The sequence below is a fragment of the Poecilia formosa genome, unplaced genomic scaffold, assembly GCF_000485575.1.
Source record: "Poecilia formosa unplaced genomic scaffold, Poecilia_formosa-5.1.2 Scaffold35, whole genome shotgun sequence".
Lineage (NCBI taxonomy): Eukaryota > Metazoa > Chordata > Actinopteri > Cyprinodontiformes > Poeciliidae > Poecilia > Poecilia formosa.
The window spans coordinates 2,146,887-2,424,813 of record NW_006799974.1 but is presented as its reverse complement, the minus strand read 5'-3'; the positions used below and the strand labels follow the sequence as shown (position 1 = coordinate 2,424,813).

The following is a 277,927-nucleotide window of genomic DNA, read 5'->3' as shown; positions in this document are numbered from 1 at the left end:
CAGGAACTAAGTCTCATATTTGCTGTGTTTGACGAGAACAGAAGTTGGTACTTTAAGGAAAACATGAAGAGGTCAACTCAAAGCTCCTACAACACCACAGACCCTGACTTCTATGACTCCAATGTCATCTACAGTGAGTTCCACATGTTTGCATTTGTTTTTTATTTGATCTGTTTCCACCATTGTTAGTGAAAACAAAGTCGTGTACTTTGAATGTGCCTCCCCCTCCAGGTGTAAACGGCACCATGTTTAGCGGGCGTCAGTTTGTCATGTGTCAGAGGGACGTCCCCTTCTGGCACGTGGCCAACGTGGGAACCCAGAGCGAATTCCTCTCCGTCTATTTCACCGGAAACCTGTTTCAGTACCAAGGCCTCTACCAGTCTGTTCTCACCCTCTTCCCCATGACGGCTGTAACTGTTCCCATGGTGACAGAAGTGATCGGTGAGGGAAAAGCTCACGTTTACACCCAGTTCCTAACATGAACATGTTCGCTCATTGGTTTACGGTTCAAAGCTGAATGTCTGGATTGATTTTATCATCTTAATAAGTGGGTGGACAGAGATTCTAGTTTAATTGGTGATAATTGGTGATCTGAAGTGCTGGGAGTTGCCGTTCGGTGATTCCGGATGCATTTCTTACTGAAAATAGCTTGGACCTATGATTTCACAAAGAGTGGCCTGCGTCCTGCTTCAATTTTCACTTTCATTCTTTAAACAGAAAGCTTCATCTCCATAAAGTCCAGATTTGTGAGGTGCACAAATAATTTCTGTCCAATTGACAGATCCTCACACCTGAGCTGTGGATCTCTGCAGCTCCTCCAGAGTCCTTAATAAACCTCTTCATTTTGCTATCAATGAAAACCATCTATTCTTTCCTTTCACTTCACAGTCATGAGCTCATGGTTGTTTTACGTAAAATCCTAGTAAAGTACATCAAATTATTGGTTGGAATGTGAAAAAATGTAAAAAATGTAAAAAGAAAGTTTAAGGTCTGAACACTGCTGCATAGCACTACATCCTGACTTTGTCTTCCAGGTGAGTGGGAGATAAGTGCCTTTGACAGCAAGCTTAGAAGTCGGGGAATGACCATCCGCTACACTGTCCGCGTCTGCAGAGACTTTTCTCTGGTCGACCGCAATGACTATGAAGATATCTCTGAATTTATTGACAACGCATTTTGGCAAACGAGGGGCATTAAACCTCAGAATGGCACAATGTTGGTTCGGGTGTGCAAAAAACCTGTCGCCAACAACACTACTGGTCAAAATGCAACTTTGGGCGAAGATGAACATGGCCTGTGTCAGCTGAAGAGAGTGCAGGTGGCGTCAGTGAAAAGGGAACAAGTTCCCTCAGATGCGAGGATCCCAGAAGATGTCCTGGAAGAATTAGAGAGAGATGGTGGCTGGACAACTCCTGAAAATCTGACTAATGCAGAAGAAAACAGAGGTGGGAGACAGAAACGAGAGGCAGGCGGGAACTGGACAGAGAACAATGACATCACACCAAATGGTGACGCATCAGAAAGTCAACAGGTCCGCTCTGAAAACTTAATTTCTCCAGTGGAGGAGATGGGTGAAAACTACATCTATTCTGAATCTGAGGGTCTTTTAGACGATCTATTGGATCTTGAATACAACTTCACTGATGGCAACACAACAGAGGTCAATCTGTCCTTTGAGTATGATGACTACAACAATGAGGTACACGTTTAGTTTTTGTCTTATTCAGGACATTCCAAACTTTCTGCTTTACTACTATAAATAAATGTTTAACTGTTTCAACAGGTGAACAGTTCATCAGAAGTATTTGGCACGGGTTTAATTGGTCCGCGCTCTGGAGAAACCAAACCCCGTAATTACTACATCGCCGCAGATGAAATCACATGGGATTATGGCATCAAAACACCACATCAAGTCATTAAACCCAGGTGGGAATAAAAATCTGACCAAACTTGGGCTATTTTTGGAAAGTAGTGTATGAGTGTCTGGAATTGTTAATCTAGTAGAGACATAACTTTGCGGACTTGTAAATGAAGTTTCTGTGAAAGGTGGTTCTACAAGAGAGGAGACACAGTGATTCTTCTAACTCGCTGAAACATCAGCTCTTAATAATTGATTTTCCTCAAATCAGAGAGATGCGTCGGGGGATGAGGAAGTTCCTTCCTAGTTATACGAAGGTGGTGTATCGCGCTTATGTGAATAAAGACTTCAAGCAGCTCATCAACAGAACAGAGCTTGAGGAACACTTGGGAATCCTGGGACCTGTCATCAGAACTGAAGTTAACGATCTCCTCACAGTGAGTTTCTTCCTCTGTAAGGAAAGAAGCACAAGAAAAGTTTTTCCTCTTCCTTCCTGCTTTCTTCTGATCTGTCATAGAAAATAGATAAACTTTGTTAATGACCGGAATATAAATACATCTGATTATGAAGTCAAATCTAATGTTTCTCATCTATGCCGTGTCCTAACTCAGGTGACCTTTAAGAACAACGCCAAGAGACCCTACTCCCTTCATCTTCATGGAGTGTATGACCGCAGCCAGCATCTTAGCCCTGCAGAGAGCAGTGCATCCTCTGATATTCCTGGAGAACCTGTTCCTCCAGGACAGACCCGGACGTACAACTGGAAAATTAGCAAGTATCAAGGTCCCTCTGATCCTGAGTTTAACTGCAAGACTGGAGCTTACTACTCCACTGTGGACAAGGTCTGCTGCTCTGTTACTTACACATTCAAAAACTGATTCATGTAGCAAACATCCTCGCTCAATTTCTTTGTCTCATACAGGAGAGGGACCTTCACTCTGGTCTGGTTGGTCCACTTGTGATCTGTAAGTCTGGAACATTGCAGACTAACAGATGGCAGAATAACCTCAAAATGCATCCAGACATCCAGGATTTCTCCCTGCTCTTCCATACCTTTGATGAAACTAAAAGCTGGTACCATGAGGAGAACCTGCTGAAGCACTGCTCTCCCCCCTGTCAGGCCAACACACAGGATCCATGGTACCACACCAGCAATAAGTTTGCAGGTGACTCATTGTGTTTCTTGTAAAGCTTGCTTTTTCTGCTCTGCAATGCGTCCACTAACGAAGGCAATGAATATTTTTCCTTAGCCATAAATGGCTATGTGGCCGAGACTCTTCCTGGTTTGGTTGTGGCCCAGCATCAGCCGGTGAGGTGGCACCTTCTTAATGTTGGAGGCGACAAAGAGTACCATGCAGTTCACTTCCATGGTTTGCCTTTCACTGTCCATGGTAAACAAGAACATCGTATGGGTGTCTTCAACCTGTTTCCAGGTAAAAACACACACTCAAACACACATTTGTATCCATACTTTCCCTAGAAGGGGGCCAAACTTTATTGATGTCTTTTTATGATCAATAGTGATAGTCTGGAGTTCTGTTGCATGTGTGGGTTCTCTCTAGGGACTCCAACATCCTCCCATCCTGACAGTAAGGTTAACTGGTCTCTCTAAATTGTCCTTTGGTTATTTGGACTTTTTGCCTCTGATGGACAGGCGTCCTGTCCAGACTGTACCCAACCACATGCCCAATGACTTCTGGATATAGGCACCAACCAACCTTGTGGTGCACCTGTACTGCACTTACTGCGGTTGTTTTGATGTTGCAGACTCTTGCTGCCGTCCAAACCACCCAAACTGTTGTAAACAATTTTGGCAAGCACTGAATGCCAACTTATGAATAAACAGTGGCATAAAATCAACCAAAGTCTAAAGAAAAAAAAACATTAAAACATCTGATCTGTAAAAACTAATAATCAAGATTAATTAATTATTTAGAAATAAATACATTTCTATGTAACATGAACTTTCTCTGTCTCACTCATTGCTCTGTTCTCATTCCTGAAGGTGTTTTTGGGACGGTGGAGATGAAACCCCCGATGGTTGGGACATGGTTAGTGGAGTGCACCATCGGCGAATACCAGCTGGCTGGGATGAGAGCCAAACTCTTGGTCTATGATCCAAGTAGGTGCACACGTGTCCTACTGACAGAAGTACTAATTGAATTGGACGTTTTTGAATCAAACTGTGTTACTGGGTTTAGACTCAGATGGGCATTAAGATTTCTGGGATGTGCGTATCTATAAGAAAAACTCCCCAAACTCAATGAGACACAAACTTCAGCATTTTTTGATTGTTCTGGTGATTTGTCATCAGTTTTTGTGAATCCTTGATATTTTTATGTTGACATCTATTGTTCTGTTTGTACCATAGTTGCCAGAATTGCTCGAACTAGAATAAAGAAATCCCTGTTGCTTGAGGTCCTGTCTTTTTCATTAGGTTTAGATAAAATAAAAATGTTCTGGGAAACTTCTATCAGTTGTAAACCATTCCTGATAAATGCCTGATAAGTGAGGCATTTATCAGGAATAAATGCCTGATTTCCTATTTATCACAGTGTGTAATATTTTAATTGATAAGCCATATGTTCCGGACAGTTAGTTCAGGAAATGGTAATAAATGTTTTACGCTTATTACTAACTTAAAAAATCATTTTTATTTATTAGAAATAAAAAGAATGGAACAATAAGTTAAATACATGAATCAGAGTGTTTCAGTACAATGTTTGAATCATGGCCTTCATCAATGCCCACTCTAATTTCAGAGCTGGGTTATCCCAGAATCCCCTCATTGCTCAGGGTAATATCAGAAGTTTCATCAGTTATAGAAAAGGTCAAAACGCTGAAACGCATTTCACAACTGAAATTTAAATACTGCATGCTGTTGTTTGCTTTAAACGTGTTTACTGCATATTTTAGGAACACATTATACTGAACTTTTCTTTCGATGTTGTGACATGCAGGATGTGTTTTACCTCTGGGAATGAAATCAGGGCGGATCGAAGACTCCCAGATTACAGCATCAGATCACAGCGGTAAGGCCAGCTAGGTTTTTCTTTTATTTGCAACAGGCTTTCTAATGTGGAAGTACCAAAAGAATTAGCACAATATTCAGTCAATTTAAAGAAAATACCTCCACTTCATGAAATACAAACATCAGGAAGTACGATGGGGTTATGGTCTTTACGTTGGTTTATGTTTCTGTTTCCAGGTAACTGGGAGCCAAGGCTGGCAAGACTCGATATGACTGGTTTTTACAACGCCTGGATGGGAAAGGGCAACAAGTCATGGTTACAGGTAAGACGTTCTGAGCATTTACACCTGACACACGAAGCTAAAGTTTAGGTATTGTTGTGAAACATTCAGTGTAAAATCATTTGTGGTTTCAGGTTGATCTTCTGAGGCCCACCCTACTGCATGGCATCCAGACACAGGGGGTGAGGTCGAAGCTGAGGGACCACTACACCGCCACCTTCAAAGTGTCCTACAGCCTCGACCAAGAGACTTGGACCACTTACAGGGGAAACAGCTCCATTAACACCAGGGTACGTCTATAGTTCCTTAGACATCAGAGCAAAGGCTAAACAGCTATGTAATAATCTTCATAGTCCCTTTAGTCTGAACTGTTCTCTGTCTGACTGTGCTGCAGTTCAAGGTTGTTATAGTAAACTAAAACGAACAAAATAACAAAAGCTGAAACTAGAAAATTCCTGAAGAAATTTAACCGGGGCATGCCAAAGTGTGCCTGTCGGTTGGAACCCAGCGTTTTGATGCTAAAAATTAGCATTAATTAATTCTCCACCTAAAAATTAACCAAAGTGTGAAAAAACTAAAACTACTAACATAACTAATAGAAACTAAACTGAAACTAATATTTACACTACTTATTATTAATAAAAAACTAACAAACCCACCGTAAAAACTAATGAAAGCTAACTGAATTAGACAATCAGAACGTCACAACGAAATAAAATTAGACTACAATGAAAAATCCCAAACTACTCTGATTGTGCTGCAGAAGTTTCGTGGCAACCTGGACAGCTCCAAGACAAAGGAAAACAGATTCTCTCCACCATTAGTGGCTCGCTACATCAGGATTCATCCACACGACTTCAAGCAGAAACCCGCTCTCCGACTGGAGCTGCTGGGATGCGATCTGAACAGTGAGTTGATTCAACTTTTTTTTAGCACTTGCAGAAAGTGAGAAATGACTCAGACTGTATGTTTTATGTGTGTGTGTGTGTGTGTGTGTGTGTGTGTGTGCGTGAGCAGGCTGCTCTCTGCCTTTGGGACTTGAAAGGGGGAGCATTAATGACAGCAGCTTTAGCGCCTCATCGTTTCAGTCGTCTTTCCTGCGAAGCTGGTACCCCTTCCTCGCACGCCTGCACCAGAGCGGTGGAGCCAACGCCTGGAGGCCAAAGGTGTGTTCACCTTTTTGCAAGTATAAGTATATATACTGATTAGCATGCCGACTGCACACTGCATAAAGAAATTAATTAATGAAAACACTCAATAACCTTTCGTCTGCATTATCAGTGATATTTGGTCTCCATCAGGTGGCAAAGAAGCAGTGAAGCTCGCAAAGCTTCACTGATTCTCTCTTCACACTCCGTTATCATGTTTGGCTTCAGCTTCTCTTTCCTTTCCTCTTCAGCTTATCGTTTTAACACTTTCCAGAAGTGAACTGCAGGCGTGTGACTTGTCCTCGTGGCAGGTCGTTGAGCTGCTGTAGCACCGGAGAACAACAGAGGTCAATCTCTGGGTGCCGACCTTTGGTTATAAGATAATTCTAGGATAAGATGAACAAACAGCAAAATGTTGCATAAAACCAAAAGAATTTCAACAATGAAGGAACTGAAGTTGAAACTTTTGCCCACAACCGGTTTCCACATCGTGCCAGTAAAGAGTAGCAGAATAAATGATGCATGGGTGAAACATTGTTTTTCTATGTTTCGGTTTCTCAACAACCATGTTCTAAAGTTAAGAAGACATTAGTTTGTTGATGTTTTTTTTTTAAGATATATAAGTGAGCAAAATCTTTTACATATTTCAAGACAAACAATTATACAATACTAGTTAAGTGAAGATATGTATATTAATCTTTCTGAAGTTTGTGCAGGAATATGGAGAAGTGTTTCTTCTTTTTTTGCCTTTTTTGTCAACATGTTTCCAACAATCAAAACAAATTTTATATCAAGCCAAGACAACCCAAGTAAATACAAAATTCATTTTATCATATCTTAACCAATCAGGACCTATATGAAAAAGTAGTCACCCCAATAATTGTGTGTGCCATCCGGGGCACCAGCTGCCATAAAGTGTTTGTAATAACTAACGGGTTTTGTCCCACTCTTCTGGGACAATCATTTGTCCCAGAAGAGTGTTTTCCAGATTAAACAACTTGTTTTTTTAAGTTCATACCACTGCTTCTTAATAAAATGTATCTCCAGACTTGGATTAGGCCATCTTAAAACCTTCCTTTTGTTTTGTTGACCCATTAGTCACTGGACTTTTTATTATGATTTGGATCATTATCCCACTACATAATTCAGGAGAACTTAAATTTAAAGCCACAAACCAATGTCAGGAAAGTATTTTACCAAGAATGCTCAGGAACAAAACTTATGGTTTCATTGATTGTGGAAAGTCATTGCATTTTTTTTTATAATTTCTTGTGAAAAAGCCAACTTTTGTTGATCATATACTGAGCTACACAGTGAATATCCTCTTGAAATCTGAAGATGCTTCAAAATCTTGTTTGCCTCAGAACAACAACCCCCACGAGTGGCTGCAGGTGGATTTGGGGAAGGTCAAACGGATCACAGGCATCATCACGCAAGGCGCACGGTCGTTGCTGACCCAGATGATGGTAACAGAGTTTTCGGTCACATTCAGTCAGGACCGACATTCCTGGAGCAGCGTTTCGGAGGAGAGCTCCCAGAGAGAAAAGGTATGCAAAAAAAATCACAAACGGTTTCCATTTAGACTCAGGCCTGCGTCACAGCTGCCAGGCAGACTCTGCAGGTTTCTAATATTTATTCAGTTATTCAGTGAATCAGAGCTGAGACTGCCAGGTAGATGAGTCAACCGAGTTTTTTTGGCAGCGCTAGTCTGGGTCTTGGAAAACTTTGAACTACATCTATGGATGGCTGGCAAAAGTAAAACTACAGACTGTTTCCACATGTTTTGGTCTTTGGGATTAAATTTACTTTTACAGTGTCATGTAAAAGTATTAATACCACAGCAACTTTTACAGGTTTACAAGCAGAAACATTTTGCATTTCATTGGGATTTTAGACAAACACAAAGTAGTGGAGTGGAAGGAAAATTATACATGGATTTAAATTTGAAACGTGTGAAGAGAGGTCATGCAGGGCAAACAGCCAGCATGTGAAAGAAGATGCTAAAATTGAATACTTTGCTCTGCGTGCAAATTACTATTTGTGGTGGAAAACTAAAATGTCACATCTCATCTTCCACCTGGACAACAAGCCTAAGAAATACAATGCTTTTTTTCTTTTTTTTTTTTTCTTTTTTTACATCACAAGGTCTTCATGTGTTAGAGTCCAGACCCAGATCAAATAGAAAATATGTGCTGGGACTTGAAAATTGTGTGTTCAAATACAATTTCCATCCAATCTGTTTAAGTTTGAGCTATTTCCCAAAGAAGAAAAGAAAGAAAGAAGACAAAAGTGTTACAAACATTGTTACAAACAATGTGCAGCTTCATCATTTTCCTTCAGTTTCACAATGTTTCTCTGCTTTATGCTTTTCTGTTCTGTTTGTAATGAGACAAAATGTGAGAAACTTCAAGAGCTGAGAGTATTTTTCTGAGGAACTGCATGCACTGACATGATAAATGCCATCTTTCTGTGCTGTTTCCTGACTTCTTGCTCTTCCTTTTCCTCATCAGATCTTCACAGGCAACAACGATCCGGACGAGGAAGTTTTCACAGTTTTCGAGCCTCCTTTGTTCGCCCGCTACCTCCGTATCCACCCACGGGGCTGGGTCAACGACATCGCCCTCCGCCTGGAGGTGTTGGGCTGTGACACCCAGCGGGGGGTCGGACTGCCCCGGCAGTAAACACTGGCGCCAGCAACAGCAGCTTTTAGGTTTTAACTGGACCTTTTTTTTTTCTGTGAATTTTACTGGATAATGAGATGATGTAGCGCACTTAAGTTACAATTTGAAGCTGTTTCCTCTGTAGGCAGAACATTGTTTACATTTTCACTTGTTTTCTTTCTGACACTGTGATATTTGATGAAGGGCACACTTATGCTAAGCTCATAGGGAAGTAGGTGTTTTTGGAAAGCTTGATTTTGATTATGCTAAAAAAAAATAAAACATTTTGAATGTAAGCAGGTGTAAATATTTCAGACTTGGGTTGCTTTTTACTGTTTGACTATTTTTATATCATTGGAAAAGTTGTATTTTCTCTGCTTTAATTGAGATATTAAACTGAGTTTCATGACACCTTCAACATGTGTCAAGCGTTTATTGCCAGAAACGTACGCAGATAGGCACTAGGAGGTGCTAGAGTACCTGCTATGTTTCTTCTGTACAAAAAAGAATCCTTCTGAAATCTTTTTTGTTTTTTAATAGTGCACCATCTGACGCCAAACAATAACATATGGCTATTGATTTTAAATAGATTTATAGATATTACATTATAGCTGTTCCTGTAAAAGAACAAAATCACACTTGTGGCACAAGTTGCCTTATTTCCCACTTAATCACCTGCACCCTAGAATATCTGTGCACACCACTGCTTGTTTTTGTTTTTCTTTTCTTCTTACCAGAAGCCTTCTCATGTTTTTCCCCCTTTTTTTCCCAAGCCCCTTCATTCTTCATTCAGTCCTGATATGTTGTTTTTTCTTATCCACCTCCAAGAGGCCCTCCTGGCAGAAACAATGAGACGGTGGAGCTCCAACATTGTTCTGTCATAAGTTAAACTATGCAGCTCTGTTGCCCAGAGGAAGTACGAGTTTGTTCACAGACAAAATAATTGGGCTGTGGGACTGGAAGGCAACTGGTCGGATCGACACGGTGTTTGTACCATAAGACCTGACCAAAATGTGTCACCTCATTATCGGTCAGGAAGTTTCCAGGCAGGCGGGAGGTGTTGTGTTTAGTTTGGAGGTTAAGAGCAGACAGGCATGTGGCAGGAGCACATTGTACCTGGTTGTCACGCTTTATCTCTCTGAAAACACAGACTGCTCTCAAAAACACAAACAGCATCTGTATTCATCTGTAGCTGTGGGACAAGAAGGAAAGCAGATGAATCGGAGCAAAGCAGAGGGTGTCGCCCAGATGTGATCACTTATCAGGTGCCGGTGATAAGTGATCACTTATCAGGTGCCGCGCTGCTGCTCCCAACATGTGAAAGCAGCAGCAACAACAAACACAGACCAGTCTCACATTTTAACACTGGGACTTACATCATTTTCATTACACAGCATTGGAAATGCATTGGCATGCGTTAGCTTCCCCACATTTACCACAGCTGTGTGGTGTGCATTTGTACTATAATTAACTGATTAAACTAGAGTCACTCTAGTGTTGCTAAAATTACCAGCAAATGTACAAAAAGGCATGTGTCCCTTTATATCCAGATCTAAAATATCCTTTCATCAGTTTTTTCAAATTAAAATAGGAAATCTCTATTAATAACACAATACATTTCAAGCTTTTATTTCTGTTACTGCTACTGATGTAGCTTATTGCCAACAAAAACAGCAAAATTGAAGTCTTGATTAAGGTCAGTAAAATGAATTTAACATGATTTTTAATCATTCACATAAGAGGAACAGAGACCATTGATAGAAAGTTGAATGGAAGGAAAAAGTTTGGTTTAAAAACAAGGTGCAATAAACAACGTTGAAAGAATGTTAAGAAAACTCTTTTCAAGAGTTTAGGGTAGATTTACAAGGCATAGACCGGGCCATGAAGCGTACAGTAAGCTCAACAATATGCCAACATGGCTTTAATTTAGTAATTCCCACATTCTGTAGGTATTTGGGTTTTGTTTGAGTTTGATCCTTTTTTCTTCTGGGTTGAATATGCTCATAGTGTATCCATATTGTGTTCATTTTTATGTGTACATTATTGTCTAGAGCAGAGGTCTGCAACATCCAGCAAGAGGTTCTTAATAACTTTGGCTAAAAATCATATAATAACAAACGCACGTTTTAGCAGTTTCTCAGTTTGGTCAAGGAGTAATTTGATTCAGTTCCCACTACAAAGCGACACTAAAATTATCAGCAACATAATTTAACTTTAGTTTTCTTTCTATTAGGTTGGAAAATTTGTTTTGTTGACACAATATTCTAAAAAAAGAAAAAATATCAACTTCCTGTATATGAAAATGCTAAAGTTTTGTTTTTCTTTATTTTAGTATCTAAAAATAGAAATATTATGGTGTTTCTTTAAAAATGACAGCACATTCCCCACTCTATGAGTTTTATTTGGCTGGACTGAGGACAGAAATGGCTCTTTGGACTGTAAAGGTACGCACAATTTAGATCAACATTATACTTCCTAGATAACTTTTATGCAGAGAGACTCATACTGCTACAGCCCAGAAAAGGAATTAGAATTACAACGAACGTAGAATCCAGAAATACAGGAATAGTCACAACTTACTTTTTAGACTACTACTTGTTAGAAACTGTGGCGAACTCACTTTTAACCCAGAAAAGGAATTAGATTAGTCACTCTTTAGTTTATTTTTTCAGAAACTGTAGAGTACTCACTATCTAGATGCAGAGACACTTTTGGATTGAGACTACTTTTCCTTTTAATTCCTGTAAAGCACTTTGTATTGCCTTGTTGCTGAAAATGTGCTATATAAATAAAATTACCTTTACCTTTTTACCTTTAATTTATTTGTGTTTTGTTTGTTTCTTACTATTACTCTTGTCTTCTGTACCTTCTGCATTTGAATTTAGATTCCTTTGATTAGAGGAATCAAAGGAATCTGAAAGGATATTCATCAATATCCTTTCATCTTCCTGCTTTTCCCTCAGCCTGCCTGCTTTGCCTCCTGTCACAGCTGCAGCCTCTTACTAATCAACCAATCACCTGTTTCTTCTTCAGCAATTACACTCCTCAGTAATCACTGATTTCTTGAGAAAGAAAAATTTTGTCTATGGAAATGTTAAGTTTCAGTATGTTTGTGGCTTACCAGAGAACACAATAAACCACAAATGTTTCTTAAGGAATTCAGCTTCCGCTTTCTTCTTCTTGTAATTGGTATTAGCAGAAACAGACAACTAACGCTGAGGTGTTACGCTCAATGCACTTGGTTGGCAGTAAACAGTTGGAATGACATGGCTTTACCAGAAAATCTTATTCAAATATTTACAATTGTGAAGGTGCTGGTCTGAAGGATTTAGGCTCTGTCGTTATCTGTTAATTTCTTTTTTGGTGCAACTCTTAACTTTCCAAGCGTGTTCAGTTATTGAACTTCAGGGACTCTGGGTTGTGAATTTGGACCTGATTTCCACACTGAGCCATGTAACCAGAAGTTGAGAAAATTCTTCTTCTCTACGTGCTGTTTGGCATGAAATGAAAGCATGAAAAAATAATGTTGGGAAGCTGTTCAAAATCCCCTTCATCACTTCCTGCATCAGCAATTTGGTAGATGTCAAAATTTCATTTAATCTGCCTGCTGCTGCTTTTTAACGTTAAATGCTGACGTATTATTTTCAGGAAACAAAACTCCGTAACTGAAAGAGTATTTTTAGAATTTGGAACAAATTAACTTTCATCATAAAAGATGAGTCATTCTTGTATTTTTTATGTTTTCTCATTAGAAAGACTCGAGGTGGTGCATGACTGATTCTCCAAGTTTCCGTAGTGGTGACACCAGTTAGACAAAAAAAAAAAACTCCTAGAAATGGAAACCTTGCAGTTTTACATTAAATTCAACAGAAAAAAAAAGAAACGACTTGTGACAAATGTGGAAATTACATAAAATCCTGATGAAATCTAACAGACGTGCATCATAAGCTTATGGTAAGTTCCGGTCGTTGTTAGAGAATGCAGAAAATAGTGGCATGTTGAGGTCACCGAGTCCAGATGCTACATTGCAACCAGATGTTGGAGAGGCATGCCGAGATAAACACGTGGGGCTGAACAATGCTACAGGGATTTTAACTAAACTCATGTGGTCTGGTCAAAAGAATGAGAATTAAAAAAAAACACCTCATGGCCACTGTTAAGTGGCCATGAGGTGTTACATTACAGATGTTGGAGGATCTGTAATGCTGTGGGTCTGTTTCTCTTCAAAAAACAACTGAAACATTGTTAGAAAGCATTGCACTGCAAAATCTAAAGTACCTGAACACTTTAAAATCTGAGTTTTAAAAAAAACTGTGTAATTGCTGCTTCTTTCAGTGGAATAATGACCCACATTTGGCTAAATGGGTGACCAAAAGAGAGAGAATTCCTGGATAATGGAAAATACAGTAAAGCAACGACAGCAGGAGAGTTAATAAGCATGATGCTGGGGATGTGCTTTTTAAGACAATATATAAATTCTTTTTAACGTAGATTTTTTTTTCCAGCCACAGAATGAATTTAAGGTTGTTGTTTTTTTTCTCATTTTCTTCAGTGTGATATAAAATATGAATTAGTACATCATTATTATTGGCCAGAAAACTAGCAAGACTTTGTTAATTTTCTAAATATACGTAATTTATTTGTTAAATTATAAATAAGCAGTAGCACAAATGTAATCAGCAGGTTTTGTTTGTTTTCACCTTGGACAACTTGAAGTGCAAAATCTTTAAAAAAAAAAAAAAACATGAGAGTACTGACCCCTACTGGACATTCAGAGGTATTACAGATATCTGACCTTTTTTTATATTATTTTTTGTTAGGAAAAATTCAAGCCTGCAGCTTAAAAACAACACTCATACAGAATATTTATTTCTAAAATAAAGAGTATATGTACTTGTTTTGTGTTCATAAGCAGAAATATACCTTTTTTTGAAGAAAGAAATAAAGTAGAATATGAAAAGTAGAATATGAAAAGTAAAGTAACAGTAAGACTGTTACTTTTGTGACAATTGCTCATTACTTTCTCTTACTTAAAAGGGACACGTTTTCCTGCTAATTTATCAACTGACTTGTTAAAATGCCAAATAAACCTAAGAACAAATCAGTGGTATTTGAAACAGGAGACAATGCTTCACATTGAGCTTTGAAGGTCCCACATCTAACGTTTCAAACTCCACTAGTCACATTTTTAATCATGTTTAGCATTTTAAGTTGTAATCTTCAGCAACAGTTGACACATATAATTAATTATGTAAGGCAACAGAAGTTTCTTCAAAGTAGAGGAGGAAAGTGTAGCGTAACAGAGGAACAATTGTTGAACTTTAAAGACAGGCTTTTTATATGTTTGCTGTAAACTTCGTTTTCTGGGCTCCTTGTTCCTTACTTGTAAGTTGTGTACAATAGCCGCCTGTGTGTACATAAAGAGCTCTGCTTCCAGGAGCCAATGCACTGAGGCGTGCTCTCCACCAGTCAATAGGATTGGACACCTGGGTGTGAAACGCTGAGGGGAACCAGAAGTTGAAGAAGGAATTAACGCCTGAATGAACTCAGCCATGTTATTGTGGTGGTAATGAGCAGATTATACTTCTGGACGCACATTCACCATGCATCTGAAGCAGAGCAGAAGTTTGAATTAGTCTTTGGAAAATGTTTAAGCAATTAGAGCACTTCACTTTTCTGTATTTTATGTCCCAGACTTATTTCCAAAGGGATTGCGTTGAATTCTACAAAAGAAAAATCTGATAATTTAGTCATTTTATTAAAGACAAAAAACAAAAATCCCATATGTTATACATATTTTATGGTTTCACAGCCTTTGACAATGGATTAAAACACTAAAACTTGAACTACGTCCACTGATTCAAACTTGACTTGAGCCCACTTGTGGTTCAGTCAGGTGGCTGGACTTGATATGGAAAAACTTGCCTCTAGTTTTCTGTCATCCTCACAGAGAACTAACGTTCCTGTGTGGAAAGAGGAGAATTTTCCAGAAGGACAACCATTTCTGCACCAACTCACCAATTAAACCTGAATCGCAGAGTAATCAGACGGAAACTCCCATCCCGGTAATGAGTAAATGACCTGGAGGTTTTCAAAGAGAAACTGAACGGCCTGGTTTGATGAAAGGAAACTGAACAGTTTGGTCTGGATGCCAAGCTTCATGGCATGTCTGAAGGAAACCAGACAAGATCCAACATTGTTTTGAGATAGAACCCAAAACTTTAACCTGAACCTGATTGACATTTGTGGCAAAGACGAAGCTGTAACAGCTACCAAAGCAGCTTAAACAAAGTATTTTGTAAAGACTGTGAAAATGTATGTTTTTCTTTCTTTTTGTTGGGTAAATTTTTCAAACTTTCAAACTGTTCCACTTTCTCATTATGGGGAATTTTGTGCAGAATTTGCAAAAGGGAGCTACATTCAAGGGGGGATATTCAAAATCAAGCATTTTTAAAAATCTTTTTATCATGTCACAAGGTTATCACGTCATAAAAACATACCCAGAAAGTTGCTTTGACTGATTCATGTGTGTTTCAGAAATCCTTGAATCTCCTATGATAGCCATTTGGATGTGCAAAACGCTTGGGGAGACTGAGTGAGGTCTTTTCCACAAAGCTCCTCCTGGAGCTGAAGTCTCCAGGCTCCTCCAGACTAGCAGCCGCAGCAATTAGCAAACACCTGGTGGAACTGTGAACCTGTTGATCTTATTACAAAAACTACTCAGTCCAATGCTCCTAAGAACTTTGCTAAAGGCTTAATGGAGAAACATTATTGTGATGACATGCAGAAAGTGGAGTGTCGGAAAGAGCAGGAACTTCTTAAAGACACAGTGGCCCAATTTTAAAGGGCAAGTTTCTTTTAAATCATGTTCAATATATACAGCATTTTTATAATAACTGCAGTCATATAATGTAATGTAATATATGATATAATGTAATATATTTACTTAATTGTGCTGTAAAATGGTACCATGTGCCTCGAAAATACACAATACCTCCCACTGAGGTACTCTCACTCCCGTGAGAGTAAATACTTTCCAGATGCTCTGTAGGTATGTATAATAAACCTTTTAATCTGAGTGACACATGAAACCAGAGAAATGACAACAGAAGATCCAATTTTACACTTTATTGAAAGTTTAATAGAAAAAAAAACGTGACTCTTTTGATGACGATTCAAAATTATAACAAAACACAAAGACAGTTTTTCCTAGCAGCATGACTTTAATTCCCAATCTAATGTGCTCACTGACCATGTTAGATCATGTTGTACATTGGATTAAACAAAAGGATGAAACAGTAGAGCTGGTGTGGGACAGAAGTTTGCAGCTTTGCAAAGTGCGGAGAGGCATGAGGCTTAGTTTCAGCAACCTGCTGGAGTTGACGGAGAACGAAAGCTTAACAGACTTCTGCACTGAAAGTCTCTGCATATTTCAACATGTAAGGCTGCGGGAAGGCCTGGGCTGAACATGAACATAGGACCATAAGCAACAACAACCAGCGACACCAAACGGTAGCTGTGAAAACACATCTGCAGCTGGAATAATGGCAACACACATATAAAAACTTTGTAGTTTCTGGTACATATGAAAGACACAGAAAGGTTCACACGGTATTCAGAAATTCAGATCTTTACTGGCAAAAACCCCACAACAGAGTATTCTTGCTGGAAGTCCGGCAGTCTATGAGGTGCAGACATGTTGTGTGTCATGGCTCAGATTTCAAACAATCGGTCCTTCAGCTATCGGTTTCAGGTGTTTGTGTGGTTTGGTAGTGAGGTAAAGCACACCAGTTAAAAAGTAAAGCAGACTGAGGTCAGAGGAGTGCAGGGGAATGGCCCGCTGCATGGCAGAATAACAAGACCGGGGTGTTACAAAAAAGTCTGGACTCACTTCAAGCCAGTGAGGCCGATAATGAGATGAAACTTAAGAGGCCAGCTTCTTCCTTCTGGCCGCTTTTAAATAAGAACAACAGATTAATTGCTTAAACACACAGCTCGAACTCTTTCAAGTTCGCCCGGCCTGTTTAGCATGAATTCCAGAGCGATGCAACAACTGGGGATTGTGCCCTAGGGAGGCTTTACCTCGTCTCACGTCAAACGGAGCATGAATTATACCTCCCGCACGCCACACCGAGGCTTCAACCTGCAGACTGTGTGGTTGAAAGGTCTGCAGGTGAAGAGAGCAACTTGAGAGAAATGCAAAGAAAGGAAGTCTGGGTAGTTATTGATTAGAAAAACACATGTTCAGAATTATTATGAAAACAAGAATTAGTGTTTGGAGCTCATTAAAGTGAAACACAAGAGGCCCCACTGTGCGCATCTACTGCAGCTCGCAGCTTTGAATGCTGAATAAACATTTACAGTGCTTTGCAAAAGTATTCAGGCTCCTCGAACCTTTCCGCACTTATTTTTGTTTCAACCACAAACCTCAGTGTATTTCAGTGGAACTTTATGCAACAGACCAACAGAGAACAACGACTGGGAAATGTTGCAGAAATATGAGAATTGTGGTTTAAAGTCTTTTTTACTCTGATACTACATGAGGTTCGGTCCAACCAAAAGTTGCCTAATAAGCAAACAGAGTCCACCAGGATCTTGAAATAGTATGGCACAACTCTGAAGCCTACCAAAACACGGCCATACATCAAACCTGACACAACAGAAAAGGATACACTACGCCACAGGTGTAGCACGGTGGTGGCAGCATCATGTTGTGGGGATGCTACCGGCAAGACCAGGGAAGCTGGTTGGAGACGTGGATCAACTGAATGGAGACATCTATGGTTTAGATCAAAACATAAACATTTGTTTGAACGTTTCAAACAACAAACAACAACACCCTTGTCAGTGTGAAACATGGTGGTGGCAGCAACATGCTGTGGGATGCACATCTTTGGTTGGCAACACAAACAACCCCATGGAGGAACACCTGTTAGAGGCTGGAAAAGATTTGAGATTCACTTCTGAACAGTGACTATGAATTTGACCAATAAATGATTAAGCCACCATCTTTTGTTAGAATGGTCTAGTCAAAGCTTGAGTTAAATTCTATTGGGAATTATTGCTAAGACCTGAGAAATTACTTCTGCAAACATTCTCCAGGTAATCTGACTGAGCTTGAGTTATTTTGCTGAGAAAATCGACAGTCGTCTCTGGCAGTGATGTCACAATAAACACCTGCAGCTCTAGTCTCCACACCACTTTGTGTTGGTCTGTCACATAAAACAATATGAAGCACGGATGTTTGTGGTTGTAATGTGATAAAGTGCAAGAGCAAGAACACATTTTTAAGGCACCGTATCATCAGGGGTATTCAGAATTCAGCGGTCAGAGTAACAGGACCAGTGATGCTGCATAGACAAAAAAAAACTTTGGCAGACTAAAACTCACACACACCTTCAGCCATCTAAATGCTTCCTATCACTCTACATCCACTCCGTTCCTTCACCATTATATATTAGCTCTAATCTCCACAAATAAGCCAGCACAGCAAATCTCCTGCCAGCACTTTCAATGCAAACAGCAGCAAATGATAACTCATAAACCATTAGAAATGACATCGAATCAGTCCATTTCCTCTTTTAAATCGACTGTAGTTGATTAAAAAAAAAAGGAGCACCTGGTTGGTTCTAGGAACTAGGTGAAAGTAAAGTCTGGTTACTTTTAATTTGTAAAAAGTCACGCTGAGGGAGGACATGCAGGGATTCTTCAAAGCTAAAAGCAAATCCTTTTTCTGGTGTGCAGCTTGACCACCTGCTAATGACACGGTTAATGTAAGGCAGATTTCCACTCAAGGGTTTTCACAGGTTAACGCATCACCACTTGGTCTTAGTTGTTTGCAAAACAAGAAACGACTTGCATAAAAAGTCAGAGGTGAAAGCTGCTGACTAACAAAGTGACAACAGAGTCATTATAAAACAGGGCAAACAATAACCACTCAGACCATATATAAACAGAATCTGTACAAGCTGTTAATTGGCAGCTGGTTTCACCTTGATGATCCTCCTTTATGGCTGCCAGACGATTTGGCCCTTTGGACAACTTTTACACACCCAAACGTTTCCCACAATGTGTGACTTTAGCGGGCCCTCCTTTACTTACAGGGATCACTAAGTGCAATGTTTAATTCCAACAATAATTGAATATATTTACTTCAGTGCAGGAGCTAAGTATCAACACACTTCTGTATTTATTTAAATAAAAATATTTCATACAATCGTAACAAAAAAACAAAATCTGCAAGGGGCATTTGTTTACTAATGCGGTTTTCATGCAGCTTTTATAAGCAGCTTCTTCTGCAATTTTGTTTAACCACAAAACTTAAAAAAAAAACTCACAACAAACAGAAGGATATTTCCTTAAAGGATATAATAAACATACTTTTCTAAAACATTAGTGCATAGCTTAAAATATCAGTTTAAATGAACTCCAAAGCTTAAAAAACTTAGACAAACCGGTGTTTCTGAACTCCTGTCTTTACAGTCGAGTGTTTCTGTTGACTCATTTAAGGATATTTCACATTTATCCAAAGGTTTCTTTAGCAAAAGGACATAAAAAAAACAACCTACAGACAAATAGCAGGGACATTTAAACTGTGAACATAAAAGTAAAAACCGACAGCTAATAAATGGGAAAGTCAAGAGGAAGAACAAAATCGTTGGAAGTAAATGTTGGCATGATCAGTGAACGGCATTTGGCAGAACTGTGGCTCACACAAAACAGAAATACAACAGAGAAATACTAGAAATGGAGAATGTAAGCATGATGTTCAACTGGACTGCTGAGGAACATTTGATTACTGAGGTATAAGAGTTCAGGAACCGTCAGTCGTCTGGCAAAGCCAGCAGGAAACCTCTCAAGAGACGAGGTTTGAGTAACTTTCAGGCTGCACACTGTCACAGCACAACAGCAGACCTGATAATAACAAAATCTAAACAAACAGGGAAAGTTAGCTGAGCACCACAGCATTCCCTTTTCCCCACTTCACCTTTTGCTGTTCCTGTTTCTATCCGATCACATTGCTTGAGCGGTGCAGCTTCGCTTCACGTTTTAATTTACAGCACAGCAGAAGCAGGTGGTCCCAGTGAGAGAAATAACTGCAAAACTGCCCCGTTAGGGTCACCAGGGGTGTGATGTGTTGCATTACTGCCCCAACAATACTCTATGCCCTCCAGTGAGTCTAATGAAAAGCAGCAAATTAATGCAATTATCTAAGAAACGGCCCAAGCTTGGCTCGTTTGGCAACATCATTACAAGACGTCTGCAATCAAAATAATCAGCTGGCGCACTCTAACCAGCCTCAACCTTAAAACTAATGAGTAACACTGCGGTGGTCACGACTGCAGTGGATCAGAACTTTTGTGTTCTGTCGTGGATGACGGTTTTTCCTTTCGATCAGGAATCATATTTAGATGTGCAGAATTTGGGCGAAAACAAACAAAAAAACCCCGTTTTGTTACGTTCAGGACATTTCTGCAGAGTTATGGAGTCACTTCTGAAAGGAAGGGACATCATGTTTTGTTCTTCAGATTTGATTGTCACAAACCACAGACTATTTCTTATTCAAAATTAATCGTGACAGGATTGTGTGAGCTGATATTTGCTCTGACATCACATCGCCTGCTATTCTTCCTTTGACTGCCTAAAGGGCATATTTTACATTTTAGAAGCATAAAACATAAAAAAGAAAAAAACAAATCAGTGAAATATAATTATTCAGAAATAAAACCACATGGTTTGCTAATATAAAGTACTCTGGTGATAGTTGGCATTGCAGTAGCAGGACTGGTCAGAACCAGAAGAAAAATTTAAATGTAGAGGGCCCTCACAAGAGGGCTTTAGATCCCTTCATAGGGTGACGGTTTGATGAGTATCAGGATACCGTTCTATTGTCTTGAGTGGATATTGTTTGTTTCAATGCCAGTTTGGTGTTACAGAAGTAACATTATCAGTCTTTGGTAACTTTTGGCTCCCATTTGTTTTTTCTCTTGTTTTTCTTTTTTCTTTTCTCCACATCATTTCTCTATTTAGGTCATAAAAATGAATTTACCCCACAAATCAAAACACAGCTGAAAAGGAGAAGGTGTAAAATTATTATATATGATGTTTAAAAGTCAGAGTTGAGGAGATTAGTGTTATTTACTGATCTATAAATGTTACATTATTGTAGCTCGGCTGTCTATCAGTAATTAACCTTGTGTGTGCACGAACAGTAACACGCATTTAAAAAAGAAAATGTTTCAACTTTAACATTATTCTAACGTATTGTAAATAAAAAAAGATTACTGAAGGAATACTAGAATCTCTCTTAACACCTCCATAATTGAATTCCTTTACACTAAAACAGCAAAATAAAGTAACAGTTGATTATTTTTCAAAGCTATCAGAAACATAGTGAAAGCAGATTTATCTAGCACCTTATTAAACGTAGAAAAGACAGGACAACGGAAGGTTTGATGATTACATATCAATAATATGCTCAACCTATTATACATTTGACTGTAAAACTAAACTTGTACCCATGCAATGAGAAGGAACGAATCAAAATTGAAAAGAGAGAACCGAAAACAAACATGTAACATACTACCAGCTGCCAGATCTACACATCTGTCTCCTGAAAGAGGAGATCGAAGACGCTCTGCTGACGATTCTGACCCCACCTGCTCCTACAGCGTAAAGGTCAGGACCTAAAAGTTGTCTGCAGCTAATTCGAGGTGATTGTGTTTAGTGGCTCATCTGTGAGAGGAATAGCCCGTTTACTGGTGGTTTGGAAAGAAAGCAGACGCTGCAGAATAAACTATAAACCCATGAAAGTAAGACTGTTTAGACAACACAAACTAAATAAAATGGATGAGCTCTTAACATATATGTACGAGGTTCAATACAAAGAAACTGCAGAGATTGCATAGAAAATGCATCTCTTGTCCAGCTTTTCATGTTAAGAATGAATTTATTTAAAAGACTAAAAAATTAAATGATTGTAAGATAAATGAATCTACTGCTGATCTCTCTTCTCCCCCTCCTCCTTTGGAGGTTTGTGTGTTTTCACACAGTTCTGATGAGAAACTCTTCTCGTTGAGGATTTGTTGCGTTCATCCAGCGCTGAATCCCCATCTTCTGGCCCTCCATGCTGGTTCTAGCTGGCGTGCGCTTCTGAACTTTTCTTTGCACAAAAAAAAAAGAGAAAAAACGCAAACAACTGGTAGAGATTTGGAAGGATTAGAGATTAAAGGTAAACCAGGAATGAAGTCCAAAGGTGAGACTTCTGTGAGCGATACAGGCGATTCAAGGGATGAAAAAAAGTGCTGGTGGGCTGAATCCCTGTGAAAACAAACAGAAAACCAAAAATAAGAAACAAATACTGTAAAAAAAAAAAAAAAAAAAAAAAAAGCTTCTTATTAACACTTGCGGATTTAAAAATGGGGTTACCTTTGTAAGATGTGACTCAGATGTGTGTCTCTACGTCTGTATAACCAGGCAGGATGTCTCCGTTGGAGCAGCTCTTGGGTTCCCCAGCAGGTGGGGTGGTGGGTAACATGTGGGCAGTCGTCGACGTCTCCTCAGGCGACGCCTGGTTTTGCTGGATCCTGCGGTGGATCAGGGGCACAAAAAACAGCACCACGCCCCCAATCATAGGAGGTACCCCAGCCAGGGAGAAAGCTACTGTGTAGTCGCCAAAGTAGTCATGAAGAAGACCTGTGAATAGATCCACAAGAGAATATTAAACACTGTTTACTTAAAGAAGTAAGGAAACATTTCAAAAGTTTTGGGATGGGAAGACTTCAAGGCTTATTTTGTGCTGTCTGTTGCTAATTTTTTCCACATATGTTCTTGAAAATCTATAAATACCCCCTTTATTTATAAAGGGGGTATTTACACCAATAATGGTGTAGCTTATTGCTTATTGGTGTAGCAATAAGCTACACCATTATTGCGTAGCTTATAATGGTGTAGCTTATAATGGTGAATTCAGTTGTTCTGTAAATAACTCTAATGAAAAAGCAACACCCTGAAGATTAAAATTAAGTTATAGAACCAAGTTTTGACTGTTTCAAGGAGCATTGTTCAATCTATCATCTATAAATGGAAAGGATACGTCGCAGCTGCAGAAACGCTGCTCAGATGTGAGAATCTGTCAACGGAATAACTTTTACTTGTGCTATTATGGCGGAGAAGCAAATAGAAAGCCATTGTTGAAGCAAAGTCAAAAGAAATCCTCTTTAAATCTCTTCAGCCAGAGAGAGATTCAAAGAGGAGGGGAAAAAGCAAATGAGGTGGATTAGCAGTTAGAGACAGTTAGCATTGTCTCTGTCCTTTGTCAGATCCTTGTCAGTTGTCGTCGTATGTCAGTCTGTTAACCCTCCAGTAGAACTGTATAGTCCTGGTCAGTTTAGCTCTCGTGGTCAGTCCTTTGTTTCTGTTGGTACTGGTTTAAGCTTTGCTTAATGTTATGAGTAACAAAAGTGTCTTCAGTCAGAAGCTTCTTCTGATTTGTTGAAAGACTGACTGCTACCAGAATCAACATCCACAATTACTCTCTTAAGATACTTGGATGATATGAGATGTGACTTTTTTTTTTTCTTTTGGGATAATTAAAATATTTTTAAATTGAGCTGAAATATGGTTTACTGCAAGTTATTTATTGAACTCAGCAAATATGTGGAAGAAGGTGATTCGGTAAGATGGGATTAAAACGAAACATGATTTACGTTTCATCGCAGCTTGAGGACAAATGGTTTAAATCAAAGCGTAACTATAGGTTGGAATGGCCCAATCAAAGCCCAAAAATGAATCCAGTTGACATTCACAGATGCTCTCAGTCTAATCTGACTCAGTTTCAGATTCGTTGCTAAGAGGAGTGAAAGGATGTCAAAAACTCTTGGTTCATGCAAGGCAAGGCACATTATTCTCCCATCAAGTCAACGTGTGAAATTGTGCATCGTCTTGTTGAACACACAGCATCCACTTTTCCTTCCTATTGTCTGATATCTTGAATATGGATTTGTCAGACAGCTTTCTAAGAAGTATCGGTCTGTTCCAAACGCATCCGAGCTCAGAGAGGTAGACCGTAAAAATGAGGCCCTGTCGTTTGTCAGCAAAGTTTAAGTAGAACTTCAGCAGCTTTTTTCAGTGGCTTGCTCTTCTGCACAAAAAGATTCAACAACAAACATCAATGGTACAGTCGGGTCCATTAGTGAATAGAGAATGGGTAACCTGGACAACAGAGCGGAACAACATTTAAACGTTTCGGTGCAATTGTCCTCATTCAGACTAGACCCTCGTCAAGCCGGACCTTTTATTTCAGCAGAACAGGGGGACACTGTGTGTATTTAAGCAACAGAGAATTATTTAAGATGGTTCCAAGTAATTAAAGTCACTAATGAATACATTTCAGTCCTATTAAAACATTTGCATTTAAATTGCTGCCACAGCTTTTTAGGATTTACATCAATGTTTTGCTGTAAAGTTACAAAGAAATTTTACATAAGAAGGTTTATCATCTGAAGTCGGACTCAGTTATGTGCTTAAGCAGAAGCACAAATGACTCAGACTCAGTTATGTGTCCAGCAGGTCTCTAGGTCTGTATTTGACCTAGAGACCAAATCTGTATTTGGTCTCTAGGTCCAAATCTGTATCTGGATTTAGAGACCTGCAAGACAGAGTAAAACCACACCTGAGTCTTCAAATTAGTTTTTACTGGTTATAATTTCAGGAACCACAGGAGGAGCATCTTATCTTATGGTGGTAAAGAGCTGACCTCTGACCTTGTTTGTGCTTTTAACCTCAACACAAATCCTTTAAGAAGGCTGCAGTTGGCCTGAGTCCTAAACGTCTATAAATGCAATCCATTGTACAAGCAGCAGGGCATTTGTCCCACTTTACCTTTACTTCCAACATATTGTCTTCCCTTGTGTGGAAGTTTTTCCTGTAAACGGCAGTCAGCTTAGGTTTTGCAGCAATGCGTTCCTTATAGAATACATATTACCACTCAGAAGTGAAATAAAAAAATAAACAACTCGCACCTGCAATTGGTGGACCTGCCGTCATTGGGAGGGACATAAGGCCCAGAAGGTAACCTATGGCTTGAGAGGCCTGCATGGGGCCCACCAGCTCGAAGGCGATGGGAGCCATCATGGTGAGGAAGCAACCATCACAAAGCCCCAGGAACACACACACCACCACCAGCCCCTCGAACACCGCGCACTGAGGAATCATCATGGACATGAGGCCCAGGGCCATGAAGGACGCCACCTGGAAGAGAAAATTAATAGTAACTCTCTTGGTTAAGCTCTTTGTTCTTGGATAAAGCAGTCCAAATCTGAGGAAATCTCTGAACCACATCATGAGGTCTGAAGGCTCTGTGGTATTTTTATCAGCGCTTTAAGCGTTAGTTAGCTCAGATTCCTCCAGTCACTTACTACCGCCTAATTTAAGTTAGCTCCAGGTCTGTGACAATAATACTGTGAAGAGAGAAGGAGAGGCTGCGTGTTATTCACAATGAGCTAAAAGTGTCACTTTAAACCAGAGGTTCTCAAAATGTGGGGTGCGGGAAGACGTCTGGATGAAAAAAAAAAAAACATGAACACTGTATGCGTTCAGTTTTTACCTTAGAATGGCCAACTCTCTGTTATTCCTCTCTCAATTTGATACAGTAGAGGCTTCCGCACTTCCCATATCCGTGTCCTCTGTCACTTTTATCAGCAGTTAAAACTGTTTAATCCATTATTAACATGTCGTAACCTGTTTTTCCAAGCCGCCTTTAAATGCAACATGAGCGCTACCCTCGTGCTGGGTTTACTACGCAGTGAAGGAGACCTGCTGCTGCTGTGCAGAGCTACGCAGGTGTGTTAGAATCATGGCAGCAAACCAGCAAAACACAAAGAACTTTTCACAGTTTTTCCCCCAAACTTACAGACTGTTGATTAAAGCTGTTGGATGAAGGTAATGTTAGCTAAAAGATGACTAGCTAATATCAATACAGCACCTTAAGCTTGTTAACAAGTAGCTTGTAGGCTACTGGTGTTGTTGTCTATGTTCAGCTACGATTCATTTTGCCCCCAAAAAAGTTGATTCCCCCCCTTGTTCGTCTGGAGCCGGGGCTGAGTATAACAGGGAGTGTCTAAGAATCCAACCCGCTTCGCTCACACACATCGTTCAACCAGACAGCTATTTGTAAGCCATAGGGGGGCCAGAAATAGTTTGGAAACCACTGGGAGGGCCCAGGAGAAAAAGTTTGGGAACCACTGCTTTAAACCCTTAATAGTCACAAGCAAGACCCGCTAAGAAGGTTTCAGCAGTGGATAAAAACATATCGAGGCTGTCCAACTTTAAAATTTCACCCTGTTCATTATACTTTACACACTCTTTCTAACCAAATTAAAATATAATTTATATACTGACAAAATGGCGACAGACAATAATGAGGCTTTAAAGGTATATTTTTATGATTAAATGTCACTTTTCTTTATTAGAGGTGATAGGAAAATGTGACTCAACTTTAACACATTTTACGAACAATACCTTACTTATTATTATTTTGTCTATATAATTATTTATTAATAATTTATTTACTAATTTTCACATTTTTGTAAATTGTCTTTAATTCGTAGTCTCAACATTGTAAATTCAGGCTTAAGTAAATAAATACAGCAACATTAATCATCACATTTGTGTAGCCATCAACAAAGACATGTGATTACTCCGTTCATCAGCAGTGGTAAAGTTAATTTAAATTGGTTGATTTGTTGGCACAAAGGCAGTTTTTATTAATTCTTTGCTATTCCAGAAATGTAATATACACCTGCTTCATTCAGTCCAGAAACAGCTTGACTGTGTTTGGGGTCAGTGTCATGTTGTCATAATTTGAGGAGTAGAGAAAGAATTTGGAGGTCATCTTTTTGAGCAACAAAACAGTCCCACAGGTCCCACCACCATGCGTGACAGTTAGTAAGGTCTTATTGAGTTTTAAAGTGACTCTTCCAAACACACCACATGCCATTTTGGCCAAATAACAGTTTGTCTCCTCTGACCAAAATGTTTCTCCAGCAGACCTTTGACTTGTTCACGTGGGCAGTCTCAAATTTCACTCGTGGTTGAAGGAGTCTATTTTAGTGCGGGCATTTTTTTTCTTGTTCAGCACCCTCTAAATCAGAGTTCATGTTAAAGCCTTTTCACTGTAGACAGTGACACTGGAAACAGTTCCTGGGCTATTCTAGGGACATCTAGGCCAATTTCTGCCACCTGAGAATGACAGAAGGTTGTAACTACTGTACACTCACAAGAAACTGACGCAAAACACATAATAAACTGGTTTTGGTGTAACGGAAAACATAAAAAGTATACGGATTCCAGTTACAGGCCAGGTCTCCGCAGAAGAGAATCAAATACGAGATGCTTTTTATGTTTTATTCCTTGCCGTCAAATATTTACAGACAGCAGAGAATTCACTTGGAATAAATATTTCTCAGCCCAGTTCTTGTTGTATATGTAAATATTATGAACTGACGTCTGCAAATCATGCTGTCAGATTGAGCCAGTCCATAAACCTTGTGCTCCTGTGTATACGCCAGGGGGAAATAAACCCTTCTTGCTTCCGCCTGTTGTGCTTTGCCCCCTCCTGTTTTCTCAGAAGTGAACAATCAGTGCCAATAAGCAGCTACGTAATTCTCTGGCAGCAGTAAAGCTGCTTCCCCTCTTAGTAGAGAAAGGATTTTGTAAAATGAATGCATGAACCATAAATTATAAATAAATTATCCTTATAATTAAAGACTGAATTTCCACACTAGTAGAAGGTGATAACGTTACACAGCAAAAAAAATAATTATTATTTTGAAGAATAATTGAAAAAAAAAAATCACCTTTAGAGTGCTTACCATTAATACAATTTGAACTTTTTCACCTTTTGCTCATGAGTGGAAGAAAAATGATGCATGGTTTTCAATTAAAATGTAAAAATAAAGGCATTTGTATTTAGTGAAAGGGAACACAGCAGACAGGTTGGGGACAAAATGGTGGCGAGGTTTAAAGCAGGGTGAGGTTTTTTTTCCAGGTTTGACAGTCTGATCAAGCTTTGTTCGATTCATCAACTGAAAATGGAAAGAGTAAAGCAAACTACCACGAAATGCAACCACCTAAAACTGACAGGGAGAGCATTGATTAGAGACTTTGGAGGCGCTCCAGATCTCTATACCTCAGGTGTCGACACGAAAGTTTAAAGTTAGGTTTACAGTCGATGCATTGAAGTGGGGTGCAGCCTGTTATAATGACGTAAAATGTGGGAAAGCTCAATTAAATTAATATTTTTGCAATACAGATAATGTTACAGCATTCATAGAAACACAAAGGACTAACATCATCCCACATGTTCCACAACTTCCTCACCTGCATGTAGATCTTCCGTAGACCAGGAATGAGGTCTCCGATCTTTCCAAAGGCAAGTCGTCCCACCCCAGACGACGCTCCGATGCAAACCAGCAGCACCCATTCCTGTTCATTCTCTTTGAACTTTTCCTTCACAAAGTTGATCTGAAATTAAACATAGAAGTTAATATGCTGCACAAGCTCCTGTGCAACTTTTCACCTAAAACAAAAGAAAAAACCTGTGGGAAGAAGGAATTATTCATCCCCAGCCCCAAATCGAGGCCTTACAATAACAAAATGTTCTCATCAATACACCTTTAGAACGGCTGAAGAGGAAGACCCGGTGCATATACATCACATTCCCTCACTCCCCTTTAGCCATGACCCCCAAAACCAGGCCCAAAACATGAAACCGCCCTCTGAAGTCTTTCCTGAGACTCCTGGTTCTTGTGAAATATTTGCTCTGCTTTGAAGAGCTCTGCATCCCTCAGTGGCCATAGGATAAGCATGTTTAGGGACACAGAGAGGCCATACAGGAGAGGCTTCCTGAGGTGGTCGAGCCAATACAAAGGCCGGGGCTGTGTTTACATCTGGGTCCGGGCCTGAAACAACAGGCCGGTCAGAGGGAGGCCGGAGTTGGAACATCTGACATCTGGATAGAGGGAGATCGACTTCGAACCTCTGTGTTGAAACTTTACAGTTCATTCACATCCCTCACTATCTCATATTAAATTAGCTACAGTTCAAGGTCACATTTTGCAATCATGAAATCTAAACCGCTATCACTGTGAAAAGCTGAACAGCACATTTTGATTTGGCAGTGATTCGACATTTTTACTATCGCTGTAATAACACAGTCAGTTGGAGTAAATATTTATGTATTTGTAATAATACTGAAAAACGTATAACCTCTTTCCTCACTCTGTAAAACAAGCTGAAAGTGAACAAAGCCCGTGAAGGAGGTGAATAATTTAGTGATTTCGATGTGGAATAAGATAAATCAAGCCAGAGTCACCATTCAGCACCACAAAGATGGAGTCTGTATTTATCTTCCAAATTTAACTTAATAAAATAATTTTCCTATCAAACAAAACACAGATCATAAAAAAACAAAGAAAAAACATCCATAGAGGTATTTTTTCTCATTACAAGTACAAATGTATGTCTTACTTATTGGGATGTTAGTGGATGGAAAAAAAATCTAGATGTTTTTTTGTTTTTTTTTTAAATACTAATAAAATTGGATGCCACTAATTAAAATCTGGTGGAACTAATGGGAAGTTACATAAATCAAGTTTTCTGTGAAGGGCTCAGAGATTTGTTAATGCATTGAGTTTCTTATGTAGCAGCATCATCTGAACATGGAAGCTGTATGGTGAAAAAGAAACTATCAAGAAATGACAATCAACCTAAACTGACAGGCTTAGAGCAAGGCATCGTTAGTGAGAGAAGCAGCCATGTTGACTCAGAAGGAGCTGCAAGATCCACAGGCTAGGTGAGAGAATCCGTTAGTGATGCACTCCACATGGCTAGTTTATATCAGGAACTTTTACAGTGAAAAGACGATCTGAGGCAGGACTTGAAAAATGACGGTTACAGATGTTTTCCATCCATCCTAACTGAGTTCTGGGTGTTTTGTAAGGATGAATGAGCGCAATATTTAGTTTCTAGATGTGCTAAGCAGGCAGAAACACGTACAAAAAGGCTTGCAGCTGTAAAAGCAGCAAAAAGGTGCCTCTTCAAAATGCTGACTCAGGAGGCTGAACACGCGTGAACACCATGTCGTAAAAATCATGCATCCCTTCTCTTTTTTCCAGTTGGCAAATTTTTCATATTTTGTGTCAGTCTATCACATAAAATCCACATAAAATATATTTAAGTTAACCTGAAGAAAACAAGACACAGTAGTTTACTAAACCATGTTTACAACATTAAAACAAAGCTTATATTTTACTGTTAACACTTGAAGGTACCAGAACACAAAACTGAGGAGAGATTTTCTTACCAGATGGATATATGGCACAAAGTATCCCAGCACAGCTGTTGCTACTCCGAACGCCCACACCCGGTACGTCACAATGTGAAACACACGAAGGTTGAAGTACTTCCTAACCCCAGCAACGACCTTGCTCCACTTGCTCATCCCCTGAGCCGATGCCTGGGTCTCAGCTTCAGCAGGGCCGGGGCCCATCCCCGGTGGGCCCATGCCTCCCCCGGTGGGAAGTAAAGGTTTGAATGTTAATGCCAGCAGGGCCTGCACCAGCATGAAGAGGCTGAGAATCTGGAAGGTTCTGCTAAGACCCAGAGGGTCAATCAATCTGTCCAGAAGAACTGGCAGTCCCATGGAAAAGAGGCTGGCTCCGGCAGTCACCACACCGTTGACCAGGCCCAGTCGCTGCCGGAAGTAGTGACCGAGGATCACTAATGACGGCTGGAAGGCAAAGGATGAGCCACAACCGAACAATATCCCATATGTGAAGTAGCGAAGGATTAGGGAGCTGCAAATGCAAAGAAGAAAAGCTTAATTGCAAGAAAAACTGCTAAAAATGTTATGTACTACTAAAAAAATGGTGTTTTCCAGTGGGAAGTATCCATAAACATTGCAACAGTAACAAGTTTATGGGCAAAAGTCTATAAGACTGTTGCACCAAATGAGTGTTTTCATTGACTTATAAAGAGCAAAGTTTGTTCCTCTGGCTGGCTAAGGAGACTTTCCCCACAGGACGTTTTCTGTAACTTACCAATAATTAAAGCTCAGCACATATCTTTTTATGTTCTCTCAAAAATGTATTTCTCTTAAAAAGTCTTCATCGGTTGCAATGTATAAATACAGGGTGAAATAAAGAAGCATTATTAATGTTAACATGTTTTAGCATTTTATTGATTTTTGGCTAAATTAAAGTGCAATCAGTCTTACAGTATGTCTAAGTGCAGAAAAGTGTAAAAATGCATTCACTGTGCAACTGTAACTATAGGCATCTTACTTTGCAAATGATGTTGTGAGGAGCCCTATAAAAGCCACTGCCGCCCCACAGACAGCGGTCTTCCTGCAGCCAAAGTGGTCCGTGAACATGCTGACCACAGGAGAGCAGAAGAAGATCATGCCCATGGCCAGGGCCCCGACCCAGGCTGCAGGACGAGAGCAGAGAGGAGACAGAACCATCATTAGGAACATGTGGAAACCGCATGTGTTGTGGCAATCACTGAAAGTAAATATGACCCTGTGTGACCACAGAACAAACACCAGAGTCCTTGTACCATGAAATTTTTGTTTTTATTTCATAATTAAAGCCCTGCGGGCTACTCTTATGTATAACTATGGATCAAAGGGCACAGTTTGCTTTCAATCCATCACGCACTGCTTGGACTTGGAAGAAATTCATACAAAATGGCTTTTGGAACAGCTAAACAGCTTTGGTGTGTGCAACGTCTATCAGAGACTGGTGGAAAAAAGGAACCTGAAAATCCTGCTTTATAATAATCCTTCCTGAATGTGGCAGTTATCTGATTACCACATGAGACACTTTGGTGAAAAAAACACTCTTGCATCAGTTTCTTCACATGTTTTCAGAACATTCATGTTTGCCCTACTTTTTTGTTCTTCTATAAGATTTTTGAACAAGTAAAACCTGTGATCTCAGTGGAAGATGTAGTGAAAGGAAGACATATGCCTCATTATGTGCTTTAGCTTCCTCAGAGGAAGTTCAAACAACATGAATGTGACACCAATCTGAGATTTCTAGAAAGTTAAAAGTTTGTTTTTCAGCAATTGAAGTGATTTTCTAATAGTTTAACAGTCTAATAATAACTTTCTAAAAGGTTTTTATACTTGTTTTCATCTTATTCTGCTTAAAGACCCTGCACAGTGATTGTTTAAGACCTAAAATGTCATGTCAGCCAAAATTACAACACAGAAGTGGATACATAACCAGTAAGGTATTGAAAAAGATCAACATGCTTCAGTAATTGAAATTTAAAAATGTAATTTAAAATGATAAAAAAAAATTTATTTTTAACCCTTTTTTTTTGTCCTCCCGAGGACAACATTGTAAAGATGGGTCATTTTGACCCGAGGACAACAGGAGGGTTAATATTTTTTAGAGTTTCACATAAATGTTTTTTTTTTTTTTAGTGTCTCAACAGATCAAAATGTGGATCAAAGTGTTTTTGTTAAGTATTAATAGAGTGTCCAAGCATAACAAGCCAAATGGCTCTGAGAGAGACACAGCGTGCCCCTAAAGCAAACAAAAACACATGCCTGACTCAAGTCTCCAAGGGAGCAAAGGTAGCTTGCATGTCTACCACGCTGTCCTGGTTGTGATCTAACTGATGCAACAGTTCACTGGAAAAAGGTGATGACCTCGTCTGACTTCTTAGACAGTGAAGTGAAACGTGAGCTTGGGATGGTGATCGCTGTGAAGCTTGACGTAAAGATCCTGCATGTTTCTGCTCGACTTCTGAACCACTTCTGAAATGATCTTCCAAGTTTTAAAGGAGGAAAATTTTCATCCCACCATGCAGCTTCACTAATTCGACGTCAAATATGAGTTTACCTTCTTCTACCCTTCTCTGTCAACTATTTTTTTGTCACCTTTAGCTTAATATTTTCTTCATAATTTCCTCGATGACAAACAGGGTCAAATACTCTGCGAGCTCAATCAGAGCTCTCTTGGATCACAGACATGAATGCCAACAGTGTTGAAAGTTTCTGCTACAGACATTATTTTGACAGCGTTTCTCAAATTTTCTCAAGCAGCTACTCAGTTTACAAGCATCAACGCTTTCTGGCAGGAAAGACCACAGGCATCTCTCCCCCTCAAACACTCAACGTGTTTACTTCAATGTGGGCAAACACTGTTTATTTGCAGAAGCCCCCATCTCTGAGACAAATCTTTAACATGTTTTACATCCATTGTTTTATTTTGCTACCCAAGACTGCCATGCACTTACAGTTTAGGTCAGAAGTTTAAATTGTATTAAAAATGTGAAATAAACCGTTGCTTTTGGGCTTTAGATATTTAGTTTGAACGGTTCCTTTTCCATAGTGAAATTATTGCATGTCAGACAACTGTAATGAGTTTTAAAAAGAAGACTCCATTCAGAAATTTGAATACTGTGAATCTTCTCTAGTCCACACATAGAGTCACATTTAAGGATTAAATTAATTAAATTAAAGTAATATTTTGCTGTATTAATTGTAATGGAAAAAAAGAGATAAAAATATATTCACAACGTTTTTTGCAATCCTTTTGGGGCAGCCATAAACCTACAAACACAAATACTGCTTTAAAAAAAACATCTATTTTTAAGGCAAGTTTATTCAGGAGACAAGTTACATAAAGAAATGTGTTTTTCAATAACAAACTGCACACACAATCTGAATTTAATTATATTTTTGATTTCACTTACACGTACCAATGATCTCGGGAAACTCAGAGGGGAAAGTATTAAAAGTAACAGTGATGACAACACAGTAGACCCCCTGTATCCGCAGGGATTAGAGACCACAGCAGCCTGCAACTAACTAAAATCTTCCAATACTTGAGACCACCACTAAAAATGTTTATAGATGCCTATATAGATCAGACACCAAATATACTTTAATATGCATTAATATGCAGAGTGGAAACTGTCTTAGTTTTATCACAGAAGGTAACATCTTCTCTTCCACTCTTGGGGTCACAGCGAATCAGTGCTAACGAAAATAAATATTGGCTGCTTTGCAAACACCAACCAATAGCATGTCAAGTAGCTTTGAATCTAGGTGTTTGAACTTCCCAAGCTGCATTTTGAAATATCAGTGAAATCAGCGAGAAAGGAAATATTCCACAAAGAATCTGGAGTTTTGGTCAACAGAAAAATCTGCCAATAGGTGAATACTGAACCATGAACAGGCAGACTCTACTATCACTGTTGGAGGGTTTCACACAACATTACTCAAAATTTTTATCATATTAAGAAATTTTTCATGATGAACAATGTGCAACATGTAAATTTATTGTATGTTTGTCTCAACTATAGATAAACACCATAGTCATATTTGGGTAAATGTCCCTACATAGAAACCTTATGCTTTTTGCAACAGTGAATACATTTGTCAGTGGTTGCTCTAAAAGTTGAGGACGGATATTTGACTTCATATTGGCAGATTAGATGGGTTCTTCAAAACTGGTTGATTTGGTGGAACTGACCATCTTTTAAACAACATCCACCCAGTGTAAGTAGAGATAAGATTGGGCTTCAGGAAACCCATTCATCACATTTAATTTAACCATTGACATATGTTTGGAATCATCTTCCTGTTGGAACAACAAAATATGTCCACGTTTCAAAGATCTTGACCTAAATGAAAGGAAACTTGGTTCAAATGTTCAGGAGCCAGCCAAGAACCACAAACGCTCAAGTCTGGCACGAACTGAGAACTGCAGGTTAGCCAATGTTGCCTTCAACAATAAAGCAAGTTTTAAATCAGCATGGACTGACAAGGTGGTAATCAAGAAAGAAATCCCTTCTCTAAGATCAGCACCTTCAATTACAATGTAACTTTGTAGGTCCTCACATGGACGAGTCAAATACCTTATGGAGAAACTTTGATTTCACTAGAGCAGGAGAGAAAAAGATTAAGCTTTTTGGGCACAATTACAAGAATAATCTTCGTATTGGAAGAATAAGACCACTGCACCAAGTTGTAAGCATCATTATGATGTTAAGGATCATAATAATCATAAGGATCATAACTGCCAGTGGCACAAGTAGATTAAGTGGCGGTTCTCGAACCACCACTTAGGTGAGTTTGTTATAAGATTCTGGGGCGAGGTAAATTGCAGTCCTGCAAAAACCATGTAAACTAGTCTTTCTACTGTCAGCCGCAAGGAGGGGACACCTCCTAAACAACTTCCCATCAACTGCATATGCTTGCACAAAGTGGGAAAAAACATGACAAAACCTTCAAATCCATAAACCTTTTATCAACATAATGGCAGGATTGTCGAAATGTGATCAGAACTGGATGTTCTAGAAGGACAACAATCCAAAAAACACAGCAGTAATGGCAGTGGATGAAGCAGGCTAGCATTAACCTTTTTGCGTGGCCCCGACCTGAACTCAAAGAACAGAACGAACTGTACCCAGCAGAGTCCATTTTCAGAATAGAGTATGTTATGTGCTTCACTGGCTGGAGACAGAGATCATAAAAAAAAGATGGACTGAAGAGGCTAAAGAAAAAAAGACCAAACTCAGATTTTTCTTCCCCAAAATACTAAGACCATAGTGGGTTTGCGTTTTTTCAAGGTTTTTGTTAGAATGGCCCTTGGTGGTTGGAGGAAGTAGGAGACTTGAGGCAGAGAAACAGTGCAATCCCACTGGGTGTTTATTCACCAGCATTTAACAGAAACAACCCTTCTTACAATGACCTAGGGTCTCAGCAGCAACACAACCATTGTGGCCAACATGCAGCCTTTTATAGTCCCTGGCTGTTCCAATTAACAAACCCACCAAGAAACAGGGTAAAACAAAATACATACACACAAACAAACTTTGACAAAATAACCAAATCTTCAGAATAATATACATTACCAAATGCTATTCATTTAAGCATCTCTAAAAACAAATCTCTATCGATAAAAATATAAATCCAACATTAAATTTATAAAGTGCATAGCTCTATTTCTCCCCCTCTTCCATCTGCTTTGGTCTCTTCTGGAACCTTTAAAAGGTGCTCAGGCCCCTGGGGAATCTTTTAGCCTGAACACCCTGCAGAGGAAGAGACAGAGGTAAGCCACACCCACACAAGGCCTTCAAACATTTCAGTGCATTTCAAACAATCACAATACTTATATTGTCCCTTTGTTTGTTGTATTTTAACAGGACACCATCAGTTCCAGCTGAGATGCCACTGCATAAAAACACACAATCAATAAAATACTTCAATCTGTTTGTATCCGTTTCTTTTATCACTCAACACACATTTCAAGTGTTGTACAGCCAAGTAATGAAGACCTTCATTACAGTTTTATTGGATCTAGTGGTCTTCAATTGATAGTGAATTGACAGGAAAATGGGTGATGAGAGAATGGGGAAGACATGCGGCAAGGGTCACTAGGCCGGGAATTGAGCCTGCGACGGCTGTGTCGAGGATTAGGGCCTTCTTATGTAGGTTGTGCTTAACTCATGCGCCACCACAGCAGCCCCTGTAGGGGCTTTGTTACGAAAGCAGCATTCACTTGAAAGTTTAAAACCACAAACCCATGTTTCAGTGCTATGTGCTGGTGAAAAACAAAATGAAACTCGCCCGTCACCCCGCAACGCCCACCCCCGCCCCCCAAAATACAAGAAACCCTTTCTGACTAAAGCAAAAGTCTGGGAAAAAATGAAGTGCAGCGTTCTCATTAGAGAGGATTAGGTCAACACACTCCGAGACAAAAAGAAAAAGAACACTGTGAACTGGACTTGCAATAAAATAGAGGTGTGTGTTTCTGTGTGGGCTCTCAAGCTTTTCGTTCTACTTGGGTACATTCTGACAGCAACTCTTTGCAGCCTTCCTCTTCACAAGCATTTTCTAGCACAGAAACTCTAAAATAGTTAAAGAGGCTTCCTGGTGAGTACTCTAAAAAAATGTAAAAGCTTGTGCACATTTAAACATCACTGTGAATGTTTTCTAGTTCTGTTTTCAGGCAGAGCAGAACAGTCTCGACTTTATTTGTGTGTATGCGAGTTCTTTGATCTACGCAATGCAAGCAGCTACACAGCTGTGCCTTCATAAACATTGTGCATGCCAAGCCAATCAACACTTTTTTCCAAGCAGTCTGTAAGAGCATGCACCCTGAGTCATTAATGCCACTGACCCCTTTTTAAAACCGCCTGGTGATGAAACTTGCGTTTACATAATTCACAAAGCTTTCACAAATTAATCAACTTCACAAAGACAAATGCACTTGTTGACATGCAACTTCAGTTTAAGTCAAGCAACTGGAACCGATAAATGAGCTTAAACTGCATGTTTTTAGCATTAATGTTAAAGAATAAACACTGAAGGGAACTGCAAATAAACGAAAACTGTAGAGCGTGAAAAAATAATATCCACTCCGCACACACCAATTAAAATTTGATTTCATGCACAAGGTGTTGCCAAACAATTGGAAACAGCTCATTGTACAAATGCTCTCTGACGACATTGTTTGTAGCTCGCACAGACATAGGAGGAAATATTCAGTCAATGAAACAATGCAGCAGACTGCGGCTGGCATTGTGTGGACCTCTCACTGTAAGAGGGAAACAATAGCCATGCATATTTTCGCACTATTAATGGAAACATGGATTTACACGAATATAGTGTTGATATGGAAAACATTTTCCTCAAGGCCAAATAAAATGTCCTTAGCAGGTGCTGGAGATGGAACATGCAGCAGTATGTGACGTTCAAGTTATTTTGGTCTGAAACAGCAGATACAAAACAGTTACCGGGTGGAAATCTAATAAAATGCTGTTTTATTTAACCGTTTGCTAATGTTAAATTGGAAGATTTAGTGATTTATGTGGTACACTGTTAGTTACCGTGGTATATCTAAACCTTTAACGTCGGAAAATTAAGGTTAGGTAGAGATTTCCAGCTACCAATTGAATTTATGTTATGAGATATAAATGAAAAAACAAGTTGTGGGTTCTTTGATAGAGAAAATTAAGAAATTACCAGATAATGCATCAAATGAGCAGTACGCCTGAGTGAGCCACTAAGGAGTACAGTGGCTCACAGATCTGTACACATACCAGTTAATATGCTTAGGTTGAGATGCAAAAGAATGAAAGCATAATAAATCCTTTTAAATCCTTTTCCAGATTTAATGAGACACTTACTCTGCATTATTTCAATTAAAAAAAACAAAATTTGTTTGAAGGTAAAACCATTAAAAATGGGAAGATGCAATAACCCAGTAGCCAGCTACTGGGTTTAATGGATTTATGTCTGGGCTGTATGAGGTGCAGAAAAATCCATCTTCTCCTGGATTCCAGATTTGGCGTCAAAATAACTACTTAAATTTGTTTTCAATTTCATCTAGAAAAGTAACCACACATCATGATGCTGCTGCCACCAAGTTTTACAACAGTCACAATATCCTTTTGGTGTTTTAATTTAGGTTAGTTTCATCAGAAACTCATTAATCAACAAGGTTTTGGGAAATTTTACCCATGTTTGGATGTTTTCTTTGATAACAAAAGGCTTCTGTCTCATTACTCTACAGCAGATTGCTGACAAACCCTAGTGTTGGTGTCAGTGTCTTGTTAGCCTCATTGATCAGTGGTCAGCTTGCCTTTTCGATAATTTTGGAGATGGTGACTGTCCTTACAGTGTTATAAAACTTTGAGTATCCTTCTCCTGAAGGACAAATTTGTTCAGGTTTAAAAACTTCTTGCAGAGAAGCAGCAAACTCTGAAAAGCTAAGAGTCCAAGGTTCTTTAATAAATTACAGTCAATCCCAACATCAGATCTCTTATCACACACTACCTGGATGTGTGTAAGAAATTAAAAGTGCTGGACAAACATTTCCAAAACCATCTGCAACAGATAAGAGGGGAGTATCCTCAAAGAGCCTCAGAAATCAGTGGATGCTTCAGGGTTTCCCCCCAGTGTATTATAAGCCTGGTGGGTTGCCAGGCTTTCCTTGTGCCCCAACCAGGCTAAGCAATACTTATTTTTGCATTTTTTAAGTCTTTATAGTTGGTGTTCAGGTATTAGTCTTCCAATCTTTCAATAACACATAATTATCAAGTGATACTTTCAAATTTTGTGTCAATTTTAAACATATTTTAATTAAAAAAACCAACAAGCTGCTAGATGAATGACTGTCCTAGCACCAAATCACCACGCTTAGGACGTTTTCTGGGGTAAACCTCGTGCTTCATGACTTATTTGTTGCCGCTTTCTGAATGTTCCTAAAATCCTCCTGATGATTAAAGATTTTTAGTTACTCCAAACTGCGAGTCGATGAAAGCTACCTGTTTGGATATCAATATTAATGCAAAAGAATATGAGATATACATATGTTTACAAGTTGCAAAATATGCTTCAGGATCTTTCTCTAAATAGATAAATCAATCTATTTAGTGGTGTTTTTGATACACAGAAAATTATGGTCAAGAGGACATCTGCTGGATGCATTTTCTTCTCCTCTCTTTCTCCAACCTTACTAAATAAGGTTCCAAATAAAAGACAAATCAAACACCCGCTCATAAAAGCAGCAAATCTCTACCATCTGTATATATGTGCTCATATAACAGTGTGAAAGCTCATGAGACCATGATCCAACCTGAACCCATTCCCCTTCCCTCTGGAATGCCAGAAAGCCAGCCGTGCCTTTGGTTCTGCCAACTTGGGATTTCAAGCTGCCAGCAGAGATCCTGGAGAAATCTCAGACTGCAGAGAGACAATTCAGCACCAACGTGGACAATACACCAGAGGCTGTTCGGGTCATAATGAACTTGTTTGGACCCTGGAGAGTGCTTTCATTGTGCCTGAGACATGCTCTCATTCTGCTTTGTTTGAGTGCCCTCAAGAAAAGCAGATCACCCACTGATCACAAAATTTAATGCTTGACAATTTCCTCTAATGTTTCTGGTGAATGTAAAACCATTGAAAAGTGGTCCCTCTCTTCCTCAGTGCAAGAAAATCCAACAATTTTCTAATTGACCCTTAAAATTAGGAGGACAGAAAAGGTTATTAGTACAGTTTGTTGGTGCAAAATTTATCTGAACTTCCACTTATTTATTCCAGGTGACATTAAGTTACAAATTGGCAAAAAGCCGAGGTTTGATAAATGTTTTTACTGAATCATAATATTTACACAAAAACATATGACACTAAATAACTGATTATCAGATTACAAACACTAATCATTTTTTTTAAAAATGACTTCAAAACCAAAAAGAGACTATGTATCAGAGCCAAATGTTCAACCAAAACTTTCATGAAAATATAAAAAAATTAGATTTTTTTATGTTTAATTCATGTCAACTATATAGTTGAACTCAAAAATATGATTTAAAATGAATTAGTTGCTCTGTTCCTATATATATATTAACTCTTTGAGTTAAGATGATAGACATTCTCATTATTTGCAGGTCTTTCTGAAGGGATCCTGTCATGGATTAAGGACCTTGCTCTTGAATCTTGATTATGCTTTAGTACTACTTGGTTTAATAATATATTAACTTCATTTATTTTACTTATGTTCTGTATTCAGCTTCCAACTAGTTAGCGTAACCATAAATGCTGAATAAACCAAATGTTTGCATCTTTTAAACAGAGTAAACCACGTTTGCTTTCTATCCGCCTGTTGCCTGTAAGTGTGAAGCAACAGGTAGGGGAGGGGCAGAGTGGCTTTACTCTATTCTCCATAGAGCTGAGACAAAAGAAACGCCACAGCAGCACTTTTTCTACCGTATAATTAAAACACCTTTATACCCCAAGAATAGAATAACAGATAAATAACTGTAACCTTTAACACTAAAATAAACCCGTCATCATCCTCCCATATTTTGCATGGACTTCAGAAGTTTCATCCTACCCCTCTGTCAGCCAGGGCCAAGTCAAATAACACAGAGCAAGGCCACACAATGACAACAATGGTGTAATTATACAGAACTATTTGGAAGACATACTTGGGCAATGCTACAACAGTTTTAAGAGCACATCTCAAGTTAGTCTGACTAGTTTCTACTTGCTTGGTTTCAACCGTGCCTGGAGTCGTTAAGGGGCATTTTAAGCAGATAAGCTGTTAGTCGCAACTTTACCAACAAAAACGTCTAATGCAGTTTTTCAAAAACTTCCCAGCCTCCTTGCTTTCAAATGAAGTAACAGATTCGTATGAAAAGAGTGAGGAATATGCTTCCTGTTCAATGCAGCGCTCCTTCTGCTCTGTTTCAGATCAGTGGCACAAAGATCAAAATTACTTTAGGCGTTGATAAAAAATTAATCCGCCGCTCCTGTCGAGCCTTTCTTCTGCCCCCGTCTCACACATTCCCCTTATTCGCAAACTGTGCAGCCGGTGCAGCGAGCTGTTTTGAACTTCTCTCCCTCGTTGGGCACACCCGTGTTCATCAGGGGCTCGCTCCCCCACCAATCATTAAAGCACCACGATTTTCTTAAACGTCTTTTTTTTTTAAAAAAAAACATTAGTCTTTCATGGTGAATGTGAAAAGATTGGGAATTAAACTGTGACTTGCTGCAATCACTGGGCAGTAACAACGCCATCTGTGTTTCGCAACCCACGCACCTCACCACCATTTTGCTGTTAAAAGAAGAATGTATGTATGCATACCCTGTTGTGGTATTTCAAGATTTCCTTTTGTATCCCTGAAGGCCTGGTAAAATAAATATTTGAGGTGAAGCATAAAAGTGAAACAGATCTTTAACAACCTGTGAAGAAAAATTTATTATTTTGGCTTCGTAGGCTTTTTTAAAGTGATTCTCAATAGTCTCTCCACTTGAAGGCCAGCCAAGAGAATGACTCTTAAATTTCTGCAATACAGACACTGGATCTAAAGCAGTCACTCCAGTCCAAACAATTTCCTCAATGCAGAGTAAAAAACACAGCATCCAACCAATTCACATTTATATTTAGAAAAATAATAACACAAGAGAAGGTCTTCATTTATTTTTTTCCACACTTTGCCATTTATGATAATTAATTACAGGCAGACGTTCAGTCTCCTCCCACACATTGTCTTTTACCGTAGCTGGTGATTGTGAAACACTTCAGAAAAATACCCTGCAGTGTTATTGTATGGTGAGAACGGGAAAGAACGAAAGGAGGAACCCAATGCCAAAAATAACACCCAAAAGAAATAACTCACTAAGCAGCAGCTAACACACGTGCATTTTCACCTTTATAGGTCTTTATATAACTGCAGGCTGAGTGATTATAATGAATCCAGTGCTAATATTTTACCATAATATGTATATATTCTTGCAAAATAGAACTGCTGTGACTTTCCAAGGTCTAAATTTTTTTAAAATTGTCCTGCTTCTGTTTTTTTATAGTTATTCATAAATCTGACTTTATTTAATTATGTGTGCTATAATTTGAAGCCTCAAAATGAAAAAATATGTATTAAAAATGTTCCCTGTTCACAAATTACAGCTAATTTCCAGCAGACTTTACTGCAGTGCTGCTACTGAACAAATAACACACAGATGTGGTCATTTAAGGGCATGCCACACATTAGTGTTACTGTTGCTGCTTACAGGGTCATGTGATTACACCAAGTGTTTAACACTGCCGGAATAATCTCACACAAGAAATCTAAAATATTGTTGGGACTTTGAATAATGTGATGATATGCATAGGTTGAGATTTTAAGTTTGAGTTTAAGTTAGAAACTCAAAACTGCAAAATCTTTTCATCATAACATCACAACATCTTAAAGTCTGTTTAAATAGAGAAAGGTTCAGAGTGACTGGAGTTTTCTCTGGCTGTATGACATAAAGAAACTCAGAATCCAGTTGCTGAGCACTGCCAGACAGCTCCCTGAAAGAAGACGTCAGATCTCCCCCACTTGCAAAACGGACATATTTGACTGTTTTACCAGAAGTTTATTCTATGCAATATCAAAATAGCAAAAAAGTTAGACTGTATATAACTTTGCAATAACTGTAAATACAATCTCTCTGCAATGTCAGCAGTAGGAGTAATTATGTTATTTTACTTAAAAGCAATTAGAGTGTGTTGTTTATTTTTATTTAAACATTTTCTGTCTGTAAATATTTTGGTCTAAGCTATCCCATAAGAACTTCATGCTATCATATGCTTAAATGCACATAAAAGAGAAAATATATGTTCTTTGGGAGAGGTAATAATTTTGAATTTAGCAGAAAATGAAAGGGTTTGAGCATCAAAGCTTACACTGAAAAATGAAACTAAAAAAGTGATTTGATGGTTGTTTATGTACTGAAAATGGTTGGAAATTCCCGGTTTTTATTTATTTTTGTTACATTTAACGAACTGAGAAAATAGATTCTACTGTATTCGAAGTAAAATTGATGAACATCTAAGTTTTCTAGGGTTGCCGGGGCATCTCTAAGCCACATGTGCATCACCTGGGTCCACTTGTTGCTGTTTTTCGTACTCACCCACTTTGAACTGGGAGGTTTGGTCCTCCGGGTCCGTGTGCTCCTTCACCAGCATCGTATGGAGGATCCCGAAAGAGTTCTGAATCCCGAAGATGGACCCGTTGCACCAGGTTGCAGCAAAAACCACGAGCCAGCCCCAGCCTCCTTCTGGCGGGACAAATCCGGGTCCCTGGCCGTGCATCTCCAGCTGCACCCCAGCTTCAGCATCAGGTGAGGCGGAGAGAGTAGGCTTGGACTCTCCGTCTATCAGCTGCACGGCATTATCCTCCTTCGCGATTTTACACTCGCTACCCGCCGGCTGTCCATCCTTGCTGCCGTCCGCCTCCGGGGGAGCATCTCTCGGCTCCATCTGAGGCTCTGCGCCCGGCTGCTCCGTCCGGGACTTCTCTGTGGACGGCTTCGCTTGAATCTCTATCCCGTTGATCCCCATGCTGTCTGGACTGGAGGGGAGGTTACTGCTGGATTTTGGCGTTCATGCCGGGGATATAGGTCACTGACATAACAGCAGCGATTTGAATAACAGATTTGATTGGCTATCTGTCAAACGTGCAAGACGGATGGTGGTTCACTGGCACACGAGCCTCCTACACGCCGCTGGAAGCCGAAGTCTGAGCGTCAACTTCTGAGAATAAACCCCAGCCTACAAGCGCTACATTTTCCATTCTGGACTCCGTGTTTCCAGGAATTCACCGACCTAATCTCCCTTTCTAATATAATGTGTGTTCCCAGGAAGTGCCTGTAGAGAGTTAACCCATATATTTATTTACTTGTACTACTGGTTCCGCTCGGTGCGTCCGCTCCGCTTCGACACCGCGCTGTATTGTCACGCAGTCCGCACACGGTCCTTAACATCTCGCAGGCGGTGCGACAAGCTATGTCTCGCACCCCGTGTTTCCCTTGACACACATTCACGCTGTTTCGGATATAGCTAGGCCTGTGTGAGTCCCAGCTGTGGGCTGTGTCGGCTCTCAACTGTCAACACTGCTTCTGCCGTCATTGAGCTGCGGCTCGCCACCGCCTCCTCTCCCTTCCCCGCCGCGGGCAGACAGTTGGAGCCAATGGGACAACTTCGTGGCCGTGACGGAAAGAGACGAATATTGGCGAATCAACTGGACGGACAACTAGCATGCTGTAGCTAGCACACTATAGCTAGCATGTACAATTGTAGCTTCTAAGCAGCTGTAGCACTTTAGGCTGTTAAATATACCTGGTAATTCTTAAAACTATTAACTTTAGACTTTATTATTGCATATCTGAAACTAGTCTTATACATAACGTATAAATGATATTTATGTCTAAAAAGTAGACAGGAATCATAAAGGTGTCAGTTTCAACATGATAAACACTACAATCTCTTTTGGAAGGTTATGGCAACATACTGGTGTTTCTGTAAATTATATTATAGTTTGAAAATATTTATTGTAGTGATTCAATTCAGAAGTAAAATCATCTGGCATTTTTTTCAGTTGATTTAGATGCCAGGCAAATAAAACCCAAATTCAATTTAGGACTATTGCATGGGGAAAAAAAACCAATTCAGACATGTTATGCTATGGTCGTTACTACTGGGTAAGCTAATCTAATTCATCTAATTGCTACAGTAGCTGGCTGGTTAATGTTTCCAAACATATTAATGAAAAGTTAACTGGAAGGAAGAAGTGCGGCAGAAAATACGTAAAAATTTGCACAAACAATAGCAGAAAACGTAACCTTAACAGGGAACTACAATCCTTTCTTTGAAAAATGTTGGGATATTAATGTGGGCTAAACCAAACATCTTCATTATAATCTTTGCACGACATTATTTCACCTGCTAAATTCTGTGTGTTTTGAGTTCCTTTCAAAATGAGCAGTTTTATGCAATTAAGTTGCTGCTGGCTGTGTTTACACTCTCATTTCATGTGAAAATGGCTACAACAAAATTTACAACCATATCTCTGACCCTCAGTCAAATCCAGAAGCAGAAGTGAAGCCTCCTGAACAACCATCAAAGATACAGAAAGGGATTTCTGAATGGTAAGTCTACAACAAAACACTTGTCTTTTCCAGCAGCCATTGTACAGCACATAGAGGAGTAGAACCAGCTGACCAAACTTGCTCGTTCTCTACTAAGACGAGCAGTAGTGGGTTTAGCTCTGCGCGGATTGCTATGAGAAGGACTGGGCTCGACTAGAATTGCTGTAAGGGGCAGTGCCCGCGGATTAACGTCAGTGTAAAGAGGTTTTTGAAAAGGCTAATTTTCCAGACACCAAAATAGATTAACTTTTTTTCAAGAAAACAACTGGATGGGCTTTTGGATATATTTTGCATAATAGGTCCCTCCTTAGATGAAATCAAGGGTTTTTAAAGTGTGGGAAAGCTAGCTCCCCCTTCAGAAACAAATGGACAAACTTCCCAGTTTCAAATAATTATGGTCATACTTCCATCCTTCCTCAGTCTCCTACTCAACCTAGCTTTTGATTCTACAAATTTAACAATTTCATCTTTGGCATAGTCTTGGTAAAGTTGGCTAAATGTCTGCAGTTACTGTATTTATGTTTTTTTCCCTTATGTGCCCCTTCCTCCCTCGCCCCTGAAGAACTTTGCCTCTCCTGAGGAGAGTTAAGTCCCCACACTTTGAAAACCCATGGTTTATATCTTTATCTATAATGAATGCATGAAATAGTTTCACTTTTCTAATTTAATATTTAGGAAACCAGCACTTTTCAATGGAATTCTAATTCAATGAGGTGCACCTCTATTGCTTTATGCTTTTTATGATTTCCCCCAAGAAAATCAGTTATAATGCAAAGGTACAAGGCATTTTCCAGAGGTATTAAATTATAAACACAAAATCAGTCAAACGTATTTAAGACATAGATGTACACCGATATACATCAGTTTTACTTTTTGTGTTTTTATTTAGTTGTAAGACATCTGTTCAAAGGAACTGTTTAAGAAGATAAAATAAACTCTGCCCTGAATAGGACTTTGTCTCTAAAACAACTAAGTGATTTGAAGTATCAACATTTTTTTATTATTTTTCTTGTTGTTTTTCCTCGGTATTTCAGTGTTTTTAATAACATTTTAACATTTTTCATTTAGATTATTTTTACTTGTATTCTGTTCATCTGGAGCAGAGTGTTTGATCAATACATGAGAAGTCTACATGGGTTTTAGGAAAATTTGGCAACAGTTAAAGACACATGGAAGTGCTTTTTGAAAAGCACTGGGGCAGACTGGAATGAAACTGGGATCCTTGAAAGTCTTTGTTGAAAACTGTCACGTGTCACTTTCTCAGTAGGGGTTGCGAAGGACCAGACATCCCATAATGCAGGTTAAAAAAAAACACACAACTGATAGAGATGATGTTCCCTTTCTCACTGCCATCTTTTTTTTCCACAAAAAAATGTATGAATACTTTCTGCACTGTAGTCAAATTGTTTCACTAATTTAGAAATAAAGCAATGATAGAAATGTGCTTTCGCCATTTAGGTCAATGCTTTCAAACAAAAGCAGCACTGTCTCTCCTAAACCATCCATATGACTGAAGGACTTGGAGAAGAGAGTGTGCACAGAGATTAATTAAGTAAATTTCACACATAAACAGGAATTTCAATTCAGTAAGCACCAAAAACAGCCCTCTCTCTGTCATAATTGGTTAATTTAACAGTGGAAATAAAAGCAGAGAACGCTCATCAAATGATAAGTAACGTAGAATGCTGCTTTCTCATAACACAACACAGCTGCACAATCCTGGCATTGAATATGCAAACCACTAAAACTCCCCTGGAGCAACTGAAGCCTTTATTCAAGCATGTTTAATTTGTCCATCTTGACAAAAAGGGTGTGCAAATGTGGAAACTGACTGCTAGGACTGTTTTACTGTTTACTCATTAAGTCCTTCAGTGAGATCTTGTTTTAAAAGGCATTTGGAAAAAACTTTATTTCTTTCCGTTATCAGAATTTACCAATTGTAGCCCTCATCTCCTGTCTTAATGTCAGCGATCTGCTGCTGGAAACAATCTTAATTGTGGCCTCCAGTTTGGAGGCCCAAATAAGTTTCCAGTTTGGACCTGCCATTTAAGCTTACACCACAAATCTCCTTGATGGTAGGTAACTGCTTTGGGAGGGCCATTCATGACTGTTTGCCTTTCAAAGCCAGTTTTTATTTGCTTAGGTTTATTACCCCTTTGGTACACTTTACTGTGTTGATATTTCAACTGTCTATCCAAACTTTTACCTTCAAATTAAGGGAAACTGTAAAAAAGTAATGTAAAAAACTAAACTAAGGTTCATATCGTAAACCAGAATTTGTAGAAACTTAAATATCTCTACCTACAATCTTGCCAGTTTTACATCGTCACAAACCATGAGGGAGCCAAAAGGAAAAGAAGCTCCAAAGTTGACGTATCCAGACAGGACTGAAACTAGCTACCCAAATGAATACGCCAAATGGCAGCTGGAGAAAAGTTTTGTTGTCAGAGATTAAGCATAAGAACCACATTCCAACATCCAAGCTTGGTAGTAGTAGCATGATGATATGGGTCTGTTTTAGTGTGACTGTCAAAGCGGATGGAATAATGAGGAGGAGGACTGACTTTGAATTTTTCATCTTCATCACAGCTCAGCAGCTGAATGTTGGAAACAGGAAAAACTATCCCAAACATCCCTTAAATGTGGCTTGAAAGCATTAGAGTCTACAGAAAGCATTGATTTTTCAACAATTTGCAAATACAATAAATTTTTATTGTGACTGCAGAAAATATACAATAAATTATAAGAGTTTATTATTGAACTTGTAAATTCCATATGTTGTCACCATTCACAATGAAAAAATAAATAAAAAGTTAAAAATGTAAAATAATTAAACACCCCAAATCAATCTGGCCTTTATGCTGATGGTGATGAGGGTATGTAAAATCCATACTACTGACCAAAACTGTTTCCTTCCTGAGGGCACTCCGTTGGATCTGTGCACCATTTCTAACACAACACTAACAGTTTTATTGCTTGAACTCGTTTTACTTGCACTCTACTCTATATTGGCAAAAATCTTCCCACCCAGAGGAAAGTGTCTCAATCACAGTTTGACCTTTGTTTTGTTTTGCTTTGTTTTGCTTTCAAGCCGCAACACATTAAAAGAGCTTAAAAATATAATAGGGGAAATGTGAGTTACAGCATACTCAGTGGATATCTAATTACACAAGCAGCCACAGGCTGGTGAAAGTACTTTATGGTTATTGTAATATTGAGTTGAACCTTTGTGATTAAGTAAAGTTATACTCAATGGCATGCACATATGTTTTCTTCACTTAGTTGAAGAAAACATATGTTTTCTTATTGTAATAGTTGCCTCAAACGGCAACTATTACAATAGCAAGCATCTACCACTAAGGGGCGCTACAACCATGTGTAAAATGTCTAAGATCACAAAGCTAAAGCATGGGAAAACAGTCAACTTTTATCACCTTAAATAGGTCAGAGCTGACTATTAGAACCACTGTTACAGTTTCAGGTCTTTTTGGGTATGTTGTACAAGTTTTACAGATCTAGAAAGAGACATTTTGTCTTGTTCTTCAAACCAAGTAGCTCAAACTAAGTCAGATCAAAGACAGATCTGTGAATATCAATCTTGCCATTTATTGCCATCTGGATGTGGGTCTAGACTTTTATTGGGCTATTCACACATTAATATCCTTTGGTCTAAGCAATCCCATTGTAGCTCTGCCAGAATATTTAGAGTCTTTGTCCTGCTGGAATGAACTTCCTCCCCTTTGTAAAATTATTTGGGTTTCTTCCAGTACTGCCCTGTGTCTAGCTTCATTCCACTTCCCATAAACTCAAATACCAGTTTTTCAGATACATCCACCACCATGTTTCGCAGTTGTGCTGGGGTATTCAGGGTGTTGGTCGCTGTTTTTCAGAATATCTTATTTCATAAAAGTCAATCAAGTTGTGTAGCACATTTCAGCAACAAGGCAGTTCAAAGTGCTTTATATCATAAAAACAAAAAAATACAAAGTCATAAAAGACATCTCACACAGTAAACCAATAAACATTACATTTTGTCCAGCGTCATCACTACACATCAAAATGTTGGTCAATGTTTCATTTATTATGGTTCAAAAGCAGCTCTAAAGAGGTGGGGTTTTAGCCTAGCTTTAAAGGAAATCATTGTTTCAGCTGTTTTGCAGTTTTCTGGAAGTTTGTTCCAGAATTGGGGGATTTGCTGCGTCCCATATAAGATTTGAGCCAAAAAATAATAATAATCAGGACTCAAGTCTGAGTTTTGACAATGACTTTCTTCTTCCATGAAGTCTAAACTTGTGGCTGTTAATATTTGTCATCAGATTCTCTTTCCAGGGCTGCAGTTCCTCCAGATGCACAATACATTTTTCAGTTTTTTTATTGGAAAAACATTTTTATAACAATGTACCACTTTCCCTTGACTTTTCAAATATGCATTTGCTTTAGACTGGACTTCAACTAATAATCAAATCTCATATTGTCCACTTTTCACCTACAGTTAGGCTTCAGTAACAGATTAGAGGGAGTGACTTGTATGCTGTTATGGCTGATAGTGATACCACAGAAATCTTACTCCTCCATGTCCTTAAAGGCTGCCTGTGAAACAAAGAGAGCAATAAAATGTATTAAAAACTGAAATAGCCTTTATAATTTAGAGAAATAAACCCTAAAATATTAAGTGAAGAATATACTTTCTATCACACTGATTGTAAGGAAACGCGGTGTGATAAGTAATGTGAGCCCACTTTACGATACGAGCTGCTCCATCGTCAAACATGTGTTTCCTATTATTCTCCTGAGGACTGGGTAGACAGTGTGGGCCTCTGTGGCTCCAGCGGGTTAAAATTAGCTGTGCACTCGTCTTCTCTGTGTCTAGATATACATCCACCTCAGGATTCCTTTTGAATGAAGTGGTGAGAGGTCAAAGGTGATGGGGATCCAGCCCATAGTAGCGCTTCCTGTTTAAAACAAAATAGTTGAAATCCTCAGAGAGGTGTGTGGGTAGGTGGGGGAACGAAGCCCACACATTTCTGCATTTCAACAAGTCAGCTGGGGCTTGACTCACTGACTGAATGAAAAAACAAAACCATGTGATACGATTATTAGAAATAAGATGCTAAGGGGAACTGCTGCCTTATATGGTTCTTGGCTTCCTGCAAAGAAATAGGAGTATCCAATACAGATTTTACGAAATAAAGTAGATTATGTTATGTTTAAGTGATTATGTAGATTATGTATGTTTAAGTATCACTGCCAGTAGTTAAGTATCACTGCCACAGGACATGTTGTCCTGCCACATGTCTAACATCTTGCTCCAACTTGTTGTTGTGGGGTGGAGGAATTTGCATTGGGAGGGAGGTCATTATCTTAAATGCTATGACTCAGTGCATGACTTCCTTTAATCAGTCTTTGGTACCTTGTTGGAAAAGTTTAATACACTAGCATACCCATGGCAACAGAAAACTATGCTATTTAACAGTTTATGCCTTGTTTTGTGAAGTCATAAATAAGACAAAACACTGATGTCTATCACAGGTGAAATCTGCACGCAGGTATGTGCCTGCACACTGAGCTCTGCTTGGTTTCCCCTGAAAGGTGAGTTGGGTAATTCATCCTGGAATGAGCATGAGTGTTAAACAGCAACTTTACTGACCAACTCTATGACACTGTAATAGTTGTCTGGAATACTGTATGTCATGCTGTGTTTCAAAATGTGTTTCCTATCATGTTTCTCACTGTTTATTTGTTATCGCGTGCTTGAACTTGAGAGATGGTTTGTCATCTGTTGGGGTTACCGACACAAGATTACAAATGATTTGTAGTCATTTGTGACTACAAATCATGAGACTTTTGCACCCACGTGGAGGAACTTTGACCAAATGTTCTTTGGGAACTTTGACTAGGACACTTTCAAACCTTGATGTTTGTTTTCTGAGCCATTCAGATGTGAATTGGCTGCTGTACTTCAGGTTGTTGCCCAAGAGAACAGAACATTTCTTCCAGATTTTGTGGTAAAAAAGAGAATTTATGATCACAGTTTCTACTTTGCAATCTGTCCTGGTCAAATTTGATTTCTGGTTTGTTTGGGAATGTTTTTGTTGTTGTTTTACTGAAATTCTTATTTTATATCCTAAATAACTTTCCAGATATTTCCCAATGTCTTTGTGGTTGTCAAGATACTATTGGGCAAATGTGAAACAGTCATCATTGTGTGGCAGACAATGTATAATTTCAGTCAAATGCCGTGTCCTTGCACTCATTTATTTAAAACGTCTAGAATCTGTTCAACGTGATATAATCAATAATTAATATAGTTTCACTATGAAATGGCATTGCTCAATGTCAATTGTAAACACTACAAACGGGGTTAAGAGTTCAACTAATACAAAGAGTGTTTATTTGATGTTGCGAGACAGATATACAATAGATTTACAACTTTTTTTCTGTTGCCATGGTGACAGGTTATTTGGTCGCCTGGTTGCATATTTTGTGGGTCCTTTATGTCCTATATTTTTTGTTTGCTTTAGTGCAGTTGTGTGCTAGCGACATATTCTTTGTCGTTTGTAATAGTTGTAAGATTTTAGGATGAGTTTGAACAGAGGTTGAGATTCGGGCTGGGATTTTTAGTTGGAGAGGGGTTTTTATGATGTCTTTGGGACTAAACGGTCAGTCATCTGGCAACCCTGCTTAGATAGTGGTTTTTTTTTTCTTTTATAAACGACTTATCTCAAAAGGGTCAAATATTTGTCCATAACATTTTAGCTGTTTCTTCAGATGTTACCAGTTTGTCCAGAAAATAATTAAGCACATGGGAATAAAAAAAAAGTTTAAGGAATTTCATAAGGCTTGCTTATCAGGATAATGTCATATGACAGAGTTCTGTCTTACGACTATTGAGAGAGACTGTCTCAGTTAACAGTGAATGCAGTGATTTAACCCTGTGATACATCACTGCAACCTGAGCCGTGATGATCCAAGCAAGCTGTTGAATCTTATCAGTCTCTGACGGTTAGAAAAAAAGAACAGGGGGACACATAGGGGATGTGAAGGAGATGATTGTCTCAAGTAGTCAAAACATTAAAGCATGGAGCAAAGCTGAAAAAGCAGTGGTGATGAGGGAAAACTATGGTAGGAGCAGGAGAAAAGTACAAAATTTTCCACTGTGGTTTGTTATACCACCACTGAAGGAGAGTGACGCTTTGAACTAAATGCTAATGTGAGCAAGCTCAGCGTTTAAAGACATAAACATGCTAACAAATGCTAATTGGTACAAAGCAAACCACATTTGGGGTTGAATGAAGAATGTTACCAATTTATACCAACCCCTGGGGAACACAGTGTATTTAACACTGATTGATTTCATGTGTCTACTGTTACATGAAGCAGTAAAATGTAAGATCTGTTAGCACTTAGTGCCATTGCTAAATGCTAAATATATATCAAATACTAAAATCCAATAATACTGCTTGTTGTTTTATCAGATAGTGTTTACTTCAATACCTGTAATTTACAAGAATATATAAACCAAAATATATATTGTATTTTTTCTTATCACTGAAGTACATTTTGCGTAAAGAAGCCTGGGAGATGGTGGTAAATGGACTTGTGTCCAGAACTGTTTTTGTTTGCTTACTTTTGTGCCTTCTTGTTCAACAAATGATAATCTTAACATATTAGAAAAGGTCTAACATGTGTGTCTAACATATTTCAGAATTTAAAAAAAACCTTTTTTTTGTTTTGTTGGTTCCCCACCACGCCCAAACCGGCTTTTCCAGGCAAAATAAATGTCATTTTAAATAGAAAATGCTATTCATATTCATTCTGGTTAAATTATACATTTTATGATTTTGTGCTCAAACTGAAGAAGTTTCACCCCTTCACCCTTTATCTTTTATGCATCTGGTCTGCATGTTCAAAGCATGAATTGACTGAGAACCAGGCGTGTTTCATCTAGCCTGAGGTAGTGTAATAAACTCCATCAAAAATAATTCTGTGTTGCATTGCACAACAAGAAGTACAGAGAACATGCAGTTACTGAGGTTTCACTCTTTTGGCGTCACCTTTTCTGAGCACTAATCCCAGCTAGATGCCAAACCCCTTACGCTTCGTTTCCAGAACCTAGTTTTACAAAGAACTTTTATTTAGAGCTTAACATTGTGGCACCCATGACTCTCCGAGGCTAATAGTAAACAAGTGTGTGGTCCTTCCTTCCTAGTAAAAGCAATAAAAAACATCATAGAGTGTTTCTTGAGTCTGAAAACTTTTGTTCTATTTAAACTGTTGCATTAGTTTATAAGAATGCATTCACACACAACAATAAATACGTTCTGTGTTTATTTAAGGGCTGTGCTGGTGTACCTTTTACAACCACAAGCTTAAGTGTATTTTATCAGGATGCTTTTGATGAACTAACAGTAATGCATAATGGCAAAGTGAAAAGAAAATGATGCGTGCTTTTCAAATATTTTTACCAATGAAAATCTAAAAAGTGTGGCATGCAGTTGTATTCAGCACCTCTTTGTGTGATAATATCCATATTTTTGATATGAGTATTGGTAATAATTAACTCTTTATTTAGCCTGGATTGTCCCTGTAAGATGCAGAATCCTTTCTTTCTGGTACTCCATTTCAATCCATCCATCTACTGTCTATACCTGTATATCTTTGCAGGTCAAGTCGGAGCATTTGGCTGTACATTGGTGGACAGGGGGCTGGGTTACATCCAGGACAGGAAACCAGTCCATCACAGTGCAACACTGAGACACAACGACAAACAACCACTCAAACATGTTTAATCCTATGTCAAATTTTGAGACCAATTAATCTTAGACAAGCGTTTTTCAGACTGTGGGGCAAAGTCAGAAGGGGCGTGGGCACATGACTTGGAATCTGATTGGTCAGCCAGTCAGTTTGTTTGATTCGCTTTTTAAAACTGTGAGCCTCAGACTGCTTATTAATGTATTCTGAAGGATATATAATAATTTTTTCTCTTCTTTTTTTAATACCATGTTCAAGTCAACACTTCATGTCAGTAGGTGTCAGAAATGCTCATGTTGTTGTTTTACAACTACCACTAATATTAATAAGTACAAGAACAAGAAACAGCCTGAAACTATTGCACAAAAAAGGCCTTCCAATTTTGATCATGAAGGAGAAAAAACTGTAAGTAAACTTGTTTGCACTATTTGGTCTATAATAATTCAAAATTGTTGGCTTCAGGTGGATAAAAGTTAGCATAATAGCACTAAGATACATAGAGTTTTCGGAGTTAAGCTACTCTAAGCTAAGCAGGCTAATCGAGTGATTTTGTTGTGCTCCAAGCCAGTGTAACAGGAGAATACTAAGCTTTATTTGGGTAAATAAATAGTTTTATTTTTCTTTTTAACTTTGGCCCACTGTTCATTATTATTTAATATTGTGTATTTAGATAAAATAAAAATTTTCCTGTGCCTCCCTTGTACAGTCTGTGCCCCTTTGTAGGGTTTCTATACAAGTGAGTAATAAACTGCCTTCAGAAATAGTTTTTCAGATAAACTCCTAAACCTATCCATATTCATTACTTACACAAGAGACATGAGTAATAAACTGCTTTCAGAAATCGTTTTCCAGATAAACTCCTAAACCTATTCATATTCATTACTTACACAAGAGACGTGAGTAATAAACTGCTTTCAGAAATCGTTTTCCAGATAAACTCCTAAACCTATTCATCCAGTCATTATAAACTCCAGACATACCAGACATGTCTCAGTGCTTTCAGCTAAGGTTGGTTAAGGTTGTGTAAATCTCCTAAAACCGAAGGGAATACTCTGCCCTGGTACTTTTCTTTTCCTTGGTTCCCCAATGCCACTTGGGAAGAAGAATTAAAAAAAAAAAACAGCTTAGCAAGTTTTACTCCATAAAAGGATTAGAAAAGAGAAGGCTTCCATCATTTCATTCCTTTGTCACAATGGGGTCGCATGAGAAGAGGGAGTCTGTAACAAACAGGCATTCCTCACCCCCGACTCTCAGAGGCACTCATAAACACACACTGTAACGACCTTATGTCCCGCTCTGCTACACGAGATCACCTGCAGAGTATGCAGGAACTTCATCTGTAAAGTATGTGATCAAAAGCAGACATATTCACCTCCGGTATAAAACAAACACACTCAACTAGCGCAAGCATGCCTCCTGCTGCTGCCGAGCCAATTAACATGCAGAACAACACTCATCTTTGTGGTAACTGGCCCCCCACCTCACACCCCTTTCCAGACAGCTTAAAAAACTCAGTTCAAAAGAAGAAAGAAAGGAACACTGATGGCTAGTTGGAGGACTGCTTGAGAAAGAGAAGGCACTGTGAAAAAAAAAAACAGTATGACGATGAAAAGAAGGGAGGGAGAGGCAGCCACTCAGGGGAGAAACAGAGGGGGTGTTGAAGAGGAGGAGGAGGAGGAGGAGGAGGAGGAGAGAGTTTGAGAAATAGTTTAAAACAGTGAGAACTGCAGACATTTGTGAGCACATGGAAAGAGCCAGAGCAGCGGGAACAAAGAACTTTAAGAAAACAAACTAAACAGCATCGAAAGGTAGAGTACGTTCACAACTTTTCATTCATTTTATTAGAAATACCTTCTCCTAACCAGCTGCAAAACAGTTGCATGTTTTGTTTTGTTTTGTTTTTCTAAAGGTTCAGCTATCAGTAATTGTCTATAAGGACACATGAAGAACTTTCATGCCTGCTAAAATTCATTTTGATTTATCCAAGTCATAAAATACTGTCACTGGTTTGCTGTTGAAGTTTCGGGCTCCCACAGACCTTATCTGGCTTTCTGCCAGGAGTAAATGGAAGTGCTGATCTGTGTCACCCCAATAGCTTCCAGCAGTCAGATTTATTTATCTTACGGTGTTTACAGGATGGAGACCAGAACATTGCAGATGTCTGGGTGTATTTAAAGGCATCTCTTAGCAGAAAGTAGACTTGAAGAACCCCCCCTTAAAAAAACAAGTTCTTTTTTTTTGTTTGGGTTTTTTTTTCTCTCTTTTCAAATTTTGGGATCAAACTGTGGTCAAGGAAGAACAAAAAAGATTGGTGTTAAAGTCTTTACTCTTTCTTATATCAAAGTAGGGGAAAAAATGTACAAAATTTTACTTTTTGTAATTAAAACTTTTTCCTTTTTGGCTGTGTTCAAAGTTGTGGCTCATAATAGTTATATTCGTTTTCATGTTTTAAATGTGTAGAAAAAAAATTACAATACCAATTGACGCAACCAAAATTTGATGAAAAATATGCTTTGGATTGCTGAATTCTGGCATTAGTGCATAAAACCACAACCACCCCCACAAAAAAGATCAAGATGTATCTAATCAGATGAAATATAAAAGCAAGAGGCCTAGCAAACCAGCACTCAGTGAGGAATTTAAAAGTTCTCTCATAACCTCCTAAGTCTTCCAGTAATTCACCACGGTGTTAGAAACAAAGGAAGCAACTTCAGGTTGCTTCCTTTGTGCCCAAGGTTCCACCTGCTTCACAATCCTGAGACAAAATAGTGTTTCCAGTGGAAAGAAGAGAAATCTGTCCTTCCTACTTGTTTTTATTTACATGGAGCTCAAAACACATTTACTGCATAGGTAGAGTGCTCAATAATCCTCAGGTCTTTTTTGTCACAAATTGTTCACCATATTCCCATTAAAGTGGCCTATTACACCACTAAAACTGTCTGAAGAGAAAAAAAGAAACTATGAAAGATTTCCATATGTTGCAGACATTATGTCATTGACCACTTAATGGTATATCCTTCCTGTCAGATCGGTTGGGGGGGATGGAGAGCGTATGGCCTGTATGCGAAAGCCTTATGGACGTGGCCGTCACGTGTTCGAGTCCCACCCTGTTGGCCTTTGCTGCATGCCTTCTCCCTCTTTTACTATCCACTTTCCTGTCAATCTGCTGTCAAATTGAGGCCACTAGAGACAAAAAATATCCTTTAAAAATAATAAAAGTGTGTTTTAAAATGTGTTATTTACTATAAAGACAAACTGAAAGGTCAATTATGATTTATTAAGTTCTTATTTTTCAGAATTTTAGGTTTTCACCCTATTACCATTTTTGCTGCTATTTATGTAAAATAAATGTAGCTCCACAGATCTTATTTTTACTGTGGCGCAGTTTTCAGGATTTGCTTTTGTGTGACTTGACATTCTTAAAATTACTATTCTTTATACCTTGTTTAAACAAAGTAGTTGAATTATCGATTAAAGCTGGTATCAATATGACATGGATAACTTTATGTGCTTGGTCACAATAATGTGAGTGATCTATTTTTGCTTTCTTTTTCCAGAGAGATGGGATCACTTTGTGGGAACCTGGCTGTACTTCTCCTCTTCCTCTCACCTCTAATGCACTCCCACCTCTTCGCTCGTGCTTCTACATCTTCCCCATCCATCACTCGTAAGAAGGCCATAAACGTGGAACACTTCACCATAGTTAACCCCAACACTGATTATGATGACTTCAGCATTGTTCATGAAGTGGTACCTTCTGCTAAAAGTCCCCGTTTGAACAGTGAAGTCGTGAATACACCCTGTGAATACAATTCCTGCCTGGAAAATCAGGAGCCCTGTGAAATGATCAAAGCTAGAGAAGGGTGTCTCTGCCCTGGGGTGAGTGATGAGGACAGCCCTCCTCATGCTCCACGTATCGAAACACTGCGGCCGATCACCACAGGGGAAAACGCAGGGAAGATAGAGGTGCAGTGGTGCGCTCCTGACTCGGTTGTTTCCTCCTACAAGGTGACTGTAGAGGGAAGTGGCAACGATTTGGAGTTTGGGGATGGTGCCCGACGAGCCACGGTGGGATCTTTGGAGGTGGGGACAAAGGTTTGCGTGGAAGCAATAAACAAAGCAGGACACAGCAGTTACTCAGACTTCTCCTGCAAGCGGTACGAACGCCCTGAATCGCTGGAGCTCCAACTGCTGGCTGGGGTCATAGGAGGAGGAATCGTCTTAATTCTGCTTCTTATTATAGTAGCTGTGGTCCTCTGTAGGAGGAAGATGTGTCAGAAGGCGCAGCGGGAATCCGGCGGGGGACTGGGAAACCCCTCTTACAAATCAGAAAGAGCATCATGAGCCAGACAAAAGAAATGTGAACAGTTCAATCCAGTCAAGTTAATTAATAACAAAAGATTAATAGTTTTTTATGGTGTGTCTTATAACAAATATATGGTTTAAACTCCTGTTTCAAGGAATCTACATGCAATCATGCAAAAATCAGTGAAATATGACTAACATTTGCTATTTTGTTGTTAGTTTTACAGGTTTGTTTGCAGGCGAATTAACCTTAGTAGATTAATTTTATAGTATTTTGTTGGGTTTTTTTATTGTTAAGCTTACATATTAATTGTTTTTCTAGAGTGGTGACTGAAATTGTTTTAATAAAATTATTTTTTATAAAAGTCTGAGTATGACTGATTTGATTTCAGTGAAAATGGCATTACAGAGTTCATTTCTTCTACATAATCATTTAACATAACTCAAAAGTCTGAGCTCAGTATATACTGCAGTATTTTTGCTTCACACCCTAATGCACCCTGATATGCCCACCATTATAGTCCTTTAAAAATGGGTTTTGACTGGATAAAAAAAATTGCATATGAAATGCAGGACATTTTAAATTAAAAAAGGGTTTCTGTAATTCATTTTAACCCATTAAAGATGAGGTATGTAACTTTTCTTTTAGTGGTTTTTATATATTTGTTAAAACTGCCATTATGTCCTGGCATGAGGCAAAGCTCTGGATTTTTAGATTAAGTTCAGGGTCCCTTTAGAAACTCCTCTCTCTTTTCACACTTTTAAGGGTTTTTTTTAAACTCTACTTTTATTGTCAGGGAATACCATCAGACTTGTTATGGCTTTTGATTCTCTTCACAATGTATAAGCAGTTGTTTTCCTATATTATCTATTTTTTTTACAAGCTTTTCCAATTAAACTGGACCAGAAAGAACTATAAGAATTGTGGTACCTCAACAACACAGACATAAAATAAAGCTTCATTTTATTTTGAAAGTCTTCTCAAAGGTATCCCAGAGCATAGAAAGTACCACCCACTTTCTGTATGGGAGCCAATAATGTGTCAGTAAACAAAATGAGGAAGAAGTCGACATCACAGCTCATTTTCACAGTTTCGCCCTTTGACCAGGATGGGAAACACAAGTAAGTCAATTTCATGTAATGCAACAGGTATAATATGCAATTTAACACTGACCTATAACAACGCGTAGACTTTAATGCAGTTTCAGATTGTTAGAATATTTCCTCATAATATCAAAATCTTTAATTGTTCGTAAAATGCTAATCTCATTGGAGGGATTCAGCATTTTAAATAAGGTACAACATAACGCCAACTGGATCCAGTGGGAGGAAGTAAAGCCGGTTGCCAGAGGATCACGAAACAAATCAATTAAAATATTGTTGAAATTTGCGACGCCAACCTGTTGCATTATTTTTTATGAGGTCATCTTGACTTTACTACCAAATGTTAAGAAGCGCCATGAATCCTTCAGATATTTTTTCTGGAGTCAGGGAAGTGATCTTCAACATTACCTCCCACTGATGAGCGGTTGATACCTGACGCCATCATTGCTATATTCAATACTATAAGGTAGCCTAATGTACAGCCGAGAGCAACTAAATGGGCTGTAGCTCGTATCAGATTACATGATTTGTAATAACAGTAGGTGCTTCCGCAGAAAGTACAGTTTTGTGGCCGATTGATTTATCACTTGAACTTGTTTTTTTGTTTTTGTTTTTGTTTGTTTTAAGTGGTTTTCTCAAAGTTTTGACATGTTTTGTGGTTTTCTCCATCTTTTCTCTTCTAGTAAAATACGAGGAACTGAAAGCTCTTATAGAAAGCAACAAGGATCTGGTTCTGATTGATGTCCGCTCCGATGGTGAGGTGGCTGGAGGACGTATCCCTGGTGCCATTCACATTCCCGGTGAGACCTAATTTACTATTTATTCTCCATAGAGTGAGTTGTAGAAAAAAATAATGAGGTACGCTTAAAAGCATAAGTATTACAGGATGTGCTGTTTTACATGCAACGCGTGTTGTGGTGAGTGAGGATAGCTATTCTGGTTTTTCAGGTTCTGTATATTTTGCATGCTCATCTCCATTCTGCAGAACCTGACTAATAGGCAGTTGTCTAATCTTCCTTTTATCTCAACAGTTCACACACTAGACGCTGCTCTTAGCATGAACCCAGATGAATTTAAAGACAAGTACGGCGTATCGAAGCCACCGCTGAATGCTCCTCACATTGTGTTTTACTGCCAGTCAGGCGGGCGATCAATGATGGCAACAAGAAAGGCGGTCCAAAAAGGATATACCAAGTAAATTAACTTTTTTTGTTGTGTTTTTGTTTATGAGAATGTCTGTAGCTTCTGTTTGTGGTCAGAGGAAAGGGGTTTGTCCTGTAACCGGGGGGGTTGGCAGCTCAAACTCCCACTTCCGCCATTTCAGTCGTCATGTCTCTTCACCAGGTGGCGAAGATATGGCCACCTGGTGGTGCGCCACTTGAACAGAGGGCCAGGTGGCGCAGATTGAATGGCAGCCTTGTTTCTGTCAGTCTGCCACAGGGCAGCAGTGGCTACAATGTAGCTCACCACCATCAGTGGGTGAATGGCTGATTGTTGTGTAAATCACGTTAGAGTCCTCAGACTTAATGAGCAGATGTAGACCGCTTGCCATATTCCTTATTTCACACTGTTTTAAAACACTTTTTGACTTTCAGCATACTGACTGTGATCAAATTAATTTTGCATTGTTTTTTTTTTTTATGTAATTATGGCAACTCCTGATTCTGTGCTTTCTTTGTCCTATTCAGTGCACGTAATTATGCCGGAGCCTACAGCGAATGGTCAAGAAAACAAAGGAATTGATTTCTTTTTAAGGAGAAGCCTCATATTGTGCATTATATTTATATACACCACACAAGTTTTACAAATGTTTTTATGTCGTTGACACAGAAACTGTAAAATCTGAAGTCATAACGCACAATAAATTAACATGGAATAAAATGTTTTTTATTCTTAAAACTGTCTTTGTGAACTGGAGTGGTTTAATTAAAAAACTGCTTCAGTTTTGCATGCTGTATATATAAAGTCATAAATACATATAAATAAATGTGCAAATTAAAAAGCTTGTTTTTTGTTGTTTTTTTCCCCCTTTATATTAATGTCTGGAACTATGCAGCGGGTCATGTTAGTCTCTGTCAGTGGTTAAAGACAAGGAGATTCAGGAAATACAACTGCTTGATATTTTGGGGATTGGGTCCCCTGTGATGTGAAGAGATAAAGTAAGTTGATGCTCTACAGCCCATGGCCATGTAAAAAAATATACATGTATAATTACTAAAGATTTCAATAATTTATGTATGTTTTAATTTGTCTAAGATAAAGATAGATTAATTTGATGCATGTACCTTCATATTTATTACTTTCACAAATGCACATCAATTGTGATACTTTTTGGATTATTGAACTCTGGCACTTATGGCTTTCCATACATGCTGCCTCCTAAATTGTTTGTATTTTAGATTTCTACTTGTGTGATATGTTTTTATGCATAAGATCAGAGAACATAAAGACGAGAAGTCCAGTTGTACAGTTGTAGCCTACAGTAGACCACTTACGCTACAAGGCATAATCCTCATTTGTTCGATTTACACAATTTATCAGATTGAGCATAGCAAGAACAGCAGCCTTATGCGTCACTAATGCATACTCACATACCCACTATTTTGTGGTTATTTATAAAGGGGTGTTAGCTGGACAAAAAACCTATGAGATATGCATGATGTGCTTTTAAACTGATATTGAAAATAAATTGATTTCAGAAATGTATTTTAAAACATGAAATATTGTATAGGTTTCTTACAGAAATTATATAAAAACTGATCATTCTTTTTTGAAAACTGTAATAACACGCAACGTCAAAAATGTTATGTTATGGCCGACGCAGTCTTGAGAAAAAATATTGACTTAACATTGTATAGCAAACAGTTATTATAGATACCCTCCACAAAACAGGTACGCCACAAAAAGTACCTGCTAACGCAGCTGGTGTGCGGCAGAGTGTATCTAAGATGATTAATGTAAAATTGAGTGGAAGGAAAAGTGAGGTGGCAAAATGGGAAACAGCAGTTCTGAGAGTAATGTGAAGCAAAAAATATTAAAAAGTTGGGAGGATTAAGAAGTTGTGTCTGTAACCAATCAGTGCTTTAAGAAGATCCACACATACATTTTCATTACAGTGAGATTCTAATTTATTAATATGCACCTACAGCTCTTAGCTCTGGGTTTGCTTAACTATTGATATGGTTCACTCAGAATTTGGTCTGTTTATAGTTCTTTCTAACTCTGCATTTTTGGTTTGTTTTACTCTACTTTTATTGACAGGAACGGCGTTAGATGTTGTATGACGTTTGATTCATTTTCAACTTAATACCATTTACAGTCATTTTCTTATTTGTCTGCTTTATAACGTAATTCTTTTAAACAAAACTTTTATAAGAATATAGTTTGTTTTTTTAAGCATAATTTTGACAAGAACTCTATAAAACTAAGGTAAGCTAGAGGATAGTTATTGGCTTCCTTCCACAACCTTTTGCAAAGTCCCACCCACTTTCTGTCTATGAGCCAATAACGTCTCAGTAAGCAAAATGAGAAAGAAGGTATCACCTTATAGGAAGTCATTACAGCTCATCTTCACACCTTCGCTAGGATGGCAAACGCAAGTAAGTCAATTTCATTTACTGTAACAGGTAGAATGTGTATGCATCTTAGCATTTAACTTAAAAAACTAGCAGTCTTTAACTTAGTTTTGGGAAAAAATATATACAATAATACTAAAAATGTGTTATGAATATACCTCTGACAACTAAGAGAAGTTGTCAGTTGTCAAAACTTTTAGTACTTGTCCTTATTGATGTAAATGTTAGATAACGGAAATGCCCATATAATACTTCTCTCACCCTTTTTGGAGTGACTCAGCATTTTAGATAAGGTTCACTCTAAAGCCTCCTGGATCCATTGGCAGTACAGTTATTTGCCAGGGCATCACAAAACAAACCACTTAAAATATTTGTAACGCCCTAACATGTAGCATTATCTATGATGGCATCTTGACCTTACTACCAAATCCCAGAAACAAGTTGTGCGATAAGCAGAATGCCCCGTGAATGCTGGCTTTATTATTATTATTATTTTATTTTCTTACAGATTTCTAGATAGATACATAGGCTTTTTGTCATTTTCACATTAATCATTCAGAGCTTTCAGCAGTTCGGGTAACATGAGCTCGGCAGTTTTATGTTAATGTACATTTAAATAATCCTTACTATGTCTGTAAACATGGAGTCAGGGAAGTGATCTTGAACATTACCTCCCACCAATGAGCGGCTGATACCTGACGCCTTCATTGTGAGGTCAACTATAAGGTAGCCTGTATGTACAGCTGAAAGCAACTAAATGGGCTGTAGTTCGTATCAGATTACATGTTCTGTAACCCAACGCACAAACTGATGGTGCTTCCTCAAGAAAAAACAGTTTTGTGTTTTACTGATTTATCACTTGATCTTGTGCTTTTAAAAAAAAATGGTAGATGCAGATTTCTCAAAGCCTTGAAATATTTTTTCCACGTGTTTTTTCCCAGTCAAATACGAGGAACTGAAAGCTCTTATAGAAAGCAACAAGGATCTGGTTCTGATTGACGTCCGCTCCGATGGTGAGGTGAATGGAGGACGTATTCCTGGTGCCATTCACATTCCCAGTAAGACCCGATTTATTACAATTTACTCTCCATGGATTGTAGAAATAGGAAAATGATGTACACCTGAAAGCAGAAGTATTACGGGGTGTGCTGTTTTACATACGTATTTTCAGGTTCTCTATATTTTTGCATCCATTGCTTCATGGTGCAGCATCTGACTAATATGTCGTTGTCTCTTTTCATTTCAACAGTTCACACACTAGACGCTGCTCTTTGTATGAACCCAGATGACTTTAAAGCCAAGTACGGTGTAGCAAAGCCAGCGCTGAATGCTCCTCACATGGTGTTTTACTGCCAGTCAGGCAGGCGAGGGGAGATGGCAGCAGGAAATGCGCGGCAAAGAGGATATACTAAGTAAATGGGTTATTTTTGTTGTGATTTCTGTTTATCAGAATGTTTCTAGACTCTATTTAATTAAAGGCATTTTGATTTTGTTATCATTAGAGTAAACACCTGCTAATTAAAAATAAGGAACTTGGTTGTATCAAACAATATTAGAGTGTGTTGCCACTCAAATCCAATTAAATAATGAAAGCTTTTCATAGTAAATGTAACAATCCCATCATACGTGTGATAAAAAACAGCATTTTGATCACTTTGTTTGCATAAAAATCATATAATAATAGATCAGAATCAACGTTGCTGTTAGTTTCTTTGTAGAAGGAAGTAGAAATTCAGAAAATAGTTTTATATTAGGGGAAACAATGGTTCACGATGGAAGGGTTTGTACCGTTGCCAGTGGGTTACCAGTTCGAAATCCTTCTNGTATGAACCCAGATGACTTTAAAGCCAAGTACGGTGTAGCAAAGCCAGCGCTGAATGCTCCTCACATGGTGTTTTACTGCCAGTCAGGCAGGCGAGGGGAGATGGCAGCAGGAAATGCACGGCAAAGAGGATATACTAAGTAAATGGGTTATTTTTGTTGTGATTTCTGTTTATCAGAATGTTTCTAGACTCTATTTAATTAAAGGCATTTTGATTTTGTTATCATTAGAGTAAACACCTGCTAATTAAAAATAAGGAACTTGGTTGTATCAAACAATATTAGAGTGTGTTGCCACTCAAATCCAATTAAATAATGAAAGCTTTTCATAGTAAATGTAACAATCCCATCGCATAAAAATCAAATAATAATAGATCAGAATCAACGTTGCTGTTAGTTTCTTTGTAGAAGGAAGTAGAAATTCAGAAAATAGTTTTATATTAGGGGTGACAATGGTTCACGATGGAAGCGTTTGTACCGTTGCCAGTGGGTTACCAGTTCGAAATCCTTCTTCTCCGAGCTTCGTTTTTACTATATTCAAGGCTCTATGTTTGGTCCTCTTGTGTTTACCCTCTGCACTTTTTCCCTCTTGGTAACATCATCTGCCATCATGGCCTTAATTACCACTGCTATGCTGACATTTCCAAATGTGTCAGTTCTACAAGGTGCTCCACCCTCACCCACTGTCTCACTAAAATAAAAACCTGGGTGGAGCAAAACTTTCTTAAGCCATGCTATGACTATGACTATAAACTATGGCAAATGTGACGTCATCATTATCTCTGTTCAGACACTATCACCTTCTCTCCGTCACCATAATCTTGACGTTTATTTTAACTCCACCCTCTCCTTTGACAACCATACCAACTAAATAACTAGGACTTCATTTTTCCACTAAAAAAAACATAGCAAGACTCCGTCCATCCATCTCTTTTTTTACATCCCATTTCATCTTCTTTAACTCAAACTCCTGTCCCTCCTCTGCACCCAGGACTACGGTACAGAGTCCTGTAGCAACGTACAGCAACGTAAAAAAAAAAATTCCCCATGTCCCCTGGGGGGCTCCGTAGTAAGCTTCTCCCTCTGACTTCGCTTTCCTTGATAATTGAAGACAGGTGGTCCTACGCGCCTGCGCAGTTCTTGAGAGCTGAGCTGATTGTTTAAAATTTAACTTCTGAATTAAGAATGTTAAGAGAAATACGGCAGGTAATTACTTGAATAAGTTGATTATAACTTAAACTGTGTATGCGCTAATTGGATTTTTTTTTCCTAAAAGTTTTTTAAACACGTATAAATGGTTTATTATCGACGCTAATGTTAATGTTAGCATGATGTTAGCTTGTCAATCTGTTCAGGTGCTGAGGCTAATCCAACTGATGGGAAAACAAAGGAAACGATCTAGTTTAAAGAATACTGGAGCACTTTTAGTGCTTTTATGGACCGAAAAGGGCTCGTCCCATCAGAGGTTAAACTGCACTGGTAAGATAGCTGTATTTTCTGATAATTTGCTGAATTTTGATATATCGTGCTAATTAATTATCCATCAAAACTTTAGACTACCGGCAATGAAAATTACATTTTGAGAGTATTACATTAAGTTTCTCTAAGTTAAGAACAGCAAGGGTATAATCCTGGCATTTTATAATTGATTATATAAAGTATGTGGTAAAAATGGTCTGAATATTGAATTATTTTATAACATTTTGGTACTTTGGATTAGTTATCTATAATAATTTATAAATTAATTTAATAATGATACAGACATGAAAAAAGTGATTAGAAAAACAGTCTGAAAGTGTTTTGGACTGTGTGTCATCTTTAAAACTGTATATGTTTTAGGTACCCCCTATTTCTTAAAATAAATGTATCAGCAAGGCACAAATGAATTATTACAAACTAATTTAAGTGTTAATTTAGATTTTAAAGTAAAGCTGATTAAAGTTTGTGAATAAAATTGTCTTTATGTCATGGCTGAAAGCCAACCTCATCATGCTGTTTCTGTAATAATCCAGTAAAGCATAACGAGGATCACTTTATCACATTAATTAATCACATTTACTCAAAAATCAAGAAAATCTTTTAGAATGAGATTGGAGTCTGGAACAGTTTGGATATTTTAAATAACAGACAATGTGAAGAAACTTGTTTGGTCTTTTTAGATTTTATTTCCTCCATTTTCAACATTAACTGTGCTGCACATGCTCCTTCACTCGTCAGACAAAAACCTCATTCTAATTGTCATTTTATTCTCTAGTTGCAGCTGCTGGTTCCTGGTGTTTTGGAATTGAAATGCAAACCCTTCAAGCTGGTATGTAAACATAACAACAAACACACTGAGTCACAGATTATATTTGCTTCATCTGTTCTGCACTGATGTGAACAGACCTGAAAAAAGTCCTGCTTCCCGATGTGTGGCCTTGTCCTGAGCCTGATCCCGAGGAGCTGTGCGCCTTCACAGATCTGTACGGATCACTGAAGTTCCTGCTGAATTTTCAGGTAATTCAATTTATTAAATGTGATAAGTACTAATTTACTTAAAAATATTAACTTCTGAAGTTGCTATCTGGACATGTGTTTATTTTTCTTGTTTATTTAGTGCGTTAAAGATGTGATGTCGTTCTTCCAGATGAAAAATCCAGGACATTACTCGTCCAAATGGCAGGCTCATGTTAAAGCGTTTCTTCAGACGTTCGGTTTGACCAATGCTGGGGTATGAAACTCCTCCCTCTCTTTTAAATTATATCATGGGAAAGGACAAAAAATATAAATAGATTTTTTTTTTGTATATATTTATCCAGATAAGAATCCAACTAAAATTTAAAATCCATGGACAGAAATCACAACATGACTTTAGGTAAGACATCAACATCACAGACTGTAGTAGTTCTCTGTTTCAGAGCCTGAGAGAAAGAAATGTAAGGCACAAGATGAAATATTTTTCAGAAACACAAATTAATGTAATCCAATCAATCCATATTGTGAAATAAAATGCAATTATGCTCCACGTGTATCACAGTTATAATAAAAAGCACAAAAAAATCAATTTTTGATTGTAGTTTTTTTCATTAATTTATATTGTATTGTATGATCATAAAGCCATTAAAATATATAAAGTTTAACTCCTGTTTTTGCTGTTTCCCAACAGCGCTTTCCTCATCAGTAAAGTTGCTCTTTCAGTCCAACCACCTCTGATCTTGGACGTCACTTGTTCTGCACAGTCAGTAATACTAGTTTATTGCTGTTTTATGATACTTTTTTGTATTTCTGTTAAAATGTTTGAAAGTCCTGCTGCTCATGCAGGCACAGTGAGGTCACAGCTGCGTACAAACAGGGATTTTCTCTCCTTTTCAGACCATGGTGCAATCAGAGAGGATTGTGGTGTCAGAAAGGACATCCTGTCGTCGGAGAACGGTTTCCTCTCGGCATCCCACCCAAAGCCATGGACCAGGGTCTGTTCGGAGAGCTCAGTGTCCAGATTGTTTCGCTGCTGAGCCCCTGTGTGCTGCAGTACCCCCATTTGCCTACGGAGCTATCTCGCATGCAAATATCCTTTTTGTCTGTTTTAGTCACATTCTGTTCTGATTTCTCTGTAAAGATGAGTATCTGAACAGGTGCATGAAGAAAAACTTGCTTTGTATTCAGTCATGTGACAAGGGCTTCAACTGTTCTGCTGCAGGATCATGAGTCAGGGAAATCGTTGCCTTCCAGCTTCCCTATTAATCAGCTGTGCTTATAGTTACATCATCTTATCCAAATATGACAGTGAAACATAAAGATGAGTTATTTTAGACGTGTTCTACCAAATATGGACACAAGGGATCACAAGATTGTGTTAGACCTCTGCTTGTCCCTGTTTGCTAATAGCTGTCCAGTCACAGCTTTAATGGGTTTTCAGTGCCATGAAGTCAGTTGGACAGGAAGTAGTCACATCTGTAGCTCTACTTTTCCACATGGCTTACACAAAACAACAAGCGACTTAAATTAGATGTGGATTTGTCACCACTTTTGTATTTCCTAATGATGTATAGCGCAGATACTACTTAATGGGGAATTTAGTCTATTTAATGACAACCAGTAATAGGAACTGTTGTGTCTCTCCGGCGATCCCTTCAGGGAGTTTGTCTTATTTCAGAGAGTTGTTGCTGGTGGTGGTGGGCTCCTGTAGCAGTCTGTATTACAGCAAATTTGTTGAAGCATCTGACTAAACACAGTAGGTTTTTCTATGACAGTCTCATCAAAATGATGCTCAGGGTTGTTCATTCATTTTTTATTTTTTATTTTATGTAATCTATAATCACCAATATTATGTTGAATACTGTGACAAATTGTCTGGACAGCATGACAGCAACTCAAAGAAATTTGACTAGATGCATTGGCTACACTTTTAATAAAGACTAAAACTGGTTGACCTTAAATAGCAACAAAAATACATCTGGCTTCAGAGCAACAGCTGTGAACCTCAGAGCAAAGTTAATGTCAATAACCCCTGAAGTCCGTCACTGAAGTATGAGAATGTATTGCATCTCACCTTAGAGATAAAACTTGTGCCAAAATCACTTGACTTGCAGATTTATTCACAAGTACTTAAGTCTTCTTCATCTGCAGCTTCGCCACAGTCGCTCGGTGCAGATCCTTCTTTAGTGGCAGGAAGTGAGCAAAAAATAACACACAGCTGATGGGAGATGAAGTAACGTAATGACCAGCTGGAGGTTTGTAGAAAATCACATTGTAAACTGTAGGTTTAGTTGTGAGTTGTTACCTTTTCCCTGAGTTTTTATTCATTATTTTGGGGGTTGATTTGTGATAGAAAATAAGATGCTTTATTTCCTGCTCTATAAATTAGCTTAAGGACATTCTAAATTGAAATTTTCTTAAAGTTAAGTGAACTGTGTGGCAGCAGGTGGTAATTTTTCCTTCTTTCTAAAATACAGTTGTAAAAAATCATATTTACCTTTTTAATTTGAGGGTTTTGTAGGTCAGGTCATGATTAAAAATGGTCTGGGGCGCCACATGGTTCAGTGGAAAGCAGTCGTTCCCAGTTCGATTCTCGGTCAAAACCCATTTACTGCATGTCTGCCTCTACTCTCCCTGCCTTCTTCCTATCAGCTACTAGTAAATAAAAGCCAGTAGAGCCACAAAATATATAAAAAAACAGAATTGTGGTCTTTACCACACACTAACTTCACAACTCGTCACACAACAGATTCCACACATTCATTATTTAGTAAACCAAAACTAATCCAAGGCCTTATTTTTCAGTGTTTTCTCGGTTCCCTTAAGGTTTGCAGCCACAGCAGGATTTTCATCACATGGAGGTTTGGACTCGATTCTTTCACCAGTTGTTCTGTTGTAGATTTTCATTATTTTGTTAAGTATAAAGATTCCAACAACTTTTAAAGTCAGCTGAGGCCTGAAGAGTTAAATGATCTACTTAAGACATATTTGGAATTGACTATATGTTCCAAATTGACAGGCAACAGTTATTACCTTTATAAAGTAATTGCTAATATATTTTCACTCTAACATGTGAAAAGATCTGGCTACAAATTCAGCATTTGTAGATGTGGAAAGGGAGTACTTAGTTTTTCACAAACTGCTCTTTAGGTTTCCTCTTTGTTTAATACTCAACAATAAAAGTGTCGTAATCTGAAATGGGTATATTTCAGAACCTGTTTTCGACCAGATCGTATTTATTCTGTCCTATTTTGTGAAACCCTAGAATTTAATGCAACTTTCTTTCCTTTTGTAAATTAAATGAAGTGCATATAAAACTGAAGCTGGATAGAACATGAAATAAGAAAGCCAAGATCTTCTACTTTAGGCGGGTTTGTGGTTTTGCTTCGCCTGCACATCTGCCGTATTCACTTTCAACTGAGATGGCAAAAGACGACGTGATCAGGTTTTAAATCTGTGAGAACGTGTGTTGATGCCTCTTAACCCCTCAAATGTCTCTTTTCTTGTAGACGCAGCCAACCTATCACTCAGTTTGCTTTTAATGTCTTTAATAATGTCATCAGAGTAAAAGCGACCATGAGAAGAGCAACATCTGCTTCAGGAAACCACGGATATGCAATTATATTTAGAATTATTGCAATAACAATATGACTTGTGATAATTATTAAGTGTTTGCCTTAAGAAATAAAAATAAATAAAAATTTATTGTTTCATCTCAACCACAAGGTTTTATTAAAAAGTTGCCTCAGGTCGTCGTTTTGCTGTTTTGGTATTGAAACTAATTGGTTGTATCTGAAAGTCTTCTCCGCCTTACTGTCTGTTTACCCTGTAAAAAGCTTAAAACTGTATAAACACACATGTCAGCAAAACTATGACGGGCATAGACATCATGCTTTCATTGTACTTAAATAATTATCTAACGATTCTTGCAGCACTTCTGGTTTTTTTATATTCATTCTGCCTGCAGCAGATTGTAGCTATCAGTCTGTGCTTCGTTGTGCAGGCCTAAGTTTAGACATGCAGCGGTATGTTGTGTGGTAGACTGGGTGTTTTTTTTTTGTTTCCGAAGGGGATTTAGACGTCTGATTTGAATGAATCATCCTTGACTCGCCGTGTTTTCAGGTTCTGGTTTTCAGCCCCAGTAACGTCCCTGTTTCAGCTCCGTCTGGTTTCTTCCAAGCCCTCCCTGTTGCTTTGGACTACCAGCATCTGGGACTGGGCAGAATGCACTGCTGCTCCTCCAAAGGTAAACAACAACCACCGCTGGGAGAACAGCATGTTCTCACTGCCCAGATGCATTGTGGGTCTTTACCTGGAAGGGCTAGTTTTCCAATAAAAAATCTGGAAATTAAGGTTTGGGATGTTGAACATTCAATCCCATCTAGTAAAGACTTTCAATAACAATTAAAGCACAGATTTGTTTTTCTCTTGACTTCAGGGAATTGCACATAAAAAACACATGTTTAGCTGTGAGAGAATAAGAAAAAGCTGTAATTGATCCCAGAAGCAGATAATTGAAATCAAATGAGAGCAAACAAACATTGAAAGCAGCAACAAAGAGAATAAACAATGTTTTCAAATCTATTCCACAGACTTGAAATGTGGGAAATACTCTTAGATACATGTAAATGCTGTTTATTTTCATTAAATGTTGTTTTTTGGAGCGAAAAGGTGTGCAAACATCTTTATAACTGGGATAATTTTCTTGTAGTCTCATTAAAACTGCAGTTGGAAGCTGGGATTAATTTCCCTAAACTATTTTAGAGCAACTTCAACATCAATAAAAATACCAGGTTGCTGATGTTCAGCAATGTTTACAGAGTTTGGGAGTCAGTTTAGCGTGACACAATAAAAAATGTTGAAAGCTTTATAAGGCACAGCCACCATCGTGCCTGTGTTGGTTTCATATGCTGCATCCGGTACTAAAATATATAGTCATATAAAACAATAATTGAGGAAACTATGACTCATGCAAGTCATCGGCCATCTGGCTCATTCATTTTGAGGTGTAAACCTCCTCTCGTTCTTATGGTCACATTTATCTAATTTGGGATAAACAAAATTGGACATGTGTCAGAGGAAACGTTCATGATTATCTAATAAGCAACAGTGGATTTGTGTGGGTTTTTCCTACAGTCAGCATCGACTGTATGTATAAACCAGGCTACATTGTTTTGTTTTATTTTGCCAATATGTTTTAATTTTGGCAAATTCTCTCATTCCTCCTTTGCCATAGATTACGTTCATTGAAATGTAATTTTATTCAGTAATTTGATTCAAAAAAGGAAAATCATGTAGATTTACAGACTCAGTAACATATTTTCTATCTTTATTTTTTGTGATAATGACATACAGGTGATGGAAACCCAGAATTCAGCAGAAACGAATGAGGAAGACTGCTGTCTAGACTTTTAGGAACATACTCCTTCAAAAGGAGGGTAAACCAAAGGAGGTTATTTCTAATTACCTTTTCTAGCTAAAAAAAAAAAAACTGGAGATTGACTGTGCTGATACAAACGCATTCCTAGCAAATTAAGTGAAAAGACAAGATGTATTAGGAAAAAATTGCAGCCACAACTAAGACAAAGTGCATTCTAGAGTTTGTGGGAGTTTCAGAGACGGGTTGTGGCTAAAGTTGCTGCTTAAAGAGCCGCCACACACAACATTTTTCATGACTGGCTGAATCACTCAGATTCCTCCTGCACGTCTAAAATCTTTGATTTACATGAAGGTACATTATTTCATTTGAACACCAGGGTCTGAATGTGGAGAAAGAGTGAAGTTATATTTGCTGAATCCATTTTAGTGTTTTTAAAATCTGATTCATCTTGCTGTTTTGTCCTAATGAGACCACTTGATGGCGCTGCTGCACTATTTATGCAGTGGCATCAACTGACTGATGACATTTTTCAGATCAGTGAAGTAAAATAACACAAATGAACAGGTGTAAATAAACTCAGTGACTTTACATTTTAGCAAACATTACTGTGTATTTTCATTAAGTTCAGGCATATTTTCCTTCGAGCAGAAAAGACCATTTTAATAACATGACACTGTAGACAGCAGAGGGGGTCAGAAATGACACAACAGCATATATCTGTACATCATTAAAATGAGGTTTGTGAGGTTGTCGCTGTTTCACTGGTTGTCATTTCCTATCAGTCTCAAACTGCAGCTTATTTACCAAGACGGGCCGATAATCAACTCCTTTCACACATTGTGACAGATCTGTCTCCATCAGCTAACCAGGCTCACATGTAACTGTAACTAATTTCCAAAGTTTTTATTGTGCAGTTAACTAGTGAATTATTCTCTCTTAATGACAAAAATAAGCTGATTACTCCTAAGTTCACATTTTTATTATTCTTTTTTTTTCTAAATGATGTAGAACCGAAAGATGCAACTCTTCGCTCTATAAACTACATACTGAGGCCGTAGAACCAGAGTGGTACTATTAGTTATTTTTTGTAAATATAAATTTCTATATATTGTGTTTTAAATGTCCCAGCATCCCCTGATGATCCTGTGCACAGTGATGGTGTTGTGTTCACTGTGGAGCGGGAAAACTGGGACGATCCAGAGCGAGAACCCAGTCACCTCCCAGTTCAGCAGAGTCTCCTAGTCCTGCTCTTCTTACAGCACAGTGACCCCTTCACCTCTGAGCTCACAGATAAAATGGGTGAAGATTTATTACCATCATCATCATCATCGCAGCAGATGTGAACATGAAACCCTGAGCTGAAAACATTCACCATTTTTTTCTTCCTACAGATTGTGAGTTGTTATTAGAGCTCCATCTAGAGGACATTCTGAGCAACAACAGGCAGGCAGTTACGTCAGCTCTGCAGGCTGAACTTTTCAACACAATGAAGGCTTTAAAAGAAAGAAAAAAGGCAAGAAAGACATTTTTCTGCATTAATTTAACAACTTTATGTAAGACCACCATGCTTACAAGGGGAAAATAATTTGACTAAGTCTTTTCTGGTATCAACCCCATAAGCTTCAGCGTATTTTATGTCACAGATTACCACAAAATAGTCCATAAATGGGAAATAGAAGTAAAAATATGCGTAGTTTGCATTTATTTATTTGCAAGTAAAAGTCAAATAAAGCAGTGTGGCATACATAACTATCTTTTGTCAAAGGTCCAGATGCAAAGCTTCTGGGGTTTGTCTCTAGCTGCTTTGCATCTCTAGAGACAGAATTTTCTTGCTTTTTCAACTTTAAAAAGAGGCGGCACATCTCTGAGTTTCAATCTTCAAGTTGTGCTATATGTAAGGTTTTTAATAAAGGAAACCTCTGCTCCACTTTTTAAAAAATCTCTTAACAGTTTTATTTTCCAGAATTGTCTTATATTTACCCCTCCATCTGTCTGTCTATCAACTCTGAGTTTGAAAGAAAAATATCCCCACAGCATGATGCAGCCACCATCTTCTTTCACTGTGGTTATTATGTGCTCTGTGTGTCATATGTAGACTAAAAACTTGAGTTTTAGTTTAATCATCTTTCTTACTTTTTAAAAATGTTCTACTGCTTTGTCTTGATTAGTCACTTAAAAGCCCAATAAAGTACGTTGAAGTTTTTGCTTTTAGCGCAACGAAATGTAACGTGTATTTTTGTGTTTTCTATTTTAAAAAATCAAAATATTCACAAATCATATAAAATAAATACGTGTGTTTGTGTTGTAAGAAACGAGAGAAACTGCAGTCAGCTGCTGAGGTGATCGTCAGCGCCACCATCAGCATAGTGAGCAGCAGCAGCAACATGGACTTCAGAAATGCCTGCTTGAAACACATGAAGGTGCTTTCATTTTCTTACTTAAACACAACATTATTTTAAAATAAAACGCTCATATCTATGTGTCCGTCAGGTTCGTGACACTCATGAGCTATCAGCCTCCCTCAGAGAGTCCCTGTGGAGGGTGTCGTCATGGAAACGGCTCCCCAAAGTCGGGTGCTATTCTGCTCAGGTGAGAATGTCGTTTGATTTCTGCCACAATCGGGTTCAAATCTGCTTTTGGCTTCATTTACCATCACAATATTATTCCAACAGGTCGAAGGTCAAGCTGCGAGTAATGAGGCCGTCAGAGCTGAAATCTGAAAGATTTTTTTTTTTAAATTCTGGCCAGGAATTATTTTATTTTTTTTTTTTTGGGTTACAGAGACATGTTTGTACTGCGAGTATTTAGTGTTTCTAATACTCCATCAGAAATATATAATTTACACTACAGTATATGTGAATGTGACTTTTTTTTTACTGCTTTACAATAGATTGAAATTTAGGCTAGAGATCTAATTAATTGCAATAAAGATTGGTTTAGACTTTTCTGTGATGGCGGTTGCTTTAATAAATGTATACGAAACATTATGTGCAGTTGAGTTTATTTTAGGTTGAAATAAAATAGAAAAAAATATCAGCATAAACTGTTGACCTGAAAGTAATTCAGCAGAGAAAGTATCCATGATGGTACTGATCTTAATATGTCTATAGTTCCTGTTTTTTTTGTTTTTGTTTTTTTTTGTTTGTTTGTTTGTTTGTTTTGTTGTTTTTTTGTTGTTGTTTTTTTTTTTTGGAGACAATAATTGTTGAAAATAATTGTACTATAATATTGCACCATTACAGAAACTAAAACTAACCCATATAAATTAAGGAATAATTGAAAAATACAAACCCATTAAAAAAACAATAGTCTGTTTTGTTGACTTTACTTTTACATTTTTAAAGTGTTATTTCTTAATGGAACAACAACATAGAAAACTTTGTCACAAATTGAAGGGATTTAAATCCACTGATGAAATAATGAGAACCTGAGGACATCAGGATCCAGACAGAGCTGCCCTCAGTGTGATTTAGTTTTTCTTTATTGATTATTGAACAAATTGTCTTAAAAGAGTCTCTAAATGTGAAAAACATTTGCAATGAATTATCATGTCAGTTTTTTTCATGCTTGATTTTCTTTCATTGAATATTCCCTGCCGATATCTAAAAAGTTAGATGTTTCAATAGATTATTTATTTGTTTTGACCCTTGATAGAGGACCTAATGATTTAGAGCCCGGGTTGTAATTGAAACACCTCCTCAACAGTGATGCTCTTACATAATTATTGGCTCCATTACCTGAGTCTTCAAGGTCAGACCCGGCCCACTGAGTGAACCTGAGCCAATTATTTGCCACCAAGCTGCATAAAAGCGGCGATGTGGAAGAGGAGAATTAAGCAGAGATTCCTGATTCATCTCTAAAGCTTCACTCACGCAAACCAACATGACAAACCCAGGTGAGTGTTTTCTTCTGATGGCACAGTAATTATCTCTTTTTAATAATTAAACTGGGACATCCTACAGCATTCATTTAAAATATTTTTAATATTTTTTTTACAAATTGATTAGAATGCAAAATCAATTATATTTTTGTTTCAGTTTAGTATACTAGTTTCATGACTTGCAATGTTAATATGTCAAATGTTACACAAAGACAGATAAATGTGTAGATAATGGTTTATGACTAAATCTTTATGCATATGTCCCTGTGACGCAGCAGAGTAGATAGGGTGAAGCTGACAGCTTCACAGTTACTTTTAAAACATTATTTATCTTCTATTCAGAGCTTTGCACAAACTGTAACATATCTGCTCACCTGTGCTTTTTGCATTTTGTTACATGCACGTTTTCTAATTGGCAATTTAGAGAGAAAAAAAATCATACTTGGAGTTTATGTGGCAGGATTTTTTTAAAACCATGAATTTCCAGGATTTTATTATCTTTGCCAAAATTTTTAACATTTGTCTCCAGTTGGAGCAAATCTGAGCTCAGAATATTTGGAAACACTACCTAATAATTAAGTACAATTATGGAACCTAAAAAATAGATTCACGCAGATTTCTCTGGGTGTTTCTTAAAAAACGTCTTTTCTTTTTTCTAGTCTCATACGAGGAACTGAAGGCTCTCCTGGCCAAAAGCAAAGATCTGATTCTGATTGACGTCCGTGAGACAGACGAGGTGAACAAAGGACGCATCCCCAGGTCCACTCACATTGCCCGTAAGAGCTCATTTATTATAATTTTACTAAATATCTGCATCTTTTTCACTACATGGTCTTTCTAGTGCCTCAGGCCTGTGTGAGTGAACTGCTGTCGTGTCTTTCTCCTCTGTTTTGATCAGTTGGCACCGTCGAAACTGCCTTCAAAATGAGCCCAGAGGATTTCCAGGCCACATACGGGATTCCCAAACCTGCACTGGATGCGCCTGAGCTGGTCTTTTACTGCCGGTCAGGGAAGCGGTCAGCAGAGGCCATCAGCAAAGCCAGAGAACTTGGATATGTGACGTACGTTAATACGTTTTGTTGACAGTATTAAAGTTCCCCAAGTCGTTACTGCAGACGTCTCCTCTTACCGTCAATGTTTCTCTTCTTACTTTCAGAGCACGTAATTACACCGGCTCTTACCTGGACTGGTCTAGGAGGGAGGGATAAAGATTCACGTTGGAGAAGAGCCTCACACCGCACACTATATTTATATAATTATATAAGCTGTAAAAACCTTCTAGACATTGATCATGTTGGTTCTTATAGAACACGTCTCTGAATGTTATTTGTGTGAATAAGTAACTTGCAAATAAAATAAAATTATTTTTGTTCTTAAAAGTGTTACTGTGTTTTTATGGACATCTCAGATCCAACATTTCATAAGATATGAAAAGACAGACAGCTTTGACAAGTGCAACATATTTACCTCATCCAGTTCACTAACAGACAAAAACAGAGATGGCTCTACTGCAGTAATTCGTCCTAAACAATTTCTAATTTGTCTGTTAATAAACAGTATTGTCATTAACAACACTTTATTCATAAGGAAACATCAAGCATTTAAAAAGTTTTATCATTTCATACAGTTTAAAGTCCAGGAGGAAGCTATGTCAAGAGCTAACTGCTAGCAACTGCAGCAGATAAACATAAGATATTAATGCAATGAATCAGTGATGATCATTTTTTTAGCCCTGCTTCCCAAAGTTGGGCACATGAGCATGTTGTGTCAAAAAACCAGATGGATAATCTGGAAAGTTTACCAAGAAGCTAAAATACATTTCTTTCAAAAGAATAATAATCTGTGCCAAAACTGGTAACATACACTGATACAACATGAAGACTAATTGGTCTTTCTGCTGCCATTGAGGCATAAATCAGATTCAAACAAGTTTTCTCCAAAACTTTCCTGTAGTATTTGTGGTTTGTGATGGAACAAGCAACATTCACATGGATGGCAGGACTGTAGGTTTCCCATAAGCGCATGTCTTAGAGCTGAGGTGTGTGGAGAATATATTATGAAGAATAAGGAAATGACCTTTGTTGAACTGATGTATAATCATAGATTTAATCACATGTCAAACTTGAGTGGAGTCCTGCTCTGTTACAGCGCTCCTCTTGTCATGCCAGGCTTTGATAGCCCTGGAGATTGATCCACATTTCATTACCATAGAAGACACAAGAATGCAATCATGATCATGTAGAAGAAGAGAGCAGATCACAAGGTGAACCAGCCGGGCGTGATGAGTGGAGCAGGGAGCAGAGCAGGAGAGGGTGGTTGTTATGTAACGGTATGAACGCACAAGAGACTTCAGATCTCACTGGAATTGCCACGAGGCAACTTTGTGCACATTTCGATGTGTAACTGGATCTGCACAATATAGTCATTAACAAACTTTTCGAATATTTTAGCTTTCACTGCATTCAGAATCAGAATTCATTTTATTTTCACTGTGGATGAAGAAAGCACAACGAAATGTAAAAAAATATCAACTCTCGAAGGCAAGTAAAATAATTGAATAAGAATAATAAAGTATATCAATAAACAAAAATGTAGTAGAAACACAGAACAATTCAATAAGTACTTAAAATTAAATAACATAACATCTTTTCCCATTGATGTTGTTTGGCACTAAAATAAAATTGATTTGACTTTGACTTATAAAGCGATGCTTGATAGGTGAAGAGGAGATTTAGTCACAAATGGGACAACAAAATTATACTGGTTGAGGGTGTGTTTTTTTTTTATTCAGCTCTGCTCTTTGTTAAATTATGAATCTAATTTAAAAAAAAAAATTGGGATCAAATGGTTCTACAGAAATCACAAAGCTTGCTCATTGTCTTTATTACAGACTCAAAATATTACATTACATCATTTGTAATCATAACTGAGAAGGGAATGAAGTAAAATATACAAACTACAATATTAATGAAAGAATTAATATAAAGTCTAATAGTTTATGGAAATTGTAACATTAGCATTCCAAACCTTTCCAGGTTAGATAGATAATCATATCAATAAGATTAAAGCAAAGGAAATAGAGCTGGTTCAGTTACTCTGTTCAAAGGTTAACAGCCACTTCTGTCATATAACTACAGAGACATTCCTCATATCTGTTCAATCAGGAGGCTTAACGTAATAAATGTGATTGGAAATTGATTGCGTTCATATTTGTTGGCTCAAAATATTTAGCAAAATTCAAATTTGTTCAGCCAAAATCATTCTATTTTGACAACTATGTCATAATTTGTGCTTAATATGCTTTAAATGGGTTAAAAGTGCATTCAAATAAAGTTTTGTACTTTATTCAATTGGATTTTTGTTTTCAAATAAATTATATCTAAAAATATCTGCTGAGTTTACTACTTGAATGATAAGTACCATAAAATATCAGGTAAAAAGATGTAAAAACCAGGTTTCAGCATCTTTTGTATTTGACGTCATACATTCCCTCCATTTTTGCATTTTAAACAAAAAGTTCAGCACAGACTCTACAAAACACATGTATTATTCAAAGCAAAACCTCAGATAATAGATCCCAACAGATTTAAAAAAGAATCTTGTTGTCGTTTAGGAAGCCAGTGGTTTATAGCGTCAGCCCTGATAAAATCTCACTTTAACATGAAAACTATTTATAAATGTAATGTTAGATTTGCACAATAATTGCACAAATGCCAACTCATCATTGCTGTTTTTTTCTTACATAATTTAATGATTCGCTCAGCCTATTAAATAACATCTTATCTTTTTTGCAGATAAGTTACAAAACTTCACCTGCCCTGAGAACCCATATTAAGTAACTTTGATAGGACAAAAAAGTCTGTGTCATTTAATGTGCTAAAAACGAAATGTGTATTTTGTTCAGCTTCCATGTAAAAAGTCACATTATTTCACATTGCATGAGCAGACACCAGAGCAGAGATTTAGGTTAGATGTCATATTTTCAATGTGCTTGTTACATAATATCAACAGATAGGGTTATTTCACCTTTGTTCATTAATATGGGGCTTTCTTTCTTCCTGTGTTTTGTAACACTTTAATATGCACTCATATAATTACTCTCCCATAAAGCCAATTGACAAAAGTTGCTTGAGATGCTTGCATAAGTTTGCACATAAAACTGATGACTAAGGCAAATCTTCAAGAGTGAAGAATATGGGGTTGTGCTGTGGTGGCGCAGGGGTTGAGCACAGCCCACATATGGAGGCCCTAGTCCTCAACACAGCCGTCACGGGTTCGATTCCTGGCCTTGGCAACCTTTGCTGCGTGTCTTCCCCCTTCTCTCATTGCCCACTTTCCTGTCGATTAACTATCAAATAAAGGCCACTAGAGCCAAAAAATTATTTTAAAAAAAGAGTGAAGAATATAAACTTTAGCAACTACTGAAAATATCAGAGATTGTTTTTTATTACGTCTTTTTTGTGATAAGATAAACTTAGCTGACCACACCACAATCCTTTGACCTGTAGATGATGCACAGAGTAAATGCTAATCATCATGTGCAAGCTGGCAGCCTGTTTAAATGTGGGTTTATGTAGACTAATATGTCATAAATTTACTTGCAAACTAGATTTATTAGATTAATTTTTGGCCTTTTTATCTGCCACACCATTTGTTGAATAGATTTGACGAGGTGTTTGAAGCTTCCCTCAGTTTTGTTTTTTTTTTATCCATATTAACATGAAAGCTTCACAGAGTTCCTGCAGATCGATCAGCTGGACAGCCGTGATTTGAGGTTCTCTGTTTGATTGATGTCTCATTTCATGGAACCAGTTTGAGATTATTAGAGCCAAAAGTGGATCGACATTGTCAGTAACCCTGCTAATGTAGGCTTTGCCATTTTAAAATTCACTAACATTTTGTGACAGCAGAGCGGTTGATGATCCAGAACATGTTTAAAGATACTTAAATCTCTTTTCTTCCCCATTCTTATCCCTGTTTGAACTTCAGCGAGTTGTCTTCATCCCATAGATGCTTAAAATCGCTGAATTGCTGCCGCAGAGTGGTTGGCTGTTTTGTGTTTCCAAGCAACAAACACATGATTGGTAAATATGTTATGCAGCTGTTACCACCCTCCTCATTTAAAGATCAGATAGAAGAAAAACGTTTTCAAACAGGTTTGCACATTTCTCTGATTCTCTGACATCTTAATGTTACATGATTGACTTACCTTGAATGAGTTAAAATATCACAGGCGTACTGTTGCAGAAGCTTTTAGGTGTGGTGCTTAATCAATAACCCCCAAAGTGATTTTATTGTATCTGACCCTGGAGATAAAACATGTCAAACTGATAGAAAAAGACTGAACCTGCAGTTTTATGGTCAAGCTATGGTCTTCATCTGCTGGTGGTCTATGAACAGTTGGCGCCTTTTCATCTGGATCAATTTATGTACAGATAGCACACTGCAGATAGGCAACACAATTTGCAGTTGAGATTGGCTGGGAAAAACAAAGAATAATTATTCTTAAGTGTAATTATTACTTACTTTTTCCCTTGCAAATCGGAATTAGACTCTTTAAAATAAAAAGAAATGTTCCAGTGCGGGGTTGTGTAACTTAATATATTTGCATATGTCTATTTTTAATAGAAGCAGCTTCTGTGAAACCTATTTGCTGCTATTGTGAGTCCTGCTTGGGACGCAACAGCCTTCATTTTGCGTTTCTAGATTATTTACCTCAGTAATAAATTTGTTCATCAACACCTTGACTTTCATCAGTGGTGGATGAACTCATGCAACCAAAGTTTTCAAAACTTAGCAACTTCCTTCAAAGTTTTAGAAGATCTTTGGATATTCCTTCAGCTGAATTACTAAATGTAACAACCATATAGGCCAGTTTTTCTGCCGGAGTGGTTTTGCTTAGACATGTTGTCTCTCAGAGGGGTTTTTTTGTTGTTGTTGTTGTTTTGTTTTGTTTTTGTGCCTTGAGTTGAATTAAACGGTCAATTTGAGTTTATTGTCTCTGTGGCATGACATGTATTGCAGCTCTAGTAACATTCCTGTGCCGGATCCACCCTGTTTCTCCCAGTCAGCAGCTGGGACTGGTAAACACAACCTCTGCTGGAAAAACATGTACCGACAGCCAAGATGCTTTGGAGGTCTTTACCTACAAGGGCTGGTTTCCCCATAAAAATCTGAAAATGTGGCTTAAATAGTTTGGGTGTCCACAGTGTTTATATCCATCTTGTGAAGATAATTAAAAACAAAACGTTATTCTCTTGACTGGAGAGAAATTCACATAGAAGCCACATGTTTATCTGTGAGAGAAGCTCTATCTACTTATAGGTGCAGAAAAAGAACATGCTTAGCTCATTGCAGAAGGAAATAATTAAAATCAAGAGTAAAACCAAACTATTTGGTGAAAGATGAGAAAAACAAACTCATTAAAGTGACAGTAGTGAAAAGAACAGACTGTACCATAAGTTTTTAGCTGTACTTAAAATCTACCTGAATCCAGAGGATTGTTTTCACAAACATTTCAGAGGGGAAAAATGTGTGCACGTTTCCGGTTAAAATTATTCACTCCACTGGCAGATTTAGTTTTGAAATAATTTTATTCAACCAAGAAACTCGTTTCTGTTAGGAAATGAGTGTGTCGTCTTTCAAAGGATAACAAAGCTATGTAAAGGGAGTGTCAACCAATAAACCTTTAACAGCTTATAGGTTCATTTTTTTTACAATTTGTTAAATAGAGCACTTTTTTCAAGTCAGTTGTGTTAAGGTTTTTCAGGTCATTTTAGGGTTGTTAATTCATTTCGTTGCAGTGTATTCTGTAGTTTTCAACATGCAGTCATTTAAAAGGACAATAAAGAAAAACATCTTAATACGCAAAAAAATAACTTTTACAAGTTCTGGCTGCAGTGGAATCTAATCAGCCTACTGATTGTATTTATGACAGCTGATTAGAGATAAAAGCTGAAGGGATACTTAAACCTTATGTTAATAATTCCCAGATAATCAGACCTGCACATGAAGAGCGATGCGGCTCAAAGCAGATAATGAGTTGTAGTGACGACAAAACATTTTTAATCTGATCAGCCAAAACTGATAACTGATTAAGTGACGTCTCAGTAAATTTCTTGTTTAGTTCACCCCATGTTTTTATTGTTTCGGCTTCATGTTGGGATTTTGTGCACAACTGTGTTGTGGTGTAAACTTTTGAAAGAAAAAAAAAAGATGTTTAAAAATAGGAGGGTTTAGCTTTGAATGCCTGCTTAATTTTAACAGCCTATAATTTTTCGAATAAATATTAGCTTTTTATTATAATTTTAATTTATTATGAATACTTTATTTTAATACAAGATAGCAATAAATAGATAAATAGCCAAGAAAAAGGGAAATACAACTTAGCTTTGCCATTACAAACCTGTGATTCAATCAGTTTCAGAGGCTTTGTTAGAGCACCACCTAGAGGATTTTCTTTGCAACAACAAGCGCTCAACAGGAGCTCTGCGAAGTAAATTTGAAAAACACTGAAAGTAACAATAAACTAAACAAAACAACAAAACGAAACCGATAGATACAAATACAGAAACAATTTTACAGCTTTTCTACTTTTAAATGATCAACTCTAAGTTTGTAAATGTATTTCGCGTTATTCACTATTTTTTATACATGTTTGACAAATATGTGAGGTTTTGTATTCATTTAACAATTTAAAACATAAATTATGTCTGTTGTGTGGTGGAGGGTTATGTAATCAAAGCAAACAATAATCATTCAATGGAATAAAACTGAGTTACAGATTATCACAGTTGTCAATAATTATTACATTTTGGTGTTTATTACTGTGTCTTTAAATACTCATTGATCCTTTTGTTACATTTTGACATAATCTTTGGTGTGTTTTATTAGAATGTTATGTGATAGACAAACAAAATAGCACAAATACATAAATTAGAAGAAAGAGATTATTTTCAAATAAACCTTTTAAAAAATCTGAAATGTGTGGTGTGCATTTGTATTCAGGTTCCTTTATTTTTATATTCTTTGTTTTCTTTTCAACTTCGCAATTATCTCCTGTCTGTTGGCCTACCCCATAAAATACCAGTAAAATACACTGATCTCTGTGATTGTAAGATATTTTTTAAAGAACAATGAATGTTTTTCCTTTCCTTTGTATCAGTTTTTTCTGACTGTTACAATATTGTTTCAGCAGCTAACAGAACAAACTTTGAATTAATAATTTCATTAGAGCAGAAATCATTTAGGACTGAATTTGATCTATGAATAGATGATTGGATTTGACTGGCATGAACTGGATCAATATTAATGTGGTCAGCTTAGAGTCTGTTTATACTTTTGTATTATTAAAACTTTTAATGAAGCTGTCCTTGAATTAAATTAAACCGGGTTTAATTAATAGAACAGAAGAACTTTATTATCTGTCCCAACAACTTACAGAAATTCTTCTTTGACAAGGGCTCCATCTACAGACATTTTCACAAATTACTCAAACCCCTTTGTATTTGTATTTATTAATTAATAAATAAAGAAAAAGCGCGAGTAAGGTTAAAACAAACAAACTTTATTATTTTATTTTAGATTTTTTACTTTGTAAAATTTGAAGGACTTGCTTAAATCTTTCCAATGGTTTATCCTTAACAACATAAGCAAAAAAAACTTTGTTTTAACACATTGCGTTATTTCTTTTATCCTTATTTAGAGTCTAAAGAGGTCTTATTGTGAGGAAAGGTGGAAAAATGTAATAAATTAAACCAACTGTAACAGTTGAATTTTATTTTAGTGGCATAACTGTTTTCGCCTGTTTGCTGTGACGTAACTTCCGGCCGCCAACACCGACTGGCTTTTTTTCGCGGTAAAATGAAATTGGCTTGCTTGTTATGTTGATCAGATCGATTCTTAGCGTATAGTTGAGGTTATCAGGTGTTTTCATATTAATCGCGGCGCTGGTTTTGGTATGAAGCGGGCGGAAAGCTAACATTTAGCCGTTAACGGACCGTCGCAACATTTGGACCAACTGAAGCCAGAACTCGAGCTTTATTTGATTAAATACAGAAACAATGGCGCTTGTACCCACGGACAACTTAAAGGCAGAGCTGCAAACCTTCGGGATTACCTGCGAAGATGACTCTGTCCTCGACAAGAGTGAGTGTTTTACCTTCTGTAGTCCTTTATTAAGTCACATTTGTTGTTCTCTGTGCGCCTGCTTATGTCTCTTATGCTGACTTGTAAATATCTACAGGAATGAATCAATCTGTACTTACTGGACTTTTTCCACATTTGTCAGCGTTACATCCATACACCTCCCTGTTTTCTTTATATTTTAGATGCAGGCTTAACGTTGATCCTGATACTAGCTTCCCTGTTCCTCCTGATAAAATCATTCCTCAGCATCATTCTGCCATTGTCATGTTTCTCTATAGGAATGGTGTGCTGAGGGTGATGTGCTGTGTTGGTTTCCAGCTGCTTGTGTCAACAGTCATCAACAGTGTCTTTCTTTTTGCCACTCTTCCACGAAGGCCAGACTTAATCTGGATTTAATCTGAGATTAAATTACTCACTATTTAATAATTATATATCCTGAAATACATTTGCTGACACGTATGTGTTAGTTTGCCACATAAAATGAAAACAAACAAAAAAAATGTTCTGGAGTTTGTGTTTGTAATTTAAAGGGTTATAAATACTTTTTTAAGGGCTTTGGACCGTTTCATTGTTTCTGTCCTGCAGTGGTTGAACTGTGCATCTGCAACAGGCTAGACACAGATCAGATGATGTTAGAGTGGCTTGCCTACAGTACCACAAAGGATGGACTAGAGCTCACCCTGGACAACCTGGAGCACTTTGAGCATGAGGTAACAAAACATTTATGTTTAGTGGACTAAACTTATGTTGAGTTTTTCCATTAACAGGATTTAATTATCTTAAATCCTTGAGTTCAATTCAATTGGTGATGCTGTGGGTCTCTGATTAAAGACTGTTGCTTATGACGATAGCTTGTTTAGCTTCATGTGTGAACTGGGTTGTGTTTGGATTTGTTGACGTTATCTTGTGGTAACACCCGGTGTTTCTGCAACTTTTAATTTATTTTTCTTCTCAGCTTCGGAACAAGAAGAGTAAATCCAAATCGAGCTCCTGGAAAGACGAGAGTTATAACCGAACCAGAGACATTCATTCGTTGGAGGAACTGTATCCTCTAAGGCGATCTCGCAATAAGAAAAAATGCGATTCATAATGTTTTTGTGAAGACCAGCTGGATGCGACTGCAGACCTTGACAAATCCTTTTCCCCAGAATAAAAGCTGAAGAAGAGGAGGAGAATCTCTTAGACTCTTACTCCACTCCCGGGAAGGTACGCTGCCACCGCTTTGCTGTGGAGTCCTGCTCGTCTGAGTTCAGGTTTAAAATAAAACATTTAGATGAAGTTCTGTTGGTTTATGTCGTACAGAGCTCTCAGAAACGAGTGCTCTCCACTCCAGAGCATCCTCAGTCCAAACGGACCTCCGCTCTGCTGACCAGTCCGGGTCTGCTGCTGTCTCCAGCTAACTTTTCCCCCAGGTATTAATCTGAAACACCTCCAGTCTTTATTTAGATTTGTTATTTTATCATTTGTACTTTTTCAAAGACTTGCAAAGTGCATCTTTACTCTCCGTTTTTTTTTTTATTATTATTATTATTTATTTACTTATGAAACACCGTGAGGTGATGTCACTAAGAAATCTTTTAAATATGAAAAGTATTGTTTAACAACAAGCATCTGTATTTTCTTCCACAGTGTGACGCCTTCACAGAAGTACAGCCAGCGAAGCGGTAAGGGGGAGGTGGTGGTTTCGTTTGGAGCCGTGCAGGGCGCGCGCTGGACGGGCCGGAAGGACCCGGGCGCAGGCGTCCAGGTGAATCTTCTGGAGCAGCCCGACGAATCCCTCCGCAGCGGCTACAAATACATGTTCCAAAGGCTGCGGGACGTTCGAAATGGTACACAGCAGTTCCGCAAATTTATCCCAACAGTCCTGCTCTTCACTGTTTCTAATTATAAATTGATTTTAATGTGTTATAATCTGTGTCGTTCAGTCACACAACCATCAACGTTTTTCCCTTTATGCCTGGTTTTCTTGTTTTTCTCCTCCAGTGTTGTCAGAGAAGATTGAAGAGATGGGAGAAAAGCTGAGGTCTCGCTTCAGCATCGAGGAGTTTTCAGCCGTCTCTCTGCCTGCCCAGGTTCATTGCTCTTAAATCGGCCAACAAAACTACATTTATAGATCATTTTCATACAGTAAGGTGCAAAACAACGTGCCACAGAAGTTCAAAACTTAAAGACAGATGAAATTTAAAACGTAAATAATTGTACAAAAGCTGCTCAAATTCAAATAAAAACAACTACAGACATAAGAGATGGTGTGCATGGTGCAATAAATCCAAATATCTGTGTAAAAGATTTAGGCCACCTCTGATTTCTTTGTCTTCTTACAGAGCTGCCAGACTCTCTCATTATGAGACGTATTGATCAATAGTTTACTTTTTTAAATGTATGAATAAAATTGTTACGTAGTTTCTTGAACTGAATTCCAGAAGTGAAGCAACTTTGTGACAAGAAACGGTCCGTTTGATTTACCTTAAAAATGACCACTGAGTGAATCTCCTCTATCGCTCTTTCATGCATCTTGATAATCTTTTCACTCTGTAGGAGGGAGGCAGATATCAGGTCAGTCTGAGCCTCTCGTTTCTTTCAGAGTTAAATTGTTCTGCAAACTTCAGACAAACATAAAGTCCTCATTTATTGACCGTTTACATCACCAGAAACTGGTGTTTTCTGCAGATTGCCGGACGCATCAGTTCAGATGCAGGATTATCCTCAAATCCCATCAAGTCCCAGATTGTATGCACATGTGAAATAATAGTAATAAAAATTAATTAGGGATTTTTTTTTTGTCTTCATTTATTACCTCCTTAGATTAGTAAGCTTGATTGCATAACCTAAATATTGTCAGAAAATAGTACAGTTGCTTTATTGGACAACTTTTACCTTCTGAATTAGTTGTAAAATTATTCTGAATGTCTAGTGAAGACATTTACTTGTTTTATCTTTTATCTTTTTAGTACATATTGTTCTACTGTTGTCAGGCTATTTTTGTCCACATTTTAAAGTCCTTCACTGGAGCTTTATGAGTTGCAGCCTAACATGATCTGCTTCAAAGCCCTTTATTTGTAAAAACGATGATTATGATGATGATGACCGTCTGCTTCGTTGTTTCTGCTCGTCTCCTCCAGGACAGCATCACCGTGTTGGGTCAGATTTGCTGCGACAGCAACGGCAAACTGAACGCCCAGTCGGTTCTGCTGGAGGCGGGACCAGAGCACGGCGGCCAGCTGGTGCCCGTCGACCTGTCTGAGCTCAAACAGTATTCTCTGTTTCCTGGTCAGGTGAGCCGAACGCGAAGCGTCCGTTAAAGCTGAAGTGCAGCTGCGGTGTGCGGTGGTTTCTCCTTTGCCTCTGCGCTGAGGTCAGTGTGCAGCAGGTTATATGGCCACCCAGAGAAACAGAGCATGCCAAGGAGGTGGGCTGGAGGCAAACCCACCGTCTGACCGAGAACTCTGACAGTCAAACAGCAATTCTTCTTATTATTATTATTCTTATTCTTATTTATGAACATCTACCTGCAAATGTCCTGGCATCCATCAGGCTGGAAAAATCTGAGATTTTATTTAAGTTTTTTCAAGTCTAGAGAAGTTTAGAAAAACAAAATGGAGTAAAAGTATCTACTAATATTCCTGGACTTTATTCCCATACATTTTTCTGTTTGTCCATCCATCCATATGTAAATGTTTTTCTCCATCCATCTATGTGTCTTGTGCACCAGTTTGTCCAAAATCAGTTCATCCATCCAACATCCATGTGTTTTTCTTAATCCATCCATCTGTAAATCTGTTTGTTGATCGTCACTCTCTTTCTCCATCTCTCGCTCTCCATCTCTCCCCCTCTCTCTCTCTCTCAGGTGGTGCTGATGGAGGGAATGAACACAACAGGAAGAAAGCTTGTGGCCTCCAAGCTTTATGAGGTCAGGCGCTCATTTTGCTCTTTCCTCTGTTTATTGTTGTGAGCCGTTGGCGCGTCCTGCATCAACTCTGTGTTTGTTTAGGGTGATCCTCTTCCTTTTCACTCCACCGGCGCAAAAATGGAGACCAACGAAGGTAATTAGTTTTCCGTAGAAACTCATAAATTCCTGTTTATTCATCATCTGTGAGAAAAAAGCGGTTTTCCTCTCTACTCCTCATCTCGCTCAGCGGCGGAGCCGTTGAACATTCTTGTGGCCTGTGGACCATACACGCCCTCTGACAGCCTGACCTTTGACCCTCTGATAGACCTGATCAATGTCATTGTCAGGGATCGTCCTGACGTCTGCCTGCTGGTAAGCCTGTCAGATGCTGACTCATCAGTGTGAAGGAAGAGCTTCTCAGTATGTTTTATGCAGTCTGGGTGTTTGGTGAGCAGCGTGTCCTTTTATTCTTCTTCTCTTCTCTAGTTTGGTCCTTTTGTGGATTCCAAACATGAACAGATCGAGGTACGATTCGTTTTCACTCCGTGTTTAAAGCCAGCAAGACGTTTTTACAGCAGCATAGTCTGATGTCCAGCTGTTTGTCTCACAGAAAGCCAAGGTGACTGAGACGTTTGAGACAATTTTCCATCGCTGCATCGACAGCATTGTGGATGGAACCAGAAGGTGCGCTACGACTCCACTGTTTATGTCCCTGGTCGACGTTTGAAACAAAAACACGTTCTGAGTGTTTTTGTTTCAGTGCTGAGCCCAAATCTGGAATGTTCTTGTTTTTTCTTCTGTGAAGTGTCGGCTGTCACTTGGTGTTTGTCCCGGCCCAGAGAGACGTCCACCACGAATTCATCTACCCACAGCCTCCCTTCACCCTGCCGAACCTCAGCAAGGACCAGGCCCAGGCCCAGGTCACTCTCACACACGCACACACACACAGACACGCACACAGAATAGATGGTCTGATCCTGGTAGACTCAGCACATGCAGCAAGTGTAAATCAATCCCTCCAGAAAGCTGTGATGCTGCAAATTCCCTCATCATTTGCTAAATTTTCACAGGTCATCGCAACTTTTCCCCAAATCTGACAAATCACCTTAACGTTTTCTACATTTCCTTCGTTTTCTGACCAATCACCGCCATCCCCTTCTAATTTTAACTTCCTGTTTTTCTTGATAGCCAAACCCGCAAGATGAAAGAATGTGTGACTCCAAGCGCAAACATTTGGCTTTTGGTTTCTTTGCTAAAACCGTTTTTAGTTCTTTTGAGTTGATTTGTGTAGGATTTGCTTGTTAACTTGAATGACAATTTTATAAGTTTTCTTTTGCACGCTGATAACTCCTCAAGACTCGATTTTATTTGTATTATGGGGCAAATTTCAAGAAGATACTTGACTTTTCTGTAAGACTATGTTATGGTAAAAAAAAAAGTGAAAAAACTCACCACTTTACCACAACCGTTTGACAAAGTCAGTCATTTTAGGCTGCAGTGATCAGAAAAACACAACATCCTGGAGGGATTGGTGATTATAAATATTCCACCTGAGACGAACTATGTAGTTTTTTTCTAACCGGGTCATCTAAAAGGAATCAGTTTATACAGGCAGGTGAACTGAGACTCTCCTCTCAGCTCTCGTTCTGATGGTTCTCCGATGTTTAACGTGTTTGTGCAGCGGGTCACCCTGGTTCCTGACCCCTGCACCCTGCTGATCGACGGAGTGACTTTTGGCCTGACGTCTTCTGACATCCTGTTCCACATGGGAGCAGAGGAGATCAGCTGGTGAGGAAACGTTCACAGATGACGGAAGCCTTTCTTTCCGCTCCCTGTCACCTCAGTTTAATAACTGTAGCTGTGCGGTGTTGCAGCGGCACCAGCTCGGACCGATTCTCCCGCATCCTAAAGCACATGCTGACTCAGAGGAGGTACGTGTCATCCAAGTCTTCCTTTTTTGATTTTCCTTTTATCACGTCGAGAAGCACTAATGTCCGTCTCTTCCTGAAGTTTCTACCCCCTGTACCCACCGGCCGAGGAGGTGAACATGGATTACGAGAAGTTCCAGATTCACGGTCAGATGTTGGTCACACCGGATATTCTCGTCGTTCCCTCTGAGCTGCGTTACTTCGTGAAGGTAGAAACATTTCGGAATCGTGTCAGAAACTGGATCAAATGTCCGCTTGACCATGTTTTTAATATTTTAACTCCCCCCTCCCTTCCACCTTGCATCGTCAGGATGTGGCGGGTTGCGTGTGCGTGAATCCTGGACGGCTCACCAAAGGCCAGGTGGGAGGAACGTACGGCAGGCTGCTCATCCAGCGCAGCGCCGCACCCGAAGATGGCAAGCGAGAGAGCCCATGTTTAACCGCTCAGGTTGTGAAAATATGATATAATAAAGATTCAAGTTGTTACGAACATGTAAAACGAGCTGAGTCCATCTACAAGTTTTCTGTTTTTAAAAGCATTTGTTTCCTGGTGAAATCCTAATGGTCTACTTTTATATTCCAAAAATATCTAAAGGGCTGTTTTCAGAAACGCAGCAGAAATAAATTATTAAATTCATTTTTTTTTTTTTTTTTTTTTTTTTTTTTTTTTTTTTTTTTTTTTTTTTTACAGTTTTTGTTCTGTCCTGAATGTTTCTTTAAAGCTTTATCTCAACAATCACCTCTGCCCTGTGTGCTAATTTGACAAAACTTTTCTTTGGATCATTTGGAACTTTTCTTTGGATCGGCGTTTTACCTGGTTTTGGGGGACAAATGAACATTGCCAAACTGTGTGGCGCGATGCTGGGAGTACGACTCAATTACTAAAATATTGTTTTACAACAACCCCAATCCTAATTAAGTTCTACTTTAATGAAAAGCAGATTTCAAATAAATCAGCATTTCACAAACATTGCCATGAAATTTTTTTTATCTATCCATCAAAATTGTTAGTTTTATTTTTGTTGTTGAGATATGTGCACAATGAATTCATGCTGAGTGGTTTCAGCATACAGACATTAAATGTATAAAGAATAAAATAGAGCATACAAAGAAGAAAATAATGTGAAAGATGGAAGTGCATCTCAAAGTAGTATATTTAAGTTTAAAAGTATTTAACTTGTTCAGTTCAAGAAGGAAAAAAAAACGATGGAAAGTTGGGTGGAAGGAAAAAGTGGCAGGAAAAAGGTGGACATGCAAAAGGAATCACCAGAGATTCACAGACTGGGGCTGAATGCAGAGCTTCAAGAGCCACCAAACAGGCCAGACTGCCGTCGCGTTTGGAAAACAAGGAGAGGCTGAGACTTCGCCACCTAAACAGTGAAAGCTGCTGATGAATCAACCTGGGCTTCCTTAACACAGTGACGCCATCAGTGTTGTCCGACCTGGTGAGGTCATCGGAGGTCTGGTGCTTTCCTCTCTTTCTATACTGCATAGTTGCTATTTGGAGGAATTTCATGGTGTCCAACATGTCCAATTTAGTCATAAAAGTGATCAGACTCGTCCGAGTCACTTTTTTGGTCCGTCTTCGCTCCGTCCTCCGTCACTTGGAAGATGCCCAAGTTGAGACATGTGGCTGAAAAATATATTCAGTAAAAATCTCAATGATGAACGTCTTCAATTACCTGCCAAATACATTTATTTCCTGATGTTCCTGAACGTACCTTTGGGCTTCTCCTTGGTTTTCACAGCATTTTGTCTGAAAAAGTGGAACAAAGTGATTAAATTATGTCCCACGATGTGTTTTATGACAGATTTACTCACTTTTTGTTTATTGGCTTTTCAGGCGCCAGAAGATTCTCAATATCCTCTTCATCACTTGGTTCCTTTGACTTATTGTTTGAGGACCCAGTGTCGCTCTCCTCTTCCTCATCTTCAGCTGCTTCCTCTGGGATGTTCTTCATTTGTTTGGACCTGAAGCAAAATGGCTGCATGTTTAGTTTGTGCCGAATGAAAAGAAGGTTTCATGGTTTCATACCTGTTTTCCTGTGGACAGATGATGCTGTCCTCAGAGTCTCCTGCTTCTTCACTCCTGAGTTGGTCTTCCTCTTCATTTGACTCCTCTTCCTCTTCTATCCACTCACTACCTTCTCTCTCCTCATCTTCATCCTGTGAGGAGTCAGAATCCTCCCCGTCATCTCTGCTTTCATTCTCCAGTTTTTCTGACTGATCTTCGTCTTCTTCCTCATCCTTATCCTCCTTTTGATTCCTATTTGGAGGAATCTCATCGTTGCTCTCCTCATCGTCTTCCTCAGCATCACCACCCTCTTCACTTTTCACCTCCTTCTCTTTCTCTTCATCTACAGATCCTTGGTTTTTCTTTCCTTCTTCTTCATCCTTTTCTTCTGCGATGCTTTGCTCGGAGCTGTGAACTTCCTCATCTCTATTTTCACTTTTTGCTACATCATCTCCTTTACAGCCTCCTGATTTATTGTCTTGAGCTGGACTCCTTGTTTTTTCACTTAAGCTGTCAGTCTGCTCCTCTTCCTCACTCCTGCTAAGCTCCTCTGCCTCCTTCTCGGGTGGTGGTGACCCAGTGTTGACCCCCCTGCCTTGCTCTAGCCTCCCTCTGCTTGCTGTGCCTCCTTCCTCAGAGGAGCAGCTTGTTTCTGAGTCCAGGGCGACGGCGCAGGAGGCAGCGACGACCTCACTGGAAGTCCTGGATGACCTGATAAGAGACGGTTGAAACACGGAGATTTGAGACCTAACCCTATGAGAGAACAATAACAGTTTATTTTTCTAAACAGCTAACTTTAGTTTTCCAGTAAGAAATCCTTAAACTACAAGATAATGATGAACACAGTTACAATAGCTGTCTTCCAGCCTCAGTCAGAAAAAAAATAAAACCAACTTATTAGGTTTTGATCTTTTTAGCTTATTTTAAAGATCTGAGTGTAATTATGTAGTTTCAGGTTTCACCTCTGTGCTTCATAACAACTTGGAAAAAAAAAAACAGTGGGTGGAGTGAAAACTGTAGATAAAGCAGGAAAGTTGAAGTCATCAGTTTGTCATTATTTCAGATATTTAAAGCAAAAACCTATAATTATCAATATCGGCTGATATGAAACGTTTATATATCGTGATACGTTTCTTCAGACATATCGTTCAGAAATGAAGGATTGTTTAAAATATTTGCACATGGCTGTGTATTGTTTTGGCCATAGATTATGGAGGCACGTATTGTTGGTGAGGCTGATGTATCCGAGTGAACATAATCATTATTTGTTACCTCTGAGAACCGGGTCTTTCTGACTCTGAGGATGAAGCCTCTGTTCTTCCTTTCTTCTCTCTTTTCTTCTTCTCTCTGCTGGTCAAACTGGAATCTCTGCCGCTCTCACTGCTTTCCACATGTCCGCTAGAGAGACGGACTGCAGGATGCAAAGAAATGATCAATCAGACAAACGTGTGCACTTTAGTTACATACAGGGTTTGTTTCCTCCTGTTTTTCACCTGGTTTAATGTCGAGCTCAGAGGACAAACACCTTCCGCCTCCACCACCTCTCACCCTCTTTGAATTTGCTGCGCTCGTCTCATTTTCTCGCTCTACAACGTGAGAAGCACTCGACGCTGGCGGTTCCTCAGTGTGGAGCTGACCTGCAGATCCCACAGCGATCCCATCAGAGCAGGGGTGACTGTAGCGTTCAGGAGCGCGGCCTACAGCTTCGGACCTGACCCACGGCCGATAATGATCAAATGGGGAGGTGAGGTGTTGGAGCAGAAGTGGATGAAGATATGGGAAGTTGGGTGGAGGGAAGGGTGAGGGACTCTGGGGTTGAAAAGGCGTTTGGAGGAAACCTGGAGGCACGCCTGCTTGGGTTAGCCAGGAGGGCTCCTGATGGGGATAACAGGAGGAACGATGTCGGCTATAAGCAGAGCTTCCTTCGGTGAAAAACGCTTGAGGAGCATCAACTTTTGGAGCCTTTATGAAAGGATCTGTGAATAAAGAGGAACCTGGTGGAAGAAGCTCCAAGTATCCAGCTTCTTTAACAAGAAAAACTGTTTGCAACCTCATATCTTCAAGTAGCAAAAGAAGAAAACAAACCTTGTGAAATCAGAGGCTCATCAGCTGTTGCTGTTGAGACTTGATCTTTACTGTGTTGCAGATAAGACTTCAAACAATCTTCCATTCTCTGTTGAGGAAATAAATGACTAATATTATGAACAATAAACAGAAAATTATTTTTTTAGAAACACTTTTTTTAAAAGGAGGGCTTATGGAGAAAATATAGTGATATCAAGAGGTTTATTTATTTGTTATTGCATTGTAAATGAAGAAAGCAATGCGTACTTGTGAAGTGGAAGAACAATTTTGCCTCAAATTTGAAAAAATGTGGAGCACATTTGGTTTAAGGTCTTAATTCATACTTTGCAAAACAATTGTCTACTGCAGGTTTTTTTAGGGGCTTTGTCTACTATCACCAATGTAAATGTATAGCACACTTTAGTTTTGATCTGTAACATAGAATTTCAAAAATATTTTCATCTTTTCTTAGTTGTGACAAAATGGGAAAAGGTTTAACAGTAATAAATATTTTTTAAGGTAATGAAGTTGAGCCAGTGAGTTTGGTAAAGCTGTGGTTGTACCTTCTTGTGAGAGGCCTCAGTTTTCTCCTGAAGCTGCTGCTGCCAGCGGTGGAGGTTTTCCTCCAGGTACCGCTCATACTCCATCTGAAAATGTTAAAGTGTACATTTAAATAACTGCTAAACTCTAAGGCAAACTTTCAATCCTGAGTTACTTTAAAACATCTCCCAGTTACTGAATTTAATTTCATTTAATGCCTTTACTGTCACTGTTATCTGTCGCCACCAACAGAACTGCTCTGTCTCGCTCTGATTGCTGCTAAATAAAAAAAAACTGTTTGAGAATCTGACAGTGCAGGTCATTGTGTTTGTGCGTTGGCTGTGTGCATCCTGTAACCCGTATAGTTTTCATGGCGGCGTTGTGGGCCAGCATCTCCTTCAGTGTGTCCTGGGCTCTCTCAAACTGCAGGAGAAGCTGCCTGTTGTGCTGCTGGGCTCTGCGCTCTCTCTCCTTCAGCTCCTGCAGACGCTGCTGAAGTTGCATCCCTCTGCTGCAGGAAATAAGAGAGGGAAACTTTAAAAACTGTGGTGGCATGCAGCGTGGATCATTCTGTATCTGCACCCCAGGCCATGTCATGTTTGCACTGGATTAAAGTAGTAGGGAAAATTCATCTTCTGCATGCTGCCTTTGTGAACAAGCCAAATCTTTTCTGGAGGAAAGTTTTATAGTCAGAGGAGGCAAAGATTTTTTTGACCAGAAGAATCTTTGGAGGAATTTAAAACTGTCAGTGGGATCACTCACATCAATGATGTATGTAAACTTCTAACCAGCACTGTACATTCATCCAGACTACTGTAACATTAACAGGTTGTTGTAAAACAATAAGTACCGTACTGTCAAGTGGATCATTTTTTCTGAAGCTTTAAGACAAAGCTACAGACAGTATAAACCCCAGATGTGTGAAGCCTGCCAGGTGTCTTTTTGAGTACCTTACCTTTTCTTTCTAAAAAGCTCTCTTTGTTTGGTAAAAGTATTTTGATCCATGCTGGTAAGATGCTCAAATGAAAGCGAATTCTCCCATGGTGCAGCCATGACTGGCTGAGCTCCTTAGATGAACAGATTATCTGGGATTAAGAGCGATGCTTTAAGGGGGAGGGACCATAACCATGCTGCCAATCCACATACACAGTACACATAACCTTTCTGAAGCGCTCTTTTAAATGCACAGTGATTTTGTTTTAAAAATCAGTCTTAATGGGTCTTTTTATGGTTTGTTTTATGTATTTTTAATACTATTACTACTAATAATTATTCAGCGATAATAATAATAATAATATTTTTTATTATTTGTTGTCATTCTTGTTAATAATTACTGTTGTTTAAATTAAGAATGATATTACTGCTGATCATATTAACATTACTACTACTATTATTATTATTATTATTATTATAGGAGGAGGAGTACAGGGAATGATTAATAAAGCTAATTGTGAGAAATGTACACTCAAAGAGAAATGATGGGGATGTAAAGGATGAGTTTAAATATCTGGATATTATTTGGGTTTTAAGATAATGTAAAATAGGTGCAGAAAAAAAGACAAATATTCTGTATGTGACATGAAAGTTTGAAAAAGGCGGAGGCAATTTTAACACGCGGAACTGTACTATGTTGTCCCCCTCCGGTTGTATTATCATGTAGCACTACATCTCGAACGTAATTTGAGAGAAATTCAACAGAGCAGTTCCTTATCTAAAGAGTAATCTTTGATTTATTTTTCAACAAAGATTAACGTGATTTCGTATTTTAGGCCAGAATAATGTTTCCCGAAGGTTTGTGACTCAACACAATTAATTGAGAGTCGCGTAGCAAAGCGAACAGAGTATTATTTGACTAGCCGCTTGCTAACCATCCACTGTGCGTCTGTAAAATCGTTCCTTCAATACGCTGACCACGTCGCGGTTTTAGTTTTACTTTAAACATGACAGGGTTGGGCAGCCGGTTGTTCTGCAAGGTCGGGAAGCTTTGCGAACAGCTCCCTGTGTTCCTCAACACCTTCCTGGTGTTCTCCATCACCGGGGAGGTGAGCTACCTGGTGCTGGTGGCGGCTCCGCTGGAGGCGGAGCAACAGAAGACGGCGTGGTCCTCCTGGTGGAAGGCGCTGCACTTGCTGGGCCAGTACTTCATGCTGGGAAACATCTGCTGGAACGCTTTTCTCTTCCTGAAAGTCAGCCCCAGCATCAAGGGGGTGTTCCTGGGAGGAAATGGACTGGGCCAGGGCTGGAGGTAAGAAAGCGCTTAGGAACCCATCAGTCAATAAATACACACGCCTTTTTACTAGTTTTTCTCCTCAATTTCAACTCTATATAACGCAAGATTAAGTTAATTTCATTCTGGATTGTCCTAAATTAAGCAAGAACAAAATTAATGAAGATAATGTTCTTTTACATTTTGATAATGTGTCAATATCCAAAAGGTCACATCAATATCAGTTTGTTGGGTAAAAGATGTTTTGTTTACACAGAGATCTCATCTTAGCTTGTCATCCTTGAGAAGATAACTTTGGCAGACTGGATGGCAGTCTTTTTATTGTTTTCAACAGACTGTAGTTAGTAATGCAGTTCTTTCTGTAAAACCTGTTAAGTGTCTGGTTGGCATGCTAAAATTTCCTAAACGTATAGAGTTAAAAAAAATGTCAGTGCAGTGCCTTGTAAAAGTATTAAAATAATTTCCACATTAGTTTGTTGTATTTTGGTGAGATTTTATGTGACAAATCAATACAAAGTCCTTATGAAGGATACTAGTCCAGAACAAAATCTTTACAGAAAATATTGCAGTTACAGCTGCAGTTCTTTGGAGTATGACTCTGTAAGCTTTCCACATGTGGAGACTGAATTTTTTGTGTTATTATGCTCCTGTCCTGCAGGAATCCCGACTAAAATGGTTGTTTTGAGTTTTTACAAGTAAGCAAAATATTGAGCTTTTTCCATTATAGCTTTCATGTGCAATAATAACATAATTCTGGTTTTATAAAAAAAAAAAAAAAAATTCAGCACAATGTCGAAATTACGTTTATCTTAGTACTTCTAAACTAAAGTTAGTAAATGCTTAACTACTGTCTTAGAATTAATTTGTCAATAGAAAAGTATCAGCTAAAAGTTCATGTTAGGCTAAAAGTTCAGTTTGTATTTCTGTGATACTCACTGTAGCAAAGTAAAACTATCTAAAACATCTTCAGCATTAAATAATATTTTGTTGTCTTTTGTTACGCAGGTACTGTTACACGTGCGAGACACACACGCCTCCTCGCTGCTCCCACTGCTATGACTGCAAGGTGTGCGTTCTGCGGCGGGATCACCACTGCGTCTTCTTCGGCCAGTGTGTGGGCTTCCGCAACTACCGCTACTTCCTGTGCTGCTTGTTGTTCATGTGGTTGGGTCTCCTCTATGCCATGGTGATGAATGCCGAGGTCTTCATCGTCATTCTGAAGGAGGGCGTGACTCTGCACAGCATCCTGCTGCTGCTCATACCCTGGATCATGCTTGTTTCAGGTCTGCGACACTGGCTGCCTTGTACCTTTCGTTTGTGTTCTTTGTAGCTTTCAATATTAGCTCCAAGTTGGATTCGCTTCAAAATGTTACACTTATAGTTCTGTTTTAATTAATTTAAAGCTGAGGGAAACAATTTGTAAGAACAGACATTTCGGTTCAGACATTCTTATAATTACCTTTCTTGAAATTATACAAGCTAATATCTTCCTTTGTTTTTCAGGCCAGGTTTCAGCGCGGGCCTTCACCTTTGCCTTCATCGCCGACACCTGCGTTGTGGGTTTCCTGCTCGTCTCTGCCTTCTTCTTCTTCCACCTGTTCTTGCTGTTTCGAGGGCAGACCACCAGGGAGTGGTACTCTTCTCGCCGCCCCTACAACCTGGGTCCCGTTAACAACCTGCGGCAGATGCTGGGCCTTCGCTGGTACATCTGCTGGCTCTCGCCGCTTATCCCATCACCGCTCGTTGGAGACGGGATAAACTTCCAGGTCACGGGATCGCTGGAACCCTGCCAGTAACATCCGGAAGTCTGGACAGAGTCTGAGTCTTTAGTGGTGATGGTTTATGCTGACAGGAGCAGCAGCCGCAACATTATCTCGGTTTAAGAGGAGGTAGCTTTGGATGGGATGCTGCTTAGATACTTGGTGGTGGTCTTATCGTTTGAAATTATTCATCAGCCTTTTAATTGCGCTGAGAAGGGAAATCAGGGGTCGACCTGAAGATGGCATCTGCATCGGTTAAGGCTAACCTCAGATACTTATTCAATTCTGTACAACACTGAGCACTGAACGTATATTTAAAACAGCACTGAAGTAAGAATGTACTGTATCAATGATTAAAAGTAAATGTAGAATATTAAATCTTTCTTAGAAGGCACTTGCAACTCACAAATGTGGTGATGTAGTTAAACTTTGAGTGGACTTTTTCTTAAAGACCTAAGCTGCCTAAATCAGTCTCACTCAGATTTGTTTTGCACTTTTCCTGATTAAACTCCAGGATATTCTTCATCCACTTCTGAGCTGCTGATGAGTATGTCACAGGCCTTTAGTGGGGGCCGTTTCAAGCTGAACAAAACAAGATGCACAATCAGATTCAGGTGAAGTTTCAGCTTGGCCAGCCTTAAAAAAAAGTATCATGAACTCAAAATTTTCATCCTTTTTGTGATGTGTAACCTGCACTAAACAGATTACTCTTCAGTCTGGAGAAGGCTCTAAGGTATGTCTAATGACATCAAGGTGTCTAATGTAAAACAGAGGGAAACTACACGTTAGAAGGTAATTCGAAGGAAACTATTTTCTGTGATCTATATTAAAACTTTGGTGGCGTTTACTTAGGCTGTGAGAGAGAAACCAATTCAGTCACCTCATAAGAAGGCTTAGCAACTGTGCATTTGGGTTTTCAGCCTCTGTTTGTCAGGGAACCTGCTGGATTTAGATATTTTGTCTGCCTTTTGGAAATCTTAGTTAAAATAAGGTTTTGCATTCTCTAGGAAATACACACAGAGACAGATGTGTACAGTCATTAATGCTAACTGTGCTAATCACTAATATATGATACTAAGGATGGTTTTAAATGCCAACTTTGTAATCATTTCATCTTAGTTTTAAGGTCCTCCACATTAATAATTGTTTTACTGCTCTTTTGTACCCTCTGTCATATTTAAGCATATTCCTTGGTGGCAAAAACATTCAACCAGGATATCAGGAAATATTTTAAATATAAATTATGATTGAAACCCACTTCGCACTTGCCTACATTCTTTGTCTATGCTCGCAACCACAAAGAAAATGGAGCCTTTTTGTGGGTTATTTAATATTTCTCACTTTGCCCTGACTTGGTTTCTGTTCAGTTACTTGTGTAAATTAATATGTACACAATCTAATTCATGTCATGTATATTTTGCCAAAACCATAGCAATTAAAACGATGGAGTTTTGTGTAGCTGACCCTTAAAATAATAGTGAAAACCCAGCTTTACAAGAACTCCTCACACATTCAGACATCAGCTCTGATGTTAAAATAAAAGAAAATCATTGACCAGACACTGTAAAAAGGGTATAAGAAACATTTTTCTTATAGCTCTTAAAGGTCAGAATTGGCTAAAATTACCAGTGGATCAAAGTTTGGTCAGAAATACTAATGGTGCATCTCTAACCTTCACACTTATTAAAAAAACTCTCTGACATAGTGTAATTTTTTTGTTTACGGATTGATGTAATGTAAAGTCATCTAACAAATCCAGTATTTAAAATGATTTTATTACAGTGGTGTGTCAACAGTTTGTTTCATAGTTTCTAATTTGTTAGTGTTTCTGACCACTAGGGACTTGAGCAACATTGTGTCATTGTACCATTCCTTACTGCAACATGAAACTGATCTTTATAACATCCTTCCTTTGCAAGGCGACAGTTCGTATCTTAATATTTGTATCAGTCAGTCTCTTTATGGTTTATTTTTTAAGGTATTGTTGAGCCTGATAATTTCAGTATGTTATCTCCTGTTGTGTCCTGTTTCAGTCCAGTATGTAGAATTGCCTTTGGACCGTGCTAACATGTCTTACTGCACTTGATGCCAGCTTTACTTTCATTACCTCGCCTGTATTTTGTAATTCAAACTCTCCTTGCCTTAAAGTGAATCAACAAATTACAAGCCTTTGGTTTGACAGGTTCTTAAGTGTTGGTGAATCTAGCAAAAACTGTTCAGTTTTATTTGTCTTAATTTTAATTGTTTTGAAAAAGAAAGACTGCTGTTTATTCTGTTGGGTTTTGTTGTTTAAACGTCCATCATCGAACTCTTTGACTTGAGATGCTTTGCTGTTTTTATTATTTTGTATCTGCAAATGTGTTGTGTTGTAATGTTTACTTTAAAAAATGTTCAGAAAAGTGTTTTCTCCTACTTCTGCTTCAGAATTTCTCAAATGTTTGATTAAAACTATGAAAATCAATGATATACCTGTTACTCCTACTCCTACTAAATATTTATGAATGTAATTAAACCTGAACACTAACCCTGCAGGTTCCTTCAGGGAATGTTCCTTACAGGTACAACAGTCTTACCTTCTTTAAGGAGTGTTTTACACAAGAACATAGTTATCTGTCAAATAATACTTACGGAACATCCTTTAAGGTTACTAATTTTATACCCTTCAGAGAACTTTTCAAGAATGGTCTTGATCTGAGAAGGCTAGTTTAAACAATTTTCTGGAAACTATCAGGGAATTTTCTCTAAAACTTGCCTAAATGTCTTCAACTTTTACATTGTAGCTTTCAGGGAATCTTTAAAGAATGTTCTCTAAAAGTCTGTTTCAACATAAACACTGACTTTCTCAGGTAATGTCCCTTAAAACTTTTACAACAACCTACAAAGGACATTTAGGGAATGTCCCAAAGGGTACTGGTTTTCTAACCTTTAGAGAACCTTAAGGAAATTGAGGGAATAAAACAAAAAATTAAAGACAAAATAAAAATAAAAAAATCCAGCACAAAGTAGCTAAAAACAAAAAAATTATATTCTTGCAGTGTCCCTGTTCACTTTACTGTAGTAAAAATTATATCTAAATTGAGCTTATTGAGTATCGGTGTGCAGAACGGAAGAAGTCCGACTTTCAACGGCCGCCATTGGAGAAGTTCTTGACAGCTGCCACACCTGTTGCTTCTAGGTTCTTGTTGGTAAGATTTTTTTTTTCCCCAATTCTTGTTATTTATTTAACTGTTAACAGTTTATTAGTGGGACATTGTGAACTAGAGTCGTGTACAGACGTGAATTCACAGCCAATTTAAAATTTGCGTATCTGAAGCTAACAGAACCGTTTCTCGGCTTCAGGTCACCGTCTCAACTGTCGCTAACGTTTCCGACTCCATTACTGACCTGGGAATAATGGCTGTGAACTGTATAAAACATCTGTTTCCCTTTCTTTAGCTTTGTCACGGAGTTTAGATGAAGGATGTTGAAATATTTATCGCCAAACTGGACGAAAAACTTTGCATTTTAGCTTATTGTTTAACAATTTTAACATCCGTTAGTTAGATTACCCGTAGTTAACGTTTTTAAAAATTAGCCTAAATACAACAGCTTATCTACGATTTTGTAATAAATGCGGGTTTAGTTTATTTTGAATTAAACCTTGTGATATAAAGGTTACAATTGTTTGGTTTTTTTGATTTGGAAAAAAAAAAGGTTTTTTGAAATACCCAATAAAGTTAATTACCATTATAATCACAGTTTCCCTTCTCATTTAAGTTTTTTAACAAACATCCACAGGTGGTTTCCTAAACTCTTTTGATCTAATCAGTTAATAAAGATATTTTTCTTGTCTGTTTATATGAATAGTTGAAACCAGAGCCACATCCACCAAACTTATCTTGTTTTAGGTCTGCTAGAAATACCTAAATTATGCCTATTTGCCATAATAATGAGATTAAGAGAGAAGTTTATTTACTAAACCTCTGCTCCCTCAATTGGTTCCTCTTGATGTGAAGAAGCAGCAGCTCTGAGTCCATCCCAGATGACCGAGGCTTTATATCTTAAGGAATCTCAGATAATCCTTTGGAGGAAAGTCTTTTTTTTTCCATTTGTAACTATCATGTTCAAACATGACCGGGGGCATCCATGCACTGTTCCCACAAAGTTATGAGAAAGAATATTTTTGCTAAGCTGGACGCTTTAAAATTTCCTTTCACAGAAACAAAGGAGCCAGGCCCAATTCCTGAAAAACAGCCCCACACCCTAATAGTCTCTGTGACTAAGTTTTCATTTCTCACATTACTCTCAGTTAAAAGCCATTCTCCTGGCCAATTCCACACCCAAACCAGATTCCCAGAGGAGGAATCTGGTTTGGTCTCCACAGACCATCTCTGCCGTTCTAGAGTCCACTGGTTCAACACCTTTGTGTAGCAATTGAATTACACTTTGTGATGTAAAGCTAGGAGGCATTCCACGAAGCTCTTTTTGTATGGTCCTTGAGCTAATCTGAAGTGTGGAAGACTCCAGCTAATTCGTCATTAGAAAGTTGGGGAGTAAAAAATGTGTTGATGGTACATCCTTATAAATAAAGGCCTGCTCATATGACGATACAAGTCTTAGATTTACTGGATGCAGATGCCTTCAAAGTGAGACTCAACCTTTATTCATTATAAGGTTGTAGTATTTTACTGACTATTTTTTCTAGAATAAAATACTTTCCCATTGTTGATTTAACTTCAGTGTTGGCTTTTTTTTTTTTTTTTTGCTTCCTGTAAAAGAATTTCTCACAGCATTAAAACTGGTGCTGTGAGAATTTCTTTCTCATCACTTTATTGATGTGTTTTTGCAGCACAGGGGAGTACTTGGCCAGCCCGATGGATATTACAGAGGAAAATATGTGTGTAACGCTCAACAAGCAAAAGCCTCTATGCACTCACACACACACACACACACATACACAGGTTCAATTAAATGATCAATCAACCTATAACATTTTGTTTTGTAAAGATCCCGAATGGATATGCTGGAGAAAATAGCTGAGCTGGATTACAGCCAGAGTCAGCTGAGGGAACTGAACACTGAGATGAGGCACTGGCTGGAAGTTGCAGACGACGACATGGCAGTGCTGCGCTCAGAGAATGCCAGCCTCAGGAAACAAGTGAAAGAGTGGGTGCATCATGCCGTCTGTCTTCTTTGACTTCCACTGCTCCGTCTTGTTTAACCACCACAAATGCTGACCCAATGACTTCCTTAGTCGCTGCGGTGAAGAATCTTATTTTCCTCCTTTGCTCCTGTGTGTCTGCAGCCTGGAGAGGATCTTCAGTGAACTTCAACAGGTTGAAGTTGAACCTTGTGGGCCTCTTTTGCCCGATGCCCTTGATGAAAATAAAATCTGTGAAAAGAAGTTTCAGGATTTGGTGCGTTAACATCAGAATTATTTCCATACCTGCAATAAATGTAAATGTAGATTAAATGTATAGATACTGTAGGTTGCTTTTCTCAGCCGCTTCTAGTCATCATCACTTTTATCTGATAGATGATGTTGTTTTGCAGGAGAAGGAAACATTAAAGGTGCAGGACGAAAATAAGGAGCTAACCGCCAAGGTAGCTATATTATTTTGCTGTTCAGATTAATCAGCAGTGTTTGATAATGCATTTCTGTAAGTAAAAAAATTGGGCATTTTGTCTTTAAAAAATTACTTAAAATGCATAGGTTGGCTTTCAAGTTCTCCAATTCAAGGTTCTGCAAACTGAAGTTTTTCATTTTAAGAAGTTTCCATCCTTTTCAGATAAAGAACCTTAAACAAGAGCAAGAGCAAGACAAGATCGCTTTAAACAAGCTCAGGACTGAATTTGAAAACCTTGAGGTAACTCAACAAATAGTTTGTCTCTCTAAATATGTTGAAATCGGTGTTTTGGTTTTGATTTCTTCCAAAATCTTCTCAAACTGTTTTTTTTTTTTCTCCAATTGATTTTTGTTGGAAATGTGTAATGTGTGTGTTATAGGTAATGAAATACCTTCAATCTAAGCCACAGTGATTTGGAAATGTATTACTCGCTCCCTTTAATGCAAGTTACATTTTATCTTGTGGAAACTACAAACTTCAATCTGTCTTTATTGGATTGCATCACAACAAAGACATGCATTTACTTTTGCATATATTTAATAAGATTCACACATTTTATTAAATGGACAAATGGACTTCAACTCTTTGTCGTGTGGTGTCAGATTTTGGTGGAGGAAGTTCAAATACAGCTGCAGCGAAGGGATGAGCTGATTCATCAGGTAGGAGCACAGAAACCAGAGTCAGGATATTCATTGAAATAGAAATCATGCATAATAATGTTTGCAGTTCTCTATTATTCATCTCTTAATGTGGATTTTTAACTATGTGTTTGTTGGACAGAAAAGCTTGCAGTTAAAGCACCTGGAGGAAACCGTGGAGGAATATTCAGAAGTCATAAAGGCAATTATGTTGACAACCACTACTGTTTTAAACGAAAGTAGTTTTGCTTCACACAGGGTGTTCACAATCTGAGAAAAGCTGAGCATAACACAGTCCGGTTGTTGGATGCTTCTGTGCTGCAGGACCTCAGGCTGACGAAGCAGGAGCTGATCCACCAGCTGGAGGAGAGACGAGACGAGGCTTCATTGTAACCCCGCCATTCAGATCCTTAGCATTCACAGGATTCTTACAGGACAGGTTCCTCTCTCTGAGACGTGCTGCTGTTTGTTGTCAGTGCTGCTGTGACTGAGGTGATGGGAGAAGGGGAGGGACGGCCCAGTCCTCACCTGTCCATAGCTGAGGAAATCCAGCAGCTCTTATCTGCTGGAATGAATTTCTGCACGAAAGACGCCATGGATCCGATCTCTGCGGCATCTGATCTGGACAGCAATGTAAGACACTCAAAGTTTTGTTTGCAAAACGACTCTTGATGCAACCAATATTTGATGAATAATAATGATTTATTACATTCTCCAGACTGAAAATACTTCATGTAATTTACAGAGTGCGGTGCATCAACTGTGATTTCGTTTTCTGTATTACCGGCAGTAGCCACAAAAGTGCGCCACATTCAAGCTGTGTTTTTCAGAAAGTCCTGTGTGAATGAAGTAGAAGACATGAGCCTTGTGTTGTGTTGTATCTGCAGATAAAGACTGGTGGGAAGGAGCAGCTGGAACCTTCCTCTCTTGCAACTGACCTCCAGCCCAAACGGTACGTTAGTTTGCAAATATAACCAATACTTTTGTTCTGAATCCAACCTTTCTCAGGTGTTTAGTTCTTGTATGTAATTGTTTTGTGTCTTTATCTCTCTCCTGATAGTGGGAGCAACTGTGCTGTTATCTTGAGGGCCACCATCCGGAAGCTGATCATGCTGTGTATTGTCAGCGTGTGTGTTTTGCTCTTTATATTTTGTGGATGCTGGGTTCGAAACGCTGGCAACTTTTTCAGCAACAGTTTGATAATGTTGCCGCCCTACGTCAGCGTCCAATATGAGGCATTACCTCCCGTTTAACCTGTTCCAAGTTTGAGCTTGGGTTGTTTGTAGTTTTATTAAACTGCAGGAATTTAACTTGAAGAACCTCTGTACATGTATGCTATGCTATATTTACACAAAAGTAAAGTTGCAAAATGGCCGCTTCAAGTTTCAGTGTCTTGTTAAGCTGGTTATGCCACAGCCTACGACAATGAACAGTGATTGGGGAGACTGGTGACTCTCTACAATGCTCAGATCACTGGTAAAGAAGCAGGTTGTTTGCTGAGTGATATATCCAAGAATATCAATGGAAAGTTGTGCAGAAAGAAAAAGTGAGATGGGAAACAAGCAGCAGGGATGAGTTCAGGTTTGAGAGGATTACAAAGCAGAAGGCTGGAGCAGATTGATTAGTGTTGATTAATGGTTCAAATTCAAAAGTACCTGTACCTGATTTTAGTGACTGCTGACCTAAACCCCACAAAGAAAGAGAAACCCGACCCAACAAAGCAGCCATGACACCTCAGCAGAGCCACAGGCTGGTTGCCTCCATGCCACGCCACACTGATGCAGTAATTCATTCAAAAGGAGCCCCGGTTGTACTGTACATGAAAATATTTTTTTTCTTAATTCATCTTAGGTGATGGCTTAAATTTTCTGAGGAACTGAATTGGGAGATTTAGTTTAGCTGTAAACCATAATTATGAATGAATACTTGAACTATAACACTGTATTTAATGAATCTTCATATGAGTTTCACTTTCTGAATTGATTATTAGTTGATCAATGATATTTTCATGAGTTAGTGTATATTGAATGAAGAGCTCTCATGGACCAAACGATTATTTACAAAGTAAGAGTAAAAAAAATTAACTCTGGAAATTAGTCCTAGTCTTCATTCATGATAATAATCCCACTTCAGCCATGCTGATTGGTGCATTAAGAGCTTTTCCCCTCATGGCTGACCCGCCCAGCTGAGCTGAAGGAGCTCTGCTCTGAGGGAAATCACCCCCTCCCGGTGGGGAGGATCACAAACTGGATCCCATTTGGAGCAGAGTGGATGCTGAGACGATCCGAGTCGGGGGATGTTTATAAATAGACGCTTGCTGGTGATTCATCAGCTGCTCGTGTTCGCCGCATCCTAACTTGGCCGCCGCTGGATGCTGATGACGGGCCGTTTCGCCTCCTGTCACTCTGATGGAGCTCCGACACGGAAACGCTGAGGAACGACAAATCGGAACCGGAGAGCAACAGGCCAGTTAGATCCGGTTCGGAAGAGGAGGGGACCCGCTGCGGCGGCGGCGGCATGTTCTGATCGGAGAGCCGGAAGAGCAGCTGCTGCTGGCGGGATGAAGGCTCCGCGGAGACCGAGGCAAACGCTGCTCCTTCCGCGGCTGTGTGTCGGCGCGGCTGGTCTGCTCGCAGCCGTCTGGGTCTTCCACCTCTCTGAAATTACAGGTGCTCTAGGAATGTGGTGTCTTCTCGTTCAAACGCACCAATTGCATTCGGATGAGAATAGAAGTTTTGTAAAATTAAATTTGATTTAAACTTCATCCCAGGAAAATGTGGTTATCTAGGTTTTCAGGGCCAAACTGGGGAGACTGGCAGGCACTTCTCTAAACGAGAACTCATTCTGCAAACAGAAGACAACCACAATGGCAGTATTTCCAGATCTGGTGAGACTTCCCTGTCTCTTCTGCTGTCCCATTTCATGTTGGACTTTACATTTGCAACCATAATTAGGCAAAGAATTTACTGTTATTGACGTGCATTTGTTTTGTTAATTGAGAGTGAAGGTGTGGCGTCTCATCTTTATTAATGTGTTTCATTCATGTCTGCTTGATGTGCCTCCCTGTTCATTCTTCATTTCCTCCAACTCTGCACATCTAGATGTTTGAACACGGTCAGGCCTTTGAGGGACCCAGTTGCTAGGAAACTGAATGCTGAATTTGTGGTCGGATGTTGCGTGCTTCTCTATTGTAGTTCAAAGTGCCTACACCGTCGTAATGATCTGCTGATTGTAGCAAGCCTGTCTGTCACTGGAGCTGATTGGCTCTTTGGTTTATTCAGAGGCAGACGCACAAAAATGATCAAATTTATTTGAGAGTCATTTTTAGTTTCTTCATTTTGCTGTGTTTTGACAAGTGGAAAAAAACTATTTAGAGTTTCGATATCTTTCTAAATTCTCAAAGGAAGTTAGAATTAAAGTACATTTACCATAGCCGGCCTTAGCTAAAAGTAAACTTTGCACCATGTAGGTAGCTCTGCAGACAGAGGCGCCCCAAGAGAACTATAATCAAAAATGGGGGTTATGTTTACCCACTCTTGATAATTACTGATGCTTGTGTGCTGTGTGGACCAGAGGATAGATCAGGAGCATGAAACTACCAGGCTTCGCTCTGTCTTCTGTTTTCATCCAGTCTGTCGCAGCAGATGGCTGCTCAGATTTCGTCCCGTTTAATGAGTGGTTTCCTTTCCTTAAGTTACCTTTCTTTTAGGTTTATTGAAATGAACAGGCTGCAGTGTTTTGCTATTGATGATGAAGTTTACTTTGTGAAGACAGTGTCCAAAATAAATCTTAACCTCAATATCAATCTTGACTCACTACTAAATTAAGAGAAAAAAAAAACAAACATTTGGCATAAAGCTTCTTGGATGATTGCTTTTGCTTAGAAAAGAGTAATATTTTCTTGCAGGATTCAGATCTCACATATGTTCTCTCAGCGTGGGTTCTCTCTCTGAGAGAGTCAGTGGACGCTTTCAATGAACCAAATGAAATCGTAAACATTAGAATTTGTTTCTCTGGTCTTTTTCAAGAACCACATGAGGCAGATTTTTTCCTGGAGAAAACAGAGCCTGTGGGATGCTGCTGTGTTATTTTAGAAAAAAAAAAAAAAAAACGTAACGTGGTCAGAAAAACTGCAACAACAGGAAATGGAAAACTCTGGCTCAGAATAAAACTACAAACAGTTTATATTGTTTTTGTCTAGATAGTTATTATGGCCGGTTTCCACTCATGTCATCTCCTATGATCGACTAATCTGCAATGTTTGTGTGATTCGCCTCTTCTTCGGATGTTCTTAGTTTAGTTATATTCATATCCATATTCTCCATCTTCTTCCAGCTATACATGAATTCCCAGAGGACATCTTTACCCTGGCTCAGAGGAGACAGGGAGCCGTGCTCCTGCATGTTCTTTGTGTGAGTATCAACTCAGACGCAGACTGAAAATACAAACCTGTTTTCTTTCTCTAAAAGAATAAATTGCTTTTGATCATCTCTCTTCTCCTTTTTTTAATAGGCGATCTACATGTTTCATGCTCTGGCCATTGTGTGTGACGTTTACTTTGTGCCATCATTGGAAAAAGTATCAGAGGTAGAAAGATAAACTTTAGAACTATGTCTTGAAATTCCAACAGTATGCTCTATTCTGAGAAGTAGTTTTGTCAAAAAATCAATCAAAGAACTCAAAATTCCCTCAGTAAGTAATATTTTTATGAACACTTATAAATCAAAATGTCAAACTGTTCCGTTATTCCCAACAGAACCTCCAGCTCAGTCAGGATGTTGCCGGGGCAACCTTCATGGCAGCTGGGAGCTCCGCCCCTGAACTCTTCACCTCTCTGATTGGTCAGTGAGATGCTGATCTCATCAGTGACGTTTTGATTAGACTCTGACATTTTTCCAGTTTAGTTATCATTTAGTCCAGTTTGGACTGCAAAATGTTAAATCAGTGGAGGCGTCTGAACAAAATGTCCCAAGGCTTTCATCATTATGAAAGCCTTGGGACAGGCTTTTTGTTTGTTTGTTTTTTACTTGTAAAATACATGTAATTATTTTTAATGCTAATAACTCTGCTCCATTTTACGTGTAAAAGTCAAACAAATGAAGCAGATTCACAGTGTTATGAAACTATCGCGTCAGTTTCTTTGTGAAAACTCTCATTTGTGAAGTTGAAAAACATATTTGTGAAACATATATTTGTGAATGAGTTTTTTTTCTAAAGTGTTGAAAAAGTTAGACTTTTATAATTACAAGTATTTCAGCAAATCTAACTAACATTGTGTTAGGATCACAGAGTCAGTGGAAATAAAAAAAAAAAAATTTTATCTGAAGGGAAAATAGAATATATATATTTACTTTTTAATATGTATTATAGAGAATTGATGGTGTTCATACTATGAATTAATGCCACGATTGTGCTTACTCTCACTCTGCTTTCAGGTGTGTTCATCACAAAGGGAGATGTTGGTGTGGGGACTATTGTGGGATCAGCGGTTTTTAACATCCTGGTCATTATTGGGCTCTGCGGCATCTTTTCTGGACAGGTTTGTGTGGCTTTTATATTTATTACCACAAATCCATAGTTGAACAGACTGCAGCCTGTTTTAGAAGCAGCTCTTGGCACAGCATTATACAGAGTCTCACAAACGTTTTTATATCTGAACATTTCTACATTTTGTTGCATTGCGACCATAAACTTTTAATACATTTTATTTTGGTTTTTTTTGGGTGATAAACCAACACAGTCTACAACTGTGGAGTAGAAACATTTTTTTAACAAGCTAAATGCATTTTTGCTCTTATTTTCCTAAATAAAAACAACTGCAATATTTAAAGATTTGTTAGAGAACACTAGTGACTATCTTAATGTCTTTTTCCTACTTTGTATGTAAATATCTGGTTTTAATTGTAAATCCCACAGGCCACACAACATTTAATGTGTCCCTTCTGTCTTCCCGTAGCCCATTTCTCTGAGCTGGTGGCCTCTGTTTCGTGATGCTGTTTTTTACATCCTGTCCATAGTGGTGCTTATTCTGGTGAGAAACCACATTAACTGTTAAACTTCTTTTCCTTCTCACCACCAAATAAAATACAGAACTACATGTTTGACTGACAGTTAATATGGAGCTCCAGTGGTGCCATAATATAATAAGAACCTAACCAAACAAACTGTGATTAATTGTGTTTGTGTTAAGATTATGAGCAAGATCTACAACTCAGAAAGATCCGAAACCAACAAATAGGAAACAGTTTTTTGTCTGTTAACAGAGACACTTGAAAGGTCTGTTTTTGAGCTTTAACTATTTTTTATTATTATTTACAGGTGATCTATGATGAAAAAGTCCTGTGGTAAGTCTAATTAAACTTTTTAAGTGAGGAATCGGTTGATTCTTAAAGCCGATCCACAGATACGTTTGAATGTTTCAGGTGGGAGACCATCATCCTGATCTCCATGTACGGCATCTACATAATCATCATGAAGTGAGTTTCTTCTCCTCACATTCCAGATCCGAGCCGGTTCCCGCTTTATTCCCAGCAGAGGAAGCAGCGTCCGTGTGTTTCATGTTGTGCAGGTTCAACAGACGCCTGTGCTGCCTGGTGGAGAGACACTGCAGCGTGGACGGTCAGCCGTGTCTCAGCAGTCTGAGGCGGACGACCGCCGTCGGAAACGTCGGAGACGGCGAAAATGACATGGTGCCGCTGAAGCCAGGTGCAGCAGCACGTGTTTGTACGCGTGTGTGACGCTCTCAGCGACATCAAAAGCTTCCCTCAGTGTGTGAGCAGTGCTCAGAAGACCCAGTAGCACAGATTAGGCTGCCAGGCAAAGATTTCTGTTTCCCCGTGGATTTGACAGAGACTAAAATAAAACTGAACCTCTTTTATTTTTCCGTCCTTTTTTTTAGTTTAGTTTAGTGATGTCTTAACTTTATTCTATTTCATTCCCTTTTGAGCCTTTCATGTTTGCATTTGCAGACTCCATTGTGTTTTTCTTGGATTCCATGAGGCAGTCCATCATAGGATAGTGCAAAAATGTTTACAAGAAATTTCTGAAAAGTGTGGCATGCATTTGATTTTAATCCACTTTCGTCTAAATCTCCTGAAAAAAATTCTGGTGCAATTCGTTTGAACTTTCCAAACTGACGATGTTCAACCAACTAGTAAAAAAAAATTACCTTTGTGTAATTTAAAGGTTTAATCAGTTTTTTCATAAAGTTGAAGCAGGTATAAGACATAACCCAATGTTTTTAAAGATGGTTAGCCTGTGGAAATCAGAGGAAATCTACATTAGGCTGCAACTGGATGAATTTACATTTGTGTTATTCAAAATGTTCACCAATGTACTCTTAAGATTATCTCAAATACTTTGAAGCAACTTGAAATGTATATACTTTTGCAAAGTATTCTTTCATGGGACTGGATACAAATAGATTTTCATTTTCATTCAATTTTCAGATTTTATCTCAAAAATTCCCATTGAAACACTTTAGAGTTTAAGATTTTAAGAGATAAAATGTAAAACTTCCAGATGGATGGAGGAAAAACAAAACATTTGTGTCTCTTTGTCTCTTTTCCTGTCTGTAGACTCGTGTGTGGTGGCCGGTCAAGACTCGGGTGTGGTGCCGGCGGATGAGCTGCCGAACCTTCGCTCCCATCAGCTCAGCCTCTCAGAGGCAAGATGCCTTTTCATCACGCCACTAGTCCCCCGTACATCCGCCCACACATGGCATCACAAGAGGCTCTACAGCAAAAACACAATGACTTACAAAATATTTGTGGTCTAGTTTCTAATACAAATATCACACTTTAAATAAGACAAAACTAACTAACAAGTAACTTTTCGGCAAGCTATATAAGCTTGTTTTAAGTCAATAATTCCTTAATGTTGATTTTAAAATAAATACTAATTTCACTGGAAGATTATTTCACCAATGACATTTTTCCCATAAGTCAGTGGAGCTAAAACGTTTTTTTTTTTTTTTAAATCAGTTTTAAGGAAATATTTACTTGAGCTAAGATGTTTGCATGAGAAAGCAAACTTTGTATTTTTGCAGTTCACAACCTTCACAAATCGTCAAACTGGATGTGTCACTTAGTTAATTAGACTAATCCATTTAGAGATATTGATATTTTATGGATTTCTGGGTGTAAATGATCTTCCATGCCAGATTTTAGAGGAAATTGTTTATGTAAGTATTTTACGTGCTCTGCTGGAAAAACTTCACCTGCTTGTTCTGTTCTGCTTCCCTTCAGATAAAATAATTGCAATGAACCTTTCTCATGTTTCTCATCTTGCGTTGCTTTCCCACAGAGGCAGAGGCTGATTCGGGCTCGGGTGAGCCCAGAGGAGGGCGCATGTCCGGGGGAGGAAGGGTCGGGTCCGGGTGGGAACTGGGGGAGAGAAAACGGGGCGGCAGCGGAGGAAGAGAGGGAGAGGGGTAAGGAGTCAGGGGGAGAGGCCGGTGGGGGCGCTCAGCTGAAAGAGGACGAGGAGGAAGAAGAGGAGGAGGAGGAAGGGGAGGAAGAAAACTCTCCTTTCAAACCCTTCATCCTGCCACGTGAGTGAGAAATGGCTGCAGCGCAGCGATTTATTTTATTTGTACACTTACCGGTACATATGAGCCGATTCAGCAGAGGTATTGTGTCACTCTATACACTGCCACCTACTGGACACCCGGTGTAAATTCACTAAAAATTCTCCAAACTTGGCCAACAAAAACTCAAGATTCTCAGGGGTGAAAACGGGGAAACCAACAACGCATAAAATTAATATTTCCTCTGACCGGTCCATTAATAAACATCACACATCTCTGTTTATGTTTTGCTGTTGATCTTGACTATTATTATGCCTATTTTGTGTTTGAAAAAAAATTAAAAAGTTGATCTTGTTTTTAGATTCTACACGTTTTCCATGTTTTATTGTCTCAGTTTCGAGGCCTAACTCTAGAGACTTTTAGAGAACAAGATAGGGAACAAAAATATATTTACACATTTAATTCGACAGAATTAAAATTTCAGACTTTCAGTAGTGTGTAGGAACCCAGATTGTCTGTTTATTGTATGTTTAGAAGAAGGAGGAGCATCTACATTCAGTCAAATCAATATGCAAGTGACAGCGCCTACGCTTGATTTGCACAAAGGAAGAAATGGGATATATGAGATGCAGTGAGGGTGGAGAAAAGGATTTGGGGGACAGGATGTTGTCAGCCTTTTAACTCCTAATCTCCATTAAAAAAATGCAACTTGAACCCTGAATGCTTCCTGTGATACCACACCTACTTCCTGCTTTGCCCTCTGTTAATATTTCACAGCTTATTACGGGTTTTAAAGGCCGAGGAAGCTAATTACAAGGAGATGACACAGAGGTTCGCAGACACATTCAGGCCGTGCCGTGTAAATAATTTAGAAGTGGAGATGAATGATGCCGATGGGGGGACATTGAGTGGCTGTTTTCGGTCTCTCTGCAGATGGCTGGTGTGTTCGACTGAAGTGGCTGCTCTCCTGGCCTCTCAGCTTCCTGCTGCACTGCACCATCCCCGACTGCAACCAGCCGCGATGGCAGCGCTGGTACCTCCTCACCTTCCTGTCCTCCACTCTCTGGATCGCTCTCTTTTCCTACCTCATGGTCTGGATGGTATGAAACGCACACCGACATGCACACACGTGCAAGTCATGAAGTCATAAAGTCATAAGCAAACGCCTTCTCCCCCGGTGAAGGTGACCATAATCAGCTACACGCTCGGGATCCCCGATGTCATCATGGGCATCACGTTCCTGGCAGCTGGCACCAGCGTTCCCGACTGCATGGCCAGCCTCATTGTCGCCAGGCAAGGTGTGTGATGTCGTCCGCAGCAACAAACGTTTCAGGAACTTCATTGTCACTTTGTAGCAGAAAGACATTATTTCTGCGACAACCTTAGGCAAAAAAGCTTCCAGATTATTTTCCGAACAGAAAATTTCAATTGTACACAGCTAACTAAATGCCAGAAGGCATGAGATGATGATATGATTATCTTCCTGCAGATGTAAGATTGTTAAGCTTTTGCGTCGCTGACGGGTTTTTTTTTTAAAACCTTTCCTTGCGTGGTTTTGCACTCTGCAGGGATGGGCGACATGGCCGTGTCCAACTCCATTGGGAGTAATATCTTCGACGTGCTGCTGGGCCTGGGCTTCCCCTGGGCGCTGAGGACTCTCATAGTCAGCTATGGATCAGTGGTAACTCCAGCTGTCTGTGTGTAGGTGCGACAGCATGCACCTTTCACATCGTCTGTGTGTGCAGCTAAAGCTGGGCCTACACCTGGCAAGGAGACAAGAAACCAAAACTTTGACTGTGGTTGTTTTTAGCTGCTGCTTACAGCCCACGTGTAAAGCTCCAGTCTGTTCAGGGCTCCACTTCAAACTACGTTGTTTTGTAGGGGAAAGAAAGTCACACTTAATAAATCACAGAGGTTTTGAAATATCGAGATGTTTTTACAGATGCGCTTAGCTTCATTTGCACAGACACAAACAAGACAAGAATTGATCTCCATTTTAGTATTTTACTATTTTACCTCAATCTGCATGATGGATATGTAAACGTTTAGCACCATCTTCATTTATTGGCACTCTAAAAGATGTTAGAAGTCTTTAATAAATTCCTCTTTTTTTCAGTAGCATAAGCTCACACTGTAAATTTTATTTTATTTTTTTCTCTATTCCATTAGGAAAAAAAATCCCACATTAAGAAATTTGTCATTTTAACCACAACTATTGTCATTTGCAATAACCTTTAGCTAATAATCAATAATCCAACATGATGTTTCAACATGATGTGACACAGATGCGCCTCGTCTTTTAGCTACTCATCGTAATGAGAAATATAGAACTGCTGCTTATGTCCAAGTTAAGCAGATTTTTTTTTTATCTTCATAAATTAGGAAACAGGTGTAAGAAAAAAGTTACTAAACTACATTTAATTTAATTTAATTTAAGTAGTTTTTGTTGCTTCGAACAAATAAAATCTTAAATGCTAATTTGAGAAGCTTCTTGGTAAAATAGATTTTTTTTTACATTTTGTAAAACTAACCAACAAGGATAGTTCAAAAATGTAAATAACTGTGTATTTTTCTATATTTAAGGTTACGATCAACAGTAAAGGCCTGGTGTACTCTGTCATCCTGCTGCTGGCCTCAGTCACACTCACTGTGAGTAAATCTGTCTGATCTCAGATCATTTCCTGTGTTTCCTCTCCTGTCACTCTGACTTTATCTGTTTTTATCTCCGAGCCTAAAACCACCTGATTGGATTTTCAGGAGGTTAAGCATCATTTGTCTCATTTTAGTCTGTCTCTGTCCGTCCTCAGGTCCTGTGTGTCCATCTGAACCGCTGGAAGTTGGACCGCCGGCTGGGCCTCTGCCTCCTGATGCTTTACTCCATCTTCCTCCTCTGCTCCGTCGGCTTCGAGCAGCTGTAGAGCCGCAGCGAACGCGCCCCGTAAACACAGACAGGTTCCCTGATTTGTTTTCCTCCTTCACCGACGCCGTCCCGTCTTCTCAAACGCTCGTTTTGATTTCACATCCTCGTGGCTCTATGCGTTACCGCGACACCGGATGTCTGTAAGTGATGTTTACCTTTGATAAATGAATATTTTAAATAGTTTTGTACTAAAGCACTTCAGAACCCCAGAAGAAAAGCGTTTCTAAAGTGTCAAATTTATATACCTGAACCCCAAAGTGAGTTTGGAACTTCAGAGAGAAGATTATAGTAGGTTTAGGTTTATATGGTTGCTTCCCATTTTGTGCACTTTTATCACATACGCTTAGTGTCACAGTTTTTATCTCACTACTGTGTTTGTTATTGTAAACAACATAGCATGTCTGATCGGCGCGCTCCCGATGTTTGCACTAAGTCACTGTTATCCTGCCTAAAAGCTTATCAAGTCAGAGTGTTTGGGTCACATTCCTAACGTTTAAGTGCAATAAAATGTTACGTACGGTTCCTCCTGAAAATGAATCACCTTTCTTTTGCTCTTGCACCTAAATTTAAACATCTGAGCAGAATCTGATCTGTGGATGGTGGAGTAAAACCGGCTCTTTGCTGATATCCAAAAAGAAGACACTCATGTAGATTGAAACAACTGACCATCTAATTATTTAAGAAGAAAATCATGACATTAATTTGTCAGAAATGTTAAGTATTACTTATTTACTTGAGTATTTTGTGACACAGTTGAGGTTCATGTGTGTGACTTCTTGTGTTTCATGTAGAAGAAAATAAACCTCCTTTTTGTAGCCATTTGCTGGCGCACTTTCAGTGAAAAACTCATTTAAATTTATCCTCTGCCAAACACAAGATGATATTTGAAAATAAAACTGTGTCATAATGAGCTGCTCCAGAGATGTTTCTTTGCCACAAAGTCATTTGATCCTGATAAATGAAGCCAAACCTGCTGGGGTTTTTGTTTTTTTTCAAACGTCGTTCGGAGATGAAGAGCAGGATTCAGCACCAGAGACAGCACCGCCGCAGTCGTCCGGTCCAAAGAGCTGTCCGGGTTCTGAACCTCAAACGCTTCATGTTCAGGACAGAAAACATGCTCTTAACCAACTTCACAGTTTCTAGTTTGATATTTTTGTACATTCTTATTATATCTTATTATAACATATTGAAGTTTAATTACAAACATTTTATAGGTTTCAAATATTTTTGTGGAAATAAATGTACCCAATTCATCAACCTTTGTTTTTTAAGACTGGGCATCAAATGTTGACCAGATCTTGACTGATTGTGAGCCGTTCTTCCTTTATCAGTTCTGAGACTGTCACAGTTTTATAAATTTTCTCCAGATACTCTAAGGTTCTGATGGTTCAATCACATTTTGTTTTTAACACTGATAAATAAAAATGATTGTTTCTGGATCATTGAACAGAATTTCCTAAACGTAGCAAAGATATTAAGGTGATTTGTGTTTAGTTGGTTATTTATTTGCTATACCAATGATTCTTGTTAGTAAATCTTAAACAATAGAAAGATGTGTTTATTTCCATTTAAATGGTGCCACATTTATAAGGAAATAGATTTGCAGGTTGATTACGTTGGGTGAGACCATTAAAAAAACTTCCCAATACTTTTACTAATGCCAGCAGCTTCTTATGTTAATGTTGTTTTACATCTATGTTAGAATTAAAGATGAAAGTTTGACATAACTAGACATGTTGGTAATTTAACCGTTTATTAATACAGGAGCCTCTGTAATAATTAGGAGAACTCTGACATCTTGGCGGACAGAGATCTGTTCTTAAAAACAGAGTTATGGGATTGCCTCAATATTTTAAATTACAAAACCACAGTTTTTAGTCCTTCCTGAGTTAAAAAAAGAGAAAGTGTCATCTGGTGTCAGAGTGAAAACATGCTTTTTCCTCTTAAATTGACCATAAATCAGAAACAATGCACCAATGAGACAGAGTTCACGATTCAAAATGATCTTTATTTCAGTTGGGCTAAATCAGCTTCAATACCAAAAAAATGCAAAAATAAAAATAGTACAACAAAGTACGTCATCTTACAAATACTTATGAAGAAAGTCTGACATAAACAATTTGAAACATGTCACAGTCATAACAAAAATATAAAAGTCAATACAGTACATAGAATGGATTAGGAGCTATATATCGAAGTGTTTGCAATATCATGGACTTTACAAATTCAACTAGTAAAAACTCCCAATACCAATGGAATATCAGATAATATAAAATGTAAAAACAAACACTAAAAAGAAACGGCTGTGATGAAAGTTTATGTGCATGTTGCATGCAAATCAACCTCAGTGTGACGAAGGATAAAAACAGCTAGTCTGGAAATGAGTGCGTCTCGTTGGCACGACAGCGACGTGTGAAATGATGGCGCGTCAAAAAGAAAAAAACATGGAAAAACACGTTTATTTATGCTCCTCTGCGTTTCATGTAGTGAGCTAAAAAAAAAACTTATCAGTGGAGCCGGAAAGTTTGAGGTGTTGTAAAAAGTGTTGGCTTCCACCTGCAGGGAGCCGATGAACTCTGAAGTGATTTATGTAGTTTAATTACACTCTTATGATCAAACGTTGAAGTGTTTGCGTCGTATTTCATGAAGAAAAATGAAAACTGTCGCGACGGCGGTGCTTTGGGTTGGCTGTGAGCAGAGAGAAGCGCCACCGTGATGTCACATATGATAGATACGCAAAGGGAAACCTCATCAAAACACAGTAAAAGCTTTGGTGAATGGGACAACAGCACACACCGACTAAAGCCACTAGAAAAGCCCACTAATAACCAGAAACAACAATTAGATTTCTTAACCAGATATATGGTGACGTGGTCCCCACATCACTATCAGTGAGTAAAAATAGATCTTTTAGCTGAAGAAAAACTGTCTCCACACTCCACGCTGTTGTCTTTGAGTGTGGAGGGGTGCAAATAGTTAGCCGTGATGCTAATCCTTGTTCTCCTGGGAGTTCCCATGGAGACAGCAGCTATTATTGGTACTGCTTGCATTCGGTTTGTCTGTGTGTGTAACAGTCCAGTAGAAAGTGTGTCTATGATGTAAATACACATGATATGTTACATGTTTGACAGTAAGTCTCGAGGCCGCTCTAGGCAGGATTGTAGTGATAGTTTGATCCCCGTGTTGACTGATCTGAGGTCTGTTTATGTTTTGAGTCCCCCGGCTAGCACTGTAGGTAAGAGCGACTGGTGAAGCTGACCTGTGATCTGGCTCAGCTACATCTGGACAGATGTCAGCCTGGCGGGCTGAGAGGAGGTCTGACATTTTGAGCCGGGGCCGAGGGGGTCCTGGTGCTGAGAGGCGGGCTTCGTGTTCTGACGTCACTCGGGGGCTGAGCTCTGGTTCTGCTGGTACATGGAGGCCTTGTCTTTTAGCAGAGCCAGGCACAGGTGGCAGCTCCAACTCCCTGACGACACGGAAACAGGAAAGGATGAAGGAAGTTTACACAATTCGTTTCCTGACTTCTTTGTGTTTGAATCGATGTGTTTACAAAGAAACGTCAGTCATCTTAGGGCTAACAATTATTTTCTTCTTATTTAAACAGATAAACTTATTTTATACAAGATTAGAAATACAGTAAAATATAGATGAATAATTCAGTAACTTTTTTTTAAATAAGAAAATACACATTTATCGACTAAAATGCAATGCAATACCATTCACTTAGTGAACACTTGATACACTTTTATCAAAAGATTCATCTGCAGCTAATAAAATGCTTCCAACATCAACATGTGAAAAGCTTGAAAAGCTTCTGCTTGACTCAACATCAACACAGTGCAAGTGTCCAGTGTAGCCTATTTTTTGGATTAACTGTTAATAATTGGATCGCAAAAGATGCTCAACAGGAAATTACTTGTGGCTAAAGCTTCCACTTAAGAAGTTCTGGATACATTTTTTTTATAAATGCAACATGTAGAGATTGTTGTGTAGTTTTAGCTCAATTACTGCTCTCATGGTGTTGTTCTTTTAGCAAATTACCTTTTTTTGAGTGTGTAGTCCAGTTAGCAATTTACCAATTACTAAATTAGTTGATGATTTCCCAGTAGTTAGTTATCGTAGCTATTTTTATCAAATTTAGTATCGGTTTACAAAGGTTTGAAATATATAAAAAGATCATGTTTTGTTTGTTTTTTTTTAAACTCTAATTACTTTACAGTTTTAGACTTCAAAGACAAAACTGCTTTTCTTTTGGTAGGTCACAACCAAAAGGGCAAAAAAATTACATATTTTCCAAAAATCTAATTATTCATCTGTAAATTGAGTAAAGGAGACCGAGGTGTTTAATTTCCAAAAAGATATATTAAGTCCATGTGTTATTAAGTTAGAAAACTCTCCAGCACTCCTTGATGTTTAAAAATAAACTGAGGTTCAGACGATCAGCCCTCCCTGTGAACCTAAACAGATCAGACCAACTAGCCGGCGGCGGCCATGCAGGTGAGTCTGACAGCGGCTGCACAGTGAACGTCGGCTCACCCTCTGGCGGTTCGGTCATGGGTGGGGTTAGACAGTACATGTGGTAGCCTCGATCACAGTCGTCACAGAAGAGCAGCTGGTCCTGCAGAAAGAAAACATGACGTTCACTCACCGATCAAATCTGAACACGAGTTAGAAAAGACTCGTAAAAAAAGGTGGAAGAAAAAGCTTAAAATATGAACATTAAAACCATTTAATCCACAATCCAGGGCTGGTTTTAGGTTTTAGTTGTGCTTTGACATGCAAACAGACTGAAACCTTTTTATCGTCTCTGATAAGACAGAATGATCATCCAAACTGACCTTTTCCTTCTCTTACCATCAGGCTGCTGACGTTTACCAGATCAGCACAAATGAAGGACGGGCCTAATTGTAAAGATAAACACTTCCTCTTTCCTAAATCTGCTTTTCAAAACAACAAACAATTTCGCATCCATCCTGCTGGGAAGAATCTCCTGAGAGTTCGTTAATCCATGGAAAAAAGCCTCTTTATCATTTAAGTTGTTTCTTGTGTAAATGAAGCCTGTAAATGTTTATGAGCCACACTATAACATCTAGCTCCTGAGGGTCAAATTAGAAGATGTGGTTGATTTTAAACAGCATAAAAACAAGTAAATGTCACACACTTGCTCTAGACGCCTGTAACTGTCATTTATGAGAAAGATTTCTCAGAAAGATTAGATACAAAGTTTCAGGGTTGAAAGAGACTCACGTCGTTCTCTGAGGTGCCGCACACGTTGCAGCATTTGCACTCGATGCACTGCCAGCGGTACGTCTTCACGGCCGCCATCATCACTGGAGTGAACTGCAGACACGTCGGGTGTCCTTCAACATGGACGGAGAGACGCTTAAATTAACTTAGATAAGCAACTCTGTGAAAAACAGGGCCAGAATCCGACTGTTACCGTAACTATAGTGAGAAAGGAAAGAGGCGGAGACTCATACCTGACCGTCCGCAGTCTGAGCAGGACACTAGCTCCTCTGATTGGCCCGTTTTTTGATTCAAGGTGGAGTCTCCCAGGCAGAAATCACAGTAATCGTTGGGCAGCGCCAGACCATTGGGACCCTTTTTGGTGGCTGGGCAAAAGAGAAAAAGTAAAGAAACGTATTCCTCGTGCATTAGAACTGAGATTAGACCCATAAGAACTGGCGCCACACATAAAGGTCACCAACATCAACGCTTAAGAAACAAACTACCTCAAGAATGGATATGATATTCCAACAAAGAAAACCAGAAGAAGAAAAAACACACACCTTCTTCTCCCATTTTGATTCACAAATACATAACCAGTTCAGCACCATCTTTAAATCGTCATGACACTGAATCACAAAACTGACATATGAATCTGCAAACATGGCGTCACGTGCACAAAAAAAACAAACCCAACAGCTATGAAATGGAATATTGTGTAGGAAAACAAAATGATTGAAAAAGTGCCAGATTTCCCAGCTATGCAAACATGTTTCAGTCAGAAACTTTCAGTCTCATCCACAATTTCAAATCATAAAAATTTTAAATCAAAGAAGGGGGAGGGAAAAAGCACACATCAACAACAACAACAACAACAACAAAAAGGAATGAGAGACTTCCCTTGCACCAACACACATGCTACAAGGCATGCAACCAAACCTCCCTCCTCTCTGTCTATCTGCCTCTGCACTGGAGGAGTGACTCACTCTTCTGCTCCTCAGGCTGGCGAGGAGTGGGTGGTGCCTCGATCTCCTCGTGGTCCTCGCCCTCCTCCTCTGCCAGGTGAGAGTGTGTATAGTGGTAGCTCAGGCCTGGGCGATTCTTGTAGCGCTTTCCACAGACTAATACACACACACACCGTCATACAAGAGTGTTATCGTGATACGGGCACCCTTACCAAAAATAAAAAATAAAAAACAGGGAACAACGTGGAGCCGAGCTGGAAGTTTGGCATTCATCACTCCCAAGAAAGCTTATGCTTCTTTTTCTGTCATTTCCACAAGGGGTCATTTCAGGCGGACACGCAGGTAGCAGGTAGGACAGCGAGCTGAAGCCAGAACCAAGTTACACAGCACACACACACACGCGCACACACAGAGCATCAGCTCAGAAAACACTGCTGCTTCCCTGTGGCGGGGTTTTTTTTTTTTTTTTTTTTTTTTTTTTTCAGATCGCGTCATGCACAGCAAAACGGCACGCCTCATTGTTTCAGGGGCGAAAAGCGAAAAGCCTCTCCTGCTGACATGCACGGCTCAGACAGACGACCTGCTACTCACTGTCACAGGCGTACGGTTTGTCTCGCTCCTCCAGCGCCGCCGCCGCAGCCTCCGTCTTCTTCTTCCCATTCTTGTCGCTGCGGCCCTGAAGAAAAGTTCATTCGTTTCAAAAGTGAAATGAATTCACTCTGATTTAGTGATCTAATTGGAGATCACTAAAAACTAAATCACTAAACTGACTTGATTTTTAGCCAGCTCAAAGTAAACAAAGCAAACAGAAGATAGAGAGCATCTTCTTCTAAACCTGAGATTAGAAAAATAAAACTACAGAGTTTTTATTTCGTTACTTTGGGTTCACCATAATTTTGTCTTTACACTCACAAAAACATATTCACCCCTTAAACATTTTCACATTTTGTGCATTATACCCACAAACTTAGATCTATTTTATTTGGATGCATCATCTCAATGTTCTGGCTGCTTGACTAACACTTTTTCTTTTCACTCAACTTTCCATCAGTTTGAACTGAGCAGAAATTTTCTTTAGCAAAGACTTTTTGTGGCTTGCCTACCTTGTGGCGGGTCTCAGTAGACATAGAGATTTAACTTTATGTCTACTTTATTTCAACGTCTTTTGAAGATATTTTTCTGAAAATAAATATTTTAATCTCTTTTATGATAGTAAAAGCTGACACCAAGTTTCAATACCAATCCAACAGAAATCTATTTATTTATTTTTTCATCCCATACTTTTCTCTTAAATTGCACATCGTCGTTTTGAACGCTCACCTTGGATTTGCTCTTGCCTCGCCTTTTGGGAGTCTCATCTTCAAAGTCTTCGTCATCCAGATCATCCAAGTAATCATCGTGGTCGAGAACTCTCTGCTGTAAGAATCGGAATTAGCTCAAGGTTTCCTTCTTGCTCACGTGTCTGAACACATGTTCAGGTGTATTTTCTACCAAAATGGTTATCAGAGTTAGCCGTCTGGTTCTGACAGGTCTGGTCAGAAGTTTACATCTCAGTGGATTTAAAATGTTTCATTTATAATTTGAATCATTCTTTCTCCACGATGGAATGATCATACAACAACCAACTTTGATGAATGTTAATCACAGATATTTGGCTGCACTGGTTTGATCATGTTCTGGATCTTTTATGGATTTTTGTGAATCAATTGCTACAAGCAATAGAAGTTTGTAGCAATAGCAAACTTTTGCCCCTGAAAAAAAAAAAGAAAGCATGAAAATATATTGGAATTTATGCTCATGATGAGTGTATGTAAACTTCTGACCGGATCTTTATCTCTCATGCTTTCCACATCAAAAAGTGATCATCTATTAAATTTAAAATCTTCATCATCTAATCACATCAGTGTTTGAAAGCTTTCAGCCTAACCTTACGAATGCGTCCAGAAGACGTGTGAGTGACCGCCGACGTGGCCGGCGGCTCCACAGTGGCCGGGTCGTCCTCAGGGGCGCGGACGTCAGACGCGCCGCTCCTCCTCTCCAGGGGTTCGCCTTTCAGCAGAGCTTCCAAGCTGCTGCCGTCCACCGTTCCCAAAGCCTCACGCTTCAGACCCAGCTCTAGATCTGCTGCATGATCCAGAAAAACAGGCATGAACCACACATGGAGTTGTTCATGAAAAGCTTCTGCGTTTTACTGTGCTTAAGGTTTTCCCAGAATTATTCAAATCTGACAACCCCTAAATGTGTCTATAGAGGGGGAAAAAGATATTTCACGAAAGCTTGTACCTGCTTTGAGAGGAGGGAAAGCTAAGCGCGGATCCTCAGGAGGATGGGAACGCCGTTTCTTCCTCCAACGTCGAGCGGGGTACGAGTACAGCTGTCCTGGAGCTATGCCTAATCATTCATTGGAAACAAAGGACACCAGGGGAATTGTTGGAATGTTCTCCTCATGCATTACTTTCAACAAACAAACATCAAATATGAGTCACAAAATAGTAAATGACTCTTCTTTCATCTTGAGTGGTAATTATTCACCTGCGCTCCTGTGCCTCTTCTCCATCCAGATGTAGCAGTTTGACTGTGCGACTCCAGTCTGAGAATCCAGGAAAGGCATGAGGATGCTGCGTTCTGCACAGAGACGGGCGTTGTAGCTGTGACACTGCTCCATGGCATCCCGGTAATACTGTTCTCCTAGGCTGAATTCAAAATGGAGGAGACGGACGGGTTAACAAACAAAAACCAGGAGAAACTTTTAAACTGCTGCTGACCATCATGTACTGCAGTCCAAATTCGTATTAAGGTTTGAAATGTTGTTTGCTTTTTTCTTATCTTATTACTCCAATTCAGGACATGTCAGGGGATATATATCATCCAGCCTGAAAGATAAGAATTTTTACATTTTATAACCAGGTTCAAATTAAATCCTTAAACTACAGATGGACTAGTCAATGGGTCAATTTTCACAATATCATAAAATGACTAAGAAAATCAGTCAGTTAAGTAACAAATTTGTAACAAATTATAAACTAAAAATACTGCCAATCTTGCACAATTTTCAAAGTCAAAATTAATTACCAGTTTATACCAATTCACAGCACATACCATGTCCAAGTACTTTATATGACAAATAGACCCTATTCAAATTGAGTTATAAAGAAAAACAAAATCGAATCAATCCCATTTCTAATAGCACAGCCCAGGTTTATTGACTAATTCAATTCAATTAAGTCCTGCTACTAATTTTATCATAACACACCGGTTAAATGAAAAGCGTATTTGATAGAGAAGATCTTCTCACTCACTGGAGTTCATGTGATCTCGCCTGATTAGTGTAATTTTACCACATTAGTGGGAATACAACAGTTCTCTTTGAAGTAGCAGCAGCCTGAGGACAAGGGTCGCTTTCTTCATAAAGCCAGTCTTCACTCACTCCCAGTTTTCCCCCTAAAAACAGGCTGCTGCATCCGTGTTTTACTGTACTTCCAGTCTTTGGCTATTTATTTAAAGTCATACTTATTTATAGGAGACGCAATGCGTCTCGTGGTTTCAAAGTAAAAGCCAGCATTTACAGTAGAGACCGACTGCTGCCAGAACAAAAGGTTGATTGTTAGCAACAAAGCGCCCGCCAATCGGACAGTTTATTGAAGAATTAAGTCGTCTCTTCATCCCAAATAAGCGGTCTAAGTCCTTGCGGAATCACTATTTGTAAAATCACTGTAAACAGACCCGCAACTGATGGAGTTGGACCCAAACGTTTGCCTTCACAATTAGCTCAGCTCCTTTCTAACTGCCCAAAGCTAGAAAAGCTAACCATAGCACAAAGATAACGTAATTCTCTTGGGACAATTTTTGTATTGAACAACAGGAACGACCGTGGGGAAATACGGCAAGCTCAGCTGTAAAACGATAACCAACCAAATGAAAACGACTCTCAGTGTGGGTTGTCTTTACACTCTTACAACAAATAAAGGTAAACTTACACTTTCACAACACTGTCGACGGCCGCCGCCATATTTGCTTATTGCGGTTGTGTGAAGTGCCACTGCGCCTGCGCACAGACGTTAGCGACCGTTATTACCTCCCACAATGAAAATACATGCGACGCACTTTCGTCGAATGCGTGTGTGTGCGTGCGTGCGTGTGTGTGTGTACGCGCGCCTGTGTATGTGTGCGCGCCTGCGCGCGTATGTGTGTACAATTGGTTTATATATTCATATGAAAAATTATATAACCCAACTTGTATCAAGTTTTATATCAGTACATGAAAGAGAATCAATAAGTATGGAATCCAATTTCAACCACAGTCTAGTGTGTAAATTCTGACTTTTAGTGTGAGATACTTTCTCATGCCTTTAGAATTATTATTTCCTGAACATTACCACTAAAACTCAAATGACATAAAATGTGGACAACGAACACTAGAGGGCAGCATCACGATTACCTGTAGTGCCAGAGTCCAGAAGAAGAAGAAGAAGAAGAAGAGACAGAAGAAGAAGAAGAAGAAGAAGAAGAAGAAGAAGAATAGCCGGAAGCAAAAATAGGTAGACTGGCGAGCTGAGATATGTTTGTCATTTTATAGAAATAAGTTTTTCTTTGCATTTTAATTATCACAATAAGGTAAGACGATTCAATTGATGTTACTCCCCAGTCTATTAAAATATAAATACTCTTGGAGATAGGGTTTGAGGAGCCGAAGCTAGCATGTGAACACTAACTCAGCTGTAACAGCAAACTGTTAAAATCCGTTAAGGTTTTCTTTTACTGGTTACGGGGAAAATAACCCGGATTGAAATGATTAAAGGAACCTAAACGGACGATTTGTTCACACACACTCACACTCTCTCTCTCTCTCTCTCTTGCTCTCTCTGTGTCTGCCTCTCTCACGTGTACATATGCATTCTGCTTGAATTACATTCCTACTGTTTCCTTTTTACGTTATCATGATTCAATACCAATATTATGCTATTGGAATTAACTGGTGCAGTGCACTTCCCAGATTGGGAGTGGGTATGTTTTAATTGCGGTTAAGGTGTCATGAATTAATGCAGTGATAGATTTTTACCCAAAAAGACGGGAAGGAATGTTTAAAGGTGACTTATTTTCACTTTAGTTTACAGTATTGTTTTTCTTTTCCTTTGATACATTTTGTATGTATTGTCTGTATCTTGATTGGGCAGAACAATAAGAGTATATTATAGAGGAGTGATAAGATTTATTTATTTTTTCTTTAAACTAAGTGCTATGATCACACAATATTATTGGTGACAAAAAGAAATAAAATAAAACTTTAGTTTAATGATTGTCTATTTCTCTTTACAGAAAGTGATTAATCACATTTCTCCTCCTCCTCTCACAGCTGACCAGCAGCACAGCAGAGATGGAGGCTTTTGGAGCAGATGATAATCCTGATGTGGAGGGGGCAGTGGCAGCAGAAGCGGGTCCTGCTGGACACAGGGAGACTTCTGCCAAGCCCGTTTCGGTTTTGCTGGAAGAAGCATTCCAGTTCAAAACCAAAGGAAATGCTTTCTACAAGCAGAAAAACATTCGCTCTGCCATTGGTCATTACCACCGCGCCCTGCTGGTGCTCCGAGGCCTCGACTCCACTGTGATGGCACCAGTGAAAGGGTTTGGACCTGAGAAACCTCCTCTCTCACTGGAACAGGAGGCTTTACTTAGAAACATACAAGTTGACTGCTACAACAACCTAGCTGGTATATAAACATCAGGACTAAATAAAGCCAGTAGCTGCTCCAGGTTCAGCGTTTCAGCTGGAGAGGTGGATGTATATTTGAAGCCCTTTTGTGTCTTTTAGCCTGTTTGCTGCAGAAACAGAAGGTGGATTCCACTCGGGTCCTGGAGTACAGCCTGCGGGTGCTGCAGTGGCAGCCAGGAAACGTCAAGGCGCTGTACCGGGCGGGGGTGGCCACTCTGGAGATGGGAGACGCACAGACAGCCAAACAATACCTCACCCAGGTCTGCAAAGAGCAACCAAATGGTAGGAATGGAGCCATGGTGGGACATTCAACCACAGCAGCTTTAGAACTATATCTGATGAATGATCAGTTATCGATAAAAATCAGCACTTTAGAGTGGGTTAGGATGACACAAGAGACACTAAACAGGGTTTTCTCTATTACATGACTGCATTAAAATTAATAAAGCATGCAGACGTAATGCTTACTAATACACAAAAAAAAGCTCCGGCTTAAATAAAGAAAATCTAAGATCCATTCACTAAAACAAAAAGCTAATTTCATTGAGAGACTGGGTAGATGTGAAGAGAATAAAAATACTTCAATGAGGACAAGAGAGAATGGCCACAGAAATAAAATAATTAACCTGATTCTTTAGCTTTTAACTCTATGTAGTGGAAGTTTAGTCATGACTTCACCTCATTAACCAATGCCAAATAAAAGTACTGGTTTAAAATGCTTGCTCTATCTTATATTTACCATCTTAAACCTTACAAGTAAACAGTTCTATCAACTTAGAATTTTTAGCCATAAAGGGCACATTTTCATACTCGAACCAAACTGGAGGAATTAAAATTCGATCAGATTAATGCTTGCTAGTTTTTTGTCTTATTTCTTCTGATGAAAGTAAACTAAAAGCTGACCTTATCCAAGAAAGGGATTTTTTTTAGTTGCAGTCGAAAGCCAGTAAGGTGTTATATCCAGTGCTCTTCAAAAGTATTCGTAGCCCTCAAACTTTTTCACAAGTTTTTTAGAGATGCATAGTGGCGTTAAGATTGGAATCAGCCAATATCTGTTTGATAAGTAAAACGTGGCTGCTATAAACAACCAATCTTTATTTCCATCTTGTTGCTGTTTGTGTCTCTGGAGTCTGGTCATGTGATAGTGATGCAGCAAAGGATTGTGGGTTATTTAACTAAAGATGAGAAGCAATGTCAGTGTTGTAGTCAATGTATGTTTTTCCTTCGCCTTCATATTTATGTGCTAGTTTGTGTTGGTTTTGAACATTAAATTCCTATAAAATGCCTGAAATTCATGTTGTGTTACAGATAGCAATGTAAAGAAATTCAAGCAAATACTTTTCCTCGACTATAAATTAAAAAATACAAGTAATTTACACACTTAATTTAAATAAAAAAAATTACAGTAATAAAAAAAAATCATGGTTTGAATTCAATCATTGTTTTGACTGATTTGATTTCACCGGATGTTTGGTCTAATTTTGTCTTGTGGGATAACATAGAGCATGCTGAAACTGCTTTTATTTTCTCCCACAGATGCTAATGTGAGGAAGCACCTGCAGAGGGCAGAGGAGAAGCTAAACCGGGAGCTGCAGAAAGAGAGAGCCATGTATCAGGGCATGTTCTCCTCCAGCTCAAAGGACGGCACAGCGGAGAGGGTTAACCCCCCAAACAGAGCCGGTGACGGAGTTTAGACGGACTCAGTGTGCCAAACGAAACCTCAACCTCAGACAGGACCACCTGAGAGGAAAATACACACTTGTTGAAAAGTAATGCTGACAGGTTTTTGAGTTTGAAGGAGAAATAGGAATGTTAAGGTTTCGGCAGATTACAGACCGCTGGGAAGCAACGAGCAGGACAGTAAACATGTCACGGCTGAAAATAGAAAGAAGAGGACAGAAGAGTTAGTTTCCTAGCAACATGAAAATGAAGAAAGTCAAGTAATCTGTGCTCATGAACGTCAAAGTGACTCTTTATGCACTACCAAAATGCCTCTATGATTGTCCCTTCAGTAATAGGAATGTTGGTTTTTGAGTTTTCCAGAATTTTTTTTAATTTAAAAATCTAGTTTGTTGTCTCTTTAAATAAAATGCACATATTTTAGACACACATCATTTATCAGCTTATTTTATTTCTCATATGCCACAAATTATTCTCATACAACTCTTCATTATTTTAATAATTCAATATTCATTTCAAAGTCCTGAGCAAAATATCAAGTTAAAGAGTATTTGCTTGGGTTTGGTCATCATCTGGCCAATGTGATTGTACTTCAGAGGCTGTATTGCCAATTATTAAAGAATATCACATCCTCACAACAGCTATTATCACTGAACGAGTCACAGAGCAGCATGCAGAGCGGGGAGTATGTGTGCACACATTCATTCTCATGGTTACAGGGGAGTTGGGGCATTATGCAACTAAGCTTTTTATAGCTAGTAGAGTTAATATTCAGAATGATAAAACTGAACCACAAAAGCTTCCCAGAGTTGATTTTTTTTCATCTGATTTTGTTGAAACATCAAAACGCTCCAGTAAAAACACATATTTAAAATATTGGGTATTTCCTCCATTGCATTGTTTTTAAAAAAAAAAAAAAAAAAAAGTTATTTGGTCAGTATTCACAAACATGAATTGGTTATTCAGACAAATCTGGGCGAAGATGCATTAATATTTTTATTGCAGTAGCACAGTTCTATTCTAAAAGATAAGAAAAAAATTATTTAATGTGATTTACTTTTTTAAGTAATTAGGTTAACTTATGGTACTTTTTGTAAATCATCTCTGAATTTAAACAATATTACTTTTAGACAGAAGTTTACAGTTTGAAACTTAAAGGTTTGTTAAAATCAGTGCCAGTACATTTGTTGGTTTCCCTAAAAATCAATTAAATTTAAGCATATATCATTTTGTACTAATTTTTATTTTATGCTGATCAAATGTTCTAAGAGCCTCTTAATGCAAATGCATCACCTATTTTTCTAAATCATAAACACAAAATGTTTTGTGAATTTTTTTATTTATTTTACCGGCTCAACAACTTAATCTTGCAATATTTTTGTGAAAATTATTAGAATGAAAACATAAGAATAGTTTTATGGGTTTGTTTTATTAAAGGAAAGCCATTAAGTTTCCAAATATCTTTGGTAGTTTCACTGACTTTTACTTTCTGAACTGTTCTCAGCAAAAAGGAAAAGATTTGGGAAACTTTTGTTTTATTTAGTCAAATCAACTAAATGCAGGTTTGGGTGAAGCCAGGTATGCTTTGGAATTAAAGTCACTGAAAAATTACTAAATAGAAAGCAAAAATTGTGACTGTTATATAATCTTTGTGTTGTTACTAATGTTCCCCATTAAAATACATACATTTGTCCAAACATTTGTTCAATTTTAAAACGAAGTCGATCTGTATCAACTGCCTAAAATAGCCGGACAAATATGCATCTTTCTTCTCCAATAAATATATTAAATTTAAATGTTTGGTGTGAAATTGTGCTGCTGCAATAAAAGTTTTACTCAGCGTTACCAGGAGTCCCAACAAATAAGTTTACTGATCCAAAACACAAGCTGTTTCCGTTTACCATATAATTGTGCAATTTGACATTTTAAAAATAAATTTGCTTAATGGAAACACGTCAATTTCGAACAAACTCATTTGTTGATAAGTTTTGCCGCTACGATATGGTGTTTTTTTTGTTTTTTTTTTTGGGTTGTATCTAAAATGGTTTATCTCACAAAACTGAACTAGATAGCTTATTTGCGTCACACAAGTCACATGATCAAAAACCGGATGTTGCCACCGGTGCAAACCACGAAGAAGAAGAAGAAGAGGAAGTGGTTGGATGATCAAGGTGCGGGAGGTTTTTTAATGACTTATGTGAACGAACTTATCCATGTGTGATTTTAATTGCCTTTCTTATTTAGTGGAGTAAATAAGAAAGAGATTGTGTTTTTTTGACATTCTCGAACATTTATAATGGAAACGCAGCTACAAAGTAACCCATTAGCATTTTGTCGCTTTTTCCTTTAGTTTGTGAGGATATCAAAAGTGGCAATATTGGTTCAAATTTACCAGATTATTAGTAGAAGGAATGAAGATATTGTAATGGCAAGTTGGAAAGACTGTGCCAGAGAGGATCTTTCATGTAGATCCTAAAGGCAGCATCAGAGATCTGAATAATCAACAAACAAAACTAGATGGCACTTCCTTTACATCAGATATAATACTAAGCACAAACGGTGTTTTGAATGTAACATGAGGTTCGTTGGCTGTACAAGTGTCACTTCTTGGATGGCTTTCGTTTGAGACTAAGAGACCTCATGGAGCCGAACACCTTCCTCCCCAGATCCCTCAGTGACCGAGAGCGCTGCAGCGGCAGCCGTGGAGGAGGGGAAGGGGAAAACGACGGCGAGGACAGAGACGAGAGCGACTGGCAGCTGCCCTCCAGGCTCTGGGAGCGAGACAGGTTGAAGAGGCTGGCAGTGGAGGACAGCCGTTTGTGCTCCTCCGTAGCTCTCAGCAGTCTGACGCCTTCGTCTCTGCTTGTGCCGCCCTGCGCCACGTCGAAGGAGGAGACCCAGTGGCCCCTCTTCGCCAGCTCCTCCCTGTGGCTCCGAGGCACCAGCAGACCCTGCGACTCACTCCTGAACAGAGCCCTCCTGGAGAGCCGGAGGCTGGAGCTGCGCCTCTCCCCGTCATCCTTCCCTCTCGACCTGGAGAAGACGGGGGAGTGATCAACCTTTGGCTTCCTGTCGGAAGATCCCTTGGGTCGTCGGTGCTCCCTCCTCCAGCTTCCGATGTTCCCCCTGCTCCAGCCATATCCATACTCGGCTCTGTCCATCTCCTCCTTCTCGGTCTCAGACTCTTTCCTCCACAATCGTCCCTCAAAGCCCCTCCATAGTTTGCTGGAGGACTTCCTAGGTGTGTGGGGCGCCTCCTCAGCCCAAACGGAGCTGTAGTCCTCTCTCCTGGCGTAGCTGCTCACAGTAGCGGCCCTAACCAGCTTATGGGAGGCGTGTTTCCCCCTGTAGAGCCCGTCTCTCTCCACCTTCTTCCACCTCCCCCCACCCTCTCCTCCTCCCCCACTATGTCGGAGCGAGCCACCTCTTGGTTGGAGTCCTCCTTGCTCCCAAGACGAGGTTCGGTTGTTGTGTGGCAGGGAGCACTGGAAAGGGGAATCCCGTCGGAAAACCGAGAGCGGGGTGGCCCCCATTGGTGATGGCTTGAGGGGGCGAGGAGGAGAGCGAGCCCTTGGGGTGGGGTGTGAAGCTGGGGAGGAGGCTGTGGAGGAGGGAAGATCAGACGGAGAAGGGATGTGCTGGTAGTGGCATTGTGAGGAGTACTGAGGCGGGGGAGGGATGTGGATGGACTGGTATGGGTGAATGGGACTGTTGGAGTGTGAGAGAGGAGGGGTGAGGCTGGACTGAGACTGGGGGGAGTGGGTGACACTGAGGGAGAGCTGGATCGGCCGCTGTGGGGTGGCTTCCATCAGCCTGCCGTAGTCGAGCGATGGATCCCTCTGTGGAGTCAGGTGAGTTTTACTGTGGCTCCTCACCGCACCCGCAGGATCCGTTTGGAAGCAGTCGATATCCAGCTCCACGCCTTGCTCCATCAGTCCCACCACCACGGCCCGAGACAGACCCGAGAGGCGCGAGATCTCACCCACCATGGGGGAGTCTTCGCTCAGCTTGGGACTGGAGCAGGACTCTTGGATCAAGCTGCTGCGCTGAGATCCAGGAGCCGATCCCGTGTTTGACACAAAAACTGGCTGTCCCACCTCAGGCGGCGCGCCGGTGCTCCAATCCAACGAGCGACAGAAGGAAGACGACCCAAACCCGGGAGTGGCTCCCGAGCTCGGCGGGACCTCCAGGGAACTGCGGTGGCTCAGACTGCTCGGACAAGTTGAGATCCGAGAACGAGACCTGATTCCTGGGGTGGGAGTGGCAGATGACAGAGTCTTGCAAGACGCAGCCGAAGTCATGTTTACATCACTGTTTATGGCTCCACTGCTGCTGTTGTTGGCTGCGTCGGCAGGTCCACGGTTAGAGTTCAACCCTGGAGCTAGGTTCAAGTTGAGGTTGAGATGCAGATTGATGCTTAAATCTTCTCCGGTCGCTGAAGGGAGATTACCCAGGTTGATTGAATTCCTGGTGGCCTTTTTCCCCATAGCGCTGAGGCTGACTCTGGCCGAGTTTCCCAGCAGGGACTTGCAAGGAATGGCGCTTCCACCCGGCTGGGTGGAGGGTGTATTGCGGCTCTCAAAGGCAGATAGAGATTGGGTGGAGCCGTGACTTTTACCAGGAGTACAAGGACCTCTCTGCGGGACTGGAGCAGGAGCAGCAGGTGACGTGAGATCGGAGGTGGAGGAGTTCACCCGCTGGTGGTACTGGCAAGCCAGCCGAGCGATGTACTGCTCTAGATGGGTGACAGAGACCGGAGTGGGAGGATGCTGAGGCAGGAGAGGGGCAGTGTTAGGGTTCTCTTCTGCCGTCTCATCGTCCTGGACTCCTTCAGAAGTTGTGGAGGATGATTGTTCTTGGTTCAGGGAGGTAAAGAGGGGGCTCTGGAGAGCAACGGCGTGCAGCGGGCTTGGATATGAGTAGACCTCTTTGGTTCGACGAGACACCAGGTCTGTGCAGTAGCAGGGGTCCAACTGGGGCTTCAGCTGCACAGAGGAGGGGGATGAAGAGGGATTTAGAAGAGGGATGATGAAGGAAACCAGGGAGTCACCGACCACCGTGCAAAGGTCAGACAGAAAGCTGAGACCAGAGGCATCAATCTCCTGAACAGCTGTAAAGACAAGAAGAAAAACATGAATAAATACAGTTTTATAGTTTTCAGTTAAATCATCCAGGTTGTAGCAGATTTAAGCTTGCAATAACTATTACATTAAAACAGACTTCAATGTAGATTGAGATTTTATGTGATGGACTAACATAAAGTTGAGAATTAATGTAGTGACAGAAAAATTCACCCCACTTTCCTCTGATACCCCTAAAAAACGTCAGTGCAACAACTCACCTCAGAAGCCTCTTAGCTAGCAAAAGACAAATCTATTTTCTGTGAAAGCCTGAGGTTTGCTAGAGAACAGGTGGGAGAGTCTTCAAACATTACAATTATGGCTGAAACGATTAATCGGATTAATCGTGATGTATCCAATTTAGTAACTGATTAATTGTTAACTGGAGAATACAAACTAAAACATCTCATTTGCTGAAAGAACAACACACTGAGTAATTGAGCCAAAACATTTTAGCTGCAGATGTATCATTTGCTATAAATGATCAAGCATACCCTAAAAAAAACCTTTATTGTATTTTAAGCAATAATATGTTTATTTTATTATTTAAAAAGTATCTGAGTTATTAATTTGTATGAAAAGTCTTAAATGGTTAAATAAAAAAAAAATGTGTCCATTTTTTTGTCCCGTTTATTGATTAATAGTGGAAATAATCAGTAGAATAATCGATTACTACACTACTTTGTGTTTGCCTATCACATAAAAAGGCCAAGGACCATGGATACTTTTGCAAGACCCTGTAAAAGTTCACCTGGATCATCTGGAGCAGGTGCAGTCGGATCCTCTGCTGGTTCGGTTTCCTCTGGGCTGCCGTCCGTCGCAGGCTGCTGCAGCTGCACTACACCTTCTGACCACAGGGTGTCAGTGTTGTCAGCAGAAGCAGGAACTTGTTCCCACGACTTTGGGGGTCTGGCAGGGGTCACCGGTGCAACATGGGCAGCTTCACTGGACACGGAGTAGCAGGAGTCCGACAGAGAGCTCCCACTTACAGAGTAGAAACCTTAAAAATAGAAAAAGGCCGTTTTTACCAGCGTAGGTTTAATTTTTAGTTAAAAATGCATCACCTCTAGATACCGAAACATTATTAAAATTCCAGCAGAAGGGTGTGCACTGACTGCTTAACTAAGTGTAAGAGAGTGCCAGTGTTTATGACTTTTTAAACAGTTTGACAAAGACAGTTAAAAAAAAAAGTAGAAACTGAACAAGTCAGGGCCAAGTCACCCAGAGTTCAAGTAAATAAACCTAAAGAAAGATTGTGGTTAATGTTTAATGGGAAATCTCTCACTTATACCAGAAGGTGACAAATCGTTGGTCATTATCTCCCACTTCTGCGTCCGACGGGGTGTGTGTTTTGGGTGTGTATTTACCTGAACTGGGTCTGGAGTCGCTGTCCAGGTGAACCACGCCGCTGGAGTCCGGGGTCGGAGGGGAGAGGAGATCTGAGGAGGCGTCCCAGGAGAGAGTGGACCACCGGGAGTTACTCCCCCTGCCAGATGAGGACTGGACGGTCACATCCCCCGAATTACTGAGACACTCCTCTGGACTGCTCTGACAGCCGGACCCCATTGTGTTTGAGGGGGAGGCAGCCTGAAAAAAAGAAAACAAAAAACAAAAAGAACAAAATGAGATTAGTTGCTTCGAAGGAGCCAGGCTGTCTTGTAATCTTTTAAAGTGGTCCTAATCAATAGTTGTTCAGGCGTTTTGAAACTTTTTTTTTCCTGCTTTTGCCCTCATTTTCTGATCTGAACCATGACAACATATATTGCAACTTGTGCTCAGGAAGCTGAAGAAAGAAGTGTGAGACCTGAGGAAGTTTTTAGTACAAACGTACACCCAACAAAAAGCAGGTTAACTTTAAATAAAATTCAGTTTTCAATTCCTTTTGACCCATTTAGGCACCAGAAAAAGCTTTAAAATGTTTTAAAATTTTAAAGGGCCACTGTGCAAGTCAGAGCGGAGACTTGGTGCTAAAGAAGAAACACTCTCAATTAAATTAGTGTTCACATGCAGCTGGCTGTACTCTTTATAGTGCTCCCTATCAGCATCCAAGATAATTGGATGTGTCATCTTCCCATGAAAACTGGTTCAAACATGCCCCTACATTTAGATGTCAGGCAGCTTTTTACACACACATTAAGAGCCTCGTCTCTAGAGAAATACGAAATCAGCTTTTCACACAGTACAACAAATAAAAATCAGCAGGATTAAATAACATAGTGCCTTGCAAATGTATGAGTCCCTGAAACAGTTTTAGAAAGAGCAAACACGTGAAAGGAAGAACTCTGGTCAGCAAAACTGTTTTATTTTGACCAGCAAACGTTACGTATTATGGAAATCTAACACACCATCTTCACTGTAAAACACAGAGGTGACAGCATCATGCTGAGGGGATGCAGCCAGAAGTTGATGTTGACATTGCATGAATATATATATATTTTAATTTTCTGATCTTTTTTGTTTTTTCAGATAAAAAAATGATCTGAAATCTTTTACCAATTTCATATAATTTGTAAAAGAGGAAAAAAAGAAACTGGAAGCCATGTACAGTTTTCCCTTTACTTCATATTTTATATTTGTTGTGCGTCAACTATGTGAAATTACAATAAAATACGCTGAAAAAGAAAATTATTGACCACTACAGACAAAAAAAAACCCAATTTGAATTAAGTAGGACTATTTGGAAACAATTGGAGCGCCATCAGGAGTAGAAAATATAACGATCACCCTGAGAAACTTCAGTAAATAAAGACAAAACTGAAACTGACTAATTTCTGCTTTATCTTTTGAGACTTTACCAGAAAACAAACCGAAACCCTCCTCAACTATTTAATGAGCTCACTTTGCATGTCGATACGGTTCAGAGACGCACAGATCTGTGAGAAGAGACGTGTAGGACCATGTCTCCGATGAGGTCACTCCACTCTGAGCAGAACAAGCAGGAATAACAGCTGTCAGGTTAGCAAAGTGCCTCCATTTACCAGATTAGTAATAGCTCACTAGAGTAAACCCCCTCACCCTCCAAATCCCCGACCCGGCCCTCCAGGAGACCAGGCAGGAGCGGCGGGATGAGTCCGATCGAGCCCAAACAAGAGCAACACTGTGAGTGGTTACTGAGGAAACAATACAGGTAGTGACTCACTGCTGGGGTGACAGGAGACGAGGGGCGGGTGTGGGTGTGTGGGGGGGTTTCAGCAGATAATGGGAGAGGACAGATGATGTAACAAAGAGCAGTCAGAGCGGCAGAAGGGAAGGAGGAGGGGACGGACGGGGAAAAGTGGGTGAAAGAATGTCAGCCTCTGATCCAGCTCAGGTTTACCCCCCTCTCCTCTTATCACTTTGCTAACAGCTCTTTACGTTTCTCGTGGGTGACCAAAACGAGTGCGAGAGACATGAAAAAAACAAAAAGAGAAATAGCAGAGTGAGTCACTGAGTGAGTGAAGACAGAGGAGGGACGGACGGAGGGAGGGAGGGAAGAAGCGGTTGCCGGGCGAGGAGAGAAGGGCATCTTGAAGGAGCCCCACCTCCCCCCACGCTCCCTTCGACAAATAATCCCCGCCGCTGCCGCCACCATCTCACCCACTTCTCTAATATCCTCAGAGCCCGCTGCCCCCGACTCACCATAGCTACGGCTCTCTAACTCTTGCTCGCTTCACCTCCCACACAGACTCAGAGCCGCACAACATGCAGGCCCGAAATATTTCCCTCATCCTCATCCCTGCCATCCGAGCCATGAAAACACATCTGAGCCTGCGTTCTGGGTTGCTTTAACCCAAGTTTCAGCAAAATAACCCATTAGCATCTGCACAAAAACCATCCTGACATCATAATGCATTGCACATTATGGGGTATAGTCTTACACAGTGATCAGATTATAAGACAGCAGAGGGATAGGAGGTCAGCGCTGAGCTCTGTAATATGATATTGCTCCATGTGAGGGAGGAGCTCAGCTCCCCGTTGGAGCAATTTGCAGAAAATGCGCGGGTCGATTGGACAATAACGCAGCTGCACATGCAATTCACCTCCTCCTAACAGGTGCGTGACGTCACCAGCGGCACAGCCTGAAGAGTGATCACAACGATGATGATGATGATGCTGTCGCAGGGCGGAGAGCCTTTTTTTTTTCTTGTTGTAACTTCCATGCAGCGTGTTATTTATTGTTTCATGCATTATTAATGTCAGATTGGAATATAAAGGCGGCCCACGCTGCGTTTCTGCGTTCAGGCTGCAGATGGGGAACCTGCAAGGATCAACGTTTCAGAGCTGCTCTGTTAGCTGCAGAGACTCCCTCCCAAAAACCCCCAGAGGCAAAAAAAAATGAGAGACAAAAGACGTCTCACTCCACAAGTCAGAGTAACGTCCCTCCCATGTAAGGGGACGCTCTCCAATTCCTTGTTTTAGGACACAAAACCCTCAATAGAAGCATAATTGTGAGACGGGGCTTCATCCCGCAATTATCCCTATGACTGGTTTGTTGTCTTGATTAAATGTTGAACATTAAAATCATTTGCTCCAATTTCACTCATATTATATATATAAAAAAGAAAATGCTATAAACTCTTGAAAACCTGAGGAAAAGACCTGGCTAGAGATACTTTAATAAGATATTAACACGATTTGTGTGTATTTTTCCTAACAAAGTGCAACGCTAATAATTCACAATAATTTCTGCGTGCAAAGTCAAGAAATATGTTAAAGAAAATTAATAAACGCAAGCAAAAACAAGGCAGTGAGGTCAGAATAGCGAAACACATCAGTGTAATTATTATGAAGATTATATGCTGATTTATCCAGCACGGAGGATGAAGTCGGGTTAAAACTGGCTTCAGTAGCTTTTACTCAGTCGGCCTGGCAGTGAGATGTGCTCAGGAAAGAAACTGATTCATGTATAAGGCTTTTTGTAAACTACTGAAAGAATGGCTTGCTGATTTAAACTCCTGTCAACACTAAAGAAACTGTATCTGTTGTGTTGTATTGCTTATTTTTATGGTATTGTCTCTATTTTCTAGGCAGTAATGTTTCGTTGTCTTTTTCTGTTTAGTCCTGTGTGATTGTCTCATATTCTTGTATTTGTTAGCATTTTTACCATCATAGTCAGAGGACCATAGGTGAAAAACTCATTATTGTGGGTAAAAATAAAGAGCATTTCTAGACAGTAGTTACAGCTTCACTTAATAATAAAAGATATGGATGGCAACAAATGTTTTCAAATCTTAAAACCGTAGGAAATTATTCATTTTCTGCTTTGAGAAACTTTATGCTCACAAACAAAGCCTGCAGTTCATGCAAGATTTTTGTTGCCACATTAGCTTTGCAATTTAACTTCAAGGTCTCATTTCTTTTAGACATACAGAAACAAAAAGTGTTTCCAGAAGAGAGACTGCTTCAAAGGAAAAGTTCGTCCTTCTCACTTTCAGAAATCTAACACCTAATTCTCCTCCACCAACGGGGGGAAAACATCAGTATTGACCTTTAACCTTTGGAATCTCAGAGCCACACATCCATTTGACATATTTCCTTCAGAAAAGAAAAACAAATTGTTTTTTGTGTTTACAAAAAAAAGTTAGATTTACTCTGCTGCCCTATATCATCATATATGTGTTTATTGTGTTTTACAGAGAGATGCTTCCTGCAAGTTTCTTTTCAGTCTGTATGCCTTTTATATTTTGGTTGATTTTTATTTTTAGGTTTTCTGCTTCTAGATTTAAGATTTACCCTTTAAAATGAGTGAATTTATTATAGGTGGACGCATCCCCTTTTCATCCAATGCAAATTAAGAGAGACTCTGCAGCGTGTTCCCTTCATCTCTCTGTTTTATCTTCGGAGGGAACGCTTATTTTTGCACACAGAAAAGCAACAATGAGGATTCCAACTCGGCCTTGACACCCATTTCAAAGACGAGAAGAGCTGCTTCAAGCTGCTATCAAGTGAGAAAAAGTCAAAAGATAAGAAGAAGCATGTTTCAGTCACAAAGCGCACATTTCCTTCCTTCAGCCAGCGTTGTTTTGGAACAAAGTTATTCTTCTGGAAGATCTATCTCAGACCAAAACCCTGGAGTAAATAAGATTCTTTTGAAAACCAAACCCACAGATTACAACATATAGTAAATGACAGAGACAAATCTGCCACCGCTGCACTTTAAATCTCCCTTTTTCTCTGTAATTTCTTTTCACCTAATTATGGTCCTCCCTTGCAACAATTACAACTGTTTTTATTCCCGTTTATGCAAACGTTGCATAGATGTAAGGAAAGGGGCTGACGGGGGCAAAGGGCAGAGAGCCAGGCCGCTCTGCCCGGCCAGCAGCTCCCCCTTCGGAGGTGAGAATGAGAGCTGCTGCCCGGCCTCCCCGCAGGATCCCTCCGCACCACAGGCGGGGAGGGAGGGGGAACCACGGAGAAGATGTTGGCTGGTGGGTGGCGAGGAAGGCTGCACAGAAGGAGACGAGCTTCCATCCAGATGCCCACTCTCAGACCTCGCACTGTTCAGAAATCAAGCTTCGAGATGCGACTTTATCGTACCGTTGCGGCCACAAGCAGCGCTCTGCAGAGGAGATCTCGTGTTTATATGTATCAGTATTCTGCAGGCTGCTGACTAATGCGACTCACGGTGTAATAACAGTTTGTTCAAAGTGACCGTGATGAAGTATCAGATGCTCAGAGTAACGGCGAGATGGTATTTATTGTAGCCACCGGTGGCTGATTCCATATCTAAAAAGAGAAACCTGCAAACACGGAGCGGCGCTGTAATGTCATTGCTTTGTCAGATCCAGAGATAATCCGGAGATAATCCATGACGAACTGATCCACCACATCCACTGCTGTCTAATTGTATCCTCTCTGAGGTTCAGCCACAAAGACGACGGCCCTCACGGTGAATTTTGTCGTGAACAGGAATATTCCTGCATGGAGATCTTTTCACAGAACTCGGCCACTTTGCAGAACAGGAAGTTCCCAAAGCGAGAAAAGGAAAAAGTGAATTTATTACTGATTAATCTGCCTAAGCTGCAGCTAAAAAAAAAAAAAAAGAAATGTTTGGATTTTTGTCCTGGGAATTAATCGATTGCTGGAAACAATCCAGAGGTTTTTCCTCCAAAGCAGCGCAGCGATACGCTTTCTGTCCAACACGGTGAACTCAGAACAAACAAAAGAAAAAACATAAATCGATGTATTCCTGTTTTTGCCAAGTCATCCATTTTTAAAAGAAGAAAATCACAAAACAAAAAAAGGCAACAGCATTTTATAACCATACAGTAAATCCAGTAGAAGTTACTTTTAAAAAGCTCTTACTGATTAAAAAAAAACATAAAATTGCATTTTCTAAAGCCAAGCATCAATAATTTCCTTTCAGCTACAAAATATGAGTAAAATATGCAAATGTGATATTACTGCTGAGGATATCTGTTGCAAATATCCCATGTTTCTCACTTATCTCTATCTTTTCTGTTATCATGAGGTTCTCATCGCTCTCCATGACCTTTAACGTTAATAAATCTGTGTCAAGTGTGGGCAAACAGGGCAGCGAAAGTCCATCCAACTGCAGAGCGCGAACACACGGCACACAGAAATAACTTAACAGATATCTACCAAAGCTTTGTGGCTGCAATCTGATATTGTGATTCAGCATATTGTACCTTTGAATACCTACTTATTTTTTATTTTAGATTAAAAATGAGATGTTTGCGATGGCATCAAGAAATCAACCAAAAGTCAAATTTTTTTTAACATTTTACAGACTACGTCTCCGTATTTTTAACTGGAGGTTTTCCTGCAAATATCCACCATCATCTTTCCGTCATCAGCGAAATTGATGTCTGTAATAGTTTACTGATCCATGGACAGATTCCTGTCCTACATTGTCCTCATTCTCAACACGAAAACAGCAGCATTTATTCCAGGCCGAGGCTTGGAGGAAAAGGGAAACAATTTAACATTTTTATGTAACAAGAAAACAGAGCAAAACTATGAAGTTCACAGAAAATGATATTGTTTTCCAAAACAAGACATTGTTTTCAACATTTTTACAAACAAAACCCCTGAAAAGTGTGGCTCGCATTTGTCCTCTGTACTGCAGCCAACTTCTGAATCCGTCTGTGTGTGATTTAATCTCAGGATGAATCCAGCTGTTCTGTAAAGGCTTTGGAGGTTTTTATACAACAAAACAGCATCTTCATGATGCCAAGCAACATAGAAAGTCATTTAGAAAGAAAACTAACACCTGAACACGCAATCCCTCTAAGATCCTGGAAAAAGACCTGTTAGAAGTTTCAAAAGACCTGAGAGCAAAGCGGAAATTCACCTTCCAGCAGAACGAACACAGAGGTCCTGGTTGATTCCTAGAAAGCGACTGTAGATGCATCCTTTCTCAAAATCAAATGAATGGCTCGTCTCTGCAGAGCTGAATGTTATGCTGATGACGGGATTCAGACATTTGGTTCAGGTGTGCTGGATCAGGGTGTTAAACCTTAGGCAGGGCTGGTGATGCTTTCCTTCCAATATCAAGTAATTTTGCATTAGGAAAAAAAAGCAGCATTTTCAGTTTTTACTTGTGCAAAGCTGGTAGAGACAAAACCCAAAAAGCTGGCAGTGAATTGACTCAGAGGGGCTGCACACACGTTCAAGATTTTTATGCAATCTGTGCCGTTTTTTCATCACTTCACAGTTACGCATCACTTTGTTTTGAAAAAAATCCAGTGAAATCATCTCTGTTCTTTTATTGCAAAGAACTTTATGTTTAAAATCAGTTTAGCCATAAAGCTCCAATGACCTGAAAACTGCTGAGTGATGGATCAGTCCTTTTTCTAGCCTCTTTAGATTCAGACAGGATGTTAAAGTGACCTTTAGAGTCGAGATGGACCAGCAGGGTCTGCTCTCGACCTTGAAGCTGGTTCTGGTTCCCCCGACCTAAATGACATTTGCTCCATGTGACCGCCACTCAATCTAATAACCAGCCTCCATGCTCGGATGAGCTTTGGCTCGGTCTCAATCAAGCGGCTCCGTTGAGCTCCAGGCGCAGCCTAAAATCCGCCCACTGAGCCGCAGAGGGACCGGCTCCTTGGCAGATCACCGCCAACTCGCATTCATATTTAATAACCCCGTCATGTCGCTACCCGGGCTACGAGCTGACAGACGCACTGACTGACCTGTTGCCTGCGGGATGTCGCAGAGCCACGCTCGGTATCCGACGCGGCGCTCTCCGCCTCCTCCGCCCGCGGCTCCCCGGGCGCCCGCTCCCTCAGCGCGGCGTCCACCATCTCCAGGTGTTTGCGCCGGAGCACCTCCAGCTCCAGAACCCCCGCCAGCGTCGCTTTGAGGCGCTCTCCGATGCGGACCCGCTCGGTGCCCGACCAGAGCGAGTTTACGCAGCCGCGGCGTGCGGCCATCCTGGGAGACGGCGGCGGCAGAAATGAGGCTTCGGACCGGGATTTACGGTGCAGCTCCGGGTAGAGCCACGCAACTCCGGACGAACGATACTAACATAGCTTTAATTGACTGAAATGCAGCCCTGTCCATCTGCGCAGAGCCGCGCAGCTTCAGGCATCTCTCACCCTGACTGCAGCCAAACTGGAACCAATCAGTCCAAACCCTCAGCAACTCATTCCTCACATCGGTCCCGGGCTCGACTTTCCTTTGACATCCTCCGGTGTCCCTATCAGCCCGCTGGACTCCGTGCGCTGCGTCCCCAATGAGACAATGCAACAGACGGAGAGGGGAGATACATGTGGGAGCTGGCGGCGGAGAGGAGGAGCCACTGGTCCGGACCTGCGTACGGATTGGACGGACGGGATTTTCGAATGGACGCACAGAAACCTCCCCGCATGTCCGACAATAGTGTGCAGGAATTTGACCACAAGTAACAACAGAGTAAGCTGTTTGGAGAATATCTTTGTTAATTCATTTAATATTACATACTAATGATTTGACTATACCTCCCCTCAGAGGTGGAGTCTAGTGAGAATTGTACTCTCTATACCTGGCTGAATAACACGCGTTTCAGTCTCTCTCAATTAAATAAAAAAGCAAACAAACAAACTTTAAAGACTGTTTAATGAAAAACACAACGTGCATATATGCCGTGAAGTCAAAAGAAAATTTTACATTTTCTGAAAAGTGTGGCATGCATTTGTTTGCCCTGATTAGAGGCGCGCCATCCTGCATATTTTTGGCATAATGTGATACCAAAACATGGCTGATATGTTTGGTATCAATGCTGACTTCTAAACGTTTTTTTTTTAGTTTGATATAAAACTTCTGACCTTTAGGTGTTTGTGCGGTTTTTCCTCTGAGTTGTTTTGTTCAAACCTCAGACAAAATTTAGACGAAGTTTACAGGTGTCTATAAAATACTTAAAAGACATATTAACAGGATTTGTGTCCCTAAACAAACAAAGTGTAAAAAAAAAAAAAATCATTTGAAAGCAAATCGAAACATTTATTTAAAAATAGAGACGAGAAACTATAAAATCTCAAGATGGAATCTGAAACTAAAGTTATTGATCTGAACTTCAATATTACCGATAATTTTGCTCAATCCACCCACTGACCACATCAGTGGAAAAGCATCACTTTAAATTCATTAGTTCAACTGTTAATTAATAATAATGATAAAAGTTGTGAGTATTTTAATCTGACGGTTTTGAGTTTGTGTTGCTGAGAAAGTTGCCTTAATTCACACATCGAATGCCAACCATGATAAAAGTGAATCCAAAAGCGGTTCGTGTTTAGACAGCAGGTACATTTATTATCCCAGTTACTGGGAATATAGTTATTCCCATGCACTGCTGACCCCTAGTGGTCAGTTGGAGAACAGTTGGACAAATTTTGGCAAAGTTCCCGAGTGCAAATCGCAATTAACCTTGTTCGCAATTTCAACCAGCAGAGGGCGGTGTTTCACCACGATAGACCATCTGATTGGAGCTCTGTGTCCTTTCAAATTACTTTTGTCTCTCTAAAATAAAAATCATACACTAAATGAAAACACACAAGTTAATCTTTATGTGATGGAAAATGTTGCAGCTTAGTCTCTTAAGTAAAGATATTAAATCCCAGTGAGAATCTTTGACCTCTACATCTTCTCTGATTTAGCTCAGCTACTTTAAAAAAAGAGGCAGGAAATGTATCAAAAGCTGCTTCTACAAAGTATCAAATCAGGACAGCTGAATATGAATAGATGCTACACTTTCAGATTTTTACATGCACATCATTTTAAAAATGGACTTGCAGAGGTTAAAAGGTCGAGAGTTCTCAGCTTCAGGATGGCCTCGGGAGGTTTTTCTGGTTGTTCAGGAAGTTTCTTCAGTCATCTGATCGGGCTGCCTTAATTATGCTCTTCTTCTTGTGTGCCTGAAAAGCTGTTTTCAAGTCTCACGCTGATGTGAAAATGCTCCGTTGCAGGACAGTGTGAGTCTCCGGCGTCCTCACCCACCAGGACAAGGACCTCGTCTTTGGACTCCTCCCTGCTCTGTGGTTATAAAACCTCGGCGGTCTCTGCAGCTCGCTGAAGTTCGCTTACTTCCAACCATTGGCCTTTCCAAAACCGTCCCAAACGACGAGCAAACATGGCTCCTTTTGAGAAATCCATGGAGATGACGCCCTTCAAGCAGAGGAAGTGCCTCGGTAAGACTCTTTTAGTTCTGTTGCATTGGTTCAAAACGCCAAACTCTGCACATGCTGCTTCGATGATGGTTTAAATTGTGTAAAATAATCTTTCTCATTTGTATTTAGCGACGAGAAAAGATGAAGTGTGCAATATTCGGTCTAAATTCCCCAACAAGCTGCCTGTGAGTTGAAATTTTCCACACAAAACTCATGTTTTTTGGGAGGTTCTTTCTAACTATTAGTTGTATTTTATTTATTTATTTATTTATTTTTTTGCTCAGGTGATAGTTGAACGTTACATCAAAGAGAAAACCCTCCCACTGCTGGACAAAACTAAGTTTCTGGTTCCCTTTGAGCTAACGTTGGGTCAGTTCCTCTGCCTTCTCAGGTAAACCTTCGTTGCTAGGTAATGGTGCAGTGCCTGTAGGATGACACTGAAATTCAAAACTACTTTATTGATATAAAGGGAAATAAATGTTGTTGTAACCTATTTAATTAAAGAGTTATTGTAGATGGTGATGAAGTTTTCAAAATGGCTCATTTTCCAGACACCAAAAAACCTTAAATTATTACCAAAACACAGCAAGGTGGGCTTTTTAAGTGCTTAGGCTGGTTTTAGAAGCAGTTTAGACCTAAATGTAAGTATAACAGCTCTCCTTTACCGCTGACCTTTCTGTCTCTTTTCCCTCAGGAATAAGATCGCTCTGGACGGGACCCAGACTCTGTTCCTCCTGGTGGCAGAGCGGAGCATGTCCTCCATGTCCTCCAGCATGGGGGACATCTACTCCCGCTTCAGAGACGCTGACGGCTTCCTGTACATCACCTACGCCTCCCAGGAGGCGTTCGGAGCGCCTCGGTCAGCAGACGAGCCGCCTCACTGAAGCAGATTTTAACCGAATGAACTGAAATCAAAAAGGGACTAACTGAGCCAAATGAGACACATTTTTAAAATCCAGCACTGCTGCTCCAGACTTCACACCTGCCTACCTCAATAAACTCTTTCAAAGACTTTGTCTCAAACTTCGTTGACATTAGAGGACAACATCATGAAGACGCCAACAAAAACTTACATAATGTAGACAAACATTTTGTTTTTAATCAAAAATTCTCCCTTGCAATTTTTTTACCCATGTTCAAATTATATAAAATTATTGTACTTTGTAATGTTTTTTTTTCTTTCTGTTGAAAGCTTAGAAATGTGTGTTCTTGTATTTTCCACATTGTTGCAACGTCAGCTCATTATGAATTCATCTAAAACCACCAAACTGTCTGCCGTCTGAGCACTTATTTCTTCTCTCTATTCCCTTTTTATTAAAAAAAATATATACTTCCTCAGCTTCCCTCAAAGAATGTGAATCCCTCCCTCAGACTCATTATTAAACACAGAAGCGCTTTTAGGTGTCTGTTTGTGCTATTCTGATGTGTTCTGGGTCCAAAGCACCAAAAATATATTCCTATTTCATCCTACTGACTGTCTGTCTCGTTGTTTTGTATCCTCACTGCCACATTTGTTGCTGGGTTTGTTGAATTTGACATGACACCTGATTTTGTAGATGTGTTTGTTTCAGGCTCCAGCAGATTGACTTCACTCAGGTTCACTGCATTTATCCTAAGAAGAGAGAAAATCAGGTTGGTGGTTAACGTCACTCCAGCAGCTTCAGTCCCTATGCATTAAATAAAAAGCAACAAATGACCCTAAATAAACTACAGAGCAACAGCAAAATGAATTTATATATACAGCTCTGGAAAAAATTAAGAGTCCACTTAAACTTATCAGTTTCTCTGCTTTACTTTTTATAGGTATACATTTGGGTAAAATGAACATTGTTCTTTTATTCTGTGAGCTACTGACAACATGTCTACAAAACTCCAAGCAAAAATCTTGTATTTATTTGCAGAAAATGGTCAAAATGACAAAAACGATGCAGTGCTTTCAGACCTCAAATAATACAAAGAAAAAAAGTTCATATTCATTTAGAAACAACAATTCAAATGTTTTAACTCGTAGAGTTCAGACATCAGTGGGAGAACCAGGAGGGTTTCATTGGGGTTCAGTGCAGTGGGCTCTTCATTTTTTACAGAGCTGCATATATATTTTTCAGAGAAAAGCTTGTTTTTACAACCATTACATAAGAAAATAATATGTGATCTGTTCTGACATGAAATCAAAGTGTTTGGAAACAACTCATGTATAACCTCAGTTCCCAAACAAATAGTGGTATGAAAAGACTTAATAGTCACCGTAATAAATATTTATTTGAGTAAAACTTTTCCAGTTTTAATACGTGATCCAATGACTAAAATACATGACTAATCGCTGAATTTCGCTGTTATTTCTAATTTTAGATGTTCTATTCAAACCAATAATGTAGCTAGAAACTTTGAGCTCCCCAAGAGAAGCTACCAAAATCTGATCAGAGCCTCAAGCATAAAAAACAAACAGGCATGATCATTAATCATCCGGTACTAAATTCAGCACGGTTGCCATGGGCGACGCGCATTAATGAGATGATCGGTTCTCACACACGCAGGTGCTTCATTCCTCACCTGGCTCTGAGGAGCGGCGCTCCCACCGCATGATTCTGTTACATAAGGCCGACCCAGTCCCCCCACGGCTGGGGTCAGTGGGACAGAGGGGCGTGGACGACGCTAAGACGAGCCAGAGGACGGAGACACGCTGAGTGACAGGAGTGTAGATGGCAGCACAGAGAGAAGAGCTCTGTGAACAGGAAGGGGAGACTGTGTTGCTCCGATGGAAGACGGCAGGAAAAAGGAAACATTGTAAATATACTGATATACTGTAGCATAATGAAAACACACGATGGACAGAAAAAAACACACAGATGTGGAGTCGTGCTGCCCGTCATTTCACACTCCAGTGTCCATTCCAGCAGCTTCCTGCCAGAGGAGCTCTTGATGATGCATTTGAGCTTTGCTTTATTCAAATCACAAAACGAATAATTCATGTTTCTTATGCGACAATAAGCTTAGCAGATTTTCTCTCTGTCATATCAAAACTATCCATACAGGCTCAAATATAAATAATATCCATTTAAATGGCCCATAGAGTTGTAACAATCATTAGCTTTTTTGCATTATTCTGGATATTTGATTCATCTTTGGGAATTAATTTGAATTTAAGTTGGGTTTTTTGGTTTTTTATGAACAATCAATAAATTCTTAGTGTCAAAGGATCAATGTTCTGTCTGTACACCAAACTAAAGATTATTTTAGGAATTGATTATTCTATTGATTATTCTGAGGACTTGTCAAATATTGGATAAAAAAAATTGCATACTTGCAGATTTTTCATTTTATCACTGAAGCTTTTCTATACAATATTAGACAAACAAAAGACAAAAATAAACAATTTCTTTTCTTATAGAAGAAAAGATGACTGCCTGAAATGCAGTAACATACCATTGAGTTTTAAGGATCATTGGAAGCAAAGTAGGAAAACTTCTTACATGACAAATTTAACTTGTTTGCTGTAAATTTAGTTTTATCAGCTCATTACTTTCAGAAAGTTCACTTAAATACCACTCTGCATTTCAAAATTAATTTATTTTAGTTTGTTCCTCCAGCGAGGTTAAAATCAATAGTCATATTAACACTGCTGTAACAATTACAAATGATGCTAATGATGTTACACACATAATCACACAGAATAGCTTAGGGAGATTATAAAGGACCTGGGTGTTGACATATCGGTATGAGGGAACTCCAAATAAATATAAACCCAAACAAATTTGGGTAGATTCTCCCCTAATAGATCAAACATAATACATTTGTCCAAATGATTCCTTAATTATGGTTTCCTGTAATGACCATGTCGAGACACAAGAGGGCGCCTCTGCACTCTTACGGGTGAAACCTGACCACCATGTGAAGCCGACAGCCTTGAGTCACGCTGGAGCAAACTGGGCATTTGTGACACAGAAAATGCGTGACCGTGAGTAGGACATCTGAATGAAACGTAGCATTCTTTTAAGGCGGGAACTGATGCGCTCAGCTGCGATTCAGCCCCACGCCAGAGTGGAGGGAGAACAACCTCACTAGTGTGTTTACATGGCTAAACAATCATCCGGCAGCACTAAGAGCCAAGAGAATCACTTGATTAATGAATATCAGACATTTACAGGGTGCACTTCCGGTTCTGTTTATTTTTAGTGTTGCTCTGTCTGCGATTGGACTGACATTTTCTAAATCATCTTCATGCGTCCTCAGACTCCGCTAGAGAATGTCAAGTGTCTGCCCGTTTCCACTGGTTCAGAAATATGCGGCCAGAAGTAACTTCATGGTTAGATGACCTTATACGTCCTCCTCTGGCCAGCTTTGGGCTTTCTGGCCTGCAGGGGGCAAACGAACACACAAAAACACCTCAGCAACAAATTAAAAGCACAAAGACCGTGACTCAGTTCAAGTTAATTCAGCAAATATTTATTTTTTTTAATATTTATTAGCTTTAAAGGCTTTGAATAAGGCTTTCTTTTAACACACCATAAATCAGTGCGTCTTCAGAAAGCACAAGTCTCACAGTACAGAACTCCTTTTCATTCATCTGGCAAAATAACAACAAGGGAAGCATTTGGAAAGAGCAAAAGTTTAACAGTCAGGAAATACAAAAATATAAAGTAATTCTAACAACTGTTTCAATTCATTTCCTCTTTCTCTCTCTCCAAATGGAAAAACAAAACTATATATCTTTGGATCAACTTATTATAATAGGACTGTATACTGACATGTTTACACAGGATTCATGAATCCACATTCAGGCCCTTCACTCCATAAACCTATTCTGTCCTTTCATCACCTCCCCACATACAAATATGAATAATCCCCTCCCTCCCCCCACAGAAACACTCCAGTCTCTCTCTGGTGAAGCACGTTGCAGCGCCGCCTCGTCCCAGTGTGTCAAGAAGCCTGGGGGACTCGCAGCATGATGGAGGACGAAGCTGTTCATGCTTGTGGTTGAACGTTTGGCACTGAGAGTCCTGAACATGAGTGTTGATGCGGCCGACCTCCTTAATCTTGCAGCGAATTCCCTGGGCGTTTGGACGGAGGCACGAGGTGATTGGGCAGCTCAGCTGGCAGCTCGTGACCTTCGAGCTTCACCTTGATCAAGTGATTGGCCAGGGCAAACTCCTCGTCGTCGAGGTAGCCATCTTTATCCACGTCGGCCAGCTTCCAGATCTTTCCCAGAACCGTGTTGGGCAGCTTGGACTTCAGCATCTCCTTCTTGGCAGCGGCACCGGACACTTTGCCGTTGATGGGAGAAAGGGTGTAGAAGATCTCGTCGTACGTAGGCTTGTCGCGCCCCACCACCCACTCCAGCTCGTCGATGCCTTCGCTGGCACCCTCACCGTAACCGTGGCCAAACGGACCGCTCATGGTTCCCTCAAACGCGCCACCCTTGACGGTCTGGCTCGGCATAGCAGACTCCTCCTGGCGCACCATCGCCATGAGGCGGGCGATGTCGTTGGCCAGCATGTCCTCCACGGCCTCAAGCAGTTTGGGCTTCAGCGACGCAAACTTGGTGAAGTCCTGGCCGTTCAGCAGCTCCTGAAAGGAAACAAAACAGGAATTGAAGATAGAAATAGATCAGTCTACAAGAGTGACCAATGGAAGCAGTGAACAAGAAGCAGGATTTCCTGAGAAACCAGGAAAAATAAATCCCATCCCCATCCTGGTCCTTCCTGGAGGGTAGTGGCAGGAAACCAGGGCAGAGATGTGAGGAGTAAAGGTTCGGAGGTCATTGTACTCTATAGGCTTTTTTCTACTCTGCATGCAGCACACAATTTAAATGAGTCTGTGACCAAGGGTGTTTTCACACCTGTTAGTCCAGTAGAGTTGGTTTGATTGGGGACCAAATTTGTAACTTTTGTTACATTTTCAGCTGGTGTGGTTTGCCTTCAGACTGCTCTGTACCAAATTAATCAACCAAGAACTACTCAAGAAATCATGAAAACTCATGAGCAACACTTCCTTCTTCGCTAAATGTAAACAAAAATGGAATGGTGTCAAATTTTAGCAGCGTTAGCATTTCTATTTTGACTATGTCAAAGGCCCCCAGGCCTTTTTTCCCACTAGTGCTAGACTCGCGTTTTAATTGTATTTACCCAGCATGCCCTGGGCTTTAATTAGCTTCTCCGATCCGCTTGCATTGGAACTGCACCAGAGTTCACTTCAAGTGAACTGAGAGAGATTTTTAGACAGACCAGAGTTTGATTACATATCCACACCTCCCAGATCTAACCAAACTTTCTAGGTAAATGAATTAGAGTTGGATTAATGTGAACTAAACAGGGTTGATGTGAACCAACCCTTAGCTTGCTCCCACATTTCTTTTTCTCTCTCACCTGCATCTTTGCAAGGTTGGGGAAGTCTCCAGGTGAGATCTGGTGCTCCTTCTCAATTTTCTGGTAGATCTCTCCCAGGTTGGCGATCAGCTCCTTCTTCTTGGAGTCTTTCCCGAACACGCTGGGCATCTCCTTTTTCAGGGAGCTGATGATGTAGGCCTGCACCTGGAAGGCAACAATGAAAAGAAAATGGTTTTAGCATACAATCTAAAAATGTTTATTTTGCATATTTAAAATTTCTTCCGGTTCCAATGTAATTAGAAATGAAAGTTTGATCTTACAGGGTATATTTACACTATTATGCCATTACCAAAATATTACTTAAATGCAACATAAAAAAAAACAGCATTATTATCATTCATTGCAATAACGTCTGGGACAATTTATTGTCCAGGAAAATATGTTATTGTGACATGCCTACGTTCAACCTTTATCTGTCACGAAGTTGCTGGATTTGAAAACACTGGTTTCCTTTTAGAAATCTCAGAATTACATGAAGATCTGGCCATTAATCCCAGCCGTGCTGATCATTAAATACAAGATAGACCATTTAAAATGTCAACTATTGTCACTATTTGAAAATAAAAGTAAACCTCAGTTTGAGCGTGATGGCTCCGCCTCATTAGCCAGACTTCACCACTGATCTTAATATAAATAACTAAGAAGGCAAAAAAAAAATCTTCTTGTTTTTACACTTTTAAATGAGAATCAGATCTGGCCCAAATAGGCAGGTCAAAAATGACACGTACACTTCAGCTTATTTTATTCTGGTTGACCAAAATCTGTGTTGATGTGTTTCATGTTGCTATTAATTTCTATGTAGAAAACACTTTGAGTTGGTTTTAACTGAAATGTGCTATTTAAATGAGGCTTCTTTGCCTGTTGTATTTCTTTTTATTTGTGGTTAATGACAAAAAACGTCCAAGTTGCACAACAGCAGAGACCACTTTCTGTGTAGCAACTTTGTCATGGGTGGAGAAAACATTTATATGGTGCAAGAGAATTAGAAAGACAATAAAATGAGCAATAAGGCTGGAGGAGAAGACACACCTTTCTGATAGCGGTCACCTTCCAACACTTTTATCAATCAGGTTAAGTCGACTTCAGGTAATTTTAGTGGATCTTGGTTCATGAATCCAGCCGAGTTTGATAATTACTGTGCCACACCGAGACGGACAATGTGGCATTGTGTTTTCTTGCAGCAGTGGTGATATTTCTTTTCAGCAATATGCTCACATCAACACCTCTTAAAAAACAACAATAAAGCTGCAAAACTGAACAGTTCTCACTTGCAGTCACATTTTTCCCTTAAACAAGACAATGCTATGTAAAAATGTTTTATTTCATTAAAAAAAGAGAGAGAAGAGAAATGTGTGTGACTATTTAATGTAGCTGCAAGCTAAGACCTAGAGATGATTAGTCTGACTAATTAATATTTTGCTGAAATTGTATTAGTAGGTGTTTTTGATATTTTTCTTAAACATCTGTATTAGAATAACATTTTTTAAAATTTTTACAATACTACAATGATTATTCAGTATTTTAATTTAGTATTAATTGAGTGTTTTCTGTGTCAATTACAATATATGTCACATTTTAATATATCTGTATAAATAAAATAAAAGTGTGGGACTAATTTCAGTCCAATTAAATTCCATCCCTCCTTGGTTGTTAAGGAAACGAAATAATCCTAAAAAACAGACATGATAAAAATCCTAATGGTTCAAAAATGCCTTATTTCCTTTTTGTTTGTAGTTTATGACCAAATCAGCCAAGGCGTGGCAACTGAAGGAGCGCCACCAATCACTCTTATTAATTTAACAATGTATTAAAAACCACAGTAAGCTAAGAGCTGGAATTGGAATTATGTTTAAAGAAAAGGAAACCAGATGATATTTTTGTTCAATATTTTGTGCTAATATAATGAGATTTTGACCCAACAGTAGATTGATTTGCTGGTGTGACTCAGTCCCTCTGATCTTGTTGATACCAACCTTAGCAAGGCGTGCCCTTTTGATCAGATCATTCAGTTTACGCAGAGCAGCGTTGCGTGGCAAAGACTGGATGTCCAAGAACAGGTCCTGCTCCTCAGCCTCAAACAGCTTCCTGTTATCAGGAACCAGCAGCGGCTGAGCCCAGAATGACCCGATGTACACACGGACCACCTGAAATAAAGTTCCCACAGGTTAGAAATCACCATTTCCCTCCAGTTACTCTTATCTGAGGACATTTGATCAGAGGTCACAAACGTGACAGCGGAACAGTTGTTGCACAAAAAGTGCCAAATAGGATGTGACACAATGTGGAGTCACAGTGAAGCAAAAATAAAATAATAGAATGGGCGTTTTGTGGTTCATTTCCTGCTTAAAACCTCCTCAACGCAACTTTGGGTGAAAGTCAATGAATAATGATCAGCAGGATCCAAAGGTTTCTCTGGGTGATGAATACGGCTCTGGATCAAACATTAACCCGACAGTCAGGAAGAATCACAAGACCGTGTCACATGATACGACATGGGATTTGAAAATGGTGGGATTAAAACCGTTTTTCGCTTTCATTACGGTCAGGGTGTGCACGTCACAAAAGGATAAATCAAAAATGTCAGAAAACACCAGTTTTCTCGTCTTCTTTACTGGAAAACGACGTCTGTCCAGACCTGCCGAAGGTGGTCAGAGATTTTCCACTGAAATATTAACTAAAGCTCAGAGTCTGTCAAACTGCTAATTAGTCATTTTGTAGTTTCAGTGCAAAGTAAGCTCACAATTTAACAATATCCCCACAAAATGACCAAGTTTAAGAATTTGATACAGGTAAAACAAAATCCTTACCTCAGGTGTGTTGATGATTTTTCCCAGTGACCACATCAGCGCTCCGTAGACCCTCATCAGCTGCTGGGTGCTGATCTGATCCGCCTTGTTCAGCACCACACGCATCTTGTCCTCGTGGTTCTTGAGGGCTCGGATCACCTCGGAGAACTCGTCAGAGATGTCCAGCTTGTGGGCGTCGAACAGCAGGATGATGCGGTCCACGCGCTCAGCGAACCACTCGAGCACCGCCGCAAAGTCGTAACCTGGAGAGAAGAGGAGCGGCGAGGGTGAGCCGTTTATTTTGCGCCGCAGACCCAACTTTCTCTGCATTTGAGGTATGCGTTTAACAGCTTTACACCTAGAGACTGAAATCTCAGCCCATTCTTCTTTGCCACATAGTTTAGGTTCAGCGAGGCCTCTCTAACACACGAATATGCTTTGATCGAGTCCACTCCATTGTTGCTTCAGCTGTATGTTCAGTCATTGTGCTGCTGGAAGGGGAACTACTGCCTCAGCCTCAACTCTGTCCTGCTCTGCCGTTTGGTCAGCTTCACTTACCTGGAAGAAAAGCATCAGCCCCCAGCATGATACTGCTACCACCATGTTTCAAAGAGGGAACAGCGTGTTCAGGATGATGTGCAGTGTTCATTTCACTCCACACAACTTTCTGGATCCAGCTCAAAAATAATAATTTTAGTCTCGTCTAATCACAGCATCTTCTTTCACCGACTGTTGTGTGCTGAATGAAAACAGGACTTCTTAATGTTTGCCTTTAACAAAAGCTTTTGTCTTGCTGTTTTCATATAAATGTATATTCTCCAATCTGAGCTGCTGACCAAAGTTATGACCCTCTTATCTGCTTTCTGTGGAAGGCTGCTTTAACATAAAATCGCCTTTATGGCACTTACTTTCCACATACCTGAAACTGGTGTATGACTTGACGCATTAGTAAATTAAGATATCTAATTACATTCTCACTGGTACAGATGATGTCAGATTTACCATCATTTTCTATGGAAACCTTAATTCAGGATGTCTGCAATTACTGACTAAAATATGTTTCAGACAACAGTGATGACTAGTCAAATTAAATGACTAGTTATTCTAATTAAAGGTATGATACAAAATATTAAGTCTATTTTTAGACAGGAGATCTAAAGATTTGACCAGTCCAAATTAAATTACTAATTTAGCGATATCTGGAATTATAATTTAGATTAGTCACAATTCCTGCTCATATATCTCAAAATGAGTCTTTATCTTTAATTAGCTTTTCTATTTCAGATATCTTGAATTAAAATTAAGGATAGTCCTAGTGTAGTTTTCTCTAGTAAAAATGTCGTTTTTAGATATCTAGAATGAAATTACTAATAGTCAGATGGAACTGATTTTATGTTAAAATGGCCTGCCATAGAGTGTCTGACTAATGCTCTCCATAATCTGTCAGTCTGTTAGCTGGATGACCTTGTGTTGGTATGGCTAGTTTTTAGCAAACTTTTAGATATAATTGAACATTTGTTCACAAGATGTTCAAAGTGTGCACTGGATGTCATTTGTCTGTCATATGTGATCTTGATCAAGTGAAATAGTTCAAATGTACACCAATTCAATGTCATGTTGCTCAAGCGATGTTTAGAAAAGACTTTCAAAAGGCGTCTTTTCTTACCTGGTTAACATTTAGCCAAGTGCTTTAAGTTAACAGAGCAGGTCTGTCAAGGTAAAGACTGTCAGGAGCCTTCAGGCAAATCTGACTTGTAAATGAACAGCACGTTCCGATACAGAACTCTCTAGTATGCCTAAAAAATGTTAGCAATAAAAAAAAATAAGCATGAGCTGCTGAGATCAAAATGCCACAGAGGGGATGAATGCAACTACAAAGTTAACATTCAAAGCAGAGCAAGAAGCAGCAGAGAGAAAGTCAGGCGTTGTGGTTCCGATTAGTGCCTGTGTATCATCTGATGGGAGAAGAATGCAGCTGGTGTGAGAACTCATCTCAGCTGCGGTTCAAAGGCCGCCAGATCTGCTGCATATACATTCCAACAAGGCTTCCTTTGTCCCCGTCTGAATATACCTCAGGAGAGACAGAGATAAAGACAGAGGAGAGGGGAGAGACTACAGAGGGCGAGATGGAGGCGAGTGAAAGTGAAAGTATGAGAGAAGTGTAAATAGAGGAGTGGAACGTAGGAGGCAGCTGCACTTTGAGCAGAAAAGAGTCTGAAGCTGTGTGTCCACTGAGGGAAATGAAAGGGAGTGTCTGAAATCCAAAAGCCCAGAAGGCAGCCAGTCCAATATTCATTCCCTCATGAGCTGGATTTGAAACCCACTTCAGGGAGACAGACACACAGACAGCTGCTGAGGCCCAGGCTGACTTGTAGCGCATAGCATCAACAGCTGAGAGGCCTCTGCCATCCTGCAGAGACGGGACGAGATAAAACCAGAAACTCATGACAAACATGAACAGAAATCCAAATAAAGATCAGTGAGCATCTACGTGAACGTTTAGACCAACTCCCTGTTTAAGACAGTAGTTCTCTAATTTACAACAAGTCCCCTCTCAGGAAAAACCAAGATGTCCAAGTAGCTCTTATTGTGACATATTCTAAAACCGCTAAGAGCTTAGACTTTTTCAGATTGTTGTGTAATTTTATGAGTGATGGTCATTTCTTAGCTTTCCAGTTTTGGTCGTTTTGCGCTCAGCTTTTTCCCCACGTACAAAATTGTGTCGCTTACCACAAGATGTTTCACTTTTACAACTGGTGACTTAAAGGGATTTTCCATATTTTAATCATAGTCTACAGTTAGACCGAATGACACAATTTAAATGTATGTTGTTTTCATTTTATTTCATAGAAACTAACAAATTTGTTGTTGGCAGAATTAACAGAAAATTCTCTCAGGCTGAATTAGAATGGGTGGTTTGGTCTGAGGTTTCCCACCAAAGTGGACGTCCAAATCCAATGTGGCCGCATCACATTGAAAAGTTCATTACAGTCAGATTAAAAAAATATTTATTTGCACTTTGATTTTATTGCATATTTTTACAGAGCTGCACAATATTTGAAAGACTATTGATCCTGATACTGACGTGTGCAATAGTGCAATCAAAGAATCACTGGGATGTGATATTTGCTCATCTCAAGTGCCATTTACTGCCAATATTGACTCCGTATTGTTGGACGCAGTTTCACGGCTCTTGATGTCCAAACTTCATGTATTTTTAGTGATGAAATGTGAACATTCACAAAGAGGTGGGGACATTTCATTCATAAAAAGAACACAATTATGGGATCATTATTCTTTAATTGTAGCTTGATGTAGATGCTAAAACTGTGCAGCCCTAAATCTTGTACAGGCAGTACTGTTTTTCAATCCATAACCAAATGCACATGTTACTGTTCTCTTCCTTATATGTACATCCTGCATTTTACTGAACTTTTATTGCATTGCTGGCTTAACATAACTTCCCTTACTTGTTTTCCTGTAGACTATAGAGCAGAAACGGAGTCTTACTACAGAGCCTCTTAAATGATGATGTGGCCACAGTGTTCAAAAGAACTGAGTGTAGAAAAATGCATCATCATTGCTGGCAGCAGTTACTTTGGTCGCTAACCACATCATTGAGCAAGAAACAACTGGCTGGACCTGGAAAACTGCTGAGTTGATTTCTGTTTGATATTGTTCTCAGATTCAAGTTTTGACTTTTAAAACAGCATAATTCTCCAAACTGTTCATATGTATTGCATTAAAACCACAGACTAAAAGGCAATTCAAGTACCATCAGGGGTTCCTGAGCTGCAGCTTGGGAACCTTTGGAGATGAAAGTTTGAAGAACATTTATCAGTTTTACTTTCAAATTGGTGTGTTAACTATAAAGAAAGAGTTTTGGTTGATTTGGGAAACAACTAGAAAGGCCAGTTTTATGCTGGTGCGAATACATTTGGGCATATTTGTACAGTAAACATTTGAGAGACCCATCAGGGTCGTCACTTAATTGGCACTTTTTCCTGAAAATCTTGATTTGATTTCTCAGAATATACAACTCTACCGTTTTCTCAGAAGGGATTTAAAGTGCTACTGGAAAATGACAGATCAGAGGTAACTATGGGAAAGTCGCCAGATAGTTCTGCAAAAATCACAGTTTCACTATAATTTTGGTAACTTCATAGCTTAGTCAGGAACAAGAACCGAGGCGTACATGCTGGCCTAATCAAAAAAAAGCACACAGAGTTTCTCAACAGGAGGGACGCATTCATGAGTTGGATTTTGCCTTTGGGAGTTTTACTGAAGCTTCTTCAGATGAGCAGGTTTGAATTAAGAATGAAGTACTGCTGAAACATATCAGACAAGAACCGATATAAAGTTTCCTGCAGAAAGGTCCAGACAAGCATGTGCCCGTCACAGATGAGCTGCACAGCCTAACCACGTCTGTTTTTATTCGACACAGACCGTACAGTATGTCTGGATTACCCTACTGTATCCATGTTTATACAGATACAGAGTCCGGGATGACACGCATTCAGAAAAGGTTGAGAGTAGGAATGTGTAAGTGTGTATGAACAGAAAAAAACGGAGGAAACCTTGGATTTACTCCACTCCACTGTCAGAGAAGGTCACCTCAACCTGAGCCGGCCTCTTCATTCATGCAAACACCTTCAACACGTTTGAACTACGGACACGCTTCTTCATAGCAACAAAAGCAAACACACTGCTCATAAAACTTTAGGGACATTCAGCTTTCGGGTGAAATGCACTGCAACTTTTAGAGGTGACCTTAATTTGACCTTCTCTGAACTACTGAATGAACACGTTCGGTGTTTCAGTTCTCTGACAAGGAGCTTAAAACTGCAAAACTCACAACAGGCGTTTGATCCACAAACCAACCGATAAACTTCTCGGTTCAATCAGCTGGTATCTAAACAGCCTTCCTCGTCATGTTCACATTTTGATATCAGGAGACGAAGACGACGCCCAACATCTGATCAGCAGCACCTTGGCACGGCGAGGCTTCAGACAGGAAGCCTTGCCTCCAAAAGCCAAATATCCCTAACTTTGAGAGTAGTGTGTGCAACATCATCACAACATTCATCTCCTTTAAGAACTTAAAACTAAATTTTAATTCAAAGCAACCTTTAAGTAGAAGTGTCTGAATACAGTGTGCTGCAAAAGTATTCACATCCTGTGAACTTTTCTACATTTTTGTCAAGTTACAATCACAAATATGAATGTATTTTACCATGATATATCAGCAGAACATATTTGTTCTTTTGTTCTACAAGATTTTATCATCTTCTTATCAAAATTCCTCAATTTCAGTCGGAAGAAGAAGAAAAAAAATAGCCAGAGCATCTTCCTCAACATGTTTACTGTGTGGTTGATGTAGTTTATGGCAAACTATAAACAGAACTTCTTATAACTTTCTTCTTGACATAAAGGCCAGATTTGTGGATTGCAAGCTGTCCTCTTGAATCTCTGCAACTCCTCCAGAGACACAATGGGCCACACAGCTGTGTCTCTTAAAACTTTTGTCTGGCCCATTTTTTTAGGTGATAGATTTAACAGTGTTCAAGTTTATAACCTAATTTGTACTTTGAACTGCAGCATCATTTTTTCCATGATGCTGCTGTTCCCTCACATTTTCCCTTACTAAAATGTGACTTCTGAAGTAAACTAGTAAAAGGTTAAATTTAAAACACACACAACACTTTACTTTTGTAATTCAAAAAAGTTGAAAGACTAAGTACATAATTCATGCCACTATCCATTAGACTGTATGTTGATCTAACATATAAAAGCCAAATAAAACAGATTAGAAGTTGCAAAAAGAAATGAAAAACTATAGATAGTATAACTAGTTTTACATTGAGTTTAGCTTAAAAAAATAAAATCCTAAACTTCTTGGTATTTTTTTATTTGTGTGTTGCTTCCTCCTCTGGGAAATCAGAGACAGTCATTTAGAGCAGACCGATGGACTTTGCCATTTCACTTCACTTCCTACAACCAAGGAACAAAAACAAAGCCTCACTGGCTTGTGCATTTCCTCATAAACCAACTATAAATCAGGTGCAAAAAGCAGAAGCTTTGATCAGCGGTATTCTTATCTTCTCTGCATGTTTTGTAAGCTCACTAAAAGCTTTTTTTAAAAAGCACATATGCAGCAATGACCTAATGACCTTAAAGGTCAGGCTGTTGTGGCAGCAAGTGGAAAAATATGCAATGTTTTAATCAAACAGTACACTGGGAAATAAAAATTACCGCACAGGGCTACTAGAGACAAAAATAACCAGAGGATCAAAATCTGAGGTTTTCCCTTGTGGGTTAAAGAAAGGGCAGCATTAATAATGGCACACAGATGATGCCGTAGAAACCTCCACACAGAAAGGCAGGAAATGAGCTTCAAAGTGTTGCACGGCCTCTCCTCGTTTCTGCCGAGCTGTGTGGTTCTCTGCCACACTGACAAGAACTGGTTATGCTTTGCCTTCTCGGTGTCAGAGGAGTTAAATACAGGTTTGACAGCACTCTGAGCAGACTGCTACAGCTTCAGTGCAGGCACACTCGGCGAGCAACAAAGCACATGAAAAAGAGGACAAATATAACGATGCTTTCTTTTTATATCTGAACTCATTACTTCCTCTTGGTTTATTTTGCATTTGTGCAAGGCTGTATATTTTCACCACTTAGGGGTTTTCAATCAAAGGGTGCGGCATGGTGCAACTAACACAAGTGAATATGTGTGTGTGTGTGTGTGTGTGTGTGTGTGTGTGTGTGTGAAGCAGACCTCTGCTTATCCTCTGTTTTTCTCCAGACAGGATTCCAGGAGTATCAATGATGCTGATGCTTTCCAGGACAGGATTGGGCATCTGGGCACACATAAATCTAGACGGCAGGGGAACAAAGAACGGAGAGAAGGAGAGTAAATTAGAGCGAGACAAAAACGAAAGCAGAGAGAGGGATAGGGGCGCTAAGAGAGGAGAAAACCAGTTGAGTGAGGTTGTTCTAACACAAACTTGGCTTTCATGAGTAAACTGAAGCTATTCACTTCTTTGTCTCTAAAAGGTCATTATTTAGGCCTTATTTAGCATTACAAAACAAAATTGTTCTCGTTTAATCTTTGGCAAAATGGTTTGTAAAAACATTTTTATTTCATCAACGTCATAAGTATTAAGTTATATTTTGCGATTTGTTATTTAGTGTTTAAAACTTAAAGTTCTTTTTGAAAGTAGGAGAAAGTTTCACTTTTCTAATCGCTGTTATCAAGCATGAAATTGCTGGACAAAATGAAGAAACCATCACACCCCAAAGCTGCAACCACAAAAATGTTACATTACTGATTATATTGCAATTTTTCAACATTCATCTAAGTTTGTATTACAGTTTTGGGTGAATTTAAAAACAATTCATCCAAATTGTCTGGAAACATCCATAATCATCCAACCTGAACAGACTTTTCCAGATTGTGTGGGAACACAAACACGTATTTAGAGGTATAAACGGTCGTAAAGATGCAGGTAATGTTTGTATACTCTACGGTGAAGACTCTGTGCAGATCTAATACACAAACATTAATCAAGCTTGACCGGTTAATTGAGCTCACGTTGAAACTTTAACTGTCGTTTGTGTATTTTTCCAACAACATGGCTACTGATTTTCCAACAGCACAAAGACGATGATGTAAGGAAGATGAATATGGAAATTATTGGAACAACAAACAATAAATCTTAAAATTGTAGGCCTGACTCCTTCCCAGATCAACATGATTTACAACAGCAGAGCGCCTGAGGATGTTCACAGGCCTTTAAACCTTAAAGGGGAGTCGCACACGCCAACAGAAATCTGAAAAGCAGATGCACACATGCCACAAAGCGTGGGAGAAGATGACTTGTTTAATACCAACACACAGACCCACTCAGGACAAAGAGTTAGACTGTTAGGACACCCCATAGCTGAGAGTATTGTGTCTCACTCTGCTGCCCATTCAGCCAAACAGAACCGATACTCACAGCATGAGCTCAGAGGCACCGGGTCACAAGACTGGGAAAACCATGCTTTCACATTCCTGCTCCAACCGCACAAACACTACTAACCCTAGCAGAGGTCCTGCACCACATTCAAGATGGATATGGAAAAATTGACCAAGATCCAGGCAAAAAAAAAAAAGAAGGTAGGAAAATGACTCCTTCCATTGAGAGCTGAAGAGTGGTGTCACCTTACAGTGACACTGCTAGGAAAAGATAGCAGCCGTTCTGGTTTTTCCTCTCCTTCTCCCTCAGATCTTTTATCAAATGTCATTCAGTTGGAAATTTTTTTAAGTTTTCCATTGAACGGTCTCTGCTGTGCGGGACAAAATGCTCGGATCAAGTTAAGCTGCAATTCCCAGACACACTAAAACAATGTGCAGATACAGAGACAACAACTCATCTGCTGTGTGATAATTTATCATAAAAGCTGGAGAACACTGTCACTGTTAGGACAGTTCAAGATGAGGACAAAGGAAAACATTTAACATCATATCTGGAATTTTCTCCGCCAGTCATGACACACACCTCCTGACCTTCAGCCTTCTTTCTCATCATAACCTCAGCTTCCCATATTGCAGAGGAAACGGGCCGGCTATTACTTGCACTGGAAACGTGACCAATCGCAATTTTCCACATTTGTTCCTTTAAAAAAAAAAAAAAATCATGATTTTTTTTTTTTGTTTCCAGTTGTCTATAAAAATATCCAGGTACCTTTGGTGTGTATTGAAGCACAGCGTGAGGCTTCGCAAGGCTCCGGCCCGGACTCAGTAAAGAGCAAAGTCAGCGCCCTGGAACAACAGGACGGGATGGAGCCGGACAGTGTGGGCCAGAGCGGAACCTAAGCTTTGCTGACTCCAGTTTTACTGACTAACGGCTTACAGAAAACACAGAAATACACTGGGGCCCACAGACTGCAGCAGCACAAAAAGTACATCAGAATCAAAAAGCATACGCCTTCTTGTCAGGAGTTTTATTAGTACTATTGAGTTAATTCTGAGGACACTTGGTTGAAAAAAAAAAAGCTAATCGGAAACAACGCAAGGTTTCCTCAAAAGCAGGCGCTGAAGGTGTGAGAACCTCATGACTGATTTCTGTTTATGCTCTTCATAAAGAACTGCTTACACTGAAGGTAGGACCCACCTGAGCCTGGTAGTTAAAGGCTAATCTGCAGACTGAATAACTATGGTTAAAAGCTGCACAGAAGGGCTGACATCATATTCTCATCAACTCAGCCAATTAAGAGTCTGATCCTTGATTTTCGATTGTCGCCTTTTAGAAAAGGCAGGACTACAGCAGCTGATGCAACATAATTAAGTGAAAATTTCAGGTGAAATGTGCTTCTACTACTTGTCCAGACCAGCTGAAACACTAAATGTAGATTACAGTTACTAATGTGTACAATATTAAACCCCATGGACCCAACAACACTACAAAAACCTAAAACCCTGAAACAAAATGAAGCCTCTAATCAGAAAGTATGTGTTTGTGTTTCAGAGTTTATGTTCTAGCTGCAATGTGCTTTTGATTAATCTTGATAAGATTGCTGTGGATGTAAAAATAGTCACCATATGGAAACTATGATGCATTCGGGACTTAAAACTAATATTTTCATGTTTTAGTGACAACAGAATCATTTCTAATCAAGGGGTATTGAAGAAAAAACTGTTTCCAATATTTAAATGGAACAAGTTTTGGGTGGTTCTAAGGGCACTGATTGGTCTCGAGGATCAAGAAAGTAACTTTTATAGAAATGCGTTTACATAAATGTTAAAACTGCCAATCTGTTTTGGCAGTTTTTTATGAGAAATAATCTGTGAATGAAAATAAGAAACAAATAACATTTTAATTAAATAGAGCTCCTCCACCTCCCTCCTGTGGAGTGAAATACATCACTCAGTAAGAAAACCAATCAGGACCAGGAGGAGGGTCTTGGTGCTGTCAATCACACTCATGTACACACTGCTCCAGATTGTCGGTCTGCTGCAGCTGTCCCAGGAATGATAACTAGTTTTAGCATTCATGGCAGGCTCCGTTGTGGGGGAGGAGCTGAAGCGTAGCAGAGTCTTAGGATGAGGGTGTGAGCAGCATAGGGTGATTGACAACACCCAGACCCTCCTCCAGTTGTTTCTAACCAAGCAGAGTATTTCTGAAAATGGCAGGGAGAAAATAACAGAGGAGCTCAAATTTCCTTCACAGCTCATCTGTTTCATATTATAGCTGGACAGGGACTGTTTTAACAAATATGCAATAAATATTTTTCATGAGTTACCTACTGCAGCTTTAAAACATAAACCAGCTTTATGATTTTGAAAAACATAAATAAATCACAAACTGGAGTTATCCTGCTTCATAGCTGAGGAGTCGGGTGAATTCCTGTGCTGAATCAGAAGTATCTGGTCCAATTTGTCAAAAATAGACCTACAACTCGATAATGAGAGTTTTTAATAAACATTTTATTTATCTTAAGCAGAGCTTCAAATATTCACCTATGAGCCTGAGACAAAGATGCAGGCTGAATTCAATAAAACTACATAATGTGAAAGCACTTGACCCAACAACTTGATAAATGATGCGACAAACAATAAGCCATTGCTTAAATTAAGTCTTATCTGCTTTCCTTTTTAGTCTTTAATGAAGTTTGAATGACAAATAATGTCTGACAAAAACCAACACTTCCTACTCTTTTAAAGCGATACGTGAATTACAATTATTACACTTTCCCCATTATGAATGATGGTTACTTGGCAGACATTAGCTCCCATTGAAGATAAGAACAACACTCCACATAATTCCAGGAAGGAATGTCAAAGGATATTGATAATAGGAAAGAGGCCCAACTGAGCAAGTCCCAACTTGAGTGTTTATCTTACTACAACTCATGGCAACATAACAAACAGTTTGATGTCGACAGCAAATTAAGATTACAATAACTAAACAAAACCAGACTGGAAAGTGTTCTGGCTATCTATTTAGCTGGATGTTTCTCTGTAGTTGACATTATCTGGACGATGGAATGGGAGATTCCCACATGCTGAACCAGGAAGTGATGTCATGATATAGGATGTCTGAGCTCATAAGACATTCAGACATTGTATAACAAGATCAGGTGTTTTGGCTTTAAGCAAGCAGTCATACCTTTGCTCTCCAAGCCCGACTGGGAGGAGCTCATTTGATACAGCTAGTGGAAAACTGGGGGAAGTTTCAAGTGTCCCTGGATTTCACTTTAACTTAAGTCATACCACTGTTTTTATTTAATGTAATATTAATTTGTGTCAGTATGTTCAAAAAGAAACCTGACCTGGGAAATACCTCTGACTCATCTGAGCTTTAGGAAAGACTTAAGTCATTCATAAGACCGGAAAATCCATTCCAACAATCCTATGGGAAGCGATTTGGAATGTCCCAAGCAATCTGGATAATCACTCTCACAGAACGACCTCTCATGAGCCAAATTAATTAACAAAAATGAAACATCTGTTAGCTGTACAGTCACACCACCGCACTGTAGATAGATAGTAAAACATTTAACCCTCTGTGACTTTATAGGACACAAACAGCAAGTTTATAAGAGGTTGGTTTCATCTCCTGTTTTACTTTGAAAAGCAAATGAACAGCAATTTCTAGGAAGCGTTTATTCAGACGTTTGTAAAACATGGGATACCTCACAAGGGTTTGAGAGAAAATTAAGAAGGCTTAGAAGTTTATAACACAGTGAAACTTTCTCAAAGTTTGGGATAAATTAGGTTCAGGAATCCCACTTCATTTTGAATAAATATTAAAACCAGGTATGATCTTTAAAGCGAGTTATCAGAGCAAATTAACTTTAAGAGGAAAACTGAGAGGCTATTCTTATAGAGCTTAGATATTTGGCCAAACAAATTACTTTCTTGGCAAACAACTGAATCAAAGACATCTACACAACCTGGCATTGAAACACAGCTGAGCCTAGTCGTAGGAGCTGGCTGGTGTTGTAATACTTATACAGCAGGAGGGACGTGAAACTTGTGGCCCTGGCTTATAAGGACGCAACAAGGTCAGCATGCTGCCAAGCCGCATAGCTCACATTCATCTAGGTTCCAGGGAACATGCTTTTTCTTCAGGATCTAATCTGTCCAGAAGAATTTTGAAAAGTACTTTTAAATACTTAAAAAAAAGTATACTGTGATGTGGATTTGTACCAAAGTGAAAGGAAGAGAGCTTCCTTTAATTTGATTAAACCATTGGAAAGCACCTTCTTTTCTCTTTGCTATAAGCACACACACAGGTGGCGCTTCCACCTGTCTACCAACACTAAACGTGCATTCCTTTAGGATGATGAAAGGGGGAAACCTCACTCAGGGCCATTCTGTGAAGATTGCTCAACAGCACAATGTGAATTTGCCCAAGAAAGAAAAAAAGGTGTGGTGCATGTTAGGACGTGTAGGAGGGGGGGGTTTAAATCACATATGATATCTTTATGAGACTTTTCCTCCCTACACTAATTAGTGAAAACAATCACCTTCGAAGAATAACCTAAAAACTCAGGTATTACCATTTAAACATCTAAGTTTGTTTCCTAGTGAGCACTTTAAAGTTCACGGGGGGTTAATACCTGTTGAGAAAGGCGTTTCCAAAAGCGTTGAGTTTGCGGAAGGGCTTCTTGGGGTCCACCACCAGGGCATTACCCGGGATCACCCCGTCCTGCTCGCCGTGCATCACCGCGATGAAAGAGTCCGTGGTGGGCTCGGGGCCAATGCGCATACCGGGGAAGTCCTGCTCCATGAGGTGCCGGATGAAGGTGGTCTTACCGGTGGAGTACTGCCCAACCAGGAGCACCATTGGCTTGTTGTCGAAGTCGGCATCTTCTAGCGCCGGGGAGTGGAAGTCGTGGAATCGATACGCGTCCTCCAGCGGGAACAGTTTGGTTCGGTAAAGCTTCCGCAGCCCCTCCGACACGTTCTGGAACAGCTCGGGGTCCTTCTTCAAGGTCTTCCTGAACATGGTTGCTGATTTTTACCCTTCAGTAGGCACAGCTGTGTCGGTCTCCCCTTGAATGGTTGTCTATTTAAGCTGTGAGAGGTCTCACACGCCGACAGGAGATTAGCTGTCTGTGAGCTAGAGAGTGAAACAACGACTGGGGCGAGGTCTTGCAAGTTTAGTCCCCACCCTCCTCTTCGTTAGCTTACCAGTGGCCACGCAAGAAGAGCCTTACTCATTAATGGGAGGGCTCCGTTCAGCTGACTTTAACTTAATTCAACACAGCCACCGGTGACCCACTTTGAATACCAGGCTCCCGGCAGACAGGTTCCGTCAAATGCACCGAGGCTGTGAATGGAAAAGCCGTTAAAAAACCTTTTGAAAGTAGCTTCTCTCTTAGCACCCGGCTGTCAGTTAAGAAACCACCATCACCGGAAGTGCTACTTCACAATAAAAGTCTCAACGAACGAAAGCAGTAAATCCCGTATACGTCATCGGAATATTTCGAATCAACAGGTGTATGGCAGGCTGAGGTAACATATAATTAAAACAACAGGCCATGTCCCTAATAACTTTATGACGAGCATTACATCATCAGATAAAAAACAAATACAGTGAATTGATATATAAATGAAATGATTGAGGAAGGAAAAATATACTGCTACCTGACGTAAGTTGTGCCAATTAAGGCCATAAAGTAAATTCGTCATTTAAATTCGTCATTAATGTTTTATGTCGTTAAAATATTGACTAGTTAAAGTGATGCCCATTTGTTAATTAAGTAGTGTCAGACATGCTTTAAATTGTCTTATTTTAGTAAGAAATAACATTATATGACGTATTATATGCTAAGACATTTGCCATATAACAATATTTTTTGTTTCAAGCACAAGCCAGCTGTTTCTGATTTAAAACCCGTTTTAAGTTCATATATCAAAATTGAATTTATATATTGATATCCACCTATTATTTATTTATCTATTTATATGACAAAGATTTTAGTGTGTATTTGTTTTGGGGGAGGAAAGGAGAAAGATGACAAGCATTTTGTAATTTTGAAATGTGACTGTTATGACTGATATTGTGTCTGCAATAAAAATATTTCTAACAAGTATTTATGCATGTTATTTTCTACAAACATATTCAATAATATGTTTCTCTAATAGTGAAGTATTTTTTCTCCTCAGATTAAAACAGGTTCTTCAACAAAAATAAAACGTGTGGATTCAGTTGTTACAGTGATGTGTTTCTCATTCATACATGTGTTTGTTACCTCATCGCATCAAATCATTTTGCACATTTGGGATTTGTTTACATATCCCAGATGGTTTTTGCTTTCCTCTGTCATCACTTTATTTCCCAGCAGGAAGCATTGTCTTGATTTGTGTCTGATCCTTAAGCATCTTTTCAGCATGTTGCAAATTGGTTCTGTTTGTCCCTTTCAGTGTCACAGTTAGGATGACTGTGTTGCCTTTCGTGTTACATGTTCTTACTTTATGATCATTTATGAGCTGTGAATCATGTTTTTAGAATCGGGATTAGGACATCTGTTCAGTAATATACACACTGGTCTCATTATACTTCACTTAGTCATGTGTCCTTTTGCTTTTACTTTCAAGAGGCTTCTTTGAATTACCCACTGGATCTATAAAGCCACAGTTCAATTTCACTTTTGGTTTTATTTTTATTTCTGCTGTAACTAAATCCTCTTGTCCACCTGCTACTGACAGTCTAACTTTGGGGATTTTGCACTTATGAAACACATTTAAACATTTATTCCAAGAAATTGCTTACTGTTTACAGGAATTGTGGAATTGTGCATGTATTCACACACAGCATCCAGCTGCATCCCATTAAGTCAGACCATTGAAAAGTTTATTTATTTCATTCTTTACCCTTTCAGTGGTTTTTTATGTCCTATTTTGTTATTTTTATCACTTAAATATTTCAGATCATCAAATGGGTAAATAGAAAAGATAGTTTCAAATGATGATGTAATTTTTGAACTTGGGTAAAATAAAAACCTATCCAAACAAATGTGACATTATATGTAAAGTTATCACCCCATAAATCTTACAACTGGTTGTGCCGCCTTTGGCAAGATGAACGACTATCTAACATTTGAGGTTGGACTTTGACTAGGTCACTCCATATGCTTAATTTTGTTTGCTGTGAGCCAATCAGTGTTGGACTTGATGATGTGCTTTGAATTATTATCCTGCTTTCTAGCCCAGCTGAACTCAAGCTCAATGTCAAAAACTGAAAGCTGAGTGTTTTTTGGTAGAGAGCAGAATTTATGATTTAATTAGTTAAGGCTAGTTATCCATGTCTTGATACAAGAAAGCACCTCAAACCAAACCCCAAACAGTCTTGGAGAACGTTAAGATGCTTTTCTGCAAATGTGAGACAGGCCTTTGTGTTCTTTCAGTCAGGAGTGGCTTCTCACATGGATGTCATTTTTGTTTTATCTCTCTCTTACTGCTGAATCAAAAGCACCAACTTTGGGAGAAGTCAATGACATCTGCAGTGTTTCAGTTCTTATATTTGGTTCTTTTGTGACATCCTGGATAAGTCTTTGATGTTATTGAAGTAATTCTGGCAGGTCTGACTTTACAGAGAAAGAACTACTGAGTTTGGGTCTCTGGAGTACTAAATCCTTAAAAAACTATTTGTCATTGTCATTCTTTCCAGACCAACAGATGTCAAAGATTTTGCTTCTTCTTATCCATTTTTGAGATCTTTTACCTTATTTCCTTTCAAACTGGCTCAGGCCTGGCTGTGATCAGGGCTGAAGGGCATGACCAATACAAATAGTTATTTTAAGTTAATTCATGATTTAACAAGATGGGGTGATTTTTTTTTTTATGACAGAGTACCAGGTTGCCTTGAACAGTGTGTTTTGTATTTTCTTGGGTTATGAAAATGAAAATGTATTTGATAATCTGAAAGATTTATGTGCAAAAAAGAAAAAACAGAAGAAACTTGTAACGGGGCAACTAGATTTTCACAACACTGCAGACTGCTAACTCACAGAGGGATTCATTTCTAAATGAAAAATTGAAATTAAGATTCTGAATTAATTATTTAATTACTGAATTATATAACAGATATTTCTCACCTTTTAAATTTAATTACTGAAATAAATGGGGTTTTTAAAATCATTTTTAAATGTAGTGACCTGTGAAAGTTGAGACGTATTATGTTAAATCATTGCATAGATATTTTTATGACAGCGATAAGCAGCATGACTGTTATCTCAGGCTGTGTGTTAGATCAGCTTAATCTGTATGATGAGAGAAAAAAAATCACATTGACACCTTAACTGGATTCACACAATAAATTTTATTCGACAGCAACCATCAACCTTTTAATGAAAACAAACTGTAGAAGGAGCTGTGTGGCGTTTCAATGAGGAGAGGTGTCCCTCCACAGATAACAGCAGCTCCACTGGATGCCACAGTTTTTCCAAATGGAGATGCTGTTACAGCTGGTGAGACCCGCAGAAACAACACAGCTGATGGACCCGAGCAAAAGGTTTCCCCCCAGATCCGGCTCCCCAGTCTTCAGCTGAGAACCGAGTCAAAGCAGGAGCCTCCGTTTTACCTCCACGAGGATTAGATGGCCTTTAAATATTAACCCAGATATAATCTCTGGCATTGTTATTGTCTCATGAAGTCTGCCTGGCAAAGTCTCTGTAAAGTTGTGTGATAAAATGCTGCCCTCTTTTGTTGAACTCAGTGATCACATGAAGTCACACCACTTTACTGCCCGTCCTAAAGTTGAGTCTCCGTGTGATAGCAGCCATATCTGATGAATTATCACTGAAATATCATAAAGCTAATCTTGGTTTTTATATCATCTGAGATTACGTTCCACCCTTTGACTCCAATAAAATTAGGGTCATTCACTCAATAAACATGAACATGGTGTTGAGAGCAAGATGATTTGTGCCAAAAAAAAAAAAAACTACTTGAATTTGAACTCAAAAAAAAAAAAAAAGTCTTATATTTCGGCATTAAAATAGATAGCTGACTGTTCCTTTTGGGGAGCTTCATCTTTTTTTTCTCTTTTTTTTTCGCAAAATCTGACTCATCTTATCTTTGGTGAACTTTGACCCGTAACCCGTCCTCTGTAAAAGAAATAAAAATAGAGCCATAAAGTAATTCAAAGATAGGCTAAAAAGACCTTCACCCCTATTATAGCCTTCAACTTTGACCATCTCTATTCAGAGGATCTTTCCAATAGGAAGACTTACAAGCACCGGTAAATTATTATGATCAAAAAGAAATAAACTGGCACATTTTCAGTAATAGTTGAACAAGAAACAACAGCAAAAATCTTTACATTATACTTTTACAGAATGTCATCTTGAAAAGAAATATGATGGTATCAGTCCATTAAGATCTGTGCAAACAGCCATGCATCAACTTGTTTCCAAAAGAAGCAAACACGGAAATGTTTGAACCTGATCAACTTTTATTCAATTTTAACATTTTGTTTTAAAAAAATCCTTTTTGCTACTTCCTGTGAAATTTAAGCTCTCCCTTTAAGATTACATATAGAATTTTTTTTTACTGCCAAAATAGCATAAATGTACCATAGCTAACCAAAACAACAACATTTTATTAAAAGAAAACCAAACTAGGTCATAGGTCAAAGGTTTTCTGAAAACTGGTTTAAAACCTGATTGACAAATAACTTTTTTTTTTCTTAATTGCACATCACTTTGATAAACAAATGCAAATGAAAAAAAGCTCATACTTACCAAATTAACCCTGCAAGTAAATACCAAAAGGAGGAAAAGAGACATAAACAATTACAATTAAAAGTGTGAAAGAAAATCAGTCAGTGACTGAGAGGAAAGTCTGTGTACTGGATGAACTCGTGACTGAGAGCTGCTTAAGACTGTGTGGGGTAGAGAAAAATTAATCATTACACTTACTGTAAATATGTAACAGACCCAACCTGCACATAATAGTCAGAAAATTATATAGCTTGAACACCGATGAACATACCTCCATGATAGGATCAAATCATTCAGGCCAACAGGAAGCTCATAGTTTAGAAACCAAAGTAACCAATAGAGGTGTGTTTTAAAACAAACATTTAATATGTTACAGGATCATAGATCAAATTTACTTCCTGTTCTGGTTTGATGGTTTTGAGTAACTTTTATCAGAGAGTATTATGCATGTTTGATGTTTCCCAGAAATATTTTTATTTTATAAAATCCAAAAAGTGAAGGATTTGTAAATATGAAGCATCTAAAAGTCATAATTTCGGCTCCAAATGCAGTGTTGCAGAGCTAATGCAATTAGAAATAACTTCATATTCAGTCAGGCATCTGTAGAAATAGCTGAATTTAAGATAAAACTTTTGATATGAATGATGTCAATGATTACATCAGTCATTGCATGATTATTTAATGATATAATGTCAAATTATTTTAAGAAATTAAAAAGACCAAAAGGCATTCAAATTCCTTGTTCTAACCATTTTTATGTCAGAATTTTGATATTAATCTAATAATTGTGAGCTTAATCTAAAAGAAATGTTCTTGAACTAATTTCGCGTGGTCCCTTTTGACCCACATGACTTTCCGTACTGATGAACTGTTGTAGCAGGCTGATGTGTGAGTAGCTAACAAACGCTCCTTCATCAATCTCTATTGTGCCTCTGATATTAACACACTTAAAACAACATAACCACTATGACTACCTTCATTAAAGATAACAAAGCGATTTTTAGCGAGAACGATTTACAGCAAGGTTATTTTAATCATTTCAGTCAGTAAAACTAGCCTCGTTAGCAACACTAATGTTAACGCTAGCTCTTAGCATTACTTCAGCTGTGACTGGAAATAACAAGCTGTTCAGGGAGAAACTAATTTGTGTTCTTCTCGTTTTTTATTCCGAAAGTATTGTGAATGTGCTTACTTTCAATGAGAAAATCTAAAGGGAGTTATTTGATGTCCCCTTTTCTTTCTGTCGATGATTCATGAAAGCTGGTAACTTGCTTGTTTCAGGTCAAAATGGCAGAGCTAACAACACTGGAGAGCCTTCTGGAGATGGGCTTTGGCAGAAACAGAGCGTGAGTTACGAGCTTCACACCAGATATGACTGATTTCAGTGAGCTGAAGGCTAATGCTGGGTAACCTGTCCTGTCTGTCGCTTCCTCAGGGAGAAAGCAGTGGCCAATACAGGAAACCAGGGGATAGAGCAAGCCATGGACTGGTGAGACAGTTACAGTATTGGTCAAAAGTTTCGGCTTCTCTATGTATTTCTCTTGTTTTTGCTATTTTCTCACACTTAAATTTTTCAAAATGTTCAAACCCATTTTATTATGAAACATTGATAACCTCATTAAGCATTTAAAAAGCGGTTTTTATTTAAATGTGTCCTTGATTAACTAAAAGTAGCTACTCAAGCCAACTCAGCCTTGGATATGTTGCTTAATAAATTAACTATGATTAAAGAGAAGAATGTTAAAAACTTTAAAAAAAAAACATTATTAAACAAATATAAATTACTTATGTATCTTTAACTGACCGAAAATATTTGTATGGAATATTTAAACATCTGGTTTCAACTGTATAGCAATTGATATTTTGGGTTGTCTATATGTAAACAGAAATTATAAAAATTTACAATGATGCCTGTATTGTTTTATCATTAGGTCAAGGTCAGGCAGCCATTCAGAGCACAGAATGGCTGCCTGACCTTTTGTTCTGGATGCGTCTCTTTCAGGTTAATGGAACATGAGAACGACCCGGACATCGATGAGCCGTACGTTCCTCCAGCGGGGAACGTTTTAGGAGGAGAGGCAGATGAGACGACAGCAGGGGACTCAGGTGAAGGTCGGTGCATGTTTTTGTTTTTCTGAGGAGAAAAACAATATTTAATACCATTTTAATTCATATAGTCTAAGGTAGATCTGTCTTTGTGAATAATTTCTTTAAAGATGTCTTATTAATCCCGCCGTGGTCGTGTTTCAGCGCCACTAATCGCAGAGGAAGATGAGCTATACAGCGACAACCCAGAGGCTTCGAAACAACCAATGACGGAGGAGGAGAAACGTGAACAGGTCAAAAGGTCAGAGCTGATGCTGAACAGTTGTAAGCAGCGTTAACGTCATGTGTTTTTATTTACCAGCTGGTTTGTCCCTGCCTTTCAGACTAGAGGAGCTGATGCGAGTGAAGCAAGCGGAGAGGAGGGAGCGCGAGCGAGCCGAGGAGGTGGAGCGGGAAAAGCAGCGGAGGAGGCAGGGCCAGGAGCTGCAGCAGATCCGGCAGAAGATTCAGGACGACGAGATGAAGAAACTCGCAGATCAGAGGAGGAGAGAGAAGATGGAGGACAAGTTGGCGAGGTTAGCTTCTCCAAGGATTCACAATGAATGTTTAAAGCCACAAAAGTAAAGATTTGATAACAATTTATGAAATCCTGAAGCAAAATGCTGCAGGTACTACAATTTATGTGCAAGATTTGACTGTAACTTTGCAGGATGTTTACACATAATGATGCAGTTATTATTTATGATGGTTTAGTTTGTGGAAATACTTTGTTGTGAGGACATTATAATTAAGATCACAATGGTTTTACTTCTTGTTACTGTTTCTAACTCTGGTGCCTTTTTTCTTGTCCTTGTCAGGCAACGGGTTAAAGATAAAATCGCACGAGACCGAGAGGAGCGAGCACAGAAAGTAATTGAGACACACTGACTTTATTTTTCATTTTTTACTCTGTAATTCTGACTGTTTTATCTTTTTTTTAACTCCTCTGGTTTAGTTTGGAGGTGGTGCACCTCCGAGCACGATGACATCCACCCAGCCCACCCCGCCCAGTCCGTCGTCACCCACCGGTCAGGGGCCCCCGCCCACGAAGAAGGAGTATGACGAGTCCAGGATACAGGTACATATTATATCACATATATTATTTAAGGCTTTTTGTACCTTTCTACCCTCCATCTTGTCATTTCTTCCTTGTGTTCTCCATTCTTTCTTTCCTTCTTTGCTGGAGCCCTGTAAATAAACTTTATTTACAGGAGCCCTGTAAATAAAGCTTCACTTTACTCTGTATTGCTGTTGTTACAGTTATTTTATGCTTCCTTTCACCGGATCCTTCGCAGGTTCGTCTTTTGGACGGCTCCACCATCAACACCGTGTTCAAGGCCCAGGAGCCGCTGGCGGCGGTGCGCGTCTACGTGCAGATGAACGGCAACACACCCGAGGGTCAGGACTTCACGCTGCTGTCGCCATACCCGCGCCACATTTACACTGAACTGGACATGGAGAAGCCTCTTAAAGAGCTGGGTGAGCCTTCAGGAAACGAGTTTTAAATGCTGTCAGATATCTAAAATGGCGTCACGTCCATGAGCTTTTTTTTGTTTTTTTAAAACATGTAGCTCGCGTTGGGCTGAAACCGGCTTTTCTTTGCGCTCTGCACAGGTTTGGTGCCTTCAGCTGTGCTGGTTGTTACCAAAAAGTGAGAAGGATCAGCTCTGTGAGCCTACCTCACCTCTACCACGACGTCAACACGAGAACCGAGCGACCCAGGAACCGAGCTGCCATCTGCTAGTATCACTCACTAAGCCAGCTAGCTGAACCGAAGCAGAGACGCAGTGAAGCTGCATTCAGACACGTTGGAGCTCCTCAGACTTTGATGTGAGTTTCTGTTTTTGAAGACTGACTGAATGCAGCTTCAGATCTGCTGCAGGCGTTGAACTGGACCTTTGACCTCAGCTGAGTCGAGCTGAAGATAGCTGGCTTCTGACTGATACTTCCCCAAGGATCTCTGCTGGTGGTTTCAACACATTTATTAAAAAAATGCACAGTACAAAGTTTTAACTCGACCCTTGTATTGCTAAAGAATACGTGCTAAAGTGGTTCTGAAAGGGCCTTAAGTTTATTTCCTGTGATCTTCCTGACTTTGTGACATTTTACTTTCATTTTTTTAACGAGTTCAGATTTGCTGACAGCTGTGTCCACCAGGAACCTGATTACAATAAAGCTGGCTGGGATAATTGAGTTGATGTTCTGAATTTTATATAAATTATCCTCTCACATTTTTGTAAAACCAATTCTCATGAAAGTAGAAAACCTGGAAATGATGCAGCTAAAAGGTTTGTCTTCCTGAAAATATTCTTTATATAACACATATAACAAAATATTTAAAAAAAATACTACTTTAACAAATATAAGCTTGAATTCTGTATATACCTATTAAAAAGCACCGGTAAAGATGATTACATTGCCAAAATAATACTACTGATTGACATCACTACTGTTTGCATTAGTGATGAGGTTCACAAAAACTAAATTGCTAAAAAAAACAAACTCAGAAATAAAACCTTCTAGATGATTAAATAACAGCTTCTTGTGTGCGTTTTACATGCACATAATGAGGAAAGCTTAACTTGTTTAAGACTGGAAATACTGGTTTCCTCGTCCATGACAGGAACTCATTGGTTTTAATTCGAACTTTTAGCAAAATACCTTTTTTAAAAATAAAACTTCATTCTTCTTTAAATTAATTTTTAAGCTTTTTGCGCATCATTACCACGGTGCTGATATTTTGGGAGCTGAAACTAAAACCTTTCACCACAGTTGGTGCTGGACTCCATTTATGCTGCAGCCTAAATGCAGCCAAAGCTGCTGATGCATCTTAATAAAACAACCAAACCTACTAATTTGGGTTAAATTAAGACTCAAGTATTTAACATTTAGAAAAAATGATCAGTTTGTCTATAAAAACAGGAGGAAGTGAACTGGACTTTCAGTCATGGTACATTTCTATTAGTTCCTCCTTGTATTTGAACATTTAGGTAAATAATAGAAACACCTGTGAGTTTGTTTCATGTAGTGTTAAATTGTTTTTCTCCTTGTATCTGAAGAACAACAAATCTGAGAAAGCCTTAAAGTGACACTATAAAACACATTTTATGTACATTAAAAACCAACAACTGGTACAAAACACCATTCACACACTGGATAGAGTGAGCGACTTTAAAACATGAGAAAAGGTGTCGATTTGACAACAAATACAAAAATAATTTTAATTAAAATCAGAAGACTTTACAGAAAATGGGCGCCATGGTTTCCCTTTAGCTGGTTTTTCCACCGAGATTCACCAACTCTGAAAGCACAGAGGCATGCTGGGAAATAAGTCTGTCGTTCAGACGGGTCGGACCGGTTCCAGAGCTGTTCGGCTTAACTGGGTGGATAGTAGGACTGGTTGTAGTTCCAGGCGTTCTGGTAGCCGTAGCCGCCGTAGCCGCCGTACTGCGGTTGCTTAGAGACAGAAAAGAAACTGATGTGTCATTAAAAAAACTTTCAGACGAATTCAACATCAGTTTTCACATTTCAAAAACAACAAAACTAGGAATCTGTAAACATTAAATGGCAGAACTTCTTAACCTTTACCTGGTACCAGCTGCTGTACACTCCGTATCCGGCCTGGGCGCTCGGGTCGGCGGCCATCACAGGAGGCGGCGGCGTGGTGATGGGAGCGTGTGACGTGCTGGATGCCGGCACAGCAGCAGAAGAACTGTCGTCTGTTTTGCTAGTTTTCTCTGGATCCTCGTCCCTTAGGAACCAGATTAATAGAAATAAAACGTTAGAACCACCGACATGATTTAAAAAGATGATCTGTCGTGTATTCTGTGTATTAACTAAATGTATTAAACAACGGCGCCATTTTGTGATGTAATCAGGGTAAGTCGAAATGTAAAACAACCAAGGCTGAATCTACAGAAGTTGGGAGGATTTCAGTGAATATTTGAGCGACTCATCTGCAGTTTTGACAGAAGAAGCTAACTGGAGTGATGAAGAAGAGGAAAGCTGGTTCTACTGAAGGACTAGAACCTTATTTATTTGAGCCATATTGTTTAGGAAGCAGAAGCGCCAATGTTTCTGCAGAGGAAGGGTCAGACGGTGAACAGTTGGAACTCCAAATCCCTGAATGGTAATAAACAGATCTATGCAGATAATTATTCATCTGTAATTCTGGTTTTATTATAATGAACCAGAAAATAATCCAGTCACTTTAAAGGAACTGGTTCAGGTTCTGATCAGTCATCAGTTTTCTTACTCCTCCTATTTCCAAGTCTTGAGTTAAATTTTCCTACTTCTGATAACAGTATGACACTGTAACACTTATTAAAACAAAAAGCTTTAATAAGCGTCTCTCCGACATACTGAACTTTCCCTCCACAATCATAATCTGAGGCTAGGTTTTGCCCTCTTCTCTCACCCGTTCTCTGCTTCTCTCTTCGTGCCTCCCAGCTCGTCCAGCAGCTTCTGATGCGCCTCGTAGACGGACAGCACGCTGCAGAGACAGCACAGCTTCACTTTGAGATGAAAATGCTTCACCAGACCCAAACAGGATGGTCAGAAACAAGATGCTTAACCTCTTAATGGAGTTGCTGTACTCCTCCGTGAACTGGAGGCCTCTCTGTGACAGGAGTAACTTGGTTTGCGGGGTGAGCGGAGCCGCCAGGGCCCGAGTCACACACTCCTGCACCGCCTCGGCCGAAGCCCCCGGCTCCGCAGACGACTCCAGGTCCAACAGGTTCAAGTGCAGCTTGTCGTTATCCTGATGGAAGAGTCATTTATGGAGAAAAGGAAAACATTTTTATTAAAACAGGAGGGTGCAAAGGGTGGATCCTGATCTGACTTGTGCCCCAGAACAGATGGAGACTTTTTTATTTTTAATTAGGACAAAATTATCACAAAGTAACATCTCTTTACAGCCTCAAGGAGAAATCTCTTGTGACAATATTTCATTTATTTTGTAGCAAATTCCTCCCTGACACCGCTAAGCAACGAGACGCATCATGCCGTTCAGCTGAGACATCAACCGTTTCTCTCTCTGATCTCACCGGACTAATCTCTAGCGCTTCCTGTAAAACCGTGCGGGCACCGTCTGGGTTTCTGGCCACTTTGAGCAGCAGACGGGCCAGTTTGATGGAGTAGAAGGCGTGCAGCGTTGGCCTCTCTTTGGATTCAGCCACCGCCTCTCGCAGCAGAGCCTCCGACTGGTCCAGCCGGCCCGCTCGGCGCTCTAAGGCCGCCCTGCGGATGCGAACCACGGCCAGACCAGGCCGGGCTTTCTCCAGGGCCTCCAGAACCCGCCGGGCCTCGTTGAGGTCACCTGGTGGAGACAGGCAGGAAGTTCGCATGAGCAAGTTTTCTGATGTGCTTTTTTTTTGTTTGTTTTGTTGTACCATTTAAATGTTTAGACTAGCCTGGCCATTTCATGGCATCAGCATATTAGGGCCACTGTAAACATTTCCACCAAACAATTCTGACATTTTCTAGAAAATACAAGAACATTTGTGAGCTTGAAAAGTTAAAAATGCGCTTAAAAAAAAAATCTCAAATTTTCTAGGAAAAATTTCGAAATTTCGAAAATTGGGCTAATATATATTAACAAACATCAAGATATAAATATATGAGATTACAGTCAAAAGTAAACAGCTATTTGCAGTTTGTAGTCTGGTTCAAATTTTTCTACTTTATAGTCGATATGTTGAATGAAGTTAGCATTACGGTACTAAACATAAAGTTGTACAAAGCTAAGCTATGCTAACTGTGTGACAGAATCCTGAGGCCTCAGTCACTGTAGCAAACAAATGTGCTACATGGTTCTCTCTCACATGCTAAACAGATCTGTTTGGGTAAATAAGTAGTTTTGTTCTTCAACTTTTTGTTTTTCAGAGTCGGTGAAGACCGCAGTGCATTTAGAGGAAAATTGTAATTTTAATATGTCTGTGCCTCTGCCTGGTGCCTCAAATTAAAAAAAATCTAGACACGCTCCTGCTTCATGTTTCAGAAAAGATTCACTCTGAAACCTGGTTTCAAAAAGAGCCTCTGGTCACTGGCGTCGTATAAACAAGCAGCTGGAAGCGGCTCTGAGTTCGGAGGAGCAGAAAGAGACGGGCGTGTCGTACCGTGTCTCTCCTCAAACGTGGCCCACTGCATGTGGATGTTGGGTTTGCTGGGCAGGTGGACCTGGCAGGCTCGCCGGTAGACGGCCCGCGTCTCCTGCACACTCTGCGGCTCCAGGTACTGAATGTACTGAAACACACACAGCAAGGTGTTACATTGTTTCAAGCCCCTCACAGATAAAGTGAGTAAGTGATTCATCTCACCCTGGTCCAGAACTCCTCGTACAGAGCGCAGGCGATCAGGCAGCGCTCAAACAGGATGCGAACTCTGTGGTCGCCCTGGACGGCGGGAGCATCATCTGATGCTTCCTGACGTTGCGTCGTGACCTCAGATTCCTCCGTCGATTCCTGGTTTGGATCTGTTAGAAGACAGCAGTGTTAAATACAGATACTTTCTAACATGAAAGGAAATTAAAAACACTTTTATCGTGCGTGTCCTCGCCTTGTGAGGACTCTGTGGTGTCTTTGTTCAGCTCAGCAATCTCCCAGTCCAGGTAGGTGTGCCAGGCTCGGAGCTGGAGGCGGTCCAGCGGCCGGACGTGGAAGTACGGACGCTTGATCTGTCGTAAAGAAACGAGGAAATCTGCTGGGTTTGTGAGCCAGCGACAGCAGGAGAGGATAAACTGGACTAAATTATTTCTACTTTTCTCAGTCATGGTTTTATTTACAGAATCGGTTCTGACATTTTCAGGCTCACTCATTCAAAGTTGTTTTCATGCTGCGTGTCTTTGGTTTGTTTCATTAAATAATTATTAGCTTTAAGATTTGCCTGCATATCTTAATTTGTCTGCAGATCTGTCATACAGAGCTCCAGATCTGTATGACAGATCTGGAGCTCATCATGAACACGACTTCCTGCTAGAAGAGACGCTATATATGCAAAATAAAATAAAATAAAGAAACAGAATAAAATCAATCAATAAATAAAATTAATAATAAAAACAGAAATACATAAAGAATAAAAATAAAGAGATACAAAAAAGAGAACAAAACAAATGTAAAAAAAAACAGAAATGCATAAAGAATTCAAATAAAATCAAAGTAAAATAAATTGAAAACTAGTAAGATATAAAAAACAAAAAGAATAAAGAACAAAAAGAAAGAAAATAAATAAAAAGAATAGAAATGCATAAAGAATTCAAAAATAAAAACAAAAAAAATAAAATAAAAAAAAACAAAACTAAAAGAATAAAATAAAGACAGAAATAAATGAAGGTTAAAATAAGAGTAAATAAAGAACAGACAGAGCAACGGAGAGGTCTGGGGGAATGATCCCGGCAGAAACTCACAGCATCTTCATAGTTCCACCTCTTCCGGACCTCTCCCTCATTGTCCTGGTAAACTTTGTCTCTGCGAAGCAGAACCTGGTCTCTGATCTTCTGCATCAGCTCCTCCTGAAAAGAGGCAGACATCACTGGTATATAAAGATGTTCCCATTGGGAATCTACACCTGGTCATGAAAATGTGACAAACTTTCAGCTTTCACTGAACTCTACGAGTGCTGGACTTTAAAATCTCCAGGCAGAAAAAACAACAAGGCATTAGAACCCATAAAAACTACTTCCTTCCTCCCGTGTTAAATAATATTTAAACACAGATTAAACAATAAAGCAGGTGGTTGAGCCTCATAAAGGCTTATTTCTAGTGAGAACCAAGTTTTTAATAGCCAGATTTTACTCACCGAGTCGGTACCCTCGGGCGTAGCGGGCTCCTCCTCTCCTGGCGGCCTCTCCTCGTCCGCCTCCTGGGCCTGTTCGGCCCGCTTTGCCTTCTGGCTCTGCCGGCACGTCGCCCTCAGCTCCTCGTACTCCTCAGAGGGGAGCACGTCTTTAGGCGGGTTGTTGTTAAGATGCACTTTGAACCTGGAAGCAGGAAGGATGGACAACGCAGCAGAATCAGGAATAAAACTTAAGAGACAAATGAAGAGGAGGGGATGAAGGTTTATCGATAGACTTTAGGCACTTTTATAATTAACAGCATTTTGTAATATTTCTGCTGTAAATCATCATTAACCGCGAAAACGGAGGCAGCGTCACACTGTGTGTGGGAGAAAGGAGTTGCTGTAAACTAGGATTGACTAATTTAAGATAAAATGACTTGAAGATGACATTTTACACAATCAGAGCTTTTATCAACCAATCAAGTTTATTTGTATCGCACATTTCAGCAACAAGGCAGTTTAAAGTGCTTAATATCATAAAAGCAGAAAAATGTAAAGTCAACAATTGAGAAAACCAGTAAACGTTCAAACAGACTTTCTGTTCAAAAGTTTTTTGTTTTTTTTTATGTCAATCTCGAATTTAATTGCAAGTTTTACCATTACAGTGGTAAAACTGTAATGGTTTTACCAATGGGCCTTCAATGTGACCCATTGAAGGCCCTTGGATGTCAGTATTGTGTCTGTGGCGGTCAGGTGGGCTTACTTGTCGTAGTGGGTGCTGTAGAGCTGAGTGGGAACTCTGAGCGCTCGGTCCAGGACGGCCACTGCGTTCTTCACGTTTCCGTGCTCCTTCTCCCACTCCACGTAGAGATCCCACAGGCGGTCCGAGTGGAAATCCAAACCGCACGACGCAACGGCATTCTCAAAAACACTGAGGACGTTTAACCGAGGAAAAAAATTATTATGTTATCAAAGAATTGTTTATGTATTACTTTAATTGTGTTTTCTGCTCTCACGGTTCCTCCATGTTTATCACTTCCAGAGTCAAATTTCTAGATGTTTTTTTTTATGAAGTTTCACAATAAGTTGTATTTTTGAGTACAAGTCAAGGAACAATATTGTGCTGGAATTGGCTTGGTCTGAAATAACTCAACTAAACTGTAAAATCTAATAATATTAGTATTTTCTGTGTGCGTTTCCAAAACATACTCAGACGACATTCAAAAGGAAATTAAAACAGAAATTTCGGAGCTGAACCCTCGACTTTTCCATCAGCTTTGGAAAATAATGTGTCGAAAGCATTAAGATGTGACTGGAAGCCTGTTCACCTGCGAATCCGAACAGCTGAATCGGGCAGGTTCATGTCCAGCGTTCCCAGCAGCAGATTGATGTAGTGGATCCAAAGATCTACGCTCAGAGGGATTGCTTGAAGACCACGAATACACACCTAACATAGCACACACGTCAATTTTTAAAAATAAGTAAAGTGCTTTACAAATACTCATCAAATAATATGAAAAAAATGTAAAGGAGTTTTTACCTCCTCTGCTTTGTTGTTGTCGCTGTCACGACGTTCCAGGTCGACAAATTTCTTCCAGTAGCCATAGCAGAGAGGATACCGAGCCAGGAAGGCTTCCAGCGCTCTGCGGTATGCGGCAGCATGACCCTGAAAAGATGAAACTGGGTGGTAATTCCTCTTTACAGAGAAAGTCAATCTTAATTTCTGTTTTCTACTAAAAAAATTCCTCTGGTTTGCTGAAAACACACACCTCATGCTCACAGTACTGGAGCAGATCGGTCCAGCTGGGGAAGTCCTGAGGATTGTCATGTGCGGCTTTCCATAGACGATCAAAGTCTGCAGGTAGATCCCCCTGTTCGCTCTCTGCTGCCAGGTCCGTGGAGTAGTTATCTGGGTCTGCAGCACCCTCAGGGGCCACAGCTGCACCGCCATTTTCCTCCGATGCTTCAGGAGGAGGCGGCGCTGCCTCGGTGACATCCATGGCTTTAAGAAGAAGAACATTATCAAAAAGAATATTGGTATTGGCTTCTTTTAGCCAAAGAAAATAGGTTCTGCTGTAGTGTAACCGTACGTTTAGGTCAAAGGTCAACAGAGATGTGAGAGCCAGGTGAACATTCTTCCACAGCAGACCAAAATAAATCTGCTTTACTTCATTCGGTTTACAATATTTATTAAGTTTGGACAATCCCATTTTAAATGACCTTTACATGCATGTTTTTGTGACTCTTGTTCAATGTGAGATATAATCTGTTTTAAACTTTTAAATACATTAAAAGAAACATGGTACAGTGTTACAAAAACAACGTGCAGACTTCAGCTAATTATTCTCTTTACCTCTCTTTAAGGTAATATTTTTTTAAAGTAATTTGTATTTTAGCATAAAAATTTTGCATTGTACTGCCTTGTAATGAAGAACAGGGAAATAAATACAGCGGCACTCATTAAATTCATTTATTAGAATCACATAAAGACGCCCAATTTAACCAGATAACCTGCTGAGAAAGAAAACCTCTGTGCATATAGTTGGAGGTAAACTAATTAAATAAACTTTCTTGAAAAATCAAGAAATTTTAAGATTTCTGCAGAGCCTCCCATTCATACATTATAGCAGATACAAGTGCAGTAAAATGAATGTAAAAAATCACTGAAATGAAGAAATGTCACTCCGGGAAGCTGAGCAGCAGCCTCTTCAGCACAGCTGTGAGTTAAAACTCTTATCAGTTCAGCTTATAGGGAATCACTGAACGTCCAGCTCTGCTCAACGTCGCTGTGTGTAGTTCAGCCTAGCATGCCATGCCTTCCGCTTTTCAAACAACAATGCAGCGCTTTGTTGAAACAATTATCATATCTGTCAACCCGCAGCCAACTTTAGTCTAGAAACTCTGAAATAAATCTACCTGAAGACTCTTCAGGCACCCCGTTACCGCTCATCTCTTCACAGCCCTCCGCCGCCATGATAGAAAAACCACTGACGTCATCAGCAAGCGACAAAAACACAAACTGCAATTTGTAAACAAATCTTAGAGCTGTCACAATCTCCGCTTTGGTTTTATCCACACACAGCAAATTAAATACTTATACACATTAAAAAAAATCATATACATTTTTTTAGTAAACATTTTCTTTAAAATGTGAAAACTTTTGCTTTCTTCTAAATGGTTAATTTTATACCCCGGACTTAAGCATGGCCAATCAGCGCTCAACTGCACTGGATCGCCGCAAGGGAAATTCAATTCAAAAATACTTTATCCGAAAGGGAAATTATTTTTTGTAACTGATATAATTAAACCATCTTCAAAGAGTCATTGTGGACGGTGATTCTATGGGCAGGATTGAGCCCCAGTAGCAGTCAGTCTAGCAATGAATATGAAGGGGCCTCTGAAGACCATTGCTGTTTGACAGTCTCATTACGTGCCAACAGCTCAATATCAGGGTATTACGGTATTCTTCAGAAGCATTTATTATTGGCAAACACTTCTTATCCAACGTATTTGCTTGTGCTGCTCCCTACCCATTATGATTAATGGAAGAGATGTCTTGAACTTCTTTCATCTACTCTATTGTCCTTTAATTTGTAGAAATGCATTTTAAAAAATTCCACTTTTATTGGACCCATTAGTATTTTAACCAGCCTCGATTAAAATACAAGTTCATCTTAACCTGTCCAAAAACCTGTAAAAATGCCCTAATTTTTTGTTTTAAGCCAGTAAGTCAAAAACATACTGGATAAAATATTACAAGATGGAATACTGAACATTAGTCAACAGGTTAAATATAGTCCCTTTAAGGGGCGCTGTAGATGGTTGCCCTGTCTGAAACAAAGTTCTCCAGACCTAGAAAAGTGACATAAAAAAAATAAAAAAAAGATAACCATACTTTTTCATTCAGTGTTGGCAGAATGAGTGTGAATGTGAAATATAATTTAACAAAAATTACTGGAAGAAATCAGACTTGTTATTTTTCACATTTGGTCAAGTTTATTTTCACTTGGTCTCATCTGTTAAGAGTACATCAGACAACTTTGACAGCTGAAGTGCAATCATTAACTTCCGTTTTCACCAATTCAAGCCACTGACAAAAAACAATGCAGAGGGAACATTTATGCTCTTGAAAACAGAAACTCGCAGAACCTTCCCTCCTGCAGCTCAGATGATTGAACTTGATGGCAGATTGATGTATATTTTGGATTGATGTTTCTGTAGTTCAGATGGCTTTAAATGGACAACTGTTTAGTTGATCTAATGATCAAAACCCAAATGAAGATTTCAACTAATGCCTAGGAAACACATGAAAATCTAATTTCTTAAGGGCTGTAAGTGCATTAAAAGCAGGATATGAAGGGAAGAAAAATGGCTCAAAAGAGAAAACACATTGTTAGAATCATCCACAGTCAGTGGTTCACTCCCCAGCTTAAAACCCAAACTGTGCGATTAAGAAAATTACTTCAAAATAGAAGCAACAAGAAGAAATAATGTATATTTAGGACTGAGAAACTCAATGACAGGCTGGAAGAAAATGATTTGCTGAGGACTGCTAAACAATGACGTCTTTGTGGTGTTGAAAACAGTTTTAAAAAAAAAAGCATGATAAAAGATTTGAGCCATAAAGGAGACGGTGGTTAAACTGTCCCTCAACTTTTAAATTCGCATGAGAAAAGAAGGCTGAGCTCTTACCTGATTTGACTTTGCCTATAAGAGGAACGATAGATTTCTTCAAATTCAGACAGGAATCAGCAGTAGGTTGGAGTGTGTGATGAGAATGTTAACCTTCATTATAAACACCAACAACTCTTTACAGTGATGCATTTCTTATGAGGCAGACAGTGTGTTAAACCGAGAGGAAGATTCAGCAGCAAAAAAAGTCCCAAAGTTGACTTGACCCACTCCGATTCTTCCCTGAAAAAACAAACACATTTTCCTATCTAGTAGTAATTTTTTAATCGTTGCCATCAGATCTTACAGTGTGACTGAACACAAAGAGGAAATGGCAGAGTTCAGCGTCAACAAGCTGTGTTAATGTGGATGGAGAGTGTGATCTGTGTTTCTGCAGTTACTCTGATGTCCTGCTCTAGTTAGTCTGGAGTATTAATGGAGTCTGTCTATTCCCTACTCTCTCCATCTCCTCCTGTTTCAGTCTAGTTTGCTCGTTTTCTGTTTTCGTCTTCTGTCTCTGGGGGTCACTGAAGGGTCACGGTCCAGTCTGCCCCCGCGTTCATGCCGGGCTTGCGGATAGTTAACACAGACATGGAGGCGTCGAAATCAAACTCCAGCTGGTTCTCACCATCTGCAAAAACGAAAAGAGAAAAATATTCTCATCCTCTGAACAGTTTTGCACAGGATCTGATGTTCCAAAGAGCAACATTGATAAAGTGATTTAGGTCAACTCTTTTGCTTCAAGTACATCATGATTTGAAACTATTTTCTGGCAACATGGTTATTTGTAAAAAGTTTGTTTCCTGGTCAATTAAATAATACAAGAAGAAATGTCAAGAACTGAAGATTTCTTAGTCTGAACTTTTTTTGGTTAGGACAGTAAGGACAAGAATTCATGCTGCAAATGATCTTATTTTAAAGTTTTAATGCAGACAAGCTGGTCATAATAAGCAAATACCAAAATAACTGCATGATAAACTAGAACAAGCTCAATAATTTCCACTGTGATGATTCATATTTTTTAAAGGGCAATTTTGTTTATAGATGCTTCATAATCCATTTTACTTTTGATTGTGTATGGTTTTTTTTTCTATCGTCTTTGGTTGTTTTATTGTTATTTTGGATATTTAAAATGTCTTCCAGTTCCAGGGTGTAGTCCTCTGCACAAAACTAAAGTTTATTAGATTTTGAGAGGGCGAACTAGCATTATAATCCCATTATTATATTGTTGAAAATTGTCTCAAAACATTGTTTATCACAATAATTTTTCAGACAATTTATTATGCAGCAAACTTTGTTACTGTGACAGATCAATTAGTTACTTTTCTAGTTTACTTCTAAACTTTAATATTACAAAAGTATATAACTCATATGAAAGCTTAAAATAACCACTTTTTTAATGCGTTTTGAATCCATTTTTTTTTTAATCTGAATTAAGCCTCTATTTTCCTATAAAACTCTAAAATCTTTATTTTATATTTCTGTATCATGTGACAAAGAGCATCAATCACTCACCAGCAGTTTTAAGAGTAACCATGCTGGGTTTACTGGCTCCCAGTATGATGATGCGTTCCACCCAAGACTTGGTTGTAAACTGGGCGTTTGGTTCAAGGTCACTGTGGGGAAGACAGAGGAACAAATTCAACTTCAAACATGAGGTGTAACCATTACAGAAGTAGATAAATCTGCACTTTCATCATCCTGAGTTTCATTCTTTAGTATCAAGATCTGAGCTGGAAGAACAGGGAAGAGAGAAACGCTGAGATGATGCAACGCACACAGAGGAGAGGACGCCGTTGGCGAAGGAAAACTTCCTGTGGATCAACTCTTTCTTCTCATAGTTAAAGGTGTGGCCGTCATCGATGTACAGCTCTCCTTCTGCCGTTCTCTGTTGAACAACAGCAGAGCTTTGATTAGGACCACCCAGCAGAGACTCAGCAGAATCCTGCAGCTGCTCTTAGACGGCGCAAAGTTTCTTTACCTGATTATCAAGAGCCACATACAGAGTGTACGGGTCGTGCTCCATGCAGGTGGAGGACCTGCGGACTCGGAGCTTCCTGGGAATAATGGAGCCGCCGCGCTGGAACACCGGGATCTAGCAAGGAAGCACAAAAAGCCGTCTAAATCAGTGAACTTGTGACAGAATACAGCAGAAACTACTCTAAAGCAGGAAAATGAGACGCCATTAAAATCCATTGAACTGTATATTAAATTTTTGTGACAGCTTACGGAGCTCATGGTGACAGGAATGTAAAGGTTTTGGCCGCCGTTGTGCTTCTGGAAGGTGTGGATGTCAAACCAGACCTGAGGACAGACACGCAGGGAGAACCATCACCTCCTGAACTTAAAAACCATCGCAACGTGCTGCAGAGCGAGTCGGTCACCTCGTGTTTCCCCGGCAGGTAAGCGGTGACGCCTCTGGCTCCCTCTTCAGTTACAGGATGCACCAACAGGTCTCGGCCTGCAGCAGAAACCAACAAACAGGAGAAAAATTATGAATGTTTTATTATCCAAAAATACTGATTTCATTAGTAAAACAACAACAAGCTACACAGTGAGTCATTTAATTGGTAAAGACCGATTTTAAACCTGCATTGCGTAACATATTTGGCCACAAGATGGCAGCAGAAACAAGTTATTAATTTTCCTTCCATTTTCTATGCTGAAAAATAAGTTAGACAATCACAAAGTGAAGCATCTGCAAACATCTTGTAAGCTAAACTTCTACCTCATAGATACCAGCAGCCTCTGAAGTAGATGTAGTTAGTATTCATCTTCTATAGTTTGTTTCCTTCTGTGTGAAAACGTTCAAATGTTCTTATATTATTATTTGAAAACCAAGATGGCGATCAGAATGAAACATCGTTCAGTCTGACTGGCCTTGATCGAGACCGACCATTTGGAAGCTCAAACACTTGATTTTTTGTCGTGAAATGTGAATTATTCCTGGCTTTATTTTCCATTTATGCTTCAAGAGTAATGACTGAATTTTTGATGAATGACTTGATGCCATTTGTGCAACATGTGATTACTGAATTATTGAACAAGTTTGTGATTAATGTAAAACATAATTAATTTAATCCTCTAATGTACCAGCCAAAATTTGGAACATTACTGGTAACTATGCTGAGCTTTTTGCTGACCTTATACAGTCACTTATATGATTTTCCACTGGAATATTTTTGGCAAAGCCTTGACTAAAGGTTAAAAAAATAATAATTTTGAACTACTTCCACACTAGAGGAATGATTGTGTTACTGGCATAATTTTGTCTGTTATTACATTATATTTATTTATTCACTGCATTTTAGCAATTTTAAATCAAGTTTACCTCCTATAACCAATCTAAAGCAGGAAAACCCCACAGGATCAGTAATGATCAATATTGCTTTGCTGTCTAGCAACAGTAAAGCAATAATAGCGGCAATGTAGGAGAGGGAGTATTCCTACTCTACTTCAAAAATCCCTGAATTAAGAGAAACCGGAGAGAAAACAGCTGCACAACAGTTCTAGGGTAGAACTAGTTTGTAATTAGATTCATGAAATAATCTGATAAACTCTTCGTACTCATTACAGAGAGAGATTTGCGTTTTGTGCCTCACCGAGCAAAAACTCATCATCCAGAGCAAAAGTAGCAGGATCCTGGGGATACTCCACCCAAAGTGGCCTGCAACAGACATGAGGCAAGTCAGATTATTATTTACCTGAAAACAGCTTTTCCATGCAGTGGGACCAACATCTTTCTTGTTTTAAGAAAAATACCAAAGTAGGGATAATAATGCAGCCAATCGCTTTTATATTTGTCTCCTTGATTGTTTAGCTCAAAGTTTTAAACTAAAAATCTTCCTGATGAACAATAATTGCATCATGTTACAAATGAACACCTCACTCCTCTGAGCATCAGCGATACACACGAGAGGGAAAAACCTTTCCCTGTCCTCACCTCATGACGGGTTCTCCAGTGTGATATGCGAGGTAGAACAGCTGGTACCAGTAAGGCAAGAACGTGTAGCGCTGGCGAATGACTTCGCGGATCAGAGCCGTGTTTTCTGGACCAAACAGCCAGGGCTCGCGGCGTGGCGTGTCCAGGTGGGCGTGGGCCCGGAAGAAGGGCTGGTACGCCCCCGTCTGGTACCAACGCACCAGCAGCTCGGTGCTCGGCGACTTAAAGAACCCGCCGACATCAGCTGTGGAATAAAAACAGTCCTTTGTTAATCCCACAGTGGGGAAATTCACTTGAAAAGAAAAATATCTAAAAACAATATAAACTGTGCATATAAAATTATCTACAGATAAAATCAAAACTAAATAGAAACCTGAAATCTGAGAGATTTTTAAACACAGAATATGTTTTGTACGATCATTGCACAACTTTACATTTACTCTAGGAAACTGACTTTTCAATCCAAAGGGTTTGATTAAAAATAAATTGATCTTCAAGAAGCTTTTCCTCAAACCAGATTTCTTTTTGTGTTAAACACAAATTCATTAATTTCAATAAAGTCTGAACAGCTGGCAGCGTAATTCAAGCCAACATAACTGAAAAATAACTGCTGCTTCATTAGTGGGGAACTTCTGCCGTCACTATGGCAACAGAGCAGACCTGTTTCCATAGCGACATTACCAAACACTACGGGGTGTTAAATTGGATTATTTCCACAGTGCTGATAAGAATCATTATTTTACTCAACCAAGGCAGGTTTCTGTAATTATTAATGAGGAAAATAGAAAACTTCAACAACTTTATGCTTTATTTTTTGTAAATTACATGAGCCATAAAAATAACATGAATATACTTTATTGGTCCCCAAAGGGAAATTGCTTATTTGTTGACAAGCTACTCAATTCAAATGCAAATATAAATAAAATCATAAGGGACATAAAATTAATAATAATGCAAGTAATTTAAATAAGATCCAAAAAATAAAATTAAAAAACAACAAGAGTATGTTAATGTAATTGCAGTAATTTTCTTAAAAAGCCAAATATAACCATCAACCTAAGCTGTGTGTTTGTTTATGAACTCACCACCACAGAAGGAGATTCCCACCAGGCCCAGACTCAGACACATGGGGATAGAGATCTTCAGGTGGTCCCACTCCGCAGCGTTGTCTCCAGTCCACACAGCACCTGCATGCAAAAAAACAAAAAAAACAAACACATTTTGCATATAAAAAAGCTGGCCTAATGTTGTATGTTTTATCTTTTTAACAGATGTTAAGTCGACATTAGCGGGTAATCTGGAGGTAAAGGTGCTGGCGGCCTCACCGTAGCGCTGGGAACCAGCAAAGAAAGCTCTGGTGAGGACAAACGGTCTCTCGACTCCTCCAGACCTCTCGACCAAACCCTCTGCCGTGGCCCTGTGCTGCAGGCCGGGAAAACAGAGAATTTCATCACTACTTTACATTTCCTAGCAGATCATTTCTAGCAAAAAGTAGACGTACTAAATCTAGCTACAATAAATCACTCTTTCCATATTTAGTTAGAATCAAAAAAGACAGAAGAGTGGCCTAAAAATCATAGTGCGACTCGGCTTAAACTCACTCACCACATAAAGGCCGTATAAGTTGTGCACGTCACGGTGCTCCCAGGACTCGTGCATCGCGTCTTTGTGCATGGTGACCTCCGGCCCGTTGAACACGGACGGCTCATTCATGTCGTTCCAGGTATACAAGTTCTCCGTGGCGCCCTGCAGAGCGGAAACACTCCGTTTAATCTAAACTATGACACAAAACAACCTAAAAACTGTGAAAAATGCAATAAATTCCAGGGTGGTAATCATGTCTGAGCCTCAAATGTAAGCAGCGAGAAAATATTATGAATGTCTCCAAAGTTGAATTAGGTGCCAACATGTAATAAGACAGAGCTTCTAATTGAGCCTCGTTTTCTAGCTTTACTCTGCACAGCTGAATGGTTCATATCATTTACAACAATACAAACCTCCACCTGAGCAACTCACCTCATACTGATCGTATGCAAACTGGCTGGCCCACCAGGCCCTCATGTCAGGACGGGTGAAGTCTGGATAACCTGCACTCCCTATTTATTCACCAGCAGTGAAGGAAAATGGAAGAGAAGATGGAAAAAATCTCTAGATAAAAAATAAAACCATGCCAGAGTTGTAGGAGTCTTACCAGGCCAGCACCAGCCTTCGTAGTCTCCGCCATCTTTATTCTTCACATAGAAACCCCGAGAGCGGATCTCGTTGTGGATCTTGTAGTTTGTGTCCACTTTGATGTGAGGGTCGACGATCGCAACCATCTGGAAGGAGTAAAACGTGCTGAGCTTCAAGCCAACAGAGTTTAAAATCTACTTCAGGCAGCTCTAAAGCTGCATAAAAGATTTAGGCATGTTTTCATTTCAGAGCTCTCCACTTTCCCAGACTTGGTTTTCTATGTTCCCAATAGGTTTTAGAATGTTCTGGATATTTAAGTGCAAAACTTTTATCTCAAATCCACAAATCAGGAAAATAGAGCAACATGGTAAAGAGATATCCTGCTCCTTTTTAATAGAATCAGTTCAAAAATGGATAAAACAGATTTATCAAACCTGGGTTTTACTAACCTACAGATTTTTTTTAAATACAGTTTCATCTGTGATATCTGCAGTTTATTTGTAAAAGTTTAAAATAGAGGTTTAAGTAACCTGAACCACAGATTCAGTGTAAAAGAGGATTTCAAGTCTGGAAAACCTTTTGTTCATTTCTGAATGATTTGGCTTCACAATGAAACCAGACAATAAATCTCTTACAATGCTAAATAAATTTAAATTACTACAAACTTAAATATATATCAATCTATTATAGCCCGTCTCTTTTAAGAATCTCTGTTTTGTCCATTAGGTAATTCAACAACTATTTAAAATAGATAAATATCCAGATTTGGAAAAGGATAAAAACCAAACTCCAGATTTCATAAGAACTCTTGAGGGTTTTAATAAACAAATACATTAATCTGTGAATAACAGACCATCTTGTCAGCTGTACCTTGCGTTTCTTGTCCAGGAGACCCTGCAGCATCTCCTTTGGTGATGCAAACTTGTGAGGATCCCAGGTGAAGTAGCGCTTCCCGTCTGTGTGCTCGATATCAAGCCAAATAAAGTCATAGGGGATGTCGTGCTCGTCGAAGCCGGCGTCCACCGAGCGAACGTCTTCCTGGTCGTTGTAGTTCCAGCGGCACTGGTGGTATCCCAGTGAGGCCAGAGGGGGGAAGGCCTGAGTGCCTGAGAGGCAGAAGGACCAAAGAGGTCAGACACAAGATGATCTCTGCCATTTGGTTGCAAGAAATGGATATAATTGTTGCAGATGTTTTTAACTAGTTTGTTTTCTCATTTGCAAATCAACAATTCTGAGTCGCCATTTAAAATCTACTCAGAAGGAGCCTAAAGATAACAGGAGACCAAGGAAATTAAAGCTTATATCTCATTTCATGTTCTTTCTCACCTGTTAGAGAGGCGTACTGAGAGAAGACGTCTCTGGGAGTCGGTCCCAGCATGAGGAAGACATCTATGATTCCACTTTCTGAGATCCAACGAACATCCGTCTGTGGCGTCTCGCTGGAGCCCTGGACGTAATCCAGCATTTTCCCAAACACCGTCTGGAGAAATAAACAAAATGAGCTTTGGAAACAAAGAAATTCCCCGGACTCATTTTCAAAATCCTCGTGGCTTTAAGAGGAAACCAGGAAGTGAATGCTGCTGGTTAATCTCTGGTCAGGGAGAACAGACTTTACCTTTCCTGCTGTGTTTGAACTTATATCCACCCAGGTTTCTGCAGCGTTGAGCCAGAAGATGCCCATGGTACGCTGAGCGTTGTGAGATAACATCACTGGGACTGCCCCATATAGAGCCATCGGGTTATACAGTTCATACTGGAAAACATCCAGGTTATACAGCCGATACGGATCCCCACTACTGAAAACAAAACCAAAGGGATTCACGTGTCATTTCTGCGTTTGAGGCTTTGACAGACAAAACCTGCAGCTGGGACTCACTCTGTCGTTTTAAGCTTGAGGGTGTCTGCGTGTTCTGGGATGCCGTAGACGTGCTCCACGCCTGGCAACGAAAAGTCTAAACTAACGGCAGAAGGACCTGAGGAGAGAGATGACGGGTAAAACATTTCAACTCTCATCCTCTCATACAAACACCTTCAGCTAAAGCTGCATGCTGTACCGCTCGGTTTGCTGTCTGTGTGCGATTTAAACGTCTCCTCCCACATCCCATCTTCTACTTTCTCTTCCTCTTCTTTTGCAGTCTGGTAGTCAAAAGGCAAAAATAGTCACGGAGGAGCAGAAACCACGAGACAAAACCTAAAGAGCCAAACAATGAATCTCCAAATACCTCGGCCGGGTTGGCAGGGTCCGTCCCCTCTTTGTTCTCAGCCTCCGGGTCGGCCTGACTGCTCAGAGCGAAGGATGGACAGAAAAGAAAGAGCGTCACTTTGGCCACCGTCTCATGAGAGGTAATAATATGCTGAGATAATTAAACTATAGTTAAAGGTAAATAAAACAACATGGAACAGGGTGCAGGATTAATGATCGTCCCCTCACCGCAGAGACGACTAAATAAAACTGCAAAACAGTGATCTAGCTTTAATCACAAATAGGGACTGAACAACTCCCTGCCTTGTGGCTACTTCAGGCTTGGTATTGAAAGACCAGAGCTCAACGCGTTGCAGCATACGCCACCTTAAAAACCCCCAGATAGAACCGAGAAGATCCAAAAACACCAGAGTTTAACCCTAGAAGCAGCTCAATAAAAAAATAAAAAATAAAAAAAAGAAGAAAAATCCTTGAGCTGCAGAAATACGTGATGTTAAGCAGTAAACATGCAGTGGGCAGCCGACCCGACCTGTTAATGTCCAGAGGAAGCGATTTAAAATGACCCTGAATTAAAGCAAAACTGCAATCAGAAGTAGAACCACAAAGAGAGATGTTGCTGACGGGAGCTGATCAGCAAAGCCTGAGGGGACAGACTGCATGTGGGTTCAGACAGACATTCAGTACGGGAACTTGAGTATTTATAACGCTTTAACTTTGAGACAGAGCAACACAGAGTCGTCATTAGCGCTAGCTACAAGGCTAAAGGTTTCCAGGGTAACAGAATTTGACAACTATTCCACAAAACTGGTCTTTCTGGAGAAGAGTCAAGAATAAAACAAGTGTTAAAAGGAAGGCAAACTTTTCCAATTAACAACATAGGAGAGAACGCATACATAAAGGTTTATGGCTTATACTCAAAAGGTTGGTGTGAAAACTAAAACTACACGTCTCCCTGAATGCACCACAGGGATGCTTTTCTTCAGAAGGAAGCTGATGAAGAAAATACTGGAGCTGCAACTAGAAATTATTTTATTAATCAATCATTCTACTGGTTATTCTGATGATTAATCAAATTGTATTGTATTGAGCTTGATCAGTTTTATGAAGAGAAATTCAGTCTCTAGATGTATAAAGCTGGTGGACACAAACTGAAAGACTCGACTGCAATCACAACAAACGCTGGTTCTGTAAAGTAACGGTGCTGCATACTAATACATGCCACACTTTTCAGATCTAAAAACTTTAGATCAAATTACTTTACTTCTACTTTATAACTAACTATATGCCACTCTGTGTTGTTCGTCAGATAAATTCCTAATAAAATACTTTGCGGTTGTAATGTGAGAAAGTTTGAGTTATTAATACTCAAATCTACACCTTCCACTCTTTACTTGCCACATGTTGTAAATCAAGCAGTTAAAAGATTTGGATCAGATCATCAGACGAGCTACTGCTGTGACAATGAATGAGTTAATGGACAAAACTGAAAGTTTAAATCAATGCCAGAGCTACAATTTAACCCTGCAGATTTTTCTAATGATCAGATTGATTTTTTTAAGCATCTGAATGTGAGGATGGCTCAGTTTTAAAACTATATCCAAACACCTCCATGCACACAGTCACCCACACCCTAACCTACAGTCACATTAACTTCAGGTTAAATAAACTTAGTGTGATGGGAGACCCTGTGTCTTATGTAACTACGGGCAGCAGAGGCACAAGGAACAGAATACACATTAAGGGTCTTTACCTAGAGAATACCCTCTTGATATTATCCCACACGCTAGCCACTGTGCTAGTTACTTTATAGGAGAAACTAGGATGATAGGGAGAAAAGGACAGAACAACGAGTCAGAGACAGCACTGAAAAAACAAACCATATCATGGGAACAGAAACTGAATTTATCCACCGAGTGGCGACGTGGATAAAAAAAAGAAAGAAAGAAAGACAGGGCTTTGTGTTGAAGTGTGTGTGTGTGTGTGGACTCTCACGTGTCCTTGCGCATCCTCAGGTGCTCAAAACCGAGCAGGCCTCGCGAGTTCAGGGACATCAGGACGTCGCGTCCCTCCACGATGTCGAGCCTGAAGGGCCGGGCGCTGACAATGACCCGCTGGGACTCTGCTCCCAGGGACAGCACCACCCCGTTCTCGTCCTGGGACAGGAGAGACAGACTGGGACGGAGGGAAAACTTCAATTAGGGGAGAGGTACTCTGAATTAGTGGAATTAAACTTTCGACTCTCAGAACTCTAAAAACGAATCCACCAGGCAGGAGGGAAATCTCACGAGACACTCACGGCTCGGTCGGCGGCTCCCTGATGAGCACGTCTGGGACTTCATAGCGAGGCTTCAGAGGCTTCAGCTCGTTAATCTTCACCCTCGTTATGTTTCCCTGGAGACGGTAGAGCTCGAGCAGAAGACGCACCTGAAAGCAGAGATCAGCAGATTTCTCTTCAACAACGCAGCAACATCACTGATTGGACTGAGCCAGAAACGCTAGGAACTCACTGCAATCTGCAATTTCAACTTTTGCCATAAAAAGCACTTCATGCAGTCTGAATGCATGGAGGACAAACCGCAGCTCTGATGATAGCAAGTCACACTTAATCCAGCTGAAAGGTCATTCTTGATGTTTCTGTGGAGGAATGTTGCCTTGAGGCAGATCTGACCTACACAATGATGTGCTTTTAATCTACCAAAATCATATTTCCACATGTGTGATGTTTAATTTCTTGGAGCAAACTTTTATTTTGTCTCTGCAGAAATACTTAGAAAAGGTTCAGCCTTCCTTTCTTACCGTGAGCAACAGACTATTAGTTTATTTTAACAAGCCTGGTGGTGGAAAAAGAAAAAGCACAGCTGCAGTGACGTCTATGGTTTTAAGTAATAAAATGATTTAGTAATAATCAGATTCTAAAATTATTCAAATTCAACTTAAAGTTCATATTCCACACAGTAACAAAATATCAAAGATTAAGGTAAAAGAAAAAAAGTGTAAAGTTTGTGCAGAAAAACTAAATATGCTTCACAATTCTGCAATTAGGTCAAAATTTAATAATTTAATAAATCTATGACTGATTTTGTATGACTACGATGCCTCAATTTCATTCATTCTGTTGGAGATATTGCAGCCTTTTTATTGATCATTGTCCCAGTCTTAGCCATACTTCACAGCTGCTTCAATTAATTGTGTTTAAAATATTCAGAGTTTTGCCCATTCAAATCGTTTCATCTGATCTTCCTGTTATTTTTAAGCGTCCGATCACGCCACATACCGTATAGTAGCAATAAAGTTTTGTTGTCTTATCTTCTCCTGACTATTGCAACATGTCGGGTCTTCCATTTTCATCCTGTCACAGAATTACTACAATAGTTAGAAGAGTACTTTCCATTACCACAACTATAGTAGCCTTGAAAATTGTGATTCAATATGGTGAGGCACCAGATTCGTTTATATAATCTAGATTAGATTAACTACTGTTCTGCGATGACTAGTCGCAAGTTTTAAAGCAGAGTTAATTCAATAAATTATTTTTCCAAGCAGATGAAATTTGCTGTACATATTCTGTAGGTAACAAAGCCTGTCAGCTACTATGGAGCATCTCCTGCATTTCTACAATGGCAAAGCGACTAGTCAAAGTCGACTTTCATCACTTTAAAAATATGTATACATTAGTTATATATGACAAAGCTCACATATGGTGCATCAAATATCAAGGTGCTACATTTATAATATTGAACATACTTGTGCATTTTATGAATCTGAAACAGAAAGATGTGCAAGTCAATAAATAGAAACCATTGTGTCTTAATGGTTTGAATGGAGAAAGTGGAAGTCTTGGAAATGACAGCTGATGTTAAATCCATCTTTGTGAAAAAGTTACTGTTTCAGTAATGTTTAGCATTTACTGTTGGGTTAAATGTGTGAATATTAACACTATGTTTCAGGCAGGCAAACATCACCATGTTTAACTAAAAAAATAGCAGCACAGAATTTAAATAGTGTAGAATATAAGTTAAAAGCTTTATTAAAAAAATCATGGGTCAATTTTCATTAATGTAACAATGTTAATTTTTCCTTGTAAGCTATTTCACTTTAGATTTATGTTGAGAGTAAAAGTAAAGGGAAACTTATGTTTTGGTAAGATATCCTCCCCCTTCTTCCAACCTGGTATTGTATCTATTAGACATGCAATAATCATGACTAAAAGTCTCAGAGTTTTACAGCATAAGAGCATTTCCTTAAAGATTACATTATAAGATTTACCCGATTCTTAAAATAGAAAAGTTTTAGATCCATTTTTATCTTTAAAACCGTTAATGTAAATGTACCCAAGTGATCATCCAACTTTAATCTACCTTGTTATTGTCATTGATGAGCTGCAGGGTGAGTCTGGTGTTGGTCAGCTCCATGGTTTCCAGCAGGGCCCGATAAGGGGACTCACCAGGCTTCATCGCTCGCTGGCGCCTGGCACAAGGTAAAAACAGGCATCAGTCAAAAATCAGCCATGTGCTTTGCATTTGAAAATGTGCCTTTCAGTAAATGAATAACTTTTCCATGTTCCACTCACTTGCAGAAAGCACTTTGGTCGCAGGTCTTGAAGTTGCCCTTGTCCACAGCCCAGGACCCACTGAGGCACACGGCCAGCCAGAGCAACAAGACAGGCCCCATCCTGCGGAGGAAAAACCAACAGCACATCTCCAGTTCATGCACTCTGATTTGATTGAGCAATAGTCAAATAATTACCCGAGGGGACGCGCTACAAACCTGAGGAGGAGCTGTTAAACCATACACCTGAACTTTGAGCTCGTTGTGATTATAAAATATGCCCAAAGATTCAATTGTAGTTGAATCTTTACCATTTAAATCCTGCAACCACACGATGTGTATTCAAATAAAGGAGTACTGAACACTGCTTTTTGAATTTTAAAAGGTCAAAACTACATCGAACGCGTCTCTTTATTCCTGTCAAATCTTACCGATGCAAATTAACGTGTTTGGACTATTGCCAAGAGCGTATTAGCTAACACATCGGCTAACCACTGCTAAAATTAATCTGCGCCCTTATTAATTTAAAAAATAACACGTTACATACTGGTTAAACGAAATAACCGCAACACTATACGACTCTCTGGTTGAGCAATGCATGAGTGACAACAGTAAGAGTATGAATAAGCTCTGTAAATCAGAACACTATCATGCTAACCTTGCTAACATCCTGCCGAGCCGCTAATTCAATTGAAACGGAGATGGAGACTTTTCCACAAGTATTGGGCTCCTTCACGGCGTCCAAACCTTTAATGAGTTCTGCATTTACTAAATTCAACCCAAAACTTATAGTCCCTGCCAGCAAGCTAAGAAAAACCGAATGAAAGCGGTGAAAAATAAAGAATAAAAGAGCGGAACTGCTCCGTCTTTACCTCTCAGTGAAGGTGGCCATCTCGATTCGGATCCCGTTTGGCTCCGCCCCCTTTCACTCTGCAACAAAGATCGCTTAAAAAGGAAGATTCTCAGCAAATGACCTAAAAATGAGTGCTCAATTTTTAATCCAACAACAAACCGAGAGAGGGAGGATTAACATAAAAGTCAGTCATTTAGATATGCAAATAATGTTTAATGGAGCAGACATGGGAACTTCTTGGAAATATTTATCCTCTCAGGGTCGGACACGTCACCTCCAAGATCCACTCAGTGAAGCGCACACATTCATCCCGGATTTGTCACGTTGGATTTATTTCAGGCTATTGTGGTGCTCAGTATAAACTGTGCCTGTTGACTGCAAGAGCCACCTAGTGTTCTTAGATCCTTGCTATGAATTAAAGTGTAACCTTACCTGTAAAACTGACATATAAATCAATCTGAACTTTTTAATACTTTATTCTGTTTATATTTTTTGCCCAAATTAAATTCAAAAATACTTTATCAACCCCAAAGGGAACTTAAATGTTGTAGGTGATTATCCCAGGTTCTTCAGTGGTGTTGTAGATGGCTGTGGCCAAGAAGGATCTCCAGTAGCAGTCTGAATTACAGCTAATCTGAAGAAGATTCTGACTGAAAACACTCTGTTGTTGGAAAGCAGTCTCATGCAGATGGTTGTCCATTTTATTGATATGTTAAAGAATCCGTTGCACCATCATCTCCACAGTAGTCCACAGAACAGAAACAGCCTTCTTCAGATTGACTACAGAAAATATGCAGCATGTAAGTTGTATTGCTAGATTTCATTTAACATAAACTGAATGCACAAAATTTTCCCTGATTTTTGTAAATTAAAGTATTTTTGTCTTGAAAATCTGAAGGCAAGAAATCATCAATTTGAAAACTAAATAAAGGTGTACCCCAAGGTCCAGTTCCTAGCTTTAGTCATGTAATTGATTTTCTATATTTGTATGCTGGTTTGCTGATGACAATTGGTTTTATGTTGTTGGTAAAGACATTGCTTCTGTTATCTTGCATTTAGAGTCCACTGAATTGAATTTAATATAAATAAAATACTGTTTCTGCCCAGCAGAGCCGACAATAACAAACAAAACTTTTACAAAATTATCAGGACTCCAGGCAGCGCAATTCATCTTAAATAATTAAAAAACCCAACAGCTAAATGCATAAAAGGCCTCACGTAATCGCTCACTTTGGGGATAAATAAACCTGCTTCCTAATGGTAGAAAGATGCAGAAGATATTTAAAGGATAGATGTTGCTCTCTTAGTGACTCTTGAAGACCTGGTTGAGTTCTCTTAAGGCATCACCAGCAATGTTTGTAGATTATGAAGTTTTACATGTAGCTGGTGCAGACATCGTACATGTTTCAGTCCTCCATTAGTCACTGTAACACAGCTCTAGGTAAAACAGCAGAGAGATCACCATGTTGAATTACCTGGAGAACTAGAAATGAAATATGACTGATTTCAATTTAGAAGCTAAAGAAGTGCGAAGAATCTCCGTTTAAAACTTATTACCTGTAATGATCTCCAGATTGACCTGATGATGCAGCAAAAAAGTACAAATTCAGCAGCTGTTTACAACTAAATGGAGATTTATTTTGCAATGTGGTATAAACAAGTTTGTTCCTATAACAAAAGATGGAAAGTATGTTTATAGAACAACAAGAATTAGTGGTTTTTCTGGAATCAAAATGACAAATTAAGTTTGAAAACTATCTTTCTTTACAGTTAAACAGTTCCCAGGGCTTTCTAATAGAAGTTGAATGGAAAAGTACAGAAAATATCATCTAAAACACAAACTTATACACAAAGCTTTACATTTATGAATATTCAGTCCATTCTTTAAGTAACAACAGTAATCTCGCCGTTTGACAGTAACTGCTGACTTGCATCACCAGTTTGTTTCCCTCTCAGAGCTGAAACCGCCAGCACAGATGTCCCAGCCTGTCGATGTTTTTATGCAGGACGCTGTGGATCGGTGCCACGTACCTGGACACGTCCCCGTCCCGTGAGAAATCCCTGCAGAAAATGCCTTTGTCTGAGCTGAAAACAAACTTCTGGGGCAGCGGCCCGTTGCCCCTGACGTATTCCCAGACGGCCAAGAGCAGCAGCCTCACCTCAAACGGGGTCAGGTGAGCGAAAGCCTCGTGGACGTTGGCCAGCACAGGCGGCAGGAGCTGGCCTTCGCCCATGCAGGACACCAGCAGGCAGGAGGCCTGCAGGTGCCAAGGAGAGTCTGTTGACGAAGCCTCGCGGGAACCCTCCCAGTGGGACAGCAGCGTAGCCAGGAGGCCTCTGAGCACGGCGGAGCAGTAGCAGAGCGCCGGCCGCCCGGCCGCCACAACCTGAAGCAGAGGGAAGAGGACCGGGTGGGCCTCGAAGCACCGCCGGATGTGGATGTCTCGCTCCACGGTGGTGCGGGCGTGCTCCTCGGGGGGCCAGGACAGCTCCCCGTTGGCCACGTCTGGACAGACGTTTTCCACCAGCGTGACGGCAATGACCTTGGCTGCCTCGGCGTTGATGGGTGGCGGCTCTTCGGGATCGGACGGCGACTGTGAGCCGTTGAGGCTGGACGAACTGCAGCACTGGACGATGACGGCCAGGAGAGTCTGGATGTTCTGCAGAGAAAATACAGAAACGCCGCTTACACAACTGGCTTTGGTCTTATTGATTTAGACCCTGTAAGTGTGAAGGAATCAACGACTATTTTTACAAAGTGATAGTCAGCAGTTTGCATACAGATAGTATTTACATTACTTTTTAACCTTCATTTAAATTATTTAAAGGGGCAGTATTATGTGTCTTCCAGGCACAATGTGCCATTTTATAGCATAATTAGCTATAAGACTGAATCAACAGTTGTTATAAAAATGTTACATATATCATATATGACTTAAAAGAAATTAGACTTTGAAATTTAATGCCTTGAAATCGGGCCTCTGTTTCTTTAAAAACTCCTGCTTTTTCAGAAACTTGGCCTTCGGGAAGTTATCAAAACATGGCTCCTCTATTTACTCTTTAACAACATTTTTACAATTAAATTAGAGCTCAGCAGATGTGCAGTTGCACCAGGTGTTTGCTAATTGCTGCTGGCTAGTCTGAAGGAGCTGAGTCAGGGAGTTGCAGGAGAGGACTGCTCTGTGAGTCTGAAGCTTGGAAACTGCAGCTCTGAGTAGGAGCTGCGCCTTGAAGGCGGTGCTAGGCCCACCCAAGTGTTTTACACACCTGACTGGTTGCCATGAAGATTGGAGGATTTCTCAAACATGCGTAAAAGAGTGAAGGCAATAATCCTGGTATGTTTTGCATCAGGGAATAACAGCATAACATGATATAAAGATAAAAAAGTTACATTACATAATAACGCCCCATTAAATTGTTTCAAGGGGAAATTACAACATCATGAATAAAAATGAAGGAACTGGTGCCCAGGTCTCAATTTGTTGTGTATTTTCACTGATATAGCTGTTAAAATTAATCGCTAAAGGATCATCATTAATATGTATTGGTGTCCATAATGAGTAAACCCCTGATCAGAACTCCATTAGTAACCCACCTGGATGACTCCTGATGGGTCGGGCAGATTTGCAGCAGTGCGAGGCTTCAGTCCTTTCCCGATCACTCCTGCGTGGAACACCGACCACACGCTGCCGGAAAAGTTCACCGTGGTGCCGAACCGACAGTTAATGTCCAGCAGAGACGCGCCCAGGTCAGGGGACACGGACGGGGAGGCCACGGGAGCTCCAGACATGTCGGCGATCTGGCCGCCGAACAGCTCAGCGTTGCCCTTGTGCAGCGCCCCCTCCACCAGCTGCTGAAGGATGGCCTTCAGGGTGAGGGCAGAGTACGCCGCGAACCGGGTCAGGAGCAGAACTGAGCAGCTCACTGCCTCGCCTGACTGCCCCACATCTCGGCCCGTCTTCCCTGCCTCCCCACGTCTCCGCAGTGCCAGGAAGAAATGCGTGACGGCGGCTCTGGAGAGCAGCAGCAGGTGCGCGGGGGAGGCGGTGCGTGGCAGCGGGCTGCAGGACAGCAGACGCACGGCAGCGTGAGACACAGCAGGGTCACCGTGGAGAAGGAGAGGCCCGAAATCGTGGAGGTGCACAGAGACTGCGGAGCCAATCTGGGCGGCCATGGAGGACTGAGCTCCTGCTGCTGACCCTGCTGCACCTGCTGCTGCCTTCTTCTCCTCCTCCTGGCTCTGCAGCGCCGCAGCCAGGTTGAGCAGCAGCTGCCGCAGCTGCCGCCAGCCCAGCGTGTGCGTGTGAATCTGAGCCACGCAGTGCGCCACGGCGGCCGGAACGAGCCCGGCCATGCAGGACGACAGCGTGGCGTGGAGCTGCCAGGCCAGGGCCAGCTCCTCCGGGTTGCGGGCCTGGGTGAGGAGCTGGCAGAGCGTCTCCGTGGCGACGCTGGGACCGCCGTACACCGACAGAAGGCACAGCAGCTGATGCAGCCAGAGGTGGCGCTTCCTCTCCAGGCGCAGCGTCTCCGCGCAGAGCGGAGCGACATGCGAGCGCAGCTCCTCCAGGAACGGGATGACCCTCTGTGGCTGAGAGGAGGCCGAACCGAAAGGGCCGACGTCTGACCCCTCGGAGCGGTTGAAGACCAGTTTGTGGAGATGCAGCAGCAGCATCTGCAGCAGGCGGTCGCAGCCTTCTCGGACTCCTTCGTGAGGCGACGGCGTCGGACCGGAGATGATAACGGATGCTGGCGTCGCCGTGTCTGCCAGAAAGCGGAGGACCCGGGCGCCCCCCGTGGGACTCTGGCTAATGAGGTGGACGGCCAGCCCCAGCATGTTGTCCAGCTCCTCCCTGGGGAGGCCCTGCAGCAGAGCCTGCAGCTGCAGCAGCACTGCAGGCCGCAGCAGCTCCACCAGCTCCGAAGACACGGCTCCGAACAGGTTGGGAGACATGGCGGCGAGCTGCAGCAGGAACGGCACGGCGGCGCGCCGCAGCTGGGGGGACGCCTCCCAGGAAGTGGAGGAGGACGAGGGAGAGAGGGGAGTGGAGGGGGCCAAGCTCTCCTGAAACATTCTGAGCAGCTCCTTCCTGATGCTGTCGGAGTGATGCGCGGCGAGATGGCCCAGGATCCCCACCACGGAGCCGATCTTCGGCACTCTACTGCCCTTCTCCACCAGGGGCCCCTGATCTTTGGCCCCGTGGGAGCAGAAGTCCTTCAGCCCGCAGGCCAGCACTCTGCTGATGATGGTTCCTGGGAAGGCGGAGCCGATGTGAGCCACCACCCAGTCAAAATGTGGCGAGTGTTTGACCGACGTGTCCAGCAGTGCGTCCACGCAGGCGTCCGGGCACCAGGCCAACATGGCCGCCAGGCACTGGGAGTAGGACTCCATGAGGGAGCGCGTGGCGGCGCAGGACATCCACAGCTGCAGCAGCTCGTTGAGGCTGGAGGAGTGGGGGGCCACCCTGCGGCCGGCGTGCTTGCTGCTCAGCTGGCCCAGAAGGTCCACGGCCCAGGTGGAGACCAGCGGGGCCCAGGCCCGCGGGTTCAGACGGATGAACTCCGACAGGACGCCATGAACCTCCTGCAGCAGACAGGAAGGGATGAAGGAATAATCCACACAAATATTTGATACATGGAACATAATCCCTTATATTCCAAGATTTCAGAATATTCTAGACATTTGAGAAACATTCATCACAAGTTGCCAAGTTTGGCTTCTTTTTCAGGATCATGTCACTGTTTTTATTTATATCTGGAGCAACTGGGATGCACTTCATTCTATGGCTGCAATTAATGATTATTTTAGTTATTAATTAGTTTATCGATTAGTCCTAACGATTAATCGGACACAAAAATTGACATATTTTGCACATTTTTTATGTAACCACAGAAGTTTTTTTCAAATTTCTATTTTTAAATATGAATTTAAATGGCAAATGCCGTTTTTTTTTTGAGTCTTAACACTCCAGTTAATGATTAATCGATTACTAAATTAGTTGACAATTTTTTCAGTAAATCAATTCATCATAATTAATTCAATTGTTTCAGCCCCACCAAAATCTATGACACTAAAACTGTAATAACACAAATTATTGTTATTCCAGCTTTTCGTGCAAATATTTTAGTACACTGGAAATGAGAAAAAAGTAACTCACAAGTAACTGTTCAGCAAGAAATAGCAGCATGTTTCAAGTCAATAATTCCTTAATATTAATGAAAAGGTACAAGTTCCACGTTTAACAAGACATTTTCCCATGTTATAAGTGTTATCGGATTAATTGTCAGAATAATCGATTACTAAAATAATCATTAGTTGCAGCTCGCTTTTGTGGAAATAACCACTTTTCTAAATATTTTAAGGCTGCGTAGGAAACCTGGATGAAGTCTCACCTGTATGATGTCCTCCAGGTTGGAGGTCGCCCCAGAGCTGGCGTTTCCCTCTGTCTCCAGGTTGTGAAGAAACGTCGACACATGCTCATCGTACACGCCCCTCAGATGCTCCAGCACGGCGCCCCTGCAGGCCGGGACCGAGCGCAGCAACCGCACGGCACAGCGGGCGTGCTCCCTGACGCTGAGCTTCCGGCCCTGAACGGCGTCAACGCCGCTGATGAAGGACTTGATCTCCTGGGAGAGTTCCTGGGTACTGCAAGGGAAAGGACAGGATTAAAGCAGGACAACAAATGATAAGTTGTTGCTAAAGAAAAAAAATCTGAAAAAGTTACATATACCAACTCACGGTTATAAACTTGTACTACATACAATATTTCATTGGTACTTGATTTGACCTGGAAAAGCCCCATTCACGTAAAATGCTAAAAATACAAACATAAAACTGCACAACAATCTGAAAACACAGACAATACAGTGTTTCATATTAGTGGGATGTTTTGCTTCAGCCTAACAGGGAAATCAGTCAGAGTTGATGTGAAGATGGACGGAGTTAAATACTGGACAATCCTGAAAGAAAACCTGTTAGATGCTGCAAAACACCCAAGACTGGGGTGGAGGTTCACCTTCCAGCTGAACTAAGACCTTAAACATACAATCAGAGCTGCCTGGGGATTAGATCATGTGTTAGAAAGAAAGTCCAGACGTACATTTAAATAGGAAACTCTGACAAATTAGAAAATTGGTGCTGCCCTTTCTATTTGACTGAACTACAGATGCTTTTCAAAGAAGATTCTGCAAAAAATCTTTGATGTCTAGATGTGTAAAGCAGGTAGAGACGTTCACTGAAAAGACTCACAGCTGTAAATGCAGCAGAAAGAGGATGCACAAAGGACCGAGGTGGAAATGTTTACTTTTAACGTAGAAAGTACTCCTAGACGAGCGCTTCTGTGTTTTTTGTGTCTGCTCTGCTTCTCAAGCCCACAGTCAGTCGAGGCAGATGGCTGTTTACACTGAACCTGGTTCTGCTGTAGGTTTCTTCCTGATAAAGAAGAGATTTCCTCTCTGCTGTCGCTACATGCATGCTCAGCATCAGGGATTGCTGTAAAGTCAACAACACAATGAAATTGTGCTGAATAAATGAATTGGTCCTGTATAAATAAACTGAGTCAAATTAAGTGTAAATGAAAGACAATTTTTTATCCTACTTTACAATTAAGTAGTACATTTGTATTAGGACTGAAGCGATTAATCAAATGAATCGTGACTATCAAAATAATCATCAACTAATGTAGTTATCAATTAATTTTAACTGGAATATTAAGACTCAAAAAGGCCAACTGCTGAAAAAACAAGCTTAGGTCAATAATTAAGCTAAAACTATAGCAAAAATACATACATTTTGCATCTACGATAAAAGAAACCTCTGTAAATATGTTTTTAGCTTCAAATTCTACAAAAAAGTTATCTTATTAAGCACCTTATGCTACCAATTCATTAATCAAGTAATAAAAAATAATAGCTACCAAGTTATTTCTATTTTTATTTCTCTGTATTTCTATTATTGTACAAAAAAGTCTTAAATGAAAATCTGCATATAGTGTCAGTGTTTTGAACCGATTGTCTGACCGATTAATCAATAGCTAAAATAATCGTTAGTTGCAGCCCTACTTTATATGAGATAAAAATCTTAATAAAATGCTTTTAAGTTCAAGGTTATGTAAAAACTATATTAAAAGGCTCCAGAGATATGAATACTTTAATAAGGGACACAAACTGTTATGTCTTACATTCAAATTATTAAAGCTTTTTTAGACGGTGTTTCTAAAATGAGCATTTTATTCGTTATACTCTTTTTTTTCCTCAATGGTACTGTTTTTTATCTTCTCGCATAATCTGTGCTGTTTACATTTTTAACAATTATTCTACTGTAATTATATGCAATTAATTTCCCTTCTGGGACAGATACAGTGTCTGTCGGCTGGGAGATAAACAGCATACAGAGTGCTGAACAGCTACAAAGCAAACAGATACCAGAAACTATCTGTATACATCATCCCGAACTGAATGGACCCCTGATGCTGGAGCTGGTTCCGATGTGACAGAGGACATGTCTCTGTCCTGCCTGCTGAGGGCTCCTCCTCCTACCTCAGAGCGGCCGGAGCTGTGTGGCTGTGGGGGCTCTGCATCGCTTTCAGCGGACTCCCGTCAAAAACCACAGACATGGCGGACTCCTTCAGCACCAAGCCGGCACATTTAACCCGTCCCTCCGTCTCAGGGCCTCGAACCGGGGAGTTTATCAGGAGCTTTCTGGGTGTTTGTTTGATGAAATTCAGGACAAATACAACCATAGGGCGGTCCACAGCCGGAAGTTGGAACTTCTTTTGCCGTTAAAACCGGAAGCATGATATCCACCAAGTGTTCTCATTGGCGACACCTAGCGGCGACTGTGGGTTTTAACTTTCGTTTCTATTCCTTTTCGATTTTTTAAAAATCTTTTTTACAGACATCATATTTTTTTAAATTATGCTATAACTAAGCCGCATTGTGATTCTTGTCACTCAGGGTCGATCAAATATAAACTTTGAACATGCGACTTCTACTTTCTTATTTGTAGTTTACTTTAAAGTATTTACATATGAATGGACGTCTATTGAGAAAACGTATAAGTTTGGGATAAATATGGAGAATTTTACCTCATGTTGAAGTTCCCTAACAGGAGCACTAGATTAATTATGAAGAACAAAATTTTATCAGTACATCAGTACAAACTACTATAAGATTTATAGGTATGGTTTTGATAGTGTTTAATTTTATCATTGACAAGTTTCTCCATGCCTGGCCAAGACCCAGCAGAGATGGCAGTTTAATAAATGTGTTACAGTCTCTGACTAAATTAGTAAAACCTACAATTTTCATCCAAATCCTTACCAAGTTAATCCAAGTTTATTGTTATGAGGGTAATTTTGTGCAACATTTTGAAATTATGTGACCTTTTAAATCATACATGCCTCCCTCCAATTTATATGTTTATTCCAAAGAAACTTTCCTCTGGGTGATATGTGAGCTGTTAATGTCTTTCCTTATGTGTCTTTCCTTTTCCTTATGTGTTTCCTTTATCGTCCATGGCTATTTTAACTTTCTTTTCTTATTTCTTTCTCTACAAAGCATTTTTAAGACAAGGTCTTAATTTCAGATAAGATCAGTAACCTCTGCAGAAGTTATGCCCTGCAGGGGGAAATGAAGGGTGGGGCAAAAATAATGTGACAAACTTATGAAGATGCTTTCTAAATACATCCAACTGGGAGGAAGAGGGCTCAGAACAGACCAGTTACTCTGGGGGTCTGTTACTCTCCCCAGAGTAACAGACCAGTTACTCTGGGGAGAAACTATGACTATTTTTTATGCTGGGAAAACTTTAAAATTACTCTCAAGGAGCCAGATAGTGTTGCTGAAAAGAGGGATGTCTGTTTTCATCCTGTGGCCAAATCTTTGATAAGTGGAAGAAAATGAATGGATGGATGAACAGAGGTGGGTAGAGTAACCAAAAGTTTTTCTCATTTATAGTAGCAATACCTCAATATATTTTTACTCAGGTAAAATTAAAAGTAGATCTCTAAGACATCACTCAAGTAAGAGTGAAAAAAATTGGTAAAAAGGATATGAAATGATCATAATGTCTGACTCAATATTTTACAATTGTTTCATCAGACAAAAATAAGTTATGTCCAAAGTTATGTTAAAGACTAAAATGAAAAAAGAAGGATACAAATAAATAACAAACAAATTAAATCAGAAGAAACACACCCACACACACACAAATGTCACAACAGGCTTCACAGTTGGAAAATAACATAAAAAAAGAAAAGATTGTGTGCGAACAAGAGGTCTCACTTTAACATGAACTGCAGGTTTGTCTCTGTGTCTCATGTATTTTTGGTTGAAACATGTTTGTTCTTTATTCAGTGAAGTTACTCACAGTGAATAGAGTATTAAGACATTTTTCCCAACTAAGAGTAGTGACATCTCATAATAATATTAAGATAAAATATAAAGTATGATGTAGTAAGACTACTCCTAAAAGTACATGTCTTCCAAAAAGTTACTCAAGTAAATGTAATTAGTTACTACTAGATGAATATGCAGTGATTACATTTGATCACAGAGCTTACTTCATCTAGCAATATGTGGTAAAAAAAAAAGTAGAAATATCACTTCAGCTTTTCATTCACTTTAAAATCCAAACAATTGTCATATAAAAATGTGAAATAGGTGCATCAAGTAGAATCTAAGATTTTAAATTGTGACAGTCATGACTCTCAGCAGGTGTAAGTTTTGCAGCTGTCTGACTGAGCGTGCAGTGTTGTGGTTCTCACCCACAAAAGCAAAGTTTCTTCATGGTTCCTCATGAGTTTGACAGCACATGATTGTGTCCATCAGGCATGTGGTGCTCTGGTGACCGGTCATCTTTCTATGTATGACAACTTAATAAATCCAGAGACTTAAAGAAACTAAAAGAAATCTAACCAGCACAGTCCAAAAACCAATATTTTCTTTCTTAGAATCCCAGCATTTCATCACATGTAAGATGTGTGATGAAGTGTCATGAGAGATGAGGACAGAGGGCAGAGTCCTCTTACCAAGCTGGATATTTACTCAGGCCAGACATCAATAACTACAGTAATATCTAAAGAAAGACAATATTTCATTTGAATGTATTGATCAGAGATAAAGGAAGAGGTTTTACCTTGAGTCTGTTCATTTAAAATGAACATTTCTTTGTGTAAAAACCAGATCAACATCTTCCCCATCTGTGCAACTTTGACTAAATGATTGATAAATGATTTCATCATCCTGGTTATCTCTGGTCAATCAAAGTTAGCACACTGTTTGGTTATTAATATACAGTAAAGGTCTATTGCATCAACATCCTTCTTTTTTTAATCTCAAACTATGATCAAATTTTATGCTCCAAGATACAATCTTTCTGCGTGTTTCAAAACACCCATAAAGATTAGTAATTATATTACAATATAATATGCAAACAATATAATGTATACACACGCCCTTTTATTGGGCACCTTTGACCAAAGTCATCAAAAGACCAGAACGTTTCAGGATGCTGAAAGATGTTTTTATTACATGTTGATTTTAATTTAAAACAATGACAGGAAGCAAAGCATGTTTATATGATTGAAACATAAAACAATTTTTAAATTCATGTCAACCAATTTATTAAAATGTATTTATTTATTCATTTATACTGGACAAAAGGAAAGAAAGGGCATAAACAGAACAACTATAAAAAATCATCAAACAAGTTTGTTTATATTGTTGAGAGTGAAACCAAAAAAATTGAATGAATAATAACTCTCAGTTTAAAACAGAGTCAAGTTTTGAAACAATATTCCAAACTTTAAATATACCACAAAACTACAAATAGTATATGGTACAGCTGCAGACATACCTCAGATGTGTGAGTTTGTTGACAAATAAACTATTTAACGCATTTTACACATTTGACTTCTGTGGGAAAGTGCCAAGAAGAAACCCATTAGACGTCTCAGTTAGTTTACCTGAAGTCATGTCTGGGGAAACACAAGGAAATGTGAAACAATGTGAAACCAAGATGGATGGAGCCATGTACCGGGTAATCTGTGAACAAAAGCTATTAATTCAAATTCAAAAACACTAAAGTGATCCCAAACGGAAATTAAATATTAGAAGCTGCAAAGAGCTTGAGATTGGAGTTGAGGAATCTGTCAGTACTTGATATTTGGTGCTTACAGTCACTATCCTGTCCAAACTTCCTGCGCATAAATTATTTTGCAAAAAATAATAGGCAGAGCTTTCAGTGTACGCAGCTGGAACAGACACTCCTTAAAAGCCTTTCAAGCTGTAATTACAGTGAAATGTGGCTCTATAAAGAATTGACGCAGGAGTCCTAAATACCAAATGAGTGCCACGTTTTCAAACATTTCTTGACAAGCTTGATATACTTCTTTGCGTTAGTTTACGCCGTAAATTACCAACAAAATACATTTAAAAAGTTTTTAACAAGATTAATAAAAAGAGGAATAAAGTCTAAAAGTATGAAAGAATTTAAAGGTGCTGCATTGGTTATTTATTTATTTATTTATTTATTTATTTATTTATTTATTTATTTATTTATTTATTTATTTATTTATTTATTTATTCATTTATACATCCGTTTTTAGGAAGACTGGATTGTTATAAAACCGTAACATAAACAGTTATTACCATTTAAATCAAAATCGGCAACATTTAAGAATATTCGCATCTGAAATGAAGAAACGTGCGTCCATCGTGACGTTTGCTCGCTCGGTGACGTGTTTTTTTATTTTTTGTTGAGGTCACGTGTCAGTAGCAGGCAGCTGAGCCTCCAGCAGCTGAGCTTTAACTTCGGCGTCACTGGTGGCGCCTGGCACTTCACAGAACAACCGGACCCCGTCGCCTGAGGTAAGGGCAGCATTATAACCCTTTAAAATGGGTCGGAACCGGCCTGTTCTGGTAACCGTGTGCCTTTGGTGTGATGCTGCGGCGTTTCAGAGCTGATCTGGGATCAGCGCAGCGGTTCGTGGAGGCTAGGATGATGTAAACACAGACCGGTTCAGGTCAATACGCGTTTAAAGATTAGCATTTTGTGCTGCCACGACTCATTTTGTTTGGTAAGTCGTTAAAATTGGGACGTTACACGTTAATAATGCGCTAAATAACGCTGTTCATAATGTCACCACTCTATTCTGTTCTATTTTAAATGAATCAAATAAATTTGTGTTTGCATCAAATTAGTAGCAGTAAATATGTAATATTCTAAAGAAGACTCATCTGAGCAAATAAGCATGTTATTATTAATAACACTAATTAATTGCATTTTTATTCTTTTAAAAGTCAGTCACCGAGGCTCATGCTTTCAATACGATGGTTTTAACAGTTACATTAGACTCAATCTTTTAAATCTTATGCTTTGAGCTGCTGTAAGAATTCGTGTTAAAGCTTATTTTGTCTCCGCAGGTGTTTAATCAGAAAGTGAAAGCATTTCAAGCCACTGCAAGAAAAGTCCTGACATGGCTCCAACACTGGTGAGAAGGCTGTATTTAAATAGAAGCTTGTTATGTGTGACCACCACTAGAAAATATGTGGTCTAAGTTTGGACAAGAATAACTTAGACTACTAAGTTATTCTTGTTTTTTTTACTATTCACAATTGTTAGATTGTTGTGAATAGTAGAAAAACAAAGTGTTATGTGTATGTAGTTTGACTGAATATGTTTAGTTGAATCTAAAAGTCTTGTGTTGGTTACAGCCATCTCTTGTTTTGCAGTGAAATGAGGTCAAATGTTGCGCACAAAATCTGTTGCAATGTTCCACTTGTTTCTGTCTGTCTTCTGATCCCAGTATGATGAGAAACCAGAGCCAGGGGACCTGATAGAGATCGACCGTGGCTCATACCAGCACTGGGCTGCCTATGTGGGCGAGGGCTTCGTCGTTCACTTGGCACCACCCTGTGAGTGAATCCCACACAGAACTGGTTTCAAATGACAGATTGGAAAAAATGCAGCTAAAGACAGCCCACAGCGTCACTGACTGTGTGCTTTTTCAGACTGCAGTAGAGATTCATATAACTTTTTAAAATCCGAAATAAATGTACTGTCAGTTTTAAAGATTGCTGTGTTTGAAAATAAACAAAGATTCTCAGAGTTTTACACTTTCTGTGCAGGTATTTTAGAACAAACTCAGGCTTTTCTTAGTTTGTTGTGTCAAGTCAGCAGAAGCAGAAAATAATACAGAAAATTGGTCTTATTCAGCAGCGCTCTTCTATTTGTACCTAAAAGTTGAAATGTAAAACCTGAAATTTAATCAGAATATCAATAGAAGTGACCATTTAAACTAGGAAAGCTAAAGTTTTCTCACTAACACCAACTTAAAAAACCAATATAGTTGCCTTGTGCATAGAATTTAGTGAAAACGAAAATAAAGAAAACTGTTATTGGAAGCACCTCTGTTGATTTGTATCAGTCGTAGTATAAAACCTACTGTACTGTAGTGAGCATGTTGCTAAAGTATTTAAAGAACAAAATGCAGAGATTTACCTTGTTAGCTTCTGTTGTTACTAGCACTTAGCCTGATTGCTGAGAAGAACAATGAGGAAATCTCAATGGGATCTGAAACATGGTTAAGTTTGGGTTGATATCACTGACAAATTTAAGTCATTTGAACACATTTGAACACTTTCAGGTTATTAAGGAGATGCTACTGTCTTGTGTTGTTTGACTTGTTTTGGGCTCTTATTCTGATTTGCTATCCGTTCTTATTTTGATTTGATCAGCCTGTTTCAGTTTTCCTTTGGTCCAGTTCTTTCTTTAGTTTTGTTATGTTCCTTATATCTAGTTATTTGTTAGTGTTAGATACATTTCTTGGTTCCCCTGTTTGTGTACTCTCCCTCGCCTCCTGTACCATTTTCTCTCAGTCTGCCTTCTTCTCTGTCCTCTCACACCTGCAGTCGATTAGCTAATCAGCCCAGGTGCTTTGCTCCAGTATTCTCTCTCCCAGTATTTATAAATCTCTTCTCCTTTCATTCCTTGCTGGTTCCTCCTGTTACCTCCCATCATGCTCTCCTTGCACCTGCCTCCTGCCTTTTCTGTTCTCCTGGCTTGTTGTAAGTTTTTGTATTTATCTTTTTTTTTTCAATTTAATGTTTCACAATCTACTGGATGTCTCTGCCTCTCTGTGTACATGGGTCCACTAGAAATTCACCACAACATGACAGCTACTGTCCACTGTCACCACATGCTTCCCCAGGAGGAAGGAGAGCTGCAAAGTCAATAACTTGATTCAATCACCTTGATTTCCTTAAATAACTTTTTACCAGTTTGTACGACAAATTGCATTGGATTGTGTTATAGTGTAACTTTGACTGAATCCATCAGTTGACTTAATTATATATTTCTGTCTGAATTAACTTGACTTAACGCAGATTGTAAACTAGCACTGAACTGAATAGGGAGCTTCCAGCAACTTCATCCAAGTCCATTGTAATCCTCTACACAACAGTAAAAACAAGTAGATTTACTCTGCAGATTGTGCCAAAATGTATCTGTTTTTGTATCACCAGAGACAGTACACCAATAGTAAGCTTACCACAGTTTAAAAACAAGGCCAACGCGACCTCATTATGTTTTCCTGTTTATGTTTTATCAGCTGAAGTTCCTGCTGCAGGCTCCAGCAGCATAATGTCCGTCCTGGCCGAGAAGGCCATCGTCAAGAAGGAGGAGCTCTGGGACGTGGTGGGAACAGACAAGTGGCTGATAAACAACGGTCTGGACCAGAAGTACAGGCCTCGCCCGGCTCATGTTATTGTTCGTGAGGCCTGTAATATGGTTGGTCAGGAGCTGCCGTACTGCATCTTCAGGGGAAACTGCGAACACTTCGTCAACGAGCTGCGCTACGGGAAAGCAGAGTCCCGACAGGTAGGCAGCTCAGGTTTTATGTAAAAGATCACATGCATATAGGAATAGGTCTATGTGCTACACAAAATATGTTCATGACGTTTTCTGCACAAACTCGCTCAGGGGATTTTATTCTGGTCAGTTCTGCCTATTCTGAGATCGTTTCACTTTGAGCTTTTTTAGGGCATCTTGTCACTTTAAATCCAAATAAGCTGCTCCTGGCCAAGACCCCTCGTGAAAATGGCTGCAAACATCACAATTATATAATCGTACAGCTGTGAAAAACAGAAGTAGGGCTTCCTGCACAACTAAAAATGGAGCAAGTGGTTTCTGGATAATAAGGCAACAAAACACTTGTCTTTTCCTGCAGCCATTATACAGCAGCTTACTAAAGCTGCTGTATAATGGCATTATAAACGTGCTGGAGCTCAGACTGGGATTACTAGGTCAGGGTTAGGGTTGCTAGGTAGGGTAGCGGCGCAAGACCTTATGATTCACTGAACAATTGGGAGGTTTTTGTTACTGCTCATTTTCCAGACACCAAAAAATATTAACCTGTTTCCAAAAACCGTCTGGGTGTGTTTTTTTTTTTTTTTTTTTTTTTAAGGGCTGGGTTTGTTTTCAGAAGCAGTTGAGTTCTTTTATAAATACAAAAATGTCCGAAATGTGAATTCTGCATAGTCTTTAGTATTGTGAAAAATGTTGTCAATACTTCAGGAACACTGAACTCTGACCTTAATGCATAACACATCGGCCTCTCAACGCAAAACTAGGAACTATTAAGTCTGCAGCTTGAATAGGAGTTCAAGTAGAGTTGTTTTTTTATAGTGAGGAAGTCAGAAAATTTTGAACTAACACCAAATTTCAAACTTGATGCATTTTCATTACCCATATATGATTTACACATTAAAATTACTTCTCCTTTTTGAAAACTAACAGGAAGCTCAGCTGTGGGATATTTAGGACTTTTATGATTCTGACATTAGCATAAGATAACATACATGATCTTTAATTTACAGCTCCTCTCTGATGTGACTCACACAGCTCCATCCTTCTCTTCCTAACAGTGGCTTTATTTTAAGATCTGTCCTATATTTTCAGACACAAGCTGCTCTTGGCACAAATATCTCAGCGTCGCAGTGTAAAGTTCTAAACCATTGATTAATACAGAAGATGAACAAAGGTGTAACTACATTTAATGTAAAAGAAAAAGTAGTTTAGTACCTTTCTTGTGGCAAAAAGATTGTGATAACTTTAACTTAGGAGGAGCTGAACTGCATACAACTGGACACTGCTGATAACAGCCTCTCTGTGTAAATCTAATAAAAAAAGACTTCTGTTTTTTTGCAGATCATTTATTGTCTTGTAGATATGTGGTTTAAAACCTTAAAACATGTTTACTTCGATCACTGTTACACATTATTTCTAATCTAAAACAACATCAGGAGCACCAGGGCAGAATGGAGACAGTAGCAAGAACAAAATGAAAACTAAAATAGTCAGACTGTGGCTACATAAAAAAATTCAAAAGATAATCTTAACCAGATATGAATAAACCAGTCTGTCTGTGGATTGAGTCGCTGCTTTAGTTTAAATTCAGCTTCAGTTTTTTTTAAGTAACTAAAGTTGAATTTTCCTCTTCTGCAGGTACAGAAAGCAGGTGAAGCTGCAGTGGTGGCTGGTGCGGCTGCATTCGTGGGTCTTGGTGTCTTCGCTCTGGCCAGCGCTCTGTTTGGAGGCAGCAAAAAGGAAAAGAAAAACACCCAGTGACTGAAACCACAGCAGCAGCTTTGAATAACTCATCACCAGCGAAGCCTAACGGCCACTTGCCTCTACTGATCACAGATAACACTGCCTGACATTAAATGGAACTGGCTGACTTCCAACTCGTCTTTAACAATCCATCAGCTGAGTTTTAAGGTTTATGATTTGATCATTTCCCTCTATTTCAGGGTCTAAAATTTCTACAGAAAGCACAAAAACAACAATTAATATTTTTACTTGAACAGGTGCTGAAAGAAAAAATGGTCAAATGTTTAATATATGAAGTTCATAGGACAATATTTTCAACAATAAATTAACTTTTTTGTAAACACAGAAGATATTTATGACTGCAATCAAAGTGTAACAATTTGAAAATCAAAATGAAAAATTTTATTGCTAAAAAATGCCTTATGAAGTAATAAATACATGTATTTAGAATGCATAACTTTCAAATGAAATTAATTTCTAATTGTTCATAGACATGTTTTATTTTTTTGTCCTTCAGGTACATACTTGTTTGTTGTTAATAAACAAAAACATGTGAGAATGTTGGTATCCATTTTTTTTTTGTCAATAAGTGTTACTGGGGAAAGATTAAGGTAAAGCTATCCTGTCAGGTTTTGTTTGAAAGTGTTTAAAAAAAACTCTACGCAGCCCTGAAAGTCACTTTATAAGCAGATTTTATAACCCTGTAGAAATTTCACAGTAAATATCATAATCTATTGAAGTGGGAAGTTGATTTTTAAAATCCTTCAAGAAATAAAGATATCATAGAAACAAGAAGTTTCAAATACATTTTAAATACATGACTTTGCTTATCTTCTCTAAAACAGCCTCTTTTTTACATTATGACTAATGTATCATTTAGGATGATTTTTAAATGACACTGTAATGGAAAGGTTTACATTTTATCTTGATCAAATCTTGCCATAAGCCCTGTCATGTTTTTTTTCTGTGACCAAGTAAAACTCCATAATGTTTCTGTTATTTTCTAGTTTTAAGGTAAACCTGTATAGTTTTTTTTAACCCACCTTTAGGCTTCACAGAAAATTTCCTTAGACCCAGATCTAAGCAGCATTTTGTTTCCTGTGGCCTGTCGTTCATCTCATTGACAAGCTAAAGGAAATCTTCATAGATCACGTTTCTCCATGCTGAAACATGATGGTGGTAGTATCATCCTGTGGGATTGTCACTCCTGGAATCATAAACCAAAAAACTGGTAGGTGTAAATGGTGGTTCCACAATGTATTCACTCAGGGTGGTTAAATGCAAATGGTCAAGAAAACCCGAGATCATCCCATTTCTCCATGCTGGAGATTTTAGTAAGTAGTAACAAATAATAATTTACCTTTAAAGTTAATCACACAAGTGACATCAAGACCCAAAATAGAGTCAAACTTTAATAAAATCAGTCTGGTTGTGTGTGTTTTTGTCTCCTACAAACTTTGCTTTAATTCTACTTCTTTCTACTCATAAAAATATCATAGACACGGGGAGAGTCAAACACAGGAAGAGCAGGTTTACTGAACAGAGGAAGTAAGCTCCCAACCTGCAGAGGTATAAAAATAGTTGAGATTGTTCCTTATTTCAGAGCATAAAAGTTTTAAAGAATGAAGTCTAAACATTTTGAGTAATTGAGAGTTGTCACATGGCCTTTCTGTAATACACTTATGTAGAAAAAAGGTATAAAATGCCCCTGAAAAGGGGAACTAGGGTTCTTTGTCTCCAGTGTGAAGTCAAGCCAACTTAACGCAGAAAGAAGACCAGCAGAGGACCGCGCCCTGCAACCACGGAGAAGCAAAGACTCTGCACTGCTAGTGGGACAAGACGCATCGGCCCTCATTCCTGGTTCCTGATTCGACCTCTGCTCCTGGCTCAGCCCAAAGATCTCAAAGCTGTTGCAACAGACTTGGAAGATGGACAAAGGTCATGGGGTGACAAAGATCTGAGTGTCTGGAGGACAACAACCAGTTCTACTTTGTTTCTATTCAAAAAGGATTTTGCCGTACAGACAAGACTCTGACCAAGGACATCAAAGCTTCCTGTTGCCAAGATCATCCAACACCTGGGTGTGAGTTGAACTGCTTCCCAAAGCCTCGCTCAGTGACGCAGTGTAGGGAAAGAGGTTAGGAAAGATTGAAGTGATTTTGATCATTCTAAACTTTTATTTTTGACTTTTAATCATTGATAATTAACCTGTTGTCATAATCCCTGCTTAATAAAGATGCACTTCTATTGAGATTTGTGGTCATTCAAATTAAAATTCATGCGCATGGCTCTAGACACGTGGTGGCTTCAGACATTCTTTAGTTTGGTCAGACAATGACTTTGGAGCTTGTTCTTAGACACTAAACCTGTTTAGAGTCAGACTCAGGGGTTTTAGAGATTTTCCGGACCCGTTAGACAGAGAGCTGGTCAGTAGTCAGTCCATGGGAGTTGTGAGGATTAGGGCGGGGCTGGCTATTGCGCAATAACAAAATGCACACCACACTTTTCAGATAGGTATTCATAAGGAATTTTAAAAACTGACTGATTCTTCTTCACGAAACTGTTACTTTTCCACTGTACTGTAAGTCAGAGAACTGTTTAGTCTGACAAAACACTAAAACCACTTAGACAAATTAAAGTCTGACTATGTAAAAAATACATAAACCAAATTGTATAACTTTTAAATATTTGTTTTTATTTTGGAATAGCACACATGCACCATGATTTGACCGGTGACCCTCTTCAGACCAAAACCACACAGCTTCTTACAGATTAGCGCCTTGCAGTTGACTCTGTCCCTGGCTTCAAGGATTTTTAATCAGTACAAACCCCAACAGAAACAGAAGATAAAAGGCTACAATAAAAGTATGAGTTAAAAAGAGAATGCGCTAAAGTTCAGACGTTTAGGAGCCAAAGTGTTTGATGGTGAAGATTTCGGTTTTGGAAGTTTATCAGAGTAGATCTGCAGCCAAACAACAAGGCACAAACATGTACATTTCACCCTCACCAAACTACTACGGATGCCCTTTCCTTTTGTGTCTGCAGCGCCCCCTGCTGGAATCTTAAATCCTCCATCAGACGAGGAAAAATTGTAAACAGTTTCTACTATAAATTAAAATCTTTCTGCTTTTCTGTTTGCTCAAGCTGATTCATCATCGGTCCAAGAAAGGCTTCACTGACATGCCTGCAGCCAGTCATCTGTGCCCGCTCTCTCAGAGTAAATACAGTGCTATATGTGCAAAGTGAAGACACAAATGTAATCTACTGCAATGGAGATTGTTGTTAGGCCACACAGGTGCATGCATGGACTGATTTTCAGTCTAAAATCTGGAACAGATGGACTAAAAACAGTCATATCCATGTGTGTGAATACGGAACGCACTGAAAGACATTCAGTGAAACGTCACAGGATGTTCTGCATGTTATACGTATCTCTCTTAAAAAAAAAGAAGTAATTTAACACATGATGCACAGGGTATATACATTTACTGTACAACAGCAACTTTATGATTCATTTTGTTAATGCATCCTGCTTTAAGTCTCTTTGGAGTTTCCACCACATTTCTGTCTTTACCTTCACTTTCATCAGTCTTTTAAAGAGAAAAGACAGAAAATCCTCCTTCTTTTCAGCATCCAAGCCTTCTCTGTTAAAGGAACTGCTCACAGTTTTCTTTACTGGCTGCTAGTGGAAACTCTGTCCACTGCTGGGCTCCGGTCTCCGTGTGCCAGCCCTCCTGTTCGACCAGAATCAGTCCAGCTTGCGTGCTCCGAGTTTCAGGGGACCTTTGGCGGCTTTACGTTCCGCCCGCTTGGCCTCCAGCTCTTTCCTCCTTTCCTCTCGTTTCTTCTTTGACAGCTCCGCCTTGCTGAGATCTGGGCGACGAAAAGCAGACGAATGTCATACGAACGTTTTCATTTCTGGCCATTTAATATGAAGTCAATGTGGAAAATTATGACTCGGATCTGTTAGATATTAAATCTGTGCTTTTAATTATAACTGATTCGGTGTTACAGATGTACAAGAAGCAGATTGAGATAATGACTTCATTAGTAGTCACACTAATGTTTATTTAAAGATCTATAGTTTTACTGTAACATTGGCACACAATGATCTGAAGGTACATATGGATTCAATAGAGGTTGAAGGTTGCTCTTAAAAACATCACAAAAAAAGAAACTACTGCATTATTTTAGAAATGTTTGAGTTATTTTTGTTGGTTCTAAAAACAAAACCCAAATGTGAGCCCCATTTTTCAGCCTTTTATTTCTAAAACACAGTGAAAATTGTGTCATGCATCATTAACCTTCACAATTATAATCTACTTTATCACTTAAAATCTCATTACATTGTGTTATATCTTGTGACAAAGACATGAAAATGTTCAAAGTTTGTTTTATAAGACATTTTATTACTGCCAGGCTAAACTGAGCTGCTTTTATCTTAAACCTTGAAAACCTGAGATGAGACGCCTGCAAAAAAACAAACGAACAAAAAAAACAAAAAACAAACTAGAAATATTTTTACCTGGTTCCACAAAACCAAGTTCAGGTTTCTGACTTAATCAGACAACGGAGTAAAAAAGATCTTAATTCTGTCTGATATCCTGAAATGTTAAGCAACCTTTCTGAAAATGTGTATTTATTTTAGTGGAAACGTGACTCTAGATCTGAGGCTGACGAACCAAAGAGTTACATTGTAGAAGCAAAACATCCTGAATCACAAAGAAGGAAAGAACAGAACATTTTGAGGACATGTGGAGTAAAAAGATTAGGTTTGAGTTGAAGGACTCACTCTGGCCTCCCTCGACTGACTCCCAGCTCTCGGTGCCCCAGTCTCCGGTCGTCTCTGAGCTCCAGCCCTCTCCAGTCTGTCGACGGGAGACAAAACAAATCATCAGTGAGCAGGAACTCCACTGAGCTGGGGTTTTAAATTATTCAGCCAAAATTAGTCTTCGTTGAACACTTTTATTAAAGCAGCCATTATTGCTTAAATTAAACATGTTTTCTTGCCTTGGTAGAAAATGCAGAACAACATAAGCCTGACACAAATGAATCATTTTGGCTTAAATTCATTTTCACCTTATTGGTATCAGTCTAGTTTAATTCATGAACAAGTTTCATTGTAATTTTTTTTATATTTGCTTTCATCATATTTAGAAAAACATTCCAATTACTAATTTATAAAAACCGATTAATTGCCCAGTTCTAGTGTGTGGCTGTTCAATTTCAACACACTGAAGACTTTAGTCAGCGGGAAGGTGAAGAGAGCAATCAGTGACATTTCCTGGTCGGCTGTTTATGTCAGCATTACGGTATTTATGTCTAAATATCTCATGTTTAGACAGAAATATAGAAAGAAGAGCCCACTATATCTACAACTTCTTTTTTTTTTCTTTTTCATTTCAATAATACAGTAATTATGTAGCCTAGTTTCAAATTTAAATGAGCTTCTGGATGTTTAATGCCGTATTTGTAACAACGAGCTTAACAGTAAAACGAGGTAATATTTGAATAGTGAACTGACGATATCCAATAAAAATATATAAAAAGGTAAAGTAGCATGACTACTTAATGTGTGACAAATGTGTATTAATCTAAGTTTTAATACAAAAGTAAGGACTTTGCTGAAAATGAGTTCCGAGATAAAAAGTTGCTGCAGCCAAAATTTAAAATCAAATCAAGTTAAACACGTTTCCAGCAGCCATACAGTGATAAAATCAGATAACCAAATGTGCTGGAACTCTGCTGGCGTTGCTAGGTATCGGGGCTGGGCTCTGCTGGGGTTGCTAGGCAACACCAAAGTGCCATTTTATTGTGATTAAATTGCTCATTTTCCAAAAAATATCACCTTGGAATGTTTTTTAAGCACTTCTGCTGTTTTTAGACCCAAATGAAAGTAGAAAAATATAAACCATCAGTGTTGCAGCTGAAAAACACAGATTTAAACATCCAAGACACACTCAATCTTCCTGCGTCTCCCGTTTTTTTCCTGTTGGGACCTCACCGTGGCAGCAGCCGTGTTTCTCTGGGACACGCTGGCGAACAGGTCGTTCTGCGTGGCGCCCTTCCCGGAGCTGCTGTCCCAGTTGTACTCGCTGGCCAGCCGGACGCCTTCAGGCAGCGGCAGGTTCTTACTGGCCGGCGTCACGTCCGTCTCCTCCTCCCCCCAGTCGTTGCCCCAGCCCTCCTCGCCCGCTGAACTTTGACCCTGGCCTTCCTTCTCGTTGGACCAGCTGTCGTCGGCGTCCCAGCCGGAGCTGCTCCAGTCAGAGCTTTGCTTTTTCACCGCCATGGAGGCGGACGATCGTCCAGCCTACGTATCGAAAGAAATCGCTTTAAAACAAGCACCATGGTTACCGTAGAAACAGCCTTCAGGATAAATGGTTCGTACTCCTCTATCGGTGGCTTTCTTTTTGGATGATGCAGCTCCAGACCAGTCGGTGTTCCAGTCTTCAGTCTGAGCTTTTTCTGGATCCTGGAGAAAAAGACTCAATGATTCACAAACTCAAAACGTACAGCTCCATGACAACGCACCGTCAGAAGTAATAAATGCACCTCTAAGCTACCCCAGTCCTCTTCATCGTCCCAGCGGTCTCCGATTTGCTCTTCATCGTTGTCTGTGGCTTCAGGCGTCGGCGACTGGTTGGTACGATCAGAGGCACCGTGGTGAGACGAGGAGGAGAGTTGGGTTTTATCTTCTGCATCAGAGAACAGAGTGAATTATCATCATGTCAGACAAAATACACGCAGGGTTTATACATATTTCCCACAGAAAAATTCAAGCACTTTTCAAACATTTTCAAGAAAAGTTCTCAAATTTTTCCACTGGCACACTTTGGAAATAAAAAAAATCAGTACAAAAGAACTGAAGATGATATTTTCAATTCCTTATTTCATATGATTTATTAATAACATACTGTCATAGTATTCTATATTCTACAGCAGAGACAAGCTAACCTGAAATATAACAACATTTTACGTTTTTTATCATCTGACTGAATCGAGAAAGTTACAAAAGAAAATCTTAAAAAAAAAACAAACGTTTTTTGTTGGTTTTTTTTGGCATTTAGCAAGTAGAAATAATTTTGGTAATTCTAGCTAACCCTAAAACAAGAGAAATTAAATTCAAACAGGGAGAAACAAAATGTGCCTTTTTATTATCTGTACATATCTGGTTTCAACTGCAAATAATGCTTTACAAATGTAGCCTCACAAAACTCTGCAGTTTGAATATCAAACACTTTCAAGGGCTTTACACAGAACTCAAACACTTTGCAAACCTTGAAATGTAGAGATGTTGAAAATATTATTATTTATTTGATTCTTCCTTTCTTGTTCTTCATTTTTGTAATTGTTTAGCCGTTTTATGTCTTTTTACAAAACATCAAAATTTATGAATTTTGATGTTTTGTTTGTCTGACCAGAACTTCGGTCCTCTGTATTTTTCTTAAAGGTGCTTTACAAATAAAACTGGATTGGACTGAAAACGACTCACTAAAATTCAATAACCTTGAAGGATTTCAATAAGAACCCTGTGCATAAAAGAGCTTCATTACAATGTAATGCGGTTCATTCTCAGTTTATTCTAATAATAGGAAAAAGCTGTACCTTTGCTTAAGGCTGACGCTCCATCAGTGGCGCTGGTGGGACTGGTAGCGCTGGACGGCCCGCTGCCCTCGGCTGCGGCGCTGCCCTCGCCTCCCGGGTTGTTGCGGATCAGCTTGGAGGTGAGCGAGGAGACGCCGGTCACGGCCCAGCCGGCCCAGCTGGACGAAGCTCCTGCCGGCTGAGCGCTCGATCCCACATCCTTCTCTGCAGGAACGACAACCCAGAAATCAGAGATGCTTTTTCCCCTTTACATTATTTGATCGACAGATACGTTCATATATTTACATTATTATTACTTCCTCACTTACCAGTCTGAAACTGGTAAATATGAAGTCTTCCACATCCTTTAAAGCTAATCTAGTCAGACTAACACACTTTCAAAAACTGAATACTGAAACTATCCCAACCCTAAAGTAAGTTCAGCTGCAACATCAACCTCTCAAAAATCTTAAAAAATAAAAATAAGTCAAAAAAGACCTTTGGAGTAAATGTAGGTATGTTTTCTCAACATGTGAACCTGAACATCCATTAAATCGATAGAGGTGGTTAGAGTAGTCAAACTTTTACACAAGTGAGTAAAATGTAGCCACAACAAGAAATTACAAGAGGAGAAAAGTATTAAGTAACTATCAATTGTTTAATATTTCATAATTACATCATTAGATGGACCAAATATATAGTTATGTAGAAATATTTGGTATTTTGTAGATCAAAATAAAAATAATTAATGTAATAAAATAATTACAAAAATAACAAAATCAAGCAAAAGAGAAACACGTTGGTTGAATCAAAGCTGCATTTGAAATATTAAAAGTTCAAAGGTTGAATCAGCTGCAATGGTTCCCATCTTTCTCAAAAACTGAGATTGTATGTAAACATAAAACATCTAAACACACTGAGCCAAATTCTCAAGTCATTACAGATACATTTTGATCAGACATTAAAGACTTAAAGCATTTCTCTAAAACAAACCTTTGAAAGACCTCAATAACAAAAGAGAACTAGCCTGGCACCTTCGCAGTAAAGTGTAAAGGATGAAGGCCGACTCAAGACTTTTGCACAGCGGAGTACGGCAGTGACAGAAGTAGCTGTGCAGGTCAGAGCAGTTTGTTACGTACCGATCTCAGCCAGCTTGCTTGGATCCTCAGAAACCGTCTCCAGCTTGGTGAGGAAGCTCTTGATGGCTTTGAACGCCTGACAGAAGCAGAGAGAGACGAGTTGGCAAACCGTGATCAGAGACCGGATTAAAAATATGTTCAATTATTATTAATCTGGGTTAAAACTGCTGAACTGATGAAACAAGCTGTCAGAGCTGCTAATTAAAATGGTTCTAACAACTCATGTTGTTACTATATTATTGTGCATTTTAGTGGAAATATCAAACTAACCTTTGTTTTTGCTACTATAAGTGAATAAATAAGTTTTATTCCCAACAGATAAACCATAAATGTTGCTGATTACATAATAAATGATGAGTAAATATCTTTCGGACCGTTCAAGGTAAACAACGGTCACACCTGCTCCCTGACGCCCTTATCGGGATCCACGGTGACGGCGCAGAGCGTGGGCAGGATGCGGGCGGCGATCTCTGTGATGCTGTAGTAGTTGTGTGTTGCTGCGAAGCCCAGCACGCCGGCTGAACGCGAGGCAGGAAACGGGTCTTTAGTGGCTCGAGAAAACGCAGAGACCAGGATTCTCTGCCGGGTCTGCGACGAAAAGGACGATGGAGATCGTCACGTTTTGGTTGTTACGTTTAAAGACAAAAAACATCCAGGGCGTTTTGTGTTTTACCCCGGCGTTGAGGTAGGAGGCGATTTTGCCCAAGCACACGGTGGTGTTGCAGCGGATCGGGCCCTGCTCGTCTCTGGCCTGCAGTCGGGCGAAGTGACGCATGAGCTCCTGGTTCAGGTTGGTCTCGTTCAGTTTGGGCGCCAGCAGCAGCATCGACTGCAGCCGCCAGGAAGAGAAACGTGGAAGGTTAACGTCCGCAGGAGGCGTCGCTCCGGCTGCCATGTCCGATTCTGTAAACGTCGTACCTTAACCGTCTGCTCTCTGATGGCGGGGTTGGTGTCCGTGAAGCCGTGGACGACGTGAGGGAAAATCTGGGAGTTGACCGCCGCCTCGTTCAGATACTGAATGAACTGCTCCATCTGAGAAACACAACAAAACTCAGCAAAGTGGATGAATATTCACATTTTACCTGCGATAATGTTTATTATTATTCACTAAACGGCTTTCTGACGCTAATAAACAAGCTTTTAATGTTTATTTACAGTTTTATTTACAGTGCAGTTCAGAAGTGTACATTCACTTCATTTCAGGTTCCTAACGAAACATCGAAACCTTTTCAAATTCACAAATTAAAAGATCTTTGCTACAAATCCAGCTCCACTTGCTTGTGAAATCTAACTCAGGCGCTGCCTGGAGCTAAATATCACGATTTAATCCAGTCGTCAGGAATGCGAAATACCTGCTGGAGAAGTCGTATCCTCATCGCTCGGTCTGTGGAGGAAAACATCTTCACTATGACAGGAATGATTTTCTGTTGGTATTCTTCTGCTGACAAGAACTTCCCCACCTGAAATGCAGAGAGAGAGAGAAACGACGTTCATAATGCGTTTTCTTTCTCTCACGGTGAAAATAATCAGATTGATGAGAGATTAAAAGTTGCCTTAAAGAGCGGCGTGAGGATGACGGCGCCCGCGTTTCCGAACTCGAAGGCGGTGAGCAGCTGAGGGAGGACTTTATGTTTACAGAAGTCTTCAGGAAAAGAGTCTAGGTGATCATTCAGGTCCTGGAAAAACTGCTGCTTCTCAGCTGGATCCTTGATCTGGAGCAGATTGGAGGGGTTTTCATCATTCTTAGGAATCACTGAATTAACACCAGAAATTCACCTTGAATAAATAAAATTGAAGAACAATTTACATTTTTGAAACTCTCTAACCAAACAAACCCACACATATCTCAGAGATTCAGTAAAAAAAGAAAAAGTATTACTTTCAATCTGGCAGAGAGAAATATTGGATTCGCTGACCTGGATCTCCTCCAGGAAGAGGTTGCTCTCCACGAAGCTGTTGCTGAGGAAACCTCCGGGAGCCCTGCAGTTCTGGAGGAAGCGGGCCGGGTTCGGTCGAGCCCGGGAATTCGCCCCGACCAGCTCACAGTAGTGGGGCACCAGCGACTTGGGAATCTGTATAAAAGACAAACAAGGAATAAAAATTAGACAAAAAGTTCACAATATAGAAAATATGATTAATCACCTTTTTTAACTTCCGTGTTAGAGTTGTAACTAGCTTAAAAACGCAACTTACTTTTCCCAGAGATCGGAGAGATGACGTCCGAGGGAGGGGTCCGTTAAAAACCTCCCATATCAAACATCCCAGTCGCCACACCTCCCCCGCCCTGGATAACAAAAACAAAACCAAATCAATATCAATAATAAATAACACATATCCTTGAAGCCTCTCTTTCCTCACCATTTCTCCCCGCTGCTGTTGGACGCCTCCGGCGGGTCGTACTTCTCCATGTCCGGGTAAACGGCCTTCGGCGTGGGGAGGGAGACGCCGCTGGGGTCGCCCTGCTCCGGCGCCAGGTGGTCGAGGGCGCCGAGCTTCCACTCTCCGGCTCGATCCACGAAAACCGCCCAGATACCCAGGTTGTTGTGGAGCAGGTGGCAGTCGTTGACCAGAAAACTCAGAGCTTTCTGAGAAGAAAAACGACAGGAATAAAATGAAGTGAAAGGCGACTTTCAGCGCATAATGGATGATTCTTGCTAAACTCAGGTTGGCCTGGTAGGATCTGATATCCTGTCAGATTCTTACCACAATCTGGTGGAGACCCCAGGAGATCTCCAGCTCTCCGGCGCCCCCCTTCTCTGCCTGGGCCTTCAGGTGAACTGAGAGAGGAGTCACCTGCTCAGTGACCAGATAGAGGCTCTTATCTGTCTGCAAAAATAAATAAACACGTATTAATAAAGGTGGGGAAGTTTAAGTTATAAAATGACTGACCAACGTTTTTAACATTATATGGCTGTAAAGCACCAGAGCTTGAGTTCTTCATATGGCAACATATTGTTGTTCTGTTTTGAATACAGAACAACATGGATGGATGCATTTACAGTCGGGTGAAAGAATGAATCTTTAACACAACAGGACAAAGAATGAATCTTGATGAAGCAGAAGTTTTTTCGCTCTTATCCAGAAAAGGGAAAATACTAAATCACAATATGGTTTATAAACTTCTTTGTAACCTGCAGGAGAGAAAAAACATTGGTACACTAATTTAGAAAGCCAGAAAAAGCTTTGGCATTGACAAACTGAAACATTTTGAGTACTGTGTAGCGCAGCTCATTTTGGAAGAACAGCAAGTTCTACATGAAAAGCCTGAAACACGATATTGAAGTGGATGTCACTTTGAAACTTGTCTGGAAGACAAACATTGTTTACAGAGCAATCACAAAGCTGAATGAGCTTCAGCTGCAGCAGTGCATTACAGGAGATTAACACGTTATAATGTAAAGAAAGTAAAAAAAGAAAAACATCCTAAATAATTTTCAGTCTTCAACCACCCGGATTGTCTAAGATTCAATACCTACACATTGAAATCCTAACAGACTTCCTACATATTTCTAAAAACTAAAGCCTGGCTTCTTTTTAAGTACCAATACAAAAGTTCACTATGAACTTAGAGCAAATTTTACTACAAACTTTATGATTTAAATTTGACATCAGCAAAAATGTCTGCACGTTGGGTATCAGAAGACCATTAAACAGACAGAAAGAATGAATGAAAAGATGGACGAACAAAAGGACGGCAAGACAGGAACAGGACATATAGATTTAGGAAGTGGGTCAGCAAATGGATGAAGGCAGGAGCAGATGGACGGATAAAAGACAAGCAGAACTGATTAATAAATGGAAGGATGGATAAACAAATGGATCACTGAACTTAGATAATGGGAGAGGAAAGGAAGTAAAAGTAACATACTGGCAGCCAGTTTCTTCCACACTTATCTAATTTTTTATATGTTGTTATATATTTCCTGAGTGTGTAATAAAGCCACTGATGGCAACAGGATACCTCCATCTAATTAAAACTTGTAGGTGATAAATAAGAGATCTAATCGCTGTTCAGGAAGGATCTAGGATCTTGCTTCTAAGATGACAGGACAAACAGTAAATGATCACTTACCTCTCTCTGAACAAAAAGCATGCACATAAAAAGCATAAGTTACACAGTCGAATATCTGAGGCAAACAGAGTCTAAAGACATATAAATCACATACCTCTAGTCCATCTACATATGCCAGAATGTTAGGATGCCGCAGGGTCTTCATCCTCTTGAAGGCAGCCTTGGCTAGCTGGGTCTGCTGCTCTGTTCCCTGAGCCACCTCGTAGACAAACACCGACACCGGATCTCCTGATGTCTGCAAGAAGTGGGCAACCATTAATTCACACTTATGTAGCTTAAGGATGAAATGCTGACAGTGGATCAATGTGATCATTATTGAGGCTGATAGAAGGAGGAAGTTGGTGTCCAGCTGTCATCTGACCCTGCGGTAAAAATCATGACAGAGAAAGGATGGTTTCAGCTTCTCAGTGATAATAATCACAGCAGTGGGGTCCACACAGTTGGCAATCTGTAACGTCACCTTTTTTTAATGCGATACAGACAATGGCTTGAGCCGCAGTTTTAAATAGGAGCAATTAACTTGAATAAAACAGGGTGACGTGGCGAGATGTACGTGTCTCTGCAGGAGTAAACACCGAGCGCTAGCTACACACACTTCGGCAGAGAACAGAAAACCAGAACAATAAACCTGTACTGGGACTTAACGGATAAAACAACTTCTGAGAATACGCCAACTCTCCTTATCAAGACGTCAAACTCCAACTTATCCTGCTTGGCTGATTGAAAGGCATTCATAAACAAGCTAACGCTAACCGTTAGCGGAGGATCCGCAACGATCTGCCGCTACTTACCTTTCTCTTCCCCCGATGCAGAGTCCATATTCCCGACTTCTCCGGGCTTTCCGGGAGAATTTCATAAGCGAAGTCTTTGACAGGATCCCTGGCGAAAAAGGACCACATTTCCCCCCGCTTCTCAACCTCATCAAACACTCACAGAAACACAGCGACAGACCTGTACAAACTGCAGCCAGAGGCGGCTAGCTGCTGTGGCTAATACTAACCCGAAATGGAACGGATGAAAAATAACTCCGCGAGAACTTTGATTTCTGCACATTAGTTCCGGGATTCAGTTCAGGTCTCTTCTCGTAAACAGAACCTATGGGAAATAAGTCAAAAGAACCAAATTAATCATTATAAATACGTAAAAAAAATATTAAAGACAGGAAATTCTAACTTTAATATCAGAATTCACTTTTTGTCTGGTCTGAGAATAAATAAATTTAGAATCATGAGAAAAACGACAGAATTATACGATTAAAGTCAGCTTTTTTCCCCCCAGTGGCCTTAATCCTGAAAAATGCTTAAGATAACCATAAATAAACTATTGATTTGGATTTTATTGCCAATTATGAGAAGCTTCAATTTTAGCTTCCGCCCCTCATTTTTAAAGGTTTCTTAAATGTCTCAATTCCTATTGGCACATCTTGACGACAATTTTCTCATCTCTGTTAATCAGCAGGCTAGGAATTTGAGGGATCTTTGTCAGTGCTGAATGTTTCTTCTCTGTAAAGTAGTGTGGTCAAGGATCAGTAAGGTGAACAAAAAAACAGCCTCAGCCACCAGTTCCATTTTCTTCTGATGACTTTTATTTGTTACTTTTGACTTTGACAACCATCCTGAGATTCTTCTTCTTCTTGTCGGTTTTACTGGTGGTTGGCAACAAACTGTTAGTAACATGACCGCCACTTACTGGTATGGAGTGTGGTTCATGATGGTCTAAATATTTATCCATATCTATACATATATTCTACCTAAACATACACACGTAAAAAGACATACATGCTTATGCACAACTTTGTATACCATTCTTCTATATTAAGACACATTCACAAACACACCTACTATAATCAAATTCTACCATCCTGAGCTTCCAAGAACTCACTGTTTTATAGCTAATTGGCAACACACCTGCACTTGAGTGGACCAAGCTATAATTAAACAGGTAAAAAAAAAAAAGTCTAAACAGAGAAACAATAAAATTATGAATTTAATTTATAAACTCATCTACATAATGAAATGGTCTGCAAAATAAATAAACCATATGATACAAGATAACTCAAAAAGTTAGTTTAAAGAAAAACAAACAAAGCAATACTCAAAAGAAAACCCTCTAATTGGTAGAGCCCAGCAAGGTAATCAATGACGCCATTCAGCCATTTAAGCAGGAAATACTGGACCGGCCCCTCCCATACTCCTGGCCTGCTGCAGGTCTACAAGGGACAAACAATGGTGAGTAAAAAGGAAAACAAATACCATAAATATACCTTAGAACAAAATAGACAAATTCAACCAATAGTCCAGAAATAGTAGCTTTAACCTAAAACATATAAAAAGATGGAAACTGCAACATAATGCTAATGCGAACAAACCCAGGATAGTAAGTGAAGCAAAGTTCCAAAGTAATGTTTAAATTTAAGCATTATAACCAACTATAGAAAGTAAGTGAATCAGAAATAAGAATAAAGGACAAGTGGTGAACACAAACTGAACCACCTTGTCACATCCTCCTCTAGATTTCTGTTCTTAGTTATCTAGGGATAATTTCTGCTGTTCTAGAAATTCCCCTGCACCGTGGTTTACATGGGGAAAACTAAAAGAGAGTTAAAAATTTTATGGCTGCAGACCCACCAGGTCATGTTTACATGTTTGCAGTTAACAATAGTGACCCCACTGTTATCAACTCAGTGACTTTCTTGTTATTCATCAACATTTCGGGCTTTTTAAAGGTCGATCGACCAGAACACTGCAATCAGTGCAACCCTAGTAAGAACTCCAACAAGGTTCAGAAAGGGATAACTCAACAAATACAAGTAGATGCCAATACCTGAGGCTCTGGAGACTGGCAAACAAAGCCTTGACTGAATGGAAATGAATACTGTTCTCCCCCAAACTACCTAAACCATATTTTAGGAGGTACATAAACATCGATAATTTTGCTTAGATTCTGTTGTACACTCACAGTTATCTTTTTAAAAAGTTTCCTGATTCTTTTTATGCTGATACCGATACTGAAGCTGATACATAAAATCGGCTGAACTGAACTTATTGGAAGTTATCCTCCTATTGGTGAAAAACTATTTTACAAAAAAGAACATCACACCAACAGTGAAACACGTAGTTTGTAGTGTAATTGTGTGGAGCTGCTTTGCTGTGTCAGGATCTTGATGAAACCGTGAAATCTTTTCTCTAGTTGAAACTCTTCAAGAAGAGCAACAAACCAAAGCACACCAGCAACTCCATGTTTAAATGACTCAAGTAATGAAAACCCATTTTTGAAAGATCTAATCAAATTCTAAATGTAAATCATGTGAATTAAACAAATTCTGAAAAGATTCCTCTAATTATCAGCAGATGTTGACAAGAGTGGTACAATCAGTTGAGAGGCATAGAGGGCAATTATTATTTTTTTATATGCAGGTTAGCTTTGATTGTTTATTCCCCTCAACAACAAAATGTATCACCTGACAGTTGCAGGTGATACGTACTTCTGCTGCATTTTGTTTGCTCAGGTTATTCAATTTTATGTCCTGGAAGTGTGACAACAAGCAAAACCTGAAGAAATCTATGAAGGGGGTGAATACTTTTCACAGACCTAACTTTAATTAACTGAATGTGGATAATAATTACATATTTCATTCAAACTTAATACCAAAAGAGAAATCTTATGACTTCTTGTTTCAGCTATTTTATTTGCTTATTTAACTGAGTCAAATTTTTCTTAGTTACATGTACTGTTGCTGTGTTTGTAAAGAAAAAAAAACAATTTTTTTTATTAAAAAAAATTAATTTATTTATTATTTCTCTTGTAAATGAATCAATGAGATAACCTGGATAAATAAAAGTCAAATATTTATATTTAATATATATTTAGGCAGTGGGTCAGCAAAGGCAGTAGTAGAAGGCCGGATAATATTTAATGTATGTAAAACATTTTACATTTTTTAAAAATAAGCAAGTTTTACAGGAAAAATTATAACAATATATAAAACAAAAAACAAGCCATTTTGCTCAAAATCAAATTTTATTTCCATAGCAATTTACAACAATGACATCTAAACCAAAGTACTTTCCATGAGTGCAGTATTAAAGGAAGAGTTTAACTTTAGCCAGAAGTCTGATCTGAAAAAAAAAAAATTCCAACAAAATCAACGTTTGTCCAATTTATAAATATAAATGACACTCATCAACCATTACTCCTAAATTTTTCATCACAGATCTACAGAAAGGAGCCATAGTGTCAAGATTATGAAGAAAATTTGTCCATATTTTAGCCTCAAACAAAAATATATAGTTTAATTTTCATTCAGGTGCAAAAAAAAATTGCATGTCTTTAATAAACAGATGATTTTTTTTTCCATAATACAATACAAGCTCAGTTGTGTTGTGGGAATCTTTCCTCTGATCATGCCTGGTTTATGGTAAAATTCCCTTTCCCCCCATGTTTCTCACGGAAATGTTTAAGTTTAGAAAAACACCTGTAACCAACACCATCATTATAATTTACACCGATATTGAAGTGAAGGTATTCCTAGCCTAATCTCACCTAACATTACATCCCGTGTCAGCCCCCTGCCTGTCGCACTGGACCAGATGTTAAACATCTGTTGGTCACTTCCCTCTGAGCAGCTTTACCCAAACAGCAAACTAAAAAGCAAGACACCGCAGGGATTTGAACCCCGTCCTGACCAGGTCAGGAGTGCCACCACCGGAGTCTTTTGCTTTTTTGTGCTTGCTATAACTTGGGCAAAAGCAAAACCTGGAGGAACAAATCTTTGTTCCTCCAGGAAAAGAAAGCCCCTCGGCACCGCTGCTCTAATCCTGTTGACCATGGACTTTTCTCTTGATCATGAGGCTGAAACTAGAAGACAGAATGTTTCCCCGATCCCAGAAGATTCCCACAATATTGTATTTGACTTATTCCATGAGTTCCATTTATAGCCATATAAACAAAGCCACGATACCAGGATTCCTGTTCATACTCAAAGCCATTCCCATTTGCAATGTGGCCGGACTTGATGACCAAAAGAATGCTTCTAAAGCTGTAATGGGATAAAAAAGAAACAGACAGTTTAAGGAACCCCTCCCCTCCCCCCATATTAACCCCAGACTATGATTGGTTATGCCAAATAGGGTTTACCACATCGATACGCAACAGTGTTGAATTCTTCCACATATTTAAGTTTGATCCCTAGATGCTGGCTGAACTCAAGTCATCTTGTTACTCTGCTGATGCTTAGGCTGCTCGATTCAGTAGCAAGTTTAGCTGAACGAGAAATCTGGAAGGGAAAAAAAGAGAATAGCGTTGCACCCCCCCAAAGACACCCCTTACCAGTAACTACTGAAAGGTTTGACAACGATTTAATGAAAATTATGTTGCGTTGTGCAAATTAAATGTTATGCAGAGCTGACTTGGCATGCAACATGTTGAGTTACACATTTAAGCAATGAGGGGGAAAAAAATAATCTAGGGAACCAAAATTACTTAACTTAGCACCCACGAGACTGAAGAGATGCAGTATTAGAAACAAGCTTGCAGTTCTCGATCTTAATATGACAGGATTCTCAGTGTCCATCACAGGTTAGGCCATCCCAGAGGAAATTTAGAAATTTGGCAATTTGACCTGAGAAACCAGAGGGAAAGAAAAGGCACACAAACACAAAAAGAGCAGGGCTTCTGCAAAGGACGCCAGGGTTCAGATTTAAGCTCAAGCGAACAGGGAGGGGGTCGGTGCTTCATTCAGAGGGTCACACTCATTTGTTGACAGCTTCCACAGATGACTTTGCATTCAGAGGCAGGTGAGATCGGAGTGGACAGACGAGAATGATCTGAAACAAAGTGATCTACACAACACACCCACCACACATTTGACACAATACAAAGATTTGTGTTCTACTCATGTGGTTTAAAGATGCAAAGCAGTAAGGCCCCAGGGCCAAAGAGGTATGTACTAGTAAAGCATTGTTACTGATGATTTCAGGTTAACATAAAGCCAGTTCCAAGATGTTTTGTTTACTACACATTGCAAAAGATTGGGTAAGATGAGCCAGCTTCTTACTACATGCTCCAGGTTAGAGGACTTCGCTTGTGCTTCTGTCTTGTATTTGGATTTCTGTGAAGAAAAGTGTAGGAACACGCGCAACCAAAACATGTGCATGTACTAAAGCAACACATTTGCGCTGCATTTTACTCCAAATATGAGCTGCACCATGCACAGCTCTCCTCAGCACCTTCAATTTGTTAAATCTGCACAGTTGCGCACTGGAGTGAAATGGGAATAACCTGCCTCTTGCACAGTTGCACAAGGGCTGGTAGCTGAGGACTAATTATTTTCTTAAAACTACAAAGATCAACCTGACCCTTTCTGAGCAAACTGCATGTAGGTCATGTTCAAAGGGCAGGAAGATTCCTGAGCTGTCCAAGGTAGACTGCATTCTTCCTTTGGACTTCTGTAAGATCAAAAAGAGAGAAGACACCCCTGCTCCCTCCCCACAGTATCGTAGAACTGACTGTTGTTATCCTTACCCAAATGCTTTACTGCAGATAATGTCAAATCAATGAAGCCTCCGTGTCTTCCTCTTATCACAAGACTATTAAGAAAGCACAACAGTGCTATTTCTGCAATCAAGTATAGCAAGTTGCTTTCGTGGCAAGAATAATCGAAGCACTAATAGTGCACTTAAGATTGCCCACTTTGGGATGAATATTCATCTTTCCAAAAGTCATTAGATGATTCAACTTATCTGCCTTCAATTTCCACTTTCATTTGAGCCCAGGTCACATCCGTGCTCTACACCAAGCTTTAGTCATACCTGAAAAAGCACAAGAAAAGCTCCCCCACAACAAGCCCCCAAAAAGAACAAATGCATTCCAAAAACTGTAATCACAACAAGCTATGCATTTATTGTGCAAAAATAAAATCCTTTACAGATAGTTCACTCGTATTGTCAATACAAGGCACAGCAACTAATTGCAAAGGAATTGCAAATGGAGGCATCTAGCCAAACAATGAAGGTTAAAGTAAATGTGAACACATTTAGTGAGCTTACGTGACGCTCGATGCGCAAGGAAACTTGTACAAACAATGAGTTAGGAGAGTTCCTGATGGTCTTGGGTATTGGAAAGCACACGGGACACAGCACACTGAAAAATGCAAAGGAAAAAAGCCTTCTCCCCACAAACCCTTCCAAATACAAGTATGTACAAAGCTACAGGACAAATACTGTTACAGCAAGCAATTGTCGGACTTCCTCGACTGAAGGGCTAATACAATTTAGAGATGGATGGGATCATTTTCCACAAATAGTATTTGAATACCACAGGCCTGCGTACTGGGAGTTCCTTCCAACAGCAGATGTAGACTTGAATGTGGATTTAAGTGACGGTTGGGCCTTTACATTAATCTGCAAAAGTCAAAGATACAAAACCCCCCTCCCACAAGGCAACTGCAAATCAAAAGTAAAATTGCTTCTAGTAAGGAGACTTGTTACCGCACTCTCTGGGACAAAAGCAGCTTCTCTAAATCCAGGAGACTAGCTTTGTGGAGTTGCTATCCCGCATGGCAAAGTGTCCACTTGAAGCTTGTTGGGAACACCTGGATGATTCCTATTCAAGCCTTTCTTATATTGGCAAATGAGGAGCTGTGAAGTCTAGGAAGAGACTGATTAACGCCCCACAACCCCCCCTCACATTAAGCTCCCCAACAAAATACCCCCCCATTTCAAACATAATGGTCCAAGCAGGAAAATGATGAAACGGAATTGATTTTGTTAAACACAAAATACCTTCCTACACCTTGTTAAATCACGGTAGTTGCATATGATCCCAATCCTTAGCACTATAGTACGCAAGATGGGCTCAACTTGTACGGGGTGGCTACCACCAGGGGGCTTTCGATGAACTGATGAACTGCTTTAGGGGCGCATGCCTGTAAAAGAAAAACTCCAGACACATTTTAAACACCCCACACCCCCCCTCCCCTGAACCCATTCAAACCCTTTTAAAAGCGAAGGACAACGATTCCATTTCATTTTGAGCGCAAATATTACAAAGATGATTACTTATGTACAGGATCGTTACACCACATGTACATTCCATGCATTGACTCACTGCTTGGGTTAAGAGGTAGTTGTAGCTTATCTGTACCAATCTGGGAGATGACAATGACGTTTTGCAGAACACACCGCATTGGCTGAACAGATGACCATCCACTCTCACAATCCAGTGCTGTAAACTTCTCAGAAGACCTATTAAACGACATTGGGTTGCCTTTCCTTCCAGATGGGGGGGAGAACTATTGATCGCAGGGAGTTGAAGTCCAAACAAGTAGCTCCTCTCGCCAGCACACAACCAAGGCATTCATCACAGCAGACACCACCAATATCATGTCAGCGCAAGAGGAGATGTGACCACGGTACAAAACGCTTTACACCGCTTGCCTGTAAAAAGGAAGAGAGAGCTGTGCGAGAAATTGTGTTCTACAATAGTTTTATAAAAAGTGGTAATGAAGCCAAGCTTCTGAGTGTTACAGAGATACCTCAGCCCAAAATACAAACCAATGACCCGCTTTACACTCCTGAAGCTAGAGACTGCGTGCCCATCCCACTCTGGAGCTGCTGCAGCGCTGGCCTCTCATCTACTCTGCCCTGTGCTTCTGGCGCCCTCTGTAGACCTCCTGATCGCATCGCCTCTCTCTGCTCCTGCCTCCACGCCCTCTGGACTTGTCCTGCCTGGCTCGTCTTTGGTCCTCCCACGCCCTCTGGCCTTGTCCTGCCTGGCTCGTCTCTGGTCCTCCCACGCCCTCTGGCCTTGTCCTGCCTGGCTCGTCTCTGGTCCTGTCCTGCCTGGTCCCAGTCTGGTCCTCTCCCCGTCTCCTACGATTCTGTAGCCACGCTGGTCCTGAATCTTCAGATTAACAAAGTCCATTCTTCCCCACATTAACTAAGTCCATTCCCCCCAACAACTCAGTCCATTTTCCCCGGGATAAAAAAAAAAAAAAAAAATCTTCTGTCTTCTGTAAGTCAAAAAAAATTTTTTTTCTTCGATTGACTAAAGAACTTTTTTTTTTTATATTGAGAACTAAACTTGTGATCCACTTGAGATGAATACAACTTAGCCATTATTCTGTATAAGGCATACAGGCTTTTTTTTTTTTTTTTTTTGAGTAGAGAAAATTAAAATCAAAAATCTGAAAGTCAAATTTGACTTCATTAAAAAAAATCTTCTGTCTTCTGTAAGTCAAATTTTTTTTTTCTTCTTCTTCGATTGACTAAACTTTTTTTATATTGAGAACTAATCTTGGGATCCACTTGAGATGAATACAACTTAGCCATTATTCTGTACAAGGCATTCAGGCTTGTTTTTTTTTGTTGTTGTTGTTTTTTGAGTAGAGAAAATTAAAATCAAAAATCTGAAAGTCAAATTTGACTTCATTAAAAAAAAATCTTCTGTCTTCTGTAAGTCAATTTTTTTTTCTTCTTCGATTGACTAAACTTTTTTTATATTGAGAACTAAACTTGTGATCCACTTGATGAATACAACTTAGCCATTATTCTGTACAAGGCAATCAGCTTGTGTTTTTGTTTTTTTTTTTGAGTAGAGAAAATTAAATCAAAAATCTGAAAGTCAAATTTGACTTCATTAAAAAAAATCTTCTGTCTTCTGTAAGTCAAAATTTTTTCTTCTTCTTCAATTGACTAAACTTTTTTATATTGATAACTAAACTTGTGATCCACTTGAGATGAATACAACTTAGCCATTATTCTGTACAAGGCATTCAGCTAGTTTTTTAGTAGAGAAAATTAATATAAAAAATCTGAAAGTCAAATTTGACTTCATTAAAAAAATCTTCTGTCTTCTGTAAGTCAAAATGTTTTCTTCTTCTTCAATTGACTAAACTTTTTTTTATATTGAGAACTAAACTTGTGATCCACTTGAGATGAATACAACTTTGCCTTTTATTCTGTACTCTGGTCCTTTTCTTCTTTTTGTTTTAAAGAGAAGTCTGTTATTTATGGCGTTATAATAGTAATGGTAACAATCCGTAGGTAAAAAGAAATTCTAAGCCTTTAAGTCTTCTCCAAACTGCATGTCAATGTAAATAGACAAATCTATACTGCCGTAGGCATTTGGAAAAGCAACTGATATAACGTTAGGTTTAAGCTGTTTAAGACGGACAAAAAAGAAAAATCTCAAAGGCTCACCACAGAAACACAACTATTTGTTTTCTTAGGTTATACTGCCATAAACAAAGGAGGTTATTTGTTAACTGCATTGGTAGCTCAACACTGCCATAGGCATTAGAAAAATTAACTGACATGTTAAGACAAAGCCATTTAAGTTGGACAAAACAGAAAAACCTCAAAGGCTAACCACAGAAACACAACTACTTGTTTTCTTAGGTTAATCTATCGTAAACAATGGGAGGTGGGGGGTTATTATTCGTTAACTGTATCGGTAGCTCAAAATAGCCATAGGCAAAACTTAACTGATAAGATTTTAGCCTGTTTAACTCGGATAAAAAATCTAAAAGCCTCATCACACAAACACCCCTATTCGTTTTTTTTTTTTTTAAATTCATGCTACCGTTTTTTTCCCCGTTAACTTTACCGGCAGCTCAAAATAGCATTCGAAACATTAACAGACATGTTAAGCCATTTAAGTAGGACAAAGAGGAAAACTGAAAGGCTCACCACAGAAAAGCAACTACTCGATCTCTTAGGTTATGCTACCGTAAAAAACAGGGAATTATACTCCATTAACTACCGGCAGCTCAGAGCCATAGTTGGGCATGCGTCTAGAAACATCCTGACCACTCCCCGCTTTTCTGCCCATTACGTCACGGCGTTATTATGAGTCAACCAACGGCTAACATTTGCCAAGTTTTACGTCACGGCGCCCATATTAAGACAACAGCCGTTAAGAATACCAACTGAAAAAAACAATTTCTCGAAAAACAGCTTAACCCGATTTCTTGTAGAAAGCTCAACAAAAAACATTTAGTCTGAGAAAACAAAAGATAATCGAGTAATGTTTATCTTAAGCGTTCTGAAACTACGTTTTTCAAACCAAGCTAGGCGTTAACTTAGCAATCAAGTTAAGAAAAAAGAAAAAAAAAATAGTAATCGCTTTTAGCTTAATAATAGGGTCATTACTAGGTAATAAGTTAAAAAGCATGAGAAAAATAACGTCTATTGAGACTGGAGCCAAATGTAAAAAATGAACGGTAAAAAAGAACGATTTATAGCAGTAAACATATTGTGCTACGCAATTAAATAAAAAATAAATGAATGCATCTTCTTTTTAGGATTATCTTTTGATCAAAAAAGAAAATGCGTCAACCTGTACCGTTCGCCTGCCTTACGTGAGATCAAGAAGTGCGTCGATGTTTTGTGAAACGAAATGGCGTCCTTGCTATTTATATCCATCTGGCTCCACGTCATTCGACCAGGGCAAAGACTTATTTGTTCATCCGCTCAAAGTAGTTCCTTCTTATTGCAAACAACTACGCATCTAGAAGCGAAATGTAATAAACTATATTGCTGTACTAACGATGTAATGCCAGTTATTACAGCAAAACTGTAATAAATGACATGACACAACAAACAATTATCCAACTGAAAACGGATCCATATTATTGTGTATCTATTTAAAGTACACAAATCCATTAAAGCATGGCAATAATATAACTAAGGTTGAAATACAAAAACATTTTTGCTTATTGTAGAGATTGTGCTTATATTATTGAGCTTATATCATGATTAAAACCTTTTTAAACCGTAGTTATTCGTCTTCGAGGATAATTTTTTTAAAAGAAAACAAAACAGCCGTTGCTGGCTCCGCGGACCGATCGTAACACGTGCATGACAGGGCTCTTCAGAACCGGATGAAACCAGTATGTAGCTGGGTGAGTTGTCGGATCTACTTTCCTTTTTTACTGCATTGATAAGCAGTTTGTTGTGATTAAAAAACAAAAGAAAGCAGCAGACTCATTACTTTCAACTTCCAGGGACTATATGGAAGAATTGGTATTTTCATTTTTACTGAACTGTGCATTATTGCCTGTAAACAGTTTCTGATGTTTGCTGTATTTTATTAAAAACATTTTCTTATTAGCCTTGGTCGCCAAAATACTCGGTGTTGACACAATGTTATTTTTGAAGACAGGAAATGAGTTAGCATTGTGTAAGGGGGAAAACAAAGCAAGTTGGAAAACCAGATAATTCTAGAAACGTCCAGTGTAATGTCGCTGTGAAAATTGTGGAAAAGTACCAGTTAAACATTGTAGTTACTTTTGTTCACCAGCAGGGGGGTGTCGTAAAATACGTGCTATGAGTCACGTTTCTCCCAATGATGGAAAAAGCTGTTTCTCCCTTCCCCCTTGCTTTTCAATGCAGAATTGGGTTTAGGCTTGATTACAATAGAAGAAACAAGTCTGGGCATCTATCTTATACAACTGTGTGTATTACTGTGTAGCACCCAATTGATCAGCAGCAGTTGGAGGCTGGGAAGTATCCTGAGGCCTAGTTTCAGCCCCACCACAAAGCCAATGAATTGATCTCATTCTCTCCTAAACAGGATATGTGCAGACCTTTGAAAGAGAGACTTCTTCATATGACGAACAAACCAAACAATGACTAGTAATTACTATTATTGTGCTGAAAGGTTATATTTTTTTGCAATGAGTCAAAAATCTAGACAGATTATCTTTTAAAGTGAAAGCTGTAACAATGCCTTGCAAAACTATTCAAACCCCTTAAACCTTTGTTACACTTGGTCACATAAACATAGAACTCAGTGTATTATATTCTGGTTTTATGTAAGTCACAAAATAGTGACTATTTGTGAAGAGGAAGGAAAATAACATAAAAAAACTTAAAATATGAAAACTCTAACCTGCTTATATATTCAGTCATCAATAGTTTGCCTCATTTACAATTGCAAGTCCTTTTCAGCATGTCTTTAGTAACTTCGCAGATTAGATTGAAATATTTGCTCATACCTTTTTCCCCAAAAAGTCTCAGTTCATTTAGAGTGGGTGGAAAACATCTACATTTCAGTCTGATTGCAACTACGCCCTTATAATACAAGAATGTGCTAAGATCCAACCCTTTTAATGTACCCCTGGCTGTTTGTCCTGCTGGAAGGTGAGCCTCTCCCACAGTCTCAAGTATTTTGCCACCTCTAGCAGGTTTGACACATTCAGGTAGAAAGCTAGCAATAGTACCTTTGCACTTGTGCAACACTCTTTCATTTCTGGATAATGTATTGAACGGTGCCCATTAAGGTGCATCAAAGTGAAGAAGGGTCAATACAAATGAATACAAATCTTCATTTCTAGAAATTGTTAAAAAAATAAGATCCAAGATCCTTCTCCTTTCAACATTATACCCTAATATGCATTGATTCATCACATTATAAGATACCAAAGTATTGTGGTTGTAATGTGACATTTCCAAGATATGGAAATGTTGAAGATGCAAGACTACTTTTGCAAGTCACTGCTAATAACAAAGTGCTATCTGATGTGACATATTTAAGCTACTTTCACATTTCTACCAGAATTTGAATCGTACTGTTTATTCAGTCCTTGAATAATAATTCATTAAAAAAACATTATGTTAGCAATCAAATTTACATATCTGGAAATTATGCTTAAAATAAATTGGTGCTATAATGAAAAAAGGTTGAAAAGATGTGTGTAGTCTGTTAAATTTATGTAATGAGATTACATACATATGTTTTGAGTGTGATTATACATGCCTCATCTACAAGCAGGAAATCTCTTAAAATCAATGGGGAAGAGGAAGGGCAACTCAATAGTTTTGATTGGATGTATGTGCACTTTTTGGAAAAAAGTGAACTACTAAAGAAACAAAATAATACATATATATTGCATTAAAACTGAATAAATGAATATGAAAGAGATTTAAACATGAAGTTGTGTAACCAAGAGTCAAGTTTATTAGTGCAAATAAATGGGGTTTATATAGATTTAGTTTCCTGGGGCTCTGGTCAATTGTCTCCTCGGTGAGGACAAAGGTCCCACCCTTTGTTTTGGTTCGATGAGCATCCAGCTGCTCATGCGTGATGAAAAATCAAGCCACTGTCCAGGAATTCATTCATCCCATTATTCTGAAGTTAGATGTTGAGGGAGACAAACATACACAAGAGGCACACAGACAATCCACCTGTGTACTAAATACTCAGAGGGCTGCAATTTTTGTGGAGTGTTTTGTTTAATTATTTTGAGGACTTTGTAGGTTTATTAACTAGATTAGATTACTTTTTTAGCAATATCTGACAATATGGGTACCAGTTTTTGGAAATGGTGGTAAACTTGGGAGTTATATTTTACTAAACATTAGTCTTGTAGTCAAAAACCAGGGTAAAAACAGCCACAGACTAAGCAGCAGATATTTAGTAACCTGTGGCAGGACGGGATCTGTAGCTTGGGAACCAGGAAAGAGACGCATAATGGACAAGTTCTTTAAACCCGTCCACAGACCTTCTTTTGATCAGAGTAAGAAACAGAGGAACCACCATCATCATCATCACCAAGACACTCGTTCACAGAGGTAGGAAGGTTATTTTTACCCAAAGAGAAAGAAAAACAAAATCTAGAGCTTCATAGTAAACATAAAGCTGAAATCAGATGTTTACAAGAAATGTATAAAAAAATAGATTGCAATTTTTTCTCACTGTTTCCGATTAAATCAGACTACTCTCTTGTGGTCATTACAATTTGCAAAATTATTTTATAACTAATTTTTAGAAAGATGATAGAAATAATGTTTTTGAACTTTTGTCAAAATATGATTCCTTAGCATTTGACTTCTTGGAAACATTTTGGGTAAAACACTGTTTTGTTTCCTTGAATTCTGGCCCATTCTTTATGACAGAACTGGTGTAACTGAGGGAGTTTGAAGACCGTTACAAACGGTCTTCAAACTCCCTCCGTTTGAAGACCGTTCAAACGGAAATTTTCAGTAGACTGAGATCGGAACCTCGTGATGGTCACTCCAAAACAATTACTTTGTTGTATTATTTGCATTACTGTCTGTTTGGAGGACTTGGTGAGGTCCATGGTTTAAAATCCTAGGAGATGTAATGAAATGTTGCTTCTGTATTCACACATAAAGGCTGAGCATGTTAGCATTTATTTTGTAAAACGTTTCAGTCACTGCTGCAACAAAACACCCACACAAGTTAGCTTACTTCACAGTTGAGATGGTGTTCTCAGTAATGCCAATGTCTACCTTGTTTGCACTGTTGTAACAATTGTTATTGTGATTAGTTTTATCAGTCCATGGGACATGTCTCCAAGTAACACTGAGCATGCATGATGGTGCAGGAGTTAAGACTGTTGCCTTACTTTCTCCAAGGATTCACAAAAATTAAAAGGGTGTAGAAATGGATGGATGGATGGAAAGATCTCTTGTAACTATTGTATCATCTTGGCTTTCACAAAATTGTTTAGTAAGACATAGGCATTGTAATCTTTACTGTATTCAAATTTCTAACTTTGAAGAAAGTATTTAAAAATAGCTAAAAGGAATCTCACTCACATTTTTCTGGTATTCAGCAAATACAAATAATTTAGTTAATTCTTACTGACTAATCAAGAAACATGTTCTTTTTAAAGTATCTGTTAAAATGTGTTTTTAACTCCATGTGTGGATACAATTGGCACATTATGTTTCTTTTTAATTTGATGTAGGTATTCGAAGCTCGATGACAGTGATAGGCATACAGACGACAGCCGGGGGCACCATCGCCGCCACCAGTACAGTGAATATCTCTATGACAGCCCCCATCCCGATGCCCAGTATCTGTACCACCAAGACATTGAGAAACTTTATGACCACCGAACTTCTGTTACCCTCTCCAGGGCCTCTTCCTCTTCACTCTCCTCCACTTCTTCCTCCTCTTCCACTTCTTGGTACACAGAGACAAGTGCCAACGAACCCTTCTCCCTTCAGCAAGCTGAGAGGCCGCAGCATTCCCTGTCCTGCTCCAATATCTCGGATGTGCGCAGAGCTTTCAGAGATGATGACAGCAGCGAGCCCATTGTCTTTGCCACTGTCAAGCACAGCAAAAAGGGCAACATTGTCAGCAAGTTGAATGATGGCTCACTCCAAAGCAGAAGTAATGATCTCTACGACCTGAACAGAGGTCACAGTCGAAGTGAAGAAGGGCTTCTGCAGTGCAATGAAATAGATGGCGGTAGAGGACGGTCCAAAGTGTCTACAATCGACCACGGGCCCTTGTTTAAGACAACTAGTCTGAACCGAAGCTTGGCTTTCAGTGAGGAGGACATTGTTTTAGGGGTGCCCAGGGGTCCCAAGAGGGCAGTCTCTTCGAGTCAGTTACCCAGCAAAGGGATACTCAAAAACAAGGAGAATAACAATGACATTCGCAAGGCTAAGTCAATGGAGGTACTTTCTCCAAGAGTCACCACGGGAGAAGGTCAAAGTGGGCAGAAAGGGAAAGGTATCACTCAGGTTGAGATAGAGCAAGCCCGGGCAAACTTTGTGGAGGGAAAGTTGCAGTTTTCAGCTTTTTTAGATGAGATAACAAAACAGGTTATGAGTCCTTCCCAACTCTCCATCTTTGGCGTGAACCCCAACAAAACAACTGAGAAGACCCCTTCCCCAGTCCCCAAACTTGAGCCAGTCAAGCCTGCGCTTCCTCCCAAGAAGCACAGAGGTGGGAAACGGAGTGACACCGAGCTCCCATTGAAGCAACACAGCAGGCAAGTGAAACCGACCATCGGCTCGCGAAAACATTCAGACTGCTCCGATTCGGACAGGCTGACAACATGCGTAGAAAGGAAGCACCGCGGCAGCCCCCCACCTCGTCACTACACGCAATCTGCCGGCCATGGACGGAAAGATAGGAGGCCCTCTCCAGCTGGAGATTCCATGTCAGGGGACAGATACGGCAGATATGGGCCTCATCATACAGACGGAACCAGCACCAGTCCTGAACCAGCCCAACCCAAGCAGCGCCACCACCGCAAATACTATCCCAGCAACTTTCAAAACCAAAACCCACATACCCAACACTTCCCAATGCAGACGCACCATGAGGCTGAGCACGGAGGGCTGAGCAACTCCCCTCCACACTCATCCCAGCTTGCAAGACAAGGGTTCGGCTCTGAGTCCTCATCCACAAAGTCCGACTCATCCAGGGGCCGAGACAATGCCTCCACGGCTACTAGCCACAGCTCAGAGCAGGGATGCCAACCCCAGTCACAGCCCTTGGGGATCTCTAAGCAGCACAGGGTAAGCTAACACCAATAAAATGTCTGATTGTTTCAGCAGAAAAAAGATCTAAGGCCATAGCTGACTAAAATCTAACTCAAGGTTCTTCATCTGAGCCCTTCCTCACAGTTTTTCATCCTTCAAAGCCCACAGATGTGAGTAATATTCCAAACCAGGATGAGTTTTCACACGTTGTCTTGACACGTAAAAGTAAAAACGAAGGACATGTTTTAAAAAGGTCCACTAAAGTGGTGTTTTGACAAAGGTTGTGCAATTTGTAAGTAACCAAAACTAGTATCAGCCAACTTGATTCAGTCTACAGCACACATTAATGTCAGGTCAAGTCAACCCAAAAGACAATAGCCCACGTTGACTTAAAGTTTATGTAAAACAAAGGGAGTTTTCCGTTGAAATACACACCCTTGGTAAGGATGTGTAAAATGTCATAAAACAAGTTTTTTGTTGCAGTACCAAATAAAAATGCATAAACTTACAATTAATATTTGGAGAATGTTTTTCCCCCATGATTTTTCATCATCAAGCCTTGTTTCCAGTTCCAGTTTCTTTTAACTTTTTAATTATTTTAACTCAAAATAATAGAGGCAACATTAACACACATCTGCCTTACAACCTTGACTTAGAACTGTGTTTCGTCATAAATCTTTTGGATTAAGGATTCTCAGACACCATCATCAGCTTAATAATAATACACAAGTCATGAAAATTAACATGCAGGTTCCTTGCTTCATGTTTTCTTGTCTTTCCCTTTTTTAAGAGAAACTGGGGTACATGTCATGAATGTCATGGGTCATTATTTAAAAGTTGATTGATACTCTAATCAGTTTAATTAGCATATATTATGAAAATAAACATATAGGCACTTTACTTGATTGCATGCTCTCTTGTCTTTCCCATTTTAGAGAGAAATTGGCTTATGACATGGAGTTGGATGGATTACAAAATAAAAGTTCCTTTACACTGATTAACTCAATAAATAAATAACTTATAAAGACCAAGACAAAGCCAATCTTGATCTTAATAATAATATTAATTGAATATGTTCTCTTCTCTTTCCTATTTTGTAAGGAAGTGGGCCTCTGACAAACTTATTAAGCATTCATTTGATAAATATGCTTATTTCTTAATAAATATCACTAGTTTTTTTTCAACAAAATACAGATACTAAAATTGAAGGTTGAAGTTTTCAAATATTTTGGTTTGCATAATAATAATATATATAATAAACATAATAATTTGCCCGGACAAGTTCAGAATTAAGTCCATCAAATGACTTAGCAGAGTGAAACTGTTGATTATGGTATAAAATTAGCACAGACGAAGGTCCTGAAGACAGAAATGGCACTAAATCTCTCTACAGAGTGAAGTGCCTGAACAAATTAAAAGCAACGTTCCTTCTTTCTTGCAGAGGCAGTGCAGCTGAGTCAGAGGGTATGTGTGGGATGTGTCAAATACTCCGCATTGCAAGCTGACTCATCCTCCAGCTATGCAGCAGATAACTCTCCTGTGCTTCTATGGGACATTTCCTTTGAAAGGCTCTAATTTGTCACTATTGTGACGTTTTGTTTGTTCCCGAGGCGTTGCTCCTTCTGTTCTCTGAAATGACTGTGCATTCAGAAAATGAAACGGCACTCCCACAACCATTTGTACCTCATTCCAGATAACTCGATGAGAACTGGTATGAGGATAATTTTACACATCATTATATAAGACTAACCTTTCATGGGGTGTTGGAACTGCTCATACATGATGACAACAGGAAAAACCGGGGAACATTTTAGACAGAACAGATCGATACTTGTGGGACTCCAGGCATTATTCAATAATTTATTGAGTCTCTCAGATCCTCAGTAATGTGGTCGAGGCGTGTCCTGGTTATACAATTTCCGTTGCCCTCGTTGTAACTCTATCCTGTCTCTGTTTGCTTGCTAATGGTATCAAGTGAAGCTAGTTCTTTAGTCATAGTTATTGTCATTTAAATCTCCAAATCTCTGGAATTCAAAATAAATCATGCAAACTGTGGAGCTGAAGAGCTTTGATTCAGTCACAGGGCTGTAGAAATAATCCCTCCCAGATTCAGATACAATCAGATCATCTACAATTTAGTGAATCTAAAATTCTCTTAAAACGTTTGTGAAATATTTATTGGAAGCCTTCTGTCCTTGTATTTCCTGCCATGTCTCACTTCCTGTCTATGTGTTCTTGTCTTTATTATAGAACATGCTATGCGATCCGGACCACCTTCAGTAAGTGTCCTCTGTGTTTGTCTTTTTTTTCTCTTGATTCGCTCTGTGCGAGAGGATTTATTGATCCCAATAATGAGTGTTCTCCTGTTTAAAAAAGGAGGGGAAAGTTTTGTCATGGAACTAATTTATGTAACAAACTCGATCTCATCGCTAATGCAGTCACATGAAAGGGTGTGGGGGAAAAAAATCATCAGAATGACTATATATATATATATATATATATATATGAATACTACTATTTGCTACATTGTCATAGATGATACATAATTCAAACACCAGATTTTGTCATTTTTGCACTAGTAAAGAACCTTTTTTTTTTTGCAAATTTGTTCATTATTATATATTTAAAAGTCAGAAATAAATTCCTCTATTACCTCCCAATTCATTCATTAAAATGTAGAAAGACTTTGAAGCCAGATGAGGGGTTCTGTACGGTCTGGTCCTTGATATCATTCCTATTTTGTAAAACATAAATCATTGATTGGTACTACGTATGTCTTGTTAATGCAGTACACTGTGTGCAGGTTTCAGATGTGAACTATCAGCTCTTCTGACTGTGTCTCTCTTTAAACCTGTGGAACAGATTGTACTATTCAGTCTTGATTAGCAAACATTTTCCTTCAGTTTTTCTGATTCATAACATGAAGAGGAATACATGATATCTCTTTGGATTGACATAAGCAGCACGATGACTTGCAACCAGGACTCACTGAAATCAGCTTTGACATATTAATTCCCTTATCAAAGTCCCAATTCTGAGATACATTGATATGTATCTCAGAATTGGGACTTTCTGCTTGCAGATTAGGCTGCAAGCTAAAAGCCTCTACTTACAGTATTTTACATGAACAAAGAATTTATTTTCCTCTTTTACTTGAAGAAGAGAAACCCCACTGCAGCATTTATCATAATAACCATGCCCACTTCCACTTTCTGACTAATCACAATTACAACTGAAAAACATTTGTGCTAATAGCAAGTCTGGGCCAAAAATGACTTTCTCTTGTTTTTGCAGCTCCAGGAGGGAGAACATTATTTTCTGTTCTTGCAGAAAAGGTCTTGGCATTAAACGCGAGGCCTGGTCTCATAGTGCACTGGTCTTGTAGTCAGAAGTTGCAGTTTTTGAATCCCAAAACAGAAAAAAAATAGGACTAATTTAGAAACTGAAATTGTTAGTCCTAGTGAGTTGGAAGTTCCCAAGAAGTCCCAAGGTCAGATATCTTAGTATGCCTTTCTGTTACATCAAATGTAGGAAAAGTTGCTAGGCGGAAGAGTTTACTATCATATTGTTTATATCTCATCAAACCAGGTTTCCACTGGTGTACTGACAATGTTATTGTACAGTTTATTTTCATCCAAATTGACCAAATGTGTGAATGCTTAAAATATAGAAAAATGCATAGTTATTGGCTTGTTATACTAATAGTTGTTTGCACCACAAGAAAGGGAAAATCACACTGGTTTTCCAGCTCACATGTACAACAAGCTCAATACAGTGACGTAACGACCACCTCTAAAGCTGAACTTCCAAAGCAAAAATGCACTCAGTAAATGATATATAGGTTTGGTTGAAGGCCTCATGAGAGATTTCTGTTATGGTGAATAGATTTGTACTCAGTTTACATTTCAGAGATTTCTTAGGAAGGAATTTTCACATTGAACATCTGGGATGTCCTCAAAGAGCCTCTCAGGTAGAAATCAAGTATGGGTTTTACACAAAGCTTCAACATTTAGAGACCTGTCTGTCATTTGATTGGATTGTATCTCAGTAAAGCAGTGGTCAGAACTCACTGAATTCAGAGGTCACTCAGTAGACACTTCTTCATTATCCAACGTGGCTGCTCCATGTATAAAATGTAGTGAAAGTTTTGGGAATAAATGGTTCCTTTCTTTTGTCTGTGCTGTTCGGTCTCTGTTTATCCATGTTTTTCTTGTTCATACAACAGAAATATGTCCTGCTAACAGTTTTATCTCCAATGGTTTTCCAACAACTTTGAAAGAGAAAGCATTGAACTCAGATGTGATGCCAATCCTAGACCCAAAGACTGATTTCAATCTCCATTTGAATGTAGCATTTGAAGTGTAGATTAGTTGTAGACTGAAAATAAACCAGGATCTTCTGGTTCATCGTAAACTACAAAAATGAAACAGAAGGATTTCTGATGCGGGAATTCCTACATGGAAAGTCCCCAGAGTTTGATATCCAAAATGGCTGCTGCATATTTAAAACCTTTGGACTGTTTTTATGTCACAGGTACACAGATCTGAAGAGTATGTTTGTCTTCTTTTTCTGCTTAAATGGGTTGGTCGGTGGCAAATACATTGCTATTGGTTTGTAATGCTAACAGCAGTTAGCATTTTAACGAGGCGATCATCCTGGTTATTGCAGCTGCTGTTATGCCGCCCTCTTCTCTCCTGCTGCCAACATTTAGTGAAACCATCATAATTCAGATAGACGCATGCAGTAACATGTGATGAGCATATTTATAATCTAATAGGATTGTAGGTAAAATAGATTAGGATTTTTACCTAAGAGTGGTCCTTTCTTGAAAATGACTATTTATGATAAAACTGCTATGGGTGCAACAGCAGGGGCTGATTAAATTTACCCAACAATAACTCAAAACAAGATGTTTGACAATATCCAAGTGCTACTCAGATTTCCCTGATATCCTTTAGCCCTGTCTTTGCAGCACAAAGCAGATAGCAGATATCGCCAGTCCTTATTTATGGAGTCAAGCTGTCCTCCCCTCCCCCATCTCTGTGTTCAGGGCGTTGCAGGAGGAGAATGCTGATCTCCACCAGAACCTGCTGCAGACCGTGGTTTGCATTGAGAGCCTGGAGGCAGAGCTGCAGAGGACCAGAGACGAGCTCAGTCATGTCAAGGAGAAATATAAAAGGTGATTTGTGCAGATAAATAAGGCAGATCTTTAAATGTGCAGCAAGATGACGCAAGACACAAAAAATACCACATGTAAGAGGCAATCACTGTAATGCAAGGGCTTGCACAAGGATGTTATGGATTAAATGATCTATGCAGCATTCTGCATCAGCAATACGAGCCGTAGAGTTTACCAAATTAACAGAGAGAGGCCAACTAAAACCGTCCACAGTCGCTGGTCAGGCCTGAATCTGTTACCAAACAACTGCTGCTGCATACTAAGCACATACCGGTCGTTCCTCAGCATGCTGCAGCTACTGGGATGAATGGTTGCCTCACACTGGGCTCCAGTTGGGAGTCATTTGTTGCACACTCATTATTTTTAAGTGTACGTTTGCTACTCTCAGACAGCTGCTATTACATGTCCGGAAGCCCAGCTTAATAATTATGTATTTATTTTCTGTTGTTACAAAGCCTGCTGCCGACACATAGTGGGACAAAAGAGGCAAATAATCTACTGGGAGAGCACCTTCACAAAGCGGTGAGTCTTTGGGTGCAATAATAATAAAAAGATTAATGTGTCTTGTTTTGCAACTTGTTGCATTAAAAGCCTAATGTGTCACTCTGTTCTTTTCCCGTGTGTTTGCAGTCGGAGAGCCTGAGCAGTGAGAGAAAATTTCTGCTGAATCGCGTCTCCCAGCTGGGCTCAGAGCTGAACGACGCCCACAGGACCATCGCAGCGCTGGAGAACATTAACGTGAGTATACTGCCATCTAATGGACACGTATGCACACTTCAACTCAAGGCCAACCAAAGGCTGTCCTGAGGAGAAAAACTCTGAAAATACATTAGCACTATTTTACCAAAAGTAAAGATAGATCACCAGTATGTGTGACATGTGCTACTTCACTTTTACTGACTTTTATTTTATTACCACCAAATACACATTATTTCTAATACAAGCCTCTATTAAAATCTTTATTTGCATAATGCATTAAGGTAAAAACATTTAGATTGCATGGCTGATAATATTTTTTATTGCCTTTCTCTGAAGTTGTAGTGTGCAGTAGCTACTTTTTAGTGCTGAAAATTCCAACAAATATCAACTAAAAACACAAAATGTTGGAAGTTATATATAAATACAATGACAGCGTGAGGGAGTATGATTATTCATAAATAAAGGTTTATGCAGGGGTTGCCAACAAATAAAGAAATTTAACATATTTGCAAAAACTATAATATAAAAATATATTGTGCATACGGTGGTAAAACTTTGTAAATATCTGTAGTTTTGGCAGCCTGAGGTTCATGTCCTTGAGGACGCATTGCTTGGGTGTGAGAATGTGAAAAGACAGCTATTAGTTTTGCCCTAAACAGATTTGAACTTTATGGAAGAGGGACAATAAGAAAACTGTTGCTAAAAGAGAGCTGGATGGATCTACAAGGGAAATCCCGTGAACCTGAGAACCTCGCTTCTCAGGTTTAAATTTGTCAAAACAAAAACTGAAAACCCTAATCTTGTTTGATCATGTCAAGTTCTAAAAGCTTCAGCCAGCCAGCTCTTCTTCGTTGGTAGTTTATTAAAACAATAAGAACTTGAGAACATTGTCACAGTGAGAGAATGTTTTACAGTGCAAGGACGTGTCAATAAGAGCACAATGGTTGGATAGTCCATAAGATGACCCAACTAGTTTCCTGTCCTAATTTGATAATCACTTACACATTACACATTATGAATTAAAATGGCCCAGACTTTGTTCTGAACAAAATGTTTTTGTTCAGAGCAGAGAATGTGCACAGATGATTTGACCAGAGTGTCTTATCAGCTGATCGCTCTTCCTGCCAGTATTTGACCCAGCTTGGTGTGTTTATCAAACACACTGGGTCACAGTGACCGCTCCCATGATCCTGTTGCCTTAAACTCATAAACGTATCCATACCCTCCTTTCAGGGATCCAAATCCTCAACTCTAAATGAAGGTTTTTCTACTAAGCTAATAAAATACATCAAGATTTGTGGCTAAAATGTACAAAACGTGACGGCACTTTTGCAAGTTGCTTCATGTCAATCTAGGTTAAAAAAGCTTCTTTAACATTCAATGTTATACTGATTTTTGTGTCTCTAAGTCACTTGAAAAGGTACAAAATCCAAAGTGGACGTTTTTATTGATTAAGTAATCTGTTAAAAGCACAGGAAGTTTTTGTTCTGCTGATCTCACCACATCTCGGAGTCAGACTCTCTGTCAGGTTGTTTCCAACCTTTATACTCTCTGCAGCGTCTGTGAGGTGGATTGGTCTCACAGAGGTAGCAATTTATAATTTTATCACAGGAAAAAATAGAGTAAAATGTGTTGAAAACAATTATACTTAATTTTGTTTGATTTTGTTTCGATTTCTGTACACCGAAACCAAAGGTTACCTCACAGGAAAGGCGGAGATGAGTCTAAACACAGATTGAGGAATCAAAGTGCGTCATGGGAAATACAAAGGCTTCACACCATGAAATCATTATGAGTTTGAACAAATTCTGACATTAAACATCTTAATGTCTTAAATATGCTTCAGGAACTGAATATTTTGAATAGAGTTGGAGACTTCTTCCTGCTGCAGAGTCAAAATTAATCTAATTTAAAGTAGAAAAGGACAAAACAACAAGGTCTGTGGGCTTTAAGTGGTGTAGACTTCCATTTGTCACCCCTAAGGAGCCTATCGGGACTTTACTTCAGGGGAAATTGAGAGAAAAGTCATGGATGCAGGTCATCAGCCTCTTAATGACTCTTTTAAAGTCTCAAGTAATTATCTGTTTTGTGCAGGAGGGATGTGCTAGACAGAACAATCTGTTTTATCTAACACAGAGCTGGAGTCATCCTCCTTACTCAAAACTGGAAAAAACATTTTGAAGTTTTAAAATAGCAGACCATCTTATTTTCTATGCTTATTGTGCAAAAGTTTGAAGTCATCTATATTTAAAATTTATTTCCAAGAAACATGAGTTTCTTGTAATCTAACAAAAGGCAAAGAAAAGGTTATTTCTCTTTTGTATAGCATAATTATTGATTGAACAAGATATTTTGAATTGCTAAAAGAAAAACAAAAAACAAGCAAAATAAAATAAAAAAAAATCATCACATACACCAAGAAACACCAAGTATTTCACAAAACAACAACCGCTCGAGACATGGTCACAGTAAAACAAATAAAATTTAAGCAAATAAAGAACCAAAACGTGATAGGAAAGACATCAGTTGTTGCCTTTTACACAAAAGCTGCTGTCAACAGTAATGATTTTAAAGAGCTTCCATTTTCTGACGATTTCAGTGAGTTGGTCCAAAAATACTGACTGTAGGAACTCACTGCTGCCTCCTAGTGTCGGTTCTGTGAACTGGTCTCTGATGACCTAAGGGGTTTGAATGTATCATGAAATACATTTAGACCCAAGACAAACTCGGTGCCTTCTAGAGACCATTAGCAAAATTTTACAATCTATTTGTTGACAAACAGGACAGGATAGTGTAGGAAACTGGCTTATGGACTTGTGTAAAATTATTTTCTGGGGTTAGTCAGGACTCTGGATTAGATCTGAACTGCAGTGTCCTGCTTTGAAAAGCAACCATATACTCTGTTTTTTAGTGGATGGTTTGGGTGATAAAATTTCAGTCTGAAGTCTTCATGTTCACCTTCCTCTGTGAAGATATTTGGATCAGATAGTTAGATATTTAGCTGAATGGAGCTAAATATCTTCACGTTTTATTGTCTAAACCTGTTATTTTCTGCATTAAGCTGGAGGAAACTCTGACTCATTTACTCACATTATATTGTACAAACTGATTTATAGAGGACAACATATAAAGTTGCATGCAGAAATGTTGCTGACGGTGTTGTAGTACTCCATAATCTTTAATTAAGAGGTCTTAGCACATTGCCTTGAGGTACCCCATATCTGAGCTGCGTTTGCCATGATTTTAACTTACCGAATGACACAAAGATTTATTTGACACAAATCTGTCAAATAAGACTGACCACTGTTGAGACATCCTGTAGGTTCTTTAATAATCCATTCCCATTGCTGTGATGTGATTAAAAATCTGATTGAAAACCATCAAAGATCCTTTTTTGAGATAAACTAACATTTCAATTATCTTGGCCAAAAACATTAAATTAGTAAATTAGAAAGGGACTGATGATTAATTATCAGGGAAGCATCCAGATCAGTGTTTCATGAAGTGATATTGATCCATCTTTATTCATGCTTTACAAATATTTTTCCTCTAAATCACAATTTTCTTTTTATTTCCTGTGGGAACATCTTCAGACCTGGCTCTTCTTTGTCTTTCACCTGTTCACCTTCCTTAAACTTAAGGACAGATCTCACTGTCAAAGCATAAATGTTTAGCATTTCCAAACGTTTGTAAAAATGTTAAAATGTGGAAATGCTAAAAATGTTTGTTGCACAGATAAACCTCAAATATATGACATTAGTTCCCTGCAGGTCTTTCATAATGTCACATGTAGTTTATTGCAACATAATAGCTTTGATTTCTTTACAGATTCACACTAAGACAGTAGGGAATTATGTTTATTACAAGCAGAAACTTGAATTACACAATTAATTATAGTCATGTTATTTAATGATGTGATTCTGAATTGAAAAATAATTTTCAAATGACATTTGTTCAAGGTCTTCAGAAGGAGTTCCCAGATTCTGTGTGAAAACCCATTTTGATAAGTTATACTGAGATTCATGTGTGGTATGTGTGCTCCGTCTTGATTGGTTTGTCACTTTGGTCCGCTGTAGTCCTAAATCTAAATCTGAATCTGGTCCTTTTTTATTTTTTATTTTTCTCAGCTCCAATCATCTACAGACTGAACAATTGCCCCTTCACCTGAACAACATAAACTCTTGTTGGTTTATAGAGTGTCTCTGCACATCAGTGTTCAAGTCTTTCAAAGATTCTCAAATGGATTTAGATATAAACTTGGAGCATACTTTTTTCAAAGTGGGGTCCGCAGTCCCTTTGGGAGCCACCAGGGGGCGCTTTGGGGCCTCAGAAAGCTGGAGCGTAGCTACAGAAACAAAAAATAAATAAAATAAAAAATTTCAAATACTTTTTTTAATCACAACTTTTTAATATATTTTTTTAAATCATAAAATATAATCTGTTTTCAGTCATTTTTATAAAATATAAATTAAAATAACTTACTGCATTATTACTTGAAATGCTCATCGTGTTGATTGGCTGCCAGTGAAATTCACAGAGCTATTTTGCTCCTCAAGCTCGCTTTGCAAGTGCAAAATGGGCAAGATTTTGACAATATGAAGACCAAAGGAAAAGACCTGCTGCAAAAAAATCCTTAGAAACTCACAGAAAACTAAAATCAGAATGCATGAGGCAGCATTTATGCTAAATAAATGTATTAATTATTGAATAGTGAAAAAAGTGAGAAAAACTTGTAAAAGTTGGTGTTTCTTTACATTATCTGAAAGTTTGCAAAGGGGTCTTTGCCCAGAAGCTAATTGTTTGGGGGACCATGACAATAGTTTTGATCTAAACCTCTATTGTATTAAAAACCTCTACTTTGATATAAACCTTAAATACACCCTGCATGTATTTAAGGTTGTTGTCCTGCTGGAAGGCGAACCACTGGGACTGTAATTAATAACAGATGCTCGTTATGGCTGTTTTTGTCAAGTTATGAAATTACTTTCCATGACAGAATGTCGCTAAAAATACGCGTGATATTATTTTAAATATATTTTTTTGTCATTAATGTGGGCACTAAGTGCTTCCCCCCCTGTTTTCTTTAAATTTCAGCAGCCCACATAAGGAAATGTATCCATCCACTTTTCTACAACAATGTATTTTTCTTTCTTTTAAACCTAAAACAGAAAACAGGGCTCTTTAAAAATTGCAACAAAATTCCCAAAGTAGATATTTATCAACATTTATAAGTTTTCTATGTTTAAAAGGTCATGTACCATTTGCAGCGCTGACAGCAAGCAGTTAACCTGTGTTTGGTTTCTTCCCTCCAGGTACCAGTTTTGGTAAAGGAGCTCCTGGAGAAATATTTTGGTTCTGCTGAAGCCATTCAAACTTTTCTCACAAACTCTTTTCCGACCAGCCAGCAGACAGATGGCCAATCCTGCGATCCCAGAGCAGAGGAAGCAGCACAAGGTTGCCTGAGCGAGTCAGAGGCAGGTCGGCAGAGGGTCACGGCCTTCATGCCGATTAAACAGGCTCTGACCCCAGCTAAAAATGAGGGCAGTCTTCCAGGCCAGCATGAGTCCACTCACGGTCCATCGTTCTCTCTGGCTGAAATGGGAGCCGCTTCCTATAAAACCACAGCTCCCAGTTATCCTGCCAGACCACAGCCTGTTTACCCACAAACCCAGCAGCAGTTACTGCGGAGCGCTGCCCACACCGACGCCGCTCCAGACCCTCAGCACGCCCACGCGGCGGGTGACAGATGGGAAGGAAGAGGAGGGTTGAAGGTGCTGCTCTTCGAGCAGGATGCAGGGGACGTGAACTCCATGTCGGCCCAGCAGATCCTGGATGATTTCATGCATCATCTGCAGGCACACAAGGAGGCCGGGGGAGGGAAGGAGCAGCAGAGTGGGCAGGAGTGGATGAACGGGGTGGAGCAGGCAGGGAAAGTGGGAGACTGAGATCGCCATGTGAGGAGCTTATTCCTGTCCTAATTATTTGCCAGCAGTGATTGTTCTTTAGGTGGCTAAAAGAGTCAGAGGGTGTAGATCTATTTAATTAATATATGATGTTGTGTTTGTAGAATTTTATATAGCTGAATGAAGCTAACACTTCAAGGTTGGAAACAAAAACAGTTCAGAGCAACTTTTGCGAACAAAAAGAAGAGATTTGCATATGCCATCTGGAATGTTGCATCTATAAAAGATATTATTTTTAAATATTCACACAATGTGTTTTCTATCAAGTTGTAGTCCCCAAAACAGTGCAGAAAATACTGTTACATATCTGTAACACTGAATAGAAAGTCCCCGTTAACTCTGAAAATGTAGAACATTTGTTTAACAGCTAAACAAAAATAGATTTTGAATAATAGGGATGATTTCAGATGAAAACTGTTCTCTCAGTTTCATTTACTGAGCAGCTTCAGTTGAATCTTGGTATGAATTAGCACAAGACAAAAACAAACTAAAAATGTATTTTAGTTACAACGGGGTTACAACGACAAGAAAACACTCAACTGGAAAGTTTAAGCAGAAGGTCTTTGTTAATTTTATGTAATTTGTGCAATGTTTAGTCTTTCTACCTGAGGACAAATACAACTTTAAAGAGAAAATTGGCAGAAATTCTCTCAAACATGTTGAAAAAAGTATTTGGCCACACTTGAAACGATGTCATGTTTAAATATAAACTCTTTAATATGCTGTTGGTTCCCATTTTTCAGCTGCAATAACTTTTTCTCTTCTTTGAGAGGTTTTCATAGAACATTTTTGTGTTGATTTGTTCTGTAGAGCATTTATGAGGTCAGGCACTGATGCTGGACTCAAAGGTCTGGCTGGCCTTGGAATCCCTATTTCAAACCTGTTTGATGGGATTAAAGTCTGGATTATGTGAATCAGATGTCATAAAATGTCTTTACTTGGCTATAATGAGTTAAAAATGTTTGACTGACTTTCCAGTTAAAAGTGGTGGCCATATACTTCTGTAAATGTTGTCTATCTCATCACATGTAATGCTTTTAAAATGCTTTCCTGTGTTATTCAGCTGTGTTATCGAGTTAAGTGTGTTAGTAAAGATGAGTATGAATGCAAAGATGTACATACTTCACAGAATGTCTAATTATTTAACACAGTGGTCCTTCCATGTTAAAATAATAGAGGCTCTTTGCTGCTTTAGTGACCTTGATGTACAGTAAAATATGAATGTATGTAATATGAATGGATTTTCAAGCTGTAGATTAAACAAAAAGCAAAATTAAAGTTATTTTAGTCTGTATAATATCAGTTTCACTATTAAATGTGCACAGTGTGTTTAATTTGTGTGTCTTCGTTACTGCAACCAATAAAGATGCTTATAAATGGCTTGGAATATAGACTTATTCCCATTTATTATTTTTTGTGACGATCATCAACTTTATTTCTTCCTTCAAAATGAAAACCTGAGTTGTGTATTTGCACACCACAGTTTTTTTGTTTTTATTTGCAATATACATTTGTATAAATAAACAGGGCCGGGCAGAGACCACTAAAGGGGCAGGTGCTAAAAAAAAAGGGCACATCTAACCGCATTCTAGGACAGAATATTAACAGACACTCAGCTTTCATAGTTTAATAAACAATAACAAAATTGTGAGATATACAATCAAAACTAAAGAAAATCTCTATATAGAGCATACAACTATGCATATGTAAGATATTTTACTAGTAATTTCTTTCTGCAGGTCTATTTTGTTATAGGAAAGTACTGCTATATTTAGCAGGATATGTAAATCAGAGCTAGACCACCAGACATATTTTGTCTTTACAGAATTACATTTTTAAAAATATAAACAAGGGCACAATGCAACCTTTTAGTGGACTGCAATCTATTAAAAAGAGCTGCCTGTTTGCTACACTTGCAGTGGAGATGAAGATGGTCCATTCAGGAAAGCAGAGCTGCATCAAACTTTAAGGTGGAACTGCAGAAAAAAAAAAAAAAAAAAAAAAAGAAAAAATTTAATTGTTAATGCATGTCACCATGACAAAAGCCTACTGAGTATTGCTTAAAAAACTTTTCTCACATGAAGTCGTGGGCAGGGCCAAAATTGCAACAACAAAAGATTTCTGATGTGTGCAAATAAAAGTTTATGTTAGGCAAATAACTTTTTAAGTTCACGAAACAGGAGCCCAGTTCTGTCCTTGTCTTTTATTGAGCACCAGAAAGTCGAGAAACACCAGAAAGTCGGGAACCAGCAGCAAGTCGGGAGCCAGCAGGAAGTAGGGAACCAGCAGGAAGTAGGGAGCCAGCAGCGTGTCGAGAGCCAGCAGCGAGTCGGGAACCAGCAGCAAGTCGGGAACCTGCAGGAAGTTGGGAGCCAGCAGGAAGTAGGCAGCCAGCAGCGAGTCGGGAACCAGAAGCGAGTCGGGAACCAGAAGCGAGTCGGGAACCAGCAGCCAGTCAGGTATCATTAATGATACAGGGAAGAAGCTTTTTATTTATCTTGCTTTGCTAACAAAGTCGTTAGCTAGCAGCTAGCTAATTAGCACAACAACAGCCGAATGTCTGCATGATAAAAATACTGAATCGATAGATAAGAACAGTTTTTCCTCACTTGGCTGTCTCCTCCCGCTCAGTAGTTCTTCAGAGAAAGGCAGAGGCCTGTCAGTGTCTGTTGTATTTCATTACCTCTCTGCTTAAACCGCTACTCCGTGCTGAAGCAGAAACGATACAACGTTCAACGTGGTTTGCTGTCATCTGACAAGTAGCAAGTCTTATTCACCAAAAGCGTTTCTTTTTCTTTTCAATTCACCAAAAACTGTTCTGTGATCTGGAACTTTCACTACGTTGAGGTCCAGTTTGCTGCCTAATCTCACTGTGCGAAAGGCAACTGCGTCACGGGCAAAAGGTCAAAAGTAACAAGGTGACCGGGTTATTATGTTGTACAAAAAAACCTCCAACAAAATGCAAATAATTTTAGTACATGTTATGTGTCAGAAGAGGGCTTAGGAAATAATAATACAAAAAAAACCATTTGACCAAAAGGGCACTTGGGGACAAGGAGCAAAAGGGGCAGGTCCTCAAGCACCCCCAACTACCCCTCCCCCCCCAACCCTCTGCACGTGCCTGTAAATAAAAAGATGTGTGTTGTTCTTAGAATGAAATACCAAATAAAACACTGGGTTGTGAATACTTTTACCAGAGACTATGAAAGTTAATAACATGCAACTCACGTCAAGCTAACTGGAGCTCTGATTCAAGCTGTCATAAATACTTACAATGACAGTTTAAGCCAATTGGTCCCACCTCACAACCTCCCCACATAATCCTCTGTAGGCATAACTCCTCTCATACTTTCACTGTTAATGCTGTTCAAGAGTCATTTTACAAACAATGTGGATTTGGTTTTAAAAATTTTTAACTAGAAAAGTTTATTCTAAGTCTAATTATTCCTAACTAGGAATCAAAGAATTGAGTAATTCAGATCATTTTCACTCAAAACTGCACATCAGGCTGGAAATCAACTTGTTTTTATGTGAAACAATAATCAGATTGAGATCAGTTTTGTCACTTAGTTGAAGAAATTACTCAGGCTGAGGCTTTTGACAGCATAATAAAACATCAAGGTGAATAAATTTCACTTTATTGAGACTAACAGACAAAATCCCTGTAATCTTCAAACAATAACAAAGCATTTCCTGATTTTTCGGCCTCCATATTGATCAACCTGACAGGTTTCAGGTAAGGCTACTGTAGATATACACCAACAGACCCGCCCATTGTGATGTGTCCATCAGAACAAGTTTGCTGATCAGACACTGGCCTGCTTTCCAATTGGCCCCTGGGCTTAATAGGATCCTGGAGACTCTGATGGGGGATTACGGTTCCAAACTCTCCACTTAGCCCAGTCTCTTTCACCTCCCACCATGGCTGCAGCGGTTTAGGGGGGCGCTGCACCTGCACAGACCCAGCGGGGTGCCATCAAAAGACAACATCACATCACAAGGAAGAAATAGGTGGTTTCAGCTTGAAGGAAGGGGGGGAAGACGGCCTTGTGAAAAAAAATCTTTAGAAAAACCCTGTAAACTCTGGAAACGGATTATTATCTCTTTCATCCTTATTTCGTTTTCGTCGTTTTTCCTCTTTAACTTTCCTGCTGTGGTCTCCACACTGATTTGGATTACAAGGAATCTTTTCAGCACAACTTCTCCAACCGAGTGAAAGAATTTGGATTATCCTCTGAGGTCGACTGCGTCCTTCACCATCTCAAGGATCTACCTGCTTATCCGCTCCACCTGGAACAACTTAGATGAGCTCAACCTGCTTATAACTCACCAAGCAAAAGGCCTGCACCAACAACTGATCATTCCAGTTGCAAAGTTTGTACGACACTGAAACCACTTTCTCTCTCTCTTGTGAGCTGTCAGCTTTTCATCACATCTGGATAGACTCCTTATCTCACGTTTCTTCCTTGTCTTTGCGCTGATCGTTGCATGGTAGTAAGCCATGGCGCTGCTGAAGATGAAGTTCAGCCAGCAGAGGCGGGTGCGTCTGGCCCAGGGCCTCTGGCTGCTCTCCTGGCTGGCAGTGATGTGTGGGGCCTTCATCTTTTGTCTGGGGGTTTATCTCAAGATCGAGCTGCTTCGTAGAGACGAGGTAGAGCAACTCTTACACTCACACGAATGATGAACCACGCACTAGACGCCCAAGTGGTACTAAAGTTTAAAAACAACAAATCTGTCTATTTAGAGTCAGACAAATATGTGACTGTTTGCTCAGACATTTGCTTCGGAGCGCAGCAGTTTACTGAACCCGCTCCGCTGTCGCTTATCTGTCCTTTAAATGTAAACTTTGCTTAATCCTTCAACAACAAAACAGACAAAATACAAGTGTCAACATGGGCACTCATGCATATAAAGTCATGTTGGGTGCAGCATGCTGAGAAGCTTCTTTTAAACCTCAGCATTTCTCTTCCAGAATCATTACCATGCAGTGTGTATTGATTGCTGAGGTGGCCAGCAGGCGAAGGTTACAGCCTCTGGAAGAGTTGTGTATTTGTTCACGCCATCCAGTCACCGCACGTGATTGGCCACTATTGGATTTTAGAAAAGATGGAATCGTTGAAATCCAGACGACTACACAGGAAAGCAGCAAGGCATGAGCGAATGCCTTAGTATATCGATTGATCTCCACAAGGATAATCCAATAGATAAAGCCTCAGTGTGACTGGAGTTATGAAGCGTTTGAAAAATGGTATCAGGAAGGAATTACAAAAAATATTCTCTTTAAGTGGAGAAAAACATCAATAGGTTTTTTTTTTTTGCATTTTGCTCCACTTTATTGTTAAAAAGACTGATAATTAAAATTGGAACCAACACAATGGGTTTTAATTGTCATATTACAAGTGGTCAGAAGATAGCAATGCTCGCTTTGACAGAATACCTGTAAATTTAACAAACAACAAAAAAAGCAAGAAAAGTTGTTTCAACAGCCAGCACAGTATAACGTGGTTTTGTTTGTGTCATGAATCATTGGTAAAAATGTAAGCAGCATCATAGGATGTGTAATTGAGAAGTGACAAAAATTTGGGTTTATATCCAGCATTAGCTAGTTAATGAGTAGCGCTAATGCTAAGCTAATGCTAAGCTAATGCTAAACTTGCTAGTAAAACATTTAAATGCCACCTTTTCTTATATTTAATACTATTTCACTAAAGTTTTATGCCTTAATCAGTCACCTGCTGCGTTGGTGTGGGCAGCTCTCTGCAGTAACTGCTGCTGGCTTTGTGGGTAAACAGGCTGTGGTCTGGCAGGATAACTTCAGCAGAGCCAAGCATAAAAAAAATCCTAATTTTATGGGTTTTTTAAAAAAAGACTTGTCAAAAAACCTGCTGATGATCAAAATAATTATAATCATCTGAGGCTCGAAAAATGTTTAAGTTTTATCATTACATTTTAATAATTTGTTGGAATTTGATAAATTCATTTTTATATCTCTGTTGGTAAACATACATGAGATTTTCTCTAAAACAGTGTCTACATTCAACCGATAGTTTTTAATGTTACCTCAGCAAAGTCCCATTGAGATTAAAAACCTTTTCCTCAAGGTAGTCCTGGCCAAGAGGCAGCAAAGGTTTAATGAAACATTGCATTAAATTAAAATGTTTGCAAATTGTTTGACTAATTTTGGTTAAGCCAGAGGTGTTGAACTCCAGTGGGCTGCATGTTTTAGACGTATCCCTGCTCTAACTCAGCGCGTTCAAATGGCTGATTCAGCTCCTCAACATGTCACCTAGCTCAGCAGACGCCTGCTAATTAAACACTTATTTAATTCAGGTATGGTAAATCAATAATATCTAAGCAATATTTAAGACATGCAGGACACTGTCTCTTGAGGACTGACCTTGAGTAACCCTGGGTGAAGTGATTAAAATCTAATAGTTTGTTTAATTAGTGCAGATTAAAAAATAAAAAAAAAACTCAGCAAAATATCATCCAAAACTGAAAATTGATAGACAATCAATCAATCAATCAATCAATCAATCAATCAATCAATCAATCAATCAATCAATCAATCAATCAANAATCAATCAATCAATCAATCAATCAATCAATCAATCAATCAATCAATCAATCAATCAATCAATCAATCAATCAATCAATCAATCAATCAATCAAGGGATTATTTACCTAATGGATATGATGGTGTTTGAAGTACTGAGGAAACAATTGCATTATCAAATTCAGATAAGTGTGTTAAATCAAAGATCAACCAATCAATTAATCAGTCATATTTGTGCACAAAGAACTTTACAAACAAATACTTGACCACAGTGCTGTACAGCAAGTAAAACATGACAAAAATAAAAAAATAAATAAATAAAGGTAAAAACCTATGCAAAAGGAAAAAGGAAAATAGACACCATTAGAATATCTCACTTTGTCTTGAAGACCAAGAATCAAAGATTTAAAAAAATATATTGATTAAACCTGTCTTTTGTGGAGGCAGACTATTCCACAGTGTCAGGGCTGCCTCTGCAAAGCTCTTTCATCTCTGGATTTACAATAAACTTCAGCTGCTGTTAGAAGCATCTGATCTGCTGACCTGAAAGTAAAAGTTGGAAATTAAGCATGCAATATTTCAGAAAGGTCTTAAGAGTCTTAAAAACAAAAAAGAGAATATTACATTCAACCCTTTTGCACAGTCTTGCAGATCACAAATAAAGAAAAGAAGAAAAAAGTTAAACTACAATCAAAATGTATTTTCATCAACTATTTTAAAAGTTCAGCAATAACAGCAATAAAAATCCATCCCCTAAAATAATTCACAATAATAATGGTAATATGTCCAGGCTAGGCCCAGTAGGAATCTAAAACACATACTTAACTTAATTATATAATGAAAAATTTCATTTCTTAGAAAATGCTGACAATGCTAAGGCTACACATTGTTAACAGCAACATGTTAATAGCAACATTAAATTAAATTAAAATGTTTGCAATTATTTCCCTAAATAGTTTATTTCCCTCAAAAGTTAGCTATTATGCTCCCTTTAGCTAATATACTATTATTAGTTTTAATGCTAACATTAGCTAACATTGACATCCACATCATACAAGATGCTAACTTTAAGTATTTGGCTTACTTCTGCTAACATGCCAACATTAGCATCTTATGAAAAAGTAGCAGCTTTCTCTGATGGTTACGGATAGTTTGTTATAATTCAAATTAAAAAAGGTTGAAATTAACTGTGAAATCTGGTTTGGAATAGCAACATAAAATACAGTATTATAAATCCACTTAAAGTTAAAAGTCTAACAAATGTACAGATATAATGAACTTTGTATGTGTAATAAAGCACATCTATCAGATAAGAAAGTGAAAAGGGAGAGGAAGTTACAAAGTGACAGCTGCATTCTTTGACTCTTCTCTTGTTCTTGAGGTGATGGAGAACACAGAGATCCATGTAGTACCAAACCTCCTAATGATGGTCGGCCTGGCCTCCATTGGAGCCAACTGGGTTGCCAGTCGGGTGTGCCAGGACTCCCTGGATGCCAGCCGCTTCCCCCGCTGGAGGGTCCTTTTGCTGGGCTGGTATGCTGTGGCTGTGCTGCTGTGCTGCCTGCTCCTTGCTGTGGTCGTCCTCAGTTATGCCCTGCAGGGGAGGCTGGAAGAGTCGCTGAAGGTGAAAGTCACTAAAAAAAAAGAGTATTGATCCCGACAGATCAAGAGGGTGAATTACAGTGTGACAATGTGACCTCAATAGGTTAAAAGGGTTAGCTGATCTGAATACAAGATGAAGATGGAATAGCATAAAAGAACTGTGTGAAGAAAATGTGTGAAAAATATTGTTGTTTTTTTTTGACACATTTATGAATGAAAACACCTAAAATTGTTGGAAAAGAAACAGAAAACATTCAATGTTGCATCTATTGTAATGCAAATAAATTTGCATAAAATTTATTTGCCTGTAACAGGTTTTAAATTTTTAAAACCTGTTACATTTAAAGATAAAAAAGCAAAGCAAGATTTTGTTTTTAGCACAAAATACATCAGTGTTTGATATTTGTGACTCACTATCTGTCATGTTTTAGATGTGTTTCTGCTTAGCATAGCATCCTTCCTTTGTCTGAAGCCTGTTCATCATGCAGTCATCTAAGTTTTAGTAAAATAACTAAAACATGCAAGATAGAGAGGGTCCTGGTACTAGAACTACTGCATTATTTAATTCTCTAAAACATTTTGCAAACGGTATTCTTTGTTGTTAGGTGGGTCTGAGGAATGGCATCCGGTTCTACAAGGATACGGACGTCCCTGGCCGCTGCTTCCAAAAGGAGACCATTGATCGTCTGCAGATGGAGTTTCGCTGCTGTGGAAACAACAACTTCAAGGACTGGTTCGAGGTCCAGTGGGTCAGCAACCGATACCTGGATTTCACTTCCCAGGAAGTCAAGGAGTGAGTAAACAACAACAAATACACAAGTATGATATGAGACGAAGAGAAATGAGATCAAAAGCAGAGAATCTAAAATGATGTGGGGTGTAAGAGAGAGAATTGGGCCGCATAAATGACAGATGAGTGGACTTCACATCCAAAAAGGTCAAACTACATGTTAGAGAGAGAAAGAGAGGAAGCTTGATGTGCAGAGGAGATGAGGAGATGGTTTAAAAATAGACATGGCCTTTAGTTTTGAAAAGAGAGACAGAGAGGTTGAAGCATGAGAGGATTGGTTGGTCAAAGATTAAATAAGTGAAAGGCAATGAGTAAACAGAGGTTTTGACACGATGCCACTTGTATTGATTCACTAAGCTGAATCCCAGGCCCTTAACATTTTTTAAAAGGTTTTGTTCCTCCTGTCTCCTTTCTCTTTTAACCTTTATACTTCTTCATCGTTTTCATCTATTACCTGCAGTCGTATACGGAGTAACGTGGATGGCCGCTATCTGTTAGATGGCGTTCCTTTCAGCTGCTGCAACCCTGCCTCCCCTCGGCCTTGCCTGCAGAACCAGCTGACAGATAGCAGGGCCCACTACAACTATGAATACCAATCAGAGGAACTCAACCTGTACAGCCGTGGCTGCAGGCAGGCTTTAACCGACTACTACATGGGTTTGATGAACTCAACCGGACCTGGTGTGCTGTCAGTCATCTTAATTCAGGTGAGCAAAGGTGAAAAAATGTAGCTAGGAAGTAAATCAGTGAGACGGAGTAGTTTATTAGCAGATTGTGCATTTATCTTTCTATTTAAGTAGTCAATGTTGCACAGATATTTAAATAAAGAAAAATAGTCATGGTCCAACCACATGTTAAAAAAAATGCAAACAGTTTTATTATTGAAGATACAGAGTGAGCTTGGCTACAACTGTGTCACAGAAAATGGTAAAGGCATGTTAGCAAATCTCATTTTCTGCAATGCTAACATGTCCAAGTAAAGGACAAGAGGTTATTTGTGCGAAAAACTGTTTAGACTGGCTATGGTTAATTGTGTCCATGCTAAAATCTGGTAATCTTATCTAAGTTTGTGTCAGTATTGAAAAATGTCAGGTGGACAGTAGTCAATGTCAGGTGGACAGTAGCCAATGTCAGGTGGACAGTAGTCAATGTCAGGTGGACAGTAGCCAATGTCAGGTGGACAGTAGTCAATGTCAGGTGGACAGTAGCCAATGTCAGGTGGACAGTAGTCATTGTCAGGTGGACAGTAGTCAATGTCAGGTGGTTTGTAACCAGTGTCAGTGTAATCTATGTGGTCAGTGACTTATGTCAAGTGGTAATCAACCATGGTCCTCATGGCTACTCATGGCAGGAGCCAAACCTAAACAAAACACCCCTGGGTCTCTAAATCCGGAAGAAATAAAAGCAACGCCACAGTCCTTAGTGACAGCATCACAAAAAACCCCAGAATCTTATTTGCCTTTTTGTCTTCTGACTCACTGCCTCCCATGACAACTAAAACAAAGAAAAAACATCACAAACACACCAGCTACCCTGGTTCCATCAAACATGCGTTGTCATCTCTTTGTAAAGTCCCGGTATTGATGTCACATTCTATTCTCGAGCCCTAGAGGCTGAAACAGGAAGTCGATGCACAACCACACACTGCCCACAGCTGATCACACAATCCATACTTCTAAATGCAGAACCTGAGTGCTGCAGGTTTTCTTCGTCTTCTTCACACTGGGACAGATGGCTGTCGTGTTATAGAGGCATCAAGTCCAGCACAAGTTGTTTTTCTGGCTTTGCATCATGTTGCCTGCAGCTGACTGAAAAAGAGGAAAAGGAAGCGTGATATTAAATGTGATGAGCAACATTGTGTGTGAGTGTTGTTGTTTTTAATACAACTGGAGCCATGAAGAGCAAATAGACACATTATAAAAGTATTCACACCTCCTTTGCAATTTCAGCAAATTTTATTATGTTTTGTTGGGTTTTATGTGATAGAGCAGTACAAAGAAGAGTCCAACTGTAAATAATGGAACTTTGACAAATAAAAATCTGAATTTATGTTCAGCCCAATTTACTCTGATACTCCTAAATAAAATCCAGTGCAACGGGCACCTATTCAGTAAATAAAGTCTGTATGTGTTTGATTTCGCCTCACTATAAATTACAAAGGCCTAAGAAGCTTATCTGGAAACAATAGAGAGCAAAGAGTATAACGCAGACCAAATAACACACGAGTCAGGTCACGACTAAACATGTGAAGAAGTGTCAGCATCATGCTGTGGTAATGATTTCCTGCAGCAGGAATGAGGAAACTGGTTATGAAGATACCTGGAGCTAAATACTCACAATTCTGGAAGAAAACATGATACGCACAAAAAGCTTTAAGCTTGAGGCAGAGGTTTATCTTTGAATATAATAATGAGACTAACATGCAGACAAAATTACAATTAAACATATATTCATGTTTTCAATATAAAATTGCTGCTCATTGCAGTCCTTCCAGTCCGACTGAGCTTAAACTGTTTTGCAAAATGGTCAAACACTTTAGTCTCATGATGTAGAAATCTGGTAGAAATTTACTCCAAAACACTTTTTAGCTGTAATTTGTAACAAGAAGAATTTCAACACTTATAAATTAAGTCACAAAGGATGAAAAGAAATGTACATAGAAAAGATTTTCATTGGTAAAAATGTTGAAAATGACGTTATCTTTTCCTTGTACTTTAGAGCTATGCTCTACTTTGTGATGGTCTGTGGATTGAAGTGTGTAGTTGTAATTTTATGATGTAAATCAAGTTCAAGGGTTATGCAAACCATCTGACTATATTCTTCTTTCTCTTCAGCTGTCTGTGCTCCTGAGCATGCGCTACCTGCAGACAGCCGTGGAGGGAGCAATGGCTCTGGAGTCTCCAGAGGGTGAAAGTGAGGGTTACATTCTGGAGAAGGACGTGAAGGCAACCTACGCTGACGTCAAAGCCAAGGCTCTCGACCTCCTAAAGTTTGCCCAAGTCGATCCGGCTTCCGAAGCCGCAGGGCCTGAAGAGGGGGAGAAAGCAGATGAAGCCACGGAGAAGGCCGCCACGCCACCTCCGGCCAGCTAGAACAAAGAAAACAAAAAAGATATAAAAACGAGCTGAGGAGGATGGGAGGCAGAGTGGGCGTCTGTGTTTCATTTATTTATTTTCATTTTTGGTTGTGTGACTTGGATGGAAGCAGGTTGGGTTTTGAGACCGGTAGGCTTGATTTGTGCTCCATCTATGAAGCAGCCACAGCTCCCTTGAACATGACCAGAACAGGGCAACACAAAGAAAAAATAAATCTTCTCTGTGCAGGACTCCACGAACCATCAGAGAATCCGCTCACGAGGTTGTGTAGTACCTTTTGTTTCTTTTCCTTTTTCTAGAAGACATCCAAAATTTACTCAGGTGTAGCATAAACACAGAAAAAACATATCTGACATGTTTTGAATCAAATTTGGGAAAGTTAAACTCAGGAAGCTAAGTTTTATCCCATGTGCACTGTATTATTCATCTCTCCGCTGTAGAGTTTGTACTGAACTGCAATGAGATGCTTAGGCACTTGTTAAACTGACACATGAATATTAAATTAAAGGTAGAAGTTTCTAACTGCTTTGTAGTGTCTGCTTCCTTTTGTGCATGTAAAACAATCGAGGTGTTATGGGTTATCTCAGGGCAGCAAGCAGGGGCGGATTAAGAGTGTGTGATTATGCTGTATGTGTGAGTGTGATGGCCTACATGAAGCTGTCATCGCATCTATTCTGGCAGCCCTGAAACAATCTGATAATCCCAGTGCTGTTAATCCCAGAACTGCTGCATAAGCGATAACCAACAAGCCCCTCCAGCAGCACGCAAGAACGCTCACCTTCACACAGAGGCAGCTGGAGCACACCGATGAAATGTGCTGGCATGAAACAAGAAATGGGCTTTTTCATCTGCAAGGAACGGATCACAGTGATTTGTCCTATAGGTACAGGTTTACCCAATGTGAGCACGATCTTCTGAAATAAAATTTGTATCACAGAATAAGTTCAATGAATGTTTTCTTTTGGTTCCAAACAAGCACGTGAATGTCACTGTCTGTAGCTGCAAAAGGCAAGGTTCTGTAACGAGGAAACACAAATGGAGGCTAATTAAAAAAGTCAAGGTAAATAACTGATTTTAATGTCAAATATTAAAACATAATACTTACTTCCTAATAAAGTAAAGAGTAGAAGTTATTTACAGGGCTAGTCCAATAATAGCTACAAATACAAGCAAATATGTGAAATATAGTGAAATAATTACTTTTATGACAGTAAAGTTCATTTTTAAAAGTCAGCATGATCTGGTAATGATTAAATATGTTGAGTATTAAAGTTTAAATGGCTTCAAGAGTTATATTTTGCTTGAAACAAGAGGAATAAAATAATCATTGTTGCAGTTCACAGGTCAAACTGATTCAATTCAGAAATATGTCATTGAGTCAATTCAATACAGAACAATACAATCATAGATTAATTTTTTGCCTTTCATTTGATGCATAATAATAAATTTCATTAATGTAATGAAATTTAGTTCATAATTCCTGATAAAGTTATTCTATCATTTGCTCCTTCTAAGCAAGCATGTGGCAACAGTGGAAATAATGACTTTCTTTTAACAGAAAAAAAGTAATTCAGGCTCAGTATGTGCAGGTATATAACAAACAAATGTTGACATGTGACAAGGAGATAAATTAATTAATCTTATTTTGATATGAGACACTGTTCCAATTAACAATGAATCAAGAACAACACAGAATGCCTTCTGTCATTATTTTATTGAAGGGTCAAAGAAAATAATGGCCATTGAGATTCTCAATGTGAGAATGAAGGAAAAATACATACACTGCTCTGTTTATCCACCAGCCCTCCCCGCTTGGGGAATTTCCCAGCAGCCTCGTGCAAAAATAAAGAAGATGCAGTTTATTTCACATCTCCGGCACAGCAGCTGTGTGACCCTGGACGGTTCAAAATGAGTTCAGGAAGAGAAAACCAACCTCTCAGAAATATCTTTTCATATGTGTTTGACGTAAGAAGCCATGATCTGTCATAACACGTGACAGAACAGATGTGCTTTACATGCGTGAGAAAACCAGCGTACACCATGAATCAGCTGCTCTGTTAGTATCTTCCTCTAGGAGAGAAACATTGATAAACACGGATGAGTGCAGAGCTAATACTGCAATATTTTTAACAAACTGATTACATTTTCTTTCGGAGTAGTCAAACAGCATAACTCAAAAAGTTGATCAGAAATTGTCTTGCAAGACAAGATTATTTGTTTACACTGTCAAATCTCAACTCAAAATCAAGAGCATGAAGAAGCAAAAAGTGTTTCTTACCATCAAAGTCTACATTTATGTTAGCATTTGGAGTGCCTTCATGCATGGCAAAAATCAGAAAATCTGAAAATGGGTTTGAAAATTAAAGGCCTGGTTGGTGATACAAAACTACAAACAGAAAGTTTTTAAATTTACAATTTGAATAATTAAAACTAAGAAATTAGTGAAGTACACTCTTTATTTTCCGAGGAAAGAGCCCACTGACTTTGTTGATGAGCTTTGTTAATCAGCTCATTAACAAAGCTGATGCTATCATAACAAATACCTTGGAAAGGTTTGAGTCAGTCCATTTCCTCTCCTTTGTGACATCATGCAGAGATAGGGAGTTATTTCTCCAGCAGACTTTAACAAATGTGCTGTGAAATAAAAGTTGCATAACCGCATGAGATATGAAGGATCTTATAGTGACTCTTGTACACTAATTCCACTGCCCTAAACAGTTTATTACAGAAATATTTACAGCTGAAACCAGATATTTAAATATATTGCATGAAAAGATGCATCACTTTGTTTTTGTTTCTTAACAATCTAACATTTGATCAGACTACAACACTCTCACTTTGGGTCATTTAGAATTAATAAAATAACTTCTGATGACAAAATAACAAACAGAACATTTTTTTATTATTTGAAGGTAACTTCTTTCATCAGTATTTGACAAAATCTATCTATCTATCTATCTATCTATCTATCTATCTATCTATCTATCTATCTATCTATCTATCTATCTATCTTTCTTTCT

General features: G+C 39.3%; 24 protein-coding genes and 2 long non-coding RNA genes across 44 annotated transcripts in view; 15 read left to right on the top strand and 11 right to left on the bottom strand.

The window, feature by feature from the left end:
• f8 (coagulation factor VIII, procoagulant component) overlaps positions 1-9,336 on the top strand; it is a 16,568-nt gene extending 7,232 nt beyond the window's left edge. For both annotated transcript variants that reach the window (XM_016670553.1, XM_007550373.2), the window contains exons 12-27: positions 1-133; positions 232-441; positions 1,035-1,699; positions 1,784-1,926; positions 2,130-2,295; positions 2,470-2,700; positions 2,781-3,024; positions 3,109-3,291; positions 3,864-3,980; positions 4,819-4,890; positions 5,067-5,152; positions 5,245-5,400; positions 5,874-6,018; positions 6,128-6,276; positions 7,623-7,805; positions 8,769-9,336. The exon at positions 1-133 is cut by the window's left edge and continues 12 nt beyond it. In XM_016670553.1, coding sequence (XP_016526039.1) covers positions 1-133; positions 232-441; positions 1,035-1,699; positions 1,784-1,926; positions 2,130-2,295; positions 2,470-2,700; positions 2,781-3,024; positions 3,109-3,291; positions 3,864-3,980; positions 4,819-4,890; positions 5,067-5,152; positions 5,245-5,400; positions 5,874-6,018; positions 6,128-6,276; positions 7,623-7,805; positions 8,769-8,939 — 3,054 coding nt within the window. In that variant the 3' untranslated portion in view covers positions 8,940-9,336. The remainder of the gene's footprint in view (positions 134-231; positions 442-1,034; positions 1,700-1,783; positions 1,927-2,129; positions 2,296-2,469; positions 2,701-2,780; positions 3,025-3,108; positions 3,292-3,863; positions 3,981-4,818; positions 4,891-5,066; positions 5,153-5,244; positions 5,401-5,873; positions 6,019-6,127; positions 6,277-7,622; positions 7,806-8,768) is intronic.
• Positions 9,337-16,665: 7,329 nt separating this feature from the next.
• Positions 16,666-46,027, bottom strand: slc16a2 (solute carrier family 16 member 2). Its single transcript, XM_007550372.2, has 7 exons — positions 43,402-46,027; positions 31,262-31,406; positions 30,283-30,775; positions 28,299-28,442; positions 24,941-25,169; positions 22,347-22,613; positions 16,666-22,238 (listed from the first exon to the last, which is right to left on the bottom strand). Exons 1-6 carry the CDS (start codon positions 43,829-43,831, stop codon positions 22,363-22,365), a joined length of 1,692 nt encoding a protein of 563 aa, XP_007550434.1. The 5' UTR covers positions 43,832-46,027; the 3' UTR covers positions 16,666-22,238; positions 22,347-22,362.
• Positions 46,028-55,273: 9,246 nt separating this feature from the next.
• LOC103136911 (leucine-rich repeat neuronal protein 4) lies at positions 55,274-58,819 on the top strand. Its single transcript, XM_016670593.1, has 2 exons — positions 55,274-55,976; positions 57,728-58,819. The coding sequence occupies exon 2, from the start codon at positions 57,730-57,732 to the stop codon at positions 58,510-58,512; it is 783 nt and encodes a 260-aa protein (XP_016526079.1). The 5' UTR covers positions 55,274-55,976; positions 57,728-57,729; the 3' UTR covers positions 58,513-58,819.
• A 686-nt stretch (positions 58,820-59,505) lies between these two features.
• Positions 59,506-61,582, top strand: LOC103136910 (thiosulfate sulfurtransferase/rhodanese-like domain-containing protein 1). The gene is made up of 4 exons (XM_007550370.2): positions 59,506-59,595; positions 60,261-60,377; positions 60,609-60,771; positions 61,266-61,582. The coding sequence occupies exons 1-4, from the start codon at positions 59,583-59,585 to the stop codon at positions 61,318-61,320; spliced, it is 348 nt and encodes a 115-aa protein (XP_007550432.1). The 5' UTR covers positions 59,506-59,582; the 3' UTR covers positions 61,321-61,582.
• A 4,483-nt stretch (positions 61,583-66,065) lies between these two features.
• top6bl (TOP6B like initiator of meiotic double strand breaks) lies at positions 66,066-75,791 on the top strand. 3 transcript variants are annotated; one of them, XM_016670591.1, is made up of 14 exons: positions 66,066-66,179; positions 66,329-66,452; positions 67,228-67,281; positions 67,357-67,469; positions 67,600-67,683; positions 67,772-67,827; positions 68,119-68,190; positions 68,325-68,517; positions 71,550-71,673; positions 73,936-74,106; positions 74,199-74,320; positions 75,117-75,227; positions 75,298-75,396; positions 75,480-75,791. In XM_016670591.1, the coding sequence occupies exons 1-14, from the start codon at positions 66,159-66,161 to the stop codon at positions 75,525-75,527; spliced, it is 1,392 nt and encodes a 463-aa protein (XP_016526077.1). In that variant the 5' UTR covers positions 66,066-66,158; the 3' UTR covers positions 75,528-75,791. The 3 variants fall into 3 exon arrangements, with proteins under 3 accessions (XP_016526077.1, XP_007550469.1, XP_016526078.1); XM_007550407.2 differs by having other exon boundaries at positions 67,570-67,683; XM_016670592.1 differs by having other exon boundaries at positions 66,082-66,179; positions 66,312-66,452; positions 67,570-67,683.
• A 108-nt stretch (positions 75,792-75,899) lies between these two features.
• LOC103136909 (thiosulfate sulfurtransferase/rhodanese-like domain-containing protein 1) lies at positions 75,900-78,069 on the top strand. Its single transcript, XM_007550369.2, has 4 exons — positions 75,900-76,702; positions 77,347-77,463; positions 77,586-77,748; positions 77,844-78,069. The coding sequence occupies exons 1-4, from the start codon at positions 76,690-76,692 to the stop codon at positions 77,893-77,895; spliced, it is 345 nt and encodes a 114-aa protein (XP_007550431.1). The 5' UTR covers positions 75,900-76,689; the 3' UTR covers positions 77,896-78,069.
• Positions 78,070-85,484: 7,415 nt separating this feature from the next.
• Positions 85,485-92,153, top strand: pola2 (polymerase (DNA directed), alpha 2). The gene is made up of 18 exons (XM_007550367.2): positions 85,485-85,834; positions 86,420-86,544; positions 86,790-86,878; positions 86,983-87,040; positions 87,137-87,246; positions 87,464-87,663; positions 87,818-87,906; positions 88,957-89,109; positions 89,682-89,744; positions 89,826-89,877; positions 89,971-90,095; positions 90,210-90,248; positions 90,334-90,407; positions 90,529-90,643; positions 91,405-91,511; positions 91,598-91,654; positions 91,734-91,860; positions 91,962-92,153. Exons 1-18 carry the CDS (start codon positions 85,750-85,752, stop codon positions 92,112-92,114), a joined length of 1,821 nt encoding a protein of 606 aa, XP_007550429.1. The 5' UTR covers positions 85,485-85,749; the 3' UTR covers positions 92,115-92,153.
• Positions 92,154-92,328: 175 nt separating this feature from the next.
• LOC103136907 (myb-like protein X) lies at positions 92,329-97,355 on the bottom strand. 3 transcript variants are annotated; one of them, XM_016670616.1, is made up of 11 exons: positions 97,225-97,353; positions 96,627-96,780; positions 96,293-96,376; positions 95,751-95,838; positions 95,159-95,641; positions 94,938-95,076; positions 94,205-94,376; positions 93,687-94,162; positions 93,473-93,622; positions 93,373-93,407; positions 92,329-93,284 (listed from the first exon to the last, which is right to left on the bottom strand). In XM_016670616.1, the coding sequence occupies exons 1-11, from the start codon at positions 97,320-97,322 to the stop codon at positions 93,187-93,189; spliced, it is 1,977 nt and encodes a 658-aa protein (XP_016526102.1). In that variant the 5' UTR covers positions 97,323-97,353; the 3' UTR covers positions 92,329-93,186. The 3 variants fall into 3 exon arrangements, with proteins under 3 accessions (XP_016526102.1, XP_016526103.1, XP_016526104.1); XM_016670617.1 differs by lacking the exon at positions 92,329-93,284 and having other exon boundaries at positions 93,469-93,622; positions 97,225-97,354; XM_016670618.1 differs by lacking the exons at positions 92,329-93,284; positions 93,373-93,407 and having other exon boundaries at positions 93,527-93,636; positions 97,225-97,355.
• A 493-nt stretch (positions 97,356-97,848) lies between these two features.
• On the top strand, positions 97,849-102,720 carry zdhhc24 (zDHHC palmitoyltransferase 24). The gene is made up of 3 exons (XM_016670581.1): positions 97,849-98,514; positions 99,502-99,779; positions 100,000-102,720. Exons 1-3 carry the CDS (start codon positions 98,210-98,212, stop codon positions 100,290-100,292), a joined length of 876 nt encoding a protein of 291 aa, XP_016526067.1. The 5' UTR covers positions 97,849-98,209; the 3' UTR covers positions 100,293-102,720.
• A 558-nt stretch (positions 102,721-103,278) lies between these two features.
• LOC103136905 (GRIP1-associated protein 1-like) lies at positions 103,279-107,882 on the top strand. Its single transcript, XM_007550364.2, has 12 exons — positions 103,279-103,441; positions 105,085-105,132; positions 105,243-105,401; positions 105,541-105,652; positions 105,789-105,839; positions 106,025-106,102; positions 106,465-106,521; positions 106,643-106,702; positions 106,825-106,889; positions 106,977-107,133; positions 107,388-107,452; positions 107,561-107,882. The coding sequence occupies exons 2-12, from the start codon at positions 105,110-105,112 to the stop codon at positions 107,751-107,753; spliced, it is 1,020 nt and encodes a 339-aa protein (XP_007550426.1). The 5' UTR covers positions 103,279-103,441; positions 105,085-105,109; the 3' UTR covers positions 107,754-107,882.
• A 773-nt stretch (positions 107,883-108,655) lies between these two features.
• LOC103136904 (sodium/potassium/calcium exchanger 3-like) lies at positions 108,656-118,857 on the top strand. 3 transcript variants are annotated; one of them, XM_016670579.1, is made up of 17 exons: positions 108,656-109,169; positions 109,289-109,387; positions 110,836-110,912; positions 111,013-111,087; positions 111,257-111,341; positions 111,936-112,039; positions 112,457-112,531; positions 112,819-112,844; positions 112,923-112,976; positions 113,069-113,205; positions 114,078-114,166; positions 114,805-115,051; positions 115,961-116,127; positions 116,211-116,325; positions 116,596-116,728; positions 117,611-117,676; positions 117,835-117,949. In XM_016670579.1, the coding sequence occupies exons 1-17, from the start codon at positions 109,061-109,063 to the stop codon at positions 117,851-117,853; spliced, it is 1,677 nt and encodes a 558-aa protein (XP_016526065.1). In that variant the 5' UTR covers positions 108,656-109,060; the 3' UTR covers positions 117,854-117,949. The 3 variants fall into 3 exon arrangements, with proteins under 3 accessions (XP_016526065.1, XP_016526066.1, XP_007550424.1); XM_007550362.2 differs by having other exon boundaries at positions 108,657-109,169; positions 116,596-116,708; positions 117,835-118,857; XM_016670580.1 differs by lacking the exon at positions 117,835-117,949 and having other exon boundaries at positions 116,596-116,732.
• Positions 118,858-119,934: 1,077 nt separating this feature from the next.
• dpf2l (D4, zinc and double PHD fingers family 2, like) lies at positions 119,935-128,223 on the bottom strand. 5 transcript variants are annotated; one of them, XM_007550358.2, is made up of 11 exons: positions 128,116-128,223; positions 126,671-126,831; positions 126,422-126,529; positions 126,066-126,262; positions 125,459-125,551; positions 124,730-124,814; positions 124,160-124,294; positions 123,428-123,559; positions 123,195-123,307; positions 122,484-122,565; positions 119,935-121,413 (listed from the first exon to the last, which is right to left on the bottom strand). In XM_007550358.2, the coding sequence occupies exons 1-11, from the start codon at positions 128,145-128,147 to the stop codon at positions 121,328-121,330; spliced, it is 1,224 nt and encodes a 407-aa protein (XP_007550420.1). In that variant the 5' UTR covers positions 128,148-128,223; the 3' UTR covers positions 119,935-121,327. The 5 variants fall into 5 exon arrangements, with proteins under 5 accessions (XP_007550420.1, XP_007550421.1, XP_007550419.1 ...); XM_007550359.2 differs by having other exon boundaries at positions 125,459-125,554; positions 126,066-126,259; XM_007550357.2 differs by having other exon boundaries at positions 125,459-125,554; positions 128,116-128,147.
• Positions 128,224-128,617: 394 nt separating this feature from the next.
• ttc9c (tetratricopeptide repeat domain 9C) lies at positions 128,618-132,163 on the top strand. Of its 2 annotated transcripts, none has more exons than XM_007550355.2 (4): positions 128,618-128,752; positions 129,492-129,846; positions 129,948-130,130; positions 131,385-132,163. In XM_007550355.2, the coding sequence occupies exons 2-4, from the start codon at positions 129,513-129,515 to the stop codon at positions 131,540-131,542; spliced, it is 675 nt and encodes a 224-aa protein (XP_007550417.1). In that variant the 5' UTR covers positions 128,618-128,752; positions 129,492-129,512; the 3' UTR covers positions 131,543-132,163. The 2 variants fall into 2 exon arrangements, with proteins under 2 accessions (XP_007550417.1, XP_007550418.1); XM_007550356.2 differs by having other exon boundaries at positions 128,627-128,676.
• Positions 132,164-132,446: 283 nt separating this feature from the next.
• Positions 132,447-146,837, bottom strand: LOC103136900 (flocculation protein FLO11). Its single transcript, XM_007550353.2, has 4 exons — positions 145,786-146,837; positions 138,016-138,235; positions 137,400-137,648; positions 132,447-136,638 (listed from the first exon to the last, which is right to left on the bottom strand). The coding sequence occupies exons 1-4, from the start codon at positions 146,023-146,025 to the stop codon at positions 134,129-134,131; spliced, it is 3,219 nt and encodes a 1,072-aa protein (XP_007550415.1). The 5' UTR covers positions 146,026-146,837; the 3' UTR covers positions 132,447-134,128.
• A 973-nt stretch (positions 146,838-147,810) lies between these two features.
• Positions 147,811-149,022, bottom strand: LOC107836019 (uncharacterized). The gene is made up of 3 exons (XR_001661870.1): positions 148,902-149,022; positions 148,067-148,234; positions 147,811-147,984 (listed from the first exon to the last, which is right to left on the bottom strand). It is a non-coding gene; the product is annotated as an uncharacterized LOC107836019 (long non-coding RNA).
• map1lc3cl (microtubule-associated protein 1 light chain 3 gamma, like) lies at positions 148,171-149,706 on the top strand. The gene is made up of 4 exons (XM_007550352.2): positions 148,171-148,257; positions 148,366-148,421; positions 148,521-148,627; positions 148,931-149,706. The coding sequence occupies exons 1-4, from the start codon at positions 148,200-148,202 to the stop codon at positions 149,118-149,120; spliced, it is 411 nt and encodes a 136-aa protein (XP_007550414.1). The 5' UTR covers positions 148,171-148,199; the 3' UTR covers positions 149,121-149,706.
• On the bottom strand, positions 149,358-150,834 carry LOC107836020 (uncharacterized). Its single transcript, XR_001661871.1, has 2 exons — positions 150,787-150,834; positions 149,358-149,848 (listed from the first exon to the last, which is right to left on the bottom strand). It is a non-coding gene; the product is annotated as an uncharacterized LOC107836020 (long non-coding RNA).
• A 1,823-nt stretch (positions 150,835-152,657) lies between these two features.
• On the bottom strand, positions 152,658-170,836 carry ehd1a (EH-domain containing 1a). Its single transcript, XM_007550351.2, has 6 exons — positions 170,012-170,836; positions 164,181-164,278; positions 157,427-157,668; positions 156,593-156,763; positions 154,599-154,763; positions 152,658-153,801 (listed from the first exon to the last, which is right to left on the bottom strand). The coding sequence occupies exons 1-6, from the start codon at positions 170,398-170,400 to the stop codon at positions 153,265-153,267; spliced, it is 1,602 nt and encodes a 533-aa protein (XP_007550413.1). The 5' UTR covers positions 170,401-170,836; the 3' UTR covers positions 152,658-153,264.
• Positions 170,837-175,931: 5,095 nt separating this feature from the next.
• ubxn1 (UBX domain protein 1) lies at positions 175,932-179,398 on the top strand. The gene is made up of 10 exons (XM_007550350.2): positions 175,932-176,008; positions 176,402-176,466; positions 176,556-176,609; positions 177,123-177,232; positions 177,371-177,467; positions 177,550-177,741; positions 178,024-178,075; positions 178,161-178,283; positions 178,501-178,684; positions 178,820-179,398. The coding sequence occupies exons 2-10, from the start codon at positions 176,408-176,410 to the stop codon at positions 178,858-178,860; spliced, it is 912 nt and encodes a 303-aa protein (XP_007550412.1). The 5' UTR covers positions 175,932-176,008; positions 176,402-176,407; the 3' UTR covers positions 178,861-179,398.
• Positions 179,399-180,289: 891 nt separating this feature from the next.
• Positions 180,290-187,987, bottom strand: LOC103136896 (pre-mRNA-processing factor 39). The gene is made up of 15 exons (XM_007550349.2): positions 187,895-187,987; positions 186,748-186,980; positions 186,519-186,644; positions 186,307-186,425; positions 185,742-185,909; positions 185,000-185,180; positions 184,608-184,712; positions 183,761-183,878; positions 183,523-183,677; positions 183,322-183,448; positions 182,251-182,522; positions 181,780-181,964; positions 181,623-181,697; positions 180,794-180,956; positions 180,290-180,661 (listed from the first exon to the last, which is right to left on the bottom strand). Exons 1-15 carry the CDS (start codon positions 187,950-187,952, stop codon positions 180,581-180,583), a joined length of 2,166 nt encoding a protein of 721 aa, XP_007550411.1. The 5' UTR covers positions 187,953-187,987; the 3' UTR covers positions 180,290-180,580.
• Positions 187,988-188,954: 967 nt separating this feature from the next.
• Positions 188,955-203,512, bottom strand: ganabb (glucosidase II alpha subunit b). Of its 4 annotated transcripts, none has more exons than XM_007550344.2 (25): positions 203,388-203,512; positions 202,538-202,639; positions 202,326-202,434; positions 200,264-200,391; positions 199,960-200,139; positions 199,718-199,783; positions 197,987-198,044; positions 197,819-197,900; positions 197,641-197,737; positions 197,380-197,560; positions 197,091-197,244; positions 196,635-196,870; positions 195,784-195,910; positions 195,609-195,688; positions 195,198-195,338; positions 194,918-195,014; positions 194,678-194,779; positions 193,593-193,836; positions 193,252-193,316; positions 192,034-192,110; positions 191,879-191,953; positions 191,631-191,744; positions 191,428-191,537; positions 191,165-191,265; positions 188,955-190,280 (listed from the first exon to the last, which is right to left on the bottom strand). In XM_007550344.2, exons 1-25 carry the CDS (start codon positions 203,405-203,407, stop codon positions 190,174-190,176), a joined length of 2,853 nt encoding a protein of 950 aa, XP_007550406.1. In that variant the 5' UTR covers positions 203,408-203,512; the 3' UTR covers positions 188,955-190,173. The 4 variants fall into 4 exon arrangements, with proteins under 4 accessions (XP_007550406.1, XP_007550407.1, XP_007550408.1 ...); XM_007550345.2 differs by lacking the exon at positions 203,388-203,512 and adding an exon at positions 203,174-203,322; XM_007550346.2 differs by lacking the exon at positions 203,388-203,512 and adding an exon at positions 202,735-202,755.
• Positions 203,513-204,984: 1,472 nt separating this feature from the next.
• Positions 204,985-212,138, bottom strand: ints5 (integrator complex subunit 5). The gene is made up of 4 exons (XM_007550343.2): positions 211,907-212,138; positions 209,762-210,014; positions 206,964-208,952; positions 204,985-206,028 (listed from the first exon to the last, which is right to left on the bottom strand). Exons 1-4 carry the CDS (start codon positions 212,107-212,109, stop codon positions 205,321-205,323), a joined length of 3,153 nt encoding a protein of 1,050 aa, XP_007550405.1. The 5' UTR covers positions 212,110-212,138; the 3' UTR covers positions 204,985-205,320.
• Positions 212,139-216,070: 3,932 nt separating this feature from the next.
• Positions 216,071-221,129, top strand: LOC103136891 (HRAS-like suppressor 3). Of its 4 annotated transcripts, none has more exons than XM_016670552.1 (5): positions 216,071-216,238; positions 216,794-216,861; positions 217,177-217,285; positions 218,986-219,248; positions 220,875-221,129. In XM_016670552.1, the coding sequence occupies exons 2-5, from the start codon at positions 216,847-216,849 to the stop codon at positions 220,995-220,997; spliced, it is 510 nt and encodes a 169-aa protein (XP_016526038.1). In that variant the 5' UTR covers positions 216,071-216,238; positions 216,794-216,846; the 3' UTR covers positions 220,998-221,129. The 4 variants fall into 4 exon arrangements, with proteins under 4 accessions (XP_016526038.1, XP_007550402.1, XP_007550403.1 ...); XM_007550340.2 differs by having other exon boundaries at positions 216,075-216,238; positions 218,980-219,248; XM_007550341.2 differs by lacking the exon at positions 216,071-216,238 and adding an exon at positions 216,327-216,447 and having other exon boundaries at positions 218,980-219,248.
• Positions 221,130-223,653: 2,524 nt separating this feature from the next.
• On the bottom strand, positions 223,654-234,791 carry scyl1 (SCY1-like, kinase-like 1). Its single transcript, XM_007550339.2, has 18 exons — positions 234,569-234,791; positions 233,872-234,012; positions 232,409-232,531; positions 232,064-232,290; positions 231,899-231,989; positions 231,622-231,777; positions 231,259-231,417; positions 231,058-231,165; positions 230,624-230,737; positions 230,379-230,534; positions 230,105-230,293; positions 229,706-229,781; positions 228,588-228,791; positions 227,535-227,677; positions 227,371-227,454; positions 226,984-227,292; positions 225,772-225,847; positions 223,654-224,852 (listed from the first exon to the last, which is right to left on the bottom strand). Exons 1-18 carry the CDS (start codon positions 234,674-234,676, stop codon positions 224,728-224,730), a joined length of 2,589 nt encoding a protein of 862 aa, XP_007550401.1. The 5' UTR covers positions 234,677-234,791; the 3' UTR covers positions 223,654-224,727.
• Positions 234,792-248,249: 13,458 nt separating this feature from the next.
• Positions 248,250-264,251, top strand: LOC103136889 (uncharacterized). The gene is made up of 7 exons (XM_016670567.1): positions 248,250-248,350; positions 249,493-251,059; positions 253,274-253,302; positions 256,074-256,202; positions 256,658-256,724; positions 256,833-256,940; positions 262,214-264,251. The coding sequence occupies exons 1-7, from the start codon at positions 248,250-248,252 to the stop codon at positions 262,844-262,846; spliced, it is 2,634 nt and encodes an 877-aa protein (XP_016526053.1). The 3' UTR covers positions 262,847-264,251.
• A 2,502-nt stretch (positions 264,252-266,753) lies between these two features.
• rom1b (retinal outer segment membrane protein 1b) lies at positions 266,754-275,433 on the top strand. The gene is made up of 6 exons (XM_016670554.1): positions 266,754-267,238; positions 267,345-267,515; positions 270,802-271,044; positions 271,628-271,815; positions 272,273-272,519; positions 274,647-275,433. The coding sequence occupies exons 2-6, from the start codon at positions 267,366-267,368 to the stop codon at positions 274,902-274,904; spliced, it is 1,086 nt and encodes a 361-aa protein (XP_016526040.1). The 5' UTR covers positions 266,754-267,238; positions 267,345-267,365; the 3' UTR covers positions 274,905-275,433.
• The last annotated feature ends 2,494 nt before the right edge of the window (positions 275,434-277,927 follow it).

What these genes read in the sequence shown, in the direction of transcription:
- slc16a2 (XM_007550372.2), bottom strand. Translation starts at nt 43,831, where the DNA reads ATGGGGATCAACGGGATAGAGATTCAAGCGAAGCCGTCCACAGAGAAG. An exon ending in CTCACAACATCATTTGCAAA is followed by an intron (nt 30,776 to 31,261) that starts GTAAGATGCCTA and finishes TTGCATTTGCAG; the next exon opens with CTCCCTAATCCTTCGCTACT. An exon ending in TACGGAAGATCTACATGCAG is followed by an intron (nt 25,170 to 28,298) that starts GTGAGGAAGTTG and finishes TTTCTCTTCCAG; the next exon opens with GTGGCGTCCTTCATGGCCCT.
- LOC103136911 (XM_016670593.1), top strand. Translation starts at nt 57,730, where the DNA reads ATGGGATCACTTTGTGGGAACCTGGCTGTACTTCTCCTCTTCCTCTCA.
- LOC103136910 (XM_007550370.2), top strand. An exon ending in TGGTGCCATTCACATTCCCG is followed by an intron (nt 60,378 to 60,608) that starts GTGAGACCTAAT and finishes TTATCTCAACAG; the next exon opens with TTCACACACTAGACGCTGCT. An exon ending in GTCCAAAAAGGATATACCAA is followed by an intron (nt 60,772 to 61,265) that starts GTAAATTAACTT and finishes TGTCCTATTCAG; the next exon opens with TGCACGTAATTATGCCGGAG.
- top6bl (XM_007550407.2), top strand. Translation starts at nt 66,159, where the DNA reads ATGTTAAGAGAAATACGGCAG. An exon ending in CGGAGCTATCTCGCATGCAA is followed by an intron (nt 68,518 to 71,549) that starts ATATCCTTTTTG and finishes CCGTGTTTTCAG; the next exon opens with GTTCTGGTTTTCAGCCCCAG. An exon ending in TCGGGTGCTATTCTGCTCAG is followed by an intron (nt 75,397 to 75,479) that starts GTGAGAATGTCG and finishes TTATTCCAACAG; the next exon opens with GTCGAAGGTCAAGCTGCGAG.
- LOC103136909 (XM_007550369.2), top strand. An exon ending in CAGGTCCACTCACATTGCCC is followed by an intron (nt 77,464 to 77,585) that starts GTAAGAGCTCAT and finishes TGTTTTGATCAG; the next exon opens with TTGGCACCGTCGAAACTGCC. An exon ending in AGAGAACTTGGATATGTGAC is followed by an intron (nt 77,749 to 77,843) that starts GTACGTTAATAC and finishes TCTTACTTTCAG; the next exon opens with AGCACGTAATTACACCGGCT.
- pola2 (XM_007550367.2), top strand. Translation starts at nt 85,750, where the DNA reads ATGGCGCTTGTACCCACGGACAACTTAAAGGCAGAGCTGCAAACCTTC. An exon ending in GCTGCGGGACGTTCGAAATG is followed by an intron (nt 87,664 to 87,817) that starts GTACACAGCAGT and finishes TTTCTCCTCCAG; the next exon opens with TGTTGTCAGAGAAGATTGAA. An exon ending in AGGACCAGGCCCAGGCCCAG is followed by an intron (nt 90,644 to 91,404) that starts GTCACTCTCACA and finishes GTGTTTGTGCAG; the next exon opens with CGGGTCACCCTGGTTCCTGA.
- LOC103136907 (XM_016670616.1), bottom strand. Translation starts at nt 97,322, where the DNA reads ATGGCTGCACCATGGGAGAATTCGCTTTCATTTGAGCATCTTACCAGC. An exon ending in GAGCTTTTTAGAAAGAAAAG is followed by an intron (nt 96,781 to 97,224) that starts GTAAGGTACTCA and finishes TATTTCCTGCAG; the next exon opens with CAGAGGGATGCAACTTCAGC. An exon ending in AACCAAGGAGAAGCCCAAAG is followed by an intron (nt 93,285 to 93,372) that starts GTACGTTCAGGA and finishes TATATTTTTCAG; the next exon opens with CCACATGTCTCAACTTGGGC.
- zdhhc24 (XM_016670581.1), top strand. Translation starts at nt 98,210, where the DNA reads ATGACAGGGTTGGGCAGCCGGTTGTTCTGCAAGGTCGGGAAGCTTTGC. An exon ending in GGACTGGGCCAGGGCTGGAG is followed by an intron (nt 98,515 to 99,501) that starts GTAAGAAAGCGC and finishes TTTGTTACGCAG; the next exon opens with GTACTGTTACACGTGCGAGA. An exon ending in CTGGATCATGCTTGTTTCAG is followed by an intron (nt 99,780 to 99,999) that starts GTCTGCGACACT and finishes TTTGTTTTTCAG; the next exon opens with GCCAGGTTTCAGCGCGGGCC.
- LOC103136905 (XM_007550364.2), top strand. Translation starts at nt 105,110, where the DNA reads ATGGATATTACAGAGGAAAATAT. An exon ending in CTCAGGAAACAAGTGAAAGA is followed by an intron (nt 105,402 to 105,540) that starts GTGGGTGCATCA and finishes GTGTGTCTGCAG; the next exon opens with CCTGGAGAGGATCTTCAGTG. An exon ending in AGACGAGACGAGGCTTCATT is followed by an intron (nt 106,890 to 106,976) that starts GTAACCCCGCCA and finishes GTTTGTTGTCAG; the next exon opens with TGCTGCTGTGACTGAGGTGA.
- LOC103136904 (XM_007550362.2), top strand. Translation starts at nt 109,061, where the DNA reads ATGAAGGCTCCGCGGAGACCGAGGCAAACGCTGCTCCTTCCGCGGCTG. An exon ending in GCGGCATCTTTTCTGGACAG is followed by an intron (nt 112,040 to 112,456) that starts GTTTGTGTGGCT and finishes GTCTTCCCGTAG; the next exon opens with CCCATTTCTCTGAGCTGGTG. An exon ending in TAGTCAGCTATGGATCAGTG is followed by an intron (nt 116,709 to 117,610) that starts GTAACTCCAGCT and finishes TCTATATTTAAG; the next exon opens with GTTACGATCAACAGTAAAGG.
- dpf2l (XM_007550357.2), bottom strand. Translation starts at nt 128,147, where the DNA reads ATGGCGGCGGCCGTCGACAGTGTTGTGAAAGT. An exon ending in GTCGACAGTGTTGTGAAAGT is followed by an intron (nt 126,832 to 128,115) that starts GTAAGTTTACCT and finishes TTTTGAATTCAG; the next exon opens with CCTAGGAGAACAGTATTACC. An exon ending in CATGACCGAACCGCCAGAGG is followed by an intron (nt 121,414 to 122,483) that starts GTGAGCCGACGT and finishes CCGTGTCGTCAG; the next exon opens with GGAGTTGGAGCTGCCACCTG.
- ttc9c (XM_007550355.2), top strand. Translation starts at nt 129,513, where the DNA reads ATGGAGGCTTTTGGAGCAGATGATAATCCTGATGTGGAGGGGGCAGTG. An exon ending in CTGCTACAACAACCTAGCTG is followed by an intron (nt 129,847 to 129,947) that starts GTATATAAACAT and finishes TGTGTCTTTTAG; the next exon opens with CCTGTTTGCTGCAGAAACAG. An exon ending in CTGCAAAGAGCAACCAAATG is followed by an intron (nt 130,131 to 131,384) that starts GTAGGAATGGAG and finishes TTTCTCCCACAG; the next exon opens with ATGCTAATGTGAGGAAGCAC.
- LOC103136900 (XM_007550353.2), bottom strand. Translation starts at nt 146,025, where the DNA reads ATGGCCGCACGCCGCGGCTGCGTAAACTCGCTCTGGTCGGGCACCGAG. An exon ending in CGACATCCCGCAGGCAACAG is followed by an intron (nt 138,236 to 145,785) that starts GTCAGTCAGTGC and finishes TCTTTTTTTCAG; the next exon opens with GCTGCCTCCCCCTCAAACAC. An exon ending in ACCTGCTCCAGATGATCCAG is followed by an intron (nt 136,639 to 137,399) that starts GTGAACTTTTAC and finishes TTGTCTTTACAG; the next exon opens with CTGTTCAGGAGATTGATGCC.
- map1lc3cl (XM_007550352.2), top strand. Translation starts at nt 148,200, where the DNA reads ATGGCTCCTTTTGAGAAATCCATGGAGATGACGCCCTTCAAGCAGAGG. An exon ending in CAAGCAGAGGAAGTGCCTCG is followed by an intron (nt 148,258 to 148,365) that starts GTAAGACTCTTT and finishes ATTTGTATTTAG; the next exon opens with CGACGAGAAAAGATGAAGTG. An exon ending in AATTCCCCAACAAGCTGCCT is followed by an intron (nt 148,422 to 148,520) that starts GTGAGTTGAAAT and finishes TTTTTTGCTCAG; the next exon opens with GTGATAGTTGAACGTTACAT.
- ehd1a (XM_007550351.2), bottom strand. Translation starts at nt 170,400, where the DNA reads ATGTTCAGGAAGACCTTGAAGAAGGACCCCGAGCTGTTCCAGAACGTG. An exon ending in GGAAACGCCTTTCTCAACAG is followed by an intron (nt 164,279 to 170,011) that starts GTATTAACCCCC and finishes CCTGCCGTCTAG; the next exon opens with ATTTATGTGTGCCCAGATGC. An exon ending in AAAACAGAGGATAAGCAGAG is followed by an intron (nt 157,669 to 164,180) that starts GTCTGCTTCACA and finishes TCTTCTCTCCAG; the next exon opens with GTTACGACTTTGCGGCGGTG.
- ubxn1 (XM_007550350.2), top strand. Translation starts at nt 176,408, where the DNA reads ATGGCAGAGCTAACAACACTGGAGAGCCTTCTGGAGATGGGCTTTGGC. An exon ending in ATAGAGCAAGCCATGGACTG is followed by an intron (nt 176,610 to 177,122) that starts GTGAGACAGTTA and finishes CGTCTCTTTCAG; the next exon opens with GTTAATGGAACATGAGAACG. An exon ending in ATGACGAGTCCAGGATACAG is followed by an intron (nt 178,284 to 178,500) that starts GTACATATTATA and finishes GATCCTTCGCAG; the next exon opens with GTTCGTCTTTTGGACGGCTC.
- LOC103136896 (XM_007550349.2), bottom strand. Translation starts at nt 187,952, where the DNA reads ATGGCGGCGGAGGGCTGTGAAGAGATGAGCGGTAACGGGGTGCCTGAA. An exon ending in CGCCCGAGGGTACCGACTCG is followed by an intron (nt 184,713 to 184,999) that starts GTGAGTAAAATC and finishes GCCTCTTTTCAG; the next exon opens with GAGGAGCTGATGCAGAAGAT. An exon ending in TACAGCAACTCCATTAAGAG is followed by an intron (nt 181,698 to 181,779) that starts GTTAAGCATCTT and finishes CTGTCTCTGCAG; the next exon opens with CGTGCTGTCCGTCTACGAGG.
- ganabb (XM_007550344.2), bottom strand. Translation starts at nt 203,407, where the DNA reads ATGGCCACCTTCACTGAGAG. An exon ending in GACCAAAGTGCTTTCTGCAA is followed by an intron (nt 202,435 to 202,537) that starts GTGAGTGGAACA and finishes ACCTTGTGCCAG; the next exon opens with GCGCCAGCGAGCGATGAAGC. An exon ending in GGATGATGAGTTTTTGCTCG is followed by an intron (nt 192,111 to 193,251) that starts GTGAGGCACAAA and finishes TTTCTGCTGCAG; the next exon opens with GCCGAGACCTGTTGGTGCAT.
- ints5 (XM_007550343.2), bottom strand. Translation starts at nt 212,109, where the DNA reads ATGGTTGTATTTGTCCTGAATTTCATCAAACAAACACCCAGAAAGCTC. An exon ending in ACAGCTCCGGCCGCTCTGAG is followed by an intron (nt 210,015 to 211,906) that starts GTAGGAGGAGGA and finishes TTTCCCTTGCAG; the next exon opens with TACCCAGGAACTCTCCCAGG. An exon ending in ACCCATCAGGAGTCATCCAG is followed by an intron (nt 206,029 to 206,963) that starts GTGGGTTACTAA and finishes TTTTCTCTGCAG; the next exon opens with AACATCCAGACTCTCCTGGC.
- LOC103136891 (XM_007550340.2), top strand. An exon ending in CGTTCACTTGGCACCACCCT is followed by an intron (nt 217,286 to 218,979) that starts GTGAGTGAATCC and finishes ATGTTTTATCAG; the next exon opens with CTGAAGTTCCTGCTGCAGGC. An exon ending in GGAAAGCAGAGTCCCGACAG is followed by an intron (nt 219,249 to 220,874) that starts GTAGGCAGCTCA and finishes CCTCTTCTGCAG; the next exon opens with GTACAGAAAGCAGGTGAAGC.
- scyl1 (XM_007550339.2), bottom strand. Translation starts at nt 234,676, where the DNA reads ATGTGGTCCTTTTTCGCCAGGGATCCTGTCAAAGACTTCGCTTATGAA. An exon ending in TCCTCACGCCGCTCTTTAAG is followed by an intron (nt 231,166 to 231,258) that starts GCAACTTTTAAT and finishes TCTGCATTTCAG; the next exon opens with GTGGGGAAGTTCTTGTCAGC. An exon ending in AGCGTCAGCCTTAAGCAAAG is followed by an intron (nt 227,678 to 228,587) that starts GTACAGCTTTTT and finishes TCTCTGATGCAG; the next exon opens with AAGATAAAACCCAACTCTCC.
- LOC103136889 (XM_016670567.1), top strand. Translation starts at nt 248,250, where the DNA reads ATGGACAAGTTCTTTAAACCCGTCCACAGACCTTCTTTTGATCAGAGT. An exon ending in CAAGACACTCGTTCACAGAG is followed by an intron (nt 248,351 to 249,492) that starts GTAGGAAGGTTA and finishes AATTTGATGTAG; the next exon opens with GTATTCGAAGCTCGATGACA. An exon ending in GGATCTCTAAGCAGCACAGG is followed by an intron (nt 251,060 to 253,273) that starts GTAAGCTAACAC and finishes TCTTTATTATAG; the next exon opens with AACATGCTATGCGATCCGGA.
- rom1b (XM_016670554.1), top strand. Translation starts at nt 267,366, where the DNA reads ATGGCGCTGCTGAAGATGAAGTTCAGCCAGCAGAGGCGGGTGCGTCTG. An exon ending in GGCTGGAAGAGTCGCTGAAG is followed by an intron (nt 271,045 to 271,627) that starts GTGAAAGTCACT and finishes CTTTGTTGTTAG; the next exon opens with GTGGGTCTGAGGAATGGCAT. An exon ending in ACTTCCCAGGAAGTCAAGGA is followed by an intron (nt 271,816 to 272,272) that starts GTGAGTAAACAA and finishes TATTACCTGCAG; the next exon opens with TCGTATACGGAGTAACGTGG.